A 288358-nucleotide genomic window follows, 5' to 3' on the forward strand; every position below is an offset into this window, starting at 1 on the left:
CAATGACCCCTCAGGCTTGTATTTTTTGAAGGCCTTTTCTTTAGCTCTAATATACATTTTTATGTTGGAGTTTAGCCACCCAGGGTTTATTTTTGCTCTTTTAAATGTATTTCCCTTTGGAATGCACTGGCCAATCCCCCTGTTTAGTATGCTCTTGAAGCACTCCCATTTTTCCTCCATGTTCTTTGTTCCCAGGGTTCTATCCCAATTGATATTTTCTAGCTGCAAGCACAGTTTAGGGAAATTGGCTCTTTTGAAATTCAGGGTCCTTATATTACCTCTCAGCTTCCTATTACTGTAATTAATACTGAAACTTATTGACCTATGGTCACTGTTTCCTAAGTTGTCCCGTATTTCTATATCCGTGAGCAGGTCTGTATTGTTGGTAATCAGTAGGTCAAGTACCGCATTGTTTCTTGTCGGTGCATTCACCATCTGACCCATGAAATTGTCCTGCAAAACATTTAGGAACTGCCTAGCCTTGGCTGAGTGCGCCGTTCCTTCTGCCCAGTCTATATCTGGATAATTAAAGTCCCCCATTATAATGACATTGCCCATCCTTTCTGCCAATCCTATCTGTAAAAGGAGGTCCGCCTCACCCTCCTCCCTCCCTTACCATAAGAAGATATGGACACTGATTGGATTGATTATACGATCACATCTAGATTACAACATAGAACACGCCTATGCCCTATGCATATTCATTACTATAAATTAGTTGGCCTAATGCTTGTTAGCTAGACGATATACTTTTGCTTTTGCCCAGACCACTCAAACTGAGCTTCTGTAAAACTGTATCCTCCCAATGCAGGGAATAAATGCACCTTATCTTTCATCAATTTGGACTCACTATCTCATCTTAAAGGTCTTGTTTACAGTCTCCCTAACTGGAAGTAAAACATGGAAAGGAGCCCAAATAATTATAGATAATCTAAGGATGGATACGTCACGTTGGGTATCAGCAGCAAAATGTCTACATTATATTGTCAGGGAAGACTTTGCCCTAGTACAAATGGTGCTCCAAGGCACACACGCCAGCCAGGAACTGGCGAAGCAGGTGTGCACAGACTTAAGCAGATGTGAGTAGACGCAAGCGCATCCCCAGGCGCACATTTGTCACAAATACTGGAGTCACACGGCCTGTTTAAATAGGGCCACTGCACTGGCTAATTGCTGTTTGGTCTACATCTTTCTATGAGCGTATTGATTCCTGTGTCAGGCCTCTGATCTTGACCCCGGCTTGCTCCTGACCACCCTTTTCTGCTACCTGCCCTGACTTTGGCATTTCTTTTTTGGAGCTTTATCCTCAACCATAGAGAGATGGATATGATACCTTAAAGGGATCCATACGCCATTTTACTTATCTTTGGATCAGATCCTTAGAGGAGAAGAGGGGCCAGTCCCACATGTAATCCAGGGATAGGTCAAAACGCATGAGACTTATGTAATATACACTTACCAGCCAATGCTATTAGGTACATGTTGCAATTATGGGGTTAAACCCCCTTTGCCCTCAGAACTGTCTTAAAGACCCTGTACCTCTGGACCCCCTTACATAACGCAGCCCCCTGCACCTCTGGACCCCTTTACATTACACACCCCTGCATCTCTGGACCCCTTGACATTGCACAGCCCCCTTTACATTACACAGCCCCCTGCATCTCTGAACCCCTTTACATTGCACAGCCTCCTTTACATTACACAGCCCTCACACCCCTGGACCCCTTTACATTACACAGCCCCCTGCACCTCTGGACCCCTTTACATTACACAGCCCCCCGCAGCTCTGGACCCCAGATTGTTACACAGACCTCCGCAGCTCTGGCCCCCTTCTCGTTACACAGACGCCCCGGCAGCTCTGGACCCCTGCACGTTACACAGCCCCCTCAGCTCTGGACACCTGCATGCTACACAGCCTCCCCCCACAGCTCTGGACCCTTGCATGTTACACATCCCCCCACAGCTCTGGACCGTTGCATGTTACACAGCCACCCCCCCCCCCCCCACAGCCCTGGACCCTTGCATGTTACACAGTCACCCCCCTCCACAGCTCTGGACCCCTGCATGTTACAACCCCTAAGTTCTGAGCCCTTGAATTTTACACAGCCCCCCCAGCTCTGGACTCCTGCATGTTACACAGCCAGCCCCCCCCCCCCACAACTCTGCCCCTTCCTACCTTCACAGCAGTGCTTAAAAGAGGGTGGGAGCTGCTGGAGTTAATTTTTCATATTAACAAGCTAATGATTGGTTGGTAGGACCACCTAGCAACCAAGCACCTGCTGGTTAACTTGGAAAGTTAAATACAGCAGTTTCCATCTTCTATTCAGCGCTGCTCCTCTGTCTCTCTCACCTGCTGTAAGCAGCATAGTCAATCCAGTGGCTGGCCCTGGGTGTCTGTGTAATGAAAGTTGTTCGGTTCCTGGCCAGCGATACATGTTGGATTTGTAGATGTCCTTTATGGACATCTAGTTTAGTGAAGATTATTGACCCATGACATTGGGAAATGAAATCCTCCATGTTGGCCAGTGTATAACAGTTCAGTATTATTTGTTTTTCTGGCAAAGGTCAACATTTAGTTAAATTTGAATTTTTTCTTTTTTCTTTTTGGGTATGATTAGACTTGAAACTAATGAGAAGTAGTCCTTAGGTTTTATAATATCCTCTTGCAGGAGTTTTTGCAGCTCCTCCTTGACCATGACCTGAACTGCTGAGGTGGTCCTGAGCAGTAACTGCATCACTGGAGTTATCTGAGGGTTCAGAGCTGGATTATGAGAAAATGTATGAATGCTACATAGTCCAGTAAAGGTCGGTGGGTATTTTTTCCAGTTCATGAAGCAAGTCTAGTTCTAATTGGTTGGCTCCACTCTCAGTAACTTAAAATGTAAAACTGCCCAAATGGTTGTTTTTCTGTGTGATAGGTAATGTTACCTTACCCAACACTGAAATTTGGGTATACTGTAGCCTGTTAGGGTAATCAGTGTCTCTTGGAGTGGGTAATGACAAAAATGAGCACTGTAAGCTGTTTCATACAAAATAGAAACCTTTGCTCTGTGTCTAACAGTAGCGGGAATTTGACATTAGTGAGTAAATAGTGATACAACTTGTCTAATCCTTTGCATTTGTATAAATATGCAGGTCATCAGGCTCCTGATATGCCTGATTTAGGTTATGAACAGATGTACTTAGGGTGGAAGGGCAACATTTAGAAAAGTGGTTCAGTTTGTTACAGCACCTGCAGTGCTTGCCTTGTGCAGGGCACAGCTTCATGTCTCCCTTTTGGTGGTTACCTCCACAGTTAAAACTATGTGTTTTTGGTATGCTGTTAGTCAATTTTTGTACTTGAAAATAAGCTTCATTGCCATCTGTAGGGCACAGCCTTTTACTAGTTTCCTGCACAGCTATTTCAATCTGGTACCCCAAATCCACAGCTCTTTTCAAAGTAAGTGTATTTGGCTCTATAAGCAGCCTCTCCCTTAGTTTGGGGTTTATAGTCTTTACAATAGGCTGGTCTCTAATCATTTTAACATGTAAGGATACAAACTGCAGGGTGCTACTACGTAACTGTCTCAGCTTAGCAACATCGTGGCGAAAAGATTCTCCCTCAGTCTGACAACATTTGCAAAAATGAACTCTGGCCATTAAAGCATTTGTGGCCATACCCTGGCTATACTATTACAGGGCTTGTACTGTAGCTGTGTGTGAAGAATCTGCTCCTAGAGTTAAAAAAAAAATCCTTTAGCCTTGTGCACCTATAGGTTAAAGAGATATTAAACACACAATATTTAAATGCCATTATCCCTTCTATTTATGTCCATTAAACCAGTGAATGCCTTCAGTCACACAGCAACCATCCTCATCAGCACAGGAGTCTCAGCAGGACCACTGGCACATGTGAGGGTTTGTGTCAAGGCTGTGCGCCTGGTTATATCACATCACTCTGACAACAGGCCTAGTTTTATTGCTTCATTGTAAGAGCAACCCCAGTTATACTATAAGAATTCTAAGAGCAGAACTCTGTCCAGTGGAATACTATAAATTCTTCATAAATACTTCTCTAACCAAGCAGCATTGTTAAGTTCCTCCCAAACAATAATAGGGCCCTGATGTTGCCGGCAGAAGATCTAGAATCCCCTGCAGGACATTCATAAGGACATTAGGATTCTGTTATTCCTTAGAATTGATATTTTCCTTTCCCTCCTCTTCCTTAAATATAGCCTAGGCTATCCCTGGGTACTCTGTGGCAGAATAGCCTCCTGATCCAATATTTTTCTATTCCAGCTGCCCTAGATGCACTTCAGAGCTATTGTTACAGCTATGCTGAGTCTGGTTAGGTAATTTATTTTACGCAAGTTATATTCTACATTACCATTTATAGCTTACAGCTGTTGATTTGTCTAATTGTTACTATTGTCACTATTCTGAGTTGGGTCAATAAAGCAGAAATATATTTAATTACTTTGCCTAATGCTTTTTATTGTTTGCTGAAAGCTAGTTGTGATAAACTCATTGGTCTGGTTGCATACCTCCCAATATTTTCAGATAGAAATGAGGGACACCTATTAGCAAAGGTATGCAGGCATAGGACACACCCTGCTATGCCCCCTTAAAGGAGAATTATACAAAAAAAAAAGATTAGGTAAACCCACAAGTACTTTTTAACCACTTATTCCTTTATACTGGCTTTTGAAATTTACAAATGCGGCAATTTAAAATTGGATGAAAGGTTTAGCACTGGAAAGCACTTTTTGAAAGAAAAAGTGCACTTTATATAAAACTATATAAATCAGACCAAAATGAGGGTCAAATGAGGAGGAAAGAAGGACAGAGGGACTTTGTTCCAAATCAGACACAGTTCTTCGAAATCAGGGACACTTGGGAGCTATGTCGTTGCAAAACACATTACAAAACCTGGACTGTCAGTGGAGTCGAAGTGTTTTGAAGGTCACTTTAAAGAGTAAAAAAAAACATTCTCCTCTGGGTGATCTTTGTACATTGCAGGGATTTTAACAAACTTTTAGATTACTACCTTTTGTTATTCTGAAGAAATCCCTGTGTGTTTGTCTGTGTCCATGTGGTAGTTGAATCTAATGGGAGTGGTTTCATAATTATCAATCAGCTGTTGCACCTGCAGGGCTCGAATGAGGCAAATTTCAGGGTCTGCATCCCTTTAGATGTGATTTCCTATTGGGAGCATCTCACTAAAAATGACATTTTGTTGCAGGGCATGCCTGATTTCTGACTTGTATCTTGGTACAGATTTCTAAGAAAATCATTGAGCCAATCACACAAGCAGGAAATTATGTTTCTGGGGTGTGGTCAGTACACATTCTGTGAACAGAACACCTCCAGGTAGCCATATCGCATGACAATTTACCGAAAATTACAGAGCTGCTATGACTCAATGGTTTACGCTATATTATTATTTTTTATTTGCTTTTTTTCCCCACAAAAGTGGGGTTCTCTTTAAGCAGCAAAGCCTTCTGTCTTTCAAGTGAGACAATATACCAGAGATGCCAGGGCACTGCAAGCCTTGGATGCTGTACACCGGGTTCAAGTGTCATTGTTGCTATTGTTGTGTCTCAGAAGTGTAGACAGACAGGACATACTTCTTTCTAGAGTATATAGAACAGTGAATGGGAAATGCTTGGCCTTATCTCCTTTTTGTGGACATCAGTGGTGCTTCCCCTTTAACAACATCTTGTTTAATCCTCGATGTGCTCAAGTCATAGTTGTAAGTCAAAATAATGTCACGTACCCTGATAGCTCAGTATTGGAAGCACTCAAACCCCTGTTTGCCACCAGAGCTAATAACTTTCATTACTTTCTTGTTTCTACTACCACAGCATAAATTTTTTATTGTGACATATATTTTGTCTGTAATCCTTTTATTATTGTTGTAAAGAAGAAAGCTTTAAGTACAATTTTCACTTGGGTTATGCGCACTTACTTTTGTTTTAAAATTTTTCTCAGGGGAAATTTAAAAACGCTTCTTGCAAAGATATAAAACATAAGACAATGGAATACAATTTGATTTTACAGCACCGAGTTTATGAAGCTTTTCACGAGAACTCTTTTATGAGAAAGCAAGCAGTATCTCTGCTCTCACACACAAGCTTAAGCACGGCCGTATAGCGCGTTAATTGCTGACTTTTATGGAAAATTGACTCTTTGGATTTTGTTTCTTAAAACAACAAAGTGGCATTAAAATCATACCAGCAAACTAACTCATACACACACTTTCTGGCTTACTTGTTAAAAGATCAGAAAGCAACGTCTATATGCAGGAATCTATAGCAACAATTCAGAAGTCAGACTTGATAAAGTTGACCTGTCAGTAACTTTACAAGTGTGCATGAAAACATTCCTTACATGTTAAAATTTGTAGCAAAGGTATAATTTTTCAAAAAAGCTGTGACTTATCATTATAAAGTAGTTAATGAGATGGGATGATGTCATTGGTCTGCTGCAGGTAGAAAAAAACATGTCTTCAGTTTCTTCTTCCTCTGTGATCAGACTATAGCAGGGCAGCGGTGGCCAGTCCATAAGGGGCGCCGCCCCCTAATCTCTATGCCTCAGCCCCTAATCTCCATGCGGGGCACCTGACGCATACAGTCCTATGAGGTTTTTTTAAGCACATGATTAGAGCCGAAGGCTCTAATTGGCTTCAAAAAGGTTGGGCTCAGGGCACAGAACACGGCACCCCGAGCCCACTCACTTGTGACATTAGCGAATGAACCTTCACTTTTGTCTTCCTGTTTCTCCTCCTGGCCAATCAGATCTTAGGACCCGCTTCCTGCCCTGATTGGTAGAAGAAGCAACCGGATTGCCTGGGAGAAGTCGGGAAAGTCGCCCATGACCTGGATGGGGTAAGTGTGGGACTGGTGAGCGGGTGGGGGCTTTCTTTGCCGCCCCTCTCCCCCCCCAAAAAAATGGACCACCAGCCGCCACTGCAGATGGGACTGATCAGTGTAGGATGTTTCTGAATACTACTAACTAATGTACAATCATCAAGATTTACATGACTCTCCATCATCTCAGTCCAGGATATATTTAGCCTAGAAGAAATCTGAATAAAGATGCCTCTGTCTTTCTGGAAAGGAAAGGGGATAAAGGCGTTGTCAGGAGAGTACTATGATCTTTATGAGGTATCACCTACCTACCTTAGTTCCAACACCCTCAAGGTCCCTCACCGGCACCAACATCTTCTCCCTGAATTATTCTTTAACCCCAGCATTGGTATTAGTTGGCGCACAAATAATCCCAAACATTGGCTTAAGTAGCCACAATAACCAAGGATAGGGCTTATTTTGTTTCAACTTTTTCTTCAGTGTACTGCCAAGCTTCATTTAGCCTTAAACATAGCAATGCAAAGGTGGAAAGGTTTTTGCCAATAGCTGGGCGGTGGCATGATCTGTAGAAGCAGTGTAATTGTAGCTATAGTTTAATTCTGTGTTGTTAGAGATACAGTATTCCCTTAATCAATCATAGACATATATTTACCAATTAGCATTTGAAAATGACAGAGCAAGTTTCTAGGCTAGAATTAACACCTAGATGCCAATACATTCATCCCATCCATAGATTTCTCACCTTCCTGAACCTCAAAGAAAGTCCTAGTCATTTTGGCCAAAAGAACCAGCAGGGGACAGTGAGAAGGCCTTAACTATCTGACAACTTTGATTTATATCAACGCATCTAAGGAATCTATTTTTATCTCATATAAAAGCTAAAATACTAGTTGCAGAGAGATGAAAATAATCATATACATGTAAATTTGTATTTGTAGTGCATTTAGAATCCAGGAGAAACACAGAAAACTGTTATATGACGCCTGATTGTGACAGCTGAACAGTGATTGGTATCACTCGATCGGACTGACGCACTGGTGTCGGAAATCCTTACCCAGGCACTGCAACCAAAGCTATTTCAGGTCCATTCAACTCTGGTAACTTCAGAACATGAAACCATCCTGTTGGCTTAGAAGGGAACACCCCCCAGGATTAATTGGCCAAGGGCTAAAGTGCAGCCTACATCCATTTTCTCATAAACTGAGGAGCATGGGATACAGACTAATGAATTATGGATGCTTCCGACTTGCTCCATTCACAGGATAAAGCAGTGATTGTTTATTCTGGTCTGTTCAGGGCTTTGCTGGATAGGAGTTTGATTGCTTCTCCCAGTCTCTAGAAAAAGCTTCCAGAGCATAGGAAGGGAGATTCAAATAACCAACCTGAATATTTATCATGCTCCAGCCAATCCCTGGAGAGGAGTGACTAAGAAGAGGCTGGGGAGATGATAATTGGTCTGAAGCACTGGAGAGCTGGGTTTCTTCTTCCCAGGAGGGTTCCAAAGGCCTGAGGGGCTGCTGCCCTTAAGCATCCCATGGGCTATGTAGCTGTTCTGAGGCCTCAGTGGTATCAGGGCTGAGGGCGTAGATAGATCCTCTTTTAAGCTGGGTGTAGGACTTTATCACAAGAAATCTGGTCTGGAAAAGGACTGTCTCACTCAGTGGAACATGTCGGAAGGAAGCTGGAAGGTGGAAACTGTCCTGGGGACTTGTGAGTAAAGACCCTATATTGATCTATGTGACTGTACAGTGATCTGGAAATCACATCAGCTACCAGTAGTTGGGTTGTGGTGTAAGGTAACCAGATGCCAAAGAGACTTACCTCTTAGTCTTCAACTGTGAGGCCTTAGACTTTCCAATATTAACAATTACCTAAAAAAAAAATATATATATATTGTCTTCTAATAGGTATTTGCTGATTGTTTTGGAGTATCCCATGCCCTAGCCCTCTCCTGTTTAAGTTTGTTAAGCAATACATTTCAAAAAGACATCCCCTAGAGTTATTGTAGCTGGAGTGGGTGTACTGGTAATTGTTGTGGTGGGCAGCCTCTGTGCTATTAGGTAAGAACCAGCTATTACCAATGGCCTCTGTGGGGGGTAGGGCTACATAAACCATGTCCACTGCTTGATCATACCCAAAAGTGCATGGCAGGCAGTGGGCTATACATGCCACATTTTTTAAATGTTGGCAGCTATGAAGAGACAGGAAAGAAGGAAAAAATCCTTTCAGGCACAGACAGAAATAAAAGTGAAGGAAATAAAAAAAAAGCTTGGAGTTCCACTTTAAAGCCCCATGCAATCGGGCAGTATTGGCTGGCTCAATAGAAACCAGCCAACATTCTGCACAGGGGTATGGCAGCTGGTCCAACAAAAACCAGCCGAACGTCTGTCTTCCTTCGAAGGCACTGACGAAGGTCTGCTGACTGTTGTGTCCTGGAGGGGGGCCGTCCCCCTATCAGAACACAATAGTTTAGCGAGGAGATTGCTGTTCTAACATTTGATTGTTAGTACAGTTTTTTTCATTCTGGGTTGAACTAAAAAAAAACTAATACTGTGTACTAGGCTTTAGATGCATAAAAACGTATGTGGCTACAAAGAAATGTGGTCAATTAGAAAGTTGGACCTGTAAATAAACCTATTAGCATTTTACACAAAAGCTACATTGAAACTGTGCTCATTTTAAACTGTGGACATCTGGAAAGCCATACTTTATAGAGCAGCAAGCTCCACGGTTCACACTGAGCCAGTATACATCAACAACATCTAAAGGAAGAAAAACTGATAGAAGTACAAAAGAAAAACTGGATAGAGTATCAAAGACAATATGTGTGTTTAATGCCTACTATGGGTGGCACAGCTTCTATCCAGACACCTCACAGCACATGTTATCATATTGTTTATTCACATAATTAGGGACATGCCAGGTAATAGAAAAATGCTTTTTGAAGGCATAACACATAATATGGGCCACAAATGAACAATGAATAGACGGCTTTAAAAATAAACCTTTTTTTAAGCTTGCATGTTTTGAATCTGTTGTTTTATATCTGTTTTGAACTATATATTTTTATAATTTATGTTTACCAAATAAATAAATGACAATGAGGATTCTTCAAAAAGACTGTACACTGCAAAATATATTCCCATGGGCAATAAGTTTAAAAGGCTAAAAATAAAGTGGTTCACGGCCAAAGAAAAAAGATAAACATAATAAGAAAATGGCTTTAAAAACATAAAAATGAAGGAGCACTATCATTGTTTAAATGTTACAAAGAATATGACAAAATATTTAAAAAGGAAATCAAGGCAGCAAAAGTTCAAAATTAACGATTTCAAAAGATAATAGGACAGACCCCCAAAAATTCTTCAAACATATTAATAGTAAAATAATCTAGTGTGAGTGACTGGGGACAAAGAGAAGGCAAGTTTATTAACCACTTCAGCTCCGGAAGGTTTTACCCCCTTAATGACCAGGCCATTTTTTGTGATACAACACTGCTTTTCTTTAACAAAATATTGCGTGGTCGTGCGATGCTGTACCCAAATACAATTGATGTCCTTTTTCCCCACAAATAGAGTTTTCTTTTGGTGGTATTTGATCACCTCTGCGTTTTTTTTTTTGGATTTTGCGCATTAAACAAAAAAAGAGCAACAATTTTGAAAAAAAACACAATATTCTTTACTTTCTGCTATAAAACATTCCCAATAAAAAAAATTTCAAAAAATATTTTTTTTTTATCAGTTTAGGCCAATTTGTATTTTGCTAGGTATTTTTGGTAAAAAAAATCCCAAAAAGCGTATTTTAATTAGTTTGCGCAAAAGTTATAGTCTTTACAAACTACGGGATAGATTTTTGGACTTTTTATTGATTTCTTTGTTTTTATTAGTAATGGCGGTGATCAGCGATTTTTAGCCGGAATTCAACATTGCAATGGACAGATGGGTCCCCTAACTGACATTTTTGACACTTTTTGGGGACCAGTGACATTAATACAATAATCAGTGCTAAATATTATGCACTGTTACTTTATAAATTACACTGGCAGGGAAGGGGTTAACACTGGGGGTGATCAAAGGGTTAAATGTATGCCTGTTTGTGCTTACTAACTGTGGGGGGAGGGCTCTGTGACAGGCACAGAAAGATTTGGGTTTCAGCTTAGCTGAAACTCATGATCTCTCTCTGCCTGTGTGACAGAAGACCTATGTAAACAAAGCAAGCGGGTCTTCTGTCAGTTTCTGTGAAGAGTGCGTGAGGCCGGCGGCGATAGCCGCCGCTCCTCCCATGATCTGGCTACCACTGTGATTATGCGCAGCTGAGCTGCCCTGCCACAGTAAATCTGCGTGGGGTGGTCGGCAAGTGGGTATATAATGAGTTTAACCACTTCTGGACCGGGCCTTTTTCTGACACTTGTTTACAAGTTAAAATATTTTTTTTTGCTATAAAATTACTTAAAACCCCAAAACATTACATATTTTATTTAGCAGAGACCTTAGAGAATACAATGGAGATTGTTGCAATATTTTTTATAACACCGTATTGGCGCAGTGGTCTTACAAACGCAATTTTTTTTTTTGAAGAAATTCACTTTTTTAAATTAATAAATAAGAAAACAGTAAAGTTGGCCAATTTTTTTTCTATAATGTGAAAGATAATGTTACGCCAAGTAAATAGATACCCAACATATCATGCTTAAAAATTGCGCACCCTCGCGGCATGGCGACAAGCATTTGTACTTAAAAATCCCCATTTAAAAATGACATAGAATGGTGTCGCGCTAGTCCAAAATAAAAGATGTTGATATACAAGGAAAAGGCAAGTCCCACGTGTACTGGCAAAAATCCACATAGGCTGTAGATATGGAGGGGTGCAAAACAGGAGAGTCCACCACCAAGCAGTATAGTAGGGTACGATTACCAACTTGATAGACCACACAGGGTCAAAACACGCCCAAAGTATATTGGAGACAGTGGCAGGAAAGGACCGATCACATCCAAGCACCTCCTCTCACTAGCGACCAATTTGGGTAGCCCCAAAGTCACCTTCAGATACTCGGGAAATATAAGAAGAAAATCCCCTCATGGTGTAGCATATCAAACAATTATTTGTCCCCATTTATTGTCCCCATTTAAAAATGTCTACACATTACCAGTTTAGCGCTCAAATTATTACTCTCGCTCTAATGATCACGGCGATACCTCACATGTGTGGTTTGAACACAGTTTACATATGTGGGCGCGACTTGCGTATGCGTTAACTTCTGCACGCGAGCTAATGGGGAAGGGGGGCTTTATTTATATATATTTTTTTTATATTTATTTTATCTTTTATTTAAAAAAAAAAAATGTGATCACTCTTTTTCCTATTACAAGGAATGTAAACATCCCTTGTAATAGAAATAAGAATGACAGGACCTCTTTAATGTGAGATCTGGGGTCAAAAAGAACTCAGATCTCACATCTACAAAAAGTAATTTTTTTTCAGCTTGAAAAAAATGGGCTCTTTAAATAGGTTACTAGGAAGCCACGTATGACGTGATCAGACGTATCAAAGCCATTGTTTCTAATATTTAGGGACTCTTTAAGGACTGGAATAGTACCACTGGATTGGCGTAGGGCCAATGCAGTGCCTATAGTTAAAAAAGGATCAAAATCTTTACCAAGTAACTATAGATCTGTCTAAGGTTTTACTTACCTCCTCATATTAGGAAATCAGATTTGTTTGACAACTTCTGTCTTTCATGAATCCATGTTGTCTGTTGCTTAAAATATTTTTTTTTTCCAGCAAGAACTCATCTATGTGGTCTTTTATTAAACTCTCCAGTATCTTCCCGAATATAGAAGTTAAACTAAGGCCCCCATTCACACATAAGGTCCGTTCAGATCCGCCTGTCAGTTTTTCAGGCAGATCTGAATGGATGCCCCATGCATCTCTATGGGGCAGCGGATGTCAGCGGAGACATGTCCGCTGACATCCAAACCGATCCTGTCCATCAAATCGGGACGGATGGAAACCCTATTTTCAATCCGTCTGGCGGATCGGATTAGAATGGACAGGCGGTCTGTTCTGGTCCAATTCGCCCATAGAGGACAGCGGGAATCTGACACCTCCGTCTCCACACACAGCGCGGAGACGGACCTGTCACCCGTCTGCTCAGCGGGGATCGGCGGATCAATCCCTGCTGAGAAAAACGGAGTCCATCGGCGGAATGGACAGGTGTGAAAGGGGCCTAACAGGTCTATAGTTACTTGGTAAAGACTTTGATCCCTTTTTAACTATATGCACCATGTGGTTGTGGATGTGGTATACTGGGATTTTGCAAAAAGTATTTGACACAGTTCCCCTCACATGGCTAATGTATAAGGTAAAGTCTACAGGCTTGGAAAGATCAATTGGTAAATGGATAGAAAACTAACTAAAAGACTGTATTCAGAGAGCAGTGGTTAATGATTCTTACTCAGAATGGTCTAAGGTTATTAGTTGTGTACCCCAAGGTTCAGTGTTGGGACCCTTACTTTTTATTATATTTAAATGATATAGGGTTTGGGATTATAAGGACCATTTCAGTCTTTGCAGATGACACCAAGCTATGTAATTGAATAGCATCCTTACAGGATGTTTTCAACTTACAAGCCAACCTCAATGCACTGTTTTATTGGGCGACTATGTAGCAGATGAAGTTTAATATTGATAAATGTGAAGTTATGCACTTGGAGGCTAAGAATATGAATGTATCATACATACTAGGAGAAGTGCAACTGGGGGAATCAATGGTAGATAAGGGTCTGGGTGTTCTGGTAGATCATAAGCCTAATAATAGCATGCAATGCCAAGCTATGGTTTAGGAAGCAAGCAAAATCCTTTCTTGTATTAAAAAAGTTATGGACTGCAGGAGAGAGATATCATTTTTGGGCACCAATTTACAAAAAGGATATCAGGGAACTGGAGAAAGTGCGGAGAAGGGCAACCAAACTGATAAGAGGCATGGAGGAGCTCAGCTATGAGGAAAGATTAGAGGAACTGAATTTATTCTCTCTTGAGAAGAGGAGATTGAGGGGGGGTATGATCAACATGTATAAATATTCAAGGGGCCCATATAGTAAACTTGGTGCTAAGTTATTTACTTTAAGGTCATCACAGAGGACAAGGTGGCACTCTTTATGTTTAGAGGAAAAGAGATTTAATCTACAAATACGGAAAGGTTTCCTCACAGTAAGAGCTGTGAACGTTTGGAATCAACTCCCTGACTAACAACTGTCCCTAGCTTAACAGCAGCAGCAGCAGCTCTCCCTGCTCTCACTAACACACTGCTTCAGAATGATCTAAGATGGATGCTGCCCTTGCTTATTTATAGGAGGTGGGAGGATGTGGGAGGGAGGTTTGCTGATTGGCTGGAAATGTGCCTGCTGACTGTGAAGTTCAGGGACAAAGTTTGCCTCAATGATGTATTATAGGGGGCGGACCGAACATCGCATATGTTCGCCCGCAGCGGCGAACGCGAACATGCTAAGTTCGCCGGGAACTGTCCGCCGGCGAACAGTTCGGTACACCTCTACCAGGCAAGTGCAGTAATCAATAGATTACTGTCACTTACAAAAAACACAAAACACACAAAACCGCTGTGTTAGCAGAGTCAGGCCTGATCCCTGCTGGCATTAGCAGTTTTTGGTAGCGGTTGAAATAGTCCTTGACAACCAGGTGTTTTTTTACCTTTGAGTCACACTACTGTACCTGTAAATTTAGTTGCTAAAATGACCAAACGGTGGTACAGTAGTGCAGAGGCCTACAGTATACTGACCATGTCAGATGAGAGCGATGGGGAAGCCTTACTGGCTGAATCAGGGTCAGTATACGAACCTGAAGAGAGCAGTGGCTCCCTGACAGACAGCTCTGATGACGGATGGGTCCCTGTTAAGATCAGGCGTACCTGACCCCATTCTGGAGCTGCTGAGGTGCAGGAATCGCAGGGTGCTCATATGGAGCAGAGAGCCAGTACTAGGGCCGCTCACCCTTCTGGTGAACTGGCAAGCACCAGCGGCCTAGTACACCCTGGAACTAGACATACCAGCACTGCAGTATCACTTGATGATGTGGCGAGTTCCCTAAGTGCAGTTGAAACTGGTGTGGTGGCTAGCACAAGTAGTGGCCCACAGCCACCGCGTATTCAAAGACAGGCCCGTAGAGCCCATAGTGCCCTCCCTCATGTACTGGCATATCCTAATTGGCAACCCATTGATACTACAGCGCCCGTACTTCCCCCCATTCACTGCCCAACCTGGAATCCACCTGGAAACAGCAAATTTTACTCCCCTGAATTTTTATGAGCTGTTTTTCATGGAAGATCTTTTCAGATCTATTGTGGACCAAAGCAATTTATACGCTGGTCAACACATCGCCGCCAACCCAGATTCGTCCCTTGCCAGACAATTCGGCTGAAAACCTATAACGGTTTCCGAGTTGAAATCTTTTCTGGGCCTTTCCCTCAACATGGACATAACCAATAGGAGTGATTTGCGGTTATATTGGTCCACTAACCCAATTCACCATGTGCGCATGTACTCTGCTTCCATGTCCAGGGCGAGATACAAGCAAATTCTGCGGTTTATGCATTTCAACAACAATGAAATCTGTCGTCCTCAGGGAGACCCTGAATATGACCGGCTCCACAAAATTCGGCCCCTCGTAAACCACTTCAATCAACAGTTTGCAGTCTTGTTTACCCCCCAACAAGTTGTCTGCATTGATGAGTCCCTGATTAAGTTTACTGGCCGCCTTGCTATGAAACAGTATCTCCCCAGCAAGCGTGCCAGATACGAGGTCAAGCTGTATAAGCTGTGTGACAGGGCCACAGGCTATACAGTTAGTTTCCGGGTTTACGAGGGAAAAGATAGCACTGTGGAGCCCCCCAACTGCCCAGACTACATAGGGAGCAGCGGCAAGATAGTTTGGGACTTGGTGTCGACCTTATTCGGAAAGGGGTACCATTTGTACATTACAAAAAAAAAATATAAAAACAGGTTAACATTTTTTTTACAAAAAAATATAAAATAAAAAAGACAAAAACAGTTGTTGTTTGAGTTATTTTCTGTTCTACTCTTTCTAATGTACTTCTACTGTACTTTGTTTGTTTTTCATTCTATTGTTAACCAGTTTGCCTTGCAGGTACACTCATCAGCTGCCTCACTGATTTTATATATTCTGACACAAACAGCGTTTGTGCTCAGCATATATGGATACCTCTGATAGCAGCGCTGTGGTAGGTGATTTCACCACTGCAGTTAAAATACAATTAGGTATACATGGAATTTTGTCATGTATACCCATCATTAAGAAGTGGGTTTAGATGTTTGGGCGGTTAATGGTGGGTATACTACACAATTTTCTTGCGGAGATTTCTGTTAGGTACTCTTTTTTTCATTCAGCCCACAGGCTGCATGAAAAAAAAAAATTGCACACTTTACTTCCTCTTGAACACAGCTCTTCTTATGAGTTGTGTTTGAGAATTTGAAGTTGGCAGGAGCTGCTAAAGTGTGATTATTTTTAGTATATTTTTTTATCATGTAAAGGGTTTCTTTTTTTACAGTTGCAGTCCTTTGTAACCATATAAATAAAGCACCAATGTTTTCTATTGTTTTGTAAAAGATATTTTCTTAAGTATCTATTCTTCATCTTGTGTCCACAATGAGACAAAAAGAAATGAACAATCTTCCAAATAAATGACTAATAAATGCATATTGGCACCATAGCGTGGAGAGTCTACAGGAGACGATAATATCCCTTCTCAGAAGTGGGAAATATTGAGCACCAAGCACACCAGGATTGCCGCTGAACATTGTCATAGCCATGTCCCATGTCTCAGTATTCATCTGCTCATTTTCATATAAATGAATCACACGGGTGCAATTGGGGAAAATGTCAGCCCTGCGTTGATTGTAAAAAACATGACTTATGTTATATGAACTTCTCCTAGTTCAAAGCTGCCATCATCAATGCTATAAACATCATACAAATCAGTATTCTGTCACCTCGTTCTGTCATTGCTGGAATCAATCAGGTTTCAATCAAAGACGGTTTGTCATTGAGACATAAATTATGTGTTAATATAGGAAAAGTAACACAATCAACAATGCGTATTATGATTTATGTTCAGCGGATTTTGCAAGAAAAGATTAGTATCATTTCTGTAAATGTAAAATAAGACAGATCACTTAGAATGGGTGCTCATTTAAAAGATATGCTGTATGTATACAGTTTATTGCATTCAATTTCAATGCCAAAAGCTTGGTGCTGCTAAACTCCAAGTACAGATAGCAAGGCCTAACATAGAACCCCTAACACTAATGCTACCTGGATTCCCCAACCCTAACCCTCCCTAAAACCTCAATACTAAGCCTCTATATAACTTTGGTAACCTTTTCTAAAAGCTTAAACCTCACATTAACCCTGATGCCTTAAGAGTTACCTTACTGGAACTAAGGGACCAAGCCCAACCCCTGAAAAACAACCCCACATCATAACCCCCCCTCCACCAAATGATTTGGACCAGTGCACAAAGAAATGTCAAAAAAGACATGGATGAGCGAATTTGGGGCAGTGTTATCAGTCTTACCAGTTTGAAATTTACTGACACAGCACTCAAAATTTACTGGCACAGCCAAGTTTTTACTGGCATTTTCAAAAGTTACAAAATTACAGTTCATAAGTGCAATTTTCAGTATTTAGGCTGCAAAAAAAGTGCAATATGCAATTAGCAATTTAAATTAAGGTATATTTCAAGGCAAAAAACATATTTATTATTTTATTTTCAATATAGTAAGTAAGTAGCTCAGGGACAGGACTCAGGAGGGCAAGAAATTAGAATGGGCGACACACACAATTGACATTTACAGGGACAGCAGTGTGCAGCAGCACAGATGATGACACCTTAACGACACGTCACCTCCTGAGTCACCATGACAGCCTCTCTACATACCAGGTGGTCCCTTCAGTCTATTCCAGTTCAAACAGCACTGACAGTCCCGCTCCTGGCTTACCTTGCTTCCATCCCACACATGAGGCTCTGGCCGCTCTGCCCAGCACACTTGCACCATAACCTCACACAACACACGCTCAGGCACCGCCTCCGCCAGACCCACCGGCGCCACCCGAACACACTGTAAAAGGCACTCGGATAGTCTCAGCTGGCTCAAGACCAGAACTGTTCATGCACAGTTCTGAGCTGGGCGCCTCAGCCATTTTTTTACTGGGAAACCTTTTCCTGTCACTGGTGTTTACTGGCAGGAGAAAAGTGCCTGTTTTTTACTGGCTGCCAGTAAAAATACTGATGGTTGGCAACACTAGTTTTAGGTGGAGGAACTTGACTGGCCTACACAGTGTCCTGACCTTAACCTGATAGAACACCTTTGGAATGATTAGAGCGCAGACTCCGGGCCATGCCTTCTCATTCAACATCAGTGCCTGACCTCACAAATGCGCTTCTGGAAGAATGGTCAAACATTCCCATAGACACACTCCTAAACCTTGTGGACAGCCCTCCCAGAAGAGTTGAAGCTGGTATAGCTGCAAAGGGTGGGCCAACTCAATATTAAACCCTACAGACCAATACTAGGATGCCATTAAAGTCCATGTGCGTGTAAAGGCAGGTGTCCCTATACTTTTGACAACATAGTGTATGTGATGACAGAATACCGTGTCATACTGTTCCATAACACCATATCCAGTTTAAAGGCATCTCCCAAGCATGCAATATAAAGGATTTTTTTTTTCGATGACCCCCCTTAATGTTGCATGCAAATGACCCTCTTTCTGCTGTACAGTAGTATTTTTTAAATGTTTGTCTTGCTTTGTTAAATGTCCCTCATGGCAATGCCCAGCTATCTATATCCATTTTTTTACTTGGCTAATAGCCTTTAAAAAGGCCAGAATGTATATACAGTATGTACCTACACGCAGAAACTGGGAGCAGACCATACTGTATATATCTTTAAAGTGAGATTTATTTACCGTGAACAATAACCACACAACAGCAATAAACATGAGAATGCATGCAAATCAAAAACAAATGATAAAATGCCTTACCAGCAACCTAACTATATACACAATATTCACAAATATACACACAAGGCAGGGGAAAAGTGGAGGAGCAGGGAGCAAGGCAGTGGGGTTCTGGGTAAAGGGAATGATTGGCAACACACTCTGGGAGCCGTACTGCAAACAGTGTACAGGGCACGACCCACCAAAACACTTAGGCGCTGTGTGCTAGTGGGAGCCGCCTTACAGTGCCTTGCGAAAGTATTCGGCCCCCATGAACTTTGCGACCTTTTGCCACATTTCAGGCTTCAAACATAAAGATATAAAACTGAAATTTTTTGTGAAGAATCAACAACAAGTGGGACACAATCATGAAATGGAACGTAATGGAATGCAAACTTTTGTTCAGGGGGATGAGCTGTGTTGCTTTTACGCCAAACATAAAGTTTTGCATTGTTGCCAAAAAGTTCAATTTTGGTTTCATCTGACCAGAGCACCTTCTTCCACATGTTTGGTGTGTCTCCCAGGTGGCTTGTGGCAAACTTTAAACAACACTTTTTATGGATATCTTTAAGAAATGGCTTTCTTCTTGCCACTCTTCCATAAAGGCCAGATTTGTTTATTGTCCTATGGACAGAGTCTCCCACCTCAGCTGTAGATCTCTGCAGTTCATCCAGAGTGATCATGGGCCTCTTGGCTGCATCTCTGATCAGTCTTCTCCTTGTATGAGCTGAAAGTTTAGAGGGACGGCCAGGTCTTCGTAGATTTGCAGTGGTCTGATAGTACTTCCATTTCAATATTATCGCTTGCACAGTGCTCCTTGGGATGTTTAAAGCTTGGGAAATCTTTTTGTATCCAAATCCGGCTTTAAACTTCTCCACAACAGTATCTCGGACCTGCCTGGTGTGTTCCTTGTTCTTCATGATGCTCTCTGCTTTTTAAACGGACCTCTGAGACTATCACAGTGCAGGTGCATTTGTACGGAGACTTGATTACACACAGGTGGATTCTATTTATCATCATTAGTCATTTAGGTCAACATTGGATCATTCAGAGATCCTCACTGAACTTCTGGAGAGAGTTTGCTGCACTGAAAGTAAAGGGGATGAATAATTTTGCACGCCCAATTTTTCAGTTTTTTATTTGTTAACAAAGTTTGAAATATCAAATAAATTTTGTTCCACTTCATGATTGTGTCCCACTTGTTGTTGATTCTTCACAAAAAATTACAGTTTTATATCTTTATGTTTGAAGCCTGAAATGTGGCAAAAGGTCGCACATTTCAAGGGGGCCGAATACTTTCGCAAGGCACTGTATGTGTATGTGGATTGGCTGCTAAGGGGGAGGGGGGATTGTCCCACAGTGTATATCTCTTTGTGTATGTGTTTGAATAAACAGTTTGAGTTTGACTTCACCCTCAATCAAGAGTCCTGTCCCTTATTGGGGGAATCTGCTACAAGGGATTGCTATGCTCTTCATACTCCCTTAAATAATCACTAAGCTCTTGTAAGAGCTTGTTCCTGTTACTGCTTCACTCTCTGGGGAAAGAGAGGTTCAACCACTGGAACCTGGAGCCTTGCCATAGTTCCAGGGTGGGTAGCAGATGGCGAGAGCCCAACCAAGCTGTGGCTGTTCGTGGGGTCTGAGGTGGTTGTGGTGTCTGGTGGAGTGCTTGGAGCCCGTGGGAAGCACTAGAAGCATCTGTCAACAGAGGTACCCAGTCGAGTGCCGGTTGATCCGTTACACAGGAATTTCTATTCTATCAGTGTATGTGGTTTTATTTTGGCAATGCCTATTCATTCCAAAAGCAAACTAAATCTTGAACTACTTTCGATTGACATTTGAATGTTCTAAGAATTTCCACTAGTGTATACCCAGCTTAACTCTCCCAATAACCTGCCCTACAACCTTAACCATAGCCCTAACACTAGACCTAATATTAACCCTTTTGTTAATGCTAAACCTCCTTTTAACCCTGGCACTAACCTTCTTTAACCCAAACCTTCCTACTATTTATCTCTGTTAAAAAATGTGTCCCTTGTTTGCATAACCACCTTTCCTGTTCCGGGAAACCATTGACCAATTCCTCTTGCAAAAGATACCAGCTTTCAAATTCTTGAACAAAAATCTACTGTTTCAATATAATGATGTTAACTTAATGGAGCTATAAGAATATATATAATAAGCTCCACGTAAGGCACCAACTTGTTAGCTTTATTTGCTGCTGTGCAAATAAGTTGATCCTTCTCCTTCACCTGATCTCCTTCATTCCAGCAGCATGAGATGCTGTGAAGCTATAAAAGTCTTCCCTAATGATTAATAGCTGGTGTGCAAAAAAACAAGGAAAACGATGAATCATCACATTTGAAGTCTGTAAAAACTATGGGACAGTGCAGTGACTGTCTTGTATTACCTGCATACCACTATCAAGTGCAAGAAAGATTTTTTGTCATGCTGTGTGACCACAAAAATGACAGTCAATAACTTCTACAACAGAGATACACACTGAATTACTACTATGAAAGGCACACAACTGCAGTAGCTTTGAGTTTACCTTGCAGAAGCTTTTGTAACATTTATCAATTGATTGTTGATAGGGATGAGTAAATCTGCCTGAATTTAATTTGAGTCTGGGTGGAGGTTGTGGGGGTGTTTTGGAATGGTTTCATTAAATCATTTCTAAAATGTTTAAAACCTGACCCAAATCAGCAGCAGTAAAAATAAGCTAATGGGGGCGGATCCTGTTGTTAAATTTTGGCTATTTTGTGGGCTAATAGGCAAGCTATTGTCAAAAAAAAGGCAAGATAGCCGGGCACTGCCATGGGGGACATTTAATAAAGCAAAAAATGTTTTATTTAAATATCAACCAGCGAACAGAGGGATCCTTTAATGTGACTTCGACCTAAACATCATTCCTTTAAATCAGTGTTTCTCAAACTCAGTCAAGGCACCCTTTAAAATTATGGACAGTCTCAAGGCACCCCATTCTAAAACATAAAAAACTATTCTAATTGTTTTATGTGGAAAAAAGGCAAAAAGTTGTGGGACTTTGAGTAAGGTTTACAGTCATAAATAGATGTTAAATAGTAATATGAAATGTTATAAAAATGAATAATTTATTACATATTTTATAGAGGGTATAGCAATATGAAAATCAAAATAAACATTATACAAATCAAAAGCTGAACATGAAGTATATCAATTCATAAAAATATATTTTTACATAATAATCAATCAATGAATAAATAAATCCGTCAATACATTGTATATATAAACAACATGTAATCAACTTTTTGCCTTTTTTCGACATGTATACCAGGGATGGAGGTTCAGTCATTAGGTATATTGCAGATCATGACCCCCCCCCCTCTCATTCTAATTGTTTTACATAATGTGGCAGCATTGACACACGTAGGACACCCAACATTAGAGGTAAATTAAACTTACAAAGCAAATACAGATTTGCACACTAGTAACTACTAGTTTTCCAGTGTTTCTCTTCTCCCTCCGTTTCTCTCCATCACTCAACTAATGTGACCCCAATGTTGATCGAGAGGGGCTGGGTAGGGTCAAATAAGGATGCTGTGCATGCAATCAACACCTTTCTGATGACATCAATGGTTAGGATGTCGGTGGCTAGAAGGTTGAAATGGTCCACAATAAAAACCTGTGGCTTTGTGTAACAAAAAGGCAGGCTTGATCCAAATTTTTGGGCAATCTTTAGGCATTTTGCCAAGGCAACCCCCAAGAAACTTCAAGTCACACCAGGGTGCCTGGGCACCCTGGTTGAAAAAGCCTGCTTTAAATTACATGCTTGGGAGATACCTTTAAAATGGTATTAAACCGAAAACCAAAAATGTAATATATTGCAACTTGCCAATCCTTAGATGTGCTTCATTACTTTTCTTTAAGTTTTTTTCCCCTCTGTTTTCACCTGGTAAATTCTGATTGGGAACCCACCACTTCTGCAGCACCTGTACTTCCCCCATTTACTGGCCAACCCGGATTTAGGTTGAAACAGCCGATTTTACTCCCCTTGGTTTTTATGAGCTGGTTTTTCAATTGTTCTATTGTTGACCAAAGCAGTTCATGTGGAGCCCCCCAACTGCCCAGACTACATGGGGAGCAGCGGCAAGATTGTTTGGGACTTTGCGTCACCCTTATTTGGAAAGGGGTACCATTTATACATGGACAATTTTTACACAAGCGTGACACTTTTTAGTCACCTTTTTGATTTTGGAATTGGCGCATAGGGCACCGTGCGACCTAATCACTGGGGCTTCCCCCAACGGCTTGTAGATTCCCAACTTAGACGGGGGGAGAGAGCCTGCTTGAAGTGTAATAAATTGCTTGCAGTGAAGTGGAGGGACACACAGAATGTTTTTGTTCTGTCCTTCATTTACGCAGATACAACAGTCCAAATTGCAACAGCAACTGGTGTTGTTGAGAAGCCCCTCTGTGTCCACGAATATAACCTTAACATGGGAGGGGTGGACTTCAATGACCAGATGATGGCGCTGGACTTAATTTCCTGTAAGGCCAGACGCTGGTACAAAAAAGTGTCTGTATACTTATTCCAATTGGCTCTGCTGAACGCTTATGTACTATGCAAAGTGTCAGGAAGAAGTGGATCCTTCCTAAAATTCCAGGAAGGTGCTGTGGCCCAAATTCACAATCCAGATGCAGTGAAGCAGCTGCATGAGAGGCATTTTCCAGATGTCCTCTCTAGTACCCATATCCAAAGAGCATCCCAAAGTCGTGTCTGTAGAAAATGCGAATATAGGCGTGGCACCCGCTTTTTTTGTCCCTCCTGTCCTGGACAACCTGGTCTCTGCATCTCTGCATGACTGTTTCCGTCACTACCCCACAATAGTAGAGTATTAGTATAGGGTACAGCACGGCACATTCTAGGGCACACTTTCACGCAGGGTCTTAGACAATTGAGTACTGTCCGTAAAACTTTTTTTATTTGCACTAACATACAATTTTTCAGGACAAGCTTTCGGGGTATGTCCAAGATCCAAGCAGTACTGATTCACAAAATGTTAGCAGAATGGTAAAAAAAACACAAAATCTCTAAGCCAAAGGAAAAAAAAAAAAGAGAAAACCAAACAAACATAAATTGAACTGGCATGGTAATAAAACTAGCATATTAAGTAAGATAAGACAGAGGGAGAGCTGAAGACGGGGGAAGGTGGGAGGGAAAGTCACAGAGGGGGTCGTAAAACTGTAGGATAATGAGCAAGGAAACCCATATCTAAGTTTAAGCCATTCTGTTGATGAAGGGGACATACCCCGAAAGCTTGTCCTGAAAAATTGTATGTTAGTGCAAATAAAAAAAGTATCACGGACAGTACTACAATTGTCTATGTCGCAAGTGCACTAATACGGCTACAATGACCTCAAGCACGCAGGGTCTTGAAAGATTTTAGATGGCTATTGCATTTTAAGAGAGCCTACCCTGGAAAGTTTAAAGTTTTTTTACAGTTACAATAAAAATATAAAAAAAGCTACAAAAAAAAAATGTTTTAAATTTTCTAAAAGGTGTATATTGCTTTTTTTTCTTCCTCACTACCCATCACAGTTTTGGAGGTCCTGAAATGTCAAGATAGCACAAACTCCCCCAAATGACCCCATTTTGGAAAGTAGACACTCAAAGGTATTTGTGCAGTGTCAAATCTCACACTGCACTTTACTAATTTGGTATCCACCATTTTGAACAGCTGCATCTAGGTTCATTTATTTATTTATTTATTTATTCAGTCGTCCATAGCGCGGTACACACTTTTTGATTTCACTCAAAGGTATTTGCTAAGAGGCATGTTGAGTTCATGGAATATTTTATATTTTGCCACAAGTTTCTGGAACATGACAAAAATGTTTTTGGTTTTTGTTTTTTTTTAAAACAAAGTTGTCATCTAAATGATATATTGCTCAAACATGCCATGGCTATATGTGAAATGACACCCTAAAATACATTTTGCTGCTTCTCCTGAGTATGTGGATACCACGTGTGAGACTTTTTGGCAGTCTAGCCACGTACAGGACCCCGAAAACCAATCACCACCTTCAGGCTTTCTAAGGGCGTAAATTGCTGATTTTACGCCTCACTACCTATCACAGTTTGGGAGGCCATGAAATGCCAAGATAGCACAAAATCCAGAGAGATCTGAAAAATACTCAACATGCCTCTCAGAAAATAGCTTAGGGTGTCTGCTTTCTGAAAAGGGGTCATTAGGGGGGTTTTGTGCGGTCTTAGCCTTTCATGGCCTCCGAAACTGTGATAGGTAGTGAGGAGTGAAATCAACAATTTACTCCCTTAGAAAGCCTGAAGGCGGTGCTTGGTTTTCGGGGTCCTGTACGCGGCTAGACTGCCAAAAAGTCTCAAACGTGGTAACCACATACTCAGGAGAAGCAGCAGAATATATTTCAGGGTGTCATTCCACATATAGCCATGTCATGTTTGAGCAATATATAATTTAGGTGACAACTTTCTGTAAAAAAAAATAATAATTTTGCCATTTTCCAAAAATCTTTGGCAAAATATAAAATATTCCATGGACTCAACATGCCTCTCAGAAAATAGCATAGGGTGTCTACTTTCCGAAAAGGGGTAATTGGGGGGGGGGGGGGTTGTGCTATCTTGGAATCTCATGGCCCCTGAAACTGTAATAGGTAGTGAGGAGTGAAATCAACAATTTACGTCCTTAGAAAGCCTGAAGGCAGTAGTTGGATTTCAGGGTCTTGAATGCGGCTAGACTGCCAATAAGTCTCACACATGGGGTATCCTCATACTCAGGAGAAGCAGCAGAATGTATTTTGGGGTGTAATTCCACATTTACCCATGGCATGCATGAGCAATATATCATTTAAATGACAACTTTGTGTAAAAAAAAAACATGTTTTTCTTTTTTTTTGAACACCTGTGACAAAAACGTTTTATAGTAAATGAACTCAAAATGCCTCTCAGAATTGTTTTTTTTTTTTTGGGGGGGGGGGGGTAGTACTGCCCTGCCATTTTAGCACTTTAATAAATGAGATAGGCAGTCAGAAAGTAAAAGCTGTATAAATTCCAGTATACATACCATAGATTGTAGACGCTATAACATTTGCGCAAACCAAAAACTATACGCTTATTGACATTTTTTTTTATCAAAGACATGCAGTTAAATACATTTTGGCCTAAAATGTATGATAAAAGTTGAGTTTATTTGATATTTTTTATAAGAAAAAGTAGGAAATGTAATTTTTTTTTCAACATTTTCAGTTTTTTTTTCATTTATATCGCAAAAAATAAAAACCGCAGAGGTGATCAAATATCATCAAAGGAAAGCTCTATTTGTGGGGAAAAAAGGCTATAAATTTATTTTGGGCACAGCATTGCATGACCGCGCAATTACCAGTTCAAGTCCCGAAACGCAGTGCCAAATTGCAAAACATTGCCTGGTCATTAAGGGCGTAAAACCTTCTGGTCCAGAAGTGGTTAAATATTCACATGGAGCCCAGATCTTGTAATAAACTTATTTTACCAATTTACGGCAGTAGTTTATACACAACAATCTATATCTGTATAATGTTTAAATGGAGGAATGTTGAAAATAAAAGACTAATTTCAAGGCTCTGAAAATGATGTAAATAAGCGGCTGTCTGCCAAGCTGGAGTCCTTAAGAGGGAGCAGCAGGAGATCTATCTGCAGAGTCTTCAGTCAGCTGTGTGCCTGCTGTAAGACATGAAGATTAAAGTGACTGCAGAATGAAAGAAGAGTAACAAAGTCTGTGGCTATGTTATAACGCAGATTGTTCAGGCACAGCTATGACTGCTAGTGGGGGCCTCTGGTAACCATAAAATACGCATAAGAAGTCTGAAGAATATATATATGTTCTAGCATTTTCTATGTAAATTAGTTTTCTGCATTAGCCTTAGATCCTATGGCAAAAAACTCATTCCACAGCTCCCAATTGTCCCTGATTTCTTGGGACTGTCCCTGATTTGGAACAAAGTCCCTCTGTCCCTCTTTCCCCCTCATTTGTCCCTCTTTTTGGTCTTCTCTATATAGTTGTATATAAAATGCATTGTTTATCTTTTTAAAAGTGTTTCCTAGTGCTAAACCTTTCATCCAATTTCTAAATAGCTGCATTTGTAAATTTCAAAAGCCAATATAAAGGAATAGCAGGGGTAAAAAAAAGCACTTGTGGGTTTAACTAATCATTTCTCTTTTTTCATTGACGGACACAGCATCAAATCTTCGTTAGTCAAATGGGTTATGCTGCGCTTCCCAGGAGTAGGACAAAGGTTATCAAAGTTAAAAGAACTTTAACTACACCCATGTGGCAGTCACAGCTGGTATACTCCCACTTCCTGCTCTAACATTCAGTTTTTTTCTGCCTAGTCGGGGGTAAGAACATAGCTCCTTGCTGGGGATTCTGGTCCTTGCATTTTTTTCCTTTTAAACTGAATTTTTTTTCTTCTTTTATTATTTTCTGTTCCTGTGAGAACTACAATCAACTGCCGGACTGGGCGATGGACTGGATATTATAGATCCTTAGGGTCTCCCCAGTCTGGCCAGCGAGCTAGTGCGCGCAGGCCTCAACTTCGCACTAGGTCGGCTGTGACATAATTCCACTGGACATGGACTGGCCTGCGAGTGAATCACCTCGCGGGATGCACACGATGGTCATGGCCTGAGTCGCAGTATACCTCTAGCCTGCAATACCCCCCATTCCAAGATGGGGAGGTGGTGTGCCCGGAGAAGTGCCCACCGGGTTCCATGGTGTGGTTAGTAGTTTTCCCCCTCTCCCTTTGTGGTCCCTCGGGGTGGAAATGTGCCCCTCCTTGGGACGGTCAGACCCCCCAGGTTCTTTTGGCCCCAACCTACCTTCACTTCCCCCCTCCCTGGGTGAGGTAGGATCTGGCTTTGCCACTTGCTCCAGTAAAGGGGGGTGGATGTGGTTGTTGCTGACCAGGCTGTCTGCATCGCACATGGGTCAAGTTCCCGGGACCCTGGGGGTTAGTGACTTGGGCAGGGATGTCCTTTGGGCTCCCTGCAGTGGTTATAGGCTGGGGGGGGGGGGGAGCGGATGTCTCATCATCCACAGATCTGCGCCTCACATGGCTGGATCGGGCCAGAAATTTAGTATGTGACCTTGCGGCCTATTCGCGGCTCTCCGGGTACCTGACCAAGCTGTCTGAGGGCCTGACCAAGCTGTCCAAGTGCCTGCCCAAGCTGACCAAGGCCTGACCAAGCTGAGTGGATGGTACTGCCGATGGATGTGCGCCTCGTGTGGCCAGACTGGCCTGAAAATGTAGGCCGCTGCTTTACGGCCAACTCGCTGCTGACGGAGCTGGATGTCCGAGTGACTGACCAAGCTGTACAAACAACTAACTGGGGTGTCCGATCTCCAAACCGAGCTGCACGAGCTGTTGTTCAAACTAACAGAGCTGCCAGCGGACTTGCATCCGGTTCGGGCCCAAAAATCAGGCAGCGGTTTTGCGGCCTACTTGCGGCTGGCTGGCCAAGCTGACCGAGCTGTTGTCCAGGCTATTCGATCTGCTGAGCGGGGTGATGGAACAACGGACGGGCATCCGCCCTCCCCCCTTAGGGGGGTGGACATATGGACTGCCTGGCACTCCCCTTGATCTGCGGGGGTGCCATGGGGGCTGCATTTTTTTGAGAGAAGGGAAGCAGCCGTTATTGTGTGATGGTACTCTGCCTGCATGTCTGCATCACGAAGGACCCCCCCCCCCTTTCCCTTTCTAGGGGGCTATGTCCTTTTATGTCCTTTATGTTGGGCGATCCTTAGATCTAATAGGTGGTTCTTTTGTGGACCTTTAGCCAGCATCTCCTTTTGGGACTGTGATCGGTGACCTCCCCTGCTTGTTATGTTCTCAGGATGAGCTTAGCATATAGCATCTCTACTGGGTCTGTGTCCACGCACTTTGGGTGCTTTGCAGTGAGGATTAAAAAACATATGACAGGCGCTTGACCACACAATAAAACACGAGTCCATATAAGTCCATATTATGTCCAGTAAATATAGATAAATAAATTGGAATAAATTAGGATAAGGGGGGAGAGACATGGAAAGTCCAGCAAATAGGGCAGCTGTCCAGAACCAATAAGCCAAGGGTGAGGATGATGCCTCTTTTTACTGCACATGCGCATGCAAGGGTGCTGGTAGATGCACTGATTGTATCGATGCAGGAAACTTTAAACATGGGGATGCAGCTGCTGCTGTGTCAGAGGAGCCAGAGCAGATCCTCCAAACGGGAAAAGGTATTCCATTTCCCTCCTACTGTGACAAAATTGTTGTGAATCAGTGGAGTTGTTCTAAATGCAATATGGATGTGTCTGAGCATTTCAATAGATGGTATCCTTTGAAGAGTCTCTGTTGAGTACGTAGACAGTCCCACCTGTGGTGGACTCTCAGGTTTCCAGGCTGAATAATTCTGTTCTATTTCTGTTGGTGTAGTCTCTGGTTTAAAAGATCCTTTTGATGGGAGAGCCAAAACTTTGGTTCGTCACGTGTCTTCTGTCGCCACTTTGGTCCTTCGGCCGGTGTTCACCAGTGCATTATGTCCCTGACTTCCTGAGTGGGCAAGCTTTTGTGCCAGGATCTGAAGGGGGAACAGATTCCTCTTGCTTTTGCGGAGCTAGTGGACTAGTTGGTCCAGGGGTTTCAGGTAGTCTGTGATGCCTCTCTGGATGTGGTTTAATCTCACTATATTGCTAAAAGGATGGTCTGCGGACCAGACTTTACAGATGGCCTTATGTGATCTTCCCTTGGTGGGGAATCCTCTGTTCGGAGCCTCCCTGGATGATATAATTAAAGGTTTTTTTACAGGAAAGAGTACTCCTCTTCCACAGGCTGCCGGGGCAAACAGTCTCATTGCAGTCGTGGGCCTTTTTTCCTCTTGGCTCATATGCGGATTTTTCATTCCTCAGGATCTGAAGTCAAGGAATCTAAGTCTGCCAGGACCTCCTCCTCAGGTTCCATGAGGTCCTTGTCTGGTATGCCGAGAGCGGGTCATTCCAGACCTTCAGACAAACACCCCTTTGGCCTGAAGGGGTGCTCTCACCCAAATCTGGAGTGGGGGAGGACTTCTTTGCCTCTTTACGGACCCGTGGATCTCCCAGATTCAAGACCAGTATGTCCATGAGCTTTTTCGGTCTAGCTACAAGATCGAGTTTTCGGTCTTCTTCTCCAGAGAGGTTCTTTCCTTCCAACCTGCCTTTTTCCCAGACCGCATGCAAGGTCTTTCTGTGGCGGTGCAAGCCTTGCTATTACGAAGGGTGATTGTTCCAGTCTCAGAATCTAGACATTTGTTTCATGTTTGCAGGTCCCAGGAGCCTTTGGCCACACCACCCTGACTGCGCCTGATCTTGTCTGATCTCAGAAGCTAAGCAGGGTCGGAGCTGGTTAGTATTTGGATGGTAGACTGCCTGGGAATACCAGGTGCTGTCGACAAAGAAAAGCGAGGTACATCCAATTTTGCACCTCAAGCTTTGAACCGCCTTGTGCGGGTACAGATGTTTCAAATGGAGTCTATTCGTGCAACAGTGGCATTCCTACATCAGAGGATCTTCTGGCTTCTATCGCTATTAAGGATGCTTACCTTCATATTCCAAGATATGTCGGTCTTCCGCGTTTCCTCCACTTGCCATGGGAGAAGAGCATTATCAAGAGGTCTCACTTCAACCCCTCGGGTTTTTCGCTAGTGCTGGCCCTGGTGTTGGTATTGTTGAGCCAGCTGGGGATTGCAATACTGGAGTAACTGGATGATCTTCTTCTGCGAGCAGAGTCTCCGACTGCTCTGAAGGACAACCGGGTGATTACTGTTGGGACTCTGCAGGAGTTTGGTTGGCAATTTAATTTCCAGGTATTGGCTCTGGTTCCATCCACCTAGTTGGACTATCTGGGTCTGGACTCGGCCTCAGCCAGGGTGTTCCTCCCATGGGACAAGTTCCAAACTCTGTCCACACAAGATGTCTGCAAGAGAGATTCTTGTCATGTGGGGCAAGAATCCACAGTGTCTATACACTCTGATCCTGTTGAGCTGGGGTACGAGAGGGTCTCTGACCTGGTGGCTTCACTCTCCGGCGCTTCGACAGGTAAATCTTCCTTCCCCTGTATGGGACGGTGGTCACCACAGATGCCAGCCTGTCTGAGTGGGGTGGTGTTTTTTGGCACGGTTTGTGCTCAGGGGGTCTGGACTCTGGAAGACTCCCGACTACCGATCGATATACTGGTCACTGCTTCCGGAGGTGTTTCTTCAGTTGTGTCTCCGGTGGGGTACTCCCGAGGTGGTCCTGTTGGCCTCTCGTTTTAACAGGAAGGTGCTTGGGTTTGTGACATGGTCTTGGGATCCTTTAGCCGATGCCACAGACGCACAGGTGGCTCTTTTGGGACCAGTATTATCTGATATATATTTTTCCTCTTCTAGAACTTCTGCCAAGACTTCTGCGTAGACTCAAGGAAGAAGGGGTTATGGCCATTCTTGTGGCTCCAGACTGGCCTAGCAGGTTTTGGTACGCAGATCTGATACTGTTGGTTGCCGATGCTCCTTGGAGTCTTCCTTTTAGAAGAGATCTGTTGGCTCAAGGGCCAATCTTCCATCTTGCCTTACGGACGCTGGCTTTTACAGCTTGGCTATCGGAATCCACATGTTAAAGGCTAGATGGTGGTCTGAATCGGTGATTCCCACGCTGCTGTAAGCTAGTAAATCTACTTCTAGGTAGTTTTACCATTGCATTTGAGAGCGTATTTTGCGGATGTGAATCTCTTGGGGTTCACCCCCCCTCCTTATCGGTGACTTTGATTTTGACCTTCCCCCAACAAGGTGTGGAGCAGCATCTGACCTCGGGTACCGTCGAGGGTCAAGTTTGGCTTTGATGGTTTCTTAAATCATCCTTTGGCTACATTTTTCTGTGGTTCACACCTTTGTTCGAGGGGTCGCCACTTGGCTTCCCCGGTGCGTTTTCATTGCTCTCGTGGCATCTCATGTTGGTGCTGTCGGCTCTTCAGTAACCACTGTTGGAAAATATTCATGAGATTCCTCTGCTTACATGTCCCAGAAGGTGGCCATCTTGGTGGCTCTTTCCTTCTGCACGTAGGGTGTCGGAGCTGGCAGTTTGTCTTGTCGTTCACCTTACTTAGTGGTTCACAGAGATAAAGTGATGCCCCGGCCCTACCAGTAGTTCTTTCCAAAAGTCATCTCTGCTTTTAATCCTAGCCTAAGCACCCTAAAGAACTTGACTTATACGCTTTAGATGTGGCTCTGGCAATCAGGGTGTACCTGGTGACGACTGAGTAATTCCAAAAATCTGATTCTCTAATTGTCCTTTACGGGATGGATTCTGTTAGGGGCTGGCGGTGTCTGCTGCGACCATTTCCAGATGAATAGGCAGATGGTGGTGCAGGCCTATTCCATTAGGGTCAGGATCCTCCTTCCCTGTTATGGCGCATTTTATATGGGCACTTAGTGCCTCTTGGAACTTTCATCATCAGACGTCAGTGGTACAAGTTTGCAAGGCGGCCACCTGGTCGTCTGCGCACATTTTCACAAAAGTGGATGTGTTGGCATCTATTGATGCCTCCTTTTGGCTGCAAGGGTTTGCAGGCCGCTGTTAAAGAGGATTAGTCCTCCTTGAGGGTATACTTTTTTGTCAGATGAGCTCCAGTTTTTCCTAAATGAGCTCCTGGGTTGCCTGGTATGCTATGTTTAGCCCTGTTGGGAATTGTTTCTTGCTGTGTTTGTTTCCCACCCCTCATGCTGATTTTGCTTTGGGACCTCCCATTTGACTAATGAAGATATGTCACTGTGTCCGTCAATGTCTCTGTCTGATGTTCATTGATGAACACAGCACCCACCCCTCTGTGGAGTTGGGTTATTTATTCTTCTTACACTGCTTGTTACTGAACTGAATCCTAGCGCAGGAAGTGGGAGTATACCACCTGGGACTGCCCCATGGGTGTAGTTAAATTTCTGTTAACTTTGTTAACCCTTTTTCGCCTAGTGTCTTACTCCTAGGAAGCACAGCATAACCCATTCGACTAATGAAGATATGTCGCTGTGAACATCAGAGAAAAGGATTTTACGGTAAGACAAAAATCCAGTTTTTCTTTGTATAATTCTCCCTTAAGGAGGTGTGTCCTATGCCTACATACTTTTGCTAATAGGTGTCCCTCGTTCTGATCTCAAAAAGTTGGAAGGTATGTCATTCAGTCACCTCTTAAACCTTGTGATAGTTAGATAAGTCAGATAAGGAAGCACTTATATAAAAAAACTGATGGTTTTTCATTATAACTCCCTCTTTAAGAGACTGTTCCCATGTATTCAATATTTGTTTATCCACTTGCCGAACAGCCAGCGCACTTATACTACGGCAAGTCAGCTCTATTACGCGAAACAACGTACCTGTACGTTGTTTTGTGTAATAGTCAGTGGGGGCTCACACGCGCTGATTGGCCAGAGGGTGAGCCATTGATTGGCTGGCCACCCGCGGTCACTCCCCATAGAGACAGAAAGGTGGTCTGCCTATGTAAACAAGGCAGACCGCCGTTCTGTCAGAAATGGCAGCAGACAGAAATTACACTTAAAGCTCTGGATTAAGACAAGTACACACCATAGAGGGATATGCTTTGTTCATATTTCATGTCTTTAACCGCTTGCCGACCGCCCGCCGCAGATATACCGTGGCAGACTGGCTCTGCTGTGCGAATCTATATATGGGTACGTCGGTCTGCAGGAGCTGTCCTGGGGGGAGCGAGCCCGCCCTCCCCCACTAGGCAGTGGGGATGCCGATCCACGGCACCCGCGATCGCTCCCCGCTGAGAGAAAACAACGGTCAGTTGTAAACACAGCAGACCGTTGTTTTCTCTGAAATGATCACAGAGCACCTGTGTTCCTCCTATATAGTATCCCAGGTCTCTATGATCATTTCACAAGTCCATCCCCCACACAGTTAGAAAGCATCCCCTAGGAACACACTTAACCCTTTGATCACCAATGGTATTAACCCCTTCCCTGCCAGTGTCATTAATACAGTACCAGTGCATATTTTTAGCACTGATTACTGTAGTAATGTCGCTGGTCCCCCCAAAAGTGTCAAAAGTGTCAACTAGGAGTCTGATCTGTCTGTCATAATGTCACAGTCCCGCTAAAAATCACTGATCACTGCCATTACTAGTAAAAAAATAAATAAATGAATAAAAATGACAATATACACTTATTGGGATTTTTTTTGACCAAAAATATGTGGCAAAATACACATTTGTATAAAGTGATAAAAACATTTTATTTTTTTATTTTTTTTTATTAGCTGTGTTTTATAGCAGAAAGTAAAAAATATTGTTTTTTTTTTGTCAGAATTGTTGCTATTTTTTGGTTTATAGAGCAAAAAAAAAAAAAACTGCAGATGTGATCAAATACCACCAAAAGAAAGCTCAGCTTGTGGGAAAATAAGGATATCAATTTTATTTGTGTACAGCGTCGCACGACTGCGCAATTGTCAGTTAAAATAATGCAGTGCCGTATCGCAAAAAATTGCCTGGTCATTAAGGGGGTAAAACTTTTAGGTCCAGAAGTGGTTATATACATAAGGACCATTTTTTATTGTTATGCTAGTTACTGGTTTGTGTTATCCCACAGCCCTGTAATAGACCAATGGAGTGTGACACTTATGACTCCCAGACTTGTAATTCTGCCATTAGTGAAGAAGGTTGGTTACCAGTATTGCCTGTGGCCTCCTTGCTGCTGATCTTTCCCTATTGCTGACCTACCTTTCTCTATTGCTGACCTGCAATGACCTGTTCTGCAGCACATCTTTGTGTTGAGGCAGCTATCCGGTAGCAGCAGGGCTTTGCCTCCTGTTCAGCAAAGTGAACAGTGGTCAGCAAAGTAAGGATATCACCAAATTTCACTCTAAATCTCCTGAAACTATTAGAGACAGCTGTGCCTTCAATTATATCACACTGTAGATATACAGCCTAGCACTCCCCCCCACATATCAGGAAATGCACAGCTATTTTTCTTTTTGCAGGAATTTATTGCAAGAATCTTTCACAGCGCTCCTTTAGTGTTTTCCACTTCCTCTTTCTGTAGGGGTCCCCCAAGGCAAGGCTCTGTTCTTGGACCCCTTCTCTCTATCTAAACCCACTCTTTTGGTCACTTGATAACCTCCCACAGCTTCCAATGCCATCTCTATGCCGATGACACCCAAATCTATCTCTCTACTTCTCACATCAATACTTCAGTCTCCTCTCATTTTATTAACTTACTAACTGACATATCAGCATGGATGTCGCACCACTTCCTTATACTAAATCTGTCTAAAACTGAGCTGATAATATTACCCCTGCTTGTGCCCTCTTCTATGACTTTTCCATCAAGATCAATAATACAACCATCAGTCCCTCCCCTCATGCCAGAGTACTAGGTGTAATTCTAGACTTTGACTTGTCCTTTCAGCCCCAAATCCAATCTTTGTCAAAAAATTGTAGACTTGACCTCCATAGCATCTCTAAAATTCACCCCTTTTTTAATTAATGAATCCACCAAGCTACTTATTCACTTCCTTGTTATCTCTCACCTTTTGCAACTCCCTTCTCTTTTTGCAACTTCCCTTCTCTAAATCTCCATAGGCTATCCCCTCCTCCGTCTATTATGGATGCTGCTGCCAGACTCATCTACCTTACTAACTGCTCAGTGTCTGCCACCCCCCCCCCTTCTCTGCAAATTCCTCCACTGGCTTCTGATTGCCCAGCGACATATAGTCTAAATACTAATAACATACAAAACCCTCCACAATTCTGCCCCAAGCTACATCACCAATCCTGTCTCCAAATATCACCCAAACCATCCTCTCCGCTCCTCCCAAGACCTCTTGCTCTCAAGCTCTCTTGTCTCCTCCTCCCATGCTCATCTCCAGGACTTCTCCAGAGCTTCTCCCATCCTCTGGAACTCTCTACTGCAGTCTGCCTGGCTATCTCCTTTATATTGTATTTATATTTATATTGTCTCCCTTTATATTGTAAAACACTGCACAAACTGTTGGATCTATATAAATCCTAAATAATAATAATAATTTGATTATAACGCTTTTGTCTCAGCAAAGGAATGTTGTATTCCTCTTTGTTGGTTACTTTCCTACTGTCTTTTCTCATTCAATTTTTGCAAACCTTCTTTTAGTGTCTGCATTTCCCCCTACCTTGTATTTCTCTCCTCCTAGTCAAGACTTTTTTTGATGTTTTGCTTTCACTCATCAAAATAGTGGATTAGCAGATTTTCTAATTTAGATATCTTTATCACACAGGGTAAATGAGTTCTGGCCTTACTTTTCTTTACTGCTGTTAAAGTTAGCTTGTTAGCTTGGTCAAGGACTGCCTGAGCTTATGATTGGATGGTAAAGGAGCACCAACATGTTTATGAAGAAAAACCTGTGGTCTCCCCTCCTATTATTCCCAATCTGCTTCTTGCTGTTCAGGGACTGCAAGAGGATAATATATCAACAGACTGAGAGGCTTTTTAAATAATTCATTTTAGGATTTTTAAATTATTACATAACTGGTTTCATGGGGGTATGTTATTCCCGACTACACTCCTGCTATAATCTCTTAACTCTTATATCAATATCCAATGTCATGCATCAAATTTCTTGCTGGTTGTCCATTTCCACTTTTCATTATCCATTATCCGGGCATTTCACACAAGGGATTCTGCTCCTGGCAACACAGCAGTCCTAGTAGTATACTGTATATAAAACTTCCTAAGCCACGCTAGCTCAAGAAGTTCTTTTGTGTACTTCTTCCTCAATAAGTCACTTCCACCGCTAAATGGAGAACAACTGCAAATATTTCCATAACCCTCCTCTTGTGTTAGGGTCAAAACTGACCCGTTTTCAGGTTTTGAATGTCTATAAGTATCACATAAATTTGTTTATTGCATCAAGATTTTTTTACTTTGTCAGGAACCTCTATTTAAACAATGTAATAGAAAAATAATCCTTTTCACTAAATTATAAAATACTGTGGTGAAAATTAAGACGTTCATGGTGTTAGGGTCAATTCTGACCCAGTTATAATATAGGATTTTAGGACACTAATAAGTGCCAAAACTGAAATCATAAACACTCTCTCTGCTTAGTAACAGTGACAGCCAATCCCCTCTCAACCCTGTGAGCTGTAGTTAGGGAGGGGCCTATCTCTTTTCCTGCTTGTCTGCTTCTCTAAATAAAGTGAAGAAACATAGGACAAATTCATTTCAGAGTTGCTGACTTTATTTTACCATTTTTTTCAATTTGACAATGAGAGGTATGCTATCAAAAGAAAGGTCTAGGGGTCACACCAAAAATATTAAAACCAATCTTTTCAAGGATAAAGAAGCCTAACAAGGTAACCAAGAGGTAAGAAACAAATTTGATGATAAATAATTATTCAGAGGGTATTTTATGGCTGATTTAAAACACGGGTCAAAACTGACCCTAACATCATGGATAGTAACGAAATTCTAACATAAGAGGAGGGTTAAGGCTGAAAACACCCAAAAGACCAGAAGAGAGCACCCTTTAGAAATGTTGGTCCAAATGTTTATCATTTGCTGACTCAGACAACTGGCCTATACTCCTCAGCAACTGGCTGGCCTGATAAATACTTATTACTCATTTAAGTCTTAGCCTTCTCAAAATCACCAAATTTTTATGGTGATCCAACTTCCTGTTAGAGGGCAGACACCTTCATTCTTCATGGTTCCACTGTATGCTAGAATGTAGCCACCTTCTCTCTTAAACATCACATTGCTATGTCTCAGAAACACATTCTTGTATATAATAAAAGGTTCATGACTGCCTTCCTACGTGCCTTCCAATCTGACTGCCACTGGGTCCTCTTTGTTGCTGGCCCTCTACAGTTTGTGTATTTTTGTTTTTTGAATAGTGTACTCATACTGTTCTTTTCCAAGAGAAAAATACCCCATCTTTTCCCATCCTCTGCATCATACTATAGATATATTTATTCTGAAAACAGATAAATAGAAAAAAATATATTTCATCCAAATAACAGGAAAGAAAGGTCATCTAAACTCCTTTCTTAACTCAGTGTGCTTGGGCAACATATTTGAGTGTTGAAAAGTGTGCTTTAGTCTGATAAATTAATGCTCTCACATTGGCAGAAATAGTATGTGAGACATTGCTAGGATTGTAAAAGACCTGGTATACCCTTTGGTGGGTAATGATAAAGGGCAAATAGGGCCCCCAGCACCAACACCCTTCTAGCTTTAAAACATCCCTTCCAAAATGACACCCCCCAAAAAACAGTACAGATAGAACAGTTAATGCTTAGCTCACATATACTCTAAACTCCCTGATTGACTTGGTGTAATTTCAACCTTGGGCTGCATACTCAATCAGAGTTGAGTATCCAAAAGTGTGCTTTCATTCTATAAATGATGACTCTTACATTGGCAGGAATAATATGTTCATAAACCTACAGGAGCATCACTAGGGTTATAAAAGACATGGCATACCCTTGGGAACCCTGAGAAGGGTAATGATGGAGCACACTTAGGGGCCCTAGCATCAATGCCCCAACAGCTATCAAATATTCCCCCAAGCAATAAATATTCCCTCACAGCATCAATATCAACCCAGCAATAAACATATCTTCCAAGCACAACCCCCCCCCCCCCAGCAAAAAATTCCCCTCAAACACAAAAAACCTGTTGGTAATAGAGCGTCATATAGAAACAGATGAATATTTCCTCTACTCTAGTTACTCATGGCTTCACATGATTGATAGGTTGACATGGATTCTAGTGGCTAACTAGTTTATGGCAGTAGGAGGTGGATGTTGTCCCAGTGTGGAATCAAATATAAATCTGGCACTGCAAGATCATAAAACCAATCAAAACTCCAGAAAATAAAGCCAGACTGCTTACAAAGACTGATATTAAAGCTAAACATTAACACTTCCCATGCAGAGAATGGTAAGAAAAGATTCACTATAGAAGGTTCTAATACTGGAAAAAGTTTAGGCTAAAAGGAGAAGGACCTGCTAAGATGGATAGATGTAACAGTGTTACTACAGGAATGAACTCAGGGGGTTCAAAAAGGAAGTCGCTGACATGAAGGTCTGGTATGCTGAAGTCCATGAGGTCATTAAGAGTTACAATCGATTGAGTCACTGAACACAATTCAAACTAAAACGTTTTGATAACAGAGGCAGCAGCAGAAAATTAAAAAAAAAAATCCTGTTCTAAAATACCTCCATAATGCTGACGCTTAATATCGGTAGCATAATCTTGTCAAGCTATTATATTTCAACATGTCCTTGGATTAATAAACACAGAAGGGAACATTGCTGCTGCTCTCATCCATAATCTTCTTTTCAATCTAAAGTAATTTCGGTATAATCTTCTAACAATGTAGATCTATAAATTTCCTCATATCAATTATGCTATCGTTGGTAGTTAATTGCAAACAAGTGGTTGTATCTGTTGGTCTCTGGTGTCCTGAGACACGCTCAAATAAATTATGCTCGGAAATGATGTTCAATGACTGTGAATGACATAGTCACCTTCTGTTCGCTTTATAAAGGACAGATAATACCGTAATTAAAGTTTCATTTTAGTTTAACTTTGCCGAAATGTAATCTGTTACTATTTCTGAATGTGCCTGTCCTTATGAACTGTTGCTTAACAACTTTTCAGTGTTGCTTATTAGGAGATGTACTTTACTTCTATTAACTGAGCTTCTTGTCAGAATTTCAGGTTTTGGGATACAGCAAAGGGCAGCACTTGATCAGGTGTGTGAAAGAAAACCTGTACAGTGAGTTGCCGGGCTGCCTCAAATTACAATTTTTTTTTTTTGATTACTGTATATATTATTAGGTATGTGGGAATTGTCATGCAATACATCTCATATCCTATTACTTTATCTCCACAAATACCCACTAGACCAAAATTCAACATATGCACAACACTTTATTACATTTTGTCTCTTATTGTGTCAATAAACGTGATTTTTAACAGACAAAATGTAATATGATGTTATGCATATGGTAAACATTGCACTACCAAAGTCATAGTCAATTAGTTCTTTTTGGATAAAATATTTTTTGAGTCGCTGACCTGGAAAAAGAATGTAGATCCAAAAAGGTAACTCAAGGCTTCTTATTTAGGTCACTGACTGAGAACACGCAGTACATGACAACTAGTCAACTAGCATTTTCAGAAGTCAAAGGTCAACAATGGAATTCTGCATATCTCTTCAGTACAGATTCCTTTTGAAGGGTATGTCCATATAACCTCTTTTAGATTTAGATAAAGTGGTTAAGAATTTGAACCTCTCTCAGATTTTTACCTTTATTTGGGTCTTCATTAGATATTTCCTCACTTACTGTATGAATGCAAGTTATATTTTCAATGCCATAAAAATGGTAGAGAGGTATGCAACAAGCATAAAACAAAGGCGGCAGAAAATACAGGGTCACTTGTCTGCAAATGCAGTATTTTGGGGCTAACTGGCACAGTGCTAACAACTTTATGGCCAAAGCTACTTTGGTCATACTTTTTCTTTGGGTATCAGGAGTGTACTTAGTTCTGCACTCCTCTGACCCAAATTCAACTAACAGCATGCTAAAGCCCACTGTTGGCTGACGTCACAGATTCCGTCCTTGCTCTGCAGGATCCCGACTTTGGTTGGAATCCACCCAGATGCCTGACTAGCCGCTGGCTCAGCCTCTCAGCACGCAGCTGAGAGTCTAAGCCAGGCACTCCCACCCTCTGCACAGCCCGACACCCCAGTGCATGCTGGAGGGCAGACATCGGTCACTGACAGTCCCCACTCTCTACTTAGTGAAGACCAATAAATGAGCAATCAGTAGACATGTAATTACTTGGTTCTCGGTCCTAGAGCTGGTGGAGGACAGCTGGAGGATCAGTTCAATGCTGTATAGGTGAGTACATGATTTTTTTTTTTTTTTTTAACCCCACAATTCTCCTTTAAGATGAAGCTGAATGTTATTGCCCTCTCAATTTAGCCCAGTTAGCCGGCCTTTCCCCTGGACCCAAGGTCTTTTATAACATGTAACACCTTCTCTTGGACACAATTAGATGCCCATTTTGAGTAATATAAATATATTTTTGTCAGTTAATAAAGATGTCTCTTATTTGGAATCTGAAGCATGCTATAATTCCTTTCTAATTCTATGCTTATATAAAACATGTGTACTTGAGTGCATCAGCATTTAATAGAGACAGATTACTTTGTGATATTAATGATATTGTTCATTGCAAACTATGCCTTGACAGTTAATTAAATCACTGATGCATTTTGTATATAAGAGAAAACATCTCAACTCATTTGCTATGTCAAAGGAAGCAGGCTACCAGCAAACCTTTTACAAAATAAATCTAAAAGGTTTTTTTTTATATTTATAAAGCAATGCACTAATAAATGCTGAGTAATTCTATATGGATTAAGGAATGGCAGCTATTATTTCATCTAGTGAATTAATTGCTTTTTGTACTCTGGACTGGATCATAACGTGCATTGGTTTCCAATAGAGCTGCCTACTACTGTATTCCATTTCCTGTAGGAGAAATTAATGCTGCAAGCTAATAACAAAGGCCCATGGAAAGTTTGCTTGGAAAAATATGTATACTCAATAAATAAGCAAAATAGTTTTTTCTTTTTCTTACTGATGCATGCACTTTGGATAAAAGATGGTCATTAAGAGATTGAGATTGACTTAATAAAGAGGTAGAGGCTGTTCAAAGTGCGTTTGGCTGTACTTCTCCTGTGGATCACTGGAGTTTAGTTGGTTCTACACTCCTATAAACCGTTTTCAGCGAACAGCAGGCTGAAGTCTGTTGTCGGCTAACGTCACACAGCTGGTCCATGCTCAGGCAAGATCACGACAATGAAGTTGGGATCCTGGTTTAACCTCTCAGCGAGCCGCAGAGAGCCTAAGCTGCCCCCCCCCCCCATCGCTCCAGTGAGCGAGGAGGAATTAGAGCAGACTGCGGTGACTGACAGTCACTGGCTCTCTGCTCAGAGAGCCCTGAGAACCCAGCAATCAGCAGTGTTTGATTGCTTGGTTCTCAGTGTTAGAGCCGGCGGGGGACTGATGCAGCATCAGACCATAACTGCATCCATCTAGTAAGCTTGATTCTGGAAAAAAAAAAGTCCATACTTCTCTTTAAAAAAGTGATTGACTGTGAAAAGGGTAAACCTGCTTAGTTAAAACATACCCAAATCTATGGCACTACTCCAAACATTCACCACCTAATGTCCACCATGGGCCATCTGTGTGGACTCCTGTAGCCTGTCTCCACTTCAACATTAAAACATAAGATGAAGAACCGCACTCTGTAATTCATTTTATTTTAGAATAGATAACTCAAGGTGTGAGGTGGAGGAGGTGAATACCCTCAAAGCTGCAGATAAAAATAAACATGTGTGCCTAGTGTAGATTTCATTATAGCTTAAAAACATAAAAATAACAACATAATATATACATCAAAACTGGGAATGAGGGAATATTTAAAATCTACCTAGACAAAAAAAAAAAAAATGATCAATACATTTCATATACAGGCATACCCTCCTTTTAAGTACACAATGGGACCAGAGCATGTATGTAAAACGAAAATGTACTTAAAGTGAAGCAATACCTTTTTTCACGTCTTAATGCAGGTATATACACTAGCTCAATGGGAAATATTGGTCAGCTTGACATGGCACTGCTCCCAAACCACATGTGACAAGGTCACCAAACTTGGGGAGCACGTTAAGGGGACCCAGGACTATGGCATGGTAGATTACCTAGACACGATGGCCGGCCACAAAATAGGATATGTTGTAGTCCTGGGTCCCCTTTCAGTGCTCCCCAAGTTTGGTGTCCCTGTCATTTATGGTTCCGGAGCAGTGCCATGCCAAGCTGACCAAGATTTCCCATAGACGCCAAAGTTAAAAATCGGCAGCAGTGTCGTGTCAAGCTGAACAAGCTGTGTCTGTACTCATGAGTGTACTTAAAATTGGGTATGCCTGTATACTGCTCAAAAAATTAAATTTCAGTGGCCTCAACCTGTAAACCATTCCTGTTTTGGGGGTTGTCTCATCTAGTGCACCTGTTAATTTCATTAACACCAAAGCAGCTGAAACTGATTAACAACCCCCTCCGCTACTTAACCAACCAGGAGTTTATTTGACTTGATGCTATACTCTGATAAAAAATGTTCCTTTAATTTATTTGAGCAATGTATAATTACCACACAAGTCATTTTGCAAATTAACATTATTAAAAATTAAAAAAAAATATTAAAAAACTACAAGAATTTTCCCAGGAAATTCTGCAGGGATCTGGGCTGTCAGTGCTGGAAAATCAGAGTGTATGGATCTGCTGCTGTGCATGCCTCTACTGGGAGAGAGCCTTGTGGGGGCCGGAGCAGTGTTTGGCATCTATAGAGGCAGAAGGCTGAGCCACTGAGAGCTTCTGGTGAAGAGGACCTGCTGTTCCTACCTGCTTGTGCCCATCTTCAGAGGAACTAATGCTGAGAAACCTGGTGAGAGTCTAATGCTGAGACTGAGCCTTGCAAGGACCTGATCTTGAAGACTGAGATTTCTGAGACAACTGACTACCAAGTATGTGGGCCCAGATGTATTGTATGCCAGGAGTTTTGAGTGGAATTACTGAGTGTAAGCCCTTACTGCATACAGTTATTGCCCAAAGAGACTGATCCCCACCTAACAGCCATCTATTTCCTATTACAGACAGCCTTCAGGAGACGTGAAGGCCATGTTACTTTTCTTTTTTTTTTTTTTCCTTATTTTTACTTGCTGATTAGGCTGTTAACATGCTTCCTTTCTTAGGGTGACAATACTCAGTCCTAGTCTGGTGAAACTGCATAGCCACCCTTAGACAGCAGAGTTTTCATCCAATGAAGAGGGAAGTGCTGGATAGACTAGTTGATTTAGATGAATTTTACATAAGTTACCAACAAACTAAAGCCTAACTCCAGCTAACACATTTTCAATAGTTACAGAAACAGTTTTCTTTTTAACTATAAGTTTTTAACTATATGAATTAACGCTGATCATTAAAAGTACCTCTATCGGTGTTAAATTGTGTTTATTATTCCTTTACCTGTTGCATTTGCATAACAGTTTAGTCTATTAAAGAAGTTGGAAAATAACAAACATACTGGTCAGATTACCAGATAATAAAACAATGTTACAGGGGGTACTCCAAAAAAGACTGCAATTATCCTCATATTCAAAAATCTGTATTAGAAAGGATAAGCAGCACTTTCTTTAGACAAGAATAAACTTTGAATCTGCAGAAAAATCCTAAAATCCTTGACAAACAAATACAAAACTGAGAGATCTGTTATGGAAGGCAAATCCTAGCTGCAGAATATTATATTATAAGCTCTGCTCCATCAATACAAACCAGGAAATTTACTTTTCATAATAATTAACATTAAGTATTGAGTTTCATTATCTGTTATAATCCTTCTAATTTTCAAATGTGGATTATTGTCATACAGCTTTCTATATTAAGCCTACACTAATTAACTTACAAGTGCACTGGGTTCACTCATATCATAGGAATGAAGGTCATTTTACTTTCTTCAGCATAACAATGAGCAGCCCCTAAACTTGTTAGACTATTCCAATCATTACAATTATCTGGTAGAATGAGCAATTATAATATATATGTAAAGTCAAATAACCAATAGCAACCAGTCAGATATAGTCACACTAGAAAAATGTATGTGAGCAACCTGAAAAGTGTTGCCTGAGGAAAATGTCTCACTGTACTGGAGGAAAATGAAATAAGACCCATAGTGATGCAGGGAACAGTAGATTGAACCACTGAGGTCAGTTAGGAATAAGGAAATCAACAATTCCAGTGTTGGATGTTGAAGATTTTTAGATGGTTGTTTTTCTTCACTACAGCAGAAACTGGCAGCACAAGCAGCGGGAGAGGTAAGTATCAGAGGTGTAGATAAGAGAGGGGGATATGGGGTCCAAACCTTCCCAAAGTATCTGTCCATGGTGCAGCCACAGCATCTGGAGCAATTCAAGCAGTTACTTCTCCTCCCTGGCCAAGTGATTGACAGGATACTGGGAGAGAGGGGAAAGAAGACTTTCTTGGCCACAACACCTGCCTGTGAGCCCCATCTATTGAACCCAAGAAAGGATGACGTGTGGCCAGAAACAAACCCTGTTCCTGACCGTCAAAAGCCAAAATCACGGAGAGGACCAGGGAGAGGAGTGTGGGTTCTGTAACTCAGCATTGACCCGTTTCCCAGACCAGAAACTTGGACTCACACAGCAGAGGGAGTGGAAGAGTATTCAAAGAGAAAAGTCTTTTGGCATCCCTTATTTGTACTAAAATTTGCTAGCTGTTTGGGTAACCTTGCTGTCATCAGTATAATTTTCTCCGTGACACGTTGGGAGTTTCTACTCCAGAGGTTTATATGCGCCTATTAGACTATCGCTTGTGGCACAGTAATTAAAGCATATTTTGAGGGCACAAGGACTGTCCCATATGTTACTGTGTATGCAGTATGTACCCCTTTAGGAGCCTCTTGGTTTGATGAGTTCTATGATTCTGCCACAACTCCTTAAACTGATTAGTCCCCACTGACACACCTAGTTAAGACCTAAGGCTGCTCACACCTGTGTAATCTAAGCATTAGTATATTATAACCCTAGATTAGTATACAGAAAATAGGCCACAGATTGCTGGATGTTAGATAAAGTAAGTATATTGTGGTAAGGCAAGTCAAACACAATGCATGAAACAATAAACAGGCAGTTGAGCATGTTTCAAAATGTTATACTAGATAGTGTGAACACTGACCCAGAAGATGGTAATCAACTAAGCTCTAGTAGTGCTAAACCAATTTTTAACTGATGCAAATAGGGTTAAATGTATCTGCATTAACTAACCCAAAACCAAATGTCTGCATGTGCATGCTAAATATACAGGTCTAATGGTGGGTTGGTTGGTGTATATACGCCTGACAAGAAGTACCCTGGAGGTGACTGTAAGGTACCTAGTGCATCTTTAGCAGTACTAAGCGTTTATTGGGGCCTCTCTAAGGTGGTGCACATAAAGCTGTCTCTTTAAGGCTGTCCGCAATAGATAGCTAATGTTCTGATAAGTAAGAATCAGTCTCTATGGGCATTAACTGTATGCACCAAAGGGTTAAACTTGGTAGTTTCGCTCACCACTGCTTGCTTTCTTTCAGTATAGACATGCACAGCAGCAGGTCTGCACTTTGGTTTTCCAGTACTGTCTGCGTAGATCTCTGTAAAATTATCCAAGAAAAGGCTTGTGTTCACCTTCCCTGCATGCATTGATTACTGGGTAGTAACATCCACAGCCCATTACCCTCTATTTGCTTGTATTGAGCAGCTTTAAAGGACCATATATCTCAGTGTCGATGGTGGCTACATAGCAAGTTCTCTTTCACCCTGATTGGCTCAAAGCCATTGTATTCTGGAGGGAGGGGGAGCAGGAGTGAGCAGTGGATCCTACACAGCCCGCTGTAGCAGCTCAGCTAGAGTACACAGTGGTGGGGGGGAGGGGGAAGCACAGAACCAGTGGGGCACCCAGCTACACATTCCTACCAACAAAGAACCTTTGGTCACTCGAAGGAGGGGCTTAGTCTAGTAACATAAAAAAAAAAAAATCCTGGCACATGGAACTTGGAATTTACAATGGGAAGCAAAATTAGTTTAGTAGTCACCCAAAAGTAAGCAGTTAGCATAAAAACAGAAATTTGGCAGGGGAACCTCCCACCATATATCAATGGGAGAAGAGGTGCCTTGACCAAGAACCACTGATACTGATGAGGCCTACCCTCCTTTGTAACTGGAGTAGTGAAGGTTGGCATTTCATGAATCTTCGAGTGGTAAAGACAACTTCCTCTAGGACAGTCTCTTGCTCTTTGCTCTCTCTTGGATCACTCTTCCTGTCTATGCTTTGCTAATGAACTACTTCTTGGAGCAACAAGGCCCAACAGTTGCCTCACAAAGCTTGTGTTTGTCCCTATGATCAGCGGCCATCATAGCCTGTCATGGACCCTGGTGGTTGAGAACAAACAACAACAAGTATGTTAAAGGTTGCAAGTAAACATCACAAGCATACTTAACTGCCCCAATGTCCTGAATGTCTATGTCTTTCAACCTTTGCAGAGGCAAATACTTCAAGTGCTTATTGTAGAAGTCTTGAGTTAGCAAAGCCACTTGAGCACATGAGTCAAGATTATGAAGAGCCCTTGTGTAAATCTCTTCCACTAATGCTGGAATCATAGGGGAAGGGCCTATCAGCTTGTCAGGGACTCTGGTAGTGTTAGTCAACCTTGTTTGCTTTTTTCTTCTCTGGGTCCAAAACAATTATTCCAACAAGGTTTTGGAGATTGACAAACATATCTCTCTTTAACAGTGTGGCTCAATACAGGAACAGCCTCCGGTTGTCTCCTTGGGGTGTCAGATGTCTTACAGGTTCAGGCCTAGTACTCATTTTTGCATCACAACACGATCAGAAGATGGCCAAATGTAAGGAATTTCTCTGTGGCCTCTGTGAATAATCTTCTCTCTTCAGCGGACTTGGGCATTCATGTTTATAGTGGTCTACACATCCACAATTGTAGCAGATCACTATATCTACCGACCACTCAGTGACATATTCAGACAGCTTCTCTCCCTCATTCTGGTAGGTATGTTCAAACTGGTAAATGAAGTTGAAGGCTTACTCTGTTCTCCTGAACAAATCTTGAAGGATACTTAGGTAATCAGAACAGAACAGGCTGGTTTGCTGAATGTCCCATTCATCCAAATCTTGCATGGCTTGCTCCAACCACTCCTCAAAATCCTCCTGTCCTGTAAGCACTGGCTGGTTTTCTCAAAAAATCCTCAGATTCAGGCCTTCTCAAGGCCACAGGTGGTGGAAAAGCGGATCCTTCTGTCGGAGTTACCTGGCTTAAACTCACTGAATTGGTTTCCGACATTCTAAGTTGAACCAAGTGGGCCTCAATGTCATTAGTCAACCCTATAAAAGTACATTTTCTTTCCACATTTTCCAAAACATGTCTCTGCCTTACACGTGAATTGATCTTAGCCGGTAAATTACCATGCTTTTTGCCTTCCTCCTAAACTGATTGTTTGCCCTGCCATTGTATTAGTGGGATTCAAGACAGCAAAGGGATCTCACATATGTGAGGGGCTCCAGAATAGAACTTCCAAGTGGAGAAAACTTTTTCCTCCAGGTTTTCTCGGTTTAGGGTCTGGAGACTTGGAGGCTTCAAAGAGATTTGGGTGGGAGAAGCCTATACCCTTGTCCTCAGGTCTTACCTGACCAAGGCCCTAAGCCTTATTGTTCTGCCTGCTGCCACCTGAACTTGCCATGCCTCTGCCTGCCACTTGAACTGGCCATGCCTCTGCCTGTCACCTGAACTGGCCATGCCTCTGCCTGCCATCTGAACTGGCCATGCCTCTCCCTGCCACCTGAACTGGCCATGCTTATGCCTGCTACCTGAACTACTGCCAGGACCAATACTTTGGCATATCTTTGCCTGCTGGCTGGGCAATTCCTGGACATTTCCATTGGCTGATTGGGTCAATGCTTCTCCTGGGCTGGGACAGTATTCCTGCCTGCTAAAACAAAGGTACTCTTGCATTTTTTTACCCTTTGCTCAGCAGAATGTATTTTGGGGTGTAATTCTTGGCACATACATGCTATGTGTTACAAGCCTGAAGGTGCTACTTGAAAGTTGGGCCTATGTATGTGGCCACTCCGTGGAAAAGTCTCACACATGGGGTATCGCTATACTCAGGAGTAGTAGAATGTATTTTAGGGTGTCATTCTTGGTATGTACATGCTATGTGTTAGAAATATTTAAAAAAATGACAACTTTGTGTTAAAAAATATGTTTTCATTTTTTTCCACATCTTCCAAAAACTTGTGAAAAAAATGACATGTTCAAAAGACTCATTATACCTCATAGAATATACATTGGGATGCTCCAATTCCTTTAAAAATGTGATAGGTACTCAGGAAATGAAATGTGTAATTTATGCCTTTAGAATGCCTGACGGTGCTACTTGGATGTTTGGCCTCTATATGTGGCCAGGCTGTGGAAAAGTCTCACACATGTGGTATCGCCATACTCAGGGTGAATAGCAGAATGTATTTTGGGGTGTAGTTTTTGCTATGTACATGCTATGCGTTAGAAATATCTTATAAATTGACAACTTTGTGTAAAAAAAAAAAAAATATATGCTTTTATTTTCTATCCACATTTTCCAAAAACTTGCTGAAAAAAAATGACATGTTCAAAAGACCCATTATGCCTCATAGAATATACATTTGGGTGTTTTCTTTCCAAAATAGGGTCATTTTGTGGGTAATTCCATTGTCCTGGTACTCCAGGGCCTTCAAAAATGTAATAGGTATTCAGGAAATTAAATGTGTATTTATGGCTTTAGAACGCCTGACGGTGCTACTTGGATGTTGGACCTCTGTATGTGGATAGGCTGTGGAAAAGTCTCACACATGTGGTATCGCCATATTCAGGAGGAATAGCACAATACATTTTGGGGTGTAATTGCAAGTTTATATATGCCATGTGTAATAAATATAACTTGTTAATATGACAATTTTGTGTGAAAAAAAAAAAAACAAACAATCTTTATTACCCAAACTATTGTGGGAAAAATATTGTAAAAAACTCCCTATGCCTCTTATTACATACCTTCGACTGTCATATTTACAAAAAGGGGTAATTTGGGGTACAATGTAGCATAACTGAGTAATTGTTATTCAAAGTGTGATAGCACTAAAAGCTGAAAATTGGTCTGGGAAGGTAGGGGATGAAAGTGCCCAGTATTGAGGTGGTTAAAATATATATTCATTCAAATTACTGAATGTGCATACTGTTAGCCAGATTGCATACATTGTTCTCCAACTCAGCTTCAAGATTACAAAAACTTACCAGGACTCCAAATCCACCCGTTATATGTCATATGTTTTTTTTTTCATTTTTTATAAAAAATGTACAACAAATACAGTAGCAACGTGTATAAAATATACAGAATGAGGTTAAATCACAATCAAATCAAACTATTAAGGTTTTTCCAATTTCAAAAGCACTCATACCAGATTGAGTTGACAATTCAATCACATGAAAAAAAGCTATTTGTAGTTAATAGGGACAAATGTCACTGAGAATAACAGATGATACTAAACTCTAATAATATCCTGTGCACACAATCTTCTCGTATCTGTGCTGGATGAGCAGAAATTTTATAAAACATTTATACAAATTTCACATGTTAGTACTTTATAAATATACATTACAATTTCTATTTCTATTGAGTTCTGGCTGGAAACTGAGAATTTTACACAAAAAGGCTGATTCATTAAAACAAGAGAAAAGAAAATGAGCACAAACATTGTTGCTCCTAACAACCAATTAAGTTTCAGCTTTCGTTTAATGTGAAAATAAAGAATTCTGATTGGTTGCTACGGGCAACATCTGTACTTTTGCTTCCATTTATTATTTTCTCCATAATTTTTCATTAGATCTGGATGTAGAATTTTTCAAAGCCTTTTTAGGTTGTGCCACTCTGGGTAAGAAACACAAATTTCTTACCCAGAGGGGCACTGTGTGATCCTCTGCCTGCCCCCCCCCTCCCCCCGTTGTGAGCAGAGGGACTGCTGGGAGTCACACAACTGCAGTGCAAACTGCTGACAGGAGCTGCTCTGTGTGAATCCTCCAATTGCCCCCCCCCTCCCCTGGCAGCAGCAGCAAGCCTGTGAAGAGGAGGATGATGCAGCAGGGAGGAGGACTATTGGAAATGTAGTCCACAAGGAGTGCGGTACAAGGGAGGCTAATGGCACTGTGAAATTCAAAACCCAGATTCCCTGCACACAGAGGAGGAGAGTGCAGACCTGTTGCTGGGATCTGTACACTACACCAAAGAGAACAGAGCCTGTGTAAAGTATGAGGCGACATTGGGTGTTCTGTGAAACTGAGGATCAGAGCCCAGAACAGGGATACTGACTGTTCTCCTGCCATATTGGAAACCAAAGCTGGAAGGACCTATTGCCATGTGTGACTACAGTCAGGAAGAGCCAGTGAGGACCTGATCCTAAGGACTGAGCACTATAGGACAACAGACCCCCAAACATACTGGATTGGAGCTGTTGCATACCAGGAGTGGTGAGCAGAACAACTGAGCTTAACCCCTTACTGCTCACAGTTCATACTGCATTGGAGCTGTTGCATACCAGGAGTGGTGAGCAGAACAACTGAGCTTAACCCCTTGCTGCTCACAGTTCATGCCAAAGGAGACAGCCTATTAGCTATCCATTGTGTACAGTCTTAAAGGGACAACTTCATGTGACCCATCTTACAGATGGGCCCCACCAATAGCCGGCTTAGTACTGCTAAATAGGTGTCAGGTACTTTATAGCTACCTCCAGGGGTACCCCTTGTCAGGAATGCTTACACCCACCCACTATTTTCGGGTTAGTTAATGCCTGTGTTTTTGTGTATTATAGAGTTGTAGCATACTGATGCAAAAGTTACACAGATGTGAGCAGCTTCCAACTTATAAACAGGTGTGTCAGTGGGGATGGAGCAACTTAAAGAGTCATAGCAGAACAGACAACCTATCATATTCCTTTTGGAATATATCTTTAATTTAAAGCACTCTTCTGGCATTTCAGAAATTGTGTTTTTTACTTGAGAAAGGTTTAAAGTAAATTGTTAAATTGGTACATGCTTGTGACTTTATTACAATCTAGGCCTCACCCTGTGCAGAGATTTTCCAGCTCAGGGAGAACAATCTAAGCACCAGCAGACTGAGAATCTTCATTACAAAGGCAGGTAATCTGGTATCAAAGTCACTGCTTCTCATGAATGACTCTTGGCATTTACTTATAATTTAATGGAAATGAGAGGTACTGCTGTCAATTGCAGCCATCTTTTTAGATCCCTAAAGAGGACATTTACAAAATGAACATAATAACCAATCCAAGGGGCTGAGGCTGAGGGGTGTGCTAATTAGGTATTGAAGGTTTTATGATGCTTGATAGTATATGTAAAATATAAGAGTTAAAAATGTGAAAACAAAAATCTGCTTTTGCCAATTTTTCAACAATAGGGGAAAACAGGGGCCAAGAAACAACCTGAAATATATAAACAACAATGCACTATTTTTGCTAGTTACATGTTTTGTTGTAACAAATTACAAAACATTAAATTGATTGTAAACCTAACATTTTTTTTTTTAAATACCAAACATGTTACACTTACCTGCTCTGTGCAATGGTTTTGCACAGAACAGCCCTGATCCTTCTCTTCTCAGGTCCCCCAACAACCAAGTGCCCTCATAGCAAATCACTTGCTGTGGCGGCGCTCATGTGAGCTCTATCCTGAGTCACGCTCTGTATGTCCATTAACACACATAGCGTGGCTCGGCCCCGCTCTCTGCTCAGTCTGCTCAGTGTTATTGACTGCAGCAGGAGCCATTTGTTCCCACTGCTGTCCAGTGAGGAGAGAGAGAACAGAGAGCCACTGCTCTCGGGTACAGCACTGGATCAAAATCAGGCTCAGGTAAGTATAAAGGGGAGATAGGAAACTGCATACAGAGGGTTTTTTAACCTTAATTTAAAGAATGCATAGAGGTAAAAAACTTTCTGCCTTTAGAACCACTTTAAATTGGAATAAAACACAAAAAAAGTTTTTCATAGATCTTAAAAGCCTAAAAAATATGCAAAACAACCTTAATGTCAACTTTCTCAATTGATCTTTAATCATTTCTCCTGTGGGAATGTTTTAATGTAAAATTCAGCAAATTCAGCTAGATTTTTAGTGTTGTAAATTAAACAGTGGCATGCCTACTCTCTATGCACTTAAAAGTAGACAATGAAAAAGCAAGAAAGTAAAAAGTATTGATGCCTTCAAACTCTGCTGATGACAAAAAATTATAAAATATTGTGGGCAGCAAGGCAAACAATCCAATATATTCTACAACAAATAAATCCCCGAATCCCAACATTTCATAAGAAGTCATAGCCGGAAGCTGCCTTACTTTTAAGCCTGATGTCATAAGAACCAGCTTGCTGAAAAAGTCAGTTTTGTTTTGAAAAACTGAGTGAGAAAAGTGAATGGCCGGCAATACCATATCTGGATTCAGTAACAGAACATGCTGGGGCAAAGACTGAAGATCTACACAGAAGAGAGGTCATTATGGAGAAACACACTCAGTCTTGTCACCATAAATCCACATAGACTTGATGATGACTAAAATGATAATTCTAAAAAAAAACCAACAAATTATAAATTATTTTTTCTGCAGTATGATTTTTATTTCACTGGTTAATTGGTAAGTATGGTTTAAAAAGTTAAAGTGGTTGTAAAGGCTGAAGGTTTTTTACCTCCATGCATTCTATGCATGAAGGTAAAAAAAAAAAAACCTGTGTGCTGCTTCCCCCACAGCCCTCCCCAATACTTACCCCCCAAGACTCCCTCACCTCATTGGCTGAAACAGTCAATCACAGCCAGTGGGCCAATGAGGAAAGAGCAGGGGGTTTCGGCCAAATTGTGACTCTATGTGTCTTATGGACTTATAGAGCATGACTCAGGAGTAAGCATGCACCAGTGCCCCCATATCAAGTGGGAACATCGACACACTCCAGTCCCATGTGGCAGTGCTGGGTCATTCAGAAGGCACCGGCATTGTCACATAAGAAAGAGAAGGTGCAAGTGAAAACATAGATCTGAAGGAAGAGTCAAATGGCAACTCATAAATATCATTGTCCCAGCATTAAAAAATAGGAACAAGGAGGGGCAGGGGGACTTTTAAAGGGGATACCGTCATTAGACCAATAATCAAAGTACATATGGGGTAAAAAAACAATCTTTATTGGAAGAAACCATCATCATATATAGAAGAGATTGCTGTATTAAAAAACATAGATACTGTATTGCAAATATTGTAGGTAGCATGCACAGAAACCCAAGGGGTAACATAGGTTTGATGTAGTGATGAACGTTGATGCCCATACACTGGCCCAACATGTTTCGCGGGTGACCGCTTCTTCAGGGGCATATACACAGATAAAGGGACATCACAGATGCTACCAGAAGAATGAAAAAGAACATGATGAGTGGAACAAAATATCACACAAAACATAATACATGCAGTACATGAGTATTCATTTGAGATGTAGGGGTCAAAAGGAGAGGCTCACATGAGGCCTTAACACCCACCTGCAACCAGACCAATCCTGAAACCCAGAGGACAGACCAGGGAGCGCAATTAGGGTAGATGTCCCCCCAGGCGGACATGGGAGCAGTCCAAACCTAAACAAGGCTAGGTAGTAAGGGTCACGATGGTGGCGTTATTGTTCACTATAAAACAAGGTAGGATAAGGAAGAAATTGAATATATAGAATATTCATATTGATCCTCAAAGTATATGGAAGATTATAAGTGTGGGTAAAGAAAAAGGGGGGTATGTATGGGAAACAATCTTACCGAAAGGTATGTATGTATACATCCCATAATCCATCCAGATGAGAAGGCTACGGGGTGGCTAATGGAAGAGCCTATGCTGGTAAGTAGGAGGGGGGGGGAATCAAAGATATATAATCCAATATCCCTAATCGGGTGTAAGAAAAACAAAGGTTACCATATAAGGTGGATGTTAATTAAAAATAAACAAGGAGTGACACCCAAAGTGTGAGGGAAGAACCTAAATAATGTGGAAGATAATATGGGGAACCATAGTGAACACCATATGTGTATATATATAAAAATACACCTGTACATACACATGTATATACCATAAGTGTGATGAGCTATGTTGAGTGATTTAGAAGTGAGAAAGGTGAGAAAATGGTGGTTGTAGGGAATCTACAACTTGAAGAAAGAGTGAGGGAAAATTAATAGTGGAGATGAAGGAAATGCAAGTGACAACCAACACCGCCATAAATTTATGGCATAATGTGCTGGCGTGAATAGATACCAAGGTGAGAATGTGAACCAAACCGAACCAGTGAAAAATCAAAAAAAAAAAATAAAATAAAAAAAAAAAAAAATAAAAAATAAAAATTAAATTAAAAAATAAATAATAAAATAGAAAAGAAATAAATAAAATAAACTAAATAACAGTGTGCAGACAAGGGGAGTGAGAAAGATGAGAAACACCAGTGCGATAAATAACTAGTGATAATCATAATAGCATAGGGAAAATGCTAGATAGTTGTGGTAGAATGAATAATGACAGCCAATGTAGGTGATTACCTGGCAATCCAAACAGCAAGGTATCCTGTAGCCGTATGGACTGGAATGGAAAGAAATGGTGCCTATAAGGAGAACAGCTCCACCCCAAACACAGCTGACACGGCTTCTGTTGAGAGCCGTGTAATTAGTGGCATAATGTGCTAACATGAATAGATACCAAGGTGGGAATATAAACCAAACCGAACCAGTGAAAGAACAAAAAATAATAAATGACAGTGTGCAGACAGAGGGAGTGAGAGAGGTATATAAACATCAGTGCGATAAATATTAGGGATAATCATAATAGCATGGGGAAAATGCTAGATGGTTGTGGTAGAATAAATATTGATGACCAATGTAGGTGAATACCTGGCAATCCAAGCAGCAAGGTATCCCGTGGCCATATGGACTGGAATGAGAGAAATAGTGCCTATAAGGAGAACAGCTCCACCCCAAACACAGCTGACACGGCTTCTATTGAGAGCCGTGTAATTGTGCTGTGTCCGGGGCCGACGCACCGAATGCGCATGCGTGGTACCCAACGCATGTCTCATGCGCCGGGAAAGAAGCGCAGGCGCATAGTTGGTAGCAACACATTGTCAGCCAATGGGCGGGCAAAGGGCCGATTGCGGCCATATGTGTCCACGAACAGAGGGAGATGAGTTGGTATCCAACTCAGGGACACACAACCCTTGTGGGGAAGCAGTCCCAGAGGGGCGTCACATGCCCGCCAATGGGGAGCACCCAATACGATCCTGCCACCTCCAATCAATTGGAGGTTCATGATGGAAAAGGTCATGTCCTATAGGGGTTGGGATGGACATGGTGGGGAATGGGTTTGCCAAGGGGCTCCCCCTAGTGACCACAAACATTTACAAAATAACAAATATACATATGACATTGCACTAGAATATAAAATATAAAATAAATAAATAATAAATGGAAAATATATATATATTAGGTGGTTATATAAATAAAGGACATCCAATAAATCATAATGACTATATAGATGTATATTTGGGACATTAAGTCCCAAATTCTATAGCTAGATAGACTACCCTGGTAAGGGTCTTGATCTAGCCAATTGAGGTGAATAATGGATCAAAGGGGAAAGGGGGAAGGGGATGGGGGCATGGAAGGATGGACAAGGGAGGGAGGGAGGAATAGAATATGGGCCATGGAGTCTACCAGACTCAACCCAGCAGATCCATAATTGCACAAAAAATAAAGTAATCAAACATAAATTGATATATATATGTATAAATGATTATTATTATGCAGGTTTGCTAGAGCTGTCAAAAATGGAAAAGGCCCCGGGTGTGTTATCCACCCAAACATATAATAAAAGACAGACAAGCTCCAAAACAGAAATATATATCCTAGATGGATATTGAAGTAAAGGTATCCACGTCCCAAAATTCATTAAAAAATAGGAACAAGGAGGGGCAGGGGGACTTTTAAAGGGGATACCGTCATTAGACCAATAATCAAAGTACATATGGGGTAAAAAAACAATCTTTATTGGAAGAAACCATCATCATATATAGAAGAGATTGCTGTATTAAAAAACATAGATACTGTATTGCAAATATTGTAGGTAGCATGCACAGAAACCCAAGGGGTAACATAGGTTTGATGTAGTGATGAACGTTGATGCCCATACACTGGCCCAACATGTTTCGCGGGTGACCGCTTCTTCAGGGGCATATACACAGATAAAGGGACATCACAGATGCTACCAGAAGAATGAAAAAGAACATGATGAGTGGAACAAAATATCACACAAAACATAATACATGCAGTACATGAGTATTCATTTGAGATGTAGGGGTCAAAAGGAGAGGCTCACATGAGGCCTTAACACCCACCTGCAACCAGACCAATCCTGAAACCCAGAGGACAGACCAGGGAGCGCAATTAGGGTAGATGTCCCCCCAGGCGGACATGGGAGCAGTCCAAACCTAAACAAGGCTAGGTAGTAAGGGTCACGATGGTGGCGTTATTGTTCACTATAAAACAAGGTAGGATAAGGAAGAAATTGAATATATAGAATATTCATATTGATCCTCAAAGTATATGGAAGATTATAAGTGTGGGTAAAGAAAAAGGGGGGTATGTATGGGAAACAATCTTACCGAAAGGTATGTATGTATACATCCCATAATCCATCCAGATGAGAAGGCTACGGGGTGGCTAATGGAAGAGCCTATGCTGGTAAGTAGGAGGGGGGGGGAATCAAAGATATATAATCCAATATCCCTAATCGGGTGTAAGAAAAACAAAGGTTACCATATAAGGTGGATGTTAATTAAAAATAAACAAGGAGTGACACCCAAAGTGTGAGGGAAGAACCTAAATAATGTGGAAGGTAATATGGGGAACCATAGTGAACACCATATGTGTATATATATAAAAATACACCTGTACATACACATGTATATACCATAAGTGTGATGAGCTATGTTGAGTGATTTAGAAGTGAGAAAGGTGAGAAAATGGTGGTTGTAGGGAATCTACAACTTGAAGAAAGAGTGAGGGAAAATTAATAGTGGAGATGAAGGAAATGCAAGTGACAACCAACACCGCCATAAATTTATGGCATAATGTGCTGGCGTGAATAGATACCAAGGTGAGAATGTGAACCAAACCGAACCAGTGAAAAATCAAAAAAAAAAATAAAATAAAAAAAAAAAAAAAAAATAAAAAATAAAAATTAAATTAAAAAATAAATAATAAAATAGAAAAGAAATAAATAAAATAAACTAAATAACAGTGTGCAGACAAGGGGAGTGAGAAAGATGAGAAACACCAGTGCGATAAATAACTAGTGATAATCATAATAGCATAGGGAAAATGCTAGATAGTTGTGGTAGAATGAATAATGACAGCCAATGTAGGTGATTACCTGGCAATCCAAACAGCAAGGTATCCTGTAGCCGTATGGACTGGAATGGAAAGAAATGGTGCCTATAAGGAGAACAGCTCCACCCCAAACACAGCTGACACGGCTTCTGTTGAGAGCCGTGTAATTAGTGGCATAATGTGCTAACATGAATAGATACCAAGGTGGGAATATAAACCAAACCGAACCAGTGAAAGAACAAAAAATAATAAATGACAGTGTGCAGACAGAGGGAGTGAGAGAGGTATATAAACATCAGTGCGATAAATATTAGGGATAATCATAATAGCATGGGGAAAATGCTAGATGGTTGTGGTAGAATAAATATTGATGACCAATGTAGGTGAATACCTGGCAATCCAAGCAGCAAGGTATCCCGTGGCCATATGGACTGGAATGAGAGAAATAGTGCCTATAAGGAGAACAGCTCCACCCCAAACACAGCTGACACGGCTTCTATTGAGAGCCGTGTAATTGTGCTGTGTCCGGGGCCGACGCACCGAATGCGCATGCGTGGTACCCAACGCATGTCTCATGCGCCGGGAAAGAAGCGCAGGCGCATAGTTGGTAGCAACACATTGTCAGCCAATGGGCGGGCAAAGGGCCGATTGCGGCCATATGTGTCCACGAACAGAGGGAGATGAGTTGGTATCCAACTCAGGGACACACAACCCTTGTGGGGAAGCAGTCCCAGAGGGGCGTCACATGCCCGCCAATGGGGAGCACCCAATACGATCCTGCCACCTCCAATCAATTGGAGGTTCATGATGGAAAAGGTCATGTCCTATAGGGGTTGGGATGGACATGGTGGGGAATGGGTTTGCCAAGGGGCTCCCCCTAGTGACCACAAACATTTACAAATGTTTTTTTTTTTTGATTTTTCACTGGTTCGGTTTGGTTCACATTCTCACCTTGGTATCTATTCACGCCAGCACATTATGCCATAAATTTATGGCGGTGTTGGTTGTCACTTGCATTTCCTTCATCTCCACTATTAATTTTCCCTCACTCTTTCTTCAAGTTGTAGATTCCCTACAACCACCATTTTCTCACCTTTCTCACTTCTAAATCACTCAACATAGCTCATCACACTTATGGTATATACATGTGTATGTACAGGTGTATTTTTATATATATACACATATGGTGTTCACTATGGTTCCCCATATTATCTTCCACATTATTTAGGTTCTTCCCTCACACTTTGGGTGTCACTCCTTGTTTATTTTTAATTAACATCCACCTTATATGGTAACCTTTGTTTTTCTTACACCCGATTAGGGATATTGGATTATATATCTTTGATTCCCCCCCCCTCCTACTTACCAGCATAGGCTCTTCCATTAGCCACCCCGTAGCCTTCTCATCTGGATGGATTATGGGATGTATACATACATACCTTTCGGTAAGATTGTTTCCCATACATACCCCCCTTTTTCTTTACCCACACTTATAATCTTCCATATACTTTGAGGATCAATATGAATATTCTATATATTCAATTTCTTCCTTATCCTACCTTGTTTTATAGTGAACAATAACGCCACCATCGTGACCCTTACTACCTAGCCTTGTTTAGGTTTGGACTGCTCCCATGTCCGCCTGGGGGGACATCTACCCTAATTGCGCTCCCTGGTCTGTCCTCTGGGTTTCAGGATTGGTCTGGTTGCAGGTGGGTGTTAAGGCCTCATGTGAGCCTCTCCTTTTGACCCCTACATCTCAAATGAATACTCATGTACTGCATGTATTATGTTTTGTGTGATATTTTGTTCCACTCATCATGTTCTTTTTCATTCTTCTGGTAGCATCTGTGATGTCCCTTTATCTGTGTATATGCCCCTGAAGAAGCGGTCACCCGCGAAACATGTTGGGCCAGTGTATGGGCATCAACGTTCATCACTACATCAAACCTATGTTACCCCTTGGGTTTCTGTGCATGCTACCTACAATATTTGCAATACAGTATCTATGTTTTTTAATACAGCAATCTCTTCTATATATGATGATGGTTTCTTCCAATAAAGATTGTTTTTTTACCCCATATGTACTTTGATTATTGGTCTAATGACGGTATCCCCTTTAAAAGTCCCCCTGCCCCTCCTTGTTCCTATTTTTTAATGAATTTTGGGACGTGGATACCTTTACTTCAATATCCATCTAGGATATATATTTCTGTTTTGGAGCTTGTCTGTCTTTTATTATATGTTTGGGTGGATAACACACCCGGGGCCTTTTCCATTTTTGACAACTCTAGCAAACCTGCATAATAATAATCATTTATACATATATATATCAATTTATGTTTGATTACTTTATTTTTTGTGCAATTATGGATCTGCTGGGTTGAGTCTGGTAGACTCCATGGCCCATATTCTATTCCTCCCTCCCTCCCTTGTCCATCCTTCCATGCCCCCATCCCCTTCCCCCTTTCCCCTTTGATCCATTATTCACCTCAATTGGCTAGATCAAGACCCTTACCAGGGTAGTCTATCTAGCTATAGAATTTGGGACTTAATGTCCCAAATATACATCTATATAGTCATTATGATTTATTGGATGTCCTTTATTTATATAACCACCTAATATATATATATTTTCCATTTATTATTTATTTATTTTATATTTTATATTCTAGTGCAATGTCATATGTATATTTGTTATTTTGTAAATGTTTGTGGTCACTAGGGGGAGCCCCTTGGCAAACCCATTCCCCACCATGTCCATCCCAACCCCTATAGGACATGACCTTTTCCATCATGAACCTCCAATTGATTGGAGGTGGCAGGATCGTATTGGGTGCTCCCCATTGGCGGGCATGTGACGCCCCTCTGGGACTGCTTCCCCACAAGGGTTGTGTGTCCCTGAGTTGGATACCAACTCATCTCCCTCTGTTCGTGGACACATATGGCCGCAATCGGCCCTTTGCCCGCCCATTGGCTGACAATGTGTTGCTACCAACTATGCGCCTGCGCTTCTTTCCCGGCGCATGAGACATGCGTTGGGTACCACGCATGCGCATTCGGTGCGTCGGCCCCGGACACAGCACAATTACACGGCTCTCAATAGAAGCCGTGTCAGCTGTGTTTGGGGTGGAGCTGTTCTCCTTATAGGCACTATTTCTCTCATTCCAGTCCATATGGCCACGGGATACCTTGCTGCTTGGATTGCCAGGTATTCACCTACATTGGTCATCAATATTTATTCTACCACAACCATCTAGCATTTTCCCCATGCTATTATGATTATCCCTAATATTTATCGCACTGATGTTTATATACCTCTCTCACTCCCTCTGTCTGCACACTGTCATTTATTATTTTTTGTTCTTTCACTGGTTCGGTTTGGTTTATATTCCCACCTTGGTATCTATTCATGTTAGCACATTATGCCACTAATTACACGGCTCTCAACAGAAGCCGTGTCAGCTGTGTTTGGGGTGGAGCTGTTCTCCTTATAGGCACCATTTCTTTCCATTCCAGTCCATACGGCTACAGGATACCTTGCTGTTTGGATTGCCAGGTAATCACCTACATTGGCTGTCATTATTCATTCTACCACAACTATCTAGCATTTTCCCTATGCTATTATGATTATCACTAGTTATTTATCGCACTGGTGTTTCTCATCTTTCTCACTCCCCTTGTCTGCACACTGTTATTTAGTTTATTTTATTTATTTCTTTTCTATTTTATTATTTATTTTTTAATTTAATTTTTATTTTTTATTTTTTTTTTTTTTTATTTTATTTTTTTTTTTTTGATTTTTCACTGGTTCGGTTTGGTTCACATTCTCACCTTGGTATCTATTCACGCCAGCACATTATGCCATAAATTTATGGCGGTGTTGGTTGTCACTTGCATTTCCTTCATCTCCACTATTAATTTTCCCTCACTCTTTCTTCAAGTTGTAGATTCCCTACAACCACCATTTTCTCACCTTTCTCACTTCTAAATCACTCAACATAGCTCATCACACTTATGGTATATACATGTGTATGTACAGGTGTATTTTTATATATATACACATATGGTGTTCACTATGGTTCCCCATATTATCTTCCACATTATTTAGGTTCTTCCCTCACACTTTGGGTGTCACTCCTTGTTTATTTTTAATTAACATCCACCTTATATGGTAACCTTTGTTTTTCTTACACCCGATTAGGGATATTGGATTATATATCTTTGATTCCCCCCCCCTCCTACTTACCAGCATAGGCTCTTCCATTAGCCACCCCGTAGCCTTCTCATCTGGATGGATTATGGGATGTATACATACATACCTTTCGGTAAGATTGTTTCCCATACATACCCCCCTTTTTCTTTACCCACACTTATAATCTTCCATATACTTTGAGGATCAATATGAATATTCTATATATTCAATTTCTTCCTTATCCTACCTTGTTTTATAGTGAACAATAACGCCACCATCGTGACCCTTACTACCTAGCCTTGTTTAGGTTTGGACTGCTCCCATGTCCGCCTGGGGGGACATCTACCCTAATTGCGCTCCCTGGTCTGTCCTCTGGGTTTCAGGATTGGTCTGGTTGCAGGTGGGTGTTAAGGCCTCATGTGAGCCTCTCCTTTTGACCCCTACATCTCAAATGAATACTCATGTACTGCATGTATTATGTTTTGTGTGATATTTTGTTCCACTCATCATGTTCTTTTTCATTCTTCTGGTAGCATCTGTGATGTCCCTTTATCTGTGTATATGCCCCTGAAGAAGCGGTCACCCGCGAAACATGTTGGGCCAGTGTATGGGCATCAACGTTCATCACTACATCAAACCTATGTTACCCCTTGGGTTTCTGTGCATGCTACCTACAATATTTGCAATACAGTATCTATGTTTTTTAATACAGCAATCTCTTCTATATATGATGATGGTTTCTTCCAATAAAGATTGTTTTTTTACCCCATATGTACTTTGATTATTGGTCTAATGACGGTATCCCCTTTAAAAGTCCCCCTGCCCCTCCTTGTTCCTATTTTTTAATGAATTTTGGGACGTGGATACCTTTACTTCAATATCCATCTAGGATATATATTTCTGTTTTGGAGCTTGTCTGTCTTTTATTGTCCCAGCATTACTAAGCATATTTAAAATGAGTGTCCCATTTCTGATCTCAGAAAGTTGCTCGCCCCTACACATAAAGTGCCACCGCTTGTAACACAATGTTATGGTGGATTCAAGGCTCATCCCTATCACTGCACACCTATGAAACAAGCAATAGAATTTTCTTCTTGCTTTCTGTGTATAGGAATAAAAGCTGTACTCAACCCCACTTTGTTTTAATTATATTAAAAAAAAGAGATGTAGAATATAATCAAACACATTTCCAGTGTCCTTTAAAGATCTTTTTGTATCCATTCAGGCTGGGTATGCACTAATTATATCCTTCAGTGCAAACAACTGTATCATCAGCCAATTTACTTTCAAAGTACAGCATTTAACAGAAGTGTATTTATCACTTCATAGGTTACTAGGTATCATTATAACTCTATTATTCAAGAGCATGGCTGAGTTCATTTATACCAGATTTAGCTATTTAATTCAGAGGTGCTGCTACAGTTGGTTTTAATCTTTTGACCCAGTCTTCTTAAAGTGGAACTCTATGCTAAAAGAAAGCAAAACTATATTCAAGTAGGTATAATAGCCACATTACCAAATAACACAAACATTTCCCAGCACACTTACCAGTGATAATAATAATAATAATTCTTCACTTTAACAACTGACCTTAAATATAGAGGTTTTAGCTGCATTCATTAGCAAATGGAAGCCACATTTTGTCAGTATGGTCCCTTCTGTCCCTAACTTTAGTCTAATAGAGCTTCTATTTTGATACATAATGTATATAACAATGAATAAATTAGAGACAGGCATGCCCATAGATAGCCCATTCCTCATTAAAGGTGCAGAGACACACCAGTATTCCAGCACAGCACAATAGCAGCTGAAGACCTTCAGTGTGTCTCTACACCAAATCCAAAAGGAAAAACAAAAATGGCAACTGCTCCGTTTAAGTTATTACTAACTTTTTAAAGTAAGGTGCACAGGGCATTTCACTAAACAATACAATACAACATTTTCCCAGTACACTTCCGCAGTCTACCTATAGTTTTTTTTTTTTACTTTCTGTACAGATAATAAAGCCAGCTTCTTTTACTACAGATGTGTGAATTGGTAAAGGAACAAGGCAAAATGTTGTACAAATGCATAACGTACATTGTTTTAGCATTGGTTGGTGGTTTTCAAAACAGAGAGTACATTCTAAAAACACCTCTTACATTAACTCTACCCGTAACTCTAACCTAGTGCTAACACACTTAAGCCGAGTAAACAATATTAGAAATTATAACTAATCATTTGAGGTCCTGGATAGGGGTTGCTATCATTCCATGTATAGTAAAGCAAATTGCCCCCTTAGTGAATGGGACCATGAAGGCAAACACTAACGACAAAATGTAAAAAAATATAACTTTTATTTGACATACAGACAATACATCACATTTTGATTGTGAAAAACACACATACAAAGTGATCAAAATGGTCACGGCTATAGAGATTGTCTTAACAAGAGATGTGGTAGCCTCATTCATGAAAGAGAGCAGTCCACCAGTACCCGGCGCATTTCAGGTGTTCACAACCTTTCTTCAGGGGTATGAGGAGTGCAGGTTTATGAAGTTCTCTCTATCGTTAAAAAAATAAGGAGTTTAAGTTATTATGATCATTGTATTATGTTAGAAAATACAATTAAATGTATCAAATAATAAACTATATAGTAGATACTGAGGATGAGGATATTATATAATAAAGACAATAGCTGTGTATTAAAAACCAAAACATAAGTCTGCGGGAAACATGCCAAGGTGATAAATATTGGTCTTAGGTGTAGATATCTCAACCATCCAGCATAGTCATCTGATCTGGCAATGGTTCATATGGGTTCCATATGAGGCCAAGTGGCATCCCAGGAATGATGCAGTGTTGGTTTATCTATGGAGTTTAATCAAAATAATTCTTATTAAGAGAAAAGCCCCAATATTGATTGTGACATTAGTTATGTCAGGAATAAGAATGTTAATAGGTTAATAGAAGCCAATTAGCAAAGTATCTATACCTGTAAGAGTTACATAGTTACATAGTTACATAGTTACATAGTTAGTGAGGTTGAAAAAAGACATCAGTCCATCCAGTTCAACCTATTATGTGTGTGTGTGTTTGCTTTTAACCGTACATTGTATACCCCTGTATGTTGTGGTCTCTAAGGTGCCCATCTAATAGTTTTTTGAAACTATCAATGCTCACTGCTGATACGACTGCTTGTGGAAGAGAATTCCACATCCTTACCGCTCTTACAGTGAAGAACCCCTTACGCATTTTAAGGTTAAACCGCCTTTCCTCTAGTTTTAGTGAGTGGCCACGTGTCTTATTGTATTCCCTTACTCTAAATAGTTTGTTCCTTATGCTAGGGTCGCCAGTACAGTATTTGTACATTGATATCATATCCCCCCTCAATCGTCTCTTCTCCAGAGAGAATAGGTTCAGTGCTTGTAGTCTTTCCTCATAGCTGATGTCCTCCATTCCCCTAATTATTTTTGTTGCCCTTCTCTGGACTCTTTCCAATTCCAGCACATCCTTCCTGAGGACCGGTGCCCAGAACTGGACAGCATACTCCAGATGTGGCCGGACCAGAGTCTTGTAGAGCGGGAGAATAATCTCTTTATTTCTGGAGTGATTCCCCTTTTTTATACATCCCAGTATTCTGTTGGCTTTGCTTGCAGCGGCTTGGCATTGCATGCCACTGCCAAGCCTGTTGTCTACCAGTACCCCCTTGTCTTTTTCCATCCTAGACTCACCCAGAGGTTCCCCCCCTAGTGAGTAGCTTGCTTTCTGGTTTCTGGCCCCCAAGTTCATTACTTTACATTTTTCAACATTAAACCTCATCTGCCATGTAGTTGCCCATCCCGTTATTTTGTTCAGGTCCCCTTGCAAGGTTTCCACATCCTGCATAGAAGATATTGGCAAGCCTAGTTTAGTATCATCTGCAAATACTGAGATTGTACTCGATATCCCCTCCTCTAGATCATTTATGAATAAATTAAACAGGATTGGTCCCAGGACAGAACCCTGGGGGACCCCACTTTCCACACCCGCCCAGCCTGAGTACTCCCCATTAATCATCACCCTCTGGACTCTCCCCTGGAGCCAGTTCTCTATCCAGGTACTCACCTTATAGTCCATACCTACCTTCCTTAGTTTGTACAGTAAGCGTTTGTGGGGAACGGTGTCAAAGGCCTTTGCAAAGTCCAGATACACCACATCCACAGGCTTTCCTTTTTCTAGGTGGCAGCTCACTTTATCGTAGAAGGTTAATAGATTGGTTTGGCAAGAATGATTTTTCATGAATCCATGCTGATTACTACTAATAATACCATTTTCATTACTAAAGTCTTGTATGTGGTCCCTTAACATCCCCTCCAAAATCTTGCAGACTACAGATGTTAGGCTGACCGGCCTATAGTTACCTGGGATACATCTCGCCCCCTTTTTAAATATTGGTACCACGTTGGCTTTTTTCCAATCAGCTGGCACCATACCCGTCTGCAAACTATCCTTAAAGATCAAGAATAATGGTCTGGCAATCACCTGGCTGAGCTCTTTAAGAACCCTCGGGTGCAAGCCATCCGGTCCCCGGGGATTTATTTATGTTAAGTTTCTCTAGTTTAGTTCTAAGTCTATCTTCTGTTAGCCATGGCGGCACTTCCTGAGGTGTGTTGTTTAGTTCAGCCTTACAAGCTAGGTTCGTGTAGCCCCCAGATTCTTTTGTGAAGACTGAAGAGAAGAAATTATTTAACACTTCTGCCTTTTCTCTGTACTCAGTGGCCATATTTCCTTTGTCATCTTTTATGGGGCCAATGTGTTCTGGCCTCGCTTTCTTACTGTTTATATACTTAAAGAATTTCTTGGGGTTCTTTTTACTCTCCTCCGCTATATGTCTCTCGTGTTCTATTTTAGCCGCCCTGATTTCATCTTTACATTTCTTATTATACTCTTTGTAATGCTTAAATGCTGCCAATGACCCCTCAGTCTTGTATTTTTTGAAGGCCTTTTCTTTAGCACTAATATGCATTTTTATGTTGGAGTTTAGCCACCCAGGGTTTAGTTTTGCTCTTTTAAATTTATTTCCCTTTGGAATGCACTGGCCAATCCCCTTGTTAAGTATGCTCTTGAAGCACTCCCATTTTTCCTCCTTGTTCTTTGTTTCCAGGGTTCTATCCCATTTGATATTTTCTAGCAGCGAGCGCAGTTTAGGGAAATTGGCTCTTTTGAAATTCAGTGTTCTTATATTACCCTTGTGTTTCCTATTACTATAATTAATACTGAAACTTATTGACCTATGGTCACTGTTTCCTAAGTTGTCCCATATTTCTATATCCGTTAACAGGTCTATATTGTTGGTAATCAGTAGGTCAAGTACCGCATTGTTTCTTGTCGGTGCATTCACCATCTGACCCATGAAATTGTCCTGCAAAACATTTAGGAACTGCCAAGCCTTGGCTGAGTGCGCGGTTCCTTCTGCCCAGTCTATTTCTGGATAATTAAAGTCCCCCATTATAATGACATTTCCCATCCTTGCTGCCAATCCTATCTGTAACATGAGGTCCGCCTCCCCCTCCTTCCTCTGGTTGGGGGGCTATAGCATACGCCCAATATTACCTTCCCCACCGTGCCTTCCCTTTGAAGCTCTACCCATAGGGATTCTGCCTCATCCATAGCTCCATTATTAATATCATCCCTCATATTTACCTGTATACTGTTCTTAATATACAGACATACCCCTCCTCCTTTTTTTACCTTCTCTATCCCTGCGATAAAGGGAATACCCCTGAATGGTCGCCATCCAGTCATGAGAGCTGTCAAACCAAGTCTCAGTTATCCCCACAAAATCTAAGTCCTCCTCAAACATCAGTAGCTCCAGCTCTCCCATCTTGTTGGCCAGGCTTCTGGCATTGGTATACAAACCTCTTAATTTTGATCGGTTACATATATCCTCATTTGATGTTTTTAGGCTGCTCTCTTGATTTTTCCCCATACCCACCCTGGGTTTAGAAACTCCTACCGCTAATGCCCCCATTTGTGCCCTCTGAATCTTGCTTTCCACTGGCTAATTCTACATCTGTACCCTCCCCCCCGTTACTGTAGTAATGTCACTGGTACCCCCAAAAGTGTCAAAAATGTCAGTTAGGGGTCCAATCTGTCGCAGTCCCGCAAAAAATCGCAGATCGCTGCCATTACTAGTAAAAAAAAACAAAAACAAAAAAACATGACATAAATCTTTCCCGTAGTTAGTAGATGCAATAACTTTTGCGCAAACAATCAAAATACGCTTATTGCGATTTTTTTTTTTACCAAAAATATGTATTAGAAAACTAATTGGCCTAAAACGTTAAAAAGATTTGATTTTTACATTTTTTTTTTGATAATGTCATATAGCAGAATGTGAAAAAAATTATATATATTTTTTTTTTCAAAATTGTCACTATTTTTTTGTTTATAGCACAAAAAATTAAAATTGCACAGGTGATAAAATACCACCAAAGGAAAGCTCTATTTGTGGGTAAAAAGGACATCAATTTTATTTAGGTACAGCGTCGCATGACCGCGCAATTGTCCGCTAAAGTAACGCAGTCCCGATTAGCAAAATAGGGCCTGGTCAGGAAGGGGGAAAATCCTTCCAGTCTTAAAGTGGTTAACTCTGGATCATGTAGCTAATGGGTAACCAACAGCAACATGTATCTCCTGCGCATGCTTGTGATAGCCCAGGGTAAAATAACTATTCCCCTGCACATATGGAAACTGACTGTGGATGTCCTAAGACCACTGAAAACACAAACAAAAGCGGGTGCACCGGCCTAGTGCATTATCCCACAAATTTGAATAAATATAAAGTAAAATAAGCTACTCACAAACATATAAGCTAAAAGCGCTCATCTAGCCACACACCGTGGCTTGGTTTTGTAGACCAGACAGTATCCAGAGCATAGGGGGGACCTCACTGTGGTTCCTGTAGGCTAACCCGCTTCGAAGGAGTTCCTTCTTCTTTAGAGCCAAACAGCAAATGACATTGCCAGGGTGCCTGCAATTTGCTGTGGGCAGATAGACCCAATGAAAACAGTGTAAGGATGAAAGCTCTCGCAACTATTCAGAAGCGCTCACATAGAATTGCTCAAGCAGAAATTACCTGAGAATGATTGGCCCTGGACCCAGATATTCTGCATCAAGGGATGACCATTTGCAGGTAATTATTCTGTGGGTGATTCATTGCAAGTGTCCACAAATAGCTGTGAAGCTGGCAATCTCCTGTTTTCAATGGGGGCTTCCCAACCCAGCTGGGCTTCCCACATCTAATCACAAATGGCTCCATTCGCAAATGTGAATGAGGCCTTAGACTGCATAAGCCCAATCATGTTTAACTTTGGATCATGTAGCTAATGGCACTATGAATACTGACCTTGTATATAGATCACAGGGTCACATATAACTCATTGGTATCATCATATTAAAATTTAGCAGCGATGGATCATATGATTATAATAATTACAAAAATCTAAGAAGTGTTTTTTTTTTAACAAATCCACCTGTATGCCTTCACTATATATATATATATATATATATATATATATATATATATATATATATATATATATATTTGATCTGCTGATCCTACATCTATAGTATATTATGAAAGAGAAGTAACAGATTTTAGTAATGGTAGTTGCATTCTAGAAAAAAAAAATGCAGAAGCCCAAATTTTTCCTGGCATAAATAAAAGAATTGCTAGATTAAAGATTTTATTTTTGGCAAGAAACATTCATTAGTGTAATGGGCCATATGTGATTTGTGGAATGTAGCACTTGCTGGAACTTAGTGTATAAAACGCATACTATATTGTATCTTCTGATCTCCAAGAAACTGAATTTTTCCAGGCTCCTGAGTAATTAGCATGTTAGGAATAACTTATAAGGACATACGCTAATACTCTATCTCCCACATACATAGTGACATCTGACTGCTGTTTATTAATGATGTAAAATACTGTACTATAAAGCAGACCAGAATACCATGTTAGGATGTTACAGAAAATAAATTATTTAAACTGCAAGCAAAAAATAACTGACATATATGACATTGTTTCTTCCCATCTGTATTGCAGCAATAAATATATTGCTGCACATAAGAGAGAACTTTAACCACTTTACCACTAGAGCATTTTGCTGTCTTACGTCTGGGCCACTTTTTGCGATTCGGCGCTGTGCGACTTTAACTGACAATTGCGCGGTCGTGCGACGCCGTACCCAAACGAAATTGACGTCCTTTTTTTCCCACAAACAGAGCTTTCTTTTGGTGGTATTTGATCACCTGTGCGATTTTTACTTTTTGCGCTATAAACAAAAAAAGAGCGTTTATTTTGAGAAAATAACAATATTTTTCACATTTTTTTATATGAAATTCCCCCCAAAAAAGATGTAAAAACCAATTTTTTTTTAAATTTTTGGCCAATTTGTTTTCTGCTACCTATGTTTGGTAAAAAAAATCGCAATAAGCGTATTTTGATTGGTTTGCGCAAAAGTTATTGCGTTTACTAACAAAGGGAAAGATTTTTTGTAATTTTTGGTGTTTTTTATTTTAACGCGTAATGGCGGCGATCTGCGATTTTTTTTGCGGGACTGCGACATTGCGGCGGACAGATCGGACCCTTGACTGACATTTTTGACACTTTCGGGGGTACCAGTGACATTACTGCAGTAATCAGTGCTATATATATGCACTGTTACTGTAAAAATGACACTGGCAGGGAAGAGGTTAACTTTATTGGAGAGGGAGGGGTTAATGTATGCCTGGTGCTTACTGACGTGTGGGGGGGGAGGTGACTTTGTGAGACAGGGACAGATCGGATGTCCAGCTATGCTGAACAGTCCGATCTGTCACTCCCTGTCACTGAGGAGATCCGCCCGCTTGTGTTTACACAGGCGGGCGGATCTCCACACTAGATCCCCGACGATCGGGGCAGAGCAGCGGCAATCGCCGCTGCTCCTCCCCTGGCCCGACTCCCGCTGTGAATGAAAACAGCGGGAGCGCGCCTCCGGCGGCGCGCGAGCGCCGCCTACAGGGGAGGAGTCTGACGACGTAGGTCTACGTCGTCAGACGGGAACGAGACACTTTGCCGCAGTACTATTACAGTACTTAGCGGTAAAGTGGTTAAAGAGGACCTACTCGCAACCCCACCCCCAGTCAATATTGAATGGGAGGGAAATAAACAAACAATCATACTTAGCTATATCCTTGTGACATTTTCTTCATATTTATCTATTTTGTCCTGCCTCCGTGTTGCCTGGGTCCCTGTCCCCATGCCATTATTTTTAAAATTCCTGCAATACTGTGCATATGCAAGATGGAGTGCATTTTATGGGCTTCATCTCGCACACGCACCATATGACACTACATACATCTGTCATATGGTGTACTTTTTTCCTAGCAAATTTTATATGGCAGATGCACAAAATGAGGCCCAGGATATCATGTGCTTCATCAAATGCATGCATAGTCATGTTAGTGCTTGCAAATTTCACTGTTTAGGTACAAAGTTTCCATGAAGGCAATGGTGATGTTGCCTTCCTAGGGGGCATCTGGGCAGTCAGAGCTATGTCACCTAATCCTTCCCAGAAAGAAGGAAGTGGAAGATAAAAAAAAGTAAGTAAAGTAAAAAAAATAAAAGAAAAGTGTTAGGGGATTTAAATCGGCATGCGGAGGGAAAGGGGGGCGGAAAAGTCCTGTTTAAAGCTACCGTTTCCATTGCCACTGTTTTAGGAAACTGGGGGCAAATACAATTACACATCATGGTGTTTCAAATGCCAATATACTGGATATCATGACACATACCCTTAGATCCCAGTTTCTGTGGGCAGTTTTGCCACTTGCTGAATTGGCAAAATCCACAGGTAGCTTAAAGCTGAGCTCCTACTTTCTTTTCACTAGAACTGCATAGAATGATATATCCAGCATAGATCATACTTCTGTACCATGTTGCTCTATTTGCAGATCCCCCTGATATTCTGCTTTTAGTTGTGGCTTTGTAATATGTGACACTCTGTATATCCTGCTGATAGACTCTGTCCCTTCCACAGCCCCTTCATTCAGCAGCTAGAGTCTATAACACGCCCCTTTGTAGTCTTTCATGACTCAGCAAATAATGTAACTTCCTTCCACAGTTCTGATGGTGGGTGGGATAGAATACATCCTAATTAGCATTCAGTCTTGCCCAGTAACATCTACAGGAAGAGTCCAAACCTCCCAAGTCCCACCTCACAGATCACAGCATTATTCAAGAAAACCTCTTTATGTACAGCCTGTTCTGAAAGCTAACTGTGCTGCTGCTGGGCAGGATTGAATGGCTCACAATTAGAATTCAAACCTGCCCAGGTAAATATGCCGACCAGTGTGAACAGGGTGAGTTCCACCCCTCAGAATCCTCTTTCCCAGAACCCTGCTCAACTATGAAGTGATTAATTTACATATGAAGAAAACACCTTCATAATTCCCCCCCCCCCCCCCCCCATAGCCCTTCCTCTGTAGTCTTGCATAAGTCATTATTCTTTGGCAAGCTGCAAGACAGGAAGGACACAGGCAGAGGTATCACACATTTACACCTTTCACTATCCACATGAAGGCCCAGAAACACCCACAGTAACCCTAGGACCCACCCACATCAACTCCCATAACTCGCACAAGTGACTCCCATAGCCCGCCCTGAAACTACAGAAGCTCAAAGGATCATGGGACATGTAGTATCCGGACTGGAAAAGGAAGGAAACAGGAAGTCAGAGAACTTTTAAATTTCAGCCAGGAGGAGGAGGAGTGACATCACTGACACAGACACCTGCTGTATACAGCTGAAGGAGGTAAATTACACAAAAACTGACAGTGGGGTTGTAATTCATTTACATGAACAATGCATCTGTTGTTTGGGGGAGGAAAAGCTGCAGATCTTTAACTCTTCAACTTAAATTTAATCCAAAATAGTTTTACTTCAGATATTTGCAATGTAAAAGATGTTTTATCAGTCCCTTGAAGTCTAAGGATACAATGGGGTTGATTTACGAAAACTGGAGAGTGCAAATTCTGGTGCAGCTGTGCATGGTAGCCAATCAGCTTCTAACTTCAGCTTGTTCAATTATGCTTTGACAAAAAAAAAAAACTGGAAGCTGATTGAATGCAATGCAGAGCTGCACTGTATTTTGCTCTCTCCAATTTTAATAAATCAACCCCAATGACTTTCTTAAGCCCTGTCTCTGCTGGAAATGGAAATTAAACTTAGAAAGCATAAAGGAGCAGGAAGTGTCTAGGAAGGGACTGTACTTACTAACACTAAATAGGTGGGGGAACAAGGGGACATACTATGGGCACAAAATAAATAGGCTCCTGTTAGAGCATACACAATTTACAAACAAATGATCAGTGCATTATCAGTGAACAGATACCTCTGCCCTTTCTGTGACAGTCATGTGTCACTGATGTCTCCATATGTTAGCTGCCAAGGGGAGATATTAGAGATGAAGGTGGTGTAGAGCAGTGATCCTCAAACTACGGCTCTCCAGCTGTTGCGGAACTACACATCCCATGAGGCATTGTAAAACTGTGACATTCACAGACATGACTAGGCATGATGGGAATTGTAGTTCCTGAACAACTGGAGGGCCATCGTTTGAAGACCCATGGTGTAGAGCATGGGTGTCCAACCTTTTGGTCTCTCTGGGCCACATTGAGTGTAGAGAAATTTTCTCGGGCCGCATATAAAATATATACTATAGTTAAGGTATATAAGTAAAAAAACGCTGCCGTGCCCCTCCCTCAGCAGTAATTTAACACAATTAGAGGATGATCCCTTCCGAGGCAGCCTCTGCCTACGGTTAGTTGGAAGCCGCTGTGGCCGTGCCCCCGAGCAGACTTCCTTCCTCCCCAGCAAAAAAAAAAATTGTCAGGGGGCAGTGGGCCGCATTGCCTGCGGTTCCGGGCCGCAGGTTGGACATGCCTGGTGTAGAGGGTAACATGCTTAGACTGCACATTTCGTGAAAAGTTGGTTTGTGTTTGTAGACTTGATAACCTTTGCGCAAACCAATCAAAATACACTGATTGGGTTTTTTTTTTTTTTTTACCAAACATGTGTGGCAAAATACAAATTGGCTAAAAATTATGAAAAAATAAGATTTTTTTTTTTTTTTATTGGGAATGTTATATAGCAGAAAGTGAAAAATACTGCTTTTTTATTTTTTTAAATTGTCACTCTTTTTTTGTTTATAGCGCATATTCAAAAAACCGCAGAGGTGATCAAATACCACCAAAAGAAGGCCCTGTTTGTGGGAAACAAAAGAACGTCATTTTTTTTTTTTTGGGTACAGCGTCGCACGGCCGCGCAGTTGTCAGTTAAAGTAACGCAGTGCCGAAAAAACGGCCCGGTCATTAAGGGGGCAAATCCTTGCGGTCCAGAAGTGGTTAATCTTGCAGTAAGATTTGAAGTCAGGAAGGGAAACCATAACACCTAGGATAACTCAAGCAAATATGCTGCAGGTAGAAAATTAAAGGGTCAGTCTACCAAAATTGGATATTTTAGTAATGGATTTAAGCTAGTGGGCTGAGCCTGATTCTGAGGTTTTATTGTCATTAATACTACAATAGAAAAATCTACCTCCAATAATTCCTGACTCATGTTACTGTCCATTTTGGTGTCCCCACCTTTGCATTCTCCAGCCCCTCTTGTTTCAATTTTCCTGGTATAACATTTAATGGTTTTTTTTTTATGTTAGACAGTAGAATGTTTAGATTAGGGATAGACCGATAATCAGCAAGGCCGATATATCGGGGGCGGTTATGCACTTTCCCCGATATATCGCCGATATTTTTGTGACCTCATTCTGCCTTCTCGGGCTGCCTCCCTCGCCTTGGACAGCCTCGTCTGGAGTCGGGACTAGTCTTGTGGGAGTGTATCACAGCCATACACCCACCCACAGCAGCCTGGTGCCAGCTAGCCACCCACCTCCACAGGCCCTGTACCATTCACCCACAGGCCCTGTACCAGCCAGCCACAGGCACTGTAAAAAGCCAGCCAGCCAGCCACCCACAGGCCCTGTACCAGCTAGCCACCCACAGCCCCTGTGCTAGCCACCCACCCACCACAGGGTGCCAGGTAGCCAGCCATTCACCACAGGTTGTCAGACAGCCAGCCATTCACCACAGGGTGCCAGACAGCCAGCCACTCACAGACAGGGTGCCAGACAGCCAGCCACCCACAGACAGGGTGCCAGACAGCCAGCCACCCACAGGCCCTGTACCAGCCAGCCACAGGCTCTGTACCAGCCAGCCGCCCACAGGCCCTGTACCAGCCAGCTACCCACAGCCCCTGTGCCAGCCACCCACCTATCACAGGGTGCCAGCCAGCCACCCACCACAGGGTGCCAGCCAGCCAGCCACCCACCACAGTGTGCCAGACAGCCAGCCACCCACAGACAGGGTGCCAGACAGCCAGTCACCCACAGGTCCTGTACCAGCCAGCCACAGGCACTGTACCAGCCAGCCGTCCACAGGCCCTTTACCAGCTAGCCACCCACAGCCCCTGTGCCAGCCACCCGCCTACCACAGGGTGCCAGCCAGCAAGCCACCCACCACAGGGTGCCAGACAGCCAGCCATCCACCACAGGGTGTCAGACAGCCAGCCACCCACCAAAGGGGGCTAGCCAGCCTCCCACCACAGGGTGCCAGCAAGCCAGCCATTAAGCATTAAACAAAACTAACATGTTCAGTACCAGATTTGTGTCACAAGTTGTCTTTATTTTTCAAAACTTTAAATGTACAAAATATTGGCCGATACGTTGTGACCAAAATATCGGTATCAGCCCTGAAAAAACCATATTGGTCTATCCCTAGTTTAGATTTTCTTTCAAAGTGATATTGCTGCTTGTGTCACCTTGAGTGAGAATGCACCTCACTTCCTGCCCTGGTGATAGGTGGGAGGCAGAACAGGAAGAAAAGAGGGGGCTACAGACAATCAAACCTGATGGATTTGCTGGAGTTGAGTTTTAAGCAGTAAGTAAATAATTGCTGGTAAGGTTTATCCCGAATTGCAGAAGGCGTTATATTCAGACCAACTTTTTCAGATTGTCAAATCTAAGTGTGAATTTTAGTTTTTTTTTCTTTTTGGTTATTCTGATTTCCAAAAGGCTTTTTGAAGAAATAGCCAAAAAAAATTGTTTAAAAATTGTTCCTGCCTATATATCTACTTCTGCTGTTGCCTGAGCACCCTTTGCTTGACAGTCAGTACCCACAGGTCCTACAATTCTATCTTAGTAGCCCTGATATTTTTTAAAGGAAGTGGTTCAAGCTAATTTTTGTCCCATCATTCCATCAGGCAGGGCTTCCACAGGCTTTTTAAATCACTCTAGACAATTTTTTTTTATGCTCTCTTGTACATTATCTGGATTTCCATTGCCTTAATGTAACTTTGGGTTCAGAAATTTCAAATTTCCGAGTACTGCAAGAGGTTTGGCTAAACCACACCTTTTCAAATGTTTAAGTCAACTGCTTAAAGAGCTATTACAAGTACACTTTTCTAGTTTTAGGTACAATATTAGGCTCCAAATTATTTCAAGGCATGTTCATTTCAGTTTTGGCAGCTAGGAAATAATTTTGTATCTTTTAAATCAAACACTCTCCTAAACAACACGCACAGAGGTGAACTAGCACAGGCTGCTGTCTACAGCTGATTACATTTCCCAGGATTGTGTTTTCCTATCACTGGGCTTCAACATCTAAAGACGTCTTTTAGTTTGCTTGAGAACAAATTTGTGGAAAGCTGATATATTAACAGAGCTCACAGTGTGGCTTCTGTCCCAGTTATACTCTCGTTTTCTGATGGTAACACTCTGTGGAACCGTGTCGCTTACTTTGCTTTTTTGATGTAATGTTTTCTTGCAGACTGCTTTAACCTTGGCTGAACTTTTTCAGATGAATTTTGAAACATCAGTAAAAAGAGTTTATCTTTGTTTGGCTAGCAGGCAGGAGGAAGAATTTGTCAGGTAATAATAAACACAAAGAAAAAATGTGAATTATATTTTTAATCCTAAAACAAGAAGAGAGGGCATTTATTAGACTAGAATCAAATGTATAAAGCATAAAATAAATTAGAAACAAAAATATAACACCCTCTTTAAATGTAAAAGAACATGTAGGAGGATGTTATGCAGCTATTTTTGCTCAGTAGTAAAATCAATCCGGCAGGTGATACAGCAATCATATGAAGTTAACACAGCAATCACATGATTGCTGTTCACCTTTAGCTTTAGAGAAACCTTACAGAGGAGTATCTTGTCCTCTACACTGGGCTCTCAGCAGCCAACTCGGGGGAGTCTGTGCATGATGGGACATAGAGCTCCCCCAAGTTATGGGCAGCCCTCTTACACTCAGAAAGGCTATTTATAGTTAAGTAATTTCGGTGTCACTGTATAGGAAGTGTATATAAAGGGACGGTCACCTGCTGGCCTGAGAAAGGTAGGCTTGACCTAGGGGCAGGTTCCATAGGAAGGATAGGTTGGGGATGGTCCTGATACCCCCTGAAGACTACTTGGAATTGGGGAAGAAGCTTGTTTACCATTCTGTGCACCATCTTGCCACCACATTTAGCAGCCTCAAGGGTACCTGTTTAAAGAAGTAAATCCCCTGGGAAGCCTGCCCTATGTAAGTCTTGCATTATTGCATAGGATTGTGGTGAATGTGTATAAGTGCTTTACTCTCCATAGCATAAGTTGCCCTGCGTGTTCCCTTTAAGTCACAGCTTTAAAGCTAGCATTCAACTTCATAACAAATTTTTATTTTGTTTCAGAAGAAGAAAAGAGAGATTGGCTGTCATGTATTTATTGCTGTCTGTGGCCCCACTGGGAGATTTCTCTTCATTTCCTTTCAAAACAGGAAGTGAGTGAAACCTCTCGGTAGATGTATCCATTCTCTACATTAATCTCTCACCTCCAAAATCTTGATCGTGCAACCAGAGATGGCGCTGCTAGAATCTCAGCTCAAAGAAAGGCCAGCACGCATGTAAAATACAGTTCTTTTACCATAAAACACATTTTGAGGCACACAGGCCCTTTTGTTCTCTGTTGACACAGACAAAAACAGGCTATAACATTTTTGTCCTCCGTCAAAACGCGTCCGATTTTCGTGCGGTCAGTAAAGATTTCGACAGGGAAAAATCTTATGAGCAAGACTAGGCATGCTCAGAGAAGAAAGAACACAAAGAAAGCAAACCAACACATGACACATTCCAACCAACAAAACACCACTCTGGACAAAAGATGGACGACCGGTCGGCGGAAATTAGTTGCGTGTGTACTAGGCTTTACTCCTTGTGAAAGCTCTGGGCCAATTAGCTCTGTTACATGGGTAGACCATAGACCCATGTAAGCTATGATTCAAAGCTTATGTAGCTCAAATTGGACTATCCTTAGCTCTGGCAGCCAAATAATGCAGTGGTTAAGTGAAAGAAAATTAAGTATTTGTTGCTATAAAAGGGCTAAATTAAAGTTTACCTGTTTCACACTCATCATTTTAATACTTCTTCCAAATCACCAATATCCTTTTTCATTTTCATGGATCTAATTTTTGAAGAACACTTGTAAGCAAAGCTTCCGGTAATGTCTAGGGGTAGGTGGGTGGGGGTAGATTATGTATACCAGTAAAGTGTATTTATCTTATACCCACTTCACTTTAGATCCAGTGCCATGAAATTCCTCATCAAGCTGGCTCCATTGTTCTCATATTTCTTGATTTGAGAATATTCCAACTGATGTCAGTGAGCGAGGCAACACATTTAGATACAGTAGGTATTAGCAGCTGTAACATTAGGACAGGTAAGTCAAACTGGAACGCCTAATGTATTACTAAAGGCAACATTTTCTTTTTCGTTTTGGATAGAGTGGGAAGGGATTAGAACATTCCTGCTATATAGTTTCCCTCCCTTTATTTGTTCTGTTTACCATTATCACTGAAAGTGGAAGAAAATTCCAACTTTTGGGCTATCATCAGAACAGGAGTAGATAGAAAATCTTTCAATGGGGACAATAGTTCTGGTGATGCTGGTGACAACTAGAGATTCCCTCACTTTGGTGGGGTTTCCTCATTTTCTGATTTGGCTAATTCTAGAGAAGAGAATAGTTCTATTTGAAAGAAGTGGTCGACCTTAAGATTGTTACCAATACACTCTAACCTGGAATTTAATTCTCCTTCTGTTCTTATAACCTTCTGTATTTTTCTGTATATATGTTTACGCGTCTATTTTTTTATCCTTAACACAAATAGCTCTGTTTCTTCCTATTCTAGCCACTTGAGTAGCTCCTGCTTTTGCACATTATTACATTAACAATGCTGCTCTGGTTCTGCATGAATTGCTAAGCATAAAGATTTAGAAATGTATTTTTGTGATCTCAGAATTCTTAAGCGTATTTCTATTGATTGTACTCGTTTAATAAGCATTATGTGATTAGACGAATAATGAACCTGTTCTAACTAGATTCTATTCTTTCCTGTTCTACAATAGCAGCTAAAAGGTATTCCGGTTGTAGAAAACAGCTGTGTTTGCTAAAGAATTTTAGTTTTTTTCAGCATCTATTATGATGTCCCAGAGTGCGCAACCCTAAGTCCTGGCTGTTGAGCTGATAGATGACTGTATTTAAGCATAAAGAGAAGACTTTGTACCAGTCCACAGCATAAAACAACACTATACTGACCAATGAAATAAAGTACACTACTCACTACCAGAATAGATACATTAATATTCTTCTTTAGCCACTTCCATACAGAGCAGTTACACCCCCTTCCTGCCCAGACCAATTTTCAGCTTTCAGTGCTCTCACACTTTGAATGATAATTACTCAGTCATGCAACGCTGTACCCAATCAATTTTTTTTGTAATTTTTTTCACATAAATAAGGCTTTCTTTTGGTAATATTTTTTGGTAATATTTAATCATATTTTTTTTGTCATATAACTAAAAAAAGAGCAAACATTTTGTAAAAAAAATGTTGTTCTAATTCAGAGTACCCGAGTACTTGTCATCAGAGTACCCGAGTACCTGTCATCAGAGTACCTGATGGGCTGGTGACAGGTACTTGGGTACTTTTATGGGCTAGTGACAGGTACTTTGATGGGGGGGGGGCAATCAGTGTGTTTTAGGGTGCACTGTGATCTGTAACTAGCTGTTACTGCAATCTCCTCCTCACACAGGATCAGTGTGTGAGGAGGAGAACACGGTAACAGCTAGTTATTGTGTTCTCTGTTGACATTCTGTGACCGGCTGTGATTGGACACAGCCGGTCACATGGTAAAGAGCCAATTTCATTGGCTCTTTACCCTGATAAGGGATGGACTGTGTCAGAGTGACACTCTCCATCCCCGATCGCCACTCTGCGCGCCCCTGGGGGCGCACAGGAGCGCCGTGCACGAGGAACGTGCATGTGGCTGGCTGTGATTGGACACAGCCGGTCACATGGTAAGAGCCATTTTTTTAATGGCTCTTTACACTGATCGGGGATGGGTTGTGTCCCGACGGACACGCTGCATCCCCGATCGCCACGCTGCGTACACCCCGGGGGGCGAGAGAGATGTTCCTGCTGGCGTCATATTACTATGGCCCGGTATGGAACTAGTTAAAGTGAAATGCCAATGTCACACCCTCGATAATAGTAAGAAAAAAATATACACTTGCATATGTAATTTAGATATATGCGATAACTGGGTTCACGTAGATAATGGGTCACTTCTTACTTGTCTAATGTCTTATGTCAGGGTATAATAGGTGGGAACAAAAGTAATGTCTTTGTATTCTGCTAGTGGCTATGCAATACATAGTTGACTGCTGTACCTGTATCTCTTGCATAACGTTTGAATCTGGGCAATTTCTTTTGGCCATCTCTATGGTTGCTTACTCTCAGGGCTGCTGTTAGAAATCACGGGGCCCGTACAGCTTACCTGACAGTCACCCCCCCCCCCCCAGGGGCCGCCACCACCACCCTGCCCCTCCCCCGCCATGCAAAAACATCAAAACTATATTTTCCACAAAAATATGTGAAAATCATTATTAGTGGACATAAACATTCCGTCATACATTAATTTCATCTTCAAGCCAAAATTCTCCCCATACAATAATGCACATGTTCCACCAACTTTCAGTTCCAATCTCCCCTCCCAGCACAAATCTTTGCCCTCACCCCTCAATCCCACCCCAGCTCAAATCTAACCTTAATCCCCCCTCCTAGCACACACCCCCTTTCTTCTCAAACTTTCTATACTAGCACAAATCGTCTTCCGCAAATCGCCCCCCAATCCTTCCTATTAGCCCAAACTCCCTCACCCCCTCCTGGCAAAAAATCCCCCCATCTCCCCTCCCTGCACAAATCTTCTTTCTTCAATCCCCCTCCCTGGACAAATTCCCACAAATCTCTGCTCCATCCCCTCTAAATTACCATTCCCAGCACAAATTCTTCCTCCCTACCCAAATCCCCAGCACTAATCCCCCACCCCCTCCTTGCTCAACCCCCCCCCAAAAAAACCCCTCCTCCTAGTACATATATACTCCCTCCCCCATTCATCCTTCTACCACATATCCCCCCCCCATCCCTCTTTCTTGCACATATTCCCCCCTCCTCAAATCCCTATTACATTTCCTAACACAGATAGCCCCACCATCCTCCTCCCCCAACCTATAGAGGGGGGGCACTAAAAGCCAGGAGGAGGTATTCTGTGTTGTGCTCTCCCTCCTGTCATAAGATCATTCATCTATCTATACAACACATGGGACATGTAGATCCCATTGCACTGCACACACACCGCCCCCTATCTCCTCCAAGGGCCGCTCACCTTCCGGCAGCAGGAAATGTGGATAGAGGGCAGCAATCAGACTGTGTGTGTGTGTACAGTCCAATGCAATCTACAGAATGACCGATCCTGTCCCATGTGTTGTATAAATGAATGCTCTTCTGACAGGAAGAAGAGCATAACACAGCGCACCTCCTACTGGCTCTTTCCTCTCTGCTCCAGCCTCCCGTCTCTTTGTCCCGGCTGTGAGTGAGGGTGGTGGCGGAGGAAAGATCTCAGTGGTGAGCAGCCGGGGGGGTGGAACTGAAATCTGGGTGGAAACAACCCACCCCAGCACCCCCTAAATCCAGGCCACTGTGTCTCTCACCAAGCAACTGAAAGCTGAGGGGAGAAACCGGCTTTCAGTTGCTGGGTGAGTGACACAGAGGGCATTGTTTATTTTCTGCTCCACTGATCCTCCTGCTGTCTGGGCCCCCTGTGTACCCAGGCGCCCTACAGAAGGACCGGTAGTTCCCCCCTATCAGCGGCCCTGCTTACTCCTAGCAATAACATATCTTCCCTTCTAAATCACTGGTTTGAATTCAGAATTTGAAAACTAAATACATGCATGTTCCCCTATGTTTTAGCCCTTTAACCCCTCATTAAATGCTGCATGTACAAAAAATACTTATTGATCCGCTAATGGGTTCCATACTGTTTTGATTATCAACACTTTGGGGTTGATTTACTAAAATCAGAGAGTGCAAAATCTGGTGCAGCTTTGCTCATTCAACTTCCATTTTTTTTTTTGTCAAAACTTACTTGAACAAGCTGAAGTTAGAAACTGATTGGCTACCATGCAAAGCTGCGCTAGATTTTGAACTCTGCAGTTTAAAGCGTAACTCCACTTTTGTTGAGAAAAAAACATTCCCCACTGGGTGATCTATGTACAAGACAAGGATTATAACAACCTTTGTTGCAGATTCCTACCTTTTGTTATTCTGAAGAAATCCCTGTGTTTCTCTGTGCCCATGTAGGAAAGTAAATCTAATGGGAGTGGTTTCATAATTATCAATCTTCTGTGCACCTGCAGAGCACTAATGATGGGCCTGCATCCCTTTAGACGTGTTCCTATTGGGAGTATCTCACCAAAAATGACATTTCTCTTACGTCCTCCGACAGTCGCCGCCTCTTCATATTCGTCACATATGGGGTATTAGACTTTGCTCCGAAGGAGTAGCTAGGCAACAGAATATGTTAACAATAAAGCTTTAACATATCCCACCCTCAAGGGGTGGTCCCCTCAGTCAATACCCTCCTACTTCCTGCAACCATATCTCAGTTTTAATGTCTAGCTTGTCAGGAGTGGCTGGCTCTCTCTGTGCTGGGACTTTTTGTCCCAGACTCTTTCTTCTCTTTAATATTTTATTTGAGTTTTTTCTCTACCTTTACTTAGCTGTTGTTTTTGTCAGCATTAGTTAGTTCTTCGGACGAAGAGGATCATGCGGACTGGGTCTCGGGCTGATCCCCCTGATCGCAGGTCGTGGGTCAGTGGCTTCCCAGTCTGCCATCGAGCGTTCAGCCAGGTAATGCTCCTGGCACAGTGAACGACCCATCCCTGTTCGGTGCAGGGATGTTTGGTGAGGTGGCTACCTCACCGGACGCTGTGCGGTTTCTTAACCGCCATTGTGTGCGTCTTGAATTGCGACTCTCCCTGCCTCATGTGCAGCGGCTTGTTCGCCTGTGCGGGTTCCCCACGCCATGTGAGGTAAGTGTGTCTATGTGGGGACCTGTCTGTCTGGGGGGGGTCTCAGTCTGGGACTGTGTAACCTGCCTTTAATTCACACTGCTTGTCTCCCTATCTCTCGGCATGCTGTGGGCTGCAAGGGGGGGGGGAGCTGTATGACACTGTGTGTGTCAGGCTGGGCAGTGTGGGAAGCTGTGTGCTGTGGGGCATGTTTTTAATGGCATGTTGGGGCATATACAGCGATCGCTGCGGCGATCTAACATGTATCCATATAATGGGATGAAATTGTGTGTGTTTTTATGCACTGTGGAGCGGCGGTGTCGGCGCCAAACGACGCCATTTTACCGGCGCCCGCTCCGGCCGCATGGTTTCCATGCACGGCGGCCATTTTCTTGTAGCCTCCATAGGCTTACATAGAGTGCCCTGGCAGCATCACTTCCTTTTTCCTGGAACACCGGTCGAGGCAGCAGCAGCAGCGGGGTCTCCTCAGGTTTTATCCTTCTATTCCTGTTGTCCATTGCCTGTATTCAGTCTGTATATTCCCTGTGGGGGTCTCATTGTGCCTGAGTGTGTGCGGTGGGCTGCGCTTACCGCGCTTGCTGAAAGGGGGCAGTTAACCCTTGGTTGTCTGGCGTACAGGGGCAATGGATTCTCAGGAGGGCAAGTTTCCCACAGTATTGGTGGAAAGCCAGGGGACCGCTGTTTCCCCCCCAGGGGGGGATTTAGCCACTATTGTGGCTGGCCTTGCTGCCCAGGTGCAAATGCTGGTGGCTGCTCAATCTACTAAACGGCCCAGAGTTACTCTGTCCTCCGATTCTGAGGGTGAAGGTGATGGGGCTGTTCTGGCAGGGACCCCCCTATCGGGGTCCCGCTCCTCTCTTGATCTAGTGGGGTCTGAGGTAGAGGCTGAGGTTGAGGGGGTTGATAATTCTCCCCCTGGCTCGCCTGAAGAGCTTGCACTGATGGATGAGTTGATTGCTTCCATTAAGCAGACGCTACGTTTGCAGGACGAAGTGTGTCCCCCCGCTGCCTTGGCGGCTTATGGGACGCAGAGAAAACGCAGGACGCCGCAGGTTTTTCCCTGCAATGCTGATTTTCAGCGCGCTGTAAAGGATCAATGGCGCGATCTGCGCAAACCTTTTGCGGTACCAAGTAAATTCAAGCTGCGTTATCCTTTCTCTCCTGCCACTGATGAACGGTGGTGTGTGCCTCCACCAGTGGATCATGCAATTGCGGTTTTGAACAAAGCCACTGCGATTCCTGCAGAGGGATCCCCTGTTTTCCGTGATGCCACGGATAGGAGACTGGAGTCTCTTGCCCGTCATACTTATTCTGTTACGGGTTCTATGCTTAAGGCTCTATTTGCTTCTCTCATGGCGGCCCAGGCGATCGCAAGTTGGACGCAGATGCTTAGGCGCGTCCTAGTGGCTGATTCGGCCTCGGCGGCGACCCTGGACATGGTGGATCAGATCCACCAGGGTGTCATGTATCTGTGTGATGCGGACCTGGACCTGATTCCGTTGGCTGCACGTGTGCACAGCGTGGCGGTGTTGTCTCGCCGCCTGGTTTGGTTAAAATGTTGGTCGGTGGACCAATCTTCACGTAAAACCTTAGCCAATCTGCCTTATGATGGGTCTCGCCTTTTTGGGGAGTCCCTGGATGTGTTGATTAAGGGGATCACCGGGGGTAAGAGCACTCTCTTGCCCCATTTCCCCAAGGCTAAGGGGGCTTCTGGGAAGAAGCATGCGAATTTTCGGCCCCCTCAGGGGTCCTTTCGTGCCTTTCGGCCGCACTACAAGGGCAAACCGTTCAAAGGCCAGGGCTCTCAGAAGAAGCCCTGGTCTGGGAAACAGAAGTCCGGCCAATCCGGACCTGCGGCCCATAACAGTTCGGCCTGAAGGGGCGCCCTCACCCAGTTTTGGGGTGGGGGGACGCTTGCTCGGTTTTCTTCAGCCCTGGTTGGCCCGTGTGCGGGACAGATGGGTTCTGGAAATCGTTCGATCTGGTTACAAGATCGAGTTTCTCTCTCGGCCAGAGAGCAGATTTTTTCCCTCAAATCTACAACTGTCTCCAGAGCGCCTGCGGGATCTGCACCTGGCGGTGCGGGACCTGAGGGCTCAGGGAGTGGTGGTTCCGGTGCCTCATCGGGACAGATTTCGGGGGTTTTATTCCAATCTGTTCACCGTGCCCAGAAAGGAGGGCAAGGTTCGTCCAATTCTGGACTTGAAAGCTCTGAACCGCTCTGTGCGGGTTCGCAAGTTCCGCATGGAATCCCTGCGCTCGGTGGTGGCTGCCCTGGTTCCGGGGGAATTCATGGCCTCCATCGATTTGAAGGATGCGTATCTTCACATCCCCATATTCGAGGGTCATCAGAGATACCTTCGATTTGCCATTGCGGAGGATCACTACTAGTTCGTGGCGTTGCCCTTTGGGCTCGCCTCGGCTCCGCGGGTCTTCACCAAGGTGCTTGCACCGGTTCTGGCATTATTGAGGGCCCAGGGCATTTCTGTCCTGGGGTATCTGGACGACATTCTGATTCGGTCTGCGACCAGTCAGGGTCTGGAGAAGGACCTGTCTGTCACGATGCAAACTCTGCAGGAGTTCGGTTGGACAATAAATGTTCCAAAGTCGACACTGAGTCCGTCGGTTCGTCTTCCCTATCTGGGAATGATACTGGACTCGGTGCAGGCGAAGGTCTTCCTGCCGGAAGACAAACTCAGGACTCTTCAGGAGGAAGTCAGGTCCCTCAGGGACGTTCCGAACTCGTCTCTGCGGACGTGTATGAGGTGTCTGGGATTGATGGTCTCGGCTTTCGAGGCGATTCCTTTCGCGCAGTTTCACACGCGGGGTCTCCAGGCGGAGATCTTGTCCAAGTGGGACGGGCGACCTCAATCTCTGGATCTTCAGATCTCGTTGAGTCATCGCACCAGGGAAAACCTTCTGTGGTGGCTCCAGTCCCCGTTGGTGTCCGGGGGCAAGTCGTTTCGTCCGATCTCGTGGACGATAATCACCACGGATGCCAGCCTGTCGGGCTGGGGTGGTGTTCTGGGCGTTCTGTCCGCCCAGGGGACCTGGTCGGAGGGGGAGTCTTCCCTCCCGATCAATATTCTGGAATTGCGTGCGATAAGGCTCTGTCTTCATCGCTGGACGGACCGGCTGCAGGGCTGCCCGGTTCGGGTGCAGACGGACAATGCCACGGCGGTGGCCTACATCAACCACCAAGGGGGCACCAGGAGTGCCCGAGCGGCTCGAGAAGTGGCCGACATTCTGTCTTGGGCCGAGACTCATGTCCCGGCGATAACGGCGGTTCACATTCCGGGAGTGGAGAACTGGCAGGCGGACTATCTGAGTCGCCAGACCCTGGATCAGGGGGAATGGTCTCTCCATCCGGCTGTCTTCCAGATGTTGTGCGCGAAGTGGGGTCTTCCAGATGTGGACCTGTTCGCGTCTCGCCTCAACTACAAGGTGAAGAGGTTCGTGGCAAGGACGCGCGACCCTCGGGCAGACGCGTCGGACGCGTTAGTGGCCCCGTGGCATCAGTACAGGCTGATGTACGCGTTTCCACCGATTCAGTTGCTGTCCCGGTTCCTTCGCAGGTTACACTCGGAACGCAGCACGGTGATTCTTGTGGCACCGGACTGGCCTCGCCGGTCCTGGTACGCAGACCTCGTGAATCTGGCGGTCGACGCCCCCTGGCGTCTGCCTCTTCGGGACGATCTACTGTCTCAAGGACCGATTTACCATCCTGCTTTACAGTTGCTGGCTTTGACGGCCTGGCTGTTGAGACCGAGGTCCTGAAGGAGAAGGGTCTCTCTCCAGAGGTTGTTCATACCTTGATCAACGCGAGGAAGTCTTCCTCGGGAAAGGTTTATTACCGTACTTGGAAGGCCTATTTTGCCTGGTGTGAGTCCGGGGGGTTTTCACCCCGCACGTACTCGGTTTCCCGTGTGCTGTCTTTCCTTCAGACGGGTGTCGATCAGCGTTTGGCGCTGGCTACGATAAAGGGTCAGGTGTCTGCGCTGGCCGTTCTGTTTCAACGTCCCGTGGCTTCCAACTCCTTGGTTGGCACTTTTATTCAGGGTGTGCGGCATTTGGTTCCTCCTAGGAGGGATCCTTTGCCCCCTTGGGACTTGAATCTAGTCCTGTCTGTGTTACAACGTGCTCCTTTTGAACAGATCAGGGAGATCTCGTTGTCTATGTTGTCCAAAAAGGTCGCCTTTTTGGTGGCGATCACTTCGGCTCGCAGAGTGTCGGAACTGGCGGCTTTGTCCTGCAAGTCTCCGTACCTGGTTGTTCATTTGGATAAGGTGGTCTTGCGACCTAATCCTTCTTTTCTGCCGAAACGAGTTTCGGAATTCCATCTTAACGAGGATATTGTTTTGCCTTCGTTGTGCACGAAGCCTACACATCCAAAGGAGGTGAGATTGCATTCTCTGGATGTTGTTCGGGCGATTAGGGTTTACCTTAAATCGACTGAGTCTTTTCGAAAGACGGACTCCTTGTTTGTTCTTCCAGAGGGTCCTCGGAAGGGCATGGCGGCTTCTGCCTCTACCATTGCCAAATGGATCAGGCAGACCATTGAACAGGCCTATGCCTTGCAGGGGAAGGTTCCCCCTGTGCCTGTGAAGGCGCACTCTACTAGATCTCTGAGTACGTCTTGGGCCTGTCGTCATGGGGCTTCTGTAGCCCAGGTGTGTAAGGCGGCGACTTGGTCGACCGTACACACTTTCACAAAATTCTACAAAGTAGATGTTCAGGCATCGGCGGATGCTTCCTTTGGCCGCAAGGTTCTTAGTGCGGCTGTTCCCTAGGGTCCCTTGTTGGGGACTCCTGGCTGTTGGGATATGTTTTGTATCCCCTGGTTTTTTGTCTTTTCCTGGGTTGTTGCTCCTGTTGAGCACTTATTTTTGCTGTTGCCCAGCTGGTTTCCTTCCTTTGGTAAGGTTCCTTTCTTTGATGTGGAGACTGCGTTGCCTTTCGGCGCGGATGCGTTTCCCACCCCTCATGTTTGCACTGCTTTGGGACGTCCCCATATGTGACGAATATGAAGAGGCGGCGACTGTCGGAGGACGTAAGAGAAAACAGAATTTTTGTAAAATCTTACCTGTAAAATTCCTTTCTCTGAGTCCTCCGACAGTCGCCGCCCCCGCCCCTCTTTTGGGGTTTGAATGTATACTCTACTGCTATTCCACTAAAACTGAGATATGGTTGCAGGAAGTAGGAGGGTATTGACTGAGGGGACCACCCCTTGAGGGTGGGATATGTTAAAGCTTTATTGTTAACATATTCTGTTGCCTAGCTACTCCTTCGGAGCAAAGTCTAATACCCCATATGTGACGAATATGAAGAGGCGGCGACTGTCGGAGGACTCAGAGAAAGGAATTTTACAGGTAAGATTTTACAAAAATTCCGTTTTTTGTTCCAGGGGATACCAGAAATCTGACTTGTATCTATCTGCCAATCTAACAAGCAGGAAATTATGTTTCTGGTGTGTGTTCAGTACACATTCTGTGGATAGAACAACTCCAGGTAGCCATATTGGATTGCATTTTCAGAAAATTACAGCGGCTGCAGATTGAAAAGGAAAGGTGATGTTTAATAACAATCAATTACAATTGTATACGCTATATTTTTTTTTCTTTATTTGCTATCTTTTTTCCCATGAAAGTGGAATTAGGCTTTAAGAAAGTAACACCAGTGCATTTTCTGTTCTGAAATCCAAACCAGCATTGTCAGGCCTGCCTGCTTAGCCACAGAACTCACACTACCCCCCCCCCCCCCGTTACTCCACATGCATATAAAATAATTTCTTTCCCCAGAAAAACTGTGCTACTGCCTTGACTTCTAAGAGTCTGCTTGTATGGAGAGGGGTATTAGAAGATGTAGTTTAGGGAGCATGTCAACACCAGTAGGAACTTAGCTTCCAAGCGTTCCCCCTGTAGGAGTTTCAGAGCAAGAAGTAAAAAAGAAATGGCCTCATGCTGTAGACTACAGCAACAAGGCACAAGAAATTATGTGGGGACATGCTCTAGAGCGGGACAGAGGTGTGGGGGTTATTGGGTTATGTGTGGACATTCCCTCTAAAAATATTAGGCTGTAGCAGTGGTATCTTGGATAATGATAGATTCCAGTTAGCTAATGGACCCCTGCTGATTCAAGACTGTTATGATGTTACAGTACTTGAAAGGCAAAAGTTTACATATGTGGAAATACTGCATGAGTAATGGGCAGAAAGGGAAGAAGGGTCTTTTTTAACCAGTTTATTTGTAGTGTGCATCCCAATACTTGGGTAACTTCCTCTCTCTAATTTCTGCCTTGCGGATTACATTCAAACAGGTTTAAAGTTTATTGGGGACTTTAAGAAACTCCTTATATCAGGCAGTTTTGTCACATTTCAGTTTCTGTGTGTGAGCAGTGTATGTTCAAGCATCACTAACAGGTGTGTTCAAGGATTTTCACATTACAAACTAAAGAAAATTGGGTGCACTACAGCAATGTTTGGATGAAAAATATGTTGAGCTGAACAGGCAGATTAGGTTCCTTGTATGTATTTCAAGGTGTAATTTTAATTGTGGCTAGAGTAACTTTGTAAAGTTAGCTCACCTTTGCAGGAAAAAATGTACATGTGAACTAAGACTGGACACCCCAACCCCCTGGTCCCTGCTGTACTCACCTCCGGGGATGTGGAGCTGTCTGTGCCTGCCAGCCAGTTCAGTGATTCAGTTTGGGGATTTGAAATCTTTCTTCCCTGTCAGCTCAGAGTACTCAAGTACCTATCTGCAGCCCCCATACTCGTGTATCTATCTGCATCCCAAAGTACCTGAGTATATATCTGTAGCCCATAAGAGTACCTGAGTACCTATCTGAATCCCATAAGAGTACCTGAGTACCTATCGGCAGCCCATCAGAGTACCCGAGTACCTGTCTCCAGCCCATCAGAATATATGAGTATCTGTCTCCAGTACATCAGAGTACCTGCCTGCAGCCCATCAGAGTACATGAGTAGCTATCTGCAGCCCATCAGAGTACCCGAGTACCTGTCTCCAGCCCATCAGAGTACAAAGTACCTGTATTCAGCCCATCGGAGTTCCTATCTTCAGCACATCAGAGTACCCGAGTACCTGTCTCCAGGCCATCAAAGTACCTCTCTGCATCCCATCAGAGTACCCGAGTATTTGTCACCAGCTCATCAGAGTACACAAGTACCTGTCCTAGCCCATCAGAGTACCCATCTCCAGCCCATCAGAGTACCCGGGTACCTGTCTGTAGCCCAGAGTAACCAAGTACCTATCTGCAGCTCAGAGTACTCAAGTACCTATCTGCAGCCCCCAAACTCGTGTATCTATCTGCATCCCAAAGTACCCAAGTATATATTTGTAGCCCAGAGTACCTGAGTACCTATCTGAAGCCCATAAGAGTACCTGAGTACCTATCGGCAGCCCATCAGAGTACCCGAGTACCTGTCTCCAGCACATCAGAGTACCTGCCTGCAGCCCCTCAATGTACATGAGTACCTATCTGCAGCCCATCAGAGTACCCGAGTACCTTTCACCAGCCCATCAGAGTACAAAGTACCTGTATTCAGCCCATCAGAGTACCCATCTCCAGCCCATCAGAGTACCCGAGTACCTGTCTCCAGCCCAGAGTACTAGAGTACCTATCTGCAGCTCAGAGTACCCGAGTACCTATCTTCAGCCCATCAGAGTGCCCGAGTATCTGTCTGCAGCCCAGAGGACCCATATACCTATCTGCAGCCCAGAGTACTTGAGTACATGTGCAGCCCAGAGTACCTGAATACCTATCTTAAGCCCATCAGAGTACCCGAGTACCTGTTTGAAGCTCAGAGTACCCATGTACCTATCTGCAGCCCAGAGTACTTGAGTGTCTATCTATAGCCCAGAGTACCTGAGTACCTATCTGCAGCCTAGAGCACCCAAGTACCCATCTGCAGCCCAGAGAACCCGAATACCTATCTGCAGCCCTTAAGAGTACCCGAGTACTTATCTGCAGCCCATCAGATTACCCAAGTACCTGTCTTGTGAGGTCATTTTGTGGGTGTTTCCATTGTCTTGGTGCTCCAGGGCCTTCACAGGTGTGATAGGTAGTCAGGAAATTAGATATGCAATTTATATCCCTAGAACACCTGATGTTGGGCCTCTGTATGTGGCTAGGCTGTGTAAAATTTTCACACATGTGGTATCGCCATACTCGGGAGTATCTACTTTCCAAAAAGGGGTAATTTGGGGGAAATTAATACTGTTCTCACATTTCAAGGCCTAAAGAAATTAGATAGGCCATCAGTACATCGGGTGTGATCAGGCGTGTTTGTTACCATAGCTTGTAGACTATATCACTTTCACACAGACTAAACAATATGCACTAATTTAGGTAATTTTTACCAAAGATATTTAGCAGTATACATTTTTAAACAAAAATTACTTATTTTTCAAAGTTTTCGCTTTCTTTTTTACTTATATCGCAAAAAAAAAATAGAAAAACCCAGTGGTGATTAAATACCACCAAAAGAAAATTATATTTGGGTGAAAAAAATTATAACAATTTTGTTTATCTACAGTGTGGCATGAGTGAGTAATTGTAATTCAAAGTGTGAGAGTACTGAAAGATGAAAAGTAGTTTGGGCAGGAAGAGGGTAAAAGTGCCCTACATTGAAGTGGTTAAAGAGAAGGGCTTTCAAGGATCATCTAAAGATGTAAAGATTTAGGAGATAATCAGACAGACTGGGGTAGGGAGTTCCAAAGGATAGGAGAAGCTTGGGAGAAGTCCTGGAGGCGAGCATGGGAGGAGGTGACAAGGGAGATAGAGAGCAGGAGATCTTGGGAGGACCGAAGAGAGTGGTTTGGTTGATATTTTGAGTCCAGGTTAGTGATGTAGCTGGGGGCAGAGTTTTTGAAGGCTTTGTAAGGTATTGTTAGTACTTTGAATTTCATTAGTTGGAATCAAGTGGCGTGATTGGCAGAGAGGGGAACAAGACACTGAATGGTTGGTAAGGTAGATGAGTCTGGCAGTGTAACGCTCCTGCGTTTTATGTATAATGTGGATTTACAGCTGCAGAAATATTCCACTTCAGTAGTCATGTAGAGAAACGCTGAGACACCAATCCCAACTCCCAAGACTCATCATGTGTGGATAGTCTCAATTCAGCAAGTAGATACACACACTCAATAAGATGTTCCTAGAGTGACTTATATGTATAGAAATATAGCGATGATAGGCTGAAGAGACAGGTTGGGTAGAGATGGTAGATGACAGACACTTGAAAGGAATGTTCTTGAAAGTAAGATAGTAGCAGATGGGATGCAGATAGGTTTAGCAATCATGTATGGTAGCAGGTGATAGAGTAGCAGGTGAACATACAGGATAGACCAACCCAGTGCAAGAGCAGATGGTATTAGGCTCAAGAGCTAGCAATCTTAGTTAATGCAGATGTAGTAATAGTCCTTAGTATGCAGAGCTAGATAGTGTAAGCTTTAGTATGAAGGTTATAGAGGTTTCCCCTGTGGGGTACTTATCACTAGTAGCAATGTAGTAGAGGAGAGGTTCGGCAAGAGCGGATGATCCGGTAGCGGGATACAGGGATCAGCAGCGTGGTTCCGATAGCGAGGTATGCTTGCAAGCATGAGAGCTTCAAGGCAGATTATGCGGCGTTGAACGAACATGTGAGTGAGACCGCCAGAGGTTGAAATAGCCGCTCCAGCGACGCTCAGTGATGACAGCATCGGTCTTAAAGGTGTATGCGCACCTTACCAAAAGAGAATGGTGGGGCGCATACACTTAGGAAAAGTGGAATTAGGGTACCAAAGGTACCAGAACATTACAGGCAGCAGCATTCATGATGGACTGAAGGGGGGATAACCTGTGTAAAGGTAATCCAATGAGGAGGGAGTTGCAGTAGTCGAGGCGAGAGATAACAAGGGAGTGAATTAGAAGCTTTGTGGCGTTATTGGTAAAAAGTGTCGCATTCCGGAGATGTTGCGGAGGTTGAGGCGGCATGATTTGGACAGGAATTAAATGTGGGCCTGAAAGGACAGTTCAGAGTCCAGGGCTACCCCTAACACCCTGGCATGTGGGGACGGACTGATAGTTGTGCCATTGATCTTGACAGAAAAGGCAAATAAACATGTTATACTCATCTGCCCTGTCCAATGTTATCATAAAGAATGGCCCTGAAGCTCCTCTTCCCCCAACCCTCACCAGTAATCCCCCACCAGCGCTGTCAGCATTTCCTCTTCTCGGTTCAGGCTTAATCCTGAGCCAGGCTGTGTGTATCCATAGACACAAACATCTTGGTTTGGCCGTGTCCTCCGCTCTCTCTTCTTACAGCATTTACTGTAAATGACAGCAGCAGGAGCCAATGGCTCACGTTTGCTGCTCTAGTCCCTGTGAGTAGAGGGAGCAGAGGTAGAAGAGATGCAGCCAGGCACAACCCTGGATCAATTAAGATATCAGGTAAGTATTTAGAAAGGTGGGGGAGCATAGCACGTAAAATATTTCTTACCTTTGTTCAGGGAATGCATTAAGGTAGAAAAATTTTCGCTTTAGAACCATTTTAATGCTTACCCACAGCCTCATCCTCAACCTTATTATTATTAATATTATTATTATTATTATTAGTAGTAGTAGTAGTAGTAGTAGTAGTAGTAGTAGCAGTAGGAGGAGAATTACATTTTCTCAGTTAATCAAGGCAATGTAAGAGTGAGTGCATTATTATTAAATATATTTTTAATTGATTTATAATACTTTTTTTAACCCAAAAAACTTAAAAAAGGCCTATAATCTCCCTAAAGGGCTGACCAGTTTAACACAGCATGCAGTATGTTCCTGCGATACAACAAACAGAGCTGTTCTAGAGAAATTCAAAATGGCGGTGCCCATGGTGTTATAAGGTTGAGTTCATATGGGAGTTGAAAGAGAAGCTTGTTAAAATACTTGTGAAATGCTTGTGAAGTTTTTATGCATTTTGATGCATTCTGGTGTTGTGTTTTCTTGAGCTTTCAAAATACCCTGGTAAACATTTTTTGGAAGGAAAATCATTAAAAGTAAAAACTTAGTTACGTTTGGGTTGCATTGTCATTGACTTGCGTTTAAGCGTTTGGCTAGCTTTGCAAAATAGTAAAATCTGCCAAGCGTTGTTTACGAGATAAAAACAATGTACAATGTAAACTGGTTATATTTTTAATATGTTTTTTGTTTGTATTACCATTCCTTTTTTTTTTTTTTTTTTTGTAGTACAAGTGTTGGCTTTGCAAAGCTTCAATAATGCAAAGCACCCACTTGTTCTTAATACCTGTGTTAATAAGGTCTAGATGTTTTATATAGATTAGACAAAAAAAATCTGAGGCTGGGCAGGGCCATTTGCAAGATACAGTCTTTTATTAATATTACATAGTCATTACAGCTGAACCAAAGTTTGGAAATACTCACTGTTCAAATGTCCATGCAGATGTTTCTAGTCTGCAGAAAATCCTAAACTTCATGATTGCCTAGCTAGCCCAATTGCATCATTTTCCACAGGCAAAAATATATCTGCATACAATATTCAGGAGAATCAAAAAAATGCAATCGTTTCTAAATTTACCCTAATGTAATTCCTCATTTTCAATAGGCATAAGTTAGGTTGGAAGTATCCGAGAAAGTAAAGGAATTAAAAAAATGACATACATTTTTTTTAGTTAAAAAAAAAAAGAACAAAAAATCCCCTGTATGCTTATAAGTACCCACAAAGTCTATATATATATATATATATATATATATATATATATATATATACTGTGAAAACTAATTGCATGTTGATGGCCTTTTTGTCATAGGTGCTTTGTTATTAACTAATTTAGTGTCCTGCTGTTTGCAAATCAAATTCATAAATCAAAACAATCCGTGTAATGAGCAAATTTGTCATCACTTTAACAGTGACCCCTTTTGGCATTTTTCCATATGACCAAACATGGTTAAAGTTGAATTATTTGGCAGAGGGTTTCGCTGACACAAAGCAGATCACGTGATGAAAATATAATAAAATATTTTTAAGAAATCTGAATTATTGCACTTGTTTGTCCATTGTGTCAAAAATAAATATTGATAATAGAGCAAAAATGTAATTGCATTGGATTCTTAGAACTTGTTTTTCCAAGGTTATTGAACATTATGAAGTTTAATAGGTCAAGTAAGATTTATGACAGTGCACAACAGTTTAATTACAATTATTGGTTCTGCTGCCAGAAATCATCAATGATAAGTATGAAAATTATCTGTGTATTAATACCAGATCTCACAACTCAGTAAATTATGTGCAAAACAGAATATATGCAAGAAAATGTTACATATTGAAATTGTATGTACATGTCAAAGCTTATATGAGATTTTAGTGATTGAATTTATATCAGATTTAAACAGATATACTATATATGACCTATCTTGTAAACGAATGCTGATTCTCTGTTATTTAAAGTGATTGTAAAGTCTGTTTTTTTTTCTATGAAAATAATAAACATTATACTTACCTGCTCTGTGTAATGGTTTTGCACAGGGCAGACCAGATCCTCCTCTTCTCTGGTCCCTCTTCAGCTCCCCTGGCCCCCCTCCTTTTGAGTGCCCCCACAGCAAACAGCTTGCTACGGGGGCACCCGAGCCGAGCTGCAGCTCTGTCTTTCCATTCCGACACAGAGCCCCGGTTCAGCCCCACCCTCTCTCTATCCTGACTTTAATTGACAGTAACGAAAGCCAATGGCACTGCTGCTGTGTCTCAGCCAATCAGGAGGGAGAGTCCCACAAGTTTGAGGCATTCGTGGATATTGCGGGATAGAGATGTAGCTCAGGTAAGTATTAGGGGGTGCTGGGGGGCTGCTGTACACAGAAGACTTTTTATCCTAATGCATAGAATGCCTTAAGATAAAAAAAAAAACCTTCTGACTTTACAACCACTTCAATGTTTTATCACTAAATAGTCTAAAAAAATAAATGATTTACATGTAAAGCAGGTCAGGCTTACCGGTCTACAGTTACCTTACTCTGGCTGGATAAGGTACTAATGAGTGTTAATAAGGTACTAATGAGTGTTAAAGGAAAATAATGGGTCGGGGGGATAGGAACAGAAAGAGAAGGATCGATGAGAGGGGACCCAAGAAGGGGAAAGGAACAGTGTATTTAAAAAAAGGGACAAAGGGGGCATTAGGGAAAATGGATCAGAATGGGATAGTATAGCCTTGACAAGCGTCAAATGTAATCTGTTTTATTGCTGATACTCAGTGGAGTATAAGAATTGATCCCCATAGAACTATGTAGGGTGTGTTCTTATAACTTATTTCTAAGGCCAGTAGTGAGGTTCTTGATGGTCTGTATATAAAGTATCTCACAAAAATGAGTACACCCCTTATATTTTATTATATCTTTTCATGTGACATGAAATGACACTTTGCTACAATGTAAAGTAGTGCGTGTACAGCTTGTATTACAGTGTAAATTTGCTGTCCCCTCAAAATAACTCAACATACAGCCATTAAAGTCTAAACCACTGGCAACAAAAATGAGTACGCCCCTAAGTGAAAATGTCCAAATTGGGCCCAATTAGCAATTTTCCCTCCCCGGTGTCATGTGACTCGTTAGTGTCTCAGGTGCGAATGGGAAACAGGTGTGTTAAATTTGGTGTTATCGCTCTCACTTTCTCATACTGGTCACTGGACATTCAACATGGCACCTCATGGCAAAAAACTCTGAAAAAAAGAATAGTTGCTCTACATAAGGATGGCCTAGGCTATAAGAAGATTGCCAAGACCCTGAAACTGAGCTGCAGCACATGGCCAAGACCATACAGCGGTTTAACAAGACAGGTTCCACTCAGACCAGGCCTCACCATGGTTGACCAAGGAAGTTGAGTGCACATGCTCAGCGTCATAGCCAGAGGTTGTCTTTGGGAAATAGATGTATGAGTGCTGCCTCTACAGAGGTTGTAGGGGTGTCAGCCTGTCAGTTCTCAGACCATACGCCGCACACTGCATCAAATTGGTCTGCATGGCTGTCATGCCAGAAGGAAGCCTCTTCTAAAGATGATGCACAATAAATCCCACAAACAGTTTGCTGAAGACAAGCAGACTAAGGGCATGGATTACTGGAACCATGTCCTGTGGTTTAATGAGACCAAGATAAACGTATTTTGTTCAGATGGTGTCAAGCGTGTGTGGTGGCAACCAGGTGAGGAGTACAAAGACAAGTGTGTCTTGCCTACAGTCAAGCATGGTGGTGGGAGAGTCATGGTCTGGGGCTGCATGAGTGCTGCCGGCACTGGGGAGCTACAGTTCATTGAGGGAACCCTGAATGCCAACATGTACTGTGACATACTGAAGCAGAGCATGATCCCCTCCCTTCGGAGACTAGTCCGCAGGGCACTATTCCAACGACCTCAAACACACCTCCAAGATGACCACTGCCTTACTAAAGAATCTGAGGGTAAAGGTGATGGACTGGCCAAGCATGTCTCCAGACCTAAAACCTTTTGAGCATCTGTGGGGCATCCTCAAGTGGACAGCAAATGTACACTGTTATACAATCTGTACACTCACTACTTTAACCACTTGCAACCTGCCCACTGTCAAATGACGGCAGAGCAGTGCAGCTATTGTTCTGGGACGCCGTCATATGACGGCACACCAGAACAGCCTCTTTTGCACGCCCCCGGGGGCGTGCGGAGTGGCGATCATGGCCGTGCCGCGTTGCTAGGACACGGCGCAACCCCGATATCAGTAAAGAGTCAATGGAATTATTCTTTACCCATGGGATCGGCTGTGTCCAATCACCGCCACTCACATGTAAATGAGGAAGTGCCATTATTCGTCTCTCCTCGCCTCACATTGTCAGAGTGTGAGACGAGGAGAGCTGATCAGCGGCTCCTCCTCATAGGGGAGACAAGTAAAAGTAATCAGGGCACTGATCATCAGTGCCCTGATTACACAAAATGTAAATAAAGTGCCAATTACTGCCCACCATCAGTGCGCACAGTGCCCGCCATCAGTGTCCATAGTGCTGCCAGTAAGTGCCCATCAGTGCCTGCTCATCTAGGCACTGATGGGCACTGACTGGCAGCACTATGCTCATCAGTGTCCATTAGTGCTGCCCATCGGTGCCACCTGTCAGTGCCCATCATTGCCACCCCTCAGTGTCCATCAGTGCTGCCTGGCAGTGCCCATCAGTGCCACCTCTCAGTGCCCATCAGTGCCACCTCTCAGTGCTCATCAGTGCCACCTATCAGTGTCCATCAGTGCGGCATATTAGTACCTCCTCATCAGTGTCTATAAGTGCCACCTCATCAGCGCACATCAGTGAAGGTGAAAAATTATTTATTTTCAAAATTTATTCACAGAAAAGAATAAAAACTTTTTTTTTTCTGTCTTTTTTTTTGTAAGAAATAAAAAACCCAGCAGTGATTAAATACCACTAAAAGAAAGCTCTATTTGTGTGAAGAAAATGATAAAAATGTCATATGGGTACAGTGTAGCATGACCACACAATTGTCATTCAAAGTGTGACAGCGCTGAAAGCTGAAAATTGGCCTGGGCAGGAAGGGGGTGAAAGTGCATTGTAGGCAAGTGGTTAAATTGTAGCAAAGTTTCATTTCTTCAGTGTTGTCACAGGAAAAGATATAATAAAATATTTACAAAAATGTGAGGGGTGTACTCACTTTTGTGAGATACCGTAGATCATCATGACAGACCATTGGGTCAACATAGGTGGGCTGGTTTGTTTCTAAGCAGCAATAATTTCTTACAACATTTTCTTGCCAAGAGGGTCAGATTCAAAAGAACAGCTTTTAGAAAGAGAGATATCCATAAGATGTTATGATTTGGATAGCCTGTTGGCAGAAAGGGCACAGCAGAGGGCAGCCTCAAAAAACATATATAAGGGTACCTGTATGGGTATTGCAACACCAACATCGTATTTGCTGCAAATGGAGACTTTATGACCAAAGAACAATATCCTGTCCTGACTATTTGGGATCTGCAGATCCCGGTACCTTTTGTCTTAGTGTGAATAAATTCTCACCAGCATTTGATAGAAGTGGGTTTGTCTGATTATTCCACACTCTTGATAATGTTAATCAAATAACATTATGGGTCTTTGGAATAGTGGGAGTGTAGGTAAAGAGTGTGAAAATGTTGCTGCTGTCTTCACATATCTAACACAGGAATTTTAAGATCAGTTTAATGAAAGATATTATTTTTACAGTTGTCAAAAATCAAAAGGTTGGAGGCCTACGTGCTTTCTTTGTTCTGCAAGGATTAGAACAGTTGATCTGTAAGACCAGGGATAAATTCAGAGTGACCTATGATAGGTGTCATTGGGGAGGGATAGGACTGTACATAATGTTTAAAACACTTGCCTGTCTCCTATAGGGTCGGTACAAGCAAGAAATGTTTTTGAAGAGCTGTCAAAGTGATCCCCCCCCCCCCTTGCCCAGGGAGCTCCAGAAAAGAAAATATGGGAATAGTCCTGTTCTGGGGAGACCCAATGCTTGTGTGTTCCATGTCTGCACCAGTGGACCCTTGTCATATGTATAGCCATATATTACTGAATTGAGGAAGAGAAATCTACTTCACCTCTGAGTTTGAACCTAATCACCATGTCTCTACTGATGTGAACTGCCTTTCCCTTCCAGATAGATCTGATGAAGTCAGCATGAATTGAATGGAAGAAATAGTAAAGAAAATGAATGGGCATTATTTGCAGCAGGTATAAGGAGAAGTGGCATCATGTTCATCTAAAGCATATTACAGTGTCCAAACCAAGCAAAGGCTAGATGTTTTACATTTCTTAAGGACAACTTCTAAGGAGCAAGCAAAAGGGGGAAAGTTTGACTTGAATATAAGGTTGTGATATGTGGGATGCCCTTTGAAGCAGGATGTTGGGACAAAGGGATGAACGTGTAGATGCCATCACTGATAAATTCAATGCATTAGATTTTTGCATGTTGACTTTGAAGTTTAAAGCGGAGTTCCGGCCACAGAATAGTTTTTTTTTTTTTTTTTAAAATACTTCCCAAATAGTGATCCACCGCCCTTCATACATCCGCTAATCTGGTTTTACACAGTTTAATAAGTGATTTGCAATCATAAAATCTTACTTTAGACATCTTTGTTGTGGTCACCCAAAGCCGCAGTATGAAAATGTATGCCCTGCTTCTTTCTGGATGGGGGAGATGAATGCAGCGCGAAATCTCGCGCATGCCCAGTACTATGCAATCGGCATAGTAAGGGTTTCCATAGGGACCTATCATAGTGTCATTTCCTGTTTGCAAATAACGCGATGAGTGGAGCGGCTGGCCGCCTGTGTCACTGCCCATTGCCTCCTGGGAGTGATGAGTAAGAGCTCCCAGGACGCATTGCAGGACAGGAAGTGACGGCGCGGGCCGCAGCCGCAGAGGGAGGAAGTGGAAGGAAAGGTAGGTATATTTTCTTCTGAAACAAGGTAAGTAAACAGAAAAAAAAAATCGGGAATATCCAATTGTATTTCAGGTGACACTAAGGAAGCGGATGGCACAAAATCTATTGTGACAATCTTGCGGCCATAACTCCGCTTTAATAGGGAGTCATAAGAGGGTGAGCTGTCTCAGAAGGGATGGCAGAGAGGTAGTTAGACTACTATTGTTAAAGAGAAAATTGGCATAAGCCGCAACCTTTGTGGTGGTTTAATCCCGACTTGTTCAAAATACGCTGCAGAAGGAACTCAAAAGTAAGAATGAATATGAGGGGAGACAGAGGACAACCCTGTCTGGTTCCATTTTCAATTGTAAAGGATCTTGAGTAAGTGCTATTGATCCTAACCGAAGATAATGGTATAGAGTAAAGGGCCTTGATCCAGGAGTTTGTTTAACCTCCCTGGCGGTATGATTCTTTTGGATTTTAGGTGCTGAGAGCGGTACCATTATTTTGCATGTAATTCTTGTGAATGAGCAGCCCAAACCAACTGTATACATATATTATATATATATATTATATATATATATACATATATATATATATATATATATATATATATATATATATATATATATATATATATATATATATATATATATATATATATATATATATATATATATATATATATATATATATATATATATATATATATATATATATATATATATATATATATATATATATATATATATATATATATAATGTGTATGTATACATATATTATATATACAGTGGGTACGGAAAGTATTCAGACCCCCTTAAATTTTTCACTCTTTGTTATATTGCAGCCATTTGCTAAAATCATTTAAGTTCATTCTTCTTCCTCATGAATGTACACATAGCACCCCATACTGACAGAAAAACACAGAATTGTTGACATTGTTGCAGATTTATTAAAAAAGAAAAACTGAAATATCACATGGTCCTAAGTATTCAGACCCTTTGCTCAGTATTTAGTAGAAGCCCCCTTTTGATCTAATACAGCCAGGAGTCTTTTTGGGAAAGATGCAACAAGTCTTTCACACCTGGATTTGGGGATCCTCTGCCATTCCTCCTTGCAGATCCTCTCCAGTTCCGTCAGGTTGGATGGTAAACGTTGGTGGACAGCCATTTTTAGGTCTCTCCAGAGATGCTCAATTGGGTTTAAGTCAGGGCTCTGGCTGGGCCATTCAAGAACAGTCACGGAGTTGTTGTGAAGCCACTCCTTCGTTATTTTAGCTGTGTGCTTAGGGTCATTGTCTTGTTGGAAGGTAAACCTTCGGCCCAGTCTGAGGTCCAGAGCACTCTGGAGAAGTTTTTGTCCAGGATATCCCTGTCCTTGGCCGCATTCATCTTTCCCTCGATTGCAACCAGTCGTCCTGTCCCTGCAGCTAAAAAACACCCCCACAGCATGATGCTGCCACCACCATGCTTCACTGTTAGGACTGTATTGGACAGGTGATGAGCAGTGCCTGGTTTTCTCCACACATACCACTTAGAATTAAGGCCAAAAAGTTCTATTTTGGTCTCATCAGACCAGAGAATCTTATTTCTCACCATCTTGGAGTCCTTCAGGTGTTTTTTAGCAAACTCCATGCGGGCTTTCATGTGTCTTACACAGAGGAGAGGCTTCCGTCGGGCCACTCTGCCATAAAGCCCAGACTGGTGGAGGGCTGCAGTGATGGTTGACTTTCTACAACTTTCTCCCATCTCCTGACTGCATCTCTGGAGCTCAGCCACAGTGATCTTTGGGTTCTTCTTTACCTCTCTCACCAAGGCTCTTCTCCCCCGATAGCTCAGTTTGGCCGGACGGCCAGCTCTAGGAAGGGTTCTGGTCGTCCCAAACGTCTTCCATTTGAGGATTATGGAGGCCACTGTGCTCTTAGGAACCGTAAGTGCAGCAGAAATCTTTTTGTAACCTTGGCCAGATCTGTGCCTTGCCACAATTCTGTCTCTGAGCTCTTCAGGCAGTTCCTTTGACCTCATGATTCTCATTTGCTCTGACATGCATTGTGATCTGGAAGGTCTTATATAGACAGGTGTGTGGCTTTCCTAATCAAGTCCAATCAGTATAATCAAACACAGCTGGACTCAAATGAAGGTGTAGAACCATCTCAAGGATGATCAGAAGAAATGGAAAGCACCTGAGTTAAATATATGAGTGTCACAGCAAAGGGTCTGAATACTTAGGACCATGTGATATTTCAGTTTTTCTTTTTTAATAAATCTGCAACAATGTCAACAATTCTGTGTTTTTCCATCAATATGGGGAGCTGTGTGTACATTCATGAGGAAGAAGAATGAACTTAAATGATTTTAGCAAATGGCTGCAATGTAACAAAGAGTGAAAAATTTAATTGGGTCTGAATACTTTCCGTACCCACTGTATATATATATATATATTATATATATATTATATATATATATAATATATATATATATATATATATATATATATATATATATATATATATATATATATATATATATATATAATGTATAAAGTTGGTTTGGGCTGCTCATTCACAAGAATTATGTGTATATATATATATATATATATATATATATACGTGTGTATGTATGTGTATATATATATATATATATATATATATATATATATACATATATTTACATAAAAAGTACAGTAAAACTGCAGGAAAGGGCACTGGGGGGCAATGTAATGTGATTTTATTTTATTTTGAACGGTATCAGTGTGTTTGGTGCATTTTACATTTGAATTTGCCGCCGGTTCCACCCCCCGGCGGACGTCACGTCACCGGAGATGGAAGCCGGGGCTCGCAGACGATCGGGAGGAAGCTCCGCCGCCGCACACCGCCCGCAATCTTCGCTGGATCCCGGAGAAAAGGTAAGTAAAACCTCCTCCAGCATCCAGCGATCTTCTTAGCGCAACCCCGAGTGTGACTCGGGGTTACCGCTTTTGGCACTAAAATCTTACCCCGAGTCACACTCGGGAATACCACTAGGAAGGTTAAGTTACTTATAAAGCTAAACTGCAGAAATTATCTTTACAGCAAATTTACCATTAATTCAGCGCAATGTGAGTATACATATCTCATACCTGATAGGCCGATGGGAAAGCTGACAATCACTTAAGTAGTTAGGCCTACAATTTTAAAATCCACAATCTTCATGGTCCTTTGTGTGCAGCTTCCCTTCTGCGCACTGACCACCAGGGGTCATTCACGAACTGGAAATTGTGATGTCACATCAATCCTCTCCACCTCCCCCAATCAGAGAATGCCTTGTATTTATTGAAAAATGGTGAAATCTACAAATGCTGGGCAGTGTCAGGAGATCGACTGCCTGTGGTCAGTGTGCAGAAGGGAAGCCACTCACACAGAACCCCAACGGGACATGGAAGATTGAGACTATTACTGTAGTAGAGCCAATTACTACAGCGATTGTCTGCTTCCCCAGAGGAAGAAATAAAGAAAGGAATGTCTTTTTCTTGGTGCAAAATTGTTTACTCAACACATTACACATTTATAAGATAGCAATTTTAATAAGATCTCAATGTTTTAGCTTTATTCTGTTACCCATAGGACAATAATAATAACAACAGCTGTCTAACCGGATAGAACAGTTAAAGATGTATAGCTGTGATATTCACGCAGTACATTACAGTTATGATTATAGTAGTTGTATGATGTAGAATGCGGGATAAGGATTTGCTGTAATATGGTACATCATTACTATGTTCTCAAATTGCAACTTGAGATTTAGAAATGACTAAAATGGAATGAGAGTAAATGCGGATTATGCCTTCACAAATTACTCCTGCCATTTTTTTTCTGCATCTTGATACACATTTATGGAAAGTAAAAACACAAGAAAACAGTACACTTACTTTCCATGTTAATGTGAATTGCCATTGTTTAGCATAATGGTTGTAGAACGCAAAGCTACAAAATATGTATCACGAGGCGCTAGAGATTGTAAATGCAGTTTCCTCTGTGGGGACGAGAAAGTCAATCTGCATGAAAAACAATTCAGCACAGATTCATTTCCAAATTTAGTGGTTCATGACTCTGTCTGGATGATTTAACCACTTCATGGCTAAAGCTATGTATATACAATTAATTGATGCAGAAACACATCCATATATTGTATGAAAATGCCAAAGTTAGCCAATGCGGTCATCAGTCTCCTGAGTAAAAAAGCCACCCAGGTGACCCATGCAAATAAACTGTATTGCAGCATCAGCAACTGCAGATTGTATTCATGTAAATGTGGTATGTCATAAAGAAAGCAGGAGCTTTGTTGAGTGGTTAGGTGATCTGAGAATTGTGCCTTTTCATAATGCACTCTGGGCTATGGAATAGGCATAACATACTGTAGCTAGACATATTAATGCATGACTTTTGCCTCCTGCCTCCTATCTTGCATCTTTTCTCTTCTCTCAGTGTCTCAATGTTTTCTACCCCCAAAAAGCATGCTGAATTATAATTAATCCTGATATCAGCCAACACTGAATATTTATGTTTAGTGTTGGCTGATATTAGCAGTTGTATAGAGCCTTTATAAATGAGTAAACATTGAATATGCCATCAGCTGTATCTTCTGTCTGATGACAGAAAAGAATCCTGGTGTAACCATTATATATTACAAGATATAGGGTTCAAGTTCTGGGAAAAAAAGCGTGGGAACTCACCCAGCCCCCCCCCCCCACCTCAAAAATAAAAGTGTGTGTGTGTGTGTGTGTGTGTGTGTATATACAATATATAATACATACTCCTTTTTAACAAATAAAGTGCAGTATTTTGTCAGGCTGGGAGCAGATAGCAGGAAAAAGTCCAGATGTGTTGATATGCAAATAGTTCAATAAGCAAGAGCACATACCATGAGCAGGTCTAAGCAGAGCAGGTCAGTTGGAACTTGTAGTTCACTGCTGCAGATGAAGGTAGAGGTTGGCTGGTACTTGTGGTTCACTGCTGCAGATGTAACAGGAGGGTGGCTGGTGCTTGTGGTTCACTGCTGCAGATATAGCAGGAGGTTGGCTGGTACTTGTGGTTCACCTCTGTAGATGTAGCAGGAGGTTGGCTGGTACTTGTGGTTCACCTGTGCAGATGTAGCAGGAGGTTGGCTGGTACTTATGATTCACCACTGCAGATGTAACAGGAAGTTCAGGGCAGCCAAGTAGTAATGCTGAGTCAGGCACTACAGTAGATTCAGGCAAATCGTAGTCTAGACCAGTGTTTCTTAACTCCGGGCCTCAGGGCACACTAACAGGCCAGGTTTGCAAGAAAACCGAAATACATCACAGGAGATATAATTTGCTGCTCAGAGATTGCAGTATTCTAGTCTGCATCTCCCCAAGGTAATACTTAAAATCTAGCCTGTTAGTGTGCCCTGAGGACCGGAGTTGAGAAACACTGGTCTAGACAAGCTGGTTTATACACAGGTAGATCAGAGTCCAAACGGTACAGAATTAGAAGCAAGCAAAACAGGGTCAAAACTAGCCGGGTCATACACGATATATACAGAGCGGATATTAGCTGGGTCAAGCAGGAGCACACAAGATAACAATGCTATCATGAGCACTGGTAATATGCTGATACAGGTGATTTAAAGGTGAGCTGGCCAATCACCGTTGATTCCAGGCAAAGGCTATGTCAGGTGAGTTTTGCTGGGTCTTAAAGGGATCCTAATACTGACAGTACCTCCCCCCCCTTTCCCGAGGGGTTGCTCCTGCACCCTCTGGCTTACTTGGATAATGAAAATGGAACTTCTTCTTAACTTGGTTAGCATGAAGATCACAAGCTGGGACCCAAGATCGACCCTCTGGGCCGAAACCTTTCCAGTGATCGAGATATTGTATGGAATTACGTACTCATCTGGAATGAAGAATATATGCCACTTTAAAATCCTGACTGTCCAAGACGTCCACAGCTTCTGGTTCATTTACTTGGAGGCTGGAATGAACAGGCTTCAACAAAGAAACATGAAAGACATTTGGAATGTGCATAGATGGGGGAAGTTTTGATCTACAGGTCACATGATTACCAATCTCCAAAATGTCATAGGGCCAAGTTTTAATTTTTGGCCAAGTTTTTTTAGAATGTATATGCAGGTACAGATTCCTAGAAGATAGCCACAATTTGTCAACTTTATATCCTGGTGCCTTTGAGCGCCTCTTGTCAGCCATTCTCTTAAAAGTCTGCACAGAGCGAGAGATAACACGATTAACATCGGGCCAGATTTTGGAGAAATTTTCAATCGTAGTGTTGGCATCTGGAACATCAGAGGGTGGAATAGCAAAGGAGCACACATGAGAATGCAACCCATAAACACAGAAGAAAGGAGAGGTCCCTCTAAACGTGCTGGCACAATTATTAAGGGCAAACTCCGCCAACGGAAGGATGTTGACCCACTCCACGTCATCATTGGCCATTAGACAATGTATCATCTTCTCTAGAGTCTGATTAGTATTTTCTGTTTGGCCATTTGTCTCGGGATTATATGCTGAAGAATTTGGTAACTTAATCCCCAGCTGGGAACAAAGAGCCTTCCAAAACTGGGCTATAAACTGAGAGCCACGGTCTGAGACAATGTTAATTGGTGCCCCATGGAGCCTGAAGACAAGTGTTTAATGAAAAAGACACCAGTTCTTTAGCGGATGGAAGTTTCGGAAGCAGAACAAAGGGGGTCATCTTACTGAACCTGTCCACCACCACCCAGATCGTGGAAGATCCCTGGGACAGAGACAAGTCAGTGATAAAGTCCATAGATAAATGGGTCCAGGGACAGGTAGGTATCGGAAGAGGACGTAGGAGACCAGAGGGCTTAGAGGTACTGCTCTTGCTTCTGGCACAAACTTCACAGGCCTGGACGAAGGGTAAAACATCCTGCTTAATCAATGGCCACCAGAGGTTGCAAGAGATAATCTCAAAAGTCTATCTAAATCCCGGATGTGCTGCAGGTTTCAATGCATGTATCTACTGCAATACCTGCAAACGAAGAGCCAGGGGCACAAAAAGCATATCAGATGGAGAGGAGGGAGGGGCCTTGGCCTGTGCAGGTAACAAGGCCTCAGAGATGTCAGTCTGGGTGAAAGCTAAAATCCTATCCTCAGGGATAATTGGTTGTGGAGGAAGAGAAGACTCTGATAAAAATGCTTTGAGACAAGGTGTCAGCCTTAATGTTTCTTGGCCCTGGTAGATAAGAGATTGTGAAGTCAAATCTGGAGAAGAACAATGACCCCCTGGCTTGACATGAGTTCAGTCTTTTAGCAGAACGGATGTATTCAAGGTTCTTGTGGTCAGTCAGAACTATGAATGAATAGCGAGCTCCCTCCAGCCAGTGTCTCCATTCCTCCAAAGCTAGCTTTATGGCTAGAAGTTCTCTGTTGCCTATATCATAATTTCACTCTGCTGGGAATATTTATGGGACAAGAAGGCACAGGGGTAGGTGGCAGCATTTACAGGATCCTTTTGTGACAAAAGCACCCTCACCCCCACCTCAGATGCATCTACCTCCACAATAAAAGGCAGCTCAGGAGCAGGATAGCGTAGAATTGGTGCAGAGGTAAAGGCTTTCTTCAGCTGAGTGAAGGCTGCCTGGGCTTCAGTAGTCCATTTAAACTTAGTCAGAGCCTTCCTGGTGAGAGAGGTGATAGGATGTGCAATGGTGGCAAAGTTCTGAAACGCTGAATTGCTTTCAGGTCTGAAGGTGGTGTCCAGTCTAAAATGGCTTGAATCTTGACTGGATCCATGGTAAGGCCTGTGTCAAAAATCAGGTAGCCCAAGAAAGGTATTTGTTTGACATGGAATAAAAACTTTTCAGGCTTTACAAAAAGGGAGTAAGTCCTCAATCGGGCCATTCCCGAGCAGACATGCCTCTTATGTGTTTCAAGATTGGGAGAATATATAAAACTATCATCTAAGTATATAAGCATGAAGCGACCCAACAGGTCATGGAAAATGTCATTCCTAAAGTTCTGAAAGACAGCTGGCGTATTCCTGAGACCGAAAGGCATGACAAGACATTCATAATGGCCATCCTTGGTGTTAAAGGCCGTCTTCCATTAGTCTCCTGCATGGATGCGCACTAGATTATAGGCTCCCCTTAAGTCCAGTTATGAGAAGATTTTGGCTCCCTGGATTTGAGAGAATAACTCTGTGATGAGAAGAAGAGGATACCGATTGGGAAAAGCTATCATTTTTAACCCTTCAGTAGACAACACAAAGCCTCAGTCCCCCATCCTTCTTCGGAGCAAAGAAGCATCCTGCGCCTGTGGGAGAAGTAGAGGGACGGATTAATCCTTTAGCTAGGTTCTCCTTAATATACTCTTGCAAAGCAAGATTCTCTGGCTCAGACAATGGAAAAAATCTCCCTCGAGAAGGTGTAGTGTCAGGCAAGAGGAGCAGATAGCAGAAAACAGTTCAGATGTGTTGATACGCAAAGAGTTCAATAAGCAAGAGCACATACCATGAGCAGGTCAGCTGGAACTTGTAGTTCATTGCTGTAGATGAAGGTAGAGGTTGGCTGGTACTTGTAGTTCACCGCTGCAGATGTAACAGGAGGGTGGCTGGTGCTTGTGGTTCACCACTGAAGATGTAGCAGGAGGTTGGCTGGTACTTGTGGTTCACCACTGCAGATGTAGCAGGAGGTTGGCTGGTACTTGTGGTTCACCACTGCAGATGTAACAGGAGGTTCAGGGCAGCCAAGTAGTAATGGTGAGTCTGACACTACAGTAGATTCAGGCAAATTGTAGTCTAAACAAGTTGGGTTATACACAGGTAAATCAGAGTCTAAACGGTACAGAATCAGAAGCGAGCAAAGCAGAGTCAAAACTAGCCGGGTCATACATGAATACATGATATATACAGAGCAGATATTAGCTGGGTCAAGCAGGAGCACACAAGGTAACTGTCATGTACCTGGGTGTCCTTGAACCGGGAGATTCCCTGTTCCATATCTTGCAGCCTTATCTGTTGTGCCACAAAGAAGCTCTGGAGTTTGTGCAGTGATTTTCCAGCCTGATGCTTTACTTTTGGACTCACTAGCTCCACCTGCTGCCAGCTGCAAACAATGTACAATTTAACCAGCTGTGATCAATGTGCAATTTACTCAGCTTTCAAAAAGCAGCACTTCCTGTTGCTCAATGCCCCTTTGTTTGGAATATCTTCCTGTGTGTGCTGCTTGCTCTTCGATAGACTTTCGTGTATGAACTTTTGCCTGTATTCTTAACCCCTCTTCAGCCTGCCGAATCTGTACTTCACCGCCAGCTTGTGTATGACTTCTGCCTGCCTGACCATTCTTTGGATTACATTTGGATACCGCTTTGCCCGATCTGTTGCCGGCCTGATCCCTGACTACGTTTTTTTGCCTGAATCCTCAGCACTCGAACTCCACTTCGGACTTTACCTAACAGGTACCTAACAGTAACAACGCTATCATGAGCACTGGTGGTATGCTGATACAGGTGATTTAAAGGTGAGTTGGCCAATCACCGTTCATTCCAGGCAAAGGCTATGTCAGGTTAGTTTTGCTGGGTCTTAAAGGGATCCTAGTACTGACATATTTATTGTAAAGTGCCAGTTTACGAGGACACCTCCAAAATTCACATGCATTAAACAAATACATATAGAACAGATGTAACAACAAAATAATTCAACCTGTATGCTGTACTAACAAAAAAAACACCACAATGTGTGATAATGGTTCCCTCGCAGGGAATTTCTAAAACAAATGGTGTATAAAAAAGAACAAAAAACTTAACACAGTCCATTAGAAAATATCCCACAAACAGGAATAACATTTCCCTTAATGTTCAAGATGATCAACTTTTTGAGATTTAGTATCACCTGCACTGTGATGTGTGGTCAGCCATTTTGAGACATATGGTAAAGGATCCCATAAATGCACAGGAGGGCCAATGAGAGACTGACAAACAAAAGAGAAGACAAGCATTTAATGCCAAGCCCACTTCTAATGGGTGACATCACCAAATTCATTGTACTGAAGCCCCTCTCACAGTCACCGGATGTCACTGGAATATTGTTAACTGCTGTCACAACTGGTTTCAGATTTTCAGGAACCTCTGCACCACCATTATCAATGAAATCTCTGAAACCTTCACAGATCATGGATGCATTGTTGAGACCAAATCTCTTGCACAGCTGCTTCAGCTTCATCTCACCTTCAAACTAAGGACTGTACACATCGATTGGCCAGCGTTGGGAATTCAGGATGTCAATTTCAGAGCAAGATTTTCAAATTCACCTGCAGGTCTGTTGCTCGCATTTAAAGAATGAAGCCTGGAGTGTAAATTATCCACCAAACATTGATAAAATTGAGAGACATTTATCCTCACTTGGCCTTTTGTACGCTCTGGATTGATGGTCACACTTTTGAAATTCCTTTTATCCAGCGATTCCATGACTTCTTTCAGATGTTTGCCAGGCATGTCTTTAATTTTTTCAATTGCACAAACTCACCGATTAATCAGCTGATAGGCTTGTGGAAGTGTGATGTCATCTCTTTGAAGGGCTTCAGATAACAGTCCCATTTCCTGAACAGCATCTGCAACCCCAGCAAGGTTTACCAAATAATTTTCTGATGTCAGGACCTTGTTAAGGCCACTAAATAGAGATTTCTGCTCACTGTTATGAGCTGAATTTAGGCTTGCTTTCATGAAATGACTGTGCAGTGCAGGATATGACTCCCAAACTGCTCATATAGCTCTCTGGCTTGAAGCAACCCACCTTACTGAAAAAACTTTTCCAATTTTAAGAATTTGTACTTCTAATTCTTTTGCAGCTCTGACGGTTTTTTTTGGTGACTGATGATACACAGCATACAAATTCTCAAAATATGATGTTACATGATAAAGACCAGGAATAGAATCAATTGTATCTGAAATACACAATACAAGCCTATGACACAAGCAGTGCATTTTCACAAGCTGTGGAAATTTTTCTCTAAGTCCTTCCAGAACACCTGACTTTCTTCCAAGCATTACACTTGCACCATCACTACAAACCCCAATCAAGTTTTTAGCAAGAAAGTCATTATTAAACCCATGTTTAGAAAGACAATCTAGAAGAGTGACTTCAATAGACTGTGCATCTGCTTTAGGCAATGTGATTGGGTCTTTTCCATTTACAAAGGCACGAATATAAACAATTAACGCTGAATATGAAGAAACTGTAGTAGATTCATAAATATATACAGACATTTTTGAAGCCTGTTAAAGCATTGCCTTGCAAAGGTTTTTCCAATTTCACTGGCAATGCAATCTATTATTTATGCACCTGTATACTCACTATGGAAAATACATCCTAAGTCTGCACCATTTGCAACTTGCAAGCCGATAAGATCTCGGAAGTCTGTGAAAGGGCGATTTTGTTTTGCACAAAAGTAGGCAGTTCAAAATACTTTAGTGCTGAATGTAAACCTATGCTTCTGCTGTTCTGCAATGTTGGATTTCAAAATCTCCTTTCTAGATACAGCTTGAATATCTCCTGCCTTTACATGTGCTTCTGCAATCTTATGTAAATAGATTTTTTTACGCAGTGATGTCAACATATCTTTTTTGGTTTTGCCATATGGAGTAATCATACCAGTGCTCCATTCTTTTGAAATAGATACACCCTGTGAAACACTCTCCAAGGTAACCTTACAACACACATTGCATCCTAAAAGGCCATTTTCTACAAACAGTCAAGGGTACTTTTTTTTTTAAAATTTTAGCCACTGATTTTAGTCCCAACAATCTGGTAGAAGAATTCACATTCACATTCACATCAGCAACTGTATCTTCAGCAACTAAGTCAACTATAGCTGAGGTACTGACTTGTATCATTTCTGCAGAGGACACTTGGTCATTTTGCTGAAGCGGAGGCTCACACTAAAATGAGCAACTTGCAGATTCAGTATGTGATTTTTTACTGGAAGCCTTTGAGAAGAAATCTATAATTCTGCTCTTTCGTTTGCTCATTTCTGTACAAATAAAAACAATAAAAAAATAATAATTTACTGAAAGAGTGGGCGGAAAGGGTTGAACACACATTGGGTTCTGCAGTAAATTTAAAAGATGGCAAAAACCCTTGAAGCCAAAATGATAATCAACTAATGTCTTAATAATGTAGTATTTTTTTCCATTGCTCAGATATATAGGTTTTGGGTTCTACATGCATCTTGAACACAACTTTTTGCATATCACTCTTTTTTATTTTTTGTGAATCTTTCATTTTAGTTTATGGCATTTATATTAAATATTTGAAATAAAATTAATACATTTAAGTTCCCTCAATTAATTTTGATGCTTTATTTCCCCTGGCTGTACCTGCTGCTTGAGAGCCTCACTAATGACTTGGCCAGGGTGTGTGTAATGTAGTAGGTTGCCTGTTCTCTGCACTTTACAGAGAAGCTCCACGCGGCTCCTGCTGCACTTTGACCCATGCCGCCACTTCCCCCGCAGCGAGCTGCACAGAGCTGCTGTGAATCATTCCGGGGGAAGCTAAAGGAGGACTACTGACAGCCTACTGTGGCTGCATCTTTATCCTTTGCAGAGGCTCTGCTCCGAGCCCTTGGGCAGCCTCAATAAGTGTGCGGCACATACGATTGTGAGCTGCTGGTGTACTTCCTGTCACACAGTGGTGACTCTAGGAAGAATATATAGGGGGCACATAAGATACCACAGTCAAAACTGGGGGGGGGGGGGGCACTCATAGTTTTCATCACTAAATCATACCAATGAAAAAACTAAATAAGTATATATAAATAAGGTTACAAAACACGAGAGTAATGCAGTATGCAAAGATACCTTTTTATTGTAATAACCGAACACTTAAAAGAGAAGCTTTCAAGAGTTTTCCTTTCTTCCTCAGGTTTTGCTGCAGACCCTAGAAATTGGAAAACTCTCTAAAGCTTTTTTTTTTAGGCTTAAAGCAATTTCAGCAAACAGTTTACACAGTAATACCCCCAGTTTACGCAGTAATAAAAGACTAGTATTGGTGCCAGTTTACACAGTAATAACCCCTAGTATTGGTGCCAGTTTTCGTAGTAATAACCCCTAGTATTTTTACCAGTTTATGCAGTAATAACCCCTAGTATTTGTGCCAGTTTACGCAGTAGAAAAAGCCTAGTATTGGTGCCAGTTTATGCAGTAATAACCCCTAGTATTGGTGCCAGTGTACGCAGTAATAACCCCTAGTAGTGGTGCCAGTTTATGCAGTAATAAAGGCTAGTATTGATGTTAGTTTACTCCGTAATAAAGCCTAGCTTAGGTGCCAGTTCACTCAGTAATAAAGTTTAGTATTGGTGCCAGTTTATGCAGTAATAACCCCTAGTATTGGTGCCTGTTTACACAGTAATAAAGCCTAGAATTGATGCCAGTTTACGCCGTAATAAAGCCTAGTATTGATGACAGTTTATGCAGTAATAAAGCCTAGTATTGATGCCAGTTTATGCAGTAATAAAACCAAATATTGGTGCCAGTTTATACAGTAATAAAGCCTAGTATTGATGCCATGCTCCCAGCACGGAGGAAGTAGGGAAGAATAGCACGCCTCTCTATCTGGGACTCCTTCCCTCCACCACACACTGTGGCAAAACTAAGGGGGAAGGCTGCTACAACGCACCTCTCCATCCAGGACTTATGCCCTTACAGCAGGGGTGCCCAACCTTTTGAGGAGTGAGGGCCACTTTAGTGACTTGATAACCGGTCATAGGCCATAATGAGCAGAGCAGGCAGATGACAGGTCCACTCAGCATATGCAGAGTAGACGCGGACACAGCCCACTCTACTCTATGGGCCGCCTGTTCCACCTAGGCAGATGACCACAATCTTCACTTCTTCTTTAGGATTCCTGCAGGTATCACTGCTGGCGAGCACAGCTGACTGGTACTGTTGGTGGATACAGCTGGCTGGTACTGCTGGATGATACTGCTGGCTGGTACTGTTGGTGGGTACTGCTAGCGGGAAATGATGGTGGGAACTGGTGGCAGGTACTGCTGGCTGGTATTGCTGGAGGGTACTGCTGACGGGTGCTGCTGGTGAGTACTGCTGTCTGGTACTGTTGGTGGGTAATGCTTGCTGGTACTGCTGGTGGGTACTGCTGGCTGGTACTGTTGGTGGGTACTGCTGGCTGGTACTGTTGGTGGGTCCTACTGGATGGTACTGCTGGCGGGTACTGCTGGCTGGTACTGCTGGCGGGTACTGCTGGCTGGTACTGTTTGGTGGGTATTGCTGGCTGGAACTGCTGGCGGGTACTGGTGGCTGGTACTTCTGACTGGTACTGCTGAATGATTCCCGACCCATCGTCCATCTCTGAGTATCAATGTAAATCTGTGACAGGAGCCGGTGCTAGAGGATGCATGTGGCAGCAGTAGAGAGTAGAGCCGATGCTTCCTGTTTCACTCATGTCACAAGCGGATTATATTTGGTATTACTCCACCTGTGACAGGAGCCGGTGGAATACAGGAAGCATTGGCTTTGCTTCCTCTAGTGGCGGCTGAGCGGCTCTGTTCTTCACACCCACAGATGCTACAGACAGCTCGCATACAAAGGTCAGTGGCAGTCAGTCCTGCAGGATGCGGCTGCTAAGGGGAACGGCGTTCCTGCTGTGGAAAAAGTACAGGAACGCAGTTCTTATGTGTTCCTGCAGGACTTGAGCCCTGGATATAGAAGTTGATTTACTAAAGGCAAATAGACTAGTCACATTGCAGGAGAAGTTGGAATTTGCAAGGAAACTTGTCCCAGAGCTTTATGAATGAGGTGAAGCTCTGCTGACTTTCATCAGCCAATCATGTGCAAGCAACCACATTCATTCAGCTCCTGGGTAAATTTCCTTGCAAACTGAACAGCAAATTTGCCTTTGGTATATCAACCCCAAAGTTTGCTCACTTGCACAAGATGTGATGGCCAAAATAGAGTGCCACATATAGTAGAAAGCATAAATGGTACATAAAAAAAGCAGAAAAAGTAAACACTCTACCCTAATCTAAGGGGCAAAGCCTTATACAGCAAAATATGGATGCATTTTCTTTTATTTAAAGTGATTATAAACCTCAGACGAGCCGTCCGAGCCAGACGTGTCAGAGAGGAGCTCCGCGGCTGTTACTACCTAATCGGTCCCCATCCTCCTTCAGACTCCTCTCTAAGGGCATGGCTGCACTTACAAGAGACTCCTCTAGCCTTGGGGACCCTCCATCAACAAGTATCCCGCAGGACAGGCCTCAATCAGCGGAGCGCCACGCTGAGGCCTAGTCACAGTTTCCTGAGGCGGGATCTGAAAATCTGCACGGGGATCCGGTAAGGCCTATTTCTTCCTGGCACTTATATACACCCCCCGGATTCCCCCTACACCCAGCGGCCCATCTCCCACCCAATTTAGGGAAGGATTGTAATCATTTTGGCCTCCCCTCAAGCCATCATCAGATCCATTTGCATGGCGCACACTCTGCAAACACCAGCCCGGCCTCTATAGAGCGAGTCCCTCCTGCAGACTTAAACTCTCACAACGATATGCCTGTCAATATGGGGGCACTAAGATCTGTGGCAGAAGACATAAAAGAGACCCTTGTAGCAGCCATAGCGGATCTGAAACTAAATATTCAGACTATGGTTGCTAGGATGGACAACATGGAAGAAGCTACATCACGCCATGAGCTACATATACAACAAAATATGAGAATCACCTCTGATCACTCAGCACAATTGAGAGAAATGCAGAGACATCTACAAGATCTAGATAACCGAGGGTGCAGATGCAATTCGAGGATTAGAGGGATCCCTGAAACGGTCGAACCCAATCAGTTATTACAGACCTCATGCACTATTTTTAACGATCTGCTAGGCCGGCCTCCAGACACTAGCATAGAGCTAGAGAGGATTCACAGAGCCCTTAGACCCAGAGCCAGAGACTCAGACCCACCCAGAGATGTAGTTTGTTGTCTGGTTAGCTTCAGGCTTAAGGAGGACATACTGCGAAGAGCAAGAGAAAGGAGGGAAATCCTCCTGCAGGGGTCTGAAATCAAAATCTTTCAGGATCGGTCTCCCATCACTCTACAAAAAAGAAGAGACCTCTGTCCTCTCCTTGATGTCTTACGCTCCAGAGCTGTATCTTATAGATGGAAATTTCCATTCTGTTTATTTGCCTGCGCACAGGGGCGCACTGCTCTGCTTTGATCACCGGATGATATACGCATCTTTTGTGATACTCTCAATCTACCTCTGATTGATATACTGGATTGGAGCAATCTGTACCATACCCAGTCACTCAGAAGAACCACTTCCATGGACACCATACCTGAAAGGGATGAATTTCACATCCATACAAGAAGATCTTACTCTCCAAGGCTAATCCCCATGCCACGATCAACACAGCAGGGGCAACAGTCCAACTGCCTCTCCTGTCCACCATAGGCCGCGCCATGACGACACCAGATAGACAAGAAATGTGAAACATGCTTTGTCCATGTCCTCTCGTTTCCTGGCTCCTTTTTTGAATTTCGTCACAATGCACACACTCCTTGACTTGAATGAGATCTGTTTTCCTTTAAGTCTGCCGGTTTTAGCATGCTATTTGGGCCTCGAACTGACCCACATACTACTGTACTAACTTTACTTTTGTGTTTTTTCATATTATACAGTTCTACAAAAGCCGGTCATGCCTATAATTCTTTATCCCACCGGGGCCACCCCCAAATTCCCCAAGTGCTCCTGATGATTACCTCATCCTTCTGACAGGATTTGAGACTTTCTGGCTGGTAAGACTGTTTCCCCAGAGTACCAATTTCCTTCCTACCATTTGCTGGTGATCTGAGATACGAAACATGTATCATATACTCGTGAATCCCCTTTTTGTTGTTTTGTTTTTCTTGCTATTTTACACTTTTTACCAACTTACAGGACTTCTGATGCGTACCATGATTCTATTCCCTACTACATACTGGAGGCTATCCCGCTCTTGTATGTCTGTTGGGTTAATCAAAAGGATCACACAATATGTTAACAAGGACGATAGTGTTATATTTTTTACACAAAATGTTTCTGAGAGTAAATATACCTTATGATTCTTCTATGCAATACCGTTCTCTACATATATATATATTCTTGGTCTCTGGGAAACTTTGGGCCTTGCAGAAGGGAGGGAGAGGCGGAGAGGAGGGGTAGCACCTGAACCTTCTGGTGACTTACTTTGGCTTATATCTCAGTAAGTATCTACACCAATAGGATACTCCTACTTGTTACAATTTTTTTTTTTTTTTTTGGTTCAACTGATGAACACCCCTCTTCTCCGATCTTACACACCCAGCCAGATGCTCTATAGGCAACTTACAGGCCTCTTAGAAAGATGTTATATACATATACTTTTAGTGGTTTGAGCTATTACATTAGTTTGTTCACTGATCTTGGGTTACTACGTTATACGCAGACTCCCATGTTATTTGGCTATCAGGTCTCACACTCCCATGCCCCAATGTTCGTTCTTGTGTATTAGTGCAGATGTGACTTTATTCCTATTTTCATATCTGTGATTTTTTTTATATTATAACCGTCATGTGTCTCTATGTTTTTACATATATTCCCTTAAATGATAAAAGGTTCTCCAGCCACCTACTATCCCACAATGTTAAATGTTGATATTCCCCAACTGCAGTGGAGCAAAGTTGTAAACAGATTGCTTCCTTCCCTTAGTTTAGATTCCTTGGGCTCCAAGGGTTTGTATCCTTTCTCTGTTCACTCCTACGACACCTTGACACAATGGGAATCCATCTGATTCTTGTTGACCACCACCGGTATACAGTGTAGGGAAGGTTGTCTTATATAACCGTTACCCCGGTACTTAATTTCTCTCGTTCTCTCCCTGCACTTGTTATTATTATTTTTTTTATTTTATATTCTCTTTTTTAGGAACAGATATCATCTACACTAACACGTATCACCACCTTATAGGCACTACCCGCTCTTCACCACCCATTCGTATTACCTTACTTACCCACTCCCCCGTGTTATCTCTCCCATCCCCCCCCCAATTCCCCCCTTTTTTTTTCTCCTCCTCCTCTCCTCGGCTGAGGTAGGGGTCGCTTGACAAATCTCTCTACTTCCCCCACACCCCCCCTTTTTCTTATTTTAATATGTCTCCTGTAACTCTCTCCCAAGGCGCTGCTAATGTTAAAATCCTCTCCCTAAATGCCAAGGGACTCAACATACCTGCTAAACGGTCCCAAATACTATACCTGGCGCACAGACTAAGAGCTGACGTTGTCTTCGTTCAGGAGACACATTTTCGCACCGGTTCTGTTCCCAAATTTACCAACAAGTTTTATCCAGTGGTCTACCATGCTACTAACCCCCTGGCCAAAACCAAGGGAGTGTCAATCCTGGTTTCCAAACATGCCCAATGGGACCCCTTAGATGTTCACTTAGACACAGAGGGTAGATTTGTTTTTGTAAAGGGACAAATCAAAGGTCACATGGCCACTTTAACTAACGTGTATAGTCCTAACACATGCCAAGTTGGCTTCTTCGACTAAGTGACACAACTTTTGACAAGTTTCCAATTGGGTACAACCATCCTAGGCGGTGACTTTAATATTTCCCTTAACCTGCTAATAGATACATCATCTGGTACTTCCTCCATCCCATACACAGCTCTGACTAAAATCAAAAAAGTGCTAAAATCCCTCTTACTACATGACTCATGGCGCACCCAACATCCGTCCGACAAAGACTACACATATTACTCATCACCCCACAACAAGTATTCTAGGATAGACTACCTCTTTCTCTCACCGAAAGACCTCCCATTCCTCATCAAAACCTCTATCGAGCCAATGCTTTTATCTGATCACCACCCAATTACCCTAACATTATCTTTCCCAGAAACGTCCCACTTCACTAAAATTTGGCGTCTGGATCCGTCCCTTCTTACCACACAACATAACATCACTCTCATTAAATCAAACTTACAAACCTTCTTTAATGACAATGATATCCCGGAAACATCTGCGATTTCTCAATGGGAAGCGCATAAATGTACCATAAGAGGTGTACTCATGGCCTTGAAATCAGCCAAAAATAAAGACAAACAGGCAGAAAAGTCAACATTAGTGTACAAAATACGTACCTTAGAGGCTGCCCACAAACAATTGAGAGCGAAACAGACACTCCGAGAGCTGGCCGAGGCCAGATCTGAACTAAGAGATCTACTAGATACCAAACACAGAAGACGGTTAACTCTTTCTCATAAATTATTTTACGAACAAAGTAACAAATGTGGTAAATTTCTCGCAAGATGTATTCGGACAAGAAAAGCTAACTCCTATATCCACTGCAACAAAAATTCCTCCGGCCAATCCTTTGTGTCAACACCTGACATTGCCAGGCAATTTGAAATCTTCTATTCTGAGCTTTATAACATTCACGATAATTCTTCGACGCTATGCAATTCATCCAAACGCACCCAACTTATACAATCCTTCCTCACTCAACACTGTCCCAGACCAATCAACCAAGAGGAGGCGCCCAGACTTGAACTTCCGATCTCGGAAACGGAATTGAGATAGGCCGTAAAACAACTAAAAACAGGCAAAAGCCCGGGCCCTAATGGGTTCTCGGCTACATACTACAAAACTTTTTTGGACCTCCTCTCCACTCCTTTGCTTAAGGCTTTTAATTCCCTCTCTTCTCCCCTAACTCACCCAAACAGATTACTTGAAGCTCACATCACTATTATACCCAAAGAAGGGAAAGACAACACAACAGTATCCAACTATAGACCAATATCCCTATTAAACGTGGACATAAAGCTTTTTGCAAAAATTTTAGCTAATCGCATACAGCCATTTCTCTCCTCCCTGATTTCAAAAGACCAAGTGGGGTTTATTCCTGGAAGAGAGGCCAGGAATAACACCTTGAAAGTGATTAATTTTCATCACTGGCTCACCTCATCCCAGAAACAAGGCTTCTTTCTCTCATTGGATGCGGAGAAGGCGTTCGACGGGCTGGCCTGGGACTATCTATGGGCTGTACTTCAGCATGTTGGAATATAGCCCATCATGCATGCGTTCATTATGTCCCTTTATGACTCGCCCTCGGGACGAGTGAGGGTAAATGGTCACCTGTCGAAAGCCTTCTCTATAAAAAAATGGGACTAGACAGGGCTGTCCCCTCTCACCGCTCTTATTTGTGCTCACCCTGGAACCACTTTTGAATTGTCTCAGAGCTAACCAAAATATTAAAGGTCTTACATTGGTGAATCACACATATAAACTGGCAGCATTCGCAGACGACATTCTCATGTTTCTTCAAGACCCACTCATTTCAATTCCTAACCTCTTTAAAGATTTCAAATTGTTTCAGTCTATCTCCAATCTCAAGATTAACTTTACCAAGTCTCAAGCCTTAAATATATCCCTGCCAGCACAGACTCTCACCCAATGTAAAGCCAACTTCCCATTGAAATGGGAGCCTACTGCGATCAAATACTTGAGTATCTTCCTCCCCCAAAAATTAGTGGATCTGTTCAAACTGAATTTCTCTCCTATCTTGAAATCTATCTCGGAAGACATACAAAAGTGGGACAAATCCTTTTTTTCCTGGTTCGAACATACTCCCTCGAATTTTATATATTCTCCAAACAATCCCCATCTTTATTACCCGCAAATTTTTTCAACCTTACAAATCTATATGTACAAAGTTTCTTTGGCACCACAAGAAACCTAGAATAAGTTATGAGCAACTACTAAAGCCCAAACGGAAAGAGGGTATCGGCACTATTACTGGGCTTATCACCTAACGAGAATTGTGGATTGGTGTGTTCATATTGACATGAAGGACTGGATAGGAATAGAAGCCTCGGCCAGCTCTCTTAACTTGGCCTCTCTGCCTTAGTTGCCTCTAGGTATGCTCCCCACATCGCTCACGGCACACCCGCTAATTAGCCCAACTTTGAAATGTTTTAAAACAGCATGCCTGAAATTTAACCTATCCTCTCCACCAAGGCCCCTCACACCGATAAACAATAACCCTGCCTTCTCACCAGGCACACATATTCCCCAGGTACGAAACAACTGGCCACATCCAAATATCCTTGCCCACCACTTTTTTAAAGAAGGAAACCTCTTAGAACAAACCAACATTGCGGCCTTGACAAGAAACAAATCATTTCCATTCTGGTTATACTGGCAAATTAGACACTTCTTGAAAAGTATCAACCATACAAACCAAGCCTCGCGGCCCCTCACCCCATTTGAAACACTCTGTTCACAAGACACACCTCAAAGGCATTTAATCTCAACCATCCATGAAATGTTCTTTGAGAAAACGTCTCCGAAGTCCGGTAGGGCAATCCCTTCTTGGGAACGTGATCTCAATCTTGACCTTACGGACAACGATTGGGAACAAATTCTTACTATTATCCACAAAGGGTCGGTAAATGTCACCACACAAGAGAATAACTTTAAATTAGTAACCCGGTGGTACAGGACCCCGGAACTCCTGAATGGCTTCTTTCCGTCCCTTCCAAAAAGATGCTGAAGGTGCTCGCATGACTCAGGCTCCCTGCTTCATATCTGGTGGGAATGCCCGCGCATCCAAGCTTTCTGGTCCCAAGTTCATCAGATAATAGAGGAAGTCTCAACCTTCACCCTCCACTTCAACCCTGCTCAATTCCTCCTTCACCATTCCGACATTCCCAGCTCCTCCTACCGCAAGACTATACCCATGCATCTAATTAACGCAGCTAAACTGTGCATCCCCATGCATTGGGGTTCCCCACAAGTACCCTCCATGAAAGAATGGATCAGGAAAGTTGACAAAATAGCAGAAATAGAAGAACTTATTCACATAGTTAAAGATACACCTACGAAATTCTCTTTTATTTTCAAACAACGGATAAATATTCGGAATTGATAACTGCTGGGAATTGACACTATTCCACATAAAAAATACCCATATCCTTTTCCCTTCTTTTTTTTATTTACATGATACTATGATATATGGTCTGCTCAAGCACACTATTTATCTCGGGATCATCCCCCCCCTAAAAAATGGCTGTGTGGGGAAATCCCCTATAAATAGGTGTTATCTCCACATGCAACTTACTCTCCCTCTAATTTAATCTTATTACATAATTTTCACTCTGAAATCTATAAAGATAACATATATCAACATACCTTAAGATACCTTTGATTAGCACAACTGCCATCGACACATATGAATATCAACTGGCTCAGGTTCCTATTCTCATTTCTTTTGAATGAACACACCTCTTCTTTACTCTTGCTATCCCCCCGCCTCTTTAATTTAGGAGGTAAAAATATGCCAAACCGACTGCTTTGTCCCCCTATCCCTATATACTGCTTACCCTCTTCCTAGCCCCCCCCCCCCCCTTCCCATCCTTCCCCTTGGTCTCTTATATGTTTGCCACATACTTGTTATGTTAGCTATTGTTTATATGATGAATCTGATTGTGAAGGATTCCACTTGATGAAGTTCTGCTAAAGTTTGTATATCAATTGCTGATTAATAGATTTATACCATTCCTGTACTTTGTTACATTTGTTTGTACCTTAACAAAATAAAGTTTATGAAAAAAAAAAAAACCCTCAGACATGAAATATGAACAAAGCATCCCTCTATAGTGTGTACTTGTCTCAAATAAAAGCACTTACTGTCTGCTGTTTCATTCCTCTGCTATCAGTATGAATCACTTCTGACAAGTTTTCCTGACACCAAGAAAAACAAAGTGACAGGGGAGGGATCTCTAACAGATTGACAGCCTCAGCGCTGTTCCTGTGTGCTGTGTGAAGGGGAGGGGGGAGTATTGTTCCTTCTCTCCAATCAGCTCTCAGAGCTCTCCTACTGAGCTCTGCACAGGCAGGCTTAGAAATTCAGCAGTTTCAAGGGATTTAGACAAGAGAAGACTGCAGATAGATAGATAAAACTTATGAATTTGTTTAATCTCTGTGTATCACCTAAGGCCAGACACTTCATTGTGTATATGTGAAGGTTTACAACAACATTAAAGATAGTTTATTTGAATTCTGCAATATTATGCATTTTGGGATTTTGGTAAAATTAAATTAAATAAGCTATAAAAAAATGATATAAAAGACAATATCAGATCTATGTATAACAAAGGGACCAGTAAAACATTTTTTAATGTTCATAGACATGATAAAGGAGTTATACTAAATTAGGAAAATGTGTTGGATAAGAGTAAAACAATAAAATGATGCATCTTTAAATGTGAACCATATTCCCATATGCTCCTCCTGACTGGGTTATAGCATTAACCTTTTGTTCTATAATAGTAGTTATCTCTTCTGGACATGTATGGGATCTCATTCAATCAAGGCAGGAAATAGCAGTGAAATAAAATGCGGACCAGACACTGCAAATGTGGCCAAGCCCTGAAACAGGATAAGATATGCCAGGAGAGAGTCAGATTTACAGTTAATACAGACTGACAGTATGGCATTTGAATCACTTTTTAAAATATCTGTTTAGTTCTCTATAAAGTGTAGGCTTACACACAACATGTAAGTAAGACTTTTGTCTCCCCACTGAGATCCCACCACTTTTCTCTCTGTGAAACTTGGCATCATCTCATTCATTATTGTGGTCACACAGCAACTGCTGGTTTCTCCAATATTTCCAACTGAGATTCCAACAGAGGCAGTGTCACAACATTTATCAACATGAAATACACAAAATAAGATACAGACTAGGCGAAATAGCAGGGTGGGAAGCTTGGATTTTGATCATTGGTATAACATATTAATTTACAATTAAACACATAAGTATTTTAAATAGTTTGACACAATTCATTGGATTTAATTGAAAAAGTAAGTGAATCATGGGAGAAAGTTGTGTGAAACCATGTTTTAAATGGACTATTGATTAGAGACATTTAGTTTGCAGAACATTAAAAGGATTTCTAAAATTAAAGCCTTGTAAAACATGCATAATTTTTTACTCTGAGCAACAGATCCTGGTTGGTTGAGATCCTTATCTCACCCAGAGGTGTCTATACCTGCTATGTGAGGGGGGGGGGGGCTGTGATCCTCCTCTGAGTCATTCAGCAGTGTATGTCATTAGATCCTCTGCAACACAGGCTATTTACAACATAGCAATAGATAAATCTTTAGAAAAGCTGTAGCCATAGCTTAGAGTCTGATACTAGCTGCAAGCAAAGATAGAACATTTCCATATGCTATATTATATTATTATGTGAGTAAAAATAAATATAAAATAAATGTTAAAGAAGAATCCAGGTATGAATATTTTATTAATAGTACTATACCTGGCCGATGCCCCTGGAAGCTGGAAATCACTGTAGTAGAAACCACTCAAAAAGACATCTACACTTGCTTCTGGGTCCCGTGTCAGTTGGGTGCCCTGCTGCATTCCGAACACAAAAGGGCAGCCACTTGGCACGTGCACCATTCAAAAAAATGCTTTGCATTTCCTATACTGCCTCTCTGCCTTGTTCAATCAGAAAATGCTTTGCATTCATACAGAAAATTCTGTGAATAGTGCCTGTGCTGAGTGGCTGACCTGAGCAGCAGAGGAGGCACTCAAAATGGGACCTGGAAGTAAGTTGAGATTACTGCAGTAACAATGTCTACTTTTTCCAACTTTTTCCAACTTCCAAATTTCCAACTTCCAGGGACATCAACCAGGTATAGTATATGCATAGGTAAATTGACCAAAGTTGACACAGATTGACACAGACAGTGCAACTCGACCCAGCCCCCTGCTCCTCCCTCATAGGATTTGATTGACAGCAGCAAGAGCCAATGACTCCTTCTGTTGCTTCTGTGTTCTGTGAGGAAGGAGAGAGGCTGCTCTTGTGCACATTGCCTGATCGAGATTGGAGGGGGGGGGAGCTGCTGAATGTTTTTCTATCTTAAAGTGATTTTAAGGTCTCATTTTTTTTAAAATAACAAACATGTTATACTTACCTGCTCTGTTGCAGTTGGTTTTGCACGGAGTGGCCCAGATCCTTCTCTTCTCGGGTCCCTCTTCAGTGCTTCTGGCCTTTCCCTCGGGTCAGGTGCAAGCAGCTTGCTGTAGGGGCACCCGAGCTAGTCACAGCTTCGTGTGTCCACTCAGACACAAATCTGTGACCCGGCCCTGTCTTCTCTCTCTCCTGATTGGCTGGCTGACTGACTTTGATTGACAGCAGCAGGAGCCAATCACCACACTGCTATCTCAGCGAATGAGAAGGGGAGTCCCGGGCAGCTGAGAAACTCCTCGAAAATTGCTGGATAAGGATGGGCTCAGGTAAGTGTTAGGGGGCCTAAGGGGGGCTGCTGCACACAGAAGGTTTTTTTTTTTTATATTAATGCATAGAATGTATAAGGATTAAAAAAAAACTTCTGCCTTTACAATCCCTTTAATGTACAGAATGCATTATGGTAGCATTCTAGCTTCTAGCTTTACAGCTACTTTAAAGCAGAGCTCCACCCAAAAGGGGAAGCTCCACTTGTTTCCACCCCCTCCCTCCTCCATTACCACATTTGGCACTTTTTTTTGGGGGGGTGGATACTTGTTAAACCCAGGTACCCACTCCCACATCTGGGTAAGATCACCGCACAACGATCCTTCCCCCCACTGCCTTCTTAGAGACACACAGGTCCCAGAAGACAGCGGGTCCATTCAGAAAGCACGAGTGCATGCGCAGTAAGAAACAGGCTGTGAAGCCGCAAGGCTTTTATTCCTGTTTCTTTTAATGAAGATGCGGGCACCTGCACCTATAGCCGATGGACCAATTGGCTAGGGGTGCCGAGATCCTGGGATTCCTGGAAAGGTAAGTGTCTTTATATTAAAAGTCAGAAGCTACAGTATTTGCAGCTCCGGACTTTTAACTTTTTTTTTTTGACAGGCTGGAACTCTGCTTTAACTATAATGTAACTACTATAAGTATTTCTTTCTCACAAATTCATATTATCTTCATCATGAGTGGTTTCATTTTCTGCTCTCCTCATAAACACCTTGTAGAACTTATCAGTCAGGAAGAAGAAATTGGTAATATAAGGAAAAAAATAACATGCTAAAGACCTCTCCATTATCATTTAGTGAAATATCTGTCATATTCCCTCATCATTGTGTAGGTAGTGTTGCTTGTTGCCAGGGAGCAAAGACGATGAATATTTAAGTTAATCACACACACGCACTCACACATGTACGCATTCACACTTGTACATATAAGTGTAAACACCCACACAAGAACACCATAGATTTAAAGCGACTATGCCAGTGGTATCAAAAAATCATACTGCAAATCCCCTGCAATAGAGCAGATATTATACTCCCCTCTCCAGCGGCTCATGTCTCCTACCTTTGCTCCATTCCAGTGCAGCAGGCTCTGTCAGACTTCTTAGTGCTGTGCTTCCTTCCTTTGACACCTATAGAACTATAAGACTCAGCAATGACATAAGGGGTCAAAGAATGGATAAGTTAAAGTGGTTCTAAAGGCAGAAGGATTTTATCTTAATACATTCTATGCATTAAGATAAAAAAAAAAAAAAACCTTCTGTGTGCAGCAGTCCCCCTTGCCCCCCCTAATACTTCAAACAGTTTAATGACCCAAGCGCTCACTCCATCAGGAATTGTTGGCGTGCCGCTCTCCTCAGATGGAGAAACTCCAAAGACTAAAAACCTAAAAGAAAGGAGGCGCAAGCACCTAGTGCATTACCCTTGGACACCTTCTAATGATTTATTGAATGCCAAAAAACATACTCACAAACATGAATGTTAAAATCACATAACACTGGCAAAAGCCCTTAAAAAGCTGGTGAGTCAGAGAACCCGCGGAGCCACGGGGCTCCCCAACATCCCCTTTTATCATACCGCCTCACTCCTTGACCAAATGCAATATTGGCTACAGGAACCACCGGACAAACTTTGGGTTTTCATGGAGAGATCCCTTCTAGTGCACCAGGATCTAGGGGCACTGTTAGCTGCCTCATCCTTGTCCTCCTCGACCGCATCCATCATCCTACTATTACGGCCACACTAACTGCCTGGCGATCCTTACTGTCCATTCGCCATCAGACCCTTGAAAGGCGTAACTTAGATATTCCATTGGGGGCTTACGAATGGATCATTCCATCCTTCTCGATGTTAGATTGGAAAAAGAATGGCCACAACTATTAGCTTAGCGTTAAGGATAGCTCTCTCCCCGCAGACTGCTTTAAAACCGCACAAATTCGCCATTTTCACAAAACTAACAAACTCGCCTTCCAGTTATCCATCCCTGCTACGGCATGGGACTTCCTTAGGGGCAACGCTATATCTGGCACACGGGGCATATCTTTTTTTTTACAACGTGTATATAAATACCCAAGTACCTTAATTGGGCCCAAGTAGGACTAAATGGGAATCTGAATTCCAATTGACCTTTACAGATTCACAATGACATAAGGCCATCACGGTCAACTATAAACTGTCTAAATGTATTGATCATTGGGAACAATTTCTGAAAATATACCATGGATGGTACTTAAAATCTATCCCTCCTCCAGTGCGTTGTGTTGGAGACGGTGCAATAAGGTAGGAACACTGTATCATATGCTTTGGGATTGCACCTTTGTTCAACCCTTTTGGAAGAAAGTGGAGGTTTTGCTTGGAGTTTTTCTGGGCATGACCTTCTCTATCTGGCTGGCTTTGGCACTTTTGAACTTGGGAATAGATCTGATCCCTCCGAAGTACCAGACTATAGTACTCCACATCTTGTTTGCTGCTAGATTGACCATCACTCACCATTGGAAATCACCTGAGTCACCAAAAATTCAGGAACTTACTTCACGGGTAAACACACAATGTCATTTTGAGAAGTTACTCGCTGTTAAAGATCATAGAATGCCTACCTTCAGCAAACGATGGATTCACTGGTTAAAGCATCCTAATGCCCCTCCTGGTCTCAAGCCCAATTAGCCTGCTTTAATTTACTACCAAAGAGTATTCCCTTTACTTTACCTTTCATGTATTCTCTGTTAGTGTCACAAATAACACCTTGTAGAACTATGTACATGTCAGTCTAATATATGGTGGTCCGCGGATGTTTAGCTGTCGGAGGGTCTACCCCCTCCCCCTCAACTGGACACAGTGTGTACCCATTTGGGTGTTCAGGGGGGTTGGGAGTGGCCCTATTAGAGAATGGCCATCAGCGTCCCCATCTTATAAGTATTAATGCTATTCGTATATTTGGATTGCTTAATGCTGTAATGGCTTATCTACATGGGCATGAAGTTAGATTACATAACTGTACCTATGTGCTACTGGCAATAATATCAATGTTTTATGAGTTTGCTTACCTCTGTTATTATTATGATTTTCTTCCTCTGTTATTATTATGATTTCCTTTCCCTGTTTGTTACTATTTGAAATAATCTTAATAAAAACTATTTAATAAGAAAATCACATAACACAAGTCCACCTCATGTGGAAAGGACATATCTCTGTTCTTAGGACTGTTGACACATTTCAGGAGGCAGGCTCCCTTCTTTAGAGCTCTGAGGAAGGGAGCTAGCCTCCTGAAACACGTCAGAGGGTCCTAAGCTCTGAGGAAGGGAGCTTGCCTCCCAAAATGCGTCAGCGGTCCACATGAGGCGGGCTTGTTTTATGCGATTTTAACCTTCATGTTTGTATGTTTTTTGGCATTCAATAAATCATTAGATGTCCAAGGGTAATGCACTAGGTGCTTGCGCCTCCTTTCTTTTATGTTTTTTCCCCCCAATACTTACCTGAGCTCCATCTCGATCCAGTGATGTTGCATGAGAGCCTCGGCTGTCTGAGACTCTCCCTCCTGATTGGCTGAGACATTGGCTCCTACTACTGTCAATTAAAGTCAGCGAGTCAATGAGGAGAGAGAGGGGTGGGGCTGAACCATGGCTCTGTGTCTGAATGAACACACAGAGCAGGGTCTCGGTTCGGGTGCCCCAATAGCAAGCTGCTTTCTATGGGAGCACTTGGCAGGACGGAGTGGCTCAGAAGTGCCGGTGTGGGACCCATGAAGAGGAGGATCGGGCTGCTCTGTGGAAAGCCACTGCACAGAGCAGGTAAGTATGACATGTTTTTTTATTTTTAAACAAAAAAACAAGACTTTATTATCACATTAAAGGGTTACTAAACCCACAACAGTAAAATCAGTCTGTATATGCAGTAAAGCATGCTTGTTATACACACTGTGGAACCTAAGCTTAATCCTTTGCATTGTGTATAAAAGCTGTTTGATCCTGTCTCTCTGATCCTCATCTTCTTTCACTGTCTCAAAAAAAATAACCTGATATTTGCAGAGCCAGGGGACAGGCTGCACATGTTCAGTTTGGTGTGTATTGCTAGAGAGTTTTTTTTTTTTTTTTTTTGGGAGAGTGCATGTGATCAGCACAGGGCCAATCAGCACTGTCCAGACATGTCCAGACATAGGAACAGGGGAGAATTAAAACTCCTCCTACAAGCTTTACTAGGAACTGATACAAGTCACAAGACTGCTATATACTGCTTATGAGAAAAGGTATTTATCCGTTTATATTTACTAAAATAATTGCATTCCCATGTCCTGTGTACTGTGGAAGACCAGATCTAGTGAATGCAGGTTATGGGTTTAGTAACACTTTAAGGGTCCTTTCACACAAACGATCCGATCAGATCTGCCTGTCAGTTTTTCAGGCAGACCTGATCGGATCCTCCATGCACCCCTATGGAATGACGGATGTCAGCGGTGACATCTCCGCTGACAACCGCTGCTATCCCCTTCCGATCCTATCCGTCAAATCCGGACGGATGGAAACCCTATTTTCTATCCGTCCAGCGGATCAGATGAGAACGGACAGGCGATCCGTTCTCCGATTCCCCCATAGAGGACAGCGGGGATCTGACAGCTCCGTCTCCGCACACAGAGCGGAGACGGAGCTTTCATCCGCCTGCTCAGTGGGGATCGATGGATCAATCCCCTACTGAGCAGAGAACGGACCACACCGTGTGAAAGGACCCTAAGAGTGAACCTTGAACTAAATGATTTCCTTATTATCCAAAAATAATCCATACGCATCCACTATTTGATTGTAATCTATTTTACATGAAATTTTGTCTTACTGTGTTTTTCTGCCTCCTTGTGACATCATACATGGACTCCTGTATCTCTCCTTTTACCGCCTCGCTTCCATTTGTTTGGAGCAAGTGCACATTATTTGTAGTCATTTATGTAATTTTTATTTATTTATTTATTTATTTTACTAGTAACGGCGGCTATCAGCGATTTTTAGATTTGGAGGCAGCTGACTGAAATAGAAAATATTTTTTTTTTTAGTTAAATATGCATACTTGAATATATTTTTTTTTAAGACCAGAGTTTAGCATGAGTTAGGTTGGGTACTAAAGAAAACCAAGAGAGATATGGAAGCTGTTGATTGTTTCTAGAATTGCTGTTTGCCTGGCAGTCAGACTGATAATTTGACATCAGTGCTTTCTGTGTCATTGACATGGGACATGCATGCCACCTATGCGGTCAGAGTGACATTCAAACTCTTTAGTTGCATTCCTGCTCCAGGTCAGTGACTAAAGAAAATACTGAAACCATTAAATCGACACAACAGCAAACGGATGGAGAGGACAACAGTGAGAGCTTTTGTATTTCTTCCCAACAAAATTCAGAAAAGGAAGCAATCCTGGCACTGACAAAAAATTAAATCCTATAGGTGCTACAGCCACTTATCTTCATAGCTGTCATTCCTTTGATTGCCAGAACATTCCTGTTGCTCTGGGAGATGTACTGGAGATGTACTGCTCACAGAGAGATTGCCGACAACAACTCCTCTTGCAAGAGACTATCCCACCAGTTACATGTACACGCTTATGACAGGCTGCTAGAGAAACCTTTGTTAACCTTGGTCTTCACATTGTAATAACTCTTGGACTGCTGTCTTCATACCCCATTGTGTTTAACTGACCCGAGCTGAAGACTAGGGTGTCGGTTACTTGCATTACACCCCTTGAGAAACTTCAAACTAGGAAAGGTCAAAGTTTCAAAAACTTTACTGGAAATTTGCAGCATATAGAACAAAGTGCTGAGTCTCTTCCTAGCATCTCCAAACCCTAACCCAGACTTGGTAGCTGCCTCAGCATACCTTTAACCACTTAAGCCCCGGAGGATTTGGCTGCTAAAAGACCAGGGGGTTTTTTGCGATTTTTTACTGTGTGACTTTAACGGACAATTGCGCGGTCGTGCGATGCTGTACCTGAATGAATTTGACGTCCCTTTTTTCCCACAAACAGCGCTTTCTTTTGGTGGTATTTGATCACCTGTGCGATTTTTTGATCATGCGCTATAAACAAAAAAAGAGCGTCAATTTTGCAAAAATAACAATATTTTTCACATGAAATTCCCCAAAACAAATGTAAAAATCAAAATTTTTTAACATTTTCGGCCAATTTGTTTTATGCTACATATGTTTGGTAAAAAAAAAAATTGCAAAAAGCGTATTTTGATTGGTTTGCGCAAAAGTTATCGCGTTTACTATTTTTGTCATTTTTGGTGTGTTTTTTTTAACGCGTAATGGCGGCGATCTGCGATTTTTTTTTTTTTGGTACTGCGACATTGCGGCGGACAGATCGGACCCTTGACTGACATTTTTGACACTTTTGGGGTTACCAGTGACATTACTGCAGTAATCAGTGCTATACATATGCACTGTTACTGCAAAAATGACACTGGCAGGGAAGGGGTTAACTGTATTGGACAGGGAGGGGTTAAGTGTGTCCTAGGGGCGTGATTCTAACTGTAGTGGGACATTGCTATTGGTGTAAAAACAAAGATCAACGGTCCTACATAGTAGAACCCTCTGATCTTCATTTTTACACCAGGGAGAATGACGGGCGGCCTGTTTACATAAGCTGCTCCGCCTTTCTCCCTTCACCGGAGCGATCGTAGTGTGACCGGCGGACATCGGGTCCACCGGTCACACGCACTGACTTGTCAGTGAACGAGCCGCGGCGGGCGCGCGCCTCGGCAGGCGCGCCCCCGCCCGCTATTGGCTCTCAAGTCAGTGACAGGCGAGTGACGTATCCATACGTCACTCTGCCTGGCCGGGGCTGACCGCCGCAGTATATAGTCGTGCGGCGGTCGGCAACCGGTTAATGGGAGTGGTTTTATAATTATCTATCAACTGTGCAGCTGCAGAGCTCTAATGAGGAAAGCTGCTGGACCTGCATCCCTTTAGGCGTGATTTCCTATTGGGAGTATCTCACCAAAAATTAAATTTTTGTTGTAGGGAATGCCTGAAATTTGGTGAGCCAATCACACAAGCAGGAAATGATGTTTCTGGGGTGTGCTCATTACACATTCTGTACAGAACAGCTCCAGGTAGCCATATTGCATTGCATTTTCAGAAAATTACAGCAGCTGCAGATTGAAAAGGAAAGGTGGTTTTTAATAACATTAAATTACAATATGATTTGTGTCACAATTGTATACGCCATTTTTCTTCTCCACGAAAGTGGGGTTACCCTTCAAGTGGTGTCTTTGAAATTCTGACAAAAAATGTATTGCTGCGGTGACATGTGACTGTAAAGCATACATTATAGCTGGGGACATTTGACACCCTTTCACTTTAAATATTGGCTTTAGCCAAAATTAGCTCCACTGTTTATGCATGAGTGTGGTGAGGACATTAGACTGTAAGCTCCTTTAGGCTTGATCTGATATATGTAATCTGAAATGCACTGCAGAATTCTTCAGAACTCTATAAAAAAACAATGAATATTTGACATCCTGTAAGCTAATCAAAAGATCTGAAAAATTGGACAGTCCAATCAGATCCATGTCAGAGTGAAGTTTTAAAGAACCATTTATCTCCTGTACAATAGGGAGGCCATCTTGTTTTGTGCCGAGGGACTCAGCCATATATAGTTGTACAAGAGAAGACAGACTACATGAGATAGGATCTGCTCTTATCCTCTTAGGGAAGAGTGTCACGTGCAAACAAGAAATATTGCCATCCAGAGTATAAACCCATCAGCATTCTGTCAAGCCATATTCCAGGATAGAATGATATTAGAGCTGAAGGTCATACAAGTGTTTTGAATTCCATCCTTATTTGCCTGTACGGGAGATATTCCTCTCAACCTGTCTGAATTAGCAGCCGGGTTTTCATAAGCTGCTGTTTGACACTTATCGAGGTTAAGATGGAAGTGAGTGGAGTAATGAAGAGATCAATCCTGGGCAGGAAATGAGGACAGTATCTGGAGAAAGTACAGCGATGATCCAGGCTATGCCAGACGACTGATGAGGCTCGGGAAAACCAATAACGGAATATCAGGAGTAAATCATACTGACATTACCACTGTAGTGACATCCAGAGGGAAAATGCTGAAAACATTCAAATGACAATAGGTAAAAAAATTACTGAATGTAAAAAAAAAAAAAGAAGAAGAAAGATTAACTTGTATAAGACTGTGTTTAAATATTCATGAGACTAGCTACTATTTTCTTATGGTGCTGCAGCATGATAATTGGAGAAAACAATGCTGTTGTATTTTTGTTAACAAGTTGTTAAAGCGGGCCTTTCCTTCAAAATAAAAAATTGTCTTTTTTATTCATCTCTGCTTCCTATACTTAAATCATCAACATTTTTTTTTAAAGATGTAATTTTTTTACCTTTACCTTCAATCCATAAGGCAGTGGTGACTTAGCTCCTTGCTGAACAGATCTCCAGGGAAAGCAGAAGTGACGTGGCGTTCCCAGGAGATCTCATTTCAGAGTTGCAAGATCTTACGCTAAATCTCATGAGATCTTGAGTAGGGAGAAGACGTGTTACATGAGCAACAAGGCTGGTGCCATGAGATTTTAATTTAAAGTGGTTGCAAAGGGAACCCGGAAGAAGATGTTGGCCTATGATGACATAATTTTTTAAAATGGCGACATGGGAGTGGGGACTACATGGATGAGGGCACAGGGAAATCAGGCAGAGCAAATGGAAAAAGGGACAATGATATATGTTAGTTACTGTATATATTAGTTTAATGATCAGGCTGATTTGATTTAAATGGTGTATGCAGCTTTCAAGTAGGGGGTTGAACAGTTGACACTTCCTCCAAGTGCCTCTCCTCATTGAGCGCCAAGCTTGGGTCACGTAGGAGGCCTACCCAGGGGTTGGTTCATATGGGCAATGCTTGGCACCTTATTAAACAGGGTCAGTGCCTTACACATGGGGTAAGTTTGCTTGTATGGCTGATCTGAACTCTAATTGATTCTCTTAGGAGGTACACGCTGAGCGAATGTCTTCTCCACCTTTTCAGCATATCTCTGCTACCTCACTCTCAGTAATGGAATGGGGCCCTCAAGTGTGGGCTCCATGTGCGCATTCACCTAACTTTTCCTCTTCCAAGCCTGGGCACAGGCTGATGACCTCTGCGGTGCATATCTGCTCCTGTTGCTCTGGGAGATGTACTGCTCACACAGAGATTGCCGACAACAACTCCTCTTGCAAGAGACTATCCCACCTGTTACATGTACACGCTTATGACAGGCTGCTAGAGAAACCTTTGTTAACCTTGGTCTTCACATTGTAATAACTCTTGGACTGCTGTCTTCATACCCCATTGTGCTTAACTGACCCGAGCTGAAGACTAGGGTGCAAATTACTTGCATTACACCCCTTGAGAAACTTCAAACTAGGCAAGGTCAAAGTTTCAAAAACTTTACTGGAAATTTGCAGCATATAGAACAAAGTGCTGAGTCTCTTCCTAGCATCTCCAAACCCTAACCCAGACTTGGTAGCTGCCTCAGCATACCTGTACATTATGGGAGAGCTGCCGATATGGTGTCTTTGGGCGATTTGTAGATCTCTGTGGTCCTGTACTCTGTAGGAGGTTCTTTATCTATAGGTGCTCCAGCTTTGGCAGTAGGCTGTATGGATGGACTCCGGTAATAGCAACATGTCCTGCATTTTATGCTTCCCATCTTTGGCTACATCTCTCTCTTGACCGGACTCCTGTCCCTTTTTTTAAAAAACAGGTTCAATGGTCACTGGTGCCAGATGGGCTGGTCTGAGTATTTCAAAAAATGCTGATCTTCACACATCTGGTAATTGTGGTATGATGTAATCAATAGCCCTATAGATGAGATGTGCTGGTTATAGGATGGATGCAAGTGACTGATTAACAATACTCTCACTGATATGATGTAATCAATAGCCCTATAGATGAGATGTGCTGGTTATAGGATGTACACAAGTGACTGATTAACAATACTCTCACTGATATGATGTAATCAATAGCCCTATAGATGAGATGTGCTGGTTATAGGATGTACACAAGTGACCGATTAACAATACTCTCACTGATATGATGTAATCAATAGCCCTATGGATGAGATTTGCACCCACCCACGCTCACAGTAGTTTGCCTCCCCCCACAGCTGCCAAAGTGGCCCATTCCACAGGCTCCTTCTCCACAGCTACTCCTTCTGTCGCCCCCACCATCATGCACAAAGGAGTCACCTGAACTATTCTATCATAGTGTCAGTGACATGCTGCTGGAGGATGCGCAGCAATTTGAAAGCTGTGATGTTGGTTCCCAGGTAGATAAGGGGAATAACGTGAGCCTAGAGTGAGGGGGTGACAATGATGGACAGGAAACCAGCAGTCATGTTGCACAGCTGAAGCATATTGCCAAGTTTGCTCCAGTGACGAGGAGGGAGGGGATGATGAGGTCACTGACTGTACTTGGGTGCCTGACAGGATAGAGAAGGAGGAGGAGGATGTGGAGGATGCACAACTCCAATGAGGCAGGATGTGCTCCAGGGGCCGCCAGAGCAGTAGTCAACCTATTGCATCACAGCACAGAGCTCCACAGGTGCAGGGTGTTGCAAACTCCCTGCGGACTCACAAAAGTTCATTAGTGTGGGCTTTTTTAAGCACATGTGCAGTAGACCGCAGCGTTTCTGTTTGCAACATCTGTCTAAAGCGGATCAAGCATGGCCAGAACACCAGCCGCTTGGGCACAACGTGCTTGACAAGGCATATGAGGACCTGCCATGCAGTCCATTGGCAACAGCACCTGAAAGAGGCACCAGATCAAAACCAGCATACATCACCTTGCTCCTCATATGTGATCTCTAACCCTACTATACCTCATTCCTTCATAAATACCAGTATTGAGAGGGATGATGGTATAGCAATGAGTGCCACAGAGACTTGCACCCAATCTGCTAGCAGTACACTACAGCTTAATTTGAGCAGCAGGCACATTTCCCTACCCCAGTTTTTGAACCATAGAAAGAAATACTGTCCCAGCCATCCACATGCTCAGCGTCTTAATGCTAGCTTGTCAAAATTGCTAGCACTACAATTGCTGCATTTTCATCTGGTAGGCTCTGCTCCCTTTCGTGAATTTGTGGAATGAGCTGCACCACAGTGGCAGGTCCCAAAAAGTAATTTCTTTTTGCGTAAGGCCATTCAGGCTCTCTACCGTCATGTGGAAGGTAGTGTTTTGGACTCGTTGGACAAAGAAGTCAGCAGGAAGGTGCACATCACTGCTGACTCTTGGTCAAGCAGGCATGGACAGGGATGTTACATTTCTTTCAGGGCACACTGGGTAACTCTGCTGGCAGCTGGGAAGGATGCAAGACAGGGTTTGGTGTTGCAGCTGGTTTTGTTACCTCGCCTCCAAAAAGCTGGTGCTGGTATCTGGCTACTCCACCACCACCTCCTCCTCCTCCATGTCCTCTTCTGCTCAATTGTCCTCTGAAGCAGCAGTGGTCCCTAAGCGTTGAAGGGGCTACGCAAGCAGTCAGGCTAAAAGATGCCATGCTGTGCTTCTGTTGGTCTGTCTAGGGGATAGGAGTCACACTGGTGCAGAAATTGTGTCAACTCTGCAGGGGCAGGCTCAGAGATGGTTGAAGCCACGACAGCTTGAGCCAGCAATGGTTGTATGCGACAATAGCACCAACCTTCTCTCCGCCCTCTGACAGGGACACTTGACACATGTTCCATTCTTGGCACATGTTCTGAATCTGGCGGTGCAGCATTTATTGAGCAGATACCTGGGCTTCCAAGATTTCCTGAGGAAGGCCAGAAAAGTCTGTGGCAATTTCCGCCATTCGTTCAATGTCAGTGCTCGCTTATCTGACATTCAACGGGAATTCAACCTGCTCAACAACCGCCTCATTTGTGACATGCCCACCAGGTGAAACTCAATTTTGGAAATGCTGCAGCGGCTGCACATGCAGCAGAGGGCCATCGATGAGTACCTGTGTGAGTATGGCACAAGGACAGGGTCAGGGCAACTTGGCTTTTTTTCGCCATGCCAGTGGCTTTTGATAAAGGATGCATGCATTGTCCTGGCTCACCATTTGAGGAGGCCACAAGGATGGTGAGCCAGGACGATGAATGCATCAGTGACACTATCCCTCTAGTCTACCTGCTGGAGCACACGCTGCGTGGAATCATGGACCAGGCACTTGAGGCAGAACATCAGGAGAAAGAGGAGGACTTCCTTTCCTCACAAGGCTCCCTTTATGCAGATATCATTCTTGCAGGTCCACAAAACACATAGGAGGAGGTGGATTTTGGCAGCATTGATGTAGAGGATAGCATACAGCAGTCTTCAAGGGATGGTTTTGATTCCCCAGAAACCCCAGGAGTTGTACGTGGTTGGGGAGAGGTTGCTCCTGCTGACAATGTCATCCTTAGTGACCCAGAGGACTCAGAAGCTCATGCCTCCTCCAACTTACGTTGCATGGGCTCCCTGATTCTGCAACGCCTGCAAAAGGACCAGAGGATTTGTGCTATCAAGGAGAGGGATAATTACTGGTTGGCAACCCTTCTTGATCCACGTTACAAGGGTAAAGTTGCAGAGCTCATCCTGCCTTCGTAGAGGGAGCAGAGGATGAAATAATCTTGAGGAGGCCTTAAAAAAAAATTTGTGTATCACCTTTTCCAGACACTCGTGACTAGTGTTGAGCGAACACGGACTGTATTATTCGTGTTCGTACCGAATAATTGGATTTTTTGTACCCGAACACGGACACGGACACTTTACTGTATGTTCGGGTAAAAATCCGTGTTCGGTCGTTTTATTTCCGGGTTTTGCATGCTTTGGCGCTCTTTTCATGGCGGGCTTTCAACAGCCAATCAACAATCGTTTAACTGGTGTGCCTTAAGCCATCCCAGCCATGCCTGCAAATGTCTCAGTAGCTGTGATTGGCCGTCTGAAGCATGTGACCAAGTCTTTATAAGTTCGAGGCAGCCGCAGCGGCGTCATTATGCTGCTTAGATTCAGGGACAGAGCACACATCAACGTGCTGGCTGCTGATTAGGGAAAGATAGGCAGGAAAAAACCATTTGTGTCCGGATAGAATTGAGGGACAGGTCGGAGTGTTTAGGCAGGGCGAGTTGTAGGCATTTTAGGGATAGAGTCTGCTGAATTATAGGGTCAGTGTCTTCTACAAACTACAATCGATATTGCTGTGTGGGGGGTGGGGTCTGCACTCAATCCTGATCTATGATCTCTTCTCAATCCTGTTAGGGACAGAGTCTGCTGAATTTTAGGGAAACTGTGTTCTACAAACTACAATCGATATTGCTGTGTGGTGTGGGATTGGAGATAGGCAGGTGTCAGTGATCCACATCCATTTTTCTGTGTGTGAGCTGCAGTGAACACAATCTTTTTGGGCTGCAGTGAACACAATCTTTTTGGGCTGCAGTGAACACAATCTTTTTGGGCTGCAGTGAACACAATCTTTTTGGGCTGCAGTGAACACAATCTTTTTGGGGTGCAGTGAACAAAATCTTTTTGGGGTGCAGTGAACACAATCCTTTTTGGTGTGCAGTGAACACAATCTTTGTGGGGTGCAGTGAACAAAATCCTTTGTGGGGTGCAGTGAACACAATCTTTTTGGGGTGCAGTGAACAAAATCCTTTTTGGGGTGCAGTGAACAACATCCTTTTTGGGGTGCAGTGAACACAATCTTTTTGGGGTGCAGTGAACAAAATCCTTTGTGGGGTGCAGTGAATACAATCTTTTTGGGGTGCAGTGAACACAATCTTTTTGGGGTGGAGTGAACAACATCCTTTTTGGGGTGCAGTGAACAAAATCCTTTTTGGGGTGCAGTGAACAAAATCATTTTTGGGGTGCAGTGAACACAATCTTTTTGGGGTGCAGTGAACACAATCTTTGTGGGGTGCAGTGAACACAATCTTTTTGGGGTGGAGTGAACAACATCCTTTTTGGGGTGCAGTGAACAACATCCTTTTTGGGGTGCAGTGAACACAATCTTTTTGGGGTGCAGTGAACACAATCTTTGTGGGGTACAGTGAACAGAATCTTTGTGGGGTGCAGTGAACACAATCTTTGGGGGGTACAGTGAACACAATCTTTGTGAGGTGCAGTGAACACAATCTTTGTGGGGTGCAGTGAACACAATCATTGTGGGGTGCAGTGAACTCAATCTTTGTGGGGTACAGTGAACACAATCTCATACTTCTGAAGGTTTGAGGGTGCTGCCTGTTCCATACTCCCCCTACTCCTCATCTAGCCTTTTAGGGGTACAAACAATAGTAATTGGGGCCTAGTGTGGTTGTGTACGTGTGATATACATACACTTTTTTGGGATCATATTTTCTATTCCGCTATTTAATCAAAAACCTTTGGGGATCAGTTAAATTGGGGGATAGTCTGTGTTGGTACGTGTGAGAGAGATCCACCTTTCCAAGTTGTTGGGGTTCATCTCATACTTCTGAAGGTTTGAGGGTGCTGCCTGTTCCATACTCCCCCTACTCCTAGCCTTTTAGGGGTACAAACAATAGTAATTGGGGCCTAGTGTGGTTGTGTACGTGTGATATACATACACTTTTTTGGGATCATATTTTCTATTCCGCTATTTAATCAAAAACCTTTGGGGATCAGTTAAATTGGGGGATAGTCTGTGTTGGTACGTGTGAGAGAGATCCACCTTTCCAAGTTGTTGGGGTTCATCTCATACTTCTGAAGGTTTGAGGGTGCTGCCTGTTCCATACTCCCCCTACTCCTAGCCTTTTAGGGGTACAAACAATAGTAATTGGGGCCTAGTGTGGTTGTGTACGTGTGATATACATACACTTTTTTGGGATCATATTTTCTATTCCGCTATTTAATCAAAAACCTTTGGGGATCAGTTAAATTGGGGGATAGTCTGTGTTGGTACGTGTGAGAGAGATCCACCTTTCCAAGTTGTTGGGGTTCATCTCATACTTCTGAAGGTTTGAGGGTGCTGCCTGTTCCATACTCCCCCTACTCCTAGCCTTTTAGGGGTACAAACAATAGTAATTGGGGCCTAGTGTGGTTGTGTACGTGTGATATACATACACTTTTTTGGGATCATATTTTCTATTCCGCTATTTAATCAAAAACCTTTGGGGATCAGTTAAATTGGGGGATAGTCTGTGTTGGTACGTGTGAGAGAGATCCACCTTTCCAAGTTGTTGGGGTTCATCTCATACTTCTGAAGGTTTGAGGGTGCTGCCTGTTCCATACTCCCCCTACTCCTAGCCTTTTAGGGGTACAAACAATAGTAATTGGGGCCTAGTGTGGTTGTGTACGTGTGATATACATACACTTTTTTGGGATCATATTTTCTATTCCGCTATTTAATCAAAAACCTTTGGGGATCAGTTAAATTGGGGGATAGTCTGTGTTGGTACGTGTGAGAGAGATCCACCTTTCCAAGTTGTTGGGGTTCATCTCATACTTCTGAAGGTTTGAGGGTGCTGCCTGTTCCATACTCCCCCTACTCCTAGCCTTTTAGGGGTACAAACAATAGTAATTGGGGCCTAGTGTGGTTGTGTACGTGTGATATACATACACTTTTTTGGGATCATATTTTCTATTCCGCTATTTAATCAAAAACCTCTGGGGATCAGTTAAATTGGGGGATAGTCTGTGTTGGTACGTGTGAGAGAGATCCACCTTTCCAAGTTGTTGGGGTTCATCTCATACTTCTGAAGGTTTGAGGGTGCTGCCTGTTCCATACTCCCCCTACTCCTAGCCTTTTAGGGGTACAAACAATAGTAATTGGGGCCTAGTGTGGTTGTGTACGTGTGATATACATACACTTTTTTGGGATCATATTTTCTATTCCGCTATTTAATCAAAAACCTTTGGGGATCAGTTAAATTGGGGGATAGTCTGTGTTGGTACGTGTGAGAGAGATCCACCTTTCCAAGTTGTTGGGGTTCATCTCATACTTCTGAAGGTTTGAGGGTGCTGCCTGTTCCATACTCCCCCTACTCCTAGCCTTTTAGGGGTACAAACAATAGTAATTGGGGCCTAGTGTGGTTGTGTACGTGTGATATACATACACTTTTTTGGGATCATATTTTCTATTCCGCTATTTAATCAAAAACCTCTGGGGATCAGTTAAATTGGGGGATAGTCTGTGTTGGTACGTGTGAGAGAGATCCACCTTTCCAAGTTGTTGGGGTTCATCTCATACTTCTGAAGGTTTGAGGGTGCTGCCTGTTCCATACTCCCCCTACTCCTAGCCTTTTAGGGGTACAAACAATAGTAATTGGGGCCTAGTGTGGTTGTGTACGTGTGATATACATACACTTTTTTGGGATCATATTTTCTATTCCGCTATTTAATCAAAAACCTTTGGGGATCAGTTAAATTGGGGGATAGTCTGTGTTGGTACGTGTGAGAGAGATCCACCTTTCCAAGTTGTTGGGGTTCATCTCATACTTCTGAAGGTTTGAGGGTGCTGCCTGTTCCATACTCCCCCTACTCCTCATCTAGCCTTTTAGGGGTACAAACAATAGTAATTGGGGCCTAGTGTGGTTGTGTACGTGCGAGATACATACACTTTTTTTGATCATATTTCCTATTCCGCTATTCAATAAAAACCTTTGAGGATCAATTGAATTGCGGGATAGTCTGTGTCGGTACGTGTGAGAGAGATCCACCTTTCCAAGTTGTTGGGGTTCATCTCATACTTCTGAAGGTTTGAGGGTGCTGCCTGTTCCATACCCCCCCTACTCCTCATCTAGCCTTTTAGGGGTACAAACAATAGTAATTGGGGCCTAGTGTGGTTGTGTACGTGCGAGATACATACACTTTTTTTGATCATATTTCCTATTCCGCTATTCAATAAAAACCTTTGAGGATCAATTGAATTGCGGGATAGTCTGTGTCGGTACGTGTGAGAGAGATCCACCTTTCCAAGTTGTTGGGGTTCATCTCATACTTCTGAAGGTTTGAGGGTGCTGCCTGTTCCATACCCCCCCTACTCCTCATCTAGCCTTTTAGGGGTACAAACAATAGTAATTGGGGCCTAGTGTGGTTGTGTACGTGCGAGATACATACACTTTTTTTGATCATATTTCCTATTCCGCTATTCAATAAAAACCTTTGAGGATCAATTGAATTGCGGGATAGTCTGTGTCGGTACGTGTGAGAGAGATCCACCTTTCCAAGTTGTTGGGGTTCATCTCATACTTCTGAAGGTTTGAGGGTGCTGCCTGTTCCATACTCCCCCTACTCCTCATCTAGCCTTTTAGGGGTACAAACAATAGTAATTGGGGCCTAGTGTGGTTGTGTACGTGTGATATACATACACTTTTTTTGGATCATATTTTCTATTCCGCTATTCAATAAAAACCTTTCTAGGGCAAGATCTTAAATTACAGAAATATGAGGAGACCGTCAAATAAGGGCCGTGGCCTGGGTCGTGGTGCTGCTGGTAGAGCTCCTGTTGCAAGGAGAGGACATGGTCGATCTGTGCCAGCTACACGCACAAGTGAAACACCTTCCTCAAGTGTGAGTAGGCGACAGAACCTGCATCAGTATTTGGTAGGGCATCAAACGCCCCTAGAAGTGATGAGGCCAGAACAAGTTGAGGCGATAGTAGATTGGTTTGCTGCTGACAGTGCCTCCAGTTCCTTCACATTGTCTCCCACCCAGTCTACTGCAGAAAGGTCAGAGTTGGCACCTGCAGCCAATGTCCAACCGTCTTTCACCTCACCCCCTTGCAAATCAGGCCAGCAGTCTGAGCCCCAAGCCATACAGCAGTCTCTTATTCTTTTTGAGGACTCTGTCAGCAGGGTTTCCCAGGGCCATCCACCTAGCCCTGCCCCAGAAGTGGAAGAGATTGAGTGCAGCGATGCCCAACCACTTATTTCTCAAGATGAGTACATGCAAGGATCATCGCAGCACGTCTCCGATGATGACGAAACGCAGGTGCCAACTGCTGCGGCGTTCAGCATTGTGGAGACCGACAAGGAGGGCAGGGGTGAAGACTGGGTGGAAGATGATGTGGAGGACGATGAGGTCCTCGACCCCACATGGAATGAACGTCATGCAGGTGACCTGAGTAGTTTGGAGGAAGAGGCGGTGGTCGCACAGAGCCACCAGCACAGCAGAAGAGGGAGCAGGGTGCAGAAGCGGAGCGGCCGTGCCCTAGACACTACGCCCGCTACTGCCCAACGCAGCAAGGGAACGAGCGCACCAAAGTCAGCTCAAAGGAGTTCTCTAGCGTGGAAGTTCTTTAGAAAATGTGCTGATGACAGGACACGAGTGGTTTGCACCCTGTGCAATCAGAGCTTGAAGCGAGGCATGAACCTTCTCAACCTGAGCACAACCTGCATGATCAGGCATCTAAGTGCAAAGCACGAGCTGCAGTGGAGTACACACCTTCAAAACCAAGAAACGTCTCTGGCTCATCCTGCTTCCTCTTCTGCTGCAGTCTCGGCCGCTCCAGCCACATCTGTAGTGATACCGGCACCTGCCACCCCGCAAACAGACGATCTGTCAGCAACACCACCACCTGGGTCACCAACAACCATCTCCACAATGTCCCGTGGAAGCGTTCAGCTTTCCATCTCCCAAACACTTGAGAGGAAGAGGAAGTACCCCCCTACCCACCCGCGATCCCTGGCCCTGAATGCCAGCATTTCAAAATTATTGGCCTTTGAAATGCTGTCATTCCGTCTGGTGGAGACGCACAGTTTTAAAAACCTTATGTCGGTGGCTGTCCCACAGTACGTCGTGCCCAGCCGCCACTACTTTTCCAGGCAAACCATCCCTTCCCTGCACAACCAAGTGGGGGAAAATATCAGGTGTGCACTGCGCAACGCCATCTGTGCCAAGGTCCACCTAACTACGGATACGTGGACCAGTAAGCACGGTCAGGGGCGTTATATCTCCCTAACGGCACACTGGGTAAATGCAGTGGCGGATGGGCCTGAGGCGGATAGCAATTTGGCGCATGTCCTTCCACCACCGAGGATTGCAGGGCGCTTCAGTTTGCCTCCTGTTCGTAACTCCTCCTACTCCGCTTCCTCATCCTCTACCGCCTCCTCATCCGGACAGCGTAACACCTTCACCACCAACTTCAGCACGGCCAGGGGTAAACGACAGCAGGCAGTTTTACAACTTGCCTGTTTGGGGGACAAACCACACACCGCGCAGGAGTTGTGGAGGAGCATGGAACAGCAGACAAATGAGTGGTTGCTGCCAGCGAGCCTCAAGCCCGGCCTGGTGGTGTGTGATAACGGGCGAAATCTCATAGCAGCTCTGGGCCTAGCCGGTTTGACGCACATCCCTTGCCTGGCGCATGTGCTGAATTTGGTGGTGCAGAGGTTCCTTAAAAACTACCCCGATATGTCAGAGCTGCTGCAGAAAGTGCGGGCCGTTTGTGCGCACTTTCGGCGTTCTCACCCTGCTGCTGCTCGCCTGGCAGCGCTGCAGCGTAACTTCGGCCTTCCCGCTCACCGCCTCATATGTGACGTGCCCACAAGGTGGAACTCCACCTTGCACATGCTGGAAAGACTGTGCGAGCAGCAGCAGGCCATAGTGGAGTTTCAGCTGCAGCACGCACGCGTGAGTCGCTCTGCGGAACAGCACCACTTCACCACCAATAACTGGGCCTCCATGCGAGACCTGTGTGCCTTGTTGCGCTGTTTTGAGTACTCCACCAACATGGCCAGTGGCAATGACGCCGTTCTCAGCTTAACTATCCCACTTCTATGCCTCCTTGAAAAAACAATTCGGGCGATGATGGAAGAGGATGTGGCACAGGATGAGGAGGAGGAGGAGGATGAAGAGGTAACATTTCCAAGGCTTTCAGGGCAGTCATTCGCAAGGGGCTCCGAGGGTGGGTTCCTGCACACGCAAACGCCAGGGACGCAATTGTCCAGCAGGGGCACAGTTCTGGAGGATGAGGAGGATGAGGAGGAGGAGGAGCTGGAGGAGGAGATGGAACCATGTTCACAGCAGGGTGGCACCCAGGCCAGCTCATGGCCATCACTGGTGCGTGGCTGGGGGGATACAGAGGACACGGACGATACACCTCCCACAGAGGACAGCCTTTCGTCGCCTCTGGGCAGCCTGGCACACATGAGCGATTACATGCTGCAGTGTCTCCACAACGACCGCCGAGTTGCCCACATTCTAACTTGTGCTGATTACTGGGTGGCCACGCTGCTGGATCCCCGTTACAAGGACAACGTACCGTCCTTAATTCACTCACTGGAGCGCGATCGCAAGATGCGCGAGTACAAGCGCACGCTGGTAGACGCCATGCTGCTGGCATTCCCATCTGACAGCGGGGCCACAGTGGAAGCACAAGGCAGAGGAGGAGGAGGAGAAGGTCGCCAACGCAACCAGGGCACCGCCAGCACCTCAGAAGGCAGGGTTAGCATGGCCGAAATGTGGAAAAGCTTTGTCAGCACGCCACAACAAACAGCAGCACCAGCAGCTCAGATGGAACGTCTTAGCAGGAGGCAGCATTTTACCAACATGGTGGAGCAGTGTGTGCACACGCCTACATGTAGTGAATGACGGGTCTGCCCCCTTCAACTTCTGGGTCTCCAAATTGGGCACATGGCCTGAGCTTGCCCTTTACGCCTTGGAGGTGCTGGCGTGCCCTGCAGCCAGTGTATTATCTGAACGGGTATTTAGCACGGCTGGGGGCGTTATAACAGACAAGCGCAGCCGCCTGTCCAGAGACAATGTGGACAAGCTCACGTTCATTAAAATGAACCAGGCATGGATCCCACGGGACTTTTCCGTACCTTATGCAGAATAGCAATGGATACCGACCTTACCCACCCATTGTTCCATTTTTGCTCTTTCTCACTCTTTTGGGGTGTACCCTCATTTAAAATTTTTGAAAAGAAGCAGTGTTGGCTACCTCGTCCTCCTCCTCAGGGCCAGATTAATGTAGGGGCTATTGGAGCTGCAGCTCCAGGCCCCTACCTTTTATATAGGCCCCGGGTTGGCCATATTCACTGTTACCGCTCTTCTGTCACTTGTAAACACAGAAGTCTGGCTTCTATGCTCGCTTCCCCAGGCAGCACCCTCAGAACCTCCCCACACAGCGTGAAGGCCGGACAAGGAGGGACAGTTGGCGATGCATGGATGTGTTTATGGGCTTCAGAGACAGCATCCCATGTTGAATTAGGCATGCATGGCTGCACCCTTCCTCCTCTGGGTGCATGGCAAGGCACGGCCCTTAAGGCCCTTCAAAATCCTCAGCACCAAGCCCATGATGCTGTTAATCCGGCCCTGGTCCTCCTCCACCGCCGCTTCCACCTACACCGCCCATAGGTGTGCGCAGCCTATTGCATTAAGGTGTGCACCCCAAAGTTGAAATACACATGCATGTGTTTGCCAGCAGGGAGAGTAATGTATCGGGGCCATGTACCTGTAGGCAAGGAGAAATAGAGCAGAGCAGGTCCCAGGGAGATCTTTCCCATCTCCTCACTGGCAATGCTATGTGCCCTAGGTGATTAGGGTGTGCCCAGGCACACCCAGCACACCCTGTGCGCACGCCTATGTCACCGCCACATCCACCACCACCTCAACCTCCCTCCTACTCCATATGGGCCTCGTCCTTCAGAGATGAAGAAGAACATTGTTTTATTTTTCTGTTTTTTTTTTTGTTGTTTTAAGTTATTTCCCTATCCACATTTGTTTGCAGAGCACTTGCCATGCTCTTAATTACGTTTTGCTGCCATTTGCAGCACTCTAGCCCTTTCCTTTGGTGTTTTAGAGCCATTTTAGTGCCTTAAAGTTCGGGTCCCCATTGACTTCAATGGGGTTCGGTGTCCGGGAAAAGTTCGGTAAAAGTCCGGGACACGGACCCGGACTTTTTTTTAAAGTTCGGCCGAACCCGTCGAACACGGACATCTAGGTGTTCGCTCAACCCTACTCGTGACATGTTTCTGAGGCATCATTCAGCCAAAGGAGGAGCGGTGGAGAAGGCCGATGCCTTTAAAGAGTTCTTTAGTCCTCAGCTGCACCCAGGGCTGTAAGGTTTAAGCAACCATCGGCAGTGTCTCCTTCATACAGTGCATGATTATCTAGGCACAAGAGCAGACTTGGAGACCTTTCCAGCTGAGCATCCATTGGGTTACTGGGTCTTGAGGATGGACCACTGGCCAGAACTTGCTCAATATGCAATGGAGCTACTGGCCTGTCCTGCTTCCAGCATGCTTTCCGAACAGTGGAGGTTTTGTGACGGACAAAAGAGTGTTTCTGTCCACAGACTCTGTTGACCAGCTGACTTTTATCAAAATTAACCAGTCCTGGATCAACAAGAGCTATCAAGCCCCCTGATGCTGATGTAACTGATTTAATTTGCTAGCGGTCTGCCATCCCTTGAAGACTGCATATGCTGCCTATCCTATTCCTCTACCTTGATTCTGCTAGCTTCCAACAATGTTTTTGGTTTAGCTCACTACCAACCCCCAAGGCCTAATTTATCTGTACTTGTATGACAGGTGCATACAATTTAAATTACGTATGTAATTTTTAACAGCAGGCCCTGTCCCTGTGCACTGCTAACTGTGAGGGGTTACGGTGTTCAGGCACCAACAACACCAAAGGCCCAATATTTTTGCACCTGTATGACAAGTACATGCAATTTCAAATTTGTATTGATTTTTTACCAGCAGGTCACATTCCTGCTGCCAGCAAGAGTAACTGTGAGGGGTTGGTTAAGGTGTTTAGGCACCACCAACAGCAAAGTCCCAATTTTTGGCACCTGTATAGCACATGCAATTTCAAATTTGTATGGAATTCTTACCAGCAGGTCCCATTCCTGCACCCAGCAAGATTAACTGTAAGGGCTTGGTTACGGTGTTCAGGCACCAGCAACACCAAAGGCCCAATTTTTGGCACCTGTATGACAAGTACATGCAATTTCAAATTTGTATTGAATTTTTACCAGCAGGTCCCATTCCTGCTGCCAGCAAGAGTAACTGTGAGGGGTTGGTTAAGGTGTTTAGGCACCACCAACAGCAAAGGCCCAATTTTTGGCACCTGTATGACAAGTACATTTGATTTAAAATTTGTATGTGTATTTGTATATGACAATTTTTCCATTAGAAATGTCAGTATTGCTGCAGCAGGCTACATATATCATAGACCTGCACTACTTTACAGGCACATTCAGGGGACCCCCCAGGCATGATATATGAATACATTTTTCATTTTTATAGTTTCACTTTAAGCCTCATTAAAATCGGTAAATCACTGCTCCTTTATAAATTATCGTTTTAAAAACTTTTTTTATTACTACATGTTCCCCAGGTCAGGACTCGGATCCCCATACACTTTTTGGGGCAATAACTTGCATTTAAGCCTTCAAAATGAGACCGTTTGATTTTCGAGGTTTGAGTCCCATAGACTTCAATGGGGTTTGTTTATTAAAACAAACTTTTCCTCTGTTCGCGGTGTTCTGGTGCGAACCAAACTGGGGGGTGTTCGGCTCATCACTAACACCTAGATTGGAAGATTGGAATTCAGATTCACTGAGGTCAACTTTTACAATTCTACTTATAGCAGTTATTACAAACATATGTATGTTATGATCAGCTAAAATGCCTTCCCTGTTTTGCAACTTGATTTCTTGTTAACCAATACATAAAATTAAAAACAAGTCAAAATGTAAAGCATTGAGCCTGTAGTCTTATTTACTAAGATTCAAAAAATTAGGACAACAGATCAAAGTTTTCATTAGTCAACGGATTTTGGTTTGGTTCAGAGGTCACAGCACACCATTACTTTTTGTATTGTCTTACAACACAAGACATATCACAGTAAACTGTTGTGTTTACTGTAGGCATTAAAGTTTAAGTGCGGCCAAATGCAGAAATATCAGCACAAGAGACATAACTTACAATGTGTAGGATTTGTCCCTTGTGCTGATTCCTCCGTCCTTCTCACCCTTTCCCCCCAGTTGCTCTAGTCTTAGAATCTATACTACAGCTTCTATGAAAGGAACATGATCTTTTTACGAAGGGGCAGAGCTATCAATCTTCTGTCCATCCTCCATTCTTAGATCCTCAATTGTATTAACCCTACTACTGTGATTTTCCAGTGCAGAAGTAGTTGGAGGAGGCCAGGATGGAGGATGGCTACTACTAAAAAAAGTGGAATCAGCACATGGGAAACATACTACTAACTGTCCATTGTGCTGATTTTTCTGTTTTCTATTTTGGCTGCATAAAGGCTTTAAAACACATTGATGATATAGTATAGCAGTCCTGCCTGTAAAAATAAATAAATAACTAAATAAATAAAAGAATACAGCTCATTTAAATTGTTTACTTATGGTAAGTGGGGTTTTGACTAACCAGGTGATAATGAATTCCCATAATAATTATAGCAATCAACCTTTCTTAAAAATAAAAGTGCAGAACAAACATTTCTTTCTGAGTTTAAATCAATGTGTGTGTGTAAAGAAAAAAAAAGCATAAAAATGACACTGATGTTCGTTGTAATTATCAGTTAACGCAAATTGATGATTTAGCATTGTTGAGAAAATACACGGAGCGGCAGGATGCATATTCATGTTAACGGGCACAGATGGGCTATTTTTACATCAGGGGTTTATTGGGGTTGAGCTAATGGTTTCCGATCTCTCCCTTTCTCATTAAAAATGACTACTTAAATGATGCTACAAATTGATGCTAATAAATTAGAATGTGCATAAAAGAAGTTTCAATTTTAGTGCTAAAAGCACACCATTATATTTGGCATAATGGATTTTAGAGGCCTAGCTGATAAGCGACAGTATTCAAATATTTTCTATTGGCCTTTGTGCTCTTATCTCTGCGGAACCAGGGCTGAGTGTTGCCGGTGTGTTCCACTAACCTTTGCCATTACATCATGAGCTGTGGCTGGGCAGCCGTTTACGATGCTGTACAATCTTTAATTACTGTTTTCTCGCCCACTGTTCAAATAATGGTCAGCTCATCATGGTAATGAGAAGTATTTGCACAAATGCAGGAATGTCCCATCCTCTCAATCTGTAGGAATTCTGTTCCTGGATACAATGGATGATAAATGGTTTTAAAAGGCAGAGAACAGAAAAGATAGTAAAATAATTATTATAATGACTAATGATCTCAAAAAATAATATTGTTTAAAGAGTAATGATGGCCAGTAACTAATAATAACTAGCTATTCCATTCTGAACTTTCTAGATATAGCAAACATGAAAAGTATACCTAAAGCCAAAGTCACTCAAGTTAGTTGTATCCCACAGCTGCATAGGTTTTTTGGGAACTATCCTCTTTGCATCTAAAATTTCACATTTAATTAGTGTATAACATATAGAAAAATGCCTAACATTTTTTTTATTACAGTAGTAAAAAATGGGTTACAAATAGGGATGGGTGAACGATTTGGCTCAAGCATGAGTCTGGGCTGAACATTTGCCTGTTCGGCCATTCACCAAACACCCGAAATTGCAGTGTGTTTGCCCTGACGAACATCCTGCAATGCATTTAGCGTTGAACAGGGCTCTCTGTGCCCTGATTGGGCAAAGCTTTGAAGAAAAAAGGGTGTGGGGTCCCCTCCAAGTCCATACCAGGCCCTGCATGTCTGGTATGGATTTGGAGGGGACCCCTACACCAAGATGAAAAAAAAAATGGCATTGGGTCCACCCATAATTATCCCTACCAGACCCGGGCATGCAGCCTGGCACGTTCTGAACCATACCAGGCCACATACCCTCAACATGGGGGGGTTGCTGCTTTTCCCTCCCCACCCCAAAGCACCTTGTCCCCATGTTGATGATGACAAGGGCATCATCCCTACAACCATGGCTGGTGGTTGTGGGGGTCTGCAGATGGGGGGCTTATTGGAATCTGGAAGCTCCCTTTAACAAGGGGACCCCTAGATCCTGCCCCCCATGTGAATGAATATCAAGTACATAGTACCACTACCCATTCACCAAAAAAAGTGTCAAAAAAAATAAAAAAAATAGGGTCCCTCAATGTAAATCTATCGTCAATCATGCCGCCCGCCTAACCGAAAAATGAAAAAAAAATTAAAAATGTTCTCGCCTCTTGGGGGGCCTCCCACCGAACGCCTGCTCTGCGCTTTGGCATTGCTTATGCCCAGCATGCAACTGTCTGTGACGTCAGAAGGGGGCGGTGCACCGTGTGACAAGGCCAGGTGGCACCGCACCTTACCTTTATAAGAAATGTCAAAGTGCAGAGCAAGCATTCCGTGAAAGGCCTCCAAGGAGGTGGAGCATTTTTTAATTTTTTACATTTTTCGGGTCAGGCGGGCGGCGTGAGTGACAACGGATTTACATCGAGGGACACTTTTTTTTTTTTTTTTAATAAAGGATTTGTCTTGTGTTTAATACTTGACACTTTTTTGGTGAATGGGTAAGGGTATGTACCCTATACTCATTCACATGGGGGGACGGTATCTGGGGGCCCCCTTGTTAAAGGGGGCTTCTAGATTCCGATAAGCCAAAGTCCACAGACCCCCACAACCACTGATCAGGGTTGTGGGGATGAGGCCCTTGTCCCAATCAACATGGGGACAAGGTGCTTTGGAGTTGGGGGCAGATTTTAAATGGGATTATGTATTTTTTATTTTTTTTCTTTATAAATGTAATTTTTGCTGCAGCATGTTATATATATATATATAAATATGCTACAGTATGTATGTACGTTTATAGTATGTTTATATATATATATATAGATATATATATATAGATATACGTATATGCCACTTTACAGGCACACTAAGGGTACCCCCCCCCGGCACTATATTTAAAGGAATTTTTCATTTTTATTGTTGCATTTTAAGCATTATTAAAATCACTGCTTCTGAAAAAAACTATTTGAATCTGCATAATATATTCTGGCCATTTTAAATGCTAATAGTCAAGTCCAAAAAAAAAAAAAAGCTATAGATAGCTGGGAATTGCCATTAAGGACATTTAACAAGGCAACATTTAAAAAAATAATACTGTACAGCAGAAAGAGGGTCATTTGAATGCAACAATGAGGGGGTCATATAAAAAACACAAGTCCTTTAAATGGCATGCTTGGGAGATGCCTTTAAACTGGATATGGTGTTATGGAACAGTATAGCATGGTATTCTGTCATCACATACACTATATTGTCAAAAGTATTGGGACCCCTACCTTTAAACGCACATGAACTTGGCATCCCAGTCTTAGTCCGTAGGATTCAGTATTGAGTTGGCCCACCCTTTGCAGCTATAACAGCTCCAACTCTTCTAGGAGGGCTGTCCACAAGGTTTAGGAGTGTGTCTATGGGAATGTTAAACCATTCTTCCAGAAGCACATTTGTGAGGTCAGGCACCGATGGTGGACGAGAAGGCCTGTCTCACAGTCTCTGCTCTAATTCATCCCAAAGGTGTTCTATTGGGTTGAGGTCAGGACTCTGTGCAGACCAATCAAGTTCTTCCACCCCAAACTTGCTCATCCCTGTCTGTATGGACCTTGCTTTGTGCACTGGTGCAGTCATGTTGGAACAGGAAGAGAGCATCCCTAAACGGTTCCCACAAGGTTGAGAGCATGAAATTGTACAAAATGTATTGGTATGCTGACACCTTAAGAGTTCCCTTCACTGGAACTAAAGGGCAAAGTCCAATCCCTGAAAAAAAAAAACCCACACCAAAAACCCCCCTCCACCAAATGATTTGGACCAGTGCACAAAGCAAGGTTTACTAACCCCTGGAGCAACTGCACTTGCAAAAGTGCACATTCTATTTGCCTTTAGTAAATCATCTCCATTGTGTTAAAAGGAAATCCCGCTTGTCCTCTCAAAACCCACACATTACCCCTCACCGTAAAGGGATCTGAATACCATCCGCCAGGCCCTCTTAGCCCCCCCATCATATTATTCCTTCACCTTCCCTCCTTTCCCCACACCCCTTCTTCACAAAGGTACGATATAGTTGGTTACCGCAAACTCATGACTTTCTCTGTCTCTGCATTGTTTTGTTTGCTCGCTACTTAAGTCAGGTTACAGTGCAACATTTTATTGGCTCATAGACACACCCACTGCGATGTTCCTGTTTGCCTTAGTTGCTTAAATTGTTTGATATTCTTGTATTATCTGTAATGGCCAAGACAGTCTTCAGATCACCGGTATCTGCTGATGTGACTTTCATTATATTAGGTGTAATCCTGGACTCTGACCTGTCCTTTCAGCCCCAAATTCAATCACTGTCCAAATCATACAGACTTCCCCTCCGAAACATCTCCAAAACACGCCCCTTTCTAACCATTGACCCCACTAAACAACTTATTCACTCTCTTGTTCTCTCTCGCCTTGACTATTGTAACTCCCTCCTCATTGGCCTACCTCTCCGCAAGCTATCCCCTCTTCAGTCTATCATGAATACCACTGCCAGACTTATCCACCTTACCAACCTTTCAGTTTCCACCACTCCTCTCTGCCAATCCCTTCACTGGCTTCCCATTGCCCAGCGAATAAAATTCAGAACACTAACAATAACATACAAAGCCATTTACAATTCTGCCCCACGCTACCATCACCAATCTTATCTCCAAATATCACCCAAACCATCTTCTCCGCTCCTCCCAAGACCTTCTGTTCTCTAGCTCCCTTGTCTCCTCCTTCCATGCTTGTCTCCAGAACTTCTCCAGAGCCTCTCCCGTCCTCTGGAACTCACTACCCCAATCTGCCTGGTTATCTTCTACTCTGTCTACTTTTAGGGGATCCCTGAAAACACATCTATTCAGGGGGGCCTATCCTGCCTTTGGCTAACAGCCCAATCTTATACTTCCCTCATCGGTTCATCCTTCACAGTCACTACCTTTTGTTTCACCAGCCCCTCCCTCTTATATTGTAAGCTCATAGGAGCAGGGCCCTTCTAACCATCTTGTTTTGAATTGTACTGTTGGTGTATTGTCTCCCTTCATATTGTAAAGCGCTGCGCAAACTGTCGCAGATATATAAATCCTGTATAATAATACCAGTGTCTTGCTTTTGTGTTTGTATTTCTTAAACCTCAATAAAATTCTTTGAAATAAAAGGAAATCCCATTATTAGTCAAAAAGTGTAAAGAGTCTACTTTTGATGACGTTGTCACACTGTGAGTACTGCTACTGAGGATTTCTTGTGGTGAGCTGTATCTCTGTGTGTATTCTCTTAATGTGGCTTTGCCGGATGGATTGATTCTGATAATGCAATTCATTTATATATCTATTGTAAGTGTTTTAATCCCGTACTTTAACCCAATAAAAGAACTCGGTGAGCTCTATGAAAGTTTTCTTTACCATGTTCTATACATGTTGATGCAAGCTGAGTTGGTGATTTTCTATCTGGATGATTAAGCTATGAGACCAAACCATCCTACAGGGGAAGCAAATTCGCCTCACATAAACTTAGAGGCCATAGTACTAAGGTGAACAAATTTGAGTGTTGCTGGGTGAAGATTTCTGCACCACAGAGTGAGAATTGGAGAGAAGAGCATCCTTGTATTCACTTGGAATGGGACTCGATCACTTTTGAATTGTGATTAGTGTTGAGCGAACACGGACTGTATTATTCGTGTTCGTACCGAATAATTGGATTTTTTTTACCCGAACACGGACACGGACACTTTACTGTATGTTCGGGTAAAAATCCGTGTTCGGTCGTTTTATTTCCGGGTTTTGCATGCTTTGGCGCTCTTTTCATGGCGGGCTTTCAACAGCCAATCAACAATCGTTTAACTGGTGTGCCTTAAGCCATCCCAGCCATGCCTGCAAATGTCTTAGTAGCTGTGATTGGCCGTCTGAAGCATGTGACCAAGTCTTTATAAGTTCGAGGCAGCCGCCGCAGCAGCGTCATTCTGCTGCTTAGCTAAGGGACAGAGCACACATCAATGTGCTGGCTGCTGATTAGGGAAAGATAGGCAGGAAAAAACCATTTGTGTCCGGATAGAATTGAGGGACAGGTCGGAGTGTTTAGGCAGGGCGAGTTGTAGGCATTTTAGGGATAGAGTCTGCTGAATTATAGGGTCAGTGTCTTCTACAAACTACAATCGATATTGCTGTGTGGGGGGTGGGGTGAATCTGCACTCAATCCTGATCTACGATCTCTTCTCAATCCTGTTAGGGACAGAGTCTGCTGAATTTTAGGGAAACTGTGTTCTACAAACTACAATCGATATTGCTGTGTGGTGTGGGATTGGAGATAGGCAGGTGTCAGTGATCCACATCCATTTTTCTGTGTGTGAGCTGCAGTGAACACAATCTTTTTGGGCTGCAGTGAACACAATCTTTTTGGGCTGCAGTGAACACAATCTTTTTGGGCTGCAGTGAACACAATCTTTTTGGGCTGCAGTGAACACAATCTTTTTGGGCTGCAGTGAACACAATCTTTTTGGGGTGCAGTGAACAAAATCTTTTTGGGGTGCAGTGAACACAATCCTTTTTGGTGTGCAGTGAACACAATCTTTGTGGGGTGCAGTGAACAAAATCCTTTGTGGGGTGCAGTGAACACAATCTTTTTGGGGTGCAGTGAACAAAATCCTTTTTGGGGTGCAGTGAACAACATCCTTTTTGGGGTGCAGTGAACACAATCTTTTTGGGGTGCAGTGAACAAAATCCTTTGTGGGGTGCAGTGAACACAATCTTTTTGGGGTGCAGTGAACACAATCTTTTTGGGGTGGAGTGAACAACATCCTTTTTGGGGTGCAGTGAACAAAATCCTTTTTGGGGTGCAGTGAACAAAATCATTTTTGGGGTGCAGTGAACACAATCTTTTTGGGGTGCAGTGAACACAATCTTTGTGGGGTGCAGTGAACACAATCTTTTTGGGGTGGAGTGAACAACATCCTTTTTGGGGTGCAGTGAACAACATCCTTTTTGGGGTGCAGTGAACACAATCTTTTTGGGGTGCAGTGAACACAATCTTTGTGGGGTACAGTGAACAGAATCTTTGTGGGGTGCAGTGAACACAATCTTTGGGGGGTACAGTGAACACAATCTTTTTGGGGTGCAGTGAACACAATCTTTGTGGGGTGCAGTGAACACAATCTTTTTGGGGTGGAGTGAACAAAATCATTTTTGGGGTGCAGTGAACAACATCCTTTTTGGGGTGCAGTGATCAAAATCCTTTTTGGGGTGCAGTGAACACAATCTTTTTGGGGTGCAGTGAACAAAATCCTTTTTGGGGTGCAGTGAACAGAATCTTTGTGGGGTGCAGTGAACACAATCTTTGGGGGGGTACAGTGAACACAATCTTTTTGGGGTGCAGTGAACACAATCTTTGTGGGGTACAGTGAACAGAATCTTTGTGGGGTGCAGTGAACACAATCTTTGGGGGGTACAGTGAACACAATCTTTTTGGGGTGCAGTGAACACAATCTTTGGGGGGTACAGTGAACACAATCTTTTTGGGGTGCAGTGAACACAATCTTTGTGGGGTGCAGTGAACACAATCTTTGGGGGGGTACAGTGAACACAATCTTTTTGGGGTGCAGTGAACAACATCCTTTTAGGGTGCAGTGAACACAATCTTTGTGGGGTGCAGTGAACAACATCCTTTTAGGGTGCAGTGAACACAATCTTTGTGGGGTACAGTGAACAGAATCTTTGTGGGGTGCAGTGAACACAATCTTTGGGGGGTACAGTGAACACAATCTTTGTGAGGTGCAGTGAACACAATCTTTGTGGGGTGCAGTGAACTCAATCATTGTGGGGTGCAGTGAACTCAATCTTTGTGGGGTACAGTGAACACAATCTCATACTTCTGAAGATTTGAGGGTGCTGCCTGTTCCATACTCCCCCTACTCCTCATCTAGCCTTTTAGGGGTACAAACAATAGTAATTGGGGCCTAGTGTGGTTGTGTACGTGTGATATACATACACTTTTTTTGGATCATATTTTCTATTCCGCTATTTAATCAAAAACCTTTGGGGATCAGTTAAATTGGGGGATAGTCTGTGTTGGTACGTGTGAGAGAGATCCACCTTTCCAAGTTGTTGGGGTTCATCTCATACTTCTGAAGGTTTGAGGGTGCTGCCTGTTCCATACTCCCCCTACTCCTAGCCATTTAGGGGTACAAACAATAGTAATTGGGGCCTAGTGTGGTTGTGTACGTGTGATATACATACACTTTTTTTGGATCATATTTTCTATTCCGCTATTTAATCAAAAACCTTTGGGGATCAGTTAAATTGGGGGATAGTCTGTGTTGGTACGTGTGAGAGAGATCCACCTTTCCAAGTTGTTGGGGTTCATCTCATACTTCTGAAGGTTTGAGGGTGCTGCCTGTTCCATACCCCCCCTACTCCTCATCTAGCCTTTTAGGGGTACAAACAATAGTAATTGGGGCCTAGTGTGGTTGTGTACGTGTGATATACATACACTTTTTTTGGATCATATTTTCTATTCCGCTATTTAATCAAAAACCTTTGGGGATCAGTTAAATTGGGGGATAGTCTGTGTTGGTACGTGTGAGAGAGATCCACCTTTCCAAGTTGTTGGGGTTCATCTCATACTTCTGAAGGTTTGAGGGTGCTGCCTGTTCCATACCCCCCCTACTCCTCATCTAGCCTTTTAGGGGTACAAACAATAGTAATTGGGGCCTAGTGTGGTTGTGTACGTGTGATATACATACACTTTTTTTGGATCATATTTTCTATTCCGCTATTTAATCAAAAACCTTTGGGGATCAGTTAAATTGGGGGATAGTCTGTGTTGGTACGTGTGAGAGAGATCCACCTTTCCAAGTTTTTGGGGTTCATCTCATACTTCTGAAGATTTGAGGGTGCTGCCTGTTCCATACCCCCCCTACTCCTCATCTAGCCTTTTAGGGGTACAAACAATAGTAATTGGGGCCTAGTGTGGTTGTGTACGTGTGATATACATACACTTTTTTTGGATCATATTTTCTATTCCGCTATTTAATCAAAAACCTTTGGGGATCAGTTAAATTGGGGGATAGTCTGTGTTGGTACGTGTGAGAGAGATCCACCTTTCCAAGTTGTTGGGGTTCATCTCATACTTCTGAAGGTTTGAGGGTGCTGCCTGTTCCATACTCCCCCTACTCCTAGCCTTTTAGGGGTACAAACAATAGTAATTGGGGCCTAGTGTGGTTGTGTACGTGTGATATACATACACTTTTTTTGGATCATATTTTCTATTCCGCTATTTAATCAAAAACCTTTGGGGATCAGTTAAATTGGGGGATAGTCTGTGTTGGTACGTGTGAGAGAGATCCACCTTTCCAAGTTGTTGGGGTTCATCTCATACTTCTGAAGGTTTGAGGGTGCTGCCTGTTCCATACTCCCCCTACTCCTAGCCTTTTAGGGGTACAAACAATAGTAATTGGGGCCTAGTGTGGTTGTGTACGTGTGATATACATACACTTTTTTTGGATCATATTTTCTATTCCGCTATTTAATCAAAAACCTTTGGGGATCAGTTAAATTGGGGGATAGTCTGTGTTGGTACGTGTGAGAGAGATCCACCTTTCCAAGTTGTTGGGGTTCATCTCATACTTCTGAAGGTTTGAGGGTGCTGCCTGTTCCATACTCCCCCTACTCCTCATCTAGCCTTTTAGGGGTACAAACAATAGTAATTGGGGCCTAGTGTGGTTGTGTACGTGTGATATACATACACTTTTTTTGGATCATATTTTCTATTCCGCTATTTAATCAAAAACCTTTGGGGATCAGTTAAATTGGGGGATAGTCTGTGTTGGTACGTGTGAGAGAGATCCACCTTTCCAAGTTGTTGGGGTTCATCTCATACTTCTGAAGGTTTGAGGGTGCTGCCTGTTCCATACCCCCCCTACTCCTCATCTAGCCTTTTAGGGGTACAAACAATAGTAATTGGGGCCTAGTGTGGTTGTGTACGTGTGATATACATACACTTTTTTTGGATCATATTTTCTATTCCGCTATTTAATCAAAAACCTTTGGGGATCAGTTAAATTGGGGGATAGTCTGTGTTGGTACGTGTGAGAGAGATCCACCTTTCCAAGTTGTTGGGGTTCATCTCATACTTCTGAAGGTTTGAGGGTGCTGCCTGTTCCATACCCCCCCTACTCCTCATCTAGCCTTTTAGGGGTACAAACAATAGTAATTGGGGCCTAGTGTGGTTGTGTACGTGTGATATACATACACTTTTTTTGGATCATATTTTCTATTCCGCTATTTAATCAAAAACCTTTGGGGATCAGTTAAATTGGGGGATAGTCTGTGTTGGTACGTGTGAGAGAGATCCACCTTTCCAAGTTGTTGGGGTTCATCTCATACTTCTGAAGGTTTGAGGGTGCTGCCTGTTCCATACCCCCCCTACTCCTCATCTAGCCTTTTAGGGGTACAAACAATAGTAATTGGGGCTTAGTGTGGTTGTGTACGTGTGATATACATACACTTTTTTTGGATCATATTTTCTATTCCGCTATTTAATCAAAAACCTTTGGGGATCAGTTAAATTGGGGGATAGTCTGTGTTGGTACGTGTGAGAGAGATCCACCTTTCCAAGTTTTTGGGGTTCATCTCATACTTCTGAAGATTTGAGGGTGCTGCCTGTTCCATACCCCCCCTACTCCTCATCTAGCCTTTTAGGGGTACAAACAATAGTAATTGGGGCCTAGTGTGGTTGTGTACGTGTGATATACATACACTTTTTTTGGATCATATTTTCTATTCCGCTATTTAATCAAAGACCTTTGGGGATCAGTTAAATTGGGGGATAGTCTGTGTTGGTACGTGTGAGAGAGATCCTCCTTTCCAAGTTGTTGGGGTTCATCTCATACTTCTGAAGGTTTGAGGGTGCTGCCTGTTCCATACTCCCCCTACTCCTAGCCTTTTAGGGGTACAAACAATAGTAATTGGGGCCTAGTGTGGTTGTGTACGTGTGATATACATACACTTTTTTTGGATCATATTTTCTATTCCGCTATTTAATCAAAAACCTTTGGGGATCAGTTAAATTGGGGGATAGTCTGTGTTGGTACGTGTGAGAGAGATCCACCTTTCCAAGTTGTTGGGGTTCATCTCATACTTCTGAAGGTTTGAGGGTGCTGCCTGTTCCATACTCCCCCTACTCCTAGCCTTTTAGGGGTACAAACAATAGTAATTGGGGCCTAGTGTGGTTGTGTACGTGTGATATACATACACTTTTTTTGGATCATATTTTCTATTCCGCTATTTAATCAAAAACCTTTGGGGATCAGTTAAATTGGGGGATAGTTTGTGTTGGTACGTGTGAGAGAGATCCACCTTTCCAAGTTTTTGGGGTTCATCTCATACTTCTGAAGATTTGAGGGTGCTGCCTGTTCCATACCCCCCCTACTCCTCATCTAGCCTTTTAGGGGTACAAACAATAGTAATTGGGGCCTAGTGTGGTTGTGTACGTGTGATATACATACACTTTTTTTGGATCATATTTTCTATTCCGCTATTTAATCAAAAACCTTTGGGGATCAGTTAAATTGGGGGATAGTCTGTGTTGGTACGTGTGAGAGAGATCCACCTTTCCAAGTTGTTGGGGTTCATCTCATACTTCTGAAGGTTTGAGGGTGCTGCCTGTTCCATACTCCCCCTACTCCTAGCCTTTTAGGGGTACAAACAATAGTAATTGGGGCCTAGTGTGGTTGTATACGTGTGATATACATACACTTTTTTTGGATCATATTTTCTATTCCGCTATTTAATCAAAAACCTTTGGGGATCAGTTAAATTGGGGGATAGTCTGTGTTGGTACGTGTGAGAGAGATCCACCTTTCCAAGTTGTTGGGGTTCATCTCATACTTCTGAAGGTTTGAGGGTGCTGCCTGTTCCATACTCCCCCTACTCCTCATCTAGCCTTTTAGGGGTACAAACAATAGTAATTGGGGCCCAGTGTGGTTGTGTACGTGTGATATACATACACTTTTTTTGGATCATATTTTCTATTCCGCTATTTAATCAAAAACCTTTGGGGATCAGTTAAATTGGGGGATAGTCTGTGTTGGTACGTGTGAGAGAGATCCACCTTTCCAAGTTGTTGGGGTTCATCTCATACTTCTGAAGGTTTGAGGGTGCTGCCTGTTCCATACCACCCCTACTCCTCATCTAGCCTTTTAGGGGTACAAACAATAGTAATTGGGGCCTAGTGTGGTTGTGTACGTGTGATATACATACACTTTTTTTGGATCATATTTTCTATTCCGCTATTTAATCAAAAACCTTTGGGGATCAGTTAAATTGGGGGATAGTCTGTGTTGGTACGTGTGAGAGAGATCCACCTTTCCAAGTTGTTGGGGTTCATCTCATACTTCTGAAGGTTTGAGGGTGCTGCCTGTTCCATACTCCCCCTACTCCTCATCTAGCCTTTTAGGGGTACAAACAATAGTAATTGGGGCCTAGTGTGGTTGTGTACGTGTGATATACATACACTTTTTTTGGATCATATTTTCTATTCCGCTATTTAATCAAAAACCTTTGGGGATCAGTTAAATTGGGGGATAGTCTGTGTTGGTACGTGTGAGAGAGATCCACCTTTCCAAGTTGTTGGGGTTCATCTCATACTTCTGAAGGTTTGAGGGTGCTGCCTGTTCCATACTCCCCCTACTCCTCATCTAGCCTTTTAGGGGTACAAACAATAGTAATTGGGGCCTAGTGTGGTTGTGTACGTGTGATATACATACACTTTTTTTGGATCATATTTTCTATTCCGCTATTTAATCAAAAACCTTTGGGGATCAGTTAAATTGGGGGATAGTCTGTGTTGGTACGTGTGAGAGAGATCCACCTTTCCAAGTTGTTGGGGTTCATCTCATACTTCTGAAGGTTTGAGGGTGCTGCCTGTTCCATACTCCCCCTACTCCTCATCTAGCCTTTTAGGGGTACAAACAATAGTAATTGGGGCCTAGTGTGGTTGTGTACGTGTGATATACATACACTTTTTTTGGATCATATTTTCTATTCCGCTATTTAATCAAAAACCTTTGGGGATCAGTTAAATTGGGGGATAGTCTGTGTTGGTACGTGTGAGAGAGATCCACCTTTCCAAGTTTTTGGGGTTCATCTCATACTTCTGAAGATTTGAGGGTGCTGCCTGTTCCATACCCCCCCTACTCCTCATCTAGCCTTTTAGGGGTACAAACAATAGTAATTGGGGCCTAGTGTGGTTGTGTACGTGTGATATACATACACTTTTTTTGGATCATATTTTCTATTCCGCTATTTAATCAAAAACCTTTGGGGATCAGTTAAATTGGGGGATAGTCTGTGTTGGTACGTGTGAGAGAGATCCACCTTTCCAAGTTTTTGGGGTTCATCTCATACTTCTGAAGATTTGAGGGTGCTGCCTGTTCCATACTCCTCCTCCTACTGCTCAACCATCCTTTTAGGGGTACAAACAATAGTAGTTGGGGCCTAGTGTGGTGGTGTACGTGCGAGATACATACACTTTCTTTTTGATCATATTTTCTATTCCGCTATTCAATTAAAACCTTTGGGGATCAATTCAATTGCGAGATAGTCTGTGTCGGTACGTGTGAGATCCACCTTTCCAAGTTGTTGGGGTTCATCTCATACTTCTGAAGATTTGAGGGTGCTGCCTGTTCCATACTCCTGCTCCTACTGCTCAACCATCCTTTTAGGGGTACAAACAATAGTAATTGGGGCCTAGTGTGGTTGTGTACGTGCGAGATACATACACTTTTTTTGATCATATTTCCTATTCCGCTATTCAATAAAAACCTTTGAGGATCAATTGAATTGCGGGATAGTCTGTGTCGGTACGTGTGAGATCCACCTTTCCAAGTTTTTGGGGTTCATCTCATACTTCTGAAGATTTGAGGGTGCTGCCTGTTCCATACTCCTCCTCCTACTCCTCATCCATCCTTTTAGGGGTACAAACAATAGTAATTGGGGCCTAGTGTGGTTGTGTACGTGCGAGATACATACACTTTTTTTGATCATATTTCCTATTCCGCTATTCAATAAAAACCTTTGAGGATCAATTGAATTGCGGGATAGTCTGTGTCGGTACGTGTGAGATCCACCTTTCCAAGTTTTTGGGGTTCATCTCATACTTCTGAAGATTTGAGGGTGCTGTCTGTTCCATACTCCTCCTACTCCTCATCCATCCTTTTAGGGGTAGAAACAATAGTAATTGGGGCCTAGTGTGGTTTTGTACGTGCGAGATACATACACTTTTTTGGATCATATTTCCTATTCCGCTATTCAATAAAAACCTTTCTAGGGCAAGATCTTAAATTACAGAAATATGAGGAGACCGTCAAATAAGGGCCGTGGCCTGGGTCGTGGTGCTGCTGGTAGAGCTCCTGTTGCAAGGAGAGGACGTGGTCGATCTGTGCCAGCTACACGCACAAGTGAAACACCTTCCTCAAGTGTGAGTAGGCGACAGAACCTGCATCAGTATTTGGTAGGGCATCAAACGCCCCTAGAAGTGATGAGGCCAGAACAAGTTGAGGCGATAGTAGATTGGTTTGCTGCTGACAGTGCCTCCAGTTCCTTCACATTGTCTCCCACCCAGTCTACTGCAGAAAGGTCAGAGTTGGCACCTGCAGCCAATGTCCAACCGTCTTTCACCTCACCCCCTTGCAAATCAGGCCAGCAGTCTGAGCCCCAAGCCATACAGCAGTCTCTTATTCTTTTTGAGGACTCTGTCAGCAGGGTTTCCCAGGGCCATCCACCTAGCCCTGCCCCAGAAGTGGAAGAGATTGAGTGCAGCGATGCCCAACCACTTATTTCTCAAGATGAGTACATGCAAGGATCATCGCAGCACGTCTCCGATGATGACGAAACGCAGGTGCCAACTGCTGCGGCGTTCAGCATTGTGGAGACCGACAAGGAGGGCAGGGGTGAAGACTGGGTGGAAGATGATGTGGAGGACGATGAGGTCCTCGACCCCACATGGAATGAACGTCATGCAGGTGACCTGAGTAGTTTGGAGGAAGAGGCGGTGGTCGCACAGAGCCACCAGCACAGCAGAAGAGGGAGCAGGGTGCAGAAGCGGAGCGGCCGTGCCCTAGACACTACGCCCGCTACTGCCCAACGCAGCAAGGGAACGAGCGCACCAAAGTCAGCTCAAAGGAGTTCTCTAGCGTGGAAGTTCTTTAGAAAATGTGCTGATGACAGGACACGAGTGGTTTGCACCCTGTGCAATCAGAGCTTGAAGCGAGGCATAAACCTTCTCAACCTGAGCACAACCTGCATGATCAGGCATCTAAGTGCAAAGCACGAGCTGCAGTGGAGTACACACCTTCAAAACCAAGAAACGTCTCTGGCTCATCCTGCTTCCTCTTCTGCTGCAGTCTCGGCCGCTCCAGCCACATCTGTAGTGATACCGGCACCTGCCACCCCGCAAACAGACGATCTGTCAGCAACACCACCACCTGGGTCACCAACAACCATCTCCACAATGTCCCGTGGAAGCGTTCAGCTTTCCATCTCCCAAACACTTGAGAGGAAGAGGAAGTACCCCCCTACCCACCCGCGATCCCTGGCCCTGAATGCCAGCATTTCAAAATTATTGGCCTTTGAAATGCTGTCATTCCGTCTGGTGGAGACGCACAGTTTTAAAAACCTTATGTCGGTGGCTGTCCCACAGTACGTCGTGCCCAGCCGCCACTACTTTTCCAGGCAAGCCATCCCTTCCCTGCACAACCAAGTGGGGGAAAATATCAGGTGTGCACTGCGCAACGCCATCTGTGCCAAGGTCCACCTAACTACGGATACGTGGACCAGTAAGCACGGTCAGGGGCGTTATATCTCCCTAACGGCACACTGGGTAAATGCAGTGGCGGATGGGCCTGAGGCGGATAGCAATTTGGCGCATGTCCTTCCACCACCGAGGATTGCAGGGCGCTTCAGTTTGCCTCCTGTTCCTAACTCCTCCTACTCCGCTTCCTCATCCTCTACCGCCTCCTCATCCGGACAGCGTAACACCTTCACCACCAACTTCAGCACGGCCAGGGGTAAACGACAGCAGGCAGTTTTACAACTTGCCTGTTTGGGGGACAAACCACACACCGCGCAGGAGTTGTGGAGGAGCATGGAACAGCAGACAAATGAGTGGTTGCTGCCAGCGAGCCTCAAGCCCGGCCTGGTGGTGTGCGATAACGGGCGAAATCTCATAGCAGCTCTGGGCCTAGCCGGTTTGACGCACATCCCTTGCCTGGCGCATGTGCTGAATTTGGTGGTGCAGAGGTTCCTTAAAAACTACCCCGATATGTCAGAGCTGCTGCAGAAAGTGCGGGCCGTTTGTGCGCACTTTCGGCGTTCTCACCCTGCTGCTGCTCGCCTGGCAGCGCTGCAGCGTAACTTCGGCCTTCCCGCTCACCGCCTCATATGTGACGTGCCCACAAGGTGGAACTCCACCTTGCACATGCTGGAAAGACTGTGCGAGCAGCAGCAGGCCATAGTGGAGTTTCAGCTGCAGCACGCACGCGTGAGTCGCTCTGCGGAACAGCACCACTTCACCACCAATAACTGGGCCTCCATGCGAGACCTGTGTGCCTTGTTGCGCTGTTTTGAGTACTCCACCAACATGGCCAGTGGCAATGACGCCGTTCTCAGCTTAACTATCCCACTTCTATGCCTCCTTGAAAAAACAATTCGGGCGATGATGGAAGAGGATGTGGCACAGGATGAGGAGGAGGAGGAGGATGAAGAGGTAACATTTCCAAGGCTTTCAGGGCAGTCATTCGCAAGGGGCTCCGAGGGTGGGTTCCTGCACACGCAAACGCCAGGGACGCAATTGTCCAGCAGGGGCACAGTTCTGGAGGATGAGGAGGATGAGGAGGAGGAGGAGCTGGAGGAGGAGATGGAACCATGTTCACAGCAGGGTGGCACCCAGGCCAGCTCATGGCCATCACTGGTGCGTGGCTGGGGGGATACAGAGGACACGGACGATACACCTCCCACAGAGGACAGCCTTTCGTCGCCTCTGGGCAGCCTGGCACACATGAGCGATTACATGCTGCAGTGTCTCCACAACGACCGCCGAGTTGCCCACATTCTAACTTGTGCTGATTACTGGGTGGCCACGCTGCTGGATCCCCGTTACAAGGACAACGTACCGTCCTTAATTCACTCACTGGAGCGCGATCGCAAGATGCGCGAGTACAAGCGCACGCTGGTAGACGCCATGCTGCTGGCATTCCCATCTGACAGCGGGGCCACAGTGGAAGCACAAGGCAGAGGAGGAGGAGGAGGAGGTCGCCAACGCAACCAGGGCACCGCCAGCACCTCAGAAGGCAGGGTTAGCATGGCCGAAATGTGGAAAAGCTTTGTCAGCACGCCACAACAAACAGCAGCACCAGCAGCTCAGATGGAACGTCTTAGCAGGAGGCAGCATTTTACCAACATGGTGGAGCAGTATGTGTGCACACGCCTACATGTAGTGAATGACGGGTCTGCCCCCTTCAACTTCTGGGTCTCCAAATTGGGCACATGGCCTGAGCTTGCCCTTTACGCCTTGGAGGTGCTGGCGTGCCCTGCAGCCAGTGTATTATCTGAACGGGTATTTAGCACGGCTGGGGGCGTTATAACAGACAAGCGCAGCCGCCTGTCCAGAGACAATGTGGACAAGCTCACGTTCATTAAAATGAACCAGGCATGGATCCCACGGGACTTTTCCGTACCTTATGCAGAATAGCAATGGATACCGACCTTACCCACCCATTGTTCCATTTTTGCTCTTTCTCACTCTTTTGGGGTGTACCCTCATTTAAAATTTTTGAAAAGAAGCAGTGTTGGCTACCTCGTCCTCCTCCTCAGGGCCAGATTAATGTAGGGGCTATTGGAGCTGCAGCTCCAGGCCCCTACCTTTTATATAGGCCCCGGGTTGGCCATATTCACTGTTACCGCTCTTCTGTCACTTGTAAACACAGAAGTCTGGCTTCTATGCTCGCTTCCCCAGGCAGCACCCTCAGAACCTCCCCACACAGCGTGAAGGCCGGACAAGGAGGGACAGTTGGCGATGCATGGATGTGTTTATGGGCTTCAGAGACAGCATCCCATGTTGAATTAGGCATGCATGGCTGCACCCTTCCTCCTCTGGGTGCATGGCAAGGCACGGCCCTTAAGGCCCTTCAAAATCCTCAGCACCAAGCCCATGATGCTGTTAATCCGGCCCTGGTCCTCCTCCACCGCCGCTTCCACCTACACCGCCCATAGGTGTGCGCAGCCTATTGCATTAAGGTGTGCACCCCAAAGTTGAAATACACATGCATGTGTTTGCCAGCAGGGAGAGTAATGTATCGGGGCCATGTACCTGTAGGCAAGGAGAAATAGAGCAGAGCAGGTCCCAGGGAGATCTTTCCCATCTCCTCACTGGCAATGCTATGTGCCCTAGGTGATTAGGGTGTGCCCAGGCACACCCAGCACACCCTGTGCGCACGCCTATGTCACCGCCACATCCACCACCACCTCAACCTCCCTCCTACTCCATATGGGCCTCGTCCTTCAGAGATGAAGAAGAACATTGTTTTATTTTTCTGTTTTTTTTTGTTGTTTTAAGTTATTTCCCTATCCACATTTGTTTGCAGAGCACTTGCCATGCTCTTAATTACGTTTTGCTGCCATTTGCAGCACTCTAGCCCTTTCCTTTGGTGTTTTAGAGACATTTTAGTGCCTTAAAGTTCGGGTCCCCATTGACTTCAATGGGGTTCGGTGTCCGGGAAAAGTTCGGTAAAAGTCCGGGACACGGACCCGGACTTTTTTTTAAAGTTCGGCCGAACCCGTCGAACACGGACATCTAGGTGTCCGCTCAACCCTAATTGTGATGTATAAACTCTTTACTTGCATTGTTGGTTGTGATTACAGCACTCCATGATTATAGTACTAATTTTTTAGCACATTTTATTTTGGTTATGTATTGTTATTATGATGTACTGATTTGAATACAAAGACGCTTAGAGCCAGTTCACATTAGCGCGACTTGTCAGGCGACTTGTCAGCCTGACAAGTCGCGCTCCCTCGCAGTCCATTGACCGCTACAGGACCCGTTCTAATAGGAGCGACACAAGTCGCTCCGACTAAGAAAAAGGGTCCTGTACTATTTTGGGGCGACCTCGGAGCGACTTGCATAGACTTCCATTATGTGAAGTCCCTGCAAGTTGCTCCGAAGTCGTGGTGCAATGTAATGCACAAGTCGCCACCGAAGTAGTAAGGAGTCGTGTCGCGCTAATGTGAACCGGCTATTAGTGCTGGATGTGAAGTATGTGAAGTATAAGTTTGGATTTTGAAACATACACTTCACATGTATGTGGTATGTAGATATTCATTTATATTTGCACAAGGTTGAAGTGGGTAGCACTGCACTATTAGGTTTGGAAGGTGTAGTGAGATCATTTTTTCAGTGTCAATGTGCTCCCAGAGGTGATTATACATAATTTTGCAGATTGCAATGAGGCAGCAGGAGACAGAGGAGGAATACAAGGAGGAAGATTGAGGTGCTGGCAGTGAGAAGGAGAAAGTGGGGCAGGAGAAGAAAATCAATGGCCATAGGCTTCCTGCCCTTCCACAATGCAGGGGGAAGGGCAGAGAATCCTTCTGTCATAAACTAAAGATTGCATTCTGTTTGTGACAGATATATGCCATTTCTTACATTTTTCTTTTTATAGTTTTTTTTTTTTATTTTATTTTTTTAGATTTTGTCAAATTGATGTGTTTAAAAACATTGTGAGTACAAAAAGAACATTATGGTAATGAAACATTAACAGCATCTGGGAGAGTAGTATAACAAAAGTGTTTCCTTGATGGGAGACTATCATATGTGAGAAAATGTAGAAGTCAGAATGCTATAATACAGTGCATTAATGGAATAAGGAATGTGGGACAATTAGCAGCTCAATATATTAAAACATACAATTCAAGATGAAGTCCAGGTACAAAATTATGGTTTACAGGTCTAGTTTACTGGTTTACAGGTCTAGTTCAATTTGCTTTCCTTGTTATTTATTTTTTGCAGGTTGAAGATTTCCCTTGCTTTATAAGAAGCAGTGTAGAGTCTTTGATTTCTTTGGGCTCTGGCTTTAAAGGTTTTTTTGCCACATCTATAAGTTTACAATGCAGGCTTTTCACGAACATCCAGCTCCCTGCCAGTATGGAAATGGCAATCAATTCTTCCTTGGTCTCTAAAAGTATAACACTGACTTGACAATTGATCTTTTTATTGCTGGATGCCTTGTCACAGGAGTAAATATAAGAACTATACATCCAGCATGAAGCACTCTCAGACCCAGCTTTCTGGCAAATAGTTGTAGGCAAGTGCAGTCTATTTTCTCCACTGCAGGTCGCGCTCTTCCACAGCAGCACTGTTGTTGGAGAGGAGATAAAGCAGAACAAGGTTTTTCTATGGTTTCCTGGGTCACTGGGGAAGCTAAGCTATTGGATGCTGCTGCCCCATGTGACTTGAGCAGCCATTTTGGGTCAGGCAGAGCTTATTTAAGGCCCTAGCTCCGAGTTTTGCGAGTTAATAGAGTAGGGACAGGAACCGGTCTGTTAGGAACAGTTCTAGCAGAAGGGAAAGGTCAGTGAAAAGGAGGGAAAGCATAGGTTTGCTGCTTTTCTGGACAGATTCACATTCTGCCCCTCTCTGCAGACGCTGTCAGTCTGGCTGGACTCTACACTGTTCACATGCTGGAAATCATGGGTGCAACTGGCTGGGCAGTCTTTCCGGTGGGTTTGTTGTGAACTGTTGCTGCATTACTTTAATACAAGTTTTATATTGCATCAGGCTGTGTGAATTATTGCCACTGCACCCCACCTACTTAGTAAAAAGAAGATAAACAGGATTTTATGGGGTTTCGATTTCCACACCAAAACCCAATCTCTCTGTGGATTTTGTTGCACAATACAATATGTCATCACAGGGTGGCACTGTGGACACTAATGGTGGGTGAATGGTTCAGCTCGAGTATGAGTCCAGGCCAAACATTGGCTGTTCGCCCTGTTCGACGAACCCCCGAATTTACAGGGCATTGCTTGGTGTTCGGCCCTCAAATGCCCTACAATGCACTGCACAGTGATATTTTTTTAAATAGCCGGCAATTGCAACCACGAGTCAATTTAAATGTGATTTGATTCAATTTTTTTTCCTTTAGAAGTGTCATCTTTTCTGCAGCATGTTCTATTCATGGCACAGATGCACCACTTTACAGACAGACCAAGAGGACCCCCCAGACACACTATTTTAAGGAATTTTTCATTTTTATTGTTTCACTTTAGGCATCATACTTTTTTAAATTGATACATATCCCCCAGGACAGTACCTGGGCCTTCATACCCCATTTACAGCCAATTAGCTGCATATAAGCCTTTAAATGGACACTTTTGATTTCTTGTGTTCGGCTCCAATAGACTTCAATGGATTTTGCGGTTTGGGACCAAACTTTTCCCCTGTTCGGGAGTTCTGCTGCGAACCGAACAGGGGGGTGTTTCGGCCCATTTCTAGTAACACTAGTAACACTAGTAACACTAGTAAAATACACTATGCCACATCTTAATAGTTAATGTAAATGAGTTTGTCAGGAGAAAATTTACTTTTCAGGCACAAATGTTAAGGTTTAAAAAAAATTTACATATTTTTTACAAAATATATCAAAAAGGGAAACAACAATTAAAATCAAATAGTATCAAAAATGTATATCCAAATATTATTTTACACAGATATGTACTACTTGCACCCATAGGGTTGGTTACATATCCTGATGCAGAGGAACATTACATGTGACCAATGGAATATATCTGGTGATAATCATTTGCCACTGTTTCAGTCTAGAGTGTGGTAGCTCCTGCTCAACTAGTTTTGTGCTAATGACCGCTTCCTCAGGAGCAATAACCATATACTGTATCTAGATAGATGGAAAACACACATCATCAATCTACTTGTATATTTAAAAGTCACAGAATTAGTAAAGATCATGATATCACTTTAGAATTTACTTCGAATTAGTATATGAATAGTAACCAACCAGGTAAGTGGATTTGGAGATAAGAATCCAACCTATGGGTGCAAGTGGTACATATCTGTGTAAAATAATATGAATACACATTTTTTATATATTTTTTAAATCTTAAGATGTGTACTTGAAAAGTCAATTTTCTCTTGACAAACTCCTTACCATTGTGTTGCACACATCATTCACCCTGACCAAGTAGCCAGCACAAAATAACTGCTCCTCCTAACTTTTGTTGCCCGATCTATGGCCTTCTTTCAGGCCTCTCACAGTTGCACTTTACATCATGATAGAGAATCTCAATCACCCATGTGTGGGAAATAAACAAGGTAGCGGTAAGCTTAGAGAGTGTGGTGCTTGGACCAGTGAACACATCTGCCATTTCACAGGTTCAGATTCAAAGCCATTCAGACAGCTATGGGGATTTACCTGGCAGGGCAACCAGCTGTACACAAGTGATTTCAGAATGAATATTAGACATTCCAAAATATGTAATTTGCTGACATCCTCTGAATTTTTATGTGTAATTTATAGTCTATGTTCTCTTTAATAGATATTAACCTCTTCTGGACCGCCCCACATACATTTACTGCAGCGGGGCGGTCTCTCTGTGCAAAATCACATACCTGTACATGATTTTGCTCTTTCTGGTCTAGGGCATGCACGCGCGCTGCGGACAGCCAGCTCTCACTGTGAGTGGACACAGTGGGAGTCAATCAGCAGGTCCGGGTAAGCAGGCAGAATGCCATTCTGTGACAGGAAAAGATAGAGATTTTGTGTTTCTGCTAAGCAGGAAAACAGATCTCTGTCTTCGTACAGTACAAGCATCCCCCCACACGCAGTTAAAAAGCACTCCCTAGGGACACCTTTAACCCTTTGATTGCCCCTGATGTTAACCTCTTCCCTGCCAGTGTCATTGCAGTAACAGTGCATATTATTTAGTAGTGCATTGATCACTATATTGGTGTCACTGGTCCCCAAAAAATTGTCAAAAGTGTCACGATAGTGTCCAATTTGTCTGCCGCAATGTCACAGTCCTGCTAAAAATTACTGATTGCCGCCATTACTTCAAAAAAAAAAAACATAAAAATATTCCATAGTATGCAGACGCCATATCTTTTGTGCAAACTAATCAATATATGCTTATCGGGATTTTTTTTTACCAATCAGAAGTAGCAGAATACATATTGGCCTGAATTGAAGAAGAAATTAGATTTTTTATTTTTTTTTTTATTGGATGTGTTTTATAGCAGAAAGTAAAAAAAATGTTTTTCTTTTTTTTTCAAAATTGTAGATCTTTTTTGTTCATAGCGCACAAAATAAAAACCGCAAAGGTGATAAAATACCACAAGAGGAAAGCTCTATTTGTGGGAAAAAAAGGACATTAATTTGATTTGGGTACAGCGTCGAGCAACCACACAATTGTCAGTTAAAACAACGTAGTGCCGTATCGCAAAAAATGGCCTTGTCATAAAGGGGAGTAAACCTTTAGGGGCTTAAATGGTTGAAGTAGATCTAAACTATAACTAGATGACATTTAGTTTGCTAAAGCACTGTGTGTTATACACAATTGTTAAGCTTTTTTTTCCATAAAATACTCTGCAATTAAAGGCTCCTGTATGACAGTCTAAACAAGTACCAAATCAAGTTACTACGTAATGCACAAGCCTCATGGAGTAGAAAAAAAATCCTTTACCTCCCCTAAATGAGCAAGCACAGAGTGGGAGGGTTTCAGCAACAGTACTGTTACAGTAATCCACAAAGCAGACAAGGTCTGGCAAGATACTAATTGATAAGCTACATGTAGGCAATTGGCTGCAATAAATCCTCCAACCAGAAGGTGGCACTGTGCCATTTCTTCAGACTGGCAGGAGCCCATTGAAGAATAATTGTCTCCTGCCATGGGCTCCATGTAGCCTTCTTGAGGAGCATAGCAATTCTATTGGATACCAAAGTCCCATGAGATTTCGGTAGCCATCTTGACTAAAGATTCACTAACTAGTAGGATACATTTGGCGTGCCTGTAGTGTGGGAGTGAGAGAGACAAAGCCTCTACTGGTTAGGGAGAGAGTTGGATTCGTATTAGGGAGAGGTACTGTTAAGGAGGGAAAGAATAGGTTTACTATTAGAGAATGTCTCCTCTGTCAGCTTCTCTGAGCAGTCTCTCACTGGCAGATATCTGCAAGAGCATTTGGGGATTGCAGTGTGAACAAGCGAAATCATAGCCCCCGGCAAGGGAAGTGCTCCTCTCGCATTGTTCTATATAAATGTCCAAAATATTACTATTTAAAAGTGCCTTGTGGATAAATCGCACCCTCTTATACCTGAAGATGTGTATGACCTCCAACATATGTACTGCTATTGCTCTATTACTACTATTGGATTCCCAGCTCAATTCACCAACCAGTTTGTTTACCAACCGAATACAGTACAGTCTAACAGTATGCCTTAAAAACAGGGGTTTAGTTAGCACACATTTGCAAACGCATGTGTAAGCTGCAGGGCCCCTTCACGGCACCCTGTATTACGGGCAGTCCTATCTCCTGTAAACTTAAGAGAGTCTCCACAGTGGAAGCACATGCATTCTAATGGATAGATAGGGGGCAGGTGAGCCTGGAGGTAGCCCAACCCTCCTAAAAGGCACTTGGGGGCACAATCGATGCCCAGCCCATAGCACAATGGTAGCAAATGCATCCAGTTTGTCCACTCACCAGTAAACATCAACAACAAACAAAATGGCCCCTGCCCCCACCTATAACTGGCCTTCGTAGCAAAGAGCACATGGAAAGGCAATGCATGCGAGACAAAAACAGAAAAAATTCCAGCTCAATTTACCAATCAGTTTGCTTATCAACCGAATTAACCTGTCTAAAAGTATGCGTAAAAAACAGGGGTTTATTGGAGATTGTGCAGACAAACTGGCAGTCTATATCATATATTTTGGTCATGTAGTAAACTTGCCGGACTCTGGCCGGGGGTCTTCCACATGCTATCGCAAATTACGGGCCTTACCATTCACCCCTCATTGAGTCTGGTGATATTAAATATTAGCCTGGAGGACATCCCCCCTACCTTTGGAACAACCGTCACTCATATACTCATAGCTACTAGACTATCGCCAGAGTGTGGAAGATGGAGTCCGTACCTACACTGAAGGAGATCATAAACACAATCCAACTTCATTGGCTTGACTACACTGAAAACTTGTGGAGCCCTTGGTCTGACTGGTACACCAAACACAAGTCAGATCCTTACAATTTACACTTCTAGGCCTACTAACACATGATTGGTTATATCACAATACCTATGATTTTTACCGTTAGTCTGTATTTTCTTGTTATGTACAATCTAACACATTATCAACATCAAATCTATACAGGCTTATAGGTCAAGATGGCCCACACTTGACTCCATGGCCTTGGAGGACCGGAGCAACGCCAAACGCTGCTTCCTCCCAACTGCCTTAAAGGGCTCATTTTTTTCATGTTAACCACTTAAGCCCCGGAGGATTTGGCTGCTAAAGGACCAGGGTTTTTTTTGCGATTTTTTACTGCGTGACTTTAACGGACAATTGCGCGGTCGTGCGACGCTGTACCTAAACTAATTTGACGTCCTTTTTTTCCCACAAACAGAGCTTTCTTTTGGTGGTATTTGATCACCTGTGCGATTTTTTGATCACGCGCTATAAACAAAAAAAGAGCGTAAATTTTGCAAAAATAACAATATTTTTCACATTTTTTTATATGAAATTCCCCAAAAAAAAAAGTAAAAATCAAAATTTTTTAACATTTTTCAGCCAATTTGTTTTATGCTACCTATGTTTGGTAAAAAAAATCGCAAAAAGCGTATTTTGATTGGTTTGCGCAAAAGTTATCGCGTTTACTAACAAAGGGAAAGATTTTTGTCATTTTTGGTGGGTTTTTTTTTAACGCGTAATGGCGGCGATCTGCGTTTTTTTTTTTTCGGTACTGCGACATTGCGGCGGACAGATCGGACCCTTGACTGACATTTGTGACACTTTTGGGGGTACCAGTGACATTACTGCAGTAATCAGTGCTATACATATGCACTGTTACTGCAAAAATGACACTGGCAGGGAAAGGGTTAACTTTATTGGACAGGGAGGGGTTAAGTGTGTCCTAGGGGCGTGATTCTAACTGTGTAGGGACATTCCTATTGGTGTAAAAGCAAAGATCAACCGTTCTACATAGTAGAACGGACAGATCTTCACTTTTACACAGGGAGAACTGACAGGCAGCTTGTTTACACAAGCTGCTCTGTCTTTCTCCCTTCACAGGAGCGATCGCAGTGTGACTGGCGGACATCGAGTCCGCCGGTCACACGCACTGACTTGTCTGTGAACGAGCCGCGGCGGGCGCGCGCCTCGGCGGGCACGCGCCCGCCCGCGATAGGCTCGCAAGTCAGTGACAGGCGAGTGACGTACCGATACGTCACTCTGCCTGGCCGGGGCTGACCGCCGCAGTATATAGTCGTGCGGCGGTCGGCAACCGGTTAAAGAAAAACATTTTTTTGTTTTGCTTTTAAGTGTAGATGTGAGATCTGAGGTCTTTTTGACCCCAGATCTCACATTAAAGAGGACCTGTCCTGCTTATTTCTATTACAAGGGATGTTTACATTTCTTGTAATAGGAATAAAAGTGATCAAAACATTTTTTTTTAAGGGACAGTGTAAAAATAAAAAATAAAAGGTAAAATAAAGTTGCGCCCATGTATCTAAACAGTGTTCAAACCACACATGTGAGGATTTTTAGAGTGAGAGCTATAATTCTAGTCCTAGACCTCCTCTGTAGCTCTAAACTGGAAACCTGTAGAAATGTTTAAATCGTTGCCTATGGAGATATTTATTTATCGAGGTTTGCCGCCATTTCACGAACGTGCGCCATTTTTTTTTTCAATAAATTTTTATTGAGTTTTGCATAGAAAAACAACAATTCAACATCAGGGAACAAGAGGAAAAGAAGGGGGGGGGGAGGGGGGTGGGTACGCAACATGAGCACATGTGCACATTCAGTAATATACAAGTGCAAAAAAAAAAAAAAGAAAAAGAGAAAAACAGTGATGGCATAAAAATCAGTGACTATTCCTATGAGACCATGACTTCCAAGAATACTGAAAGGTAGCTAACTTGCCTGCCCTTAAGGCTATAAGGCGTTCGTGTTCATATGTGGAGTCAACATAATGTACTACTTCTGAGAGAGACGGTACGTCTGACGTTTTCCATCTCCTGGTTATGAGGACCCTTGCGGCCAAGAAAACATGGGCCACAACGGTCCTGTACTGTGGTGGGAAATTGTCTATGGTAAGATTAAGGAGCGCTAGAGCTGGGTCCGGTGGGGTGAGGATGCCTGTCGTGGAGGAAACTAGGCTAAACACTTGGCGCCAAAAACTAGTAAGACTCTTACAGGCCCACAGTACGTGGATAAGATTGCCCACCTGACCACAATCTCTCCAGCATAGCTGAGAATGTGTTGGGTAGAAAGAATTAAGTTTGTAGGGGGTTAAGTACCACCGAGATATAACCTTGTAGGAGAGTTCCCAGTGATTAGCACAGTGAGATAGTGAATGTGAGTAAAGGATTGCTTGTTGCCATTGGGGTGTGTCATAGGTTTTGTGGAGCTCCGATTCCCATTTTAACATGGAGGAAGATTTCGAGAATGTCTGTTTATGCTGGATTGATTGGTAGAAAAGTGATGTACCTTTAGAAGCTAGAGGCCCTTTCATGAGATGTTGCCATAGGTCGGATTTGATACGGATAATTGGCACAGGATGTCTTTTGATGAAGTTTGCAATGCGCATGTACGTGTAGGCTTCAGAGGAGGGAAGGTTTAAGGTAGTGAGGGGTTTCAGGGATGTGTTTTCCAATATTTCATCTAGCCACATTAGGCCATTACCCAACCATTTGTGAAGAGACAGGTACGGGATGAGGACAGTTAGTGTTTCCAACGGAATGCGTATCGTAGAGAGTGCAGTGTGGGAATCTGTATGTTGCAGAGTGTATCTCCAAGCCAGAAGGGATGCTTGTGTGGTTAATGGCAATTGATTTAGCGGGAGAGGTTTCCAGCAGTCCGCCGTTAGCAGTAGGGGTAGGGAAGGGACATTGGCCATGGCTGTTTCAGCCAGTACCCATTGCACGTCGGTATGTGGAGCAAACCAGCAATTAACATGAGTCATATGAGTCGCCACACAGTAGTCATATAAGTCTACCATGCCTAGTCCACCCGCCCGTTTGTGTTTGATTATTAGCGACCAGGGGCACCTAGGTTTTTTGTCTTGCCACACATAGCGATTAAAGAGAGATTGGAGCGAGGAGATAAAAGATTTGGCAATGGGGAGTGACAGCGTCCTGAAAATATACAAAACTTTTGGAAGAACCATCATCTTTAAAGCAGCTATTCTGCCCACCCAAGAAAGTTCTCTATATGATTTCTGTGAAAGGATGCCCATTACTTCTTGGGTTAGAGGTTTTAAATTTGCAGAGACCACATCTTTTAAGGAGGGGGTCAGTCGTAATCCTAAATACGGGATGGCTGTAGAGGTCCAACTATAAGGAAGAGTTTTTTCTAAGTGTGATCTAGTGGATATGTGGGAGCCTAGGTCTAGGACGAGGGATTTGTGGAAATTGACCTTATAGTAGGAAATTCTGCTAAAGGATTCCAATGTTTTATGAGCGAAGGGGAGCGAAACAATAGGGTTGGTGAGGGATAAGATGACGTCATCAGCGAATAGGCTAATGACATGCGAGGAACCACGGAGCTTAAATCCCACAATATGTGGGTTAGAGCGGACAGCTTCTGCTAGTGGTTCAATCATAAGGTTGAATATTGTGGGGGATAACGGGCACCCCTGTCTAGTCCCGTTGCTGATGGAGAAAGGACGGGACAGCATCCCCGAGGTGTAAACCTGAGCTGAGGGTGTGGAGTATAGAGCTAGGATTGCGTTAAGGATCATGCCACTGAAGCCAAATTTACGTAGCGCCAGAGTCATGTAGGACCAGTGGACCCTATCAAACGCCTTCTCTGCGTCAATAGAGAGAAGCAGAGAAGGCGTTTTCGAGGAATTAGCATGATGGATCAAGTTCAATATCCTCCTGGTGGCATCAGAGGCTTGCCGGCCTTTCATGAAGCCTAGCTGGTCAGATTTGACCAGGGATGGCATCAATGATGACATTCTATTCGCTAGGAGTTTTGCATAGATTTTAACGTCTACGTTTAATAAAGATATGGGGCGAAAGTTGGCAGGGGTGTCCAGAGGTTTTCCCGGTTTGGGAAGAGTAACTATGTGGGCTGATAGGAATTCCTTAGGAGGAGAAGAGGATGACGCAAAAGCATGAAAAAGTTTCAGAAGGTACGGAGAAAGGACGGGGGCCATCGATTTGTAATAAGCGTTCGAAAAACCATCAGGGCCGGGAGCTTTATCTCTTGGGAGGGATTTGATGGTTGAGTGGATTTCTTCGATTGTGAATGGGGTATTTAGAGTGGCTAGTTGTGAAGTTGTGAGGGAGGGGAGGCGGATGGTTGCTAGGAAGTTAGTAATGTCTGCTTCTGTGGGCTGGAAAGTGGTACTATCATCTTTCAAGTTATAAAGCGCACTATAATAATCGGCAAATGCGTTGGCTATATCTTGCGGGTTGGTCAATTTAGTCTTGGAAAATGGGTGTACAATAAATGGGATTTTAGCCTTCAAGGTTCGGGTCTTTAGCTTGGATGCTAAAAATTTGCCTGCCTTGTTGTGTAGGTGGTAGTGATTGAGTTTAAGGGAGCGCATCATGTTATCGTGGTCACGAATGAGCAGCAACCGTAGGTTCGCCCTCAAACGCGTTAGTTGGTCTGTCCTGTGAGCAGTGGTGTTTGTTTTGTTTAGGGTCTCTAGAGTATGAATCTCAGAAAGGAGAGAGGACAAAGCCAGGTGATGTTTCTTCTTTTCCCTGGCGCCTAGTTGGATTAAGATACCTCTCATAAACGCTTTGTGGGTACTCCAGAGGGTTGTATCCGAGACATCCTGGGTATCATTTTCCAAGAAGAACCGCTCTAGGTGAGTTTGTACCTGTTTGGACAGCACCGGATCTTGGACCAATTTGTTATTACACCTCCAGATGCGGGTAAGAGGAATAGAGCGGCCAAGATCTAGAACAGTTACCACAGCAGCGTGGTCCGACCAGGTTATATCCTGGATGTCTACAGAGGTGACCCTCTGGAGAAGCCACCTGTCTAATACAAATAGGTCGATTCTGGAATACGTTTTATGTCTATGAGAGAAGAAGGTGAAATCACGTTCATTAGCATGAAGACATCGCCAACTGTCGTAGAGATCCGAGGAGTGCAGGAGACCACGCAAAGAAAGAGCGCGTCCCCTACCCCCCGCGGATGAGTCCAGGACAGGGTCAGGGACAACATTAAAGTCCCCACACAGCAATACGCTCCCCCTGCGTACCTTAGAAATCTTCTTGAAAAGAGATCGCAAAAATCTCAGCGGACGAGCAGTGGGAGCGTAAAGGGAAACTACAGTCATCAACATTTTATCAATCGAGCAGATCACAATGATATATCTACCATCATCGTCGATATGTGATTCGTGCAATTCAAAGTCCACGGAGTCTCTAATCGCTAAAAGAATGCCCCGTTTTTTAACGGAAGCAGAGGAGAGAAAAACATGAGGATAAGCCGGGTGACAACAGTACGGCGTAGCGTCTTTCTTGAAGTGTGTTTCCTGAATGGTCAAAATGTCGACATGTTGTTTCATGGCTTCCTTCCGCATAGTCCTCCTTTTCGCCGGGTGGTTAAGCCCGTTGGCATTCAGGGATAGAAGTTTAAGTCCCATCAGTGGACCATGCATAGGAAGATATGAGAAAGGTTTCACGTGTCCTATAAAGAACTAGAGTGGTGCTGATAGCACCGGGCAGGATGGTGAATGCAGTTGCTTGGAGAAAAAGGAAGGTCATGTGAAGAGACGTTGCCAAGAGGCCTGGATAGAAAAAACTACTGGATGCGGAGTTCAGTATGTTCCATGGCGTAGAGTTTAGGATGGTTGCAGTACCCAAAACAAACAGGGAGGGGGAAGGGTGGCAGGATCCAACAGGGGTCATAAAAAGGAGAAGGTCCCAAAGGAGAAGGGCTTCGAGCAGCCGGAGCTGTGACATGTTTGGGGGGTGATAGAGCAATTTGCTCAAAAGGGTGGGGGTAGTAAGCAGGTTGAAAACAGTGCAACAAAGAACCAGGGTTAATATGTCAAAGAAAAAAAAAAATCCGTGTTGCGGTAAACATTCAGGGGGTGTTAAAGGATGTCGGTTGAGATCTGGGGCGCTCTTCAGGTCTCAGAGGTGAAAATCGATCATGGTGGAAACGATCGGGTGGTGGGTGAGATGCCGGTAGAATGCTCCATGAAGTAAGGAGGGAGACACCTTCGTCCACGGAACGGATCACGGAGTTGACCCCATCTCGGGTAACAATCAAAGTAGCTGGATATTTCCACTTGTATGGAATGCTATGGTTACGAAGGGCCTTAGTCACCGTAGCCAAATTTTGTCGACGTTGCATGGTATGCTGAGAATAGTCAGGGAAAATTTGGACACCTTTGGCCTTGTCCGGTAGGGAGTCAGGTTTTCTGAATACTTCCAAAATTTTTTCCTTCACTTGGAAGAAATGGATTCTTAATAGAACATCTCTAGGTGCCTCCTTGGGAATGTGAGAAGGTTTCGGGATACGGTGGATGCGGTCGATGGTCAAATCTGCCTGCGAAAAATTTGGAACTGCTGCCAGGAAAATGTCCTTAACAAAGTGGGGTAATTGGGCTTGACTTACACTCTCTGGTACGCCCCGCACTTTGAGATTATTGCGACGGGAACGGTCTTCCAGGTCAGCAATTTTCGATTTGAGCCATTGCAGTTCGTCAGCATGGTCAGCATGAGCATCCACCATAGTGTTGAATGATTGGGCACAGGCTGTGAGTTGATCTTCCACATGTGAAACCCTGTTATTTAAAGCATGCACTTCAGCCCTGCAGTGTTTAATACCTTGCCAAAGGTCTGCGTGTAATGAGGATTTCAGAGACATGAGCATCTCTTTAAGTGTAACATCCGAGATGGGTTGCCCTGTGGTAGGGAAAGAAGCTATCGGGTCCGTGGCACTTGTGTCCATGTTGTTAAAGGGGTCCCCCGCATCCCCCCCTGACCCTGAAGCATATGAGGTTTCCTCACCATTGTCCTTCCTAGGCCTTGATTTAGCAGGGCTGTTTAAAGGAGTAAGAGGGTCGGGAGCTGGCATGTCTGCAGCAGGGGCATTGAGACCATCATGTGAGGCCAGGTGCTGTTGCAGCAGGGAGGAGGAGGATGAGCCCTTAGCAGTGTTGGAAGCAACTGGGGTCGCTGAGTGAAAGAAGAATTGTAGCTTCCTGGGTTGGGGGGTCTCGCGGCGGCGGCGGCGAGACATAGTAGATTTTCGGGGTGGTGGCGCCTTGCAAAGACCCCCTGAATTTGTGGAACCCTGGTTCTGGTGGGTATAGTTGATTACATGCGGCCTATGGCCGTAGTGGACTCACCCGACTCTTCTTCCGGGTACGGCCGTCGGGCGGAAATCGAGGCCGCGGCTTCGGTCCGGGAGGTAGGCCGCGAATGGACGTGCGGCTAACAGTTGGAGATCCCGGCAAGAGTGGCCTCAAATTGTTCGTGGGAGTGCGGGCAGTCTGTTTAGGGTGGTCCCGTGGCGATAGGCAGCAGGATGGCTGGGATATCGGTGCCGATGTCGAGTGGATAGCGGAGCTCAGTGAGGAAGCGTCCGCTCTGTCTCACGTCCAGGACACGCCCCGAACATGCGCCATTTTGAAGCATGACATGTTGGGTATCTATTTACTCGGTGCAACATTATCTTTCCCATTAAAGAGACAAATTGGGCTTACTTTACTGTTTTATTATTTTTTAATTTAAAAAAAAAAAAAAGTGTATTTTTTCCCAAAAAATTGCGTTTGTAAGACCGCTGCGCAAATACAGTGTGACATAATGTATTGTAACGATCCCTATTTTTTTTTTCTAGGGTCTCTGCTAAAAAAAAAAATATATAATGTTTGGGGGTTCTAAGTAATTTTATAGCAAAAAATACTGATTTAACTTGTAAACAACAAGTGTCAGAAATAGCCCTGGTCCTTAAGTGGTTAAAAACACTTATAAACACAAACGTGCATAAATGCAGTTTATCGCGGTTACACGAGGTTACAAGCATTTGCCATTTCAAATGTTGGTAAACTACAGTCCTAAACACGATTTTTCTGCTTTCAAAAAATGCCTGTAACCTCAAGTGCCTCTAAACTATTATAAATGACTGAGTGCACATGTACACATAAGATAACATAGAGGAGAGTTTAGGGGCTGCTAAAAAAAATGCCAAGCTGCTCTCAAACTTCAAGTGATTGTAAAGTTGCCTTTAAAAAGAAAACAAATATGTTATACTTACCAGTTGGTTTTGCACAGCTTGACCCAGATCCTCCTCTTCTCAGGTCCCTCTTCTGTGCTCCTGGCTCCTCCCTCCTGTTGAGTGCCCCCACAGCAAGCAGCTTGCTATGGTGGCACTCAAGCCGAGTCACAGCTCTGTGTGTCCATTCAGACATGGAGCCACCCCCTCTCCTGATTGACTGAATGACTTTGATTGACAGCAGCGGGAGCCATTTGCCCCACGCTGCTGTCTCAGCCAATTAGAGGGGAGTCCCAGGCAGCTGAGACACTCGCTGGATAAAGATGGGCCTAGTTAAGTATTAGAGGGGCTTAGGGGGGCTGCTGCACACAGAAGAATGCATTAAGATAAAAAAGAAAAACGTTCTGCTTTTACAATCCTTTTCAGTTTAGCAACTGTAGTGTACATGAGGCCTAACATTCCTGGTCAACAGTCACACACTTGTCTCTTTCACATACAAACCTACCTGAGGGACCACTCAGAGTAAAAGAGGTTAAAGTATAACTAAAGGCAAAACTTTTTTTGTTTGGATAGAGTGGAGATGGATTTAAACTCTAGTTGGGTCTTTATTGCTGTCTCTGCTTCCATTAGGGAGATTTACCCTCTCTATTTGTCCTGTTTACCATTATCACCGAAAGTGTAAGTAAAAAAAAATCCCACATTTTGGGTTGACACCAGAACAGAAATAGAGGGGGAATCTTCCAATGGAGACAATACTTCTGGCGACCCTGGTGACACCTTCTCCTCTCACTTACCATTTTTACTATGTGAGAAAGTGAAGGGAAATCTCCACTAGGACACAGATGGCAAAAAAAATTGAAAAACATTTGGGGTTATAACTCTCCCATACTCTATACAACATTAACCACTTAAGCCCCGGAAGATTTTACCCCCTTCTTGACCAGGGCCTATTTTGCGATTCGGCACTGCGTGACTTTAACGGACAATTGCGCGGTCGTGCGATGCTGTACCTAAAGGACGTCAAATTTGTTTTTTTCCCACAAACAGAGCTTTCTTTTGGTGGTATTTGATCACCTGTGCGATTTTTTGATCATGCGCTATAAACAAAAAAACAGCGTTAATTTTGCAAAAATAACAATATTTTTCACATTTTTTTATAGGAAATTCCCCCCCCAAAAAGAATGTAAAAATCTAAATTTTTTTAACATTTTCGGCCAATTTGTTTTATGCTACATATGTTTGGTAAAAAAAAAAAATCGCAAAAAGCGTATTTTGATTGGTTTGTGCAAAAGTTATCGCGTTTACTAACAAAGGGAAAGATTTTTGTCATTTTTGTTGTTTTGCAATCTGCGATTTTTTTTTGCGGGACTGCGACATTGCGGTGGACAGATCGGACCCCTGACTGACATTTTTGACACTTTTGGGGTTAACAGTGACATTACTGCAGTAATCAGTGCTATACATATGCACTGTTACTGTAAAAATGACACTGGCAGTGAAGGAGTTAACTGTATTGGAGAGGGAGGGGTTAAGTGTGTCCTAGGGGCGTGTTTCTAACTGTGATTGGCTGTGGTTACTAGTGTAAGAACAGAGATCAACGCTCCTACATAGTAGAACCATCTGATCTCCATTCTTACACAGGGGAGACTGACAGGTGGCTGTGTTTACATTAGCCGTCTGCCTTTTTCACGCTCTAACGGACGATCGTGAGTGCCCAGCGGACATCGGGTCCGCCGGGCACACGCGCGGGGCGGTCCGTGACCGCGCAGGAGTGGGAGCGCACCTCCGGCGGCGCGCGCTCGCTCCCTAGAGCCTCACAGGCTAGCGACATAGCCCTACGTCGCTTTGCCTGTGAGGGGCTGACCGCCGCAGTAAATAGTCGTGCGGCGGTCGGCAAGCAGTTAAAAGAAAAAAATGTTTTGTAGTTTTACGTTAAGCTACATATGACATCCTCTTCAGCTCCCCATCGACCTAACCAGCATGTCATCCTTGTAGTGCAGTGGGGCTCCATTGCAAGGTATTTTATTTCCCCCATCCCAGAATTGGGCTTTAATGTGTTAGGATATAAGGATATATGCAATTTCGGGGATTACGTTTGGAGAAAATTAAAAGAGCGAACACAATTATGTATTATAAATTGATTGTAGAGAATCGGACTATGGCTGTCAGTACTAAAAGCTTTTCCAAAACTTTCCAGGGACAAAGCTGAAAACCTCACACCATCATTGCAAATCAAGTTAAAGTGATTTCAAAGGCACAATTTAAAAAAAAAAAAAACAAACAACAAACGAACATGTTATACTTACCTGCTCTGCAATGGTTTTGCACAGAACAACTCCGATGCTCCTCTAATGAGGTCCCCCGCCAGCACTCTTGGCTCCTCCTCTTCAGCTAGTACCCTCATAGAAAGCTTCTTGCTATGGGGTCACTCATGCATGCTCGCTCCCGAGCCAGTACACTGTGTCCATTGACACACACCGTGGCTCGGCCCCGCTGCCCTCTCTCTTCTTACTGGCTGTGATTGACAGCAGCAGGAGCCAATTACTCCCACTGCCTTTTAGTCCAGTGAGGGGACAGAAAGCCTAGAGAGCGGCTGCAATCATGCATGTCGCTGGATCAATATCGGGCTCAGGAAAGTATTTAGGGGAGCTGCATGCAGATGGTGTTTTACTTTAATGCATAGAATGCCTTTAGAACTACTTTAAGCCATTGAGCAGTGTGCATATCCATCATAATCCACAGCAATACGATTTGAGGATGAGGTCAGTCACATTAAGTAAAATGTAGATGTTAGGAGTTGTTGCACACTGACTATTACAGGTTTGCATTGCATTGTCAGTTGGTGCTTTAATAGAAAATGGTGTAAAACAAACAAAGAAATAAACTAAAATATAAAACTTAGAAGAACACAAAAGAAACTAAGAAAATCGAGTAAGAAAAGACAACGGAAGACCAAAATTGATGAAATGCAAATGAGCTGTTGCTCTGACAGCTGGCTGCTTCAGCATGACATCTTTGATGAATGGTCCCTAAAACACGAGCAGGCATCAAGCTCCAATTCTGTGTCAGTCTGGCAAAAACGGGAGCATTACTGGATGCTTCCTTTAATTAATGCCACACTCTTGCATTAGTCAGGACAATGGCGATAAATGGAAAAAGAACTGATATCACTGGTAATATCTGAAATCTTTCAACCCTGAAGCTAGGCTGTTTTAGCCAAAAGCCATGCTATCGTCAAATGTTTAATTGTATTTGTAATGTAGCAGCGCACCATGACAAAACGGAACAGATAATGCAGTCAGCGCCAGGTGCTCCGGTGATAAATGAGTCTAAGTGTGGCACCAGAGGAAAACACAATGTAACCAAAGACAAAGAGAGCCCACTGGATGCTGCTCGGAGATAGCAGTGACCAGTGTGCATAGATGAGGTCTTTTCATATAAGCTGACCCAGAGATCCTTCAAAATATGATGCCATGCTCACCAGCTGTGCAATACTTGCTTTGCACAAAGATTGTATACATTTATTTTCCTATTGGCTTCCAATGCTTCTTGGAATGCCAGTTTCTGCAGGGCTGTGTACACACTATAGCACTTTTTGTTCAGATTCTGTTGCATATGATTGCATTGCATTTTTTCTTTTTAACCATCTTAGTACTGGACACTTTCACCCCCTTCCTGCCCAGGCTGATTTTCAGGTTTCAGCGCTGTCACACTTTGAATGACAATTGCACAGTCATGCAACACTGTACCTATATGACATTTTTATCATTTTTTTCCACACAAATAGAGCTTCATTTTGTGGTATTTATTTACCACTTTTTTTTTTTTGCTAAATAAACAGAAAAAGACTGAAAAAATATTTTATTTGTTTCTATTATACAATTTTAAATAAATAATCTTTTATTTCATAAATTTATGCCAAAATGTATCATGCTAAATTTCTTTGAAAAAAACAAAAAACAAAATCAGAGTTTATTATTTAGTCTGTGGGAAAGTTATAGAGTCGAAAAACTATGGTATATACAGTGCCATGAAAAAGTATTCATACCCCTTGAAAATTTCCACATTTTGTCATGTTACAACCAAAAACGTAAATGTATTTTATTGAGATTTTATATGATAGACCAACATAAGGTGGCACATAATTGTGAAGTAGGAGTAAAGTGATAAATGGTTTTCAAAATGTTTTACAAATAAATATCTGAAAACTGTGACGTGCATTTGTATCCAGTCAGCCCCCTTTACTCTGATACCCCTAACTAAAATCTAGTGGAACAAATTGCCTTCAGAAGTCGCCCAATTAATAAATAGAATCCACCTGCATATAATTTAATCTCAGTATAAATACAGCTGTTCTGTGAAGCCCTCAGAGGTTTGATAGAGAACCTTGATGAACAAACAGTATGATGAAGGCCAAGGAACACACCAGACAGGTCAGGGATAAAGTTGTGGAGAAGCAGGGTTAGGTTTTAAAAAATATCCCAAGCTTTGAACATCTCACGGAGCACTGTTCAATACTGCATCCGAATATTGAAAAAGTATGTCACAACTGCAAACCTACCAAGACATGGCCGCCCATCTAAACTGACAAGCTGGGCAAGGAGAGCATTAATCAGAGAATCAGAGGCCCATTATAACTCTGGAGGAGCAGCAGAGATCCACAGCTCAGGTTGGAGAATCTGTCTACAGGACAACTATCAGTCATGCACTCCACAAATCTGGCCTTTATGTAAGAGTGGCAAGAAGAAAGCAATTGTTGAAAGAAAGCCATAAGAAGTCCCATATGCAGTTTATGGGAAGCCATGTGGGGGACACAGCAAACATGTGGAAGAAGGTTCTCTGGTCAGATGAGCCCAACATTTAACTTTTTGGCCTAACAGCAAAATGCTATGTGTGGCAGAAAACCAACACTGCACATCACCCTGAACACACCATCCCCGCCATGAAACATGGTGGTGGCAGCATCATGTTGTGGGGATGCTTTTGTTCACCAGAGACAGGGAAGCTGGTCAGAGTTGATGGGAAGATTGACGGAGCCAAATACAGGACTGCAAAACACTTGAGACTGGGTCAGAGGTTCACCTTCCAGCAGGACAATGGCCCTAAACATACAGCCAGAGCTACAATGGAATAGTTTAGATCAAAGCATTTTCATGTGTTAGAATGGCCCAGTCAAAGTCCAGACCTAAAACCAGTTAAGAATCTGTTTGCAAGACTTAAAAATTGTTGTTTACACATGCTCTCCATCCAATCGGACAGAGCTTGAGCTATTTTCCAAAGAAGAATGGGCAAAAATGTCACTTTTGATGTGCAAAGCTGGTAGAGACATACCCAAAAAGACTTGCAGCTGTAATTGCACCAAAAGGTGGTTCTATAAAGTATTGATTTAGGGGGCTGAATACAAATGCATGCAACACTTTTCCCATAAGTTAATTGTAATAATGTTGAAAACCATTTATCATTTTCCTTCTACTTCACAATTATGGCCACTTTGTGTTGGTCTATCACATAAAATACCAATAAAATACATTTCAATTTTTGGTTTAAACATAACAAAATGTGGAAAATTTCAAGGGGTATGGCTACGTTTTCTTGCTTCACTTTTTCCATATTTTGTTATGTTACAGCCTTATTCCTTAATGGGTTAAATTCATTATTGTCCTAAAAATTCTACAAACAATACCCCATAATGACAATGTGAAAAAAAGTTTGTTTGAAATATTTGCAAAGGTATTAAAAAAAAAAATCACATGTACAAACTTATTCACAGCCTTTGCTCCATACTTTGTTGAAGCACCTTTGGCAACAATTACAGCCTTAGGTCTTTTTGAGTATAATGCTACAAGCTTGGCACACCTATTTTTGGGTAATTTCTCCCATTCTTCTTTGCAGGACCTCTCAAGCCCCATCAGGTTGGATGGGGAGTGATGGTGCACAGCCATTTTTAGATATCTCCAGAGATTTTCAATCGGGTTCAAGTCTGGGCTCTGGCTGGGCCACTCAAGGACATTAACAGTGTTGTCCCGTAGCTACTCCTTTGTTATGTTGGCTGTGCGCTTAGGGTCGTTGTCCTGTTGGAAGATGAACATTTGTCCCAGTCTGAGGTCCAGAGCGCTCTGGAGCAGATTTTAAACAAGAATGTCTCTGTACATTGCTGCATTCATCTTTCCCTCAATCCTGACTAGTTGCCCACTTCCTACCGCTGACCAGCTTTCCATTCCCTGGTGAAGAAAAACATCCCCAAAACATGATGCTGCCACCACCATGCTTTACTGTAGGGATAGTATTGGCCAGGTGATGAGCAGTGCTTGTTATTCAGGCCAAAGAGTTCAATCTTTGTTTCATCAGACCAGAGAATTTAGTTTCAACAGATAAATCCAGTCTCCTCCTTGCTTCTCAAGCCTACTGAAGAAGCCCAATCATTGGATGCAACGCATCTAAAGAGGAGCCGAGCTTGTGATGTCATGCCGGGACCACGCTGCACTTGGTGGTGAGGCGGCTGTTTAAAAGCGCTACTGTATTTATGATCTTGTAAGTGGATTTTAGAGCGGTGTATTTTAATAAAGTTGGCATACAGAGTACACAATGTGTATGCCCCTTTTTGCCTTATATATGAGCTGAATGAGAGGAGTCGCTCAGGCAGTGGACTGGGTCACTAAAAAGCAAGGAGGAGACAAGATTTATCTGGTTGGGAATATGTTGATTGAGCATGTTGTTTAATGCATTGAGGTGAGCAAGTATTTTGTCTGGTGAAGGAGTCGCACCTGTGCATGAAGAGTGAAAACGCTGGGTGTTCTATATGCCTTTGCATGTTTATTCATCATGTCATCATTTTCACTGAACTTTAAAAAAAAAAAAAAATGTGTAAACAAGTAGACACATTAACATTGTTGAAATATTCTTTTGGAACTATTTTTGTGGATTTATGTTATGCTACACTGCATTCATTTCAGATTAATATTTTTGTGGTAAAAACACCGAACAGTGTTCAGTAGTGTTGAGCGAACACGGACTGTATTATTCGTGTTCGTACCGAATTATTGGATTTTTTGTACCCGAACACGGACACGGACACTTTACTGTATGTTCGGGTTAAAATCCGTGTTCGGTCGTTTTATTTCCGGGTTTTGCATGCTTTGGCGCTCTTTTCATGGCGGCTTTCAACAGCCAATCAACAATCGTTTAACTGGTGTGCCTTAAGCCATCCCAGCCATGCCTGCAAATGTCTCAGTAGCTGTGATTGGCTGTCTGAAGCATGTGACCAAGTCTTTATAAGTTCCAGGCAGCCGCAGCGTCTTCATTCTGCTGCTTAGATCAGGGACAGAGCACACATCAACGTGCTGGCTGCTGATTAGGGAAAGACAGGCAGGAAAAAACCATTTGTGTCCGGATAGAATTGAGGGACAGGTCGGAGTGTTTAGGCAGGGCGAGTTGTAGGCATTTTAGGGATAGAGTCTGCTGAATTATAGGGTCAGTGTCTTCTACAAAGTACAATCGATATTGCTGTGTGGGGGGTGGGGTGACTCTGCACTCAATCCTGATCTACGATCTCTTCTCAATCCTGTTAGGGAGAGGCTGCTGCTGCTGAATTTTAGGGAAACTGTGTTCTACAAACTACAATCGATATTGTTGTGTGGTGTGGGATAGGAGATAGGCAGGTGTCAGTGATCCACATCCATTTTTCTGTGTGTGAGCTGCAGTGAACACAATCTTTTTGGGGTGCAGTGAACAACGTCCTTTTTGGGGTGCAGTGAACAAAATCTTTTTGGGGTGCAGTGAACAAAATCCTTTTTGGGGTGCAGTGAACAACATCCTTTTTGGGGTGCAGTGAACACAATCTTTTTGGGGTGCAGTGAACAAAATCCTTTGTGGGGTGCAGTGAACACAATCTTTGTGGGGTGCAGTGAACACAATCTTTTTGGGGTGCAGTGAACAACATCCTTTTTGGGGTGCAGTGAACAAAATCCTTTTTGGGGTGCAGTGAACACAATCTTTTTGGGGTGCAGTGAACAAAATCCTTTGTGGGGTGCAGTGAACACAATCTTTGTGGGGTACAGTGAACAGAATCTTTGTGGGGTGCAGTGAACAAAATCTTTGGGGGGTACAGTGAACACAATCTTTTTGGGGTGCAGTGAACAAAATCCTTTTAGGGTGCAGTGAACACAATCTTTGTGGGGTGCAGTGAACAAAATCCTTTTTGAGGTGCAATGAACACAATCTTTGTGGGGTGCAGTGAACACAATCTTTGTGGGGTACAGTGAACACAATCTCATACTTCTGAACATTTGAGGGTGCTGCCTGTTCCATACTCCTCCTCCTACTGCTCAACCATCCTTTTAGGGGTACAAACAATAGTAATTGGGGCCTAGTGTGGTGGTGTACGTGTGAGATACATACACTTTCTTTTTGATCATATTTTCTATTCCGCTATTCAATTAAATCCTTTGGGGATCAATTAAATTGCGTGATAGTCTGTGTCGGTACGTGTGAGATCCACCTTTCCAAGTTTTTGGGGTTCATCTCATACTTCTGAAGATTTGAGGGTGCTGCCTGTTCCATACTCCTCCTCCTACTGCTCAACCATCCTTTTAGGGGTACAAACAATAGTAATTGGGGCCTAGTGTGGTGGTGTACGTGTGAGATACATACACTTTCTTTTTGATCATATTTTCTATTCCGCTATTCAATTAAAACCTTTGGGGATCAATTAAATTGCGTGATAGTCTGTGTCGGTACGTGTGAGATCCACCTTTCCAAGTTTTTGGGGTTCATCTCATACTTCTGAAGATTTGAGGGTGCTGCCTGTTCCATACTCCTCCTCCTACTCCTCAACCATCCTTTTAGGGGTACAAACAATAGTAATTGGGGCCTAGTGTGGTGGTATACGTGTGAGATACATACACTTTCTTTTTGATCATATTTTCTATTCCGCTATTCAATTAAAACCTTTGGGGATCAATTAAATTGCGTGATAGTCTGTGTCGGTACGTGTGAGATCCACCTTTCCAAGTTTTTGGGGTTCATCTCATACTTCTGAAGATTTGAGGGTGCTGCCTGTTCCATACTCCTGCTCCTACTGCTCAACCATCCTTTTAGGGGTACAAACAATAGTAATTGGGGCCTAGTGTGGTTGTGTACGTGCGAGATACATACACTTTTTTTGATCATATTTCCTATTCCGCTATTCAATAAAAACCTTTGAGGATCAATTGAATTGCGGGATAGTCTGTGTCGGTACGTGTGAGATCCACCTTTCAAAGTTTTTGAGGTTCATCTCATACTTCTGAAGATTTGAGGGTGCTGTCTGTTCCATACTCCTCCTACTCCTCATCCATCCTTTTAGGGGTAGAAACAATAGTAATTGGGGCCTAGTGTGGTTTTGTACGTGCGAGATACATACACTTTTTTGGATCATATTTCCTATTCCGCTATTCAATAAAAACCTTTCTAGGGCAAGATCTTAAATTACAGAAATATGAGGAGACCGTCAAATAAGGGCCGTGGCCTGGGTCGTGGTGCTGCTGGTAGAGCTCCTGTTGCAAGGAGAGGACGTGGTCGATCTGTGCCAGCTACACGCACAAGTGAAACACCTTCCTCAAGTGTGAGTAGGCGACAGAACCTGCATCAGTATTTGGTAGGGCATCATACGCCCCTAGAAGTGATGAGGCCAGAACAAGTGGAGGCGATAGTAGATTGGTTTGCTGCTGACAGTGCCTCCAGTTCCTTCACATTGTCTCCCACCCAGTCTACTGCAGAAAGGTCACAGTTGGCACCTGCAGCCGATGTCCAACCGTCTTTCACCTCACCCCCTTGCAAATCAGGCAAGCAGTCTGAGCCCCAAGCCATACAGCAGTCTCTTCTTCTTTTTGATGACTCTGTCAGCAGGGTTTCCCAGGGCCATCCACCTAGCCCTGCCCCAGAAGTGGAAGAGATTGAGTGCAGCGATGCCCAACCACTTATTTCTCAAGATGAGTACATGCAAGGATCATCGCAGCACGTCTCCGATGATGACGAAACGCAGGTGCCAACTGCTGCGGCGTTCAGCATTGTGGAGACCGACAAGGAGGGCAGGGGTGAAGACTGGGTGGAAGATGATGTGGAGGACGATGAGGTCCTCGACCCCACATGGAATGAACGTCATGCAGGTGACCTGAGTAGTTTGGAGGAAGAGGCGGTGGTCGCACAGAGCCACCAGCACAGCAGAAGAGGGAGCAGGGTGCAGAAGCGGAGCGGCCGTGCCCTAGACACTACGCCCGCTACTGCCCAACGCAGCAAGGGAACGAGCGCACCAAAGTCAGCTCAAAGGAGTTCTCTAGCGTGGAAGTTCTTTAGAAAATGTGCTGATGACAGGACACGAGTGGTTTGCACCCTGTGCAATCAGAGCTTGAAGCGAGGCATAAACCTTCTCAACCTGAGCACAACCTGCATGATCAGGCATCTAAGTGCAAAGCACGAGCTGCAGTTGAGTACACACCTTCAAAACCAAGAAACGTCTCTGGCTCATCCTGCTTCCTCTTCTGCTGCAGTCTCGGCCGCTCCAGCCACATCTGTAGTGATACCGGCACCTGCCTCCCCGCAAACAGACGATCTGTCAGCAACACCACCACCTGGGTCACCAACAACCATCTCCACAATGTCCCATGGAAGCGTTCAGCTTTCCATCTCCCAAACACTTGAGAGGAAGAGGAAGTACCCCCCTACCCACCCGCGATCCCTGGCCCTGAATGCCAGCATTTCAAAATTATTGGCCTTTGAAATGCTGTCATTCCGTCTGGTGGAGACGCACAGTTTTAAAAACCTTATGTCGGTGGCTGTCCCACAGTACGTCGTGCCCAGCCGCCACTACTTTTCCAGGCAAGCCATCCCTTCCCTGCACAACCAAGTGGGGGAAAAAATCAGGTGTGCACTGCGCAACGCCATCTGTGCCAAGGTCCACCTAACTACCGATACGTGGACCAGTAAGCACGGTCAGGGGCGTTATATCTCCCTAACGGCACACTGGGTAAATGCAGTGGCGGATGGGCCTGAGGCGGATAGCAATTTGGCGCATGTCCTTCCACCACCGAGGATTGCAGGGCGCTTCAGTTTGCCTCCTGTTCCTAACTCCTCCTACTCATCCTCTACCGCCTCCTCATCCGGACAGCGTAACACCTTCACCACCAACTTCAGCACGGCCAGGGGTAAACGACAGCAGGCAGTTTTACAACTTGCCTGTTTGGGGGACAAACCACACACCACGCAGGAGTTGTGGAGGAGCATGGAACAGCAGACAAATGAGTGGTTGCTGCCAGCGAGCCTCAAGCCCGGCCTGGGCGAAATCTCATAGCAGCTCTGGGCCTAGCCGGTTTGACGCACATCCCTTGCCTGGCACATGTGCTGAATTTGGTGGTGCAGAGGTTCCTTAAAAACTACCCCGATATGTCAGAGCTGCTGCAGAAAGTGCGGGCCGTTTGTGCGCACTTTCGGCGTTCTCACCCTGCTGCTGCTCGCCTGTCAGCGCTGCAGCGTAACTTCGGCCTTCCCGCTCACCGCCTCATATGTGACGTGCCCACAAGGTGGAACTCCACCTTGCACATGCTGGAAAGACTGTGCGAGCAGCAGCAGGCCATAGTGGAGTTTCAGCTGCAGCACGCACGCGTGAGTCGCTCTGCGGAACAGCACCACTTCACCACCAATAACTGGGCCTCCATGCGAGACCTGTGTGCCTTGTTGCGCTGTTTTGAGTACTCCACCAACATGGCCAGTGGCAATGACGCCGTTCTCAGCTTAACTATCCCACTTCTATGCCTCCTTGAAAAAACAATTCGGGCGATGATGGAAGAGGATGTGGCACAGGATGAGGAGGAGGAGGAGGATGAAGAGGTAACATTTCCAAGGCTTTCAGGGCAGTCATTCGCAAGGGGCTCCGAGGGTGGGTTCCTGCACACACAAACGCCAGGGACACAATTGTCCAGCAGGGGCACAGTTCTGGAGGATGAGGAGGATGAGGAGGAGGAGGAGCTGGAGGAGGAGATGGAACCATGTTCACAGCAGGGTGGCACCCAGGCCAGCTCATGGCCATCACTGGTGCGTGGCTGGGGGGATACAGAGGACACGGACGATACACCTCCCACAGAGGACAGCCTTTCGTTGCCTCTGGGCAGCCTGGCACACATGAGCGATTACATGCTGCAGTGTCTCCACAACGGCCGCCGAGTTGCCCACATTCTAACTTGTGCTGATTACTGGGTGGCCACGCTGCTGGATCCCCGTTACAAGGACAACGTACCGTCCTTAATTCACTCACTGGAGCGCGATCGCAAGATGCGCGAGTACAAGCGCACGCTGGTAGACGCCATGCTGCTGGCATTCCCATCTGACAGCGGGGCCGCAGTGGAAGCACAAGGCAGAGGAGGAGGAGGAGGTCGCCAACGCAACCAGGGCACCGCCAGCACCTCAGAAGGCAGGGTTAGCATGGCCGAAATGTGGAAAAGCTTTGTCAGCACGCCACAACAAACAGCAGCACCAGCAGCTCAGATGGAACGTCTTAGCAGGAGGCAGCATTTTACCAACATGGTGGAGCAGTATGTGTGCACACGCCTACATGTAGTGAATGACGGGTCTGCCCCCTTCAACTTCTGGGTCTCCAAATTGGGCACATGGCCTGAGCTTGCCCTTTACGCCTTGGAGGTGCTGGCGTGCCCTGCAGCCAGTGTATTATCTGAACGGGTATTTAGCACGGCTGGGGGTGTTATAACAGACAAGCGCAGCCGCCTGTTCAGAGACAATGTGGACAAGCTCACGTTCATTAAAATGAACCAGGCATGGATCCCACGGGACTTTTCCGTACCTTATGCAGAATAGCAATGGATACCGACCTTACCCACCCATTGTTCCATTTTTGCTCTTTCTCACTCTTTTGGGGTGTACCCTCATTTAAAATTTGTGAAAAGAAGCAGTGTTGGCTACCTCGTCCTCCTCCTCAGGGCCAGATTAACGTAGGGGCTATTGGAGCTGCAGCTCCAGGCCCCTACCTTTTATATAGGCCCCGGGTTGGCCATATTCACTGTTACCGCTCTTCTGTCACTTGTAAACACAGAAGTCTGGCTTCTATGCTCGCTTCCCCAGGCAGCACCCTCAGAACCTCCCCACACAGCGCGAAGGCCGGACAAGGAGGGACAGTTGCCGATGCATGGATGTGTTTATGGGCTTCAGAGACAGCATCCCATGTTGAATTAGGCATGCATGGCTGCACCCTTCCTCCTCTGGGTGCATGGCAAGGCACGCCCTTAAGGCCCTTCAAAATCCTCAGCACCAAGCCCATGATGCTCTTAATCCGGCCCTGGTCCTCCTCCACCGCCGCTTCCACCTACACCGCCCATAGGTGTGCGCAGCCTATTGCATTAAGGTGTGCACCCCAAAGTTGAAATAAACATGCATGTGTTTGCCAGCAGGGAGAGTAATGTATCGGGGCCATGTACCTGTAGGCAAAGAGAAATAGAGCAGAGCAGGTAGCAGAGCAGGTCCGAGGGAGATCTTTCCCATCTCCTCACTGGCAATGCTATGTGCCCTAGGTGATTAGGGTGTGCCCAGGCACACCCGGCACACCCTGTGCGCATGCCTATGTCACCGCCACATCCACCACCACCTCAACCTCCCTCCTACTCCATATGGGCCTCGTCCTTCAGAGATGAAGAAGAACATTGTTTTATTTTTCTGTTTTTTTTTTGTTGTTTTAAGTTATTTCCCTATCCACATTTGTTTGCAGAGCACTTGCCATGCTCTTAATTACGTTTTGCTGCCATTTGCAGCACTCTAGCCCTTTCCTTTGGTGTTTTAGAGCCATTTTAGTGCCTTAAAGTTCGGGTCCCCATTGACTTCAATGGGGTTCGGTGTCCGGGAAAAGTTCGGTAAAAGTCCGGGACACGGACCCGGACTTTTTTTTAAAGTTCGGCCGAACCCGTCGAACACGGACATCTAGGTGTCCGCTCAACCCCAGTGTTCAGCTCAGAAAAACATTATTGATTTAAATTTCACTTAATTGTATTTATTTATATATTTTACTGATGAGAGCCCCTTTAAACTAAATGGATTGTATCTCAATGCATAACAAATTAGAGCATTCTTATATTGTGTGTTCTGATGCCTTGCATTGTGTTGCAATGCAGATACAGTACATTGTAGAGGTTCATTAGGGAGCCATTTAAAATGAATGTTACCACAACACATCAAAAGGCATGTGTGAATTAGTGCTACATTTAAGTATTATATTCAACAGTGTATAAGATATGTTATCTATAAGCCTGCATTACTGGTACTTTGTGAAAGCTGGACTTACTGTATTCATAAACCTAAATATAACAAATACTGTAGATGTAGCACCACTCTACCCCAGAAGCATTCGAGAGACTACCAGAGACAGGGTGGGCCAAGATAGATAGATAGATAGATAGATAGATAGATAGATAGATAGATAGATAGATAGATAGATAGATAGATAGATAGATAGATAGATAGATAGATAGATAGATAGATAGATAGATAGATAGATAGATAGATAGATAGATAGATAGATAGATAGATAGATAGATAGATAGATAGATAGATAGATAGATAGATAGATAGATAGATAGATAGATAGATAGATAGATAGATAGATAGATAGATAGATAGATAGATAGATAGATAGATAGATAGATAGATAGATAGATAGATAGATAGATAGATAGATAGATAGATAGATAGATAGATAGATAGATAGATAGATAGATAGATAGATAGATAGATAGATAGATAGATAGATAGATAGATAGATAGATAGATAGATAGATAGATAGATAGATAGATAGATAGATAGATAGATAGATAGATAGATAGATAGATAGATAGATAGATAGATAGATAGATAGATAGATAGATAGATAGATAGATAGATAGATAGATAGATAGATAGATAGATAGATAGATAGATAGATAGATAGATAGATAGATAGATAGATAGATAGATAGATAGATAGATAGATAGATAGATAGATAGATAGATAGATAGATAGATAGATAGATAGATAGATAGATAGATAGATAGATAGATAGATAGATAGATAGATAGATAGATAGATAGATAGATAGATAGATAGATAGATAGATAGATAGATAGATAGATAGATAGATAGATGGATGGATGGATGGATGGATGGACATGCTTTTCACATGATTGGATAACTGAATTGAATATTCACACAATTTTTAAGTAAACATTCTCAATTTCCTTAGTATATCAGCCTCTCTGAAACCAATGCTACCAGTGTTTTTGTCCCCTTAGACTGGAAATTAAAAAAAAACGTATACATTTTATAAAAAAACGTTAAAAATAAAGTACAATAAAGTAAATAAAGTTACTCATGGCAGAAAAAAACCTTTAAAAACACACACACACTCACAAAAATGTCAGTAGCTGTTCCTCCATTATTAGCAGGTTGGTGTCACTAAGCAACAATGTAACAATATTTCTCCATTTTTTCAGCAGCAATGCTATGGCAATTTTCTTATCATAACACAACTGAATTTGATTGGCTATGGGAAAGAGTTAGCAGGCTTGGGGCAGGCAGAGGGTCTTGCAAATCAGCATGGGGGAGACAAAACCATCAAATAATCTGGAAAAGGCTCAAAGTCTTCGAAATATGTGAACATCTGCATGAGGAGAATCAGGTAGATCAATACTGGCCATGCAAATTAGTTTGATCAGACTTATCTGCTATCTATTTGGAAATACTAGTTCCTAGATGTTAGCTTTCTCAATTGTGTTCTAGATGCTGTGATATTCCAGCTTCATCCTCAACATGGGTGTTCTCAAAAAAAATAAATCTTGCTGACAAAACTGAGATTTAGTGCTCCGGTCCCTCTCTGGTGAATAGCTTGTTGTAGAGGAGTCTGCCAAGCATTCAAGCAACAGACAGCATTAAAATGAAATAAATCAAAACTGTGGGCCAAGGTTGTCACTAATTGCAGATCAAAATAACAGGTGCCTCCAAAATGCACATAATTCATCTGTGGAAGAACAAAAATAATAGGAGCCAAGTAAGATTATAAGCTGACAAGTTCAGCATTTTAGAAAAAGAAGCCATGAATATGCTGATTTTAGCTCTGACAAGCCAGTTTTATGTTTGGATACAGACAAGGCTTGCATCTTTTGTCTTGTGTAAATGTTGATGACATGGGCAAGGGTTCCAGGTCGGTGAGTATGTATCTTATGATAAGCAAATCATCTGTTTATTATGCACATATTTTTTATAACCATGTTTCAGTAAATGAAAAAACATTATTGAACACCTCTAAATAAAAATAAATCTTGATACTAGGGTTTGATCACACCCCTGGTCTTTATCACTGTCTCAGAATTTGGCTTTGTTAGGCCATGCTTGGCCTTTCCATTACAGTACCATTTTACTGCTCTAGGCAAATATATATCAATATCTCTATATTGATTTGTAGAATACCAAGACATAGAAACTTAGTGTCACTTACCCAATAAAGGACTTTCCATATACATTTTTGGAGAGCTCAAATTTGTCAGTGACAGCTGAAGCAAAGTCAAAATCCTGGTGGAAGATAACACTACCCAAAAACTAGAACTGATTTACACCCTATTTTTTTTCATTAAGGCCATTGCAAGAAGTCACTTTTTATTGTTTGTTTTGACAATTACTTAAAGCGGTAGTAAACCGCAGTGGAAGAAAAAAGAAAATCCCCTCCAAGGCAATGTCATAATGTGCTAGTATGCATCGCATACTAGCACATTCTAAGAGACTTACCTGAAAATGAAGCCCTCCAGTGCCGTGCTGTCACAGCTGAGAGAGCTTCCATTTTCCCCTGGTCTTTCTTCCGGGTCCGCAGCCCCCAGCTACATGAGTTGCCAGGGGCTCAATGACGTCACTATCGTGCATGCGAGCTGGAGCCGCCGTTTACAACACTGAAGGTCGATGTCACCGTCTGCATGCACTCTGAATATCTCCTAAACTGTGCAAGTGTAGGAGATATTTACAGTACCTACAGGTAAGCCTTATTATAGGCTTACCTGTAGGTATAAGTGGTATAACAGAGTTTACTACCACTTTAATATGATAGAACATGACACATGAATTAGACCCTCTCAGACCCATCTCAATTACTTTAATGGTCAAATGGGCAAGGACTGGTGATTCTATAAAGAGATATTACTTCATAAGTTCTTGAGACATACAAACAAGTGGCAGGACCAGCTAAAAAGCTAGAGAATTTACAGGTTCCATTCTGAAACCAAATCTCCCATTAGGTGTTTCAAGTATGGATCTGCTTCTATGACATTTTGTGAGAATTCCAGTACTTCTGTTCCTAAGGTTTTATACTGTATGAAAACATGTTCTGAAGCCAAAAGATGTTCTTTATTCACATGTAATTTGCAGTATGTGCAGGTGGAAGGGCTGAGTTCAGTCTATAGTCACCAGAAACGTGCATAGAGTAGCATAGATAAGGGACTAACAGTAAAAGGATTGGTTATTTTTATCATTATTTTTTTTAATTTTCCATTTCTTCTTTAACCAACTTTATCAGCTGGGTTTCATGTTAGTACTGCTGTCAATTATTGGATGGTTCAAGTATAATTAAAAGGTAACTACAATTTATTTAGTTTTGGATGGAGTGATAAGATGATAGAATAGAACCAATGTCACTTTTTATTGCTGTCTGTGTCCTCGTTTGTGACATTTAAGTTAGCCATACACTGATCAAAATTCAACAAGTGCAACCTAATTTTGATCAGTCTGTGGCCATTCCTGCTCGACAGGAATGACTGACTTCTTTTGAAAGGACATGCTGGAAAACGTTTGTTGATCAGTGGTGTCCTGACAGCAGTGGGTCTCGCTGTCAGAATACAATGTCAGGCTGTGGGGCATTCCTCCTTCCACCTTGTTTGTGTGGATGAAGGAATCTTTTATTTGTTTTCTTTATTGGTTGAATGAAAAAAAAAACCTAATCTAGGCTGCTAACCATCTAAACAGCATTACTCTCTCTAATTTTCCTGATCACCATTGTCACTGGGAATAAAAATGAGGGTAAAATCACCCGGGACAGACATGTTCCATGCCATGAGCAGTTTCGCTAGCTCCAAATTAAAACATTTTTTAGTTCTCACTATTTCATCTCTCACATTTCACCCCCTACCCTAAAGCCATATATCATTAATAACCCTAAAGATAAGGGTATTATATCAGACCTTTATAACTTTCTGTCTAATGATAACCCTAATCGCATGCCCCCGACCGGGGAGTGCTAGCTGGTCGATTCCAACTCATACTTACCTGGCAGGGGAGATACCATGATTATGAAGGTGGTTCTCCCAGGGCGAGGCTCAGCCATTGCACTCTGGCTGTGCTGACCCCTGCAATTTCCCCAAATGCGGGAAACTTAACTGCATAATTTGTGATAGTGGGGGACTGCGTTCGCGCTTTCCCCTGATAAAAAAAAAAAAAACGATAACCCTAATCCTAAATTGCCTTATATGTTAAAGTGGGAAAACAAAGGTAATTTACAACCCCCCCCCCCAGAACTGGGACACTTCCATTGATAAGCTTAGAAAGTGTACCAAGTATTTTACAATTAGGGAAACAGCCATTAAACAATTCACTAGATGATATTTGACCCCAACCAAGCTTTACACAATCTATCCTGCTTCCCCCCCTAATTACTTCAGAGGTTGTCCAATCCCAGGTTATTTTATACACATATTCTGGTCTTGTAATAAGCTATAAGCTAGTGCCTCTATGATATGAGTCTGATCAGGGAAACATGAAAATGATAAAAAATCCCAGTGAAAAATAAGGTGTGAAAAAATATTATAAGCAAGTACCCAAAAAAGCAACAAAGGGGTTAAAACAGCAGGTAATTAATAAGGTGAAAGTCCTTCTAAAAAATCATATAACCAGGAAAGTTCATAAATTCTCAAAAAAGACGATTGTTTTAGAAAAAGGTGCTGGTGTCTAAACAAGTTGCCGGATGTGCGGGAAACTGAAATCATTTGATTGGTGCGGAAAACTTAATCACTGCGGTGGTGAGCATGTATCCATAAGTAAGTGAAATGGCCGATCACCTCCAAATCACTCATAAAGAGCGTTTGTACCAATAGGTAGCAGGGTCTCCACTGTAGGTGTAATGATCCGATTTCCAGTAGCCAAGGGGGGGTCACTTCTAAGACAGGCTCCTTAATCCCTTAGACAGCCAGCATCTAACATCAATGGGTGTAGTATCCTATGCAGGGTTTGTTACTCAAACCATGGACAAAGGTTTTAAAAAAAGCATAATAAAAACTGACATTTCAGTACAGAAATAGCAGCATAGTAGTGTGGCACCGGTATAGCAGTGAATTCCGGTAGCTTCCAGTCTCGGCCGAAGTCACCTTGATAAAGTCACGTTGTGCTGTGACGCAACGCATCCGGAGAAGCCGTCTGACGTCACTTCCGGTCTTCGGTCGAGATCGGAGGCTACCGGAATTCACCGCTATACTGCTGCCATGCTACTATGCTGCTATTTCTGTACTGAAATTTTAGTTTTTATTATGTTTTTTTTTATAAATTTACATAAAAACTTACTACACTATGAAGTCCCTCCCTTTGTCCATGGTTTGAGTTACAAACCCTGCATAGGATACTACACCCATTGATGCTAGATGCTGGCTGTCTAAGGGATTAGGGAGCCTGTCTTAGAAGTGACCCCCCCCCCCCCCCGGCTACTGGAAATTGGATCATTACACCTACAGTGGAGACCCTGCTCCCTATTGGTGCAAACGCTCAAGTGATTTGGAGGTGAGCGGCCATTTCACTTACTTATGGATACATGCTCACCACCGCAGTGATTAAGTCTTCCGCACCAACCCCTCAGGGTGGGCTACCCCTATCAAATTTAAGATTGTACTACTATGCCGCGAAATTGGTTTATATACAGTGGTGGCTCTTCCTCCAATTAAATAACGCAGGTACCACGGCCAAAGTTGCATTACTTTCTTCTTACTAGAACCTGACTAATGTGATCTGATCTGAAAAATGTTCAGGTTACTGATGGTGTGGACATGGAAAAAAATGTATTTAAAAGTATATGGCCAATGTACTTCCCTGGTACCAGATAACCCAGATTTGATCTTGCCTAATCATCCAATCTGGTTTAACTTAGCCCTTCCTCATTTCTTTTGATTTGCTTGATGCTTGTCATTGGGCGTTGAAAGGACTGAAGTATGTACACCAATTATATGCTCAGAGTCAATTTCATTTTTTTTGTTACATTTCAGAAAGAATTTGGAATACCCCAATCTTGGCAATTTAGATATTTTCAATTAAGACATGCAGCCAGGGTTCAGCTGGAACTTCGTGAGATTCACTTTCAGAACTTTACTCTTGAAAGGGACTTATTACAGCTGTTGCATACATGTTTGATCTCCTCCTACTATGGTGTTCTAGTACAGTTTAGATCAGATAGGCTGCAGACACTGATGGCCCACTGGATGTTAGATATCCCAGATCTCTGTGAGGAAAACTGGGAAGAACTACTTAATACATATTTTGTCACCACTATCTCAGCTAGAGACAGAATGATCCAATTGTGCATTTCTCAAAAGATCTATTACACACCACTCCGGCTTTTCTGTTCCATATGTTATGGAGTTGTGAAGAAATATGTCCATTTTGGTCTAATGTTACTCACTTTATAGCCACAAAATTTGATTTTCCTAATATGTGCAGCCCAAAATAGTGTATATTGGGGGTGTTAGAGGAAACTGACCTAAGTTCGTACCAAAAACAATTCCGGCGCTTTTTATTATTTTTCACCAGGAAGAGTGTAGTATTACAATAGATGCATCCTACAGTAGTTTCCCTTAACCAATGGAAGCCCCTGATTAATCAGGTATTACCAATTTATAAACTCACTAATGAAGCTACTGGGTGTCCATGTAGATTTGATAAAATATGGGGCCCTTGGAGGGAACTTGTCGATACTTGCACATTGCTGGAGGCTTAGGATTTCCTCTTGTTTTAAAACGAGGGAGGAGAGTTACCCATACTTAGATATGGACTACTAGCTTTTATCTTTCTCTCTGTTAACACTATGATATACTTATCGAAGTCAAGTATTTACTCTACAGACCTCTATATGTAGGTGTACTGTTTATTTAGGTTTTGTTTGGTTTTCTGTTATACGATATGATTGTCCTTTATTTTTTCACAATGTGGAACATTTTTTAGTAATTGCTGAATCATTTTTTCTGTTTCCTATTTGTACATGTTCCTGCTAAAATTGAGTTGCTAAAAATGATAATTAAAAACAAGTTTTAAAAAACGATTTAGGGACTTCCAGGATTTGGCGATGGTTTGTTTCACGGTTGTATTGATCTGCAATAAAAGTTTAAATTGGTGATGTGATAGACTTACCAGTCTAGAGTTTAGAAGAGCCACAGATGGATCTGGAGAAATAGTAACATCAAATAGTTTCCAGATCATATAAAATATAGCCTTCTAAAACTGGCGTACCACTAGTCAGTCCCTCCAAATATGAAGGTGTCTACCTAGATCATTATGCTGCAAAAGACTTTTCTGTTTACAAACTTTTATTCAGGCTATAAAAAAGTCAGTTCAAAGAATCAATATACATTAACAGAGGTGCATTACGTACCATATTAGCATAATGACACTACAAATAGTATCAACAAGAAACTTTAAACATATGTAGTCATATGTATATGAGTTATTATCACAGTACTTCATCCATATCAAGGAAGTATCAAAAAATAACAGAGCAATATCAATGTGTGTAAATACTGTTGACAATTTATGTGCTTGCTCTGCCATAAAAATACTGCTGTCTGAGGTCAAGGAGCTAGTACTTTTTCTAATAAATAGGATGGTTCCACACGTGTGTCAGAATTATCTGTTCCACCGTTTTCTCTACTCTTATTTGTTTGTTTTATTCAGTTTATTTGGTTTTAGATAGAACGGACAGGAATTAGACACACAGAGCAATAAAAAACACAAAAATAATAAAAACAGAGGTTAAAACCCTTTCACACTTTATCTAAAATTAAGAAAAATGTTTTAGCTGTAGGTTAATTGATATTTTAGTAGGGCAGTTCAGATCACTGAGCTATATTTCATTGTCATATTTTCCAGAATTAATACATGTTAGGCTCCATGTACACGGGACGCTGGAAATGGCCGTTTAGGAGCAGTTGGGCGGTTTTTTTAGAAGCCCCTGAACCCATCTACATTTTATCTTATCTGTCCATGTACACAGGGTCGTTTACAGTCATTTGCAGGCAGTTGAGTTCAGGGACGTTTTTTAGAACGCAATTATTTGCGTTCGAACGTGTGTTTCCCAGCATTTGAAACCCAGAAACACGGCCGAACGCGACCAAACGTGACCGAACGTGATGAACATACGTTCAGCCACGTTCTACGTTTTTTTTCTTCCATTCAAAATCAATGGTTCCCTATGGGAGCCTATTGATTTGAATGGAAGTCGCACCGCAAGTCGGATGACATCATCTGTGACGTAAGGGGGCGTGGCCTCCCAGTGACATCACCAGGAGGCCACGCCCACAATGGCTATATAACAAGCTGCAGAGACCGGAGACCGGCATAATCGCCAGAGACATCGTCGGAGGAGGAGCGGAGGAAGAAGAAGACCAGAAGAGCGGACAGCAAAAGAGCAGAAGACAAGAAGACCGGAGAGGGAGAAGACTGGATGAAGATTTTTAATAAAATTTCAAAAACGTCTCCTGTCATTATTTACATACACTGCCTTTTATGGGGTGAATGGGTAGGGGTACAGTGTACCCCATACCCATTCACATAGGGAGGGGGTCCGGGATCTGGGTGGCCACCCTTGTTAAAGGGGGCTTTCAGATTCCGATGAGCCCCCTGCCCGCAGTCCCCCACAACCATCGGCCAGGGTTGTGAGGATGAGGCCCTTGTCCTCATCAACATGGGGGCAAGGTGCTTTGAGGTGGGGAGTGCAGAGCTCCCCCTGCCCCAAAGCACCAACACCCCCCCATGTTGAGGGCATGTGGCCTGGTATGGTCCAGGGGGGGTGGGGCCGCTCGCTCGTCCCCTCCCCTTTGCTGGCCTGCCGGGCTGCCTGCTTGGATAAGGGTCTGGTATGGATTTTGGGGGGGACCCCACGGTGGGGCTACCCTCAAATTCCATACCGGACCCGAAGGGCCTGGTTTGGAACCTGGGGGGGACCCCCACACAGTTTTTTTCCCATTTTTTGCGTGGAGTTCCCCCTCAAGATTCTCACAGAGCACGTCGCACCGCAAGTCGGATCATCCTGATCCGACTTGTGGTGCGACTTCCATTCAAATCAATAGGCTCCCATAGGGAACCATTGATTTTGAATGGAGGCAGAAAAAACGCTGCTAAAAGCAAACGTGGCCAAACGTGCAATAACGCCAATGAAAAAAGCTACTGAAAGCACGTTTAACAGCTTCTTTTTCCCGGCGTCAGAACTAGCCTTGCAGCACGTTTTTTCTAACATCCCGTATACATGGAGCCTTAAGAGGTTGTTTTTCTGCATGGCAAAGGTAGACTTTTTTAAGTTCTGTATATATAGCGAATACTGAAAAGAACTCATATGTGGGAAAAAAATGTGTTTGGAACAGGGAAAGGAACGGTGGTTTGAAATGGAAGTAGAAATGGCATCTTGCTGCAGATACTCTGTTATCACTTTTGAAAACTGGTAATTATCAGATATTTTCTTACAATCCATGTACACAACAGGTCATCATCATTCACATAAGCTTAGAGCAGAATGAACTATAAATAAAGCCTTGAGTGTAACACATATATTATAACATTATGTCATTGACACTGTGATGACTGCGTGCAAAGAATCTTTAAAACAGGTTCTTTTTGACTTTCTTAGCAGGATTCCGTTTTTTTTCCCTGGCTTTAATACCTCCTAATATTCTGAGAAGCAAAGAAGCACAGATTGTTAAAGTTAAATTTCACTGCAGCCCACAAACATACAAATGCAATCTATTGCCCATCGGGAATTATGCTGTTACTCCAGACCATGTATAGAATGTTATTCATAGGTGTATGAAGTCTATTGCATTAGGGTGTGCACCCCAAAGCTCAATACACACATGTGTATATATATATATATATATATATATATATATATGACAGTGGGTAGTCAGTAGGTTAGAGGCTGGAGTCAATAGGACAGTGAATGGTGTCAGTCAGTCAGTCAGTCAGTCAGTAGAGCAGTGTCAGCAAACCAGTGGACTTTGTGGGTAGGGCAGAGGATGGTGTCAGTGGGACAATCAATGGTGTCAGTAGTTTTTACATAGCTACATAGCTAGCCAGGTTGAAAAAAGACACTCCAGTTCAACCAATAAATGAAAAAAAAAAACAAAAAAACAACCATATAATCCTATATCCACAGTTGATCAGAGGAAGGTGAAAAACCCCAGCAAAGTATGATCCAATTTGCTGCAGCAGGGGAAAAAATTCCTTCCTGATCCCCCGAGCTGCAATCCGATATTACCTGGGTCAACTTTACCTATAAATGTGAGTACCCAGTCATATTATGTTTATTTTTGAAAGAATCCAGACCTTTTTTTAAAGCAATCTACGAAGCTTGCTAGAACCACCTCTGTAGGGAGTCTATTCCACATTTTCACAGCTCTTACAATGAAGAAACCTTTTTGTATTTGGTGATGAAATCTCTTTTCATTTAGACATAAAGAGTGCCCCTTTGTCCTCTGTAAAGACCTTAAAGTGAACAATTCAATACCAATTTCACTATATGGACCCCTTATGTAGATTATTTATACATGTTGATCATATCCCCCTTAATCTCCTCTTTTCAAGAGAGAATAAATTCAGTTCCTCTAATTTTTCCTCATAGCTGAGGTCCTCCATGCCTCTTATCAGTTTGGTTGCCCTTCTCTGCACTTGCTCCAGTTCCCCGATATCCTTTTTGAGAACTGGTGCCCAAAACTAAACTGCATATATCAGATGAGGTATTACTAATGATTTGTACAGGGTCAAAATTATATCTCTCTTCTGTCCATACCTCTCTTAATACAAGAAAATACTTTGCTTGCTTTCTAAAGCACAGCTTGGCATTGTGGAAATCACAGCTAGTTTTTATTTTTTATTTTTGTCATTATTATGTTTTACAATATTGTAGTTTACATTTTTTTAGGAGACCAGTTGGGGGGATTTGGTGAATATCAGGGGTCTAAACAGACCCCTGATTTCTCACTTTTAAGACAGAGAAAGGGACTGAGGACAAAGATTCCCCTGTCCCTTTCTCTGCAGCCTCAGCTACACTGAATAGAGAATGAATGGGAACTGTTCTGTGCTGAGCGGCTTCCTGTTCATTCACAAACTGAAGCATAGTAAACATACAGATCCCTCACTGTTTTCATTCTGATAAGGAAGGGGCAAGTAAATGACATATTTACCAGCCTCTACTCCACTCTCCATCCTGAAATGAGGAGTATGGGGGGGAGCACACAGAGGGACCCAGGCAGCAGAAAGAAGAGGAACAGGGGACAGAAGGGGCAACGGTGGCATAAGTGCAAACCAAATATTTTTCACTTGCAGCCTCAGAATGCTGATGGGAGGGGAAGAAGCTTTCGGTGGCTGCAAGAGGGAAATACAGATCTGTTCCAGTAAATGCCACCCCTGCCACCCCTTCTGTCCAGGTTCTGGAGGTTGACAAGAAGGAATTGTGGTCTACCCACCACCTGCCCACAGGTAGATCAGTATTGATGGGTTGCTGACCCTCTGTTTCAGGTGTGCATACCCCATGCGGATGCCTATGCTGTTTTCCAATGTGTCCACAGCAACAGTAGCTTGCAAAAATGCTGACATGCAATGGTGCATTGTAAGCATTTGATATTTGCAGTGATGCTCACAATTCACTACTCTGTAAAGCAAGTCCAATGATTATCTATATTTTAAAGACTGTGTTCATTCTTCTATTTGGTGTATTTACAGCGGACCTTTTTCCACTAAAATACTTTCCTTTCACTGCCTCCTACACCATATTTTTTAAATAGTAAATACCTTCCCTTAGACTTGTTGAGTTCCACTACTTGAATTCTTGCCTAGGCCAGCGTGACATACAGTATCTCACAAAAGTGAGTACACCCCCCTACATTTTTGTAAATATTTTATTATATCTTTCCATGTGACAACACTGAAGAAATTACACTTTACTACAATGTAAAGTTGTGAGTGTACAGCTTGTATAACAGTGTAAATTTGCTATCCCCTCAAAATAAATCAACACACAGCCATTAATGTCTAAACCGCTGGCAGCAAAAGTGAGTACACAAATTGGGCCCAAAGTGTCAATATTTTATGTGGCCACCATTATTTTCCAGCACAGCCTTAACCCTCTTGGCCATGAAGTTCACCAGACTTCACAGGCTGCCACTGGAGTCCTCTTCCACTCGTCCATGATGATATCATGGAGCTGGTGGATATTAGAGTGCTTGTGCTCCTCCACCTTCCATTGAGGATGCCCCACAAGAGGTTAAATAGGGTTTGGGTCTGGAGACATGCTTTAGCAAGGCAGTGGTCATCTTGGAGGTGTGTTTGGTGTCGTTATCATGTTGAAATATTGCCCTGAAGCCCAGTCTCCAAAGGGAGGGGATCATGCTCTGCTTCAGTATGTCACAGTACATGTTGGCATTCATGGTTCCCTCAATGAACTGTAGTTCCCCAAATCCCGCAGCACTCATGCAGCCCGGAGACCATGACACTCCCACCACCATGCTTGACTGTAGGCAAGACATACTTGTCTTTGTATGCCTCACCTGGTTGCCGCCACACACGCTTGACACCATCTGAATCAAATAGGTTTATATTGGTCTCATCAGACCACAGGACATGTTTCCAGTATTCTATGTTCTTAGTCTGCATGTCCTTAGCAAACTGGTTGCAGGCTTTCTTGTGCATCATCTTTAGATGAGGCTTCCTTCTGGCATGACAAACATGCAGACCAATTTTGATGTAGTGTGCGGCGTATGGTCTGAGCACTGACAGGCTGACCCCCCACCCCTTTAACCTCTGCAGCAATGCTGGCAGCACTCATATGACTATTTCACAAAGACAGCCTTTGGATATGACACTGAGCACGAAGACTCAACGTCTTTGGCAGACCATGGCGAGACCTGTTCTGAGTAGAACCTGACCTGTTAAACTGCTGTATGGTCTTGGCCACCATGCTGCAGCTCAGTTTCAGGGTCTTGGAAATCTTCTTATAGCCTAGACCATCTTTATGAAGCGCAACAATTCTTTTTTTTTTTCAGATCCTCAGAGAGTTCTTTGCGATGATGTGCCCTGTTGAACTTCCTGTGACCAGTATGAGAGAGTGAGAGCGATAACACCAAATATAACACACCTGCTCCCCATTCATGCCTGAGACTTTGTAACACTAACGAGTCACATGACACCAGGGAGGGAAAATGGCTAATTGGGCCCAATTTGGACAATTTCACTTAGGAGTGTACTCGCTTTTGTTGCCAGTGGTTTGGACATTAATGACTGTGTGTTGAGTTATTTTGAGGGGACAGCAAATTTACACTGTTATACAAGCTGTACACTCACTACTTTACCTTGTAGAAAAGTGTCATTTCTTCAGTGTTGTCACATGAAAAGATATATTAAAATATTTACAAAAATGTGAGGGGTGTACTCACTTTTGCGAGATACTGTATGTCCGGCCATCTGCTGCCTCATGGGAAATCTACATCACATCTCAATAGACAGTATTTCAGTAATTCACCATGAAATCCTATACATGCGCAGACATGCCATGGGTCTGTGAAATGTCTGCACATTCACATGACCATTTCATGATGGCAGTGGTGGAGCAGATTGCAAAGGAGAATGTTGGCTGCAAGTGACTATTGTTAGGCATTTGAAATTTAATTTTAGCTAGGTAGGGTGAAGTTTCTGTTTACATCAGTGAATCTGCTTACCCTTGTAGCAGTTACACTCATACAGTATCTCATAAATGTGAGTACACCCCTCGCATTTTTGTAAAAAATGTATTATATCTTTTCATGTGACAACACTGAAGAAATGACACTTTGCTACAATGTAAAGTAGTGTACAGCTTGTATAATAGTGAAAATTTGCTGTCCCCTCAAAATAGCTACACTTTCCCACTTCCCTACTTCCTCCCCCCTGTCATATGTTGCTATTGGCCTGCCACTATGATATACTGCTTTACTGGCCTTAGGGATGTGCAGCAGACAGGATGAGAAAGGGGAAGGTTTTAGCACTACTGGGAAATTCTGAAGCTTTGCATATAAGAATGAAAAAGCATTTGGGTGTTGCAGCAGCAGTGACTGCAGGCTGTACGGAAGTCAGAGATGGAGGACTTGGCTCATGCTACTGCACTTCTATGTTCCTAAACTTTATTCTTGATTGCAAATGTTTATTTTTTTGTGGTAATTATTTTAACATTATATTAGGCAAACTACATACCAAGCCATGTCTCAAGTCTCATAAACCATGAAGAATTCAAGAGCAAAAGACAAAAATGCATATATTTATTGACACCTACAACAGTCAACAGCCGAAATGCACTGGTCTGTTTTTCACTCTCCCTTACCATTTAGGGTACTCTTATACAGATGTGAAGATCCAATAACTTTTTGTCAACTGAGCTGTGCTGATTTTGACAACATCAGAAAGGGTCAGTGTATCTCTATTCATATCTAGCATAAAAAGAGGACACATTGAATGCTTAGCAGGTCTACATGAGTGAGCAAAAAGTGTTTAGAACCGAAACAAAGAAAGCAGGCTTAAGCCTCGGTTTCCACTAGTGCGGCTACGAAGTTGTGCTACTTCTAGCACGACTTCGTAGCAAAAGTAAACTGCGGCTTCAGTTAGACTTGTCCCTCATATATAGAGGGAAGTCGCGCTCTCAAGTAGTACACGATTTACTTTTGAGGTCGCGGCAACTGAAGCCGCGGCAGTGGAAACGGGCCCCATTGAAAACAATGGGTTTTGACTTGCTGTGTGACTTGACATGTGTCAAGTCGCACCGCAAATCGCACTAGTGGAAACCGAGCCTAAAAGTGTAAAGATCCCAGATTCTCATCCTTTGCAAGGCTACCCTTGTATTGGAATTAGAAAACCACTGTACAATCAAGGTAAGACATAAAAAATATATAAACATAAATGCTTTTTATAGGTAATATCCTAAATGGGTGACAGCTACTTCCTTCTACATAGATGCATGGCAATTTGTAGGGAAGGTCAACTAATGGTGACTGTATAGCATGTGTTGAAATGGCTAGCTGTAGTTTCCAACCAAAGTCCATATAACATGGTAACTGCAGCAGAACAACTAGCAAACAGGAACAAATTGCTGCCACCCTATAACAGAAAATCCCTGGATTTGGGCCTTCATGGCAGGATCACCAGGAATTATAATGATAAAAGCTGCAGATTAAAAAATGTTGAAAATTACTTTTGAAAAATACTTTTAAAATGATGTTAAAATATTAAGGCTTATATGAGATTTTAGTGATTAGGTTTATATATACTTTAATTAGAAAAAAAGCTGTGCAACCCAAACTATTCAGATTGAACACATTGAAAATTTACATTGTTAAATATCAGAGGAAGGTGAACATTTTATTTGATGATGATCATATTTAACTGTACAGCTGGGAGAAAATAGAGGAGGACATAGTTTACTGGTGTGGAAAGTGAGATGAAGTAAACCCATGTTCAATAAAGGCATCCAGCCATGTGGCATCCAGCCGTTTTTTTTAAATAACCTGTACATGATTGGATGCTTGAAGTGACCACATACTCATGCCATGTTGAATTCTACAGGTACATGAAAAAAGCTATGGATGTTGGATTTTCTCGCTTTATAAACGAGCTCCAGTGCTATAGCAAATTTGTGTTGAAATATTTGTTTGGGTTTCTATTTTAAATATTAATTTAAAAACAAAAGCTTATGAATAGTATGACATGTATATTTTAATTTATTCATTTTATACACATTTACTAATTCGCCATTTAATATTTCCTGTCACCATTCCGTAATTAAGCAGTTCCAGTAGAAACCATTTTATTTTGGCTTCCAGATTAAGATTTATATGTACAGAGTAATTCCATTCCATTTCTGGCTTAAAAATGTTACAGCCTCATAAAGCATTTTTACTGTTTAATTAATTCTTCAAAGCTAATCTTTGACTTATAGAAATTACTTTGAATCAATATTCGAATTTGTATGTATCTCATGATGTTTTATTATATGCAGCTGTGTCATAAATGTATCTCAAAATTTTGAGATGTAATTAAAAACCTTGGACAAGTTACATATATGTTAAATAGCTAACAAATAATATACATTTATAAAAATGAACGTGCTATGCACGAATACAGTATACCACTGTTGTTTGCACATTTCTCAAATAATTCACACCCTTCATGGACTTCCAGTTTAATGAAGCATTTGGTTTACAACTGGTGTATGTACCTGGTGGAGACTGAGATGATGCATGGTGGCCCTTCTTGCACCTCCAGTCCACACACCACTGGGTGTGATGACAGATGTTATGAAGGAGTGTGAAGTGACAAAAGTTCTTGTAATGTGTTGCAGAAGGCACTGCAATTTGATTGTGTTGACAATATAAGTACCTCAGGACACAGGAATTGTGGAACTGCTGGAGAGCACGTCACACAGAAGAACATTCAGTCAGATCACAGGCTGGAGTCTGTAGCAGGCAAGCAGTGAAAATATGTCTGAAATGGATTTCAGGTCACAGGACAAGCTAGAGTTACGAGCAGGTTCGCCGTGACATGATAGGCTTTACAAACCTGTGTTTCTGGCTCAGCGGCCAACCCTTCTCCTTTCCAAAGACTTGGGACTGGGCATGGTGCAGCGGACAAAGCTCAATGGGGAGTGCCACTCATGGAACTAAGTCTAAATAAGTAGCAGTGAATGCAGAACCAGCAAGTAGAGATACAGTATGTAGGACAGGCCAAAGTCAGCAACAATAACAAAGAAGTCCAAGTAAAGTTCTAGGATTTGGAAAGCAAATAACAGCCATAGAGCAAGTCAGGTGCGCAACAGAGAAGTGAAGTAATTGGACAGTTAGCAGGTCAGAGAAAGCAGCGAAGATAACTCAGGACTGATCCCATGTGATTTTGAAACTAACTGGCCCATTTGTTGCTAATCGTCCTTGTCCTCACGTACATATACATTAAGTTTCAAGAGGAGTGTATGTAAATGCACACATGCACTTAGAAGCACACATGACAGTGACCCTATGTAAAGGACCACATGCTAGCATGCCTACGCATGTACCTTCACTAGCACATGCTATTCTTGCTAGCAGAACCTTTTTGGCAGGTATAATGACTTTGAATAGCCTAGGTCCCACACATCTTTTGCAAGGACTTGAACTGCCCATTTGCCTGGGAGGGAATAAATACAAGGAGGGGGAACCCTTCAAAAATGGGGGATACAATGTGGGTTATGGGAGCTCCGACTGGGATAGCTGAACCAAGCTCGAACTGAACCTGGCCATTACTACTTACCAGGATTTGAAGGTAAAAATGACCACATAGCATAACTAAATAGAACTTTAGAAAACCTTTCCTGGCAAAAGAACCATACTTTTTGTGGTGCACTCACATGCCTAACCTCCAGATACATGTTAACACACCTGAATTTTTTCCAACCAAACAACAAAACATACGCTATCCTTGTGCTAGGTAAAAGTTAATAAATCACATAAGAGACACAATAAAAGTGCATTAAACATATGATGAACTCATACTAAATTACATATCTGTGCAAATAAAGTACACTCCTCACATTTTTGTAAATATTTTATGATATCTTTTCATGTGACAACACTGAAGAAATGACACTTTGCTACAATGTAAAGTGGTGAGTGTACAGCTTGTATAACAGTGTACATTTGATGTCCCCTCAAAATAACTCAACACACAGCCATTAATGTCTAAACCGCTGGCAACAAAACTGAGTACACCCCTAAGTCAAAATGTCCAAATTGGGCCCAATTAGCCATTTTCCCTCCCCAGTGTCATGTGACTAATTAGTGTTACAAGGTCTCAGGTGTGAATGGGGAGCAGGTGTGTTAAATTTGGTGTTATCACTCTCACCCTCTCATACTGGTCCCTGGAAGTTCAACATGGCACCTCATGGCAAAGAACTCTATAAGAATCTGAAAAAAGAAATGTTGCTCTACATAAAGATGACCTAGGCTATAAGAAGAGAGGGCCAAGACCCTAAAACTGAGCTACAGTATGGTGGCCAAGATCATACAGTGGTTTAAAAGGACAGGTTACACTCAGAACAAGCCTCACCATGGTCAACCAAGGAAGTTGAGTGCACATGCTCAGCATCATATACAGAGGTTGCATCAAATTGGTCTGCATTGCTGTCGTCCCAGAAGGAAACCTCCTCTAAAGATGATGCACAAGAAAGCTCGCAAACAGTTTCTTGAAGACAAACAGACTAAGGACATGGATTACTGGAACCATGTCCTGTGGTCTGACGAGACCAAGATAAACGTATGTGGTTCGGATGGTGTCAAGCGTGTGTGGCGGCAACCAGGTGAGGAGTACAAAGACAAGTGTGTATTGCCTACTGTCAAACATGGTTGTGGGTGTGTCATGGTCTGGGGCTGCATGAGTACTGCCTGCACTAGGGAGATACAGTTCATTGCGGGAACCATAAATGCCAACATGTACTGTGACATACTGAAGCAGAGCATTATCTCCTCCCTTCAGAGACTGGGCCACAGGGCAGTATTCCAACATGATAACGACCCCAAACACACCTCCAAGATGACCACTGCCTTATATATATATAGAAGCTGAGGGTAAAGGTGATTGACTGGCCAAGCATGTATCCAGACCTAAACCATATTGAGCATTTGTGGGGCATCCTCAAGTGGAGGTTAGAGGAGCACAAGGTCTCTAACTTCCACCAGCTCCATGATGTCATCTTGGAGGAGTGGAAGAGGATTCCAGTGGCAACCTGCAAACCTCTGGTTAACTCCATGCCCAAGAGGGTTAAGGCAGTGCTGGAAAATAATGGTGGCCATACAAAACACTTTGGGCCCAGTTTGGACATTTTGACTTAGGGGTGCACTCACTTTTGTTGCCAGCAGTTTAGACATGAATGTCTGTGTGTTGAGTTATTTTGAGGGGACAGCACATTTACACTATACAAGCTGTACACTCACTACTTTACATTGTAGCAAAGTGTAATTTCTTCAGTGTTATCACATGGAAATATATAATAAAATGCTCAGATTTTAGAAACCTTAATAGACCCTCTTTCTCTGCTGTGAAGAAATAATGGTAATATGCACCACTGAAGAAAGAGTGCTCCCAAAAAGAATCACCACAATCGATTAAATGAGCTTCTTACCAGCTGCTCTGATCCCACAGGGAGACCATCAGATGCCTTGCTGCATAGCAGCGATACACATTGCATGCAAAGGTTCCAAAATCTCCCAAGCCAGGACAGACTCCATGGAGGAAGTTACAGAGGAAGAGCCACATATTGTAGTAATTCACCAAAATTTAAAGAAAATTATAAAATCACACTTACAATTTTGAAGAAATTACACAGCATGTATTACAAACAACCAGCAGGTCAAAGCCATCGGGCCGACTTGTGGAATAACATCACACGGGAGCCCCCCCACCCAAAGCGAGCATTTCTCTGTATCTAGCGTCGTCTGGGGATATGAGGCTGCACCTGAATTTTTGCCTCTGCTTCTGAATAGAGCTGTGAGTCATTTTTAAATATCAACACTGTTAAGGGATTATACTAAGTATACATATTCACTAATCGTTAGATACAGTACTACTGTTAGTGTGGTGTGGCAACTATTTTGCACCAGGTTGGTACATACAGCAGTTTTACACATTTTAAGAATTGATTAAACAAGGCAGCAACATCCTGATTCTTCATTTAACTTATTTTTTTTAAAATTCATTATCAAAATGTCCTTGTGTTGTACAATTGAGGAAACAATATCCGTTAGATTATGTATTAAATGTCTAAAGGCTCTACAAATACAATTTGTGAGATTTTTATAATTGTAATTTACCAGAGGATGACAAATCTTGGTGCCATAACATTATATCCCTAAAAAGTAATGATCCACATCTTTGCTTTGTAACTAGTGTAGCTTCCGGATGTATTGATTTCCCAGCTTTATGATTATAAATGGACAGGAGTGTAGTACTGTGTGTGTTCTGTAAAATATCAGATTGTTATGCTTACTGTTAAGTATGGATTCTACATCACCTTCCCTAAAATACCTTGTTCTAACATAAACAAAAAGAGAGGATGTTATATTATATATAGACCCAATCTTGAATAAGTGTAGTTTCAGGATATACCGTAACATGTTTACATTGCAGCTTTATTAAAATAATAACTGGTGATCCTACCATGAAGTTCCTTGATCAGGCAGGTAAGATAAGATATACAGTATGTCTTCTGAATATGGGAAAAACTGTGTGGGGCTAAAAAAGCTGCATTTTTATATCTGCTGCATATATTCACAGACCTATTGTGCTTTGTGATTAATCTGGACCTGCATTTAATTCCTGATTCTACCAGTAAACTAACTTAACCCTTGCTTTACTAGAAGTCAGATCATAGTTTGCATGTAAGTCATTCACCCACAATGTGTTTGTTTTTCATTGGTCTTTTATAAACAACTCAATCACAACTCTACTAGATGCTGGAGAAATGAATCACCCATGACCCTCCAAGAGAGTCAAATACATTTTCTGCTTCTGATAAGAAAGTGGAAAAACATAAATAAGTTTGATAGACAAAACAGAATTTCTTTTTTGGGGGGGGGGGGGTTGATTTCACACCTTGCAAAGGTTTTAATTTCATAGACCAGTAATTAAATATCATTGCTAATCAATGTTCTAAGTCTGGCAACATCGTGACAACACACCCATGGCATCCTTGGGTGCTCTGGTCCTCCTGAAACTGCTGAAAACAGCTAGCCAACACAATTCCAAATGGGACCAACATATCATAACATAACCACCTTCATTAAATATATATATATATATATATATATATATATATATATATATATATATATATATACATAAAATAAAGAGAGAGACTACAGCTCAACAACTCTTCTTGAAGAACAATGTACAGTATATTAAACTGCTTTTATGGTTTTCATATCCAGGTACATGTTAGGAGCTTCCATTCCTATCTATGACTACTGTACAATGCATTTAAGTATGTCTAAACCAAATCAAAAAAAGTTCTGCTCTGAATACTCAAAGAGAACAGAACATACCTGCAAGTACTGTCAGTCAACATGATTTAGTGCATGGATTGGGGAGAAGTCTGTATTTAATGATAATGGTGATCTAGGCACACTTGATTAATGATGTTCTTCCATTCAAGCTTCTTCCCTATTTCCTCCAGTCATGTTACTTGATTGTTATGCAAAGCTACCAACCAATCAACCAGACAAAAGTTTGCAGAGAAAACAGATATGGTTACAGGTTAATTTATCTACACAGGGACTTTTGAACATAACCTTCACCTTGATGATACAAGGGTCCTTTAAGCTGAACTCCAAAGAGCTAAAGATAGAGATATATCTAAAGACACAAAGGAGAAATGTGTTACCTGCCCAAAGGATTTGTATTTCTGTCCATCAAGTCCTGAGATTTCAACAGTTCTATCAAAGAGCATAGTCCTGTCTGGCAGAGGAGAGGCCCTGATTTTTCCTTGCTGCAACTTCATTGCACATTTAAGAGATATTCACTGTACCTACAGGTAAGCCTTACGATAGGCTTACCTATAGGTAGTGTTGGGTGAACAGTTTGGGCCGAGCATGAGTTTGGATCGAACAATGGCTCTTTGCCCGTTCTGCAAACACCCAAATTGTCGACCATTTGTTCAGTCACACAGTGCATCGAAAGCCCTGATTGGCTAAAGCATTGAAGGCTTTGCCAAGTCAGGTCATATCACACTGTCAAAGCCATGGTTGGACTCTCTCCAATCATGGCTCAGTGCTCATAGTCCAAACCCACACTATAAAAGGTTCCTTCCTGGAGCAGCCATTTTCAGTGTGATTTTGGAGTGGAGATAGATAAAATGGTGCTCTGTTCTTTGCTACTAGCGAGTTAGTGTGCTATAGTGTGCTATTGTGTGTCAGTGTACTATTGTGAAGTGTGTCAGTGTAGAATGTCAGTGTAGTGTAAATATAGTAATAGGGCAGCGTGCGTGTAGTGCGACCATTCATTTTTACAGTAGTGCAGGTTTACTGCAGTATAATGAAGTGTTTCAGGGCACTTTTACTGCAGTATATTGAAGTACGTTGATGCAGTTTTGCTGCAGCATATCAAAGCGCAATAGTGCACTTTTACTGCAGTATATTGAGCTGCATAAATGCAATTTTACTGCAGTATATTAACCTCCCTGGTGGTATTCCCGAGTGTGGCTCAGGGTGAAATTTCAGTGCCATTAGCGGTAACCCCGAGCCACACTCGGGGTACTGCCAGGGAGCATCGCTGGATCCTGGTAGAGGATACTTACCTTGTCCCCGGGATCCCGCGATGTGTCACTGCAGCATACGGCGGCCGGATCTTCCGCCAGATGCTGTGAGCCCCGACTTCCGTCTCCTGCGACGTGACGCTCGCAAGGGGGTGGAACCGGTGGCAAATTTGAAAAGTAAAACACACAAACACACTGATATATTGTAATCTTATTGGATTACATTACATAATAAAATAAATTGACATTATTTTGCCCCCCAGTGCCCTTTCCTTCAGTTTTACTATATATATATATATATATATAGATATATAGATAGATAGATAGATAGATAGATAGATAGATAGATAGATAGATAGATAGATAGATAGATAGATAGATAGATAGATAGATAGATAGATAGATAGATAGATAGATAGATAGATAGATAGATAGATAGAGATATACAGGTATATATATATATATATATATATATATATATATATATATATATATATATTGTGACAGGAAGTCAGGTAAATCTGGGAATGTAGTCACAGGAAGGAGATACATTCCCACCTGCTTTGAAAAATTCACTGATACTATAGGGTGTTGGCTGCAAAAAGAGCCAGCAGGAAGTTGAAAACCATTCAGCTGTTCAGAATGAGGAGATCAAGGCCTCTATAATTTGTCCAGAGAAAATCTATTGAGTGCTGCCTCCTGTCGCCGTGTAGGCTGGGAGAGGAGGACAGACATACGTGTACCTCCCGACGCCGTGTGGGCATGGGAGAAGGACTGCTGCCGCCTGTCGCCGTGTGGGCTGGGAGAGGGGGACAGTCGGATGTGTGCCTCCCGACAAGCTGGTGAGCATGGGAGAAGACCCCCTAAAGCGATGTGAAGCTAAGGAGGGTAACCACGAGTGAAGACGTCTCAAAGGTGAGAAGACAAAGTGTTCCATGTGAAGAGTGTGAAGAGTAAAGGGACCTGTTAAATGAACTGTGTTCAATATGAAGAATCTGAAGAGTAAAGGATCCTGTTATAAATGAACATGTGCTGTGTGAAAGAAAACAAAGGGACATGTTCAATGGACAATGTTTGTGCTGTGTGAAAAGCAAACAAATGGACATTTGAGTGTCTGCTGTAGGATCAGCAGTGTCGGCCCAACAGTAGGTTGGAAAGACTTCTTAGGTAGGTTCCAGCTGTGAGAAGGTAGCCGCCCACAGAGGCAAGGATTTATTTTGTCTTTTATTTTATTTTGGCTGTTTTGATGCTTGCAATTGTGTTAAGTAAATTGCATGAATAAATCCTTGCCTCTGTGGGCGGCTACCTTCTCACAGCTGGAACCTACCTAAGAAGTCTTTCCAACCTACTGTTGGGCCGACACTGCTGATCCTACAGCAGACACTCAAATGTCCATTTGTTTGCTTTTCACACAGCACAAACATTGTCCATTGAACATGTCCCTTTGTTTTCTTTCACACAGCACATGTTCATTTATAACAGGATCCTTTACTCTTCAGATTCTTCATATTGAACACAGTTCATTTAACAGGTCCCTTTACTCTTCACACTCTTCACATGGAACACTTTGTCTTCTCACCTTTGAGACGTCTTCACTCGTGGTTACCCTCCTTAGCTTCACATCGCTTTAGGGGGTCTTCTCCCATGCTCACCAGCTTGTCGGGAGGCACACATCCGACTGTCCCCCTCTCCCAGCCCACACGGCGACAGGCGGCAGCAGTCCTTCTCCCATGCCCACACGGCGTCGGGAGGTACACGTATGTCTGTCCTCCTCTCCCAGCCTACACGGCGACAGGAGGCAGCACTCAATAGATTTTCTCTGGACAAATTATAGAGGCCTTGATCTCCTCATTCTGAACAGCTGAATGGTTTTCAACTTCCTGCTGGCTCTTTTTGCAGCCAACACCCTATAGTATCAGTGAATTTTTCAAAGCAGGTGGGAATGTATCTCCTTCCTGTGACTACATTCCCAGATTTACCTGACTTCCTGTCACAATATATATATATATATATATATACATATAATTGTAATGTTCCGGTACCTTTGGTACCCTAAATTACACTTTCCACAAGTGTATGCGCCCTACCATTTACTTTTGGAAAGGTGCGCATACACCTTTAAGACTGGAGCTGTCATCACTCAGCGCCGGACTAGATGGCTATTTAAGGCGTCGGCTCTCACTCACATGTGTTCGTTCAAACACCCTTATCTGGATGCTAACCTTGCTTGAAGCTTCCATGCTTGCAAGCTTACTTCGCTGACGGAACCTCGCTGCGCTGATCCCTGTATCCCGCTACTGGATCATCCGCCTCTCCTGAACCACCCTTCGGCTGTATCGCTAATAGTGCTAAGTACCCCGCAGGGGAATTCTCTATAAACTTATACTAAGCTTACACTATCTAGCTCTGCATAGTAGAGACTGTTTATCACATCTGCATAAACTAGATTGCTAGCTCTTGAGACTACTGCTACTTTTCTGCACTGGGTTGATCTCTTTTGTATGTCCACCTGCTATTCTATCATCTGCTATCATACAACATTGTTAAACCTTCCTGCATCCATCTGCTACTGTCTCACCTTCAAGTGTCTATCACCTACCACCTCCACTCAACCTATCCCTCAAACCTTCATCATTGTGTTACCACATATATAAAGTCACTCTAGGAACCAGCTTGCTAATTGTGTGTATTTACTGGCTGAAATAAGACCTTCCACACATGATGAGTCATTGAGGTTGGGAATGGTATCTCAGCATATCTCTTACATGACAACTGACGTGGAACTATTTCTGCAGCTGAAAATCCACACCATATAAGAAACGCAGGAGCGTTACAGATTGAACGAACCTAAAAAATGGATTCAGCAGAAATAGCCACTCAGGTGACACAATTAAAACAGCAAGTATCTGCGTTAATACACGCACTTGCTGAATTAAAAGAAGACAATTAGGCTCTGTCGCAGCAGGTAATTAGACTGACACAACTTACCTCTGCTCAGTCCCCTGAACCCAAGATAAATCCCCCTTTGGTATTTACAGGCGATCGCAAAAAATTTCGCGAATTTAAAAACGCATGTGAGTTACTTTTTTTGCTAAAACCTCGTACCTACCTTACTGATCACATTAAGGTTTGTACTATTATTTCTTACCTATCAAGCGATCCTCGAGCCTGGGCAGATTCTCTTTTTGAGAAAAACGACCAGCTTCTCAACTCCTATGCCTTGTTCCTGGCAGAGCTCACTAGCCTATATGATGACCCCAATAGGCAGAGTACTGCTGATCTTCAGTTAAGATCCTTGAAACAAGGAAGGAGGCCTGTGGAAGACTTTGTCGCAGAGTTCAAGAGATGGACCCTTGATTCAGAATGGAATGATGCATCTCTGAAAACCCAATTTAGGCTTGGCCTATCAGAAGCCGTTAAGGACGAGCTCGCCCGAGCGGATCTGCCAAAAACCCTGGATGCATTAATACAACTCAGTATTACCATAGATAGAAGACTACGAGAAAGAAAGGCTGAAAAGATGGGAATGCCATTATCCGTTTCCTCTCGGAGTCTGGCCGTTGACCCCGTTCCTATGGAGATAGGAACCATACGCCCACCGCTATCAACTATGGAAAAAGCCAAAAGACGAAATGAAAATCTCTGCTTGTACTGTGCATCCCCGGATCACAAGATAAACGTCTGTCCCCTAGTCAACAAAAAGAAGGGTGAGTGTTCACATGTCTCTCTAGGAGGATTGACAACTTCATTCACTAACCCCTACATTTCTGTTTTTTTGACATTACAGTGGGACCAGAACAGGATTACTACTAAGGCCATGATTGACACAGGATCTTGTGGAAATTATATGGATATATGTTTTGCTGCTTTAAATAAAATTCCTATTATTTCTAAACTCAAACCTGTCTCAGTAAGTCTTATAACCGGTGTTCCGTTATCCTCTGGTCCGATCACCGATCAGACACAAGCACTTCTAGTCACTATTAACGAGTCTCATAGGGAGACTTCTACCTTCGATTTAATACCATCACCCCACTTTCCCATTGTGTTGGGACTTCCCTGGTTGCACACACACCAACCAACCATAGATTGGAAGAAACGGTCCTTGACCTTCCCTTCTTGTTATTGCGAGGAAACGTGTAACCTCCCGTTTTCCGGGAAGATTCTGTCTGTGGTGACAGATGAGATTGCACCACTATGTTATCAGGATCTTTCTGAGGTTTTTCTTGAGAAGAATGCTCAAGCATTACCTCCTCATCGAGACTATGATTGTAGCATTGATCTACTCCCAAATAGCAAATTGCCGTTCGGTCATGTTTATCCTCTTTCACAGGATGAACTTGCCCATCTCAAAACCTATTTGGATGAGAACTTGGAAAAAGGTTTTATTAGACCTTCCACTTCTTCCACAGCAGCAGGACTCTTTTTTGTTCGCAATAAAGATTCAAGTCTCAGACCTATCATCGACTACAGGAAATTGAATGCTATCACAATAAAAGATCGCTATCCTCTACCACTTATCCCTGAGCTCATTGAGCAGGTGCGTGGAGCTACCTATTTTTCAAAATTAGACCTGAAAGGAGCATACAATCTCATTCGAATCCGTGATGGACACGAGTGGAAGACTGCGTTCAGAACTAGATACGGATTGTTCGAATATCTTGTGATGCCATTCGGCCTATGCAATGCCCTTGCAGTTTTCCAACGATTTATAAACGATATTTTTAAAGACTTACTAGATGTCTGTGTTGTGGTATATCTGGACGATATACTTATATATTCACGGACCCTGTCTGAACACATAAGACATGTAAGACTTGTATTATCGAGATTGCTTGCACATAATCTTTATGTGAAGCTGAAGAAATGCTTGTTCCATAAAGATGAGGTACTCTTTCTAGGCTACATCATATCCAAAACAGGAATCGAGATGGACATGAGTAAAATATCCTGCATTCAGGATTGGCCTACACCAACTACACGCAAGGCGCTACAGCGATTCCTGGGATTTTCAAATTTCTACAGGAAGTTCATAAAAAACTTTTCTGCTATTGTGAGACCCCTCACACAGCTCACTAGCATAAAAATACCATTTAAATGGTCAGAAGAAGCAAATAAGGCTTTCCACTTGTTAAAGACAAGGTTTACTTCCGCTCCCATATTACGCCATCCAGACCCATCCCTCCAATACATTCTGGAGGTAGATGCGTCAAACCTGGCAGTAGGAGCAATACTCTCCCAACGACCTACCCCCACTTCACCACTTCATCCAGTCGCCTTTTTTTCTAAATCCCTGAGCAGTCCCGAGATAAATTACCCCGTGGGTGAGAAGGAACTGCTTGCTATAAAATTGGCTCTGGAGAATTGGCGACATTTACTCGAAGGCACCCAATTACCAATAATTATATACACGGACCATAAAAACCTCCAATATCTTCAGACTAGCAAAACTCTCTCGCATCGACAGGTACGATGGTCACTATTCTTTCTGCAGATAAGAACAAAAAGGCGGATGCACTATCACGACTAACTGAAGAAAATTACTTTGAAATTCCTTCCGTTCCTATAATACCTCACAAACGCATTATTGGAGTTGTCCGTTCCTTGAAGGAAGAGGTTCTGCATGGTATAAGGTTGGATTCACCCCCACCACAACTAAATACCGATGCAGAAGGCTTCCTCTACTACAACGACAAACTTTACATACCACCTACCCTACGCACCAAGATCTTGGAATTATCGCATGATGTGCCTATGGCAGGACATATGGGTATGAAAAAGACTTTCAATTTGATTTCTCGGCAATTCTGGTGGCCTGACATGAAAACATCTATACAAAAATTCGTCTCTTCATGCAATGTCTGTGCCAGGTCCAAAATTGACTCTACGAGACCATCCGGCCTACTATGCAGTCTACCAATACCCCAAACTCCATGGGAGGTTCTGTCATTGGACTTCATCGTAGAATTGCCTCCTTCCAAAGGATTTAATACCATCTTGGTGTCAGTGGACCATCTGACAAAGATGGCACATTTCATTGCTATTCGCAGACTACCTTCGTCCAAACAAACGGCAGAACTCCTGATGAAACATGTCTTCAGATTACATGGTATCCCAAAAACTCTTTTGTCTGACCGTGGATCCCAATTTATTTCTAAATTCTGGCAAGAACTATGTCACATACTACGGATTGAGCGGAAGCTCACTTCTCCTTACCATCCGCAGACCAACGGACAGACTGAAAGAGTCAACCAATGCATCGAGCAGTATTTACGTTGTTACACTTCTTACCAACAGGATGATTGGTTGGATCTTCTCCCCCTGGCAGAATTTGCCTACAACAACGCAACTCACAGTACAACCAAGCAGAGTCCGTTCTACTTGAACTATGGGTTCCATCCCTCTATTCTCCCTCCACGCATCCTTCCTTCAAATAACCCAGTAGCCTCAGACTATCTTTCCCAAATAAAGGATTCTCTGGGTTTACTAAATACTACCATTGCACACGCTCACAGTCAACAAAAGAAGTACTATGATCTTCGTAGAAGACCTTCTCCACAGTATACTATCGGGGACCTCGTTTGGCTCTCAACAAAAAACTTGAGACTGAAGATCCCTAGCAAAAAGCTTGGACCTCTGTTCTTGGGACCTTTCCCAATCAAGAAACTTATTGGAAAAGCTGCAGTGCAGCTTACATTGCCAATGGACCTAAAAATCCATCCCATTTTCCATGTGTCGCTACTAAAACCCCATGTTCCGGACCAAGGAATAAGGCCTAATATTCCACCTCCCCCTCCTGTACAAGTTGAAGGTGGAGAAGAATACGAGATAAAAGAGATTCTGGATTCTCGTATCTACAGAAGAAGACTTCAGTACTTGGTTAGATGGAAGAACTATGGGCCCCAAGACGACACCTGGCTAAACACCTCTGACATACATGCCCCTAGATTAATCCGCAATTTTCATGCGAGATACCCAGACAAACCAGCTCCAGAGGCCTTCAGGAGCAGGCCTTAAAGGGGGGGTATTGTAATGTTCCGGTACCTTTGGTACCCTAAATTACACTTTCCACAAGTGTATGCGCCCTACCATTTACTTTTGGAAAGGTGCGCATACACCTTTAAGACTGGAGCTGTCATCACTCAGCGTCGGACTAGATGGCTATTTAAGGCGTCGGCTCTCACTCACATGTGTTCGTTCAAACACCCTTATCTGGATGCTAACCTTGCTTGAAGCTTCCATGCTTGCAAGCTTACTTCGCTGACGGAACCTCGCTGCGCTGATCCCTGTATCCCGCTACTGGATCATCCGCCTCTCCTGAACCACCCTTCGGCTGTATCGCTAATAGTGCTAAGTACCCCGCAGGGGAATTCTCTATAAACTTATACTAAGCTTACACTATCTAGCTCTGCATAGTAGAGACTGTTTATCACATCTGCATAAACTAGATTGCTAGCTCTTGAGACTACTGCTACTTTTCTGCACTGGGTTGATCTCTTTTGTATGTCCACCTGCTATTCTATCATCTGCTATCATACAACATTGTTAAACCTTCCTGCATCCATCTGCTACTGTCTCACCTTCAAGTGTCTATCACCTACCACCTCCACTCAACCTATCCCTCAAACCTTCATCATTGTGTTACCACATATATAAAGTCACTCTAGGAACCAGCTTGCTAATTGTGTGTATTTACTGGCTGAAATAAGACCTTCCACACATGATGAGTCATTGAGGTTGGGAATGGTATCTCAGCATATCTCTTACATGACAACTGACGTGGAACTATTTCTGCAGCTGAAAATCCACACCATATAAGAAACGCAGGAGCGTTACAATATTATATGTATGTATGTATGTATGTATATATATATATATATATATATATATATATATATACACACTTTAACTTATTTATAGTTATTTATTATATTATAATTTAGTGTTTCAAACTTTATAATACCCGAGATATTATAAAGAAGGACGAACAGTAAAAAAAAACAATCTTATCTAAATCTAGTTGGTTTGGGCTGCTTGTCCTTAAGAATTGCTAGCAAAATAAGTGTACCGCTTTCAGCACCTAAAATCGGAAACAATCATACCGCCAGGGAGGTTAAATTGCGTTAGTGCAGTTTTACTGCAGTATATTGAAGTGCGCTAGTGCACTTTTACTGCAGTATTTTGAAATGCCTTTAGTGTAGTTTTACTGCAGTATATTGAAGTGCATTAGTGCAGTTTTACTGCAGTATAATAAAGTGCGTTAGTGCACTTTTCATGCAGTATATTAAAGTGCGTTAGTGCACTTTTACTGCTGTATATTGAAGTGTGTCAGTGCACTTTTACTGCAAAATATTGAAGTGCGTTACTGCACTTTTACTGCAGTATAATGAGGTGCATCAGTGCAGATTTACTGCAGTATATTGTAGTGTGTCAGTGGAATGTGTCTGTTTAGTGAGTACTCAAGTTAAAATGCACCAAACACCACTTTCCATTGATTTATGTGCATCCAGGTACACATTTTCCCTAGAGATGTCCCGAACTATTCGCCGGTGAACTGTTCCCGGCGAACACCGCTTGTTCGCGTCCGCCGCTGTGAGCGAACATATGCGATGTTCGGTCTGCCCCCTATACTTCATCATTGAGGCAAACTTTGACCCTGTACCTAACAGTCAGCAGACACATTCCAGCCAGTCAGCATACCCTCCCTCCCACACCCTCCCATCTCCTATAAAAAAGCAATGGCAGCATCCATCTTAGATTCATTCTGAAGCTGCAGTGTTAGTGAGAGCAGGGAGAGTGCTGCTGCTGCTGTTAATAGGGACATTGTTAGCTAGTGTTCTGTGTCCACTCCTGCTGTCAGGACAGCGTCCTGACAGCACCCCAAAAAGCCCTTTTTAGGGCTGGTATTTCAGTCAGCTTTTTTTTTTTTTAATATATATATATATATATATATGTATATATATAGTGCAGTTGCCTGCCTGCCGTGTGTGAGAGGCCACAGACCCACCACAGACTGTACTGTGTGCACACCACACTCATATCGGGTGGCACAGTACCTTGCAGTTAAAAAAATAATTTATTTTTTCCTCTGTCATAATTGCAGTTGCCTGGCCTGCCAGTGAGTGTCAGGTCCACAGAGTGTACTGTGCCCACTGCAGTGCCCACCACTCATATATACGGTGGCACAGCACCTTGCAAATTCAAAAAATATATATTTTTTATAATTGTAGTTGCCTGGCCTGCCAGTGAGTGTCAGGTCCACAGACTGTACTGTACCCACTGCCCAACACTCATATAGGGTGGCACAGCACCTTGCACGCATAGTACCACAAATCTAAAAAAAATGACAGGCAGAGGCAGGCCACCCCGCAGGGGCCGTCGTAGTCGTGGTGCTGTGATTTCCTTTGGCCCTAGAATAATGCCCAGTGTTCAGAAGCCACGTACCCTGAACTCGAAAAATTCTGAGGACATAGTTAACTGGCTTACACAGGACACCCAATCTTCTACAGCTTCCGCTTGGAACCTTGATGCACCATCCTCCTCCAGCTCAGCTTCGGGCACCTCTCAATTTACCACTCGCCCACCCGCCGGAACCACCACCAACACTAGCACCACAGCCGCTTCACTTGATCAGTCAGAGGAGTTATTTACACATCAGTTGGAAGAAATAAGTGATGCGCAACCATTAGTGCCAGAGGATGTAGATAACGGGGATATGTCTCAGTCAGGCAGCATTATACACACGGACGTACATTGTGATGATGATGATGTTGTACCTGCTGCTGCTGCCTTTGCTGAGTTGTCAAGTGAAGCGGCTGATGATGACGATGTGTCCGTGGATGTCACCTGGGTGCCTGCTCGAAGAGAAGAAGAAGAGGGGGAAAGTTCAAATGGGGAGACAGAGAGGAGGAGGAGACGAGTTGGAAGCAGGGGGAGGTCATCGCAAGGAGCTAGTAGCACAGTCAAACAGCATGTATCGGCACCCGGGGTCAGCCAGACAGCACGCCAATCAACGCAAGCTGTTGCCACCACCAGAATGCCGTCATTGCAAAGCTCAGCAGTGTGGCATTTTTTTTGTGTGTCTGCCTCTGATAACAGCAATGCCATTTGCAACCTGTGCCAAAAGAATCAGAGTCGTGGGAAGTCCAACACCCACTAGGTACAACTGCTTTGCGAAGGCACATGATCTCACATCACAAACGCCTATAGGATCAACACATGAGTACAAGCAGCACACAAACTCAAAGCCACCATCCTCCTCCTGGTCCAGCATCTTCAGCCATGTCAACCACTGCTGTCCTCATTGCCCCCTATCAACAACCCGCCACTCCGCCTCTCACCTTCAGCAGTTCCTGCTCATCTGCCCACAGTCAGGTGTCTGTCAAGGAAATGTTTGAGCGTAAGAAGCCAATGTCACAGAGTCACCCCTTTGCCCGGCGTCTGACAGCTGGCTTGTCAGAACTCTTATCCCGCCAGCTTTTACCATACAAGCTGGTGGAGTCTGAGGCCTTCAAAAAATTTGTATCTATTGGGACACCGCAGTGGAAGGTACCCGGCCGAAATGTATTTTCACAAAAGGCAATCCCCAACCTGTACTCTATTGTGGAAAAGGAAGTCATGTCATGTCTGGCACACAGTGTTGGGGCAAGGGTCCATCTGACCACTGATACCTGGTCTGCAAAGCACGGTCAGGGCAGGTTTATCACTTACACTGTGCATTGGGTAAACCTGCTGGCGATTGCCAAGCATGGAATGCGTGGCTCTGCAGAGGAGTTGGTGACACCGCCACGACTTGCAGGCAGGCCTGCTGCCACCTCCTCTACTCCTCCTACCCATCCTCTTTGCTAACTTCCTCGGCTGAGTCCTCTTCTGCTGTTGCATCTTGCTCCACACCAACTGCACCCCCCCAGCTCCCCAGGGGCTATTCCACATGCCGGATACTACAGTGTCACGCCGTCTTGGGGTTGACTTGCCTGAAAGTAGAGAGTCACACCGGACCAGCCCTCCTGTCTGCCCTGAATGCACAGGTGGATCAGTGGCTGACCCCGCACCAACTGGAGATCGGCAAAGTGGTGTGTGACAACGGAAGCAATTTGTTGGCGGGAATTGAATTTGGGCAAGTTGACACATGTGCCATGCATGGCACATGTGTTGAATCTGATTGTACAATGCTTTGTGCATAAATACCCAGGCTTACAGGACGTCCTCAAGCAGGCCAGGAAGGTGTGTGTCAATTTCAGTTGTTCCTACATGGCCATGGCGCACTTTTCAGATATTCACCGACGAAACAACATGCCAGTGAGGCGCTTGATTTGCGACAGCCCGACACGTTGGAATTCAACACTCCTAATGTTCGACCGCCTGCTCCAACAAGAAAAAGCCGCCAACGAGTATTTGTATGACCGGGGTGCTAGGACAGCCTCTGTGGAGCTGGGTATTTTTTTGCCACGTTACTGGACGCTCATGCGCAATGCCTTCTTCCTGGAGCGTGCCCTGCGAAGAGTGCTGGATCAGGCCGTAGATGAGCGTGAAGAGGAAGAGTTGTGGTCACCATCACCACCAGAAACAGCCTTATCATTGCTTGCTGGACCTGCGGCAACGCTGGAAGAGGAGTCAGAGGAGGAATGTGGCTTTGAGGAGGAGGAACACAAACCACAGCAGCCATCCTATGGTGCTCGTTGTCACCTATCTGGTACCCGTGGTGTTGTACGTGGCTGGGGGGAAGAACAGACCTTCAATGAGATCAGTGAGGACGAGGAATTGGACATGAGTAGCTCGGCATCCAACCTTGTGCAAATGGGGTCTTTCGTGCTGTCATAACTGTTGAGGGACCCTCATATAAAAAGGCTGAAGGAGAACGACCTGTACTGGGTGGCCACGCTACTAGACCCCCGGTAAAAGCAGAAAGTATCTGAAATGTTACCAAATTACCGGCAGTCGGAAAGGATGCAGCAGTTACAAAACAAGTTAAAAAGTATGCTTTACACAGCGTAAAGGGTGATGTCACAGCACAACGGAAATCTAACAGGGGAGGAGGTGAAAGTAATCCTCCTCCTACCACGACCACCCCGGCAAGAACATGACGCTTTACAGACGTGTTGTTGATGGAGGACATGCTGAGCTTTTTAAGTCCTACGCATCGCCACAGCCCTTCGGGGTCCACCCTCAGAGAACGACTCGACCGACAGGTAGCAGACTACCTTGCCTTAACTGCAGATATCGACACTCTGAGGAGTGATGAACCCCTTGACTACTGGGTGTGCAGGCTTGACCTTTGGCCTGAGCTATCCCAATTTGCGATAGAACTTCTGGCCTGCCCCGCTTCAAGTGTCCTATCAGAAAGGACCTTCAGCGCAGCAGGAGGTATTGTCACTGAGAAAAGAAGTCGCCTAGGTCAAAAAAGTCCAGAATACCTCACTTTTATTAAGATGAATGAGGCATGGATCCCGAAGGGACTGACAGTGGGGGATGCATTTGACTAAAAAAGGCCTGATGAGATGCCTTGGGCTAAAAATGGTCCACACGCTGCTGTATTTAATCTCTGCATGCCGGATGACTTATGTGACTTCTCCGCCACCAACTAGGGTTCAAGCCGCAATGTTTTAGTGAACTTTCTGCCTGGAAAACCTCAATTTTTCTGGTCGCTGCTACAGGAGCGGCTGCAACAAAATACAAAAAATAGGCACATACTGTACATGTGTCAATTCCCCTTTGTGATCGTTACCTTGTTGTGGTGAAGGGGTTTGCGTATCACAATGAAGCGATCACCTCTAGGAGTGTGTTGGCAATGTTGGCACACCCCAGATGATAAGGTCGTTGCTTCATTGTGAACAGACCAAAAGCGATCGGCTGGATAATTTTTCATAGAAAAAACATTAATTTTCTTTATGATCATCTTAGGTGATCATTAAAGCCTACCAGGCCAACAATGGGCCCACACTGCAGAATCATTGTTTTCTGGGTCACTTAATTGTCACTGAACTACCTCAGCACGACCATAGGCTTTGAAAAACCGCCATCGCCTGCAATCTCCCAAACGTGCGCATGAGCACAGTCATCACTACGGCAAGATTGACGCATAGAGGAATAAAATTTATGTTATGAGTGTGTCAACTATTGACAACTCTTTGCTGTTGTCTAAAATCTATTTGATACACGTCCCCTGATAGGGGACGTAACAGGGATTAAACTGATAAGAATAGTACTACTTAACACACCACTCATATAGGATGGCACAGTACATTGCACGGTGCACGCGCAGTGCCCAAAATTGGAAGTAAGAGGACAGACCAAACATCTTTTTCCATCTCCCGGTTCCTAAAATCTATTCCATACATCGGCTCCTGATAGGGGACGTAACGTAACAGGGATTAAACTGATAAGAATAGTACTATTTAACACACCACTCATATAGGATGGCACAGTACATTGCACGGCGCACGCGCAGTGCCCAAAATTGGAAGTAGGTGGACAGACCAACCATCTTTTTCCATCTCCCGGTTCCTAAAATCGATTCCATACACCGGCCCCTGATAGGGGATGTAACAGGGATTAAACTGATAAGAATAGTACTACTTAACACACCACTCATATAGGATGGCACAGTACGTTGCACGGCTCACGCGCAGTGCCCAACATTGGAAGTATGAGGACAGACCAAACATCTTTTTCCATCTCCCGGTTCCTAAAATCTATTCGATACACGTCCCCTGATAGAGGACATAACAGGGATTAAACTGATAAGAATAGCACTACTTAACACACCGCTCATATAGGATGGCACAGTACATTGCACGGTGCACGCGCAGTGCCCAAAATTGGAAGTAAGAGGACAGACCAAACATCTTTTTCCATCTCCCGGTTCCTAAAATCTATTCCATACACCGGCCCTGATAGGGGACGTAACGTAACAGGGATTAAACTGATAAGAATAGTACTACTTAACACACCACTCATATTGGATGGCACAGTACATTGCACGGCGCACGCGCAGTGCCCAAAATTGGAAGTAGGTGGACAGACCAACCATCTTTTTCCATCTCCCGGTTCCTAAAATCGATTCCATACACCGGCCCCTGATAGGGGACATAACAGGGATTAAACTGATAAGAATAGTACTACTTAACACACCACTCATATAGGATGGCACAGTACATTGCACAGTGCACGCGCAGTGCCCAAAATTGGAAGTAAGAGGACAGACCAAACATCTTTTTCCATCTCCCGGATCCTAAAATCTATTCCATACACCGGCCCCTGATAGGGGACGTAACGTAACAGGGATTAAACTGATAAGAACAGATTTTTTTAATTAAAAAAAAAAGAGGACAGCCTCTGCGGAGCTGGGTATTTTTTGGCCGCATTACTGAATGCTCATGCACAATGGCTGTAGGCTCATGCGTCCTTTTGCGGAGGTGACAAACCTGTCAGTCAAACCCAAAGCAACATCATAGACCTCATCCCACATGTGTTTTTTCTGGAGCGTGCCCTGCGAAGAGTGCTGGATCAGGCCGTAGATGAGCATGAAGAGGAAGAGTTGTGGTCCCCATCACCACCAGAAGCAGCCTTGTCATTGTCGATTGCTGGACCTGTGGCAACGCAGAGAGAGGAGTCTGAAGAAGAGAAGTCAGAGGAGGAAGGTGGCTTTGAGGAGGTGGAAGACCAACCACAGCAGGCATCCCAGGGGGCTTGTTGTCACCTTTCGGGGACCCTTGGTATTGTACGTGGCTGGGTGGAGGAAGAGACCTTCAATGACGTCAGTGAGGACAAGGAACGGGACATGGCTAACTTGGTATCCAACCTTGTGCAAATGGGGAGTTTGCGGTTGTGCAAATGGACTGACTGACTGTTAAACGGGGAGTTTGGTCTGTCACTGTTAAGCGGGCGTAACCCTTACACTACCTGATCGATACAACATCATACCTGATCGTATACACACACTGGATGTTTTAAAGCACGTTATTCGAAACAATTTAGGAACGTTAGGTGATTTATGCCCTTTATGGATTAAAACCCAACTGTGCGTCAACTACGTAATTTTCCATGGGAGTTTTGCCATGGATCCCCCTCCGGCATGCCACAGTCCAGGTGTTAGTCCCCTTGAAACAACATTTCCATCACTATTGTGGCCAGAAAGAGTCCCTGTGGGTTTTAAAATTCGCCTGCCTATTGAAGTCTATGGCGGTTCGCCCGTTCGCGAACATTTGTGGAGGTTCGCGTTCGCGAACGGCAAATTTTAGGTTTGTGACATCTCTAATTTTCCAATATTTATTACCTTCTAGTAAAAAGACCCCCCCCCCCCCCACCATCATGTCTGGGAGGCCAACAAGGAGAGGAAGACTTCTCAATTGCACTGTGAGGGGGCCAGCAGTATCTACTGTATGTCCACAGGCAAAGGTGAACATGGTTTGTCCTCAGGCAGGGCACTATTTCCTCTGTTTGGTGATGTTGCCCATGCTATCCAGCCACAGCATGCAGAGGAGGTAGTGGACTGGCTTACTGAACCATCCTCATTCTCTATCACCCAAGCAGAGACTAGTACGCAGTCCACCGCAGCTGCCAGAGTGGCTTATTCTGCCTCCTTGTCCACAGCTACTCCTGCCATAGCCCCAGCATCAGGCTTGGAGGAGTCAGCTGAGTTATTTAAACCCCAGCAACTCCTTGTCGATGCACAGGTATTACTTGATTTTGATGTTGATTCTGAGGTTGAGGAAAGTAGAAACATGAGCCTACAGAGAGACGAGAACACTGGTAAACAACAAATTGGCAGCTTATTGCCAAGTTGGCTCTAGTGATTATGAGGATGGAGGGGATGATGATGAGGTCACTGACACGACATGGGTGCCGGATAGAGCCGAGGAGGAAAGTGAAGGTGAGACACAACCCCAATGAGGCAGCCATCATGGAAGAGAAGAGAGCAGCCATCCTATTCCATCACATTGTGGAGCTGTTATCTTCAGGCCCACTTCCCACAGATCAGCTGTCTGTGTCTTTTTAAGCACATGTGCAGCCGATTGCACTGTTGCAATTTGCAAACTTTGCCTCAAACAGATCAAGTGTGGCAAAAACACAAGCCATTTGGATACCACATGCTTGACAAGGCATTTAGCCTCCCACCACTCAGCTCATTGGCAAGAGCACCTGAAAGCCACACAAAAGGGACGCAATTCTGCTCCTCCTTACTGCTCCCCTTTTTAGGACTATCCCTACTAGAGTATATCTCATGAACTCTCAGCAGCCTCCACTGACAGGGATGACAGCATAGCAAAGGGTGTTACATGTCCTTGTAGCACATCTGCCAGCTGTAGACTATAGCAGGCAAATTTCTCTGCCCCAGCTGCTGCAGCGTGAAAAAAAATACAGTGACTGCCACCCACATGCTCAGGGTCTAAATTCTAGTTTGTCCAAGGTGATGGCTTTACAACTCCTGCCTTTCGGCCTGGTAGATTCTGCCCCCTTCCGTGAATTTGCAGAATATGCTGTACCAGTTGCTATTTCTTTGCACATAAGGACATTCCAGCTCTGTACCATCACATGAAAGGCAATGTTGTGCCATCATTGGGCAAAGCAGTCAGCTGAAAGGTTCATGTTACTGCTGACACGTGGTCCAGCAAGCATGGTCATGGATGATATATTTAGTTCACAGCATACTGTAAAACACTGCTTGCAACTCGAAAGGATGCAGGACAGGTCTCAGTGCTGGAGCTTGTTTTCCAGCCATGTCTCCTTACAGCTGGTGGTCATGATGCAAGATTTGTCAACTCCCCTCTCTCCTCCTTCTCCTTCTCCATGCCCTCCTCTGCTGAATTGTCCTACAAACCACCAGTACCTCCTAAGGGCTAAGGAGGCTATTCAATGAGTCAGGCTAAAATATGCCATGCAGTGCATCAGCTGGTCTGTCTAGGGGACAGGAGCCACTCTGGAGCAGAGATTCTTTCAGCTCTGCAGAACAGGCCCAGAGGTGGTTCGTGTGATATGTGCGATAATGCCACTAACCTCCTTTCTGCCATTCGAAAGGGAAAGTTGACACATGTGCCATGCCTGGCAAATGTCTTCAATTTGGTGGTGAAGCGTTCCTTAACCACTTAAGCCCCGGAAGATTTTACCCCCATTCCGACCAGGGGGTATTTTGCGATTCGGCACTGCGTGACTTTAACGGACAATTGCACGGTCATGCGACGCTGTACCTAAACGAATTTGGCGTCCTTTTTTCCCACAAACAGAGCTTTCTTTTGGTGGTATTTGATCACCTGTGCGATTTTTTTGCTATAAACAAAAAAAGAGCGTCAATTTTGCAAAAATAACAATATTTTTCACATTTTTTTATATGAAATTCCCCCCCAAAAAAATGTAAAAATCAAAATTTTTTAACATTTTTGGCCAATTTGTTTTATGCTACCTATGTTTGGTAAAAAAAATCGCAAAAATCGTATTTTGATTGGTTTGCGCAAAAGTTATCGCGTTTACTAACAAAGGGAAAGATTTTTGTCATTTTTGTTGTTTTTTTTTTTAACGCGTAATGGCGGCGATCTGCGATTTTTTTTGCGGTACTGCGACATTGCGGCGGACAGATCGGACCCTTGACTAACATTTTTGACACTTTTGGGGTTACTAGTGACATTTCTACAGTAATCAGTGCTATATATATGCACTGTTACTGTAAAAATACACTGGTAGTGAAGGGGTTAACTTTATTTGGGAGGGAGGGGCTGTGTGTGTCCCTAGGGGCGTGCTTTCTACTGTGATTGGCTGTGGCTTCAGCTGTAAGGACACTGATCAACGGATCTACATAGTAGATCCATGTGATCAGTGTCTTTGCAGCGAGGAGAATGACAGGCAGCTTGTTTACACAAGCTGCCTGACATTCTCCCTCTCCCCCGCCGATCGCCGAGTGGCCGGCGGACATCGGGTCCGCTGGTCACATGCGCGGGGGGGTCCGTGACCACGCGGGAGCGCGCCTCTGGGGGCGCGTGCTCGCTTCCTAGACCCACACAAGCAAGCAACGTAGCCCTACGTTAGTTTGCCTGTGAGGGGCTGACCGCCGACGTAGATAGTCGTGCGGCGGTCGGCAAGTGGTTAAATAGGTACCCAGGGTTGGAAGATCTGCTAAAGCAGGCCTGAAGAATCTTTAGCCATTTTGGGCGCTCATGCACAGCCAGTGCTCGGTTGCCTGAAATGCAGCGGGAATTCCACCTGCCCATAAACCGCTTGATTTGCAACACGCCTTCCAGGTGGAACTCAACTTTGGCAATGCTGCAGTGGCTGCATATGCATCAGAGGGCTGTCAATGAATACCTGTGTGAGTATGGCACAAGGACAGGCTCATGCCAGCTTGGCTTTTTTCCCTCACACCAATGGCTGATGAAAAAGGATGCATGCACTGTAGCGTCACCATTTGAGGAGGCGACAAGGATGGTGAGCCGTGATAATGCATGCATCAGTGACACAATCCCTGTTATGTCCCTGCTGGAGCAGACTCTGCGTGACATTATAGACAGGGCACTTGAGGTAGAGCAACGGGAGTAAGAGGAGGACTTCCTTTCCTGTTAAGGCCGCTTTATGCAGATACCATTCTTGCCACCCCACAGAACACTAAAGAGGAGGAGGATTCTAGCAGTTTTGGAGGCATTGAAGCAGAGGAAGACATGCGTCAAACCTTAAGATATGATTTTCCATCCCCAGAACCTGTGGGAGTAGTGTGTGGCTGGGAAGAGACAGTTCCAGATACTGTAATCCTTAGTGACCCCCAGGATCCTGCTTCACATAAAGTACTGTACATCCACAAACTTGTGGTGCATGGGCTCCTGCGAAAGGACCCGAACATTTGTGGCATCAAGGAGAAGGATCACTATTGGTTGGCAACCCTTCTGGACCACTGTTACAAGGGGAAAGTCTCTGAACTCATTCTGTCACCACAGAGGGAGCAGAGGATGAAATATCTTGAGGACACCTTAAAGGGAAGTTAATGTAATGACTTTCAAGACTCTGTTAGGTTAAAATTTCATGAAAAATATAGCTTTGAGTCTGCTGTTGGTCAAGAGGGGAGCAGTGGAGAAGGGGGCAGCCTCAGAATAGACCACTCTCAAGAACATGCCCAGTATGTAATTGAGCCGCTGGGCTGCCCTGCATCCACCATGCTTTCTGAACAGACAATAAGTGCTGCCAGAGGTTTGTGACATTTATTAAAATGAATCAGTCCTGCATAGTGATGAGCCGAACACCCCTTCTTCCGTTTGCACCAGAACACCGCAAACAGGGGAAAAGTTTGTTCGAACAAACTCCATTGAAGTCTAGGGGACTCGAACGTCAAAAATCAAAAGTCCTCATTTTGAAGGCTTAAATGCAAGTTATTGGCCAAAAAAAGTGTCCAGGTACTGACCTGGGGAACATGTACCAATGCAAAAATCTTTTTTTAAAAAAAACGATCGTTCTTTAAGGAGCAGTGATTAAATGATTTTAATGAGGCTTAATGTGAAACTATAAAAATAAAAAATTCCTTTAAATATCATGCCTGGGGGTTCCCTTAATCTGCCTGTAAAGTAGCGCATCTGTACAATGTATGTAGCCTGCTGCAGCAATACTGACATTTCTAAAGGAAAAAATGTCATATACAAATATACATACAAATTTGAAATCACATGTACCTGTCATACAGGAGCAGAAAAATTAGGCTTTGGTTGTTGGTGGTGCCTGAACACCGTAATCCCTCACAGTTACTCTTACTGGGCGCAGGAACGGGACCTGCTGGTAAAAATTACATACAAATTTGAAAACGCATGTACTTGTCATACAGGTGCATAAATATTGGGCTTTTGGTGTTGGTGGTGCCTGAACACTGTAACCCCTCACAGTTACTCTTGCTGGGTGCAGAAACGGACCTGCTGGTAAAAATTCCATACAAATTTGAAATCACATGTACTTGTCATACAGGTGCAGAAAAATTGGGCCTAGGTTGTTGGTGGTGCCTGAACACCATAACCCCTCACAGTTACTCTTGCTGGGCGCAGGGCACAGGGACAGGGCCTACTGCTAAAAATGATATACAAAATTTAAACTGTATGCACCTGTCAAATAAGTACAGAAAAATTAGGCCTTGGGTGTTGGTGGTGACCTAAACCAAAAACATTGTTGGAAGCTAGCAGATTCAAGGTTGAGGAATAGGATGGGCAGCATATGCAGTCTTCAAGGGATGGCAGACCCCTAGCAAATTCAATCAGTTACATTAGCATCGGGGGCTTGATAGCTAGTTTTGATCCAGGACTGATTCATTTTGATAAAAGTCAGCTGGTCAACAGAGTCTGTGGACAGACACACTCTTTTGTCTGCCACAAAACCTCCAGCAGCACTGAACATCCATTCGGAAAGAACGCTGGAATTAGGATAGGCCAGAAGCTCCACTGCATATTGAGCAAGCTCTGGCCAGTGGTCCATCCTCAAGACCCAGTAACCCAGTAGATGCTCAGTTGGAAAGGTCTCCAAGTCTGCAGGCTTTGCAGACTCAGGGAGCCCATGCAATGTAAGGTGGAGGAGGCATGAGCTACTGAGTCCTCTGGGTCACTAAGGAGGACATTGTCAGGAGCAACCTCTCCCCAACCACGTTCAACTCCTGGGTTTTCTGGGGAATGAAAACTATCCCTTGAAGACTGCTGTATGCTATCCTCTACATCCTCTACATCCATGTTGCCACAATCCTCCTCCTCCTGTGTTTTTTGTGTCCCTGCAGGCATGATATCTTCATAAAAGGGGCCTTGTAAGGAAAGGAAATCCTCCTCTTCCTCTCGCTGTTCTGCCTCAAGTGCCCTGTCCATGATTCCAGGAATAGTGATGTCGCGAACCTAAAATTCGCCGTTCGCGAACGGCGAACGCGAACATCGGCAAATGTTCGCGAACCGGCGAACCGGGCGAATATATATATATACTCATTGATGGCCCCCTGCCGCATGTGCAGACCCTGCAGCATTGCCAATGTTGAGTTCCACCTGGTGGGCATGTCACAAATGAGGCGATTGGTGGGCAGGTTGAATTCCCATTGAAAATCAGATAGCCGAGCACTGGTATTGTATGAATGCTGGAAATGGCCACAGACTTTTCTGACCTGCCTCAGGAGATCTTGGAAGCCTGGGTAGGAGGTCAAGAAATGCTGCACCACCAGATTCAGGACATATGCCAAGCATGGAACATGTGTCAAGTGTCAAGTGTCAAGTGTTGAGCAGAAGAGGACATGGAGGAAGAAGTAGAGGAGGAGGTGGAGTGACCAGATATGGCAGAACCAGCACCAGATTTTTTGGAGGTGTGGTGGCAAAACAAGCTGCAACACTAAACCCTGTCCTGCATTCTTCCCAGCTGCCAGCAGAGTTACCCAGTGCGCTGTGAAGGAAATATAACGTCCCTGTCCATGTCTGCTGGACCAAGAGTCAGCAGTAATGTGAACCTTCCTGCTAACTACTCTGTCCAACGAGGCCAAAACACTGCCTTCCACATGACGGTAGAGAGCCGGAATGGCCTTACGTGAAAAGAAATGTCTTTTTGAAACCAGCCACTATGGTACAGCACATGCCACAAATTCGCAAAAGGGAGCAGTCTATTAGATGAGAAGGCAGCAACTGTAGTGCTAGCAATTTGGCCAAGCTAGCATTAAGATGCTGAGCATGTGGATGGCTGGGACAGTTTTTATTTCTACAGCAACTGGGTTAGTGAAATTTGCCTGCTGCTCAAATCAAGCGGTGGTGTACTGCTAGCAGATTGGGTGCAAGTATCTGTGGCACTCATTGCTATACCATCATCCTTCTCAATGCAGGTTTTTGAGAAGACATGAGGTATAGTAGTGTTAGAGATCCCAGATGAGGAGCAAGGTGAAGTATGCTTGTTTTTTTCTTGTGGCTCTTTTAGGTGCTGTTGCCAATGGACTGTATGGCAGGTCGCCATATGTATGTCTTGTCAAGCATGTGGTGCCCAAGCAGCTGGTGTTCTGGCCACACTTGATCCGCTTCAGACAGATGTTGCAAACAGCAATGCTGCGGTCGACTGCACATGTGTTGAAAAAAGCCCACACTAATGAACTTTTGGAAGTCCACGGGGAGTTTGCAGCACCCTGCACCTGTGGAGCTCTGTGGTGTGATGCAATAGTATGGCGACCATTGGAGCACATCCTGCCTCATTGCAGTTGTTCTTCCTCTTCCTCCTCCTCCTCCTCCCCCTCACTTTCCTCCTCTATCCTGTCAGGCCCCCCAAGTACAGTCAGTGACCTCATCATCCCCTCCTTCCTCATCACTGGAGCAAACTTAGCAGTATGGTGCAGCTGTGGCAACATGAGTGCTAGCTTCTTGTCCGTCATTGTCACCCCCTCTCTCTAGGCTCACGTTATTACCTTCATCAACCTGGGAACCAACATCACAGCATTTAAATTGCTGCGCATCCTCCAGCAGTATGTCACTGAAACTATGATCGAATAGTTCAGGTGACTCCTCCGTGCATGAAGGTGGGGCAACAGAAGGAGTAGCTGTGGAGAAGGAGCCAGGCCGCTTTGGCAGCTGCGGTGGAAGGCAAACTAGTATGAGCCTGCATGTCGGAGGATGAGGAGGATGAGGATGGCTTATTTATCCACTCCACTAACTATTCTACATGTTGTGGCTGAATAACACGGCCAGCACCGGAAAAAAGGGATGGGCGTGCCCCGCCTGCAGAGGATGCCCAATGTCTGTGACCACCACTTTTCACTGTGGAAACAGAGGCTGCTTGACACAATTCTAATCTTTTTGGCTCTATACACCACCACAATGGATTTGAAATGAAAAAACAAGATGTACTTTAACTGCAGACTTTCAGCTTTAATTTGGTGAAAGGTGTAGGAATTACACCAGTTTGTATATGTGCCTCACACTTTTTAAGGGACCAAAAGTAATAGGACAATTGGCTGCTCAGCTGTTCCATGGCCAGGTGTGTGTTATTTCCTCATTATCCAATTTACAAGGAGCAGATAAAAGCTCCAGAGTTAATTTCAAGTGTGCTATTTGCATTTGGAATCTGTTGCTGTCAACTCTCAATATGAGATCCAAAGAGCTGTCACTATCAGTGAAGCAAGCCATCATTAGGCTGAAAAAACAAAACAAACCCATCAGAGACATAGAAAATCATTAGGTGTGGCCAAATCAACTGTTTGGAACATCCTTAAAAAGAAAGAATGCACTGGTGAGCTCAGCAAAACCAAAAGACAACTGTGGTGGATGACTGAATAATTATTTCCCTGGTGAAGAAAACACCCTTCACAACAGTTGGCCAGATTAAGAACACTCTCCAGGAGGTAGGTTTATGTGTGTCAAAGTCAATAATCAAGAGAAGACTTCACCAGAGTGAATACAGAGGGTTCACCACAAGATATAAACCATTGGTGAGCCTCAAAAACAGGAAGGCCAGATTAGAGTTTGCCAAACAACATCTAAAAAGGCCTTCACAGTTCTGGAACAACATCCTTTGGACAGATGAGACCAAGATCAACTTGTACCAGAGTGATGGGAAGAGAAGAATATGGAGAAGGAAAGGAACTGCTCATGATCCAAAGCATACCACCTCATCAGTGAAGCATGGTGGTGGTAGTCTCATGGGGTGGGCATGTATGGCTGCCAATGCAACTGGTTCTCTTGTATTTATTGATGATGTGACTGCTGACAAAAGCAGCAGGATGAATTCTGAAGTGTTTCGGGCAATATTATCTGCTCATATTTAGAGATGTATAGAACTGTTCGCCGGCGAACAGTTCCCGGCGAACTTAGCATGTTCGCGTTCGCCGCTGCCGGCGAACATATGCGATGTTCGGTCCGCCCCCCATAAGACATCATTGAGGCAAACTTTGACCCTGAACTTTACAGTCAGCAGACACATTTCCAGCCAATCAGCGTACCTCCCTCCCACACCCTCCCACCTCCTATAAATAAGCAAGGGCAGCATCCATCTTAGATCATTCTGAAGCAGTGTGTGTAGTGAGAATAGGGAGAGAGCTGCTGCTGCTGCTGCTGCTGTTAAGCTAGGGACAGTTAGTCAGTGTTCCTGGTCTTGCAGTGTTCTTGGTCCACTACTGCTGTAATATCAGCACCCCAAAAAGCCCTTCTAAGGGCTGGTATTTGTGTTTTTTTTTTTTTTATATATATATATATATATATATATACCTAGCGTCCCCAAAAGCCCTTTTAAGGGCTGGTAATTGAGTTGTTTCTTCATATATATATATATCTATATCTATCTAGTGTCCCCAAAAGCCCTTTTAAGGGCTGGTAATTGAGGATTTTTTATTTTTATATATATACATATATATATATATATAGTGTCCCCAAAAGCCCTTTCAAGGGCTGGTAAGGTAATAGATTTTTTTCTTTATATATATATATATATATATATCTATTGTACACTGCAGTTGCCTGCCCGCTGTGTGTGAGAGGCCACAGACCTACCACAGACTGTACTGTGTGCACACCACACTCATTTCGGGTGGCACAGGCACAGTACCTGGCATTTTAAAAAATATTTTTTTTTTCTCTGTCATAATTGCAGTGAGTGCTGTGTCAGGTCCACAGAGTGCACTGTACCCACTGCAGTGCACTGCCCACCACTGATATATATACGTTGGCACAGCATCTTGTTGCAATAAATTGAAAAAAAAAATATTTTTTATTATTGCAGTTGCCTGGGCTGCCAGTGACTGTCAGGTCCACAGAGTGTACTGTGCCCACTGCAGTGCCACTGTGTGCCCACCCACCACTGATATATAAGGTGGCACAGCAGCTTGCAAAGTAAAAAAAAAATATATATTTTTTTAAATTGCAGTTGCCTGGGTGCCAGTGACTGCTGTCAGGTCCACAGAGAGTGTACTGTGCCACTGCCCACCCACCACTGATATATAAGGTGGCACAGCAGCTTGCAAAGTAAAAAAAATATATATATTTTTTTAAATTGCAGTTGCCTGGGTGCCAGTGACTGCTGTCAGGTCCACAGAGAGTGTACTGTGCCACTGCCCACCCACCCACCACTGATATATAAGGTGGCACAGCAGCTTGCAAAGTAAAAAATATATATATATATTTTTAAATTGCAGTTGCCTGGGTGCCAGTGACTGCTGTCAGGTCCACAGAGAGTGTACTGTGCCACTGCCCACCCACCACTGATATATAAGGTGGCACAGCAGCTTGCAAAGTAAAAAAATATATATATATTTTTTAAATTGCAGTTGTCTGGGTGCCAGTGACTGCTGTCAGGTCCACAGAGAGTGTACTGTGCCACTGCCCACCCACCACTGATATATAAGGTGGCACAGCAGCTTGCAAAGTAAAAAAAAATATATATATTTTTTAAATTGCAGTTGCCTGGGTGCCAGTGACTGCTGTCAGGTCCACAGAGAGTGTACTGTGCCACTGCCCACCCACCACTGATATATAAGGTGGCACAGCAGCTTGCACTCATAGTACAACAGTAACAACACATTAAAAAAAAAATGACAGGCAGAGGCAGGCCACCCCGCAAGGGCCGTCGTGGTCGTGGTGCTGTGATTTCCTTAGGCTCTAGAATAATGCCCAGTGTTCAGAGGCCACCACAGCCCCTGAACTCAAAAAATTCTGAGGCCATAGTTGACTGGCTTACACAGGACACCCAATCGTCTACAGCTTCCGCTCGGAACCTTAATGCACCATCCTCCTCCAGCTCAGCTTCGGGCACCTCTCAATTTACCACTCGCCAGCCCGCCGGCACCACCACCAACACTAGCACCACAGCCGCTTCACTTGATCCGTCAGAGGAGTTATTTTCACATCAGTTTGAAGAAATAAGTGATGCGCAACTATTAGTGCCAGAGGATGTAGATAACGGGGATATGTCTCAGTCAGGCAGCATTATACACATGGACGTACATTGTGATGATGATGATGTTGTACCTGCTGCTGCTGCCTTTGCTGAGTTGTCAAGTGAAGCGGCTGATGATGACGATGTGTCTGTGGATGTCACCTGGGTGCCTGCTCGAAGAGCAGAAGAAGAGGGGGAAAGTTCAGATGGGGAGACAGAGAGGAGGAGGAGACGAGTTGGAAGCAGGGGGAGGAGGTCATCGCAAGGAGCTAGTGGCGCAGTCAGACAGCATGTAGATTCGGCACCCGGGGTCAGCCAGACAGCACGCCAATCAACGCAAGCTGTTGCCACCACCAGAATGCCGTCCTTGCAAAGCTCAGCAGTGTGGCATTTTTTTTGTGTGTCTGCCTCTGATATCAGCGATGCCATTTGTAACCTGTGCCAAAAGAAACTGAGTCGTGGGAAGTCCAACACCCACCTAGGTACAACTGCTTTGCGAAGGCACATGATCTCACATCACAAACGCCTATGGGATCAACACATGAGTAAAAGCAGCACACAAACTGAAAGCCACCATCCTCCTCCTGGTCCAGCATCTTCAGCCACGTCAACCACTGCTGTCCTCCATGCCCCCTATCAACAACCCGCCCCTCCGCCTCTCACCTTCAGCAGTTCCTGCTCGTCACCTGCCCACAGTCAGGTGTCTGTGAAGGAAATGTTTGAGCGCAAAAAGCCAATCTCGCAGAGTCACCCCCTTGCCCGGCGTCTGACAGCTGGCTTGTCGGAACTCTTAGCCCGCCAGCTTTTACCATACAAGCTGGTGGAGTCTGAGGCCTTCAAAAAATTTGTCGCTATTGGGACACCGCAGTGGAAGGTACCCGGCCGAAATTATTTTTCACAAAAGGCAATCCCCAACCTGTACTCTATTGTGGAAAAAGAAATCATGTCACGTCTGGCACACAGTGTTGGGGCAAGGGTCCATCTGACCACTGATAGCTGGTCTGCAAAGCACGGTCAGGGCAGGTATATAACGTACACTGCGCATTGGGTAAACCTGCTGGCGGCTGCCAAGCATGGAATGCGTGGCTCTGCTGCAGAGGAGTTGGTGACACCGCCACGACTTGCAGGCAGGCCTGCTGCCACCTCCTCTACTCCTCCTACTCCATCCTCTATGCTAACCTCCTCGGCTGAGTCCTCTTCTGCTGTTGCGTCTTGCTCCACACCAACTGCACCCCCCCAGCTCCCCAGGGGCTATTCCACATGCCGGATACGACAGTGTCACGCTGTCTTGGGGTTGACTTGCCTGAAAGCAGAGAGTCACACCGGACCAGCACTACTGTCCGCCCTGAATGCACAGGTGGATCAGTGGCTGACCCCGCACCAACTGGAGATCGGCAAAGTGGTGTGTGACAACGGGAGCAATTTGTTGGCGGCATTGAATTTGGGCAAGTTGACACATGTGCCGTGCATGGCACATGTGTTGAATCTGATTGTGCAACGTTTTGTGCAGAAGTACCCAGGCTTACAGGACGTCCTCAAGCAGGCCAGGAAGGTGTGTGGCCATTTCAGGCGTTCCTACACGGCCATGGCGCACTTTGCAGATATTCAGCGGCGAAACAACATGCCAGTGAGGCGCTTGATTTGCGACAGCCCGACACGTTGGAATTCAACACTGCTAATGTTCGACCGCCTGCTCCAACAAGAAAAAGCGGTCAACGAGTATTTGTATGACCGGGGTGCTAGGACAGCCTCTGCGGAGCTGGGTATTTTTTTGCCATGCTACTGGACGCTCATGCGCAATGCCTGTAGGCTCATGCGTCCTTTTGAGGAGGTGACAAACCTAGTGAGTCGCACTGAAGGCACCATCAGCGACATCATCCCATATGTTTTTTTCCTGGAGCGTGCCCTGCGAAGAGTGCTGGATCAGGCCGTAGATGAGCGTGAAGAGGAAGAGGAAGAGTTGTGGTCTCCATCACCACCACCAGAAACAGCCTTACCATCGATTGCTGGACCTGCGGCAACACTGGAAGAGGAGTGTGAGGAAGAGGAGTCAGAGGAGGAATGTGGCTTTGAGGAGGAGGAACACCAACCACAGCAGGCATCCCAGGGTGCTCGTTGTCACCTATCTGGTACCCGTGGTGTTGTACGTGGCTGGGGGGAAGAACACACCTTCAATGACATCAGTGAGGACGAGGAATTGGACATGAGTAGCTCGGCATCCAACCTTGTCCAAATGGGGTCTTTCATGCTGTCATGCCTGTTGAGAGACCCTCGTATAAAAAGGCTGAAGGAGAACGACCTGTACTGGGTGGCCACGCTACTAGACCCCCGGTATAAGCAGAAAGTCTGTGACATGTTACCCAATTACCGGCAGTCGCAAAGGATGCAGCAGCTACAAAATAAGTTAAAAACTATGCTCTACACAGCGTATAAGGGTGATGTCACAGCACAACGGGAATCCAACAGGGGAAGAGGTGAAAGTAATCCTCCTCCTACCACCACAACCACGCCGGCAAGGACAGGACGCTTTACAGACGTCTTGTTGATGGAGGACATGCGGAGCTTTTTTAGTCCTATGCATCGCCACAGCCCTTCGGGGTCCACCCTCAGAGAACGACTCGACCGACAGGTAGCAGACTACCTTGCCTTAACTGCAGATATCGACACTCTGAGGAGCGATGAACCCCTTGACTACTGGGTGTGCAGGCTTGACCTGTGGCCTGAGCTATCCCAGTTTGCCATTGAACTTCTGGCCTGCCCCGCTTCAAGTGTGCTGTCAGAAAGGACCTTCAGCGCAGCAGGAGGTATTGTCACTGAGAAGAGAAGTCGCCTAGGTCAAAAAAGTCTTGATTACCTCACGTTTATTAAGATGAATGAGGCATGGATCCCGAAGGGACTGACAGTGGGGGATGCATTTGACTAAAAAAGGCCTGGTGATGACTGAGATGCCTTGGCCTAAAAATGGTCCACACGCTGCTGTATATAATCATTCTCTGCATGCCGGTTGACTTACGTGACGTCTCCGCCACCAACTACGGTTCAAGCAGCAATGTTTTAGTGCACTTTCTGCCTTAAAACCTCAATTTTTCAGGCCGCTGCTACAGCAGCGGCTGCAACAATACCTACTTTTTCATGCATGTGTACATGCCTAATTTTTCTGGCCTCTGGTGCTACACTGTGGCTGCAAAAAAACAAAAAACAAAAAAAAAGGCACATACATGTGTCAATTCCCCTTCGTGATCGTTACCTTGTCGTGGTGAAGGGGCTTGCGTATCACAATGAAGCGATCACCTCTAGGATTGTGTTGGCACACCCCAGATGATAAGGTCGTTGCTTCATTGTGTACAGACCAAAAGCGATCCGCAGGATAATTTTTCATAAAAAAAAACATTCATTTTCTTTCATTCTTTCTGCGGAGCTGGGTATTTTTTGGCCGCGTTACTGAATGCTCATGAACAATGGCTGTAGGCTCATGCGTCCTTTTGCGGAGATGACAACCCTGGTGGTCAGTCGAACCCAAGGCAACATCATCGACCTCATCCCATATGCGTTTTTTCTGGAGCGTGCCCTGCGAAGAGTACTGGATCAGGCTGTAGATGAGCATGAAGAGGAAGAGTTGTGGTCCTCATCACCACCAGAAGCAGCCTTGTCGTTGTCAATTGCTGGACCTGTGGCAACGCAGAGAGAGGAGTCTGAAGAAGAGAAGTCAGAGGAGGAAGGTGGCTTTGAGGAGGTGGAATACCAGCCACAGCAGGCGTCCCAGGGGGCTTGTTCTCACCTTTCGGGGACCCTTGGTGTTGTATGTGGCTGGGTGGAGGAAGAGACCTTCAATGATGTCAGTGAGGACAAGGAACGGGACATGGCTAGCTTGGTATCCAACCTTGTGCAAATTGGGAGTTTGCGGTTGTGCAAATGGACTGACTGACTGTTAAACGGGGAGTTTGGTCTGTCAGAGTTTGGTCTGTCACTGTGAAGCGGGCAACGGGCGTAACCCTTACACTACTTGACCGATAAAACATCATACCTGATCGTATTCACACACTGGATGTTTTAGTGCTGGTTTACACTGCCGCTACCACTAAAGTAGCGTCGCTTCCAGTGCGACTTTGGCGCGACTTAGCGCGACTTTGGCGCGACCTCATCGCGAGGTGACTTTTTATTTGGCCAATCACAATATCATGTTTTGTTACCGTCACCTAATTTCCTTTTCCTGTTTTTTGTTTTACATATTTCCCCATGTGTGCAGTGTTGTCTGTGTCATAGCTCAACTGATAGGCATGTTTGCCTTGGCATATCATATTTCAGCTTGCCAGAAAGAAAAAAAGACAGCTGGAAAGACACTGCATTAGTTTTCTACTAAAAATCATAAGAAAAATGCTGTTTTTTTTGGGTTGTGGACATACTACAGAGCTGAAACTTGACAGGTACACTTTTTAGACCCCCCAGACACTAAATACAAAAAATGACATGCCTGCCTAAAAAAATGCCCGATAAATGCCTGCAAGAGAAAAAGACAGCCGCAGAGAAGCCGTATTCCTGAAAATATAAGAAAAATGCTGTTTTTTAGGGGTTCTGGACATGCTACAGATCTGAAACTTGACAGGTACACTTTTGTGACCCCCCAGACACTAAATACAAAAAATGACATGCCTGCCTAAAAAAATGCCCGATAAATGCCTGCAAGAGAAAAAGACAGCCGCAGAGAAGCCGTATTCCTGAAAATATAAGAAAAATGCTGTTTTTTAGGGGTTCTGGACATGCTACAGAGCTGAAACTTGACAGGTACACTTTTGTGACCCCCCAGACACTAAATACAAAAAATGACATGCCTGCCTAAAAAAATGCCCGATAAATGCCTGCAAGAGAAAAAGCCAGCCGCAGAGAAGCCGTATTCCTGAAAATATAAGAAAAATGCTGTTTTTTAGGGGTTCTGGACATGCTACAGAGCTGAAACTTGACAGGTACACTTTTGTGACCCCCCAGATACTAAATACAAAAAATGACATGCCTGCCTAAAAAAATGCCCGATAAATGCCTGCAAGAGAAAAAGCCAGCCGCAGAGAAGCCGTATTCCTGAAAATATAAGAAAAATGCTGTTTTTTAGGGGTTCTGGACATGCTACAGAGCTGAAACTTGACAGGTACACTTTTTAGACCCCCCAGACACTAAATACAAAAAATGACATGCCTGCCTAAAAAAATGCCCGATAAATGCCTGCAAGAGAAAAAGCCAGCCGCAGAGAAGCCGTATTCCTGAAAATATAAGAAAAATGCTGTTTTTTAGGGGTTCTGGACATGCTACAGAGCTGAAACTTGACAGGTACACTTTTGTGACCCCCCAGACACTAAATACAAAAAATGACATGCCTGCCTATAAAAATGCCCGATAAATGCCTGCAAGAGAAAAAGCCAGCCGCAGAGAAGCCGTATTCCTGAAAATATAAGAAAAATGCTGTTTTTTAGGGGTTCTGGACATGCTACAGAGCTGAAACTTGACAGGTACACTTTTGTGACCCCCCAGACACTAAATACAAAAAATGACATGCCTGCCTAAAAAAATGCCCGATAAATGCCTGCAAGAGAAAAAGCCAGCCGCAGAGAAGCCGTATTCCTGAAAATATAAGAAAAATGCTGTTTTTTAGGGGTTCTGGACATGCTACAGAGCTGAAACTTGACAGGTACACTTTTGTGACCCCCCAGACACTAAATACAAAAAATGACATGCCTGCCTAAAAAAATGCCCGATAAATGCCTGCAAGAGAAAAAGCCAGCCGCAGAGAAGCCATATTCCTGAAAATATAAGAAAAATGCTGTTTTTTAGGGGTTCTGGACATGCTACAGAGCTGAAACTTCACAGGTACACTTTTTAGACCCCCCAGATGCTAAATCCAAAGAAATTTTTTATTTTTATTTTTTTTTAATTTTTCCAATAATTGGCTCTCTATCAAAAAATTATAATTTTTAAGAACTTTTTTTTTGCGTGATCCCTCTCCGGCATGCCACAGTCCAGGTGTTAGTCCCCTTGAAACAACTTTTCCATCACTATTGTGGCCAGAAAGAGTCCCTGTGTGTTTTAAAATTCGCCTGCCTATTGAAGTCTATGGCGGTTCGCCCGGTTCGCCGGTTCGCGAACATTTGCCGATGTTCGCGTTCGCCGTTCGCGAACCGCGAATTTTAGGTTCGCGACATCACTACTCATATTCAGCCAAATGCTTCAGAACTCATTGGACGGCGCTTCACAGTGCAGATGGACAATGACCCGAAGCATACTGCGAAAGCAACCAAAGAGTTTTTTAAGGGAAAGTGGAACTCGAAGCTCATCCCTAGTCCTGGATTAGCAGAAGCTATCAAGCACCTGATGCCGATGTCACCTATTAAGTGTTTTCTGGATCTAGAATCTCTGCAAGATTGTCTACACTGCCTAGCTTTGTGGGTGTTGACTTTATCTGGTAGATATTTTTTGGTATAGATTTTATGGACACAATTAACACCCAAGGACCAATTTTTCCACAACTGTTTAACAGGTGAATCAAATTTACCTTTTTAAAAAGCAAGGCCAATTCTTGTTTTCATCAAGAGTACATCTATAGGATGTAAAGGCACCATCAACATCCAAAGTCCAATTTTTCAACACCTGTTACTTCTATCCAAAGTCTAGGAAACAGACACCAGAATTAATCTAAAATGTCTCTAATCTTGTTCATACAGACTGGCTCCCCAAGTCGTTGTAAATAAAGAAAGCTATCATTTTTGTGGCTTTATGAATATTATTTTTGCTGCAGCAGGTTCTATAAACAGTACAGATGTGCCACTTTACAGGAAGATTAACGGAACCCCCCAGGCACTATATTTAAAGGAATTTTTAATTTTCATTGTTTCATTTTAATCCTCAGCTCATTTAAAAATGATGTTTTTTACAATTTTTTTTATTGATACATGTTCCTGAGGGCAGTACCCAGACCCCCATACCCTTTGTAAGCCCAATAACTTGCATATAAGCCTTCAAAATGAGCTTTTTTGATTTTTGGAAGCTGTGGGTTAACTTTAATGGGGTTTGTTGTTCGGCTCTGTTGTTCCAAAGTTCTGGTGGAAGTCCGAACCAGGGGGTGTTTGGCCTATCTCTACCTGTAGGTATAACATTTAAAAAAAGGCTTCACTGCCACTTTAACAGGTCTCCTTCCCACCCTATCCCGTGACTGGACAGTGAAAGGAGAAGCAGCACACTAATGTACTCAACTCTTTATCACTGTGCTTTCTCTTCATATCACCATGTTCCTTACACTTCAACACCGCTGATTGCTTATTTGTGCCAATTGTCCCTCCCCTTCTCTTAGCTCTGCAATAAAGTAACTACAAGAGGCTAATCCTGAGTCAAAGGCAGCTATTTCTTGCTTTAAAATACATTTAACCACTTGCCTACAGTGCACTTTCACCCCCTTCCTGCCCAGACCGATTTTCAGCTTTCAGTGCTCTCACACTTTGACTGAGAATTACTCAGTCATGCAACAGTGTACCCATACAAAAATTGTGTCCTTTTTTCACACAAATAGAGCTTTCTTTTGATGGTATTTGATCAATACTGGGTTTTTTATTTTTTGTGCTATAAATAAAAAAAGACTGAAAATATCGTGAAAAAACGCATTTTTCTTTGTTTCTGTCATAAAATTTTGCAAATTAGTAATTTTTCTTCACAAATTTTGGCCAAAATTTATACTGCTTAATCTTTGGTTAAAAAAAAAACCCAAATAAGTGTATATTATTTGGTCTTTGTGAAAGTTATAGAGTCCACAAGCTATGGTGCGAATCATTGAAAATTGATCACACTTGATCACACTTGATGTACTGAAGGCCTATCTCATTTCTTGAGACACTAAAAAGTCAGGAAAGTACAAATACCCCCCAAATGACCCCTTTTTGGAAAGTAGACATTCCAAGGTATTTAATAAGGGGCATGGTGAGCTTTTTGAAGTTGTAATTTTTTCCCACAATGCTTTTCAAAATGAAGATTTTTTTTTTTTTTTTTTTTTTTACAAATTGCCGTATTAACAGGTTATTTCTCTCACACAGCACATGTATACTTGCAACTACAACCCAAAACACATTCTACTACTCCTCCTGAGTATGGCGATACCACATGTGTGAGACTTTTTCACAGCCTGGCCACATACAGAGGCCTAACATCCAAGTAGCAGCGTCCGGCATTCTAGGAGCATAAATTACACATATAATTTCCTGACAACCTATCGCACTTTTGAAGGCCCTGGAGCACCAGGACAATGGAAACCCCCATAAAATGACCCCATTTTGGAAAGCAAACAGCCCAACGTATAATTTTTGAGGCATAATGAGTCTTTTGAATATGTCATTTTTTTCCACTAGTTTTTGGAAAATGTGGAAAGAAAATGAAAACACATTTTTTTTTACACAAAGCTGTCCATTTATGCAATATTTCTAACACATAGCATGTACACAGCAAAAAATGCACCCCAAAATACATTCTGCTATTCCTCCTGAGTATGGCGATACCACATGTTTAACACTTTTTCACAGCCTGGCCACATACATAGGCCTAACATCCAAGTAGCGCTTTACACAAAGTTGTCCATTTATCCACTTTAAGACTGGGCCTATTTTTGACACTTGGTGTTTACAAGCTAAAATCATTTTTTTTGCTAGAAAACTACTTGGAACCCCCAAACATTATATATTTTTTTAGCAGAGACCCTAGAGAATAAAATGGAGATCGTTGCAATATTTTTTATCACACCATATTTGCGCAGCAGTCTTCCAAATGCAATTTTTTTAAACAAATTCACTTTTTTGAACTAAAAAATAAGAAAACAGTAAATTTAGCCCAATTTTTTTCCATAATGTGAAAGATAATGTTACGCCGAGTAATTAGATACCCAACATGTCATGCTTCAAAATTGCGCATGCTCACAGAATGGCGCCAAACATTGGTACTTAAAAATCTCCATAGGCAACATTTTAAAAATTTCTGCAGGTTACTAGCTTAGAGTTACAGAGGAGGTCTAGGGCTCAAATTATTGCTCTCGCTCTAACAATCGCGGCGATACCTCACATGTATGGTTTGAACACCGTTTACATATGTGGGCGGGACTTGCGTATGCGTTTGCTTCTGCGCGCGAGCTAATGGGGACAGGGCGCTTTAATTTTTCTTTTTTCCTATTTATTTTATTTATCAATAAACATCACGCAAACAACGCATGACGCCCCAAAGAAGCTCTTGTACCTTTTTTGGGCGTCATGCGATGTTTGCGCAATGTTACCGCGATTCGGCAGGCGGAAATGACGGCAACAGGCGTCCCGCGATTTGCAATGATTTCTGGATCACGGGCAGAATCGCAGTGATTCTGCCCGCGATCACTGCGCTCACATGTGAACGTTATGGGTGTCAATTTCTGGGCACTGATGAGGTGACTGTTGGGTGACAGTTGACATTGGAGGGGGGGCTGAGGACTGTGTGGGGACCTTTATTAGTGTGATTTTACTGTGATTTTACTTTTACAGGTACACAGAGCAGTAACTCACTATTTCTAGCTCTTTTCCCCTCACACTGGAAACTGTATGAGGGGAGAAGAGCTAGTAACAGTGAGTTACTGCTCTTTGTTTACATTTTGTGATCGGCTGTGAATGGATTCACAGCCGATCACATAGTAAACAGTCACTGTCAGTGACTGTTTACTACTGTCGGTGGCACTGTGTTCCGTAGGATCGCGCATGCGCGGTCATCTCCCGGGCGCCTCCATTGTGATCGGCTGTGTCATTGGAACACAGCCGATCACGTGGGAAACAGCCACGCCCATTGGCTGTTTCCCCCCTGCCGGTGACGGGTGGTGTCCCGGGGACACCCCGACACCGGCAGTGCAGTGCGGCGCGCACGCGATCGCGCGCCTGCCCTGCATTCCTGGGATCACATCATATGACGTCTTCCCAGGATAATGGTCGCACCGCTCCGCCGTCAATTGACGGCGGGCGGGCGGCAAGTAGTTAAGGAAATAAGCTTCATTAACATACTGTATGCATATTATAGCTGCCTGGAGTTCAGCTGAAAACAAAAAAGAGAGATTAACAGTCAAAGTATATGACAACCCAATCACTAAAGACTCATATAAATGTTAACATGTCAATGTACTTTCAAAAGTAAGTCATAAGCTTTTAAACTTTACAACTTTCATTAACCGCTTAACGACCGCCCGCCGCTCCTGCGTGAACCGCCGTAGATATACGATGGTCACGCGCTTGCAGCTAGGGGGCGAGCACATGCCAGCGGTGACACGCTCCCGCCCCCACTCATCAGTGGGGATCCCGATGCATGGGGCAGGTGGCTCCAATTGCCGCCTGACACCCACGATCGTTCCCCACTGAGAGTCCCCACTGAAAGTCAGAGTTTGGCTTTTACTACTGGCTTACAATTATTCATAATATTATGATTATAATCATTATGATTATTAATATTATAAGTAGTAGCAGTAATAGTTTTATTAGTAGAGATTAAATAATAATAATAATAATAATAATAATAATAATAATAATAATAACAATAATTATAATAATAATATTGTATTGTACAAAGTAAGTGTTACCATGTGTGCCTAGTACAGATGCAAAGGCTATGAATACAATATATTTTAAATGATAGGTACACTAGTTTGAAAAATGATATGTTTACAGCAATAACAGTATACTAAAGGGGCAAGAGCCCTGACCATTTGAGTTTATAGGGGTTCATTTACTAAAGGCAAAAAGACTGTGCACTTTCAAAAAGTGCAGTTGCATTCTGCTAAAGCAATTTCTCCAGAGCTTAGTTAATGAGCATAAGCTCTGCTGACTTCCATCATCCATTTATGTTCAAGCCAAAATGTTTTTTCTTGCTCTTGATTGGGTATTGTTTGCAAAGTGAAGCTTTCCTCCTTTACTAAGTCCTGGAGCAACTGCACTTGCAGAATGCAACTGCACTTTGCAAAGTCTATTTGCCTTTAGTAAATCAACCCCATTATCTATGAATACTAATTTTAAATGTTTTTATTTAGTCTGGGGTTCTTTGGGTATTATGACCTCTATGATTTTAAGCAGAGTGCATTTGCTGCAATGTTTTGAAATAAGCACTTTATACAAATTCATTTTTTTACCTTCTAGCTCAATGATTGGGAATGGGTTTAATTCTAATGCGTGGAAGTCTATCAGATCATTTTCATTTTGCTTCTTGAAATTATTTTCTGAAAGTAACATTTAACAAGAGCTGAGCTGGAAACATAATCTGTAGCCCCACCAAACCACCAAGGAATGGCTTCGATTGAATTCTACACATCCTAGCTGGTCACCAAGCGCAGCTGTCACTGAACTGTAGCTATCAGCAGCAAACAGAATCCATTGCTGCATTGCCTTTCATCTGCCTATCAAAAGGAACAGAATGCCATGCAACTGTTTTGGGTTCACATAGAACTGTGTGTCATCTGCAAACAACAAGCTCTGGTTGGAGAAATACTATTGATATATTAATTTTCTAAAACATGCATGTATTCACTATCTGCTATGTTAGTCATGTGAAAAAATGACCAGGACATATGCAAGGCTACCCTTCGCACAAATCTATCAGTGATTTTCTGAAGAGCACACAGTGGAATTTTAAATCAGGCAGTTTAAAAGCTCTGATCTTCTCAGTCCTCAATGTATTTTGTGCTCAGTGGTTTTATGAATCCTGTAATAGCACACAAGCAAGTGGAACCTATTTGTTGAGGTCAGATGGGCAAACTAAACTAGAGAAACAAGCCATACAGACTAGGTCAACTTTGCAGGACTGCGTTCTAGGAGGCTTATCTCAGGTCTTATTTATCCATGCGTTTCAAATAAAAACAGCATACTTATTTTGTCCTACAGTCATTATAATCAGATGCAAACATCTACTAGAATCTAACCATTGGAGAGTTACATTTTAATTTGAATGGTGACTATGGGGCACAGATTTTTGATCAGGAATAGGGTGGCAAGTGCTATATTCTCATTTTTTGTTCCAACAAAAGTAGATGCAATCTAAAAAAAAACACAGAATCGTATTTTTCTCCTAAACGCTGGAGATAATTTAGCTCAAATGGCTTCAATAAATATGCACCAAGCTTGCCTTGGCTGGTCACTGCTGATCCAAATGTAAAAGTAAATGAAAGCAAGGACAATACAGAGTAAGAACTGGCTTCCTAATCAGCAGTTTTCCCAGATGAATATAATTTAAGAGCTAAGGAACCACATTTCCTAAGTGTATTTTATAAGTAAAACAATTACTGGAAATTCAGTGAAGGCCTACCTTGCCCTGTTCAAATTCAAGGGTTATTAAAAAGTAAACCAGATGAGAGCTTCGACTCCAGCACATTATATAGTAGTGCCTTCTCTCAACTGGTTGGTCAGCTGTGCCTCTCAGCTGCAAACGTCTCAATGGGATATGTAAAGAGAATTGATGAGAACACAGAGGTGTGTTGCAGGTCTTCTGGCCGGTAGAATGGAAGATTCGGTCTGAGATCTTCTTTTTTTAACTACAGGTGTTGAGAAGGGTGTTGTGGGAGTTACTATATCTAATAAAATTTCACCCCTATGTTTGCATTGTTTAAAACACAGACAATTAGAATATTGTACAATGCACATGACAAATTATGATAAAGGCAAAAAAAACAGGAGACATGTTTTTGACAAATCCTTTTTTAAAAAATAAAAAATTGTATCCCTCAATGTAAATCCATCACATCGCCCGTCAACCTGAAAAAAAAAAAACACTCCGCCTTCTGAGACGCCTGCCTGTCGAATGCCTCCTCTGCACTTTGACAGTTCTTATATAGGTAAGAGGCAGAGCCATCTGGCTACGTCACCTGGGGGCACCCCCCCTTTCAGACATCATGGACTGGGGCATGATGGGACTGTGATGTCACAAGGGGCAGGGCCACCAGGTGATGTTGCCAGGTGGGCCTGCCCCTTACCTGTATAAGAACTGTCAAAGTGCAGAGGAGGCATTTGGATGGCAAGCAGCCGTCCCAAAAGGCAGAGCATTTTTTAAATTTTTCTTCTTCAGGTCAGTGATGCGGTGGGTAGCGTGATTGATGATGGATTTACATCAGGGGCACTATTTTTTTATTTTTTAATAAATGATTTGTCAAAAACTTTCCTTTTATTAATTTTCAACATTTTTTGGTGCATGGGTAGGGATACCCAAAACTCATTCACACAGGGGGATACAGGGATCTTGGTGCCCTCTTTTTAAAGGGGGCTTCCAGATTCCGATAAGCCCCCTGCCTGCAGACCACCATAACCAACAGCCACGGTTGTGGAAATGAGGCCCTTGTCCCCATCAACATGGGGACAAGGTGTTTTGGGGTCAGGCCCCTCCTGACCCAAAGCACCCAACCCCCATGTTGAGGGCATGTGGTCTGGGGTATGGATCAGGAGGGGGGGCACTCACTCCTCCCCCCTCTTTCCTAACCTGCCAGGGTGCATGCCCAGATAATGGTCTGGATTTTGGGGGGGGGCCCATGGCATTTTTGTTTTACATTTTGGTATGGGGTTCCCCTTTAAATTCATACCAGACCTGAAGGGCCAAGTATGCATTGGCAATCATTTTTTTTCTTTATTTTTTTACCTGCACTTTTTTTTATTATTCAGCTGTCAGTGGGGAAACCCATTGAGAGCTGATGACTCAACGGTTGTTAAGGACACCGCAGGCGGCTTTGCTCCTTAACAACCAGCTTACGCTGCGCCCTGACTGGGCAAAGCTTTGCCTGATCAGGGTGCAGAATGCACTGTGCAGCGCATGTGGTAAACACCCTGCAAATTCGGGTATTCGGCGAACGGCCGAAAAGGCATATGTTCGGCCCGAACTCATGCTGGTGCCGAACTGTTCATCCAACACTAGTGCAGAGCTGCACATATACAGAACAATTACTGCTTCAGGTTGTACCTGGATCACCAATGATGTCAAATCACTTTATTCCTGCATTCCTCACCACCCAGTACAGGCTATTCATTATTATCTTTCCCGTTACAGTGCTTACAGTTCAACTGAACAAGAGTTCATTTGTTTAGCAGTGGAGTTCCTTTTGACTCATAATTTCTTTATGTTTGACAAATGTTATTACATCCAATGCCAAGGAGCATCCATGGAGGCTACATTTTCCCCCTCCTAGGCAAATCTCTATATGGGCTGGTGAGAGGAGTTGGTTTTATTCACACACCTTAACCCATTTAGTAGGGATATTACCTGGTATGGTTGCTACAGTATATTGACGACCTGATTATGGTTTGGAACGGAGCGAGTGATGCCATAGGTGAACCTATGGTCTATTTCAATAACATTTTTTAAATTTAGAATTCACCTTTTAATGGATACAAAAAATCCAAATATCTTAGAGACGAGAAAGATTACCAAATGGATGTGGTTTACAAATGGGGGTGGTGCAATCAGGATATATTTTGTGCTCTTAGTTTGATTTTAAAAACAGATATAAAAGTTGGAAACACAGACATGGGACATTCCACGGTTTAGTCATTTTTTGCTGTGTGCTTTGGGTCATTGTCATGTTGGAAGGTAAACCTTCTTCCCATTGACACATTTCTTGGAGAAGGCAATAAATTTTCCTTAAGATTTTGATGGTATTTTGCCCCATTAATTTTTCCTTCTATCCTGACAAAGGCTCCAGTCACTGCTGCAGAGAAACACCCCCATAACAGGATAATACCACCTTTATACTTTACTGTAGGAATGGTGTTATTTGGATGGTGATCTGCAATGGATTTCCACCAGATATATCCTTTGGCGTTGAGGCCAAATAATTTAAGTGGTTGTAAAGTCAAAGGTTTTTTTTTTATCTTAATGCATTAGGATAAAAAAAACATTCTGTGTGCAGCTCCTCCCCTCAGCCCCCCTAATACTTAGCTGAGCCCATCTCCATCCAGCGATGTTGCAGGAAAGTCTTGGCTGCCCTGGACTCTCCCTCCTCTTTGGCTAAAACAGCAACAAGGCGCCATTGCCTCCTGCTGCTGTCAATCAAAGTCAGTGAGCCAGAAAGGAGAGATAAGGGGTGGGGCCATACTGTGGCTCTGTGTCTGAATGGACACACAGAGCAGTGGCTCGGCTCGGGTGACCCCATAGCAAGCTGCTTGCTGTGAGGGCATTCGGTAGGAGGGAGGGGCCAGGAGCACTGATGAGGGACCCAAGAAGAGGAGGATCTGGGCTGCTCTCTGCAAAACCACTGCACAGAGCAAGTAAGTATAACATTTTTGTTATTTTTAACCCCAAAAAAATTAGACTTTAGCATCACTTTAAATTTTAGAATCATCTGACTATAACACCTTTTTCCGTGTGGCCTCAGAATCTTCAAGGTGTATTTTGCTCAGTCATGACTGCATGTGGCCTTTCTTTTGAGCAGTGGCTCTTTTCTTGCAACCCTCCTATTCATTTGTGGAGAATTTGTGAAATTGTTGTCATATGCAAACAATGACTACTCTTTGTCAAAAAATTCCTGCAACAGATTTAGAGTTGCTGTAGGCTTCTAGGTAGCCTCTCTGACTAGTTTCCTCCTGGCTCTTTCATCCAGATTGGAGCGCTGTCCTGATCCAGGGAGGGTCTGTGTTGTACCAAATACCTTCCGCTTTTTAATAATAGACTTCACTGTGCTTCTAGGCATTGATAAAGCCTTTGACATTTGTTTGTATCCATCTCCTGACTTGTGCATGTCCACAACTTTATCCCAGAGATCTTTTGATAGTGCCTTGCCAGTTGCCACCCATAGCTAATGGTTTGTTTCAGTTGCACTATCAGGGACTTAAATGCCCCAGGAAAGCACTTTGCATGCTGAGCTAATCAAAATGACCACAGCTGATCACAGTTGAAAGTCACATGGCTTTGTGTGCCATTGAGAAAGTGATTAGCTAAAGAAAAACCTGTGTCTGTCTTCTTTTTTGGCTGCAAAATACTAATTTTTATTATGTGTGTGTGTATATATATATATATATATATATATATATATCTAGATATAGATATATATCTATATCTAAATATATATATATACATACAGTATCTTACAAAAGTGAGTACACCCCTTACATTTTTGTAAATATTTTATTATATCTTTTCATGTGACAACACTGAAGAAATGACACTGTCCTACAATGTAAAGCAGTGAGTGTACAGCTTGTATAACAGCTTGTACATTTGATGTCCCCTCAAAATAACTCAATACACAGCCATTAATGTCTAAACCACCAGCAACAAAAGTTGGTACACCCCAAGTGAAAATGTCCAATTTGGGCTCAATTAGCCATTTTCCTTCCCTGGTGTCATGTGACGTGTTAGTGTTACAAGGTCTCAGGTGTGAAAAGGGAGCAGGTGTGTTAAATTTGGTGTTATAGCTCTAAGAGCCGGTTCATAATGGGGTGACTTGTCAGGCGACCTGGTCGCCTGACAAGTCGCCACGGGTCGCCTGCCATAGATTAGCACAGGACCCGTTCTAATAGGAGCGACACAAGTCGCTCCGACTTAGAAAAAGGGCCCTGAGCTACTTTGGGGCGACCTGGAGCGACCTGCATTGACTTCAATGATATGAAGTCCGTGCATGCCGCTCCGAGGTCGCGGTGCGAGCTGCGCACCGCGACTTCACAGGTCACCCGGCAAAGTCGGGTCGCGCCTGTGTGAACCGGCTCTCACTCTCTCATACTGGTCACTGGAAGTTCAACATGGCACCTCACGGCAAAGAACTCTTTGAGTATCTGAAAAAAAACAATTGCTGCTCTATATAAAGATAGGTGAAAAAATAGTCTAAAGCGCTATTACCAAGGTAAAAAGCTGCTAGCACACAATAACTGATAAACAAGTCATACAAATAAAAAACATAAGTGCAGCGCTAATATAAATAAGAATGTGTGAAATCAAATTAATGACCGTGACATCAATTGTTGACATGGTTGATTGAAACAAATCAATTAATCAAAAACAGTAAATAAAGTCCCATAATTTTATGTCATAAGATATATTTGTCACAGTTGATTGAAATGTAGTAAATTTCCTCCTTTTATCACAATTTTAATTAATTCATTTTAAGTCCTTAAAACAGATTTTTGTTAAACATTGGGACATTCTGAAAAATGATAAGATCCCCTGCCCTCTACTTCCTGATAGACCTTCTATCACGTTTAGGGGGGCCCCTTCATTGAGAGGCAAGTTGGCTCCCAATATAATAGATCCCCCTAAAAAAAAAAAAAAAAGTTTTCACTGATTTAGTGGGTTTTTACCTGTGCCGTAGGTGTAGGATTTGCTCCCTTAATTGTGATAAAAGGAGGAAATTCACTACATTTCAATCAACTGTGACGAATATATCCTATGACATAAAATTCTTTTCCACCTGTACTACAACACATGTTGTTTACTTGATGACTTGTCCATGTAGGAAACAGTATGTTGGACGTACCACCAGGCAGTGCTATATTCGATTAAATGAGCATATCACTAATATTATAAAAAAGAAAAGCATGCATAATGTACCAAAACATTATACCCGTTTCCATAATGGAGACCCCAAGGGTACCCCATTTCAGGTCATTGACAAATATGTTGCCCCGTGGAGGGGGGGGCTCCACTAAAATCGGGGAATCACGCCAAGAGACTTATTGGATATATACTCTTAGGTCATACTCACCATATGGATTAAACATTGAGTGGGATATTAATTCCTTTATTAATACCTCTTGATGTTTTTTTCAATTTTTCTTTTGCCTTGATTTTAAATTCAATTTTAAAATTAATTTTAAATTCATTATTTTTAGCTTTTATTGTCTCCTATTTTAAAGCTAATTTTCTCTGGCTTCCTATACCAATTAAACATTCCTTGGGTGTGGTTTACCTAGTTTTATCATATGTGTTTTTTAAAATTTGATATATTTGCTATGTTATTAAGCTACATAAAGATAGCTTAGGCTATAAGAAGTTTGCCAAGACCCTGAAACTGAGCTGCAGGACAGTGGCCAAGACCATACAGTGGTTTAACCGGTCAGGTTCCACTTAGAACAGGCCTTGCCATGGTCGACCAAAGGAGTTGAGTGCTGCTCAGCGTCATATCCAGAGGTTGTCTTTGGGAAATAGATGTATGAGTACTGCCAGCATTGCTGCAGAGGTTTAACGGGTAGGGGGGTCAGCCTGTCAGTGCTCAGACCATATGCCGCACACTGCATCAAATTGGTCTGCATTGCTGTCATCCAAGGAGGAAGCCTATTCTAAAGATGATGCACAAGAAAGCCCGCAAGAAGTTTGTTGAAGACAAGCAGGCTAAGGACATGGATTACTGGAACCATGTCCCGTGGTCTGATGAGACCAAGATAAACTTATTTGGTTCAGATGGTGGCAAGTGTGTGTGTCGGCAACAAGGTGAGGAGTATAAAGACAAGTGTGTCTTGCCTACAGCCACGTATGGTGGTGGGAGTGTCATGGTCTGGGGCTGCATGAGTGCTGCCAGCACTGGGTAGCTACAGTTTATTGAGGGAACCATGAATGCCAACATGTACTGTGACATACTGAAGCAGAGCATGATCCAACATAATAACAACCCAAAAAAAAAAAAAAACCTCCAAGATGACCACTGCCTTGCTAAAGAAGCTGAGGGTAAAGATGATGGACTTGAGCATCTGTGGGGAATTCTCAAATAGAAGGTGGAACACAAGGTCTCTAACATCCACCAGCTCCATGATGTCATCATGGAGGAGAGGAAGAAGACTCCAGTGGCAACCTGTAAAGCTCTGGTGAACTCCATGCCCAAGTGGGTTAAGGCAGTGCTAGAAAATAATGATGGCCACACAAAATATTGACTCTTTGGGCCCAATTTGGACATTTCACTTAGGGGTGTACTCACTTTAGTTGCCAGCAGTTTAGACATTAATGGATGTGTGTTGAGTTATTTTGAGGGGACAGCAAATTTACACTGTTATACAAGCTGTACCCTCACTACTTTACATTGTAGCAAAGTCTCATTTCTTCAGTGTTGTCACATGAAAAGATATAATAAAATATTTACAAAAATGTGAGGGGTGTACTCACTTTTGTGAGATACTGTGTGTATATATATATATATATATATATATATATATATATATATATATATACACAGTATATACACTGTATATATACTGTATACTGTATGTATATACTTTACACACATATAACTTTGATTTTACAGAGTTTATGAGTGTAGAACCTCTGCCATGTAGCTAAACTTGTAGGTTTGGTTTACAAGTCTTTTAATCTTCACATTTTCTATTTAATCTCTTGTAGTTAACGTCTCAGAAATACTTACTAGAGTGTTTTATTGTATAGAATGCAAAATCGTTATTTTCCTGGCTGTGTCATCTCTGCACATGTAAACATTCAAGTTCAGCAAAGTATAAAAAACAGCATGTCTATTACCAACAGCAAATCGTCCTTGGCAGAGACCTATACTTTAGGCCTGATAATGTCTTGAATATAGAATTTATAATAAACCCCAAACATCATGCTAACTCACAACAGAAATCAGGAATAAAATACAGAGAAAAGAATTCTGAATGACCTTTAAAGGGGAAATATTGCCTGTACACAATGAAATTCTGCAAGGACAAGCAAAGAAGATTGTACAAATAATAATAATAAAAAAAACCGGGGGCCCTAAGAGTTTGCTCGGCCTCTATTATAATCCAACTAAATATGACGAAACAAGAATGTTATGAATACAGCTGCAGCTGAAATGTAAAAAATTGAGGTACACTAGCTTTGATAAAATAACGTTACCATAAAATGGTCTATCCTAACTACTTGAACCCCGGGTACCGCTTTAAAATGACAAAGAGACATTTTAAAATGGCAGTCAGATCTAACTGTTCTTTTGGGTCCCCAGAGCTTCTAGTGCTGGAACCATTGGCTATGAGTAACAACCAAGTTTCAGAACTAAGCCTGGAAGATAAAACAATCAGCTCTTAGGCTCCAGGAAGACTTATAGCAAATCACTGTAAACATAATTCTTCTGCATTATGTTTACATTGGAAGGAAAATGATGGCATGTGACATCAAAGCATTTCTTTAAGTACGTAGACTGGGATAAGGCTGTTGCATCTCCATCCAGCATCTCCTTGCAGCTATAGATCACTGACATTGTGATTTATTACTGGCTGATCGCAATAGACCATTGACCCAGAGGATATATGTATACCACTGGATGAACTGCATGAACTGGGGCTCTTCATGATCCTAAGGATTTGTGCACCTTCTGTAAGTAGCTTTTTTTTTTTTTTTTTTTTAAGTAATGCTCTTATTTGGATAATGCAGTGGTCCACTGATTATGTGTATTTCCAGGTATGGGAATCATGTTACCTCCTCCCAGAATTCAGTTCTCGTGTTTCAGTGGCTAGTCAGACATCAGGCCTGAACCCTGTTACCTGACAAGGTGGAGGACATTATCAATAAGTTCTATTACAATCTAACATGGAGTTTACACAGAGTTTGATTCTCAGATGAACAGAGTAGGGGAGATGATTATAAGTGGAATGGGGGTGGTATGTAGACTATGTAATTTGCTCTGAATGAGCAAAGTCTCATTAAGCAACAAGTCAAACAATATGTTTTTCCGAAACAAAGTAATGTCAGCAAAGAACCTCCTATCTTCCAGAGGTCAACTGTCTTGTGCCATTCCTCTCTTACTTTGTTTGACTGGTCTTAGGAGCGTTATAAGAAGATCAAACATTGTACTTACAAAAGGCACTCTGAGGCTTGGAACCAAGAGCATGACAGAGAGAGACAGTTTATATCAGTACTGTCAGCAACATGACATGGGAAGCTGTATGTGTTTCTAGTCATCCATTCCAGCCTATATTGGTGTAATACATTTTCCTATATAGTCATATGAGAACACCTCAAAATGGCATAATAGGGTATACTTCAGATTTCCAGTCCAATCACTTTAACAATGCTCCAAGTTCAGGTCCAATTTCAGTATGGGTGTCTGAAACCTCATGCAAACTGTTCTCATTTATATGAATGTGCATAAAGACGTGTACATACTTCTGAGCACAGGACGTTAAATAAGCATACAAAGTTCAGAATACGTACATATACATGCATATGCTCATATGCACCACACATAGGTGCTCCTGCCACAGATCTTGGTGCCTGATGGCCTATTTAAACCTGAGGCTTGCATGATATCATTGCTGGATGATCTTCAGGTAATACCCTTGTGACCTGTCTTCTTGAAAGCTTGAACTTGTTACTGGTCTGCCTACATCTGACTCTTCTCTTCATGTCTACTGTTCAAACATGTTACCAATCTTGGCCTGGACTTTTGACTAAGATTATGCCTTCTGATTTTGTACTTCACTGCCATCATATTGCCAACCCTTGTCTGTCTTTGACCTGGACTCTGATCCTACCTGCCTGGCTGTTACCAAACTCAGCTTGCAACCTGACTCAATGCTTCTGCTCATTGGACATCAAGCCCAAGTTCACTGATTCAATGGCCTGATGAAGGAGCATGCATGCTTCGAAGGAAAAGCTTTCTCTTCTGTTTCTGACCAGAAAGTGATGTCAACCTCTTTTCCTCGACGTTCCCAGCCTTATCAAACGGAGCAGGCAGTGCCAGAATCCAGCTGCCCAGCCGCCAGCGTGGACACAAAAACACAGGGACAATGAGTGGTCCTCCCCCAGGACCTACAGAGTAGGACTTTCATGCTTATGAACACAATTTCATATTTCCTTGTGAGTTGCTGACTTTTTTATGATTAAAGTGTGTTTTATCTATTGCACTTAGAAGCACTGTTCGCTTTTTTCCTTCAAGTTCACTGATTCAACTTCCTGGCACCTGTGCCCTATTGCTACCCTATCAGTCTCTATCTTGCCTAACAGAGGTACTTAAACGGGAAACATTGTGCAAAATGCTGCCCTTGTAATCTCGAACTCTGCTGACAGGTACGTGACAATAGGTTTCCTGGTATAGTGAAGTAAATAAGGATGAGCACCATACACTTTAGAAGACCTAAGAGGGTTTCTTTTAGGGAAGAGAGTGTAGGACTATGGGGTGTCCAGACAACAGTAACTAATTCAAACATGCTTCTGTAGCTCTAACACTTGTAACAACAATTCAGTTAAGCTCCTGACACAGCTAAGGTGGCAGATATGTATACTCCAAAGTTAAAAATCTAGTGTTTGCTGTATTATTATAGCAGAAATTGCATGTTAGCAGATCAGATTTTAGATTTTTCTTTACCCTAACAGCCATTTCCCTATCACTTGTCTTGAGTTAATCCCTCATGGTTGCAATTGATTAAAAGACACATCAAAACTTCAACATTTTGAGCTTTCACAAATCTTCAAAAATTAAAGGGAAGACTTAGGCTGGCTACAGCCTAACTGTTGCCCAGGCACACAGACCCAAACAGAACACTACTGCCTAAGGCAGGGTCTCTACATTGAACATACAGAAAATCATAATCAGAGGAAAAATGGAGGTCATGGCTTTGCTAGGAGGGATGAGGGACGTTTAGAGGAAGATTAATGCAAAAGAAATGTATGTAGAAAGGATACCGTAACAAGAACACAATATGTTTGACAAATAGGTCAAAAGTAGGTCAAATAAGTAGGTTTGAAATTTTCTGAACTTTCATCAAACTATTTGCTGAATATTTTACAAGTGATAGATTCTCTCTGAAATTACTGCCATGCATAACTCAAAAAAGGGTTAACTGCTAAAGAAAAAAAAATAGTTTTGAAAATCACACTAAACACTTGATTGTGACGTGGGAGTTTTCCTGAAGAAAAATTTGTAAAATGCCAGATGTCATTATAGAGCTCAGCAATATATTGCGTATGTCTGGATCATTTACAGCTCTGTATGGTTTTTAATTATCAGAAGGCACTGTGAATCTCATAGGACATCTTCTTTAGATAATCAGTTTTGAATATTACACTACCCAGGCATCAACCAATTCAGCGTGAACTGTCTTCAATGTACTTGTTCAGATAAAGACTTAGTGCATGTAAACATATCTGCAATGAATGTGCATTGATTTTAGGCTGGATATAATACAACATCTGGGATTATGAATAACCCAATCTAATCCCACACCAGTCCTCCTCTCAGAAAATGTTCTTTCATTCTAAACAATATTTCTAACAAGAGATTGCTCATGTTTGAACTTTTTGAAGTTTCAAATAACTGTCGCTGTTTTGACTTGAAATTTCTCAATACGTTTTCCTTGACTGCTTGATTTCCCTGTGCTCTGTTAAAATTTACATCTTCATAAATGTAGAGGTTGGGGTGAATTAAAGTATACTTGAAATGAGAGAACTATTTGGGGGTTGCCATTAAAGACCTACTTCTGAAAATTCTTGTTGCTTAAAGTAGAATTTTAGGCAAAACTTTTTTTCAATTTTGGATAGAGCAAAGGAGGGTTATAATCAGTAGTTTCTAGTAATCAGTCTGCATCTGATGCTGATTGCTGGGAGGATATTTAGTCCTCCTCTGCTTGTACATTTTGTTTTTAGTGTCTTGCTTTGCTTTGCTGTGCTAAATCAGAAGCTGCTTGCCATTTATCCTTCTCCTGAACCTGCTCTTACCCTGCATCCTGCACCCTGACTCCTTATATCTGCACCCCTTGTTCCTGATCCCAGTCCTGGTTGCCTCCTTTTTTGCATCTCTGGTATTCCCTGTGACCTGTGCTCCTCATCATGTATATATTGTAATACAGTTAGCTGGTTAGGTAATTTGTCATTTAGTTAATTGTTCACTTATATCTTTATGTTAGCTGTTTGCTGGTGCTTGGATGTATTCTGTATTACTATCATTAAATTAATTTTTATATATATATATATGTGGTTTGGTCTGTTTATTGTGTGTAGCCACACAGATTTGGCCATCATTGCTGGCATTCTGCTTTAACTACACTACTTTTTCAACTGAATTCAGATTGGTTACTGTATACTGTACTTCAGTCATTGTTATAGCACTTTCATTGATTTTCAGAATCAGATTAAGGGCCTGGGGCCAATGTTCACTTCAAGCAGGCTTTGCATTCCTTTACAAGCTTTTGTGAATGCAAAACCCCTTTAAAGCAGGTCAGAAAATGTTAAAATGCAAGTCAAATGCACTTGTCAATGAACTCTGAATGATCACAGAAGTGCCTCAAGCTGATACCACACTGATGCCATTAATAATAGCAAAAGCCCATTGACACAGGCCCTGAGGGTTCTGGATTATAAGTAGTCCTGTATGATAGATCACAAGGAGAAAAAAAGAGAACTCCTGTCACATTTATTGCTCTCACTGCCTCAGTGCCATCTTAAGAGCATTATAGGCCCCTGGGCAATGCAGTGCACTGGAGCCCCCCCTACACAATCACCCACGAGAATAAAAATGCAAATAATCGATAAGGCAATATTTATTGGTACAGCAATGCCAGGCTAATGACAGCTTCCAAGTTCAGTGGCTGGGTCAGGTGAACACCCACACAAGGACGGGAGTCAGACTCGACTGTCCTGTGTGTGCCCATTCTCGTGGAGGTGGACAGGCATTCCTGCAGTTGTGGGCTCCCCCTCCACGACCCAAGTGGCCTGACAGCAGCGCAGGGCGGACAGGTACTTGCCACCTGCAAAGTTCGGTGGTGGGATGCACACGGGAATCTGGAATAATGCTTGGCTGGGGCTGGGTCGCTGGGCAGGTGGGGCCCCTGGGCAACTGCCCAGTGTGCCCATTCGGTAAGATGGCCCTGCACTGCCTCCGTGGGGGAGATTTACCCTCTTTTGTTGTCTTGGTGGCAATTGTCATAATGTAAGGGGAAAAACCAAAAAGCTGAGTTGTAACCAAAACAGATAAAGGAAACTATGAACACAGGACTGTTCTGGTGATAGCTATCTAAGAAGAGATTTACTTAATTTTGGAGATGCATTCTCCACTGTCTACAGGACAGAAAGTGAAGGGAAATCTTTTGAATGGGACACAGATGGCACCAAAAAGACCTGATGGGGTTTTTAACCATTCCCTACATTATCTTAAATTTTAAAAAGTTTTGACTTTAGATACATTTTAAAATAACTAGTTGGTTTAAACCAGGGTTGATAATGTCTATGGACACCCACAGACTCCTACAGATATCCCTAGGGGGTCAATCTCTGGGGAGATGCCAGTCAGCCATTCAAGATGCCAGAGATGTCTTTTTACTCTCCTCCTTCACTCCCTTGTAGCGATAAACATGCATTTTCTGGCTATCCTTGCACACATGTTTATACAAAGGTCTTTGAGAAGAAAGATCCTTTGATTGTGCCCACACATCCCAACCCCTATTAGATATATTTGACCATTTAAAGGAAGAAGTGGATAAACAGAAAGCAAGAGATAAAGAGAATTTTTTAAATAAAAGAAATAGCAGAAAATATAAAAAAAAGAGCTGACTATGGAAGAAGGAAAGGCAGCAGAATATGACTTATATCTAAGCAGCTGGGCTACAGGAATAAGAGATAAGAATTCCGAGTGTTCTATTGTGTTCTGTGAAGCGGTGTACGGTAATGATAGCACTGCAGCACATTGTGAAACAAGGTGTATAGGAACATTGTTATAGCAACTACAAAGGATGCAGCCTTGCTGTCCCATAATTACATCCTGCCATCTTTAAGACCACTTTAATTGCCTCATCTCACGAAGACAGCATGGGACAAAATAGCAAATATGTTTTGAGTTAGATGACTGTAATATTAGCGCCTTAATAAATATGTGCCATGAAACCGCCCTCCCCAAAACCCATAGGAAAATCAATGAAATGTGAAATAGTACCATAATTATGTCAAAAGAAATTTATAGTTTACTCCATTCTCTGAATTAATAGCACAGATTTATGTCTTCAGAGTTTGAAATATTCTCATTTAATATTATTTTGTGTCTAAAGTTAGGTTGACACATTTGAGGTTTTAGCTGTAATTATCGACTACAAACAAGTATAAGGAATCAGAGTTTCATTTGAAAAGGGTTTTTCTTCTTTTGTGGAGTAAGTCTTTTGAATGTTATTTCTCAGCTTTGATTTAAATCACCTGCATCTTCCACTCTGGCTTCTTTAAAGGTTTTGGCGCATATATTTAAAGGGTCAATCCTCTTATAGAAAAATGTGTTAGTTAAACATACAAGTACTGCATCAGTACTTGGATATTTATATGACTTAGTCAATCCAGCCGCAAGCTCTGCCCATCATATTTCCCAAATCTGTTCTTGTCCATCTGGGATTTTTGGTGGTCCCTGCTCACTCTTGTGTGTTTTGGGATTTGCTGTTCTCCACGAATAAGCTGGATAAAGAATTTGATAGGTGGATTGTGGCCCCCCTCCTTAGGAGGGGTGTAAAGACCTGGGGTTTCAAGCCTTCATAACTCACCAATAGAGTCCAGAGTTTTGGGTGAACTGATCCTTTAAGCTTAGTCTCTGCACTCTGTAGGAAATGTTTGTTTTTTGAATTTTTATGGTACCTTTTTGTTATAGTTTTTAAAAATTGTGGTTAGTGCCTAAAAAAAATCTATGTTACTGAAATAAGTTTTCAACAACACTCTGTAAATTAGGATGTGGCACTCATTTCACCAAGGGTGAATAGGACTCCTTTAGCAAAGCACTTCCTAAATGTGAGCATATTAATGTTACAACCAATCCCAATGTAAATTATTTACAATCAATCCCAGTGTGGAATCCTGATAAAGTTAAAAAGTGTTTCTTTTTTCACCAAGATTCTGAAAAGGCCAACATCAAAACCCAATGCTGATAATTTTCCTAGAAAAATGCTAGCTGCCTTTTTATTCTGACCTTCAATGCCAATGAGCAGAGAGCAAGTATACAGAAAAGTATTTGGAACTTTGATCTTACTGACTTGCACACTTACAAGAGGTATTGAAGCTCAAGGGTCAGAATAACAGCAAGATAAACTAAAATTTCAAAAGGTGGTCAGAAAAGGCAGCCCTTGTATTTCTTTAATGTCTGCTTTACTTTATATAGGGTATATATGGGTATTGTTTATCCACAGTTTAATTCCCTTTTTTTGTAGTTTACTGTGTTGCTGTTAGTAATCAAAGGTTTTCTGTGTTTGTGGTCTGAGACCAAGCTCAGATAACCCAAAAACATTTCAATTTGTATGTGCTCTGGGGAGCGTTATGGCAGGACTTCTGGTACTGGATTGTAATTGCTAACAAAAGAGAGCCTGTCTTCAGATTATGGGCTACAAGAAGTAGGTTAAAGCCCCGTACACACGTACCGATGGTCGGCATACAAATGTTCCTCTTTTCTCCCCGGGATGTCGGTGTCTGTTGAAAAGTGCAAAGACAGCACAAGGACAGCACAAGAATTTTGTCTGCAGACTTCAGCTGACTGCAGAAGTGATGTCATGTAATGGTTAACTTTCCCTGTGTTTTTAATTTTCTGAGCATGCCCAGTCTTGCAAATCTGCGGTCTGTCGGCCGAATTGTGTACTGACAGGCGAACAATCGTCCGTTCTGGTGTCCGCAGACAAAAATTTTCATGTTTACAAGAAAGACTTTTGTCCGCGGATTGTGCGCAGACATCTGTCGGAGGCACCATACTAACACGCGTACAATCGGCAGATCCTTCGTCCACCGACGTTTGTATGCCGACGATCGGTACGTGTGTACGGGCCTTAAGGGAGAAGTTGTGTTGCTGGCAGCTAGTCCGTGGAAGCGATACATGAAGTAAGTACGAAAAAAGGACCTCTACCCATTCCACATCCTTCTTATTTCATATACACACACAATGTGCAAGATGATATCTTGCTTCATATGGACTGCAGTGGCACCCACATGAGATGAAGCCAATTCAATTGAAAATGTTAAAGCTTTATTATACAATATTCTTAAAAAGAACGCAATACATTGTATATACATTAAAAACAAACACAGGTTACAATATGATACATCAGTTCCATTTGGGACCACTGTACAAACACCTCCTATTTACTTGTCTGTATGTCTCAAGGACTGGAGGTTATCCAATGGTAGACATGTTTTGCTAAAAGTGCATAGCTTCCTCAGAACCAGTATGTGGAGTATCATATGACTGTCATGGCAGAGTCACATGTATGAGTAACACCTGGGGGGTGGAAAGGGGGCTAAAACTCCCTACACAGTTGTTAGGCCATATAGTGGATATAGAATCCCTGTAAAATATATGTTCCAGAAGTATTTATAAGGGTATTCCCACACTCACACGGGCCATAATGTAGCAGATTGTACACATCAGGAATGAGTTCTCACAAAAAGGGATGTATAATATATTGTCCAAACAGGCCACAATAGGGTCCTTTTCCTCAGAATTCAAGGTGACTTATACAGGGCTTCTAAACCAATTTCCCCAGCTTTTTGTAGGGCAAAATCCCCATATGTGGATGCTGCCAACCGGTGTCTATCCAAGACGCCATAATATGACTTCTCACAAAAGGCATGTAAATTGTATTGTCCAAACATGCCACAATAGGGTCCCTTTCCTCATAACTCAATGTGACTTATACAGGGCTTCTAACCCAATCTTCCCAGCTTTTTCTAGGGCAAAATCCCTATTGTGGGATGCTACCAACAGGTATCTATCCAAGCTGTGGCAACTTGGATGGACACCGGTTGGCGGTCTCCACATATGGGGATTTTGCCCTAGAAAAAAGCTGGGAAGATTGTTTTATAATCCCTGTATAAGTCACCTTGAGTTCTGAGGAAAGGGACACAATTGTGGCCTGTTTGGACAATACAATATACAGTACATCCTCTTTTGTGAGAAGTAATTTCTGATGTGCATGATCTGCATCATTATGGCCATTGTGAGTATGGAAATACCCTCATAAATACTTCTAAAACATCTATTTTACAGGGATTCTATATCTACTATATGGCTTTAACATCTGTGTGAGGAGCTTTAGCCCCTGTGCCCACCTCCAGACATTACTCATACATGTGACTCTCTGCCTTGACATTCATTTGATACTCCACATACTGGTTCTGAGGAAGCTACACACTTTTAATGAAAGGTGTCTACCATGGATATAGTACATACACCTCCAGTCCTGGAGACATACAGACAGCTATATACTGTATGAGGTGTTTGTATAGGGGTCCTAAATGGGACTGATGTATCATACTGTAACGTGTATTTGTTTTTAATAGATTGTAAACCCAATGTATGCAATTTTTTAATGAATATTGTTGTCAGGAAAGGGCTCGCCTGCTGGTGGCACTGTGTCTCGCAGGTCCATAGGCTTCAGTTCTAGCGTCCACCAGCAGGTGTCTCTCAGCAGCTAGAAGCTCATACTGTATCATTAGTCATCAACTGATGCTTGTTGCAGGAAGTATAAGTCCTGTCTGTCCTTATCTGGTTGCCTTGGTGTTGTCTACATGTGGCCCTGACCTGCGTTCCAGTGTTCCTGTATCTTTCATCCTGTTTCCTGTTCCTGGACCCTGATCTCGACCCTGTGACCTGATCCCTTCCCACTTGCCCTCTCTGTCTCCTGTTACCCTCTTCCTGTCCTGCTCCCAGCTCCCTCTGCCTGATCTCCCGTGTATGACCCTGGCTCTGTTATGATTCTGCTTGCATTCCCCATTTGCTGTATATATTTGGTTTAGGCAGTTGTGCATTGTGTGTCACTATTTGTTTGGTTATCTGGTTTGTTTTACACAGTTTGGTTTATTGGAGGTGCGTTTACATTTATGTTGTTCACTTAAGTTATATTCTTTTACACTGAATGTGTGCCTGACATTCTATGTGGCAGTTCACATTTTTCTGGTCACACCAGCAGCTGACAATTGTATAATAAAGCTTTGATATTTTTATTAATTGAATTGGCTTTGTCTCATGCGGGTGCCGATAAAGCATAGAAGCAAGATATCATCTTTCACATTGTGTGTCTATGAAGCAAGTATTGCTGCTTATTCATATCCACCTAGACTGAATGAATATTTAACCCTTGAAATGCAAGAACATTTTTTCTGCTGCCTGGAGTTGAGCATTAAATTAAACCTATTACAAGGCTGACCTTTCTAAAACCTACTTTATATCAGAGAGTCTTTGGACCACGTGATGCCAGAAGGTACTGAAGGCTCCTCCTAATAAGTTTTAATCTAGGTGTACAGTTGTGGTCGGGGGGGGGCAATAAAAACAGGCAGTTTAGCCACATTTTTACTACCCTCCAACAACCCCCCCCCCCATGCGAAGAGAGCCATATAGAGGGAAAACATATGCCACAGCGGAAATGCAAAAACGATCCCCGCCATTTGCATTTGGCAAGGAGTACCAAATAGGGCCAACGAGAAGACAGCCATACGGGGTACACAAATGCTACCCCCCATTCATGCTTGGCAGTCGATATTGAATGGAGTACAACTGCCGCATTTTCCCCACAACTGCTTGCAAACCACACTGTTGAGGCATGGTGATTTGGATTTTTAGGAGGCTTAGGAGGCAGTAAGGAGGTGGCATAATGCCTCCTCATTGCCTGTCAAATGCCTTATGAAGAACAATCCACCATGGGTTGCTTTTCAGAGGGTACCAGTAGTGTAGACAAGGCCTTACTAAGATCTTTAGATGATTGTGTGCAGCCCCAATTACCCTGCAATCACTTGCACTTGGACCTGTATGATGATGCAATGCTGTGTGGGAGGAGGATTGGAAGATTTTGGCAACTGATGGAGAGAATGAGTTTATTATTAGTCATGTAGATGAACATTTAAAAAATGCAGTAATAATATGTAATTTTGGCCTATCCGTGCATGGTTTTTAAATGTCTTTACAGAATCACGGGTGTAATAATTTGGCTTTTTTTTTTTAAAAGATTCTAATTCGTAAGCCCTCTTGGCTACATAGAATGGTAGTAAACAACTCCGGTTAGTAGTCCCTGAGGATCGGAGCAGAGAAACACTGCCCAAGGCCACATAACTGTCTGCCAGCCAAAAAAAGGAAGAAGACACAATCCTTTGGTATTATGTTTCATGTATTATTCAATCAGAAAATTGTAACTCGTAAGAACAAGTCCTTTCAAGTTGCTAGAAAGAAACAATTGACCCTGGCTTGTGATCCAGTTGACACAGGTGAAAATGTCTGTCAAGAAAAAAATATCTACCAGTGTAATAAAGCAATGGAAACGCACATTTTTTTTTTTAATACTGATACAATCACTTTCCAATGGGAAAAGGCAAAACACACATTTTAGTGGCTGTCAGTTCAGTATTACCTATAGAGAATAGAAAAGAACAAAAAAAGTGCAAATGCTGTGGAGGCTTGTGTTCCTTCAAAATTCTTAGAGGGTATTCTACAAAGAAGTGAAAATCAGAGGTGTTGCCTGTCGCAAACCAGATTCCAGCTGTCAGCTTTAAAATCACATAAAACATTTTTTTTTATATAAGCAAAACTTTACATATTTTACATTGACCTAAAGAGAATGACCATCAAGATAACAATTATGAACTTCCTCTGCCTTTATTTAGTGAGCTCCTAAAGTTTATAACTTCAACTCCTCCAGTTTCCAGCTGCTTTATGTACGTACTTTTGGTGGATCTACTTTTGACTCAGATCACACAGCCTGCAATATCTGGTGTGGTTCTGAACATAGATAAAAACTCTTATGTAGCATGAAGGCCAAAATTAGTAACTCATCATGAACTTTTCTTCCAAAAAATAAAAAATTCACACACTGATAAGCTGCTATGTATATGGCTTATTACGTCATGTCTGATGTTTGTCTGGAGTCCTTGTTAAACATTTGGAGCATGCACACGAGGGATGAGGAAACTTATTTTTAGAAATGGTTAATTCAGAGAATCTTTTTGTTTTTAGGAAATAATACATATTGACCTAAAAATGTGCAATTATGAACTTGCTCTGCCTTTATTTAGTGAGCTCCTAAAGTTTATAACTTCAACTCCTCCAGTTTCCAGCTGATTTTTGTACTTTGTATTTTGGTGGATCTACTTTTGACTCAGATCACACAGCCTGCAATATCTGATGTGGTTCTGAACATAGATAAAAACTCTTATGTAGCATGGAGGCCAAAATTAGTAACTCGTCATGAACTTTTCTTCCAAAAAAGAGAAAATGCATGGATAAGCTGCTATGTCTATGGCTTATTACTCCATGTCTGATGTTTGTCTGGAGTCCTTACTAAACATTTGGAGCATGAACACGAGAGATGAGGAAATTGATTTTTAGATATTGTTAATACAAAGAAATCTTTTTGTTTTTAGGGAATAATAAATATTGACCTAAAAATGTGCATGCTGCTTTAACATGGTCAAATATTCACATAATGTTCGAGTTTTTGGTGTTATATTACACTCATCTCTAACTGTCTACCTTGTGGTCCAGGAAGAGGCTTGGGACATCAGGCCTGCAGTTGTGATTGCTGAAGGTAAAGCTGACCAAACACACAGATTATTTTCAAGCTGAACAGAAAAAAGCCTTACGCATTTCACTATCCATGCTACACAGCACGGATGGACAATTCTCCCATTGTGGCTTTTGTATTTCGACAGCTGGTCCCTGCCAACTGTCAAAATACCTGAACAGCACCTGCATCTAATTTGATGCAGGCACTGCTCGCCTGAAAATTTTCCACCCTGCCCCTCAATTTTTCAATTAAGGGATGTCAACTGGAAGCAGGTGACAGGGCCCCCCACTGATCTAATTTTGAATGGTTCATCAGGAACCGATTGAAATTCACTTAGTGCATAGCCAGCTTTGGTCTATTGTGTATCCCTCACCATACTGCCTCAAAGTTTTTAGTCCTGATTAAGGAGCTAAACTGCAAATTTTTGTTTCACAAAAATTATGCCGAGATTTTGCTATTTTTGGCAAAACGCATTGGTGTCAATGTAAAAAGTGAAATTAGGATGGTTTACGGTGGTTCTCTAGGGTACAATGGGCTTTACCTGGCTCTTGAGGATTAAGGTAGCTCCTTTAAACTATTTGTAACCTGTTCTTGTGCCATAATATGGCCCCTAGTTATTTCATATTTTTTCTATAGAAAGAAAAATTATGACAGTACACAAATAACAAATAAATACACAAGAAATGGGAAAAAAAATATATAAGTGAAAAAAAAAAACCCCTAATACACCTCCCTAAAAACAAACCCACACTTTTAAAATAAAGAGCCAAAAAAATGTAGATTTAGAAAATTTCACCTAACATGCTCACGCAAAATTGAGAGTTACTGCTCTGGCCAAATTTTGCCAAAATAACTCCCCTCACCCCTAGTTCTAATGAAGTTCTTGACATTTTCTTTATATTTTTCTGTAAATGCTACTGACTGTTTTTGATGCATGTATTTTTTTTTTTTTTTAATCTTTGTTTTCTAAGCAGGGCTGTAGTCATCTTTTTTACAATGCATGTATCATTTGGAAAAACACAAAAAGAAATTCAAGATTTCATTTCTTCAATTCAGCCGGGATGTGTCATGCCTGTAAAATGTGAGTTATAGCCTGTAGCCTGCAGTTTAATATATCATAACAATACAAGTGCATAGCGTGACTCCTCCTTGAACCTTTTATTGATCCAGCTAATCTGTATGGCTATCTTTCACTGACACTTTACACGCACAATAGGTGTAAAATATCTTGACAGCAAGACTGGGAAATGTAAGTCTCAAATTACTTCCTGAAAGCCAATTTAATGGCAGAAAATGTATTTTTAGAACTTGATACATTGGCCCACCATGTTTCTTGTATACAGTACATTAAGCCAGGTCTCTTTCATGGGCCCTAAGCAAGTTAAGGCAATATTTTTTTCTGCAGACTGTGTAATAAAGTAGATGCCAGTGTGTCATTTATTTTAAAAAGTACAGATTTTACACCGTTTGATGTATAAATGATATGTAAGCATTTGCTCATTTTTAGAGGCAATCTCTTTTTTTCCAGTTCATTTTTTCAAATAAAAATAATAATAAAAAAATAAATGCACATTCCATAGATATGCCTTTTACAGCTGAAGTTTGGTATTTTTTAGTTCACACTTAATTCACCCTGTATCCTGACTTCATATTAAGCCAAAACTTTTCAAGGTGCAAATATTGGGTATCATTCTACCTCAAATAGAAACAGCTTGGAGGTATACCTAAGGCTGTGCTTGCATGGACACAAAGTCAAAATGCATTTGTACCATACTCAGGGACTTCATAAGTGGAAGCTACAGTAATATTATGCTGACACAATTGAATAATATGCAGAGTGCTATGGGTGCTATGTAAAACTAAAGGTTTTTTACTTCTATACTTCATGCTATTTTTTCAAAAGTATAACTAAAGGCAAAACTTTCTTTATTTAGTTTAGGATAGAGTGGAGAGCCCCACTTGGGGAGATTCCCCCTCTTAATTTGTCATGTTTACCATTATCAACAAAATAGGAACAGTGACGGTATCTTCCAACACTAGTTCTGGTGACCTTGGTGACAACCAACCTGTTACTTTAGAGGGATTTTCTCCCATTTCTTCCTTTGGCTATGAGACAGGAAGTGAAGGGACATCTCCCCAATGGGACAAAAATTACAAAAATAACCCCACTTTAGTCTTTCCAAAATGAAAACAAAACATTCTACTGTAGTTCTACAGGTACCTAATATAGATGCAAATATCCATACACATTTTAGTGGGTGACTGGAGGGATGTGAGTATAGTGCGTAGTGTAAACTACTCTCACCTTTGGCCCTACCCACCATTTACCAAATCTGTCCCAGACCCAAAATTACTAATAGGTCAACATAGCCTTTTCTTGTGTCTGCTTCCATGGCAGTCTATGGAACTCTGCACGAAACAGTCATAACCCTGCTTTTCCAAAGGCTGTAACCAGCACACATTTGAATGACTAAATATATAGTATATATGCTTTAATTCACTCAACTTTATTGTAAATGACACAACTCAAGCTACTTCTGTTATTTTATTAAGCCTCACCTTATAATTTATTTTGTAGGCTATCAGGGCTTAAGCCTTTTCGACTCTTTAGAAACAGTAACAAACGAGGCACAAAGTTAGAAATCAGAATTGCCTCTTAATGCATTCCTTGAAAATAAAAAAAAATATATATTTTTTGCTTCAACCCCTAAATTATGATGCCTCATACACACAAAAAGTCTTTTGCACATAGGATGCCTAAAGCCATGTTTTGCATGTGCATTAAAGCATGTTCACACGTTTGGCATTAAGACATCCTATTGGCCAGAATATGAATTTATTCTGGCGATTAGAATGCATTAACACGCAAAAGTGCAAACCCGCATAAACACGCTGGTGTTATTGCACGTTAATGGGTGCTTGCCATTTTTTCCACCCAAAAGCTCCACTCCTGAACGTGCTGGTGGAGCTTTTCTTTTCTGCTTCTCAATGCTCCTGCCTGTAAACGTCTGTTAAGTCTAGGAGTGCATGGACATAGGCTAACAAAGATGGTTGTTTAGAGACAGGAAAAAATGCCAAACACCTGCATCATTTTTACATCCTGTGTGCTCGAGGCCTAAGAGTTAAATGCTAATTATCTGGTTTACTGGTTATAACAGTGAAAAAGAACAATTAGGCAAGCAGTGATATGTTAACTCCCAATCCGTATACTTGTTCTGGGCCACTCAAGCAGAAAGGACTGAGGTCAAAGGGCCAGCAATGTGATAGCCAGGCAAATAGCATTTTCTATGGAAAGCCTGCTAATGGCAGCTCATGTATGCTTCTTTGCATTGGTTTACTTTGAATGAAATTATTTTGTGCTTGCAAATTTGAGTAGCATGACAATCTACATAGAATGTGTGCTACAAATTTAACAAATGGAATAGAATTTAGTAAAATTATAAAATGTAATGAACTTAATAATATCAATTAAACTGAAAAAAAAATTTGATTACAGCTTTTTTTAATATATATGTTTATTCTTTATTTACATATTAGTTGGCTTTTTAAGTATGCACTTGGTTGTTACTGTGCTTTATAGAATTTGGATATATACTAACAGTATCATTGTGGTTGGGTGCACTAAGACGATACTATTAATTTTGAATAGTAAAATGTTGAGGTGGCTCAGCTCAGATAATCTATCAGCATTTGTGATCATAGGGCAGGGGTCTTATAAATAAAAGTAAATACATACCATAACTAATGTATTTCATATGACAATTTGATTTCTGGGCATGTGTCAGTCTTGCAATATAATAATATCTTGCAAGACTGACACATGCCCATATACAGAAGGTCATGCTTGGTCTCATTTATAAGAGTATGAAATAAGAAATGGTTGACATTCCTCATCGGTTGGAACATGACTGATTACTTCATAGAGACAGCTCCTATTTTAGAAAACAGAAAAATGAGACCAAATGTCTCTTGGACAAGAAAAGACAAGGGCCAGATAGTAGCATGTCACATGGCTTACAGTCAGACAGTAGCATGTCACATTTCCTGTATAAAAAAATAAGCATACTTTTCAATTTGAAAGACCTAGGCAGCTCGCTAGCTAGAATTAGAATCTGTTTTAAAGTATTTTTTTATATATACTGTATCAAAAGGGTCAGTTTAAAAGAAAGAATTGTATGAATGTGTATCAGCATTTTATATATGTACACGGAGACAGCCATATCTGTTCACTATATATACGGGTTGTGCTTCTATACTAAAAGTGCAGCACAGTGATTGTGCTTTACTCATCTTCATTTCTCAGTGTCCTCAAATCTACTCTGACTGACTAAAAACAATATCATCTGTCTGTGATCTTTCTTATGATTGGTTTCATCTCAGCAGGACAGCAACACATTGCAGTCTTCTCAAGGGAGAATCTACCAAAAAATACATCAGAATTTTTTTCAATTGCAAATGATCAAATAGTGACTCAAAATGTGTGCATGCTGTACAAATCTTCTTTAGGAAGCACAGATTGTTTGGATGTAATCTTTGTCTCAATCGAGATTTAAAAAAAATGGGATCAAATGAGAATAGTAATTTGAGGAAGTCAGACAGAAAGCATGATTTCATATTTTGCAATAGTTGCAATTTCGGCTGAAATTAATGTCCATTTTCAGGATAATGCTGAGAGTAATCTGTTTCTCTTACCAGGTGTAAGATAGCAATAGAACAAGGTGTTTAAATGGAATCTTTATAAATATTGACTAAAACTATGGAAACAGTCTAGCTGGGATGGATATATAAAGAGTAATAGAAGGGCTGAAATACCTAACTTTTCTGGAGAAATGCTACTTTGGGCTCCCCGTGGTACCACCTAAATACTCAAACACCAAAGTGGTTACATGATGCAGCTAAAAGGCAGTCACATCCATTGGGAACTCTGATTCACCCCTTCAACAGAGATCACATGATCAAATGTCAAGGCTTAGGTGGTCAAAACAGGAGGGAACCTTGAGCAACCATATCTCCAAAAAAGGTATTTTGATCCTTCTGTTACTCCTAATGGATCCGGGCAAGATTGACAGCATGACTAGATTTGAGGTTCTAATTTTTGACCTAAGGTAACAAGACCTCTATTATATACTACTTTCCTGTTAGATAAATAAGACTAGAATTCGGGAAGAAACTCCTATACACTAGTGCTTGTAAAGGAAGTCAATATAGCCACAGGTTCTGTGGTGTCCCAAGTTTACTCTGTATGCTATTTTTTTTATTTTTGCTAAATGCACCAAAAAAAAAAGCAGTCAACCAATGATATCAGATGATATTCATGCACTATGGCTATGTGAGCTGGCAAGAGTTTCATTAGGAGACCTTTGACTGAGGCTTCTCAGAAGTATTAACAATTGGGCAAGTTAGAAGACCTTGTCCCAAAATGTGTTAATGGACAAATGTGGATCTAGTCAAAGTAGTAGCTGTGTTGGAAGGCTAAGAATGCCATTGTGGGGTTGGGGGGTACTGATATAACACCCCTGCCTGACATGCACTTAATGTTCTTATAGCACGTACAGCTATCCTCAGATTGTTATATTAGGGGATAAAGGGTATTCCTTCAATTGTTGTATAAACCAACATTAAAAGGGGTGTTGGACACTGCTTATATTAAATGCTGGTCCCATTCAGCTCAAGGTTAAGAAAAAAATATATTTAAATTGGTTTCTAAAAGTTACTTTGCTTTGCAGTTTGGTGTTTTTCTTGTACAAGCCTACAGGTTACCACGATGGTTGGCTATTCATGTCCTGAATACTAATAGTAGTGATTTGCTAATTTATGTAAAAAACACAAGTACCCTATTTTTATTGACAGGGATTGTTTCACTTCCCTATCATTTTTCATATATTTATATATATTTACACACAGGGCTTAGATTATTAGGTATGAAAAAAATGATAGATATAAAACCACAGTGTTGCACAAAGCAACCAGTCAGATTTTTTTTTTCTAACTTAGAGTAGAAAAACGACAGCTGGAATTCAAATGGCTGCTCTGTGCAACACCTCCTCTTGAGTTTGAAACAGAAGAGAATCAAGTGTGTTAGGCTCACACCTAAAGTTGTGCGCAAAGCCTATCTTTGAGCTGACAATGCCCAGTAAGGTTCTGATTGGCTGAATCAACCAGCCATGTAATAGGAAAAGCACCCTTCAGGAATGAACTAAATAGATTATGATTGGTCTACCTATTACATGCTTGTTAATTCTGTGGAATAGACTAATCAAAATCTTACTGTACACAGGCAGTTTATTCCCAAATCTGTCCCAGACAATATTCAAAGTTCAAAAAAGTCAACATTAACCAGAAAAGATGTTAGTCATAATATATATGTATATACACAAATGTGCGTATCTTATATATGTGCATATCCAAAAATATATGCGCATATATAAATATATATTGTACATACATGCAGGTCCACAAGTGAATACATGTATTCATACTCTCATATAACAATGACATTGAGTTTCACCATATTCAAAGCAAGAAAAAAAACATATTGCTTATTATAGATCCTTGTTGTTCCAATCTTTTGTTTGCCAGAATTTTTTTTTTTTTAATCTTCTCCATAATACCTCTCACATAGTCCCATTGGGATTCGGTACCTGTGCATGTGTCCAATATGCAGTTCGCTTTAAAATTACAGAAAACTCCATTCACATTCAGTCTCATCTCTCCGTGTCACAAGGAGTAAGGTTTGTGCTTATCATCAAATAAAAATTGCAGTGCAAAAATTTAAACATGAATGTTACACAAAAAAAATTTTTTTTGTTTCTTTTTGTTTTTTTATATGGCACGACAGCCTATTAATTCACATACAATATAGTACAATATAACAATAAGGACAGACAAATAGAATAATAATAATATGAACAAAAGAGGGCAAGCTTGCATAGGAATGCAATCAAATAAAACTAAATTCAAAGCCAAAATGCTTTTTTTGTCCTTGATGGTAATTCCTTATTCCTCTTTTGTGTTGTTTCTGGCAAGAAATATTTAAGGTGGATGGTGTGTATATAAGAGAAGGAAAAAAAAAAGTAAATTGTCTGTGGATATGTGTGACTTTTTTGTGTCTTTACATTGCATTTTTAGTCCTTCCAATCGTACATAAATAATGAAAAAGTCCATTGCACTGTTTTTGAGTTTCCTCTTGACTTTCATCAGTCCAGACCAAGTGGTCTATACAGCAGCTTGTATCACAACTTCTCAGTACTCTGCAGAAGAAGACAAAAGAAATGATTAATTGACTGTGGCATATGTTGTAATGCCCCTGTACAATTGAATATTTTTTTCAAATCTTCCTGAATGCTGTACATTTTTAAGTTGTGTTTCAGCTTTACTTTGGAAATGAATTACCTTAAAAAATCATATTAACTTGCCAGAGTCTCTTTAACACTGACTCTTTGACATAGCTCCTTCCTCCATAGCAGCTGCCACAAAATACCTGTTGTCAGACTGCTGTCGGAGCTTACAGGAAGTGATGACATCACCCCCTTTATCATTTGAGAGTGTTCATGCCTATTGGTTGGCTGGTAGACCTAAGCACTACATGATGGAAAGAGGTCACATGCTTCCCATACCTGGAAGAATGAATGAGCTAGGTTAGGATCTGAACTTAGTACAAATCCAGCTTGACCCAACATGTGGGAAGATGTAACTTGATCACATCTTCACTGGCCCAATGAACTGCAGGAGGGAGATCCCCCTATATTAGGTCAATAATGTCATGAGCATCCCCGCTGCTTATGTAGTAGGCGGGTTGTACAACTAATTTCAGGGGTTCAAACGGAAGTCAGTTTGGACCAAACCCAAGTTGATCCCTACCTGTAAACACCAGATATTTTATTGTCACTGCTATGAAAGAAGGAGTGGTGGTAGAGGCCTTTGAAGATGAATATAACTAGGTCAGGGAGGAGAGCTCTAAGGAGATTCCATTAAATAGGCATGTTGTCCCCGTCTCTTTAAGGCCTACCTCCACCAAAAGCTTTTTATGTTTAAAAAGAGAGGGAGTTAAAGCTTCTGATAGAGTTGTACCACTATCTGTGTTACTTTTGGGGACTTTTTTTTTTTTTAGAGTGACAAAGCGGAAGTACTTTTGACAATGTTTTTTTTCATCTGTGCCTTCTTGCACAGATGACAACTGCTCCCACAAAACTTTAGCCACTTTCACATATGGTATATTTTGTTAATTCTGTCTCTACTTGTAGATGTATTTATTTTAAGGAGTGGTTTGGACAAAATATATCATAGCACAGACGTGGTGGTGCAGCTTTCTCTGCAATACTACGAATAGCTGATACCCAATAAAAAGTGGGTAAAGCTTCTACTGCAACATTAGCATATTTAGTAATAATGCCTAACAATGTTCATACTCAGAAGTCTATCTCTTCTGTGGCAGCAAGGGGCTGCTATGGATGATCTTTGTAGATTCATGTCTACAGGATTCTTGTGTGTTAAAAGGTTGGATTAAAGCCCTTACTTAGTGGCTCTTGCTTAAAACAAAATTCCAGCCCACCCTTCTCTGCTCACAGTACTCCCCCCTCACCAGTAGTTTTTCCTATTCTTTTTTTATTTATTTTATACTTTCCTTTTCTGATGTCATCAGTTTGGCTTGCAGGATACTCATGCTCTTCAACTCTTCTCCTGCATTGGGCAGTTCTCAGAGTTACAGAAAGTGGCGTTGATATCATTATAATGTGCAGGGTGGGGGTCCATGACATCCTGCACTTACTAGATGTCCTCAGTTAACTAGGTTTCATCTACTATTGAAGACTGAGGACATCTAGTGTCAAATGGAGATATTTCAGCAGACAGACGAGGAGAGAGGAAGAGTATTGTAGCCAAGGCAGTATACAGTATACAGTATGTATAAGCTGCAGTTGGGCTTTAAAAACATTCGCAAACCAATTTTCCTGCTATATGGTGTTTGCTGAATTCTATTCTAAATAACAGATTAATTCAATTTCATAATAGTGTGTACAGTATCTCAGTGCTGCTAAACAATGATGGATTGAGGTGTTCAATACAGTTTATATTTTCTAGCGTACATAATACAGTTGCAGATAATTAGGGTGCAGTCATGATGAAAAATGACAATGTTCCAAGTGCTGAGGGGGCATTTTGTTCCTTCATTAAGTTTTTACATTAGTTCTAGCAAGGTGCAAAACCCATTAAATAAATACATGATACTATAATATAAAAATTTGACAGATGTAAGAAAACAATTTATAGATTTGAAGGCAATTAGCTACAGGAAACCTCTACATAAACATTTTAGATTTAAGCAAAACACCTAAATAATCTTTACTTACACAGTACTGTACAGTAAAGTAGCAGAAATGTATTCTTGAAGGAAAGTGATTTATAGGGATGCAGGACTGGTGGTCGTAAGTAGTGTTGAGCGAACACGGACTGTATTATTCGTGTTCGTACCGAATAATTGGATTTTTTTTACCCGAACACGGACACGGACACTTTACTGTATGTTCGGGTAAAAATCCGTGTTCGGTCGTTTTATTTCCGGGTTTTGCATGCTTTGGCGCTCTTTTCATGGCGGGCTTTCAACAGCCAATCAACAATCGTTTAACTGGTGTGCCTTAAGCCATCCCAGCCATGCCTGCAAATGTCTTAGTAGCTGTGATTGGCCGTCTGAAGCATGTGACCAAGTCTTTATAAGTTCGAGGCAGCCGCCGCAGCAGCGTCATTCT

At 42.8% G+C, this 288358-nt stretch overlaps 1 protein-coding gene across 11 annotated transcripts in view; it reads right to left on the bottom strand.

The window, feature by feature from the left end:
* Positions 1-284158: 284158 nt before the first annotated feature.
* ROBO2 (roundabout guidance receptor 2) overlaps positions 284159-288358 on the bottom strand; it is a 1381003-nt gene continuing 1376803 nt past the window's right edge. For 7 of the 11 annotated variants that reach the window (XM_082246198.1, XM_082246199.1, XM_082246195.1 and 4 more), the window contains one exon: positions 284160-285865. In XM_082246198.1, coding sequence (XP_082102324.1) covers positions 285864-285865 — 2 coding nt within the window. In that variant the 3' untranslated portion in view covers positions 284160-285863. Of the gene's footprint in view, positions 285866-288358 lie in introns of all 11 variants that reach the window. The other 4 variants (XM_082246200.1, XM_082246196.1, XM_082246202.1 and 1 more) reach the window with 1 other exon arrangement.

This window comes from Pelophylax lessonae (genome assembly GCF_965119305.1).
Source record: "Pelophylax lessonae genome assembly, chromosome: 2".
NCBI classification, from domain to species: domain Eukaryota; kingdom Metazoa; phylum Chordata; class Amphibia; order Anura; family Ranidae; genus Pelophylax; species Pelophylax lessonae.